At 39.0% G+C, this 288,358-nt stretch overlaps 2 protein-coding genes across 3 annotated transcripts; both read left to right on the top strand.

Annotated features, from left to right (window-relative positions):
* Positions 1-54,666: 54,666 nt before the first annotated feature.
* Positions 54,667-184,114, top strand: LOC110958229 (polypeptide N-acetylgalactosaminyltransferase 10-like). 2 transcript variants are annotated; one of them, XM_051937991.1, is made up of 14 exons: positions 54,667-54,851; positions 92,564-92,666; positions 99,197-99,335; positions 105,645-105,811; positions 153,411-153,596; positions 157,113-157,296; positions 163,915-164,032; positions 171,884-171,991; positions 176,595-176,816; positions 178,947-179,063; positions 180,764-180,913; positions 182,395-182,629; positions 183,557-183,688; positions 183,782-184,114. In XM_051937991.1, exons 1-12 carry the CDS (start codon positions 54,702-54,704, stop codon positions 182,557-182,559), a joined length of 1,809 nt encoding a protein of 602 aa, XP_051793951.1. In that variant the 5' UTR covers positions 54,667-54,701; the 3' UTR covers positions 182,560-182,629; positions 183,557-183,688; positions 183,782-184,114. The 2 variants fall into 2 exon arrangements, with proteins under 2 accessions (XP_051793951.1, XP_051793950.1); XM_051937990.1 differs by having other exon boundaries at positions 54,668-54,851; positions 183,553-183,688.
* Positions 184,115-247,431: 63,317 nt separating this feature from the next.
* Positions 247,432-249,105, top strand: LOC127530653 (uncharacterized). The gene is made up of 3 exons (XM_051937935.1): positions 247,432-247,768; positions 248,221-248,410; positions 248,793-249,105. Exons 1-3 carry the CDS (start codon positions 247,432-247,434, stop codon positions 249,103-249,105), a joined length of 840 nt encoding a protein of 279 aa, XP_051793895.1.
* The last annotated feature ends 39,253 nt before the right edge of the window (positions 249,106-288,358 follow it).

Here is a 288,358-nt window from a genome sequence, read left to right as displayed (position 1 = left end):
AAGATCTATTCTATTCCATTCAAGAACAAAAGAACAGTAAAGTCTTTGAATAGAGGAGGTCTGGGTGGATGAGCGGGTCAACAAAACATTGAACTTTAACACAAAAGGCTACTGTTAGTTTGTGTTTTAACTGCAGTCACTATTTCTTGCATCATAGCATCAAATAAATCAGTAAAAATATGAAAATAACATTTTTTGCTAAACTGTAAACATGCCAATATTTGCTATATTATGCTATTTATGGTAGATGTAGATTTTTATTCTGTTTTCATCTGTTGCCATCCTCCAAGACATTTGTGAGTTTATTAAAGCGCAAATGAGGGATAAAGTCTGTTGCAAAGAGGAGGCTGAGGTGGATGAATGGGCCAACAAAACACTGGACATTAACACAAGAAGTTAGTTTTGCTGTGTTTATGTTTTATGTGTGTTTATTATTGTAACCATGGTGACAAAAACTCTTAGTTATTTTGTCCCAAACCACAATATTTCCTGAACCTTAACCTTTCAACCCAAACTTTCAGTTTTCCTTCAACATGACAAAGTTGTTTGCGGTGCAGAAAAAAAAAGAAGCAGATCAGCAAATGCCTCCAGGACGTAGGACAAAGACAAATGACATATTTTCCCATTTGCCTGGCAGGACTTAGCGCTGTGATTGGCCGATGCCCGGACCAGGACGTATCCCGCCTCTCGCTCAATGCTTGGACGGACTCCAACCCTCCTGTGATCCTCTAAAAGGATAAGCTAATGGATGGAAGGAAGGATTAGCAAACCTGTTGGTTGAGGATATTTGAAACCTTGATCGCAGCACAACTGATTCTACTCTGATAAACTGAAATCCAAGAGCACAGATGGTGAGAAAATATGCAAAACTCAAGGTTTAATTCATGAAAAGCACGCTGAAACTCATTCTGGCAGCTCGTGGATCTACCAATCAGAGGAGAAGCAGAGGAAGGAAATGAGGAAAGTGAATACTCAGCAGTGCATTGCTTTTGTGTCCATCAGTTAAATGAACCTTTTTACATGGCAGCTAACATCAGCCAGAAAACAGCAGCCACTTAAACGCTGCAATCTGATGACTCTAAAAAGATATGTCCATTCCATTACAGCAATGACCAACAGAGCAACACGCCCACTCATACATCTCTCTATGATGATCCAATTAAAGTAATGCTCTCCGCCGTAATGTGCTGCCATTGCTATATTGCGAAATGAAACAATAAAACAAAAATAATGTTTCATTTTTTTATTTCGCGTCCGACAAACAAATCTTTCGCTTGGCTCGGAACCGTCACAGCTCAGCCAAGAGCTTGTTGACTCGGATCTGAAGGCCAAACATTGACGTAAAACTTGAAAAACCAAACCGTCGGCTTGTAACGTCTACACAGAATGAATAGATAATAAGTTATTAGAAAGATGCCTCATCCTTTTGCAGCAAGCATGCAGATCTTTCTCACAAAGTTGACTTACTACTTTATCAGGCAAATGTTAATTTTCTCTACTGGTTTGCTTGTTTAACTGGATTTATGCTTTTTAATACTGAAAATCCACTACTGTTGGCCTCACGTGTAAACCTTCTCGTCTTTTTTATTATCAGCAAACACTTAAGCCTTATTATGAGCGAGGGACGGATGAGTGTTGTCCTTCACTGGAGGACAGTAGACCTTCTAACTCATGTCTCCTTGTACGTAAAATGAGGTACTAAAAGAAAAAAAAGCACACATGCTTTGCTGAAATGAAGCACGACAAACCAAAAATATGCTGAAGAACTCTCCTCCATTCATCTCAACACAAATGAGCTTCCTCGTGCGTCATTATGTGCAGGATCTCTGCTAGTAATTGCACAAAAGGAAATAAGGTGGAACCAAATTAGATGCCGAGTGTCATAAAAATGGCCTGAGAAGTGCCCTCAAGTAATAAAACCAGATAAATCAAAGGCAGGAAAAACTGAAAGAACAGAAGCTGTGATTCACTGCTACTCTCCTCATCTGTATCAATGTCAAAAATGAATAAATCAGCAGAAAGGAAGCAAGATTCTGTGCATCATTCATGTCTGTGTACCTCCTGATCCAACAGACGATGCATAAACGGTTCAATAACTTAATACAAAGCCGCACATTAAAAGGAGATTTGTTGAACCCATTTAAATTGGTTGCGGCACAGAAATAAATTCCATTTCTCTAAATAAGTAAAATTAGTTTAAGTTAGATGTACTTAAATTATTTGATTCCTCTCAAAAGAGCAGCATATATTTTAAGAAAAATCAATTTGAAGTTTGCTGTTCTTCCGATTAAGTATCGACTTACTAGGATTTAAAATGTCAAACCTATTTTTTCACGCTTTTGCTGAAGTTTAAACACTAATTTAAAGAGGAAGTGCAACTGAAGTAAAGTAAAGCTGTCATCACCAAAGTAGATCTGAAAAAAGATTTACCTCAACGAGAACTCAAATACACTTCTAACTGTGTAACTTATGGAGTCACAGTCCAAACACTAAATCTGTTTGTTGTTCATTTTCTCTAGAACTAACTGTGATCATCAGTATTATGGGATGTATCCTAGTCTGACAGCAGTTTAAATGATGCAGAATGAACACAAAAAGATGTAAAACAACTAAAATTTGGCACAAAATGACCAGAATTGTGACAAAAAGCAACAAAAATGTGACAAAATAACCAAAATTTGATGCAAAATAATCAAAAGTTATGCAAAGTGACACAAAATGGTGTAAAACAATCAAAATGTTAAACAACGCGACCAAAATTTAACACAAAATGACCAAAAATTATTCAAAATGACCAAAATAGAGATGCAAAACAAAACAATTTCATCCATCCAGGTGTCTCAGTCTAAACACTAAATCTGGTTTCTGTTCATTTTCTCTGTAACCAGCTGTGATCATCAGTATTATGGGATGGATCCTGGTGTGAACAGTTTAGAGTCATAGAAACAATCATTGGTTTCCTGGATGTGTTTCTGTTTTCTGATCATTCACCAGAGAAAACTTTACAAAGTGCATTCTGGGTAAACTTTAAGGCTCATATCATGTTGGTAGGAGGTTGGTCACAACTATTAGAGACACAATAAATGGATCATTTTAAACACATTTTCATCATTTTTTGACAATTTTGGGTCATTTTGGAGAAGTTTTTGTCATTTTGAGCAAAAGAATTTGCAATTTAGGAGACATTTCTCATCATTTTAGGGGAATTTTGAGGTTATTCGGACATCTTTTGACTCAGTTTGTGCGATTTTTGAGTCATTCTGGACAAGTTTTGAGGGAACAAAGTGCATTCTGGGTAAAGTTTAAGGCTCATATCAGCATGTTGGTAGGTGGTTGGTTGATATGAGGCGTCTTAATCTTATTTATTTATTTATTGTTTATTTAATAGGGACCAGTGTATACAATAAACTTGCATAACACTATGACATTTATAGCCAGAGCTAATTTGCAAAGTCCGTCCCTAGAAGGGCTTTTTCAGAAGAGAGAAAGAAGCAAAAAACAAACAAAAACAAAACAACAGCAACAACATTAATACAAAAACAAATATATTCTGGTCAATCTAAAAATGGTTGCAGACCTGATCCCCTTTTAAAACCCGCTTCAGTTCATTTTTAAAAGCCCCTAGATCAAGGTCTTGTTTCAGTTCGCGTGACAGAGAGAATCTTAAGAAAATTCAACTTGAAATATCCAATTTGTACAATTTTTACTTTTGGATAAAGCAAATACTTGTTACCTAAAATCAAATAATGTGAGTAAAAAGTCTGTATTTTAACATGAACTTAAATAGTTAAAATATTGTTTTGATAATCATTCAAAGAAAGTGGACAGTTGTCATTAAATAAATGAACCATTAACTTTACAGCAGACAACAATTCTTTTGTTCCCACAAATATGCATTAAAGGCATGAAAAGGTTTCAATATTTGTCCTTTTTTTCTCAAACCAACGTGCAAAAATGCACATTGAGCAGAATGTTTTAGAACACGCACAGAAACATCCTTGCGGTTTTCTGCTCTTTATTTTTTCCAGTGAAAAGAAAAACCACAAAGACTTGCACCGGGGGCTGAGGATATGTGGTTATAACGCTGGACGGTATCCATGGCAACAGGAGCCATTATGTCCTGCATCAAGAGGGCACTAATGACCATCTATACAGTTTGTGTCTGTTGGGAAAACGCAGGACGAAAGCTCGAAAGAGCAGAAGACGACCTCATCTGCTAACATCATAGTTTAGAAAGTTAAAGAGCTGCAGAGAACTTTAAACCAAACGGGCAGACATATTGAAATTTGCTGCTTGTACAGCTTCGATTGTGATCATTTTCTTGACCCCATGAGTCCCTGTGGTGCATCAATGTCAAACACAGAAGAAGAAATCAAGAAACCAGCAGCATGTCTGCTTCTAACTGACCTCAAAAGATCACTTTCTTGTATTATCAGGCACTTGAGTCTTTAAAGGTTGGTATAAATGTGCAGTCTTTTGCTCTGAGCTGATACATCTTCTCAGTTGCAGCTGTTTGGACGGATTTCTCATGGATTTTTGCTCTGAATCACAAACACAGCATCTCTTTTTGGAGAGTTCAAGTTCTCCAAATCATGTTCAGATACCTCAGCTGTAGCCCTGAGAACTCTGATGTGGTAGTATGACCTTTGTTAGATGCATGCCCTACAATGTATCCTGCACCTAATGCCAAATCACTGAATTAATCTGCAAATATGGACGGTAATTGGTTGTAACATTGGTTATTTCAACCTCCACGTCCACATCCATGTCCGCAGTAGCTGCTAAATGGGGACACATCTTCAGTTTCAAACATTTAGGACTCAGTTGCAGTTGTTTGCATTGATTTCTTGTGGATTTTTTGCACTAAAATGCAAACACAGCAACCCTTTTTGGACAGTTCAAGTTCTCCAAATCATGTTCAGATACCTCAACTGTAGCACTGAGAACTATGATGTGGTAGTATGACCTTTGTTGGATGCATATCCTACAATATATCCTGGAGAAATCACTGAATAAATCTGCATATATGGACAATAATTGGTTGTAACATTGGTTATCTCAACCTCCACAACAATGTCCATGTCCGCAGTAGCTGTTAAATGAAGAAGCACCACATTCTCCAGGAACAAGGGAGTTCAGTTTGTTCTCAACTTGTGTAAAACCAGCTTTTGTTTTGCTAAACGTGTCCCACAGCAAAGTTGGAAGGCCTCGCAGTGTGAATTTGTCAGCAGAACAGACAAACATGTGTGTGAAGCCAACAAACATTCGCCCTTTTTGCCACAGATTCCGGTGACTTCTGCCACCGCAAACAGCTTCAAACTGTTTATACAAAGTGGGCCAGTTCTGGTCGATTCAGGGCCTCCAAAACAAAGAATTAACCCTTTTAGTGGTGTGTTATCTGCTATCAGAATTAATGCACTGAATGCTGTAGCCTTAAATGTGTCAACCAAACATAAATCCAGGACTCCAGAGAGTGGCTTGTTATTTACAGCCTCCGTGTCAATTCATTATTACATACCCACAATGCATTTTTGCTGATGCAACAGCGACCCAACCGCTGTCTGCCGGTTACCTCTCAGCTGCCACTTATTTCTCTCTTTAGCTGCGATTTGTGGCTCCTCTGTCAGAACCGCTCAGCTTCGCTCATTTATTCTCTAATCTTTGTGTCCAGGAGCAGCGTTGGTCGGCCTCCATATGGCAGCGAGCTGAGGCGGCAGCTGGCCCTTTATCCACGGCACACAACAACGTACAGTACAGCAGCACCTGCAGGCCCAGATTACACACCGCGGGACTAAAACACCAACTGTAAAAACGTACATGAAGGCTGACATGCAGCGGAACAAAACAAAAAGAAGAAACCAGGCCAAACACGAGCATCCATGCACACAGATTGTCAGGAATCTGGCACAGGAACCCGTGGGAGAAGGTAGACACGTGTAAACATCACAGGCGTTGGAAAGTGTGTCCAGATTGAGGCTTAAACACAGTTTGGTGACAGATTTTTGCAGAATGAAGCAGTAAAGGGAGCTCAAAACAAACGAACTCGTGATTGGATAGAGCGCTTTGACCTCAAAATCCTGATTTAACTCTGGGCTCAAAATCCTACTTTTCTGCCGCTCTGCTCCTCCATCAAAGGTTTCTTTTTGGGTTTCGTTGAAGAGGCTACAGCTGTGGAAGCAGAGAGCCCCATCTGTCATTTAGAGCAGCTCCACGTTGTTCACTCAGAATGATGCGGAGCTCTTAACGTCTCGGTTTGAAGTCGCTCCCTTTGTTGCCTCGGTCTGCTGGAAATCCGACATTCAGATGCACGTCTAAAAGCATTTCTTTGTTTGATACCGGTCCTCTCTCAGCGTCTTCCATCCAGAGGTAACGGAGTCTGTCTAAAGGTCACTGAAGATCGTCTGGCAGCAACGAGAGAGTCCAAAAAGTTAGAGCTTACGCAATTCTGTCTCACAAAACATGTCCCTGTGCAACTCAGCTGCTTTCAGTTTGAATGTGCCACAAAGCTATGCATTATTAGCTTCGTTGTCTCTCTTTTACCATAATTTCTGGACTATAAGCCGTTACTTTTTTCACACACTTTGAACCCTGTGGCTTAAATGATGATGTGGCTAATGTATGGATTTTATGGGCTAACGAGCTTCATGCCGCCAAAACATTTAGCCTCATTACATCAAACCAATGAAATTACCCAACAGAGCACAGTGGACCAATGAAAGTGTTCTACATTCTTCAGATCAGTCATTTCGCGGGTTATGCACAACCCTCATCATGGAAAAAATATGAAGGAATACATATGATGCAGCTTTTAAGCTAAAGGCAATCGATCTGCCTGTCAAAGAAGGAAGTAGAGCTGCTGAAAAATCTTTCTGCGTAAATATCTCATCTTACAACGTGGACACCTGCAGCTTGTAGACGTGTGTGGCTTATATTCAGGCGCACTCAGTTCTCTGAACATTACGGTACTTTCATTTTCAGGCCCCAAAACTGCTTGCTAAAGTTGAGGAAAATAATATTCTTTGAGTAAAAACGGTCTCGTGTACAACATTGATCTCGTTTTAGAGCCTTGGTGATGTTTACACAGCAAAACTACTTGCACAGGTTTAAAAAAAAAAACATGGTTCAGGTTAAGACAAGCATTAAAATAAGATGCAAACTGGTTAAGGTTGAGGTCATTTAGCGCGCAAAAAACACCAAATGCACAAGAATTCACTGTGGTAGCAAGATTTTAGAAGATCTAGATTAAATAAAATACCATATTTTGGAGTAAAAGACAATCTCTAGACTACATGTTTGAAGCTTCTCTTCCTTTTTCTGGATTACCAGGGCGACGAATCCTGCCTCATCTAATATGCGAGAGGTTTGCCAGGGAATAGAAACAGTAAAGCAGTTAAACAGCAAAGACATGTTGATTAAGAATGTATACACATATATAAAATATATTCCAGGAGAAAATCAGTCTCCCTCAAAACATAACTGCAGACTGGAGAATGCAGTGATGCTGGTCATTATTAGACATCAGATGCGTCTACATTCTCACCTATTATTGCATCGTATTGTCTGTTATCAGCTCGTTAATGCGCTGACATTCTTGTCATCTGCTCATTTGAGTTTGCAGTATTTGCTAGTTGTTCGTGTTTCTGTGTTTTCAGGTGCACAAATGTGTGTAAAATGTGGCTGCAGAGAGGTGAAACGAATGTAACAGCACTGTGCACTATAGCTTAACAGAAAACGACACACATATAATGGAGTTTGCAAGTGAAATTAAGTAAAGCACGTCATGTAAGGCGGCGCTTCACCTGGGAATTAGCAGTGTGTGACCATGGGCAGCCTGCTAGCATAAAGGCTGTGGGAATGTGCAGAACGTTGTCAGTTTGAATGAATCAAACCAGCAGCATTTCTGCTTCTAACTGACCTCAAGAAACCAGTCTTTGTCCACCTGTATAATCAAGAATAAAGTCTTTAAAAGTTGGTATAAACAAGAAGTCTTTTGCTCTGAGCTGATACGTCTTCCACTCATGCAAACGCTTCATTATCTTAGATTTCTTGTGCTCAGTTGCAGTTGTTTGCACTAAATCATGAACGCAGCGTCCTTTTTGGACAGTTCAGGTTCTCACATTCTTTTTGCATGTTCAGATGCTTCAGCTGCAGAACCAGAACTATGATCAGGAGTACGACCTTCAGTGCTCTTCTTTGGGCTGAAAATCACAAATTATAGCAAACAACTGAACCGCTAACTAACATTTTATAAGGCATTAAATGATATTTTGTCATTGTTATCTTCATTATGTTGTATTTAGGTTAACTGTAAAGGGGATGGCATTATTTGAAGGGGAAGAAAAGATTGTTAGTTTCCCTCCAAAAAATAAAAATAAACGGTTTACAGTGGGGATTTTAAACAGTTAATGAATGCTTTGTGACACACCTGGAGGCTATGAGGACATGTTTATTCATTAATCATTCCATCAATTCCCTTCATAGTCACTGAAAAGGGAATGGCATTGAGAAAAGTACAAAGGAAAGACAACACCATTAGTTTCCCCACAACAAAATGCTACGTGGACATGTTTATTTATTGATTTTATAAAAACCTTTTCACTCCTATCCAGTACAAGCCTCTTTAATTTTGGTCATTTTTACACTTTTTGCTGAGTTTAAGAGTCTATGCTCCTCTTTGGGTTGAAAATTCAAAAATCCAGAGAACTTTTTCATGGAAAAAAGAACAAATATCTAATATGTATGTGCATAAAGCAAGATTTCCTCATTGTTAGCTTCACTTTGTTGGATTTTCACACACCATCTTGAACACGTACAGAACGACTGAACACCTTCTGCAAAGCATCCACTTCTATTTATTCATTATTACATGTTATATTAAAAAAAAAAACATACAAATGCTGTGACATGATTTAGAAGAAAACAACTCTGGGTTTTACTGTGAACATGGCTATGAGAGAGACTGAAAATATTGCTGCTGATCTCTGGGCTGCTTTCTTGACAGCAGGTGAAGCACATTAAAGCCGAACCGTCTGACCTGTGAAATATTTTCTCCGAGGCGTTGGCTCGTATTTACCATCAATCCTCCGTTCCGGTCCTGACACGTCGGCCGCTCCGTCTAATGGATGAGGCCCAAACCGAATCACGCTGCACTCTAATTTACTATCAATTACTTGATTTCTGCCGGCTCTCGGTGGGACGCATTGACACAGTGTGGGCTGCATTGTCCGGCCTGTCGATAGCACTCAGTCACACGGTGAAGTGGCAGGAGGTAGGAGCGGACGCAGACAGCTCATTAATCAGCTGCAATAATCTACTGTATTATCAATAAGCTGATTGCTGAGCTGCCTGTTCCGTGTGATGTGTGGAGGAGGCAGACAGGAAGAACTCTGCTCCACAAGGACCTCATTTATACCGAAGTTCTGGATTTACGCTCTGAGGTAATGATATGTGTGTTTCCTGCTGCACAGAATGTAGTTTAAGCTCATTTAAAGCTGCACTAATTGTAATTGTCTGGCCACTTTAGGTCGAGCTGTAAATACTCAACGGGCATAATAGTGGATAATTTCTACCTGATTATGTTCACCTGCTGGTTGGTGCTGTAAAGGTTGTAGGTGGAGGTAGTTTTAGCACGGAAGACAACCAGAACAACTGCTGAAAATGTGGATAAAGACAAGCAGAAATAGCTAATTTATGTAAATTATAACCTGCAAGATGCTAAAAGAGAGGGATTTTTAGTCAATTAGTCCATTACTAACATGAAAATACCTACTGGTGCAGCTTTTTGCTCTTCAGCATCGTTCGGCAGGTTTAAAAGGCAAGTTATCTTTTGAAAAATTGCTAAATAGCACCATTTATCAGAGCCAGATAGTGTAAAAATACAAAGAATCAGCTGGCTTTGAATGGCCGATGAAGGAATAATGTGTGATGTGCAGTTCCAGCAAAATGAACCCAATCCAAGCTTAGAATTATGACATTTCAGTGGAGTTTGTTGGGTCTACTTATTTACTCTGTCTTTGAAAAATTCTCAAGGTTCATTTCCACTGTCTAATTTGCAAAAATACATTCATTAGAGTTGGAATGTCATTGTTAAAAAAAATTGCCAAAAATACACTTTTTGCAGCAAATCATGGGGAAAAAAATATAGTTCTACACTTTTTTTGCACTGAAGCCATGACTGACTCCTTTATGACCAGCAGGAACATGACACAAGTCCTGAGACTTTTTGACTGAACTGCAGGCAGTGTTCACACTGAGCAACTAACTAGATTATGGAGTGTTAGAGCAAAATAGAACACATGTGAGCAATAAAATGAATGCAGCATGACTCAGAAACAGTATACAGAGAGATAAGCTGACAGCAATTAGCTGGAAGATACATTCAGCATGGTGAGACATCTAACTAGAGCTGATTGCAGATTAGACAGAAAAACACATCTTGTAGAGCAGGGGTGTCAAACTCAGTTCCTGGAGGTCCACTATCCTGCATGTTTTAGATGTTTCCCTCTTCCAACACACCTGATTCAAATGATCAGCTTATCATCAAGCTCGACAGAAGCCTGATAATGATCCTGATCATTTGAATCAGGTGTGTTGGAAGAGGGAAACATCTAAAACATGCAGGATAGTGGACCTCCAGGAACTGAGTTTGACACCCCTGTTGTAGAGGCTGTACAAATGTAAATGCTTATATATCTACTGTACATGGAGCCTCCATGTTTCCCCAGCATTAACAACACATTAGATTTTGTTTCAGTTGTTGTCTTTCTATAGAGATGCAGGACTTTATATCACAGTAAACAAAACAGAGCCCACAATGAGGGAAAATGAAACGGGAGCAAATAACACCCAGAAACTGCTTGAAGTTTATAAGTTTAAGAAGAAATAAATTATATGTGGAAGAGGCCGAGTCATATGACGCTCATTATCAGGAGACAAGAAGTAAATCTGTTCTTGTTTTCTTTTTCTTTAGTACTCTATTTTATTGTAAAAATCAACATTTTTTAAAATCTTTCTTGTCAATACCAGCATTTTTGGCACCTTATTTCTATTTCTTCAACTTTGCATACTGTTTGCTCATCAATGTTGAATGGAACATGTGACCTTCTGGACATCCATCCATCCATCCATCCATCCATCCATCAAACCACACATCCAACCATCCATCCATCCAAACATCAAACCACACATCCAACCATCCATCCATCCAAACATCCATCCATCCATCCAAACATCCATCCATCCATCCATCCATCAAACCACACATCCATCCATCCATCCATCCATCCATCCATCCATCCATCCATCCATCAAACCACACATCCATCCATCCATCCATCCATCCATCCATCCATCAAACCACACATCCATCCATCCATCCATCCATCCATCCATCCATCCATCAAACCACACATCCATCCATCCATCCATCAAGCCACACATCCATTCATCCATCCATCCATCCATCCATCAAACCACACATCCATCCATCCATCCATCCATCCGTCCATCCATCCATCCATCCATCCATCCATCCATCCGTCCATCCATCAAACCACACATCCATCGAAACATCCATCCATCCAAACATCCGTCCATCCATCCATCCATCCCTCCTTTCATCCATCCATCCATCCAAACATCCATCCATCCATCATCCGTCCATCTGTCCATCCATCCATCCATTCATCCAAACATCCATCCATCCATCTATCCATCCAAACATCCATCCATCCATCATCCGTCCATCCGTCCTTTCATCCATCCATCCATCCATTCATCCATCCATCCATGCATCCAAACATCCATCCATCCATCCATCCATCCATCCATCCATCCATCCATCAAACCACACATCCATTCATCCATCCATCCATCCTTCCATCCATCCATCAAACCACACATCCATTCATCCATCCATCCATCCTTCCATCCATCCATCAAACCATCCATCCATCCATCCATCCATCCATCCATCCATCAAACCACACATCCATCCATCAAACCACACATCCATCCATCCATTCATCCATCCATCAAATCACACATCCATCCATCCATCCATCCATCCATCAAACCACACATCCATCGAAATATCCATCCATCCAAACATCCATCCAAGCATCCATCCATCCATCCATCCAAACATCCATCCATCCATCCATCCGTCCTTTCATCCATCCATCCATCCAAACATCCATCCATCCATCATCCGTCCATCTGTCCATCCATCCATCCATTCATCCATCCATCCATCCATCTGTCCTTCCATCCATCCATTCATCCAAACATCCATCCATCCATCCAAACATCCATCCATCCATCCATCTATCCATCCAAACATCCATTCATCCATCCATCCATGCATCCAAACATTCATCCATCCAACCATCCAACCATCCATCCATCCAAACATCCAACCATCCATCCATCCATGCATCCAAACATCCATCCATCCATTCATCTGTCCTTCCATCCATCCATTCATCCAAACATCCATCCATCCATCCAAACATCCATCCATCCATCCATCTATCCATCCAAACATCCATTCATCCATCCATCCATGCATCCAAACATTCATCCATCCAACCATCCAAACATTCATCCATCCAACCATCCAACCATCTATCCATCCAAACATCCATTCATCCATCCATCCATGCATCCAAACATCCATCCATCCATTCATCCATCCACCCATCCATCCATCCATCCATCCATCCATCAAACCACACATCCATTCATCCATCCATCCATCCTTCCATCCATCCATCAAACCATCCATCCATCCATCCATCCATCCATCCATCCATCCATCCATCAAACCACACATCCATCCATCCATTCATCCATCCATCAAACCACACATCCATCCATCCATCCATCCATCCATCATCCATCCATCCATCCATCAAACCACACATCCATCGAAATATCCATCCATCCAAGCATCCATCCATCCATCCATCCATCCATCCATCCAAACATCCATCCATCCATCCATCCGTCCTTTCATCCATCCATCCATCCAAACATCCATCCATCCATCATCTGTCCATCTGTCCATCCATCCATCCATTCATCCAAACATCCATCCATCCATCTATCCATCCAAACATCCATCCATCCATCATCCGTCCATCCGTCCTTTCATCCATCCATCCATCCAAACATCCATCCAAACATCCAACCATCCATCCATCCATCCATCCATCCATCCAAACATCCATCCATCCATCCATCCATCTATCCATCCAAACATCCATTCATCCATCCATCCATGCATCCAAACATTCATCCATCCAACCATCCAACCATCCATCCAAACATCCATCCATCCAAACATCCATCCATCCATCCATCCATCCGTCCATCGTTTCGCTCATTTAGTGGCTTCCAGTCTTGAAGTCTTCTACTTTTCCAGCATTTTTTATAAAAGCAGCTTGTTAATTTATGTTTCTGTTCTGTTACTACACAATAAAATAAACCATAAACAGCAGATTTTATCCTGCATATTAACAAAATACACTGCACAAAAAAATTAAAGGAACACTTTTTAATGTAAGTATTGCATCAAATCAGTCAAACATGTGGAATACTGATCTGGTCAAGTAAGTTAAAGAGGGTGTTTTTAGTCAGCTTCAGCTGCTTTGGTGTTCATAAAATTAACAACAGATGTACTAGAGGGGTAACAATGAGACAACCCCTCAAAACAGGAATGAGTTTACAGGTGAAGGCCACTGACATTTTTTTCCTTCCTAATGTTTACTGACTGTTTTTCACTAGTTTTGCATTTGGCTAGGGTCAGAGTCACTTCTGGTAGCATGAGGCGATACCTGGACCCTACAGAGGTTCCACAGACAGTCCAACTCCTCCAGGATGAAACATCAATGTGTGCCATTACCAGAAGGTTTGCTGTGTCTCCCAGCACATTCTCAAGAGCATGGAGGAGATTCCAGGAGACAGGCAGTTAGTCTGGGAGAGCTGGACAGGACTGTAGAAGGTCCTCAACCCATCAGCAGGACAGATATCTGCTCCTTTGTGCAAGGAGGACCAGGATGAACACTGCAATAGCTCTACAAAATGACCTCCAGCAGACCACTGGTGTGAATGTCTCTGACCAAACAATCAGAAAGAGATGTAATGAGAGTGGTCTGAGGGCCCAGCGTCCTCTAGTGCTCGCTGTGCTCGCTGACTGGCACCGTGGAGCTCGGCTGGCATTTGCCATAGAACACAGGAATTTGCAAGTCTGCCAATGGTGCCCTGTGCTTTTTACAGATGAGAGCAGGTTCACTCTGAGCACATGTGACAGACATGAAAGGGTCTGGAGAAGCCGTGGAGAACGTTATGCTGCCTGTAACATTGTTCAGCATGACTGGTTTGGTGGTGGGTCAGTGATGGTGTGGGGAGGCATATCCATGGAGGGACACACAGACCTCTACAGGCTGGACAATGGCATTCTGACTGCCTTTAGGTATCAGGATGAAATCCTTTGACCGCTTGTCAGACCCTACATTGGTGCAGTGGTCCTGGATTCCTTCTGGTGAAGGAAAATGCCAAATCTTATGTGGTAAGAGAATTCATGCAGTTCCTGGAGGATGAAGGAACTGATACCATTAGCTGGCCCCCACGCTCACCTGACCTGAATCCAAAAGAACACCTTTGGAACATTATGTTTTGTTCCATCAGACACCATCAGGTTGCTCCTCAGACTGTCCAGGAGCTCAGTGATGCCCTGGTCCAGTTCTGGGAGGAGATACCCCAGGACACCATCTGTCGTCTCATTCAGAGCTTGTCCCGACATCGTCAGTCACGCATACAAGCACATGGAGGCCATACAAACTACTGAATACCATTTTGAGCTGCTGCCAAGGAATTTCAGCAAGATGGACCAGCCTGCCACATCAGTTTTTCACTTTGATTTTGGGGTGTCTTGAATTTAGCCCTCCTGAGGGGTTGATAATTTTCATTCCCATCAAACAATGTGGCATCTTTTCATTCCTAACACATTATCCAGTCCATATCAATGTAAATATCCAGTTTGTTCTTTCCCCGTATTGAAATATGATGTATTTTCAAAGTGTTCCTTTCATTTTTTTGAGCAGTGTATTTGATCATCAGATCATCAGATCATGTTGTAATTACATCACATCTACAATCATCGCATTCATTCATGTTTTATCCATTAAATAAACACTGATAGTCAAAACTTTTCTTTACTTTGAACACAAAACTCTAACTCTGCAAAGATTAATCATGATTGTTGAAGGCAGCGGTTTCCCTCAAATGTCACTGCACAGATGGCAGCAGTGAAGCAAGAAACTCCCGTTAATATGCACACACGAACGTATATGGATGGACAGGCACACACTGCACAAACATGTTTACATGAGACAGACTGTATGGAGGATTACAGGCCCGGCGATAACATCTCTGAGGGCTGCAGGGACTCGTGTTTCCATAAACTCTTTTCTCCACTTGCACATGAAAAAGCCGCATGAATAAGTAGTTAAAGCAGCGATCTGGAGGTCGCTCTTTGTCAGTCAATATGGAAACGATCACTTTGCTCGCCTTTGATGGAGAAAAAGTCACGAGGGAAATAAAGGCAGAGCTTCATGAATCCATTCGGACCGCGTCTCCTTCGTATCTCTGCTTAATGTGGTTTCATGCAGACGAAGGATCTGAAGAAGCTGCAGATTCTGCCGGAGTCGTTCCCGGCATCAATCAGCAAGAAAGAGAGGATTCAGGGGGAATCTGTGAAGATAACATTTGAAGTTTAAAAAAAAAGGGAGAGATGGTGTGAAATTTCACCAGATGGAACAAACACGTCTGAATGCTTGGATCCTCGCTGGGCCGCTTTACAAACACAATAACTGCAGGTTTGAGGTAGAAAATTCATCATTTTTCAATCAGAGAAGATGTCAAGACGTAATGAAGGTGACAGAAGGCCATGAGTTGGATAACACGTGATTATAGTGAAGCAGGGAGTTAATAGCGGCTGGATTTGGTATTTATTTTGCTGGTTAAACTTGTCGTTGAACGTGTTTGCGGGTCGCTGTCGGCTTCATGGACCCAGCGATGGTTCACTTCATGTGCACATCCAGCTGTCTTCTAAAAGCTCTGCTGCCCGGCGTCCCAGCTGCTTCGTCAAACATGTTGACAGCTGCAGAGCAAACACCCGCATCGTCAGGATGGAAGCCTGAGACGTGCTCAAACTTCCAGAACAGTAGCAGCAGTCTAAACAGTTTCACATATAATCTGTTTCATTTTGCAGCTTCACTGTTGGAGAAAAGGTGCTGTTTTTTTTTTTTTAAATCACATGATTGCAAACCTGACCTCAGAATCAGCTGATGCTTTATCTACAGCAACTTTAGTGTATTTAATGAAGCCATGCCAAGTTTTGCCTTCATGTTATGAATATTTTCACAGTTTCAGGCCCTTGAAGTACGTAGAGGTGGGTAAAAATTTGGGGTATTTTAAATTTCTGAGCCTCAGAACTTCATCAGGACAGCTTAGAGACACGTGACATTTATGAAAAACACAACTAAGTTCTGGTAAAAAAATGACACCAAATCAGTTTTACATGCATCCAGGTGTCACAGTCTGAAGACCAAATCTGTTTTTTGTACATTTAACAAACCATATAAGCAGGGCCATAGCCAGGATTTTGGAATAGGTGAGGTCCATGATGCGTGCGCTGAAAATTTTTCAATGTTTTTTTAAAAATATTTATTTTTATATGTATTTTTTAGGCTACAAGTCACACAAGATGTTTGTTGTTTAAATATCTTTTAATGATGTGAAATCAGCATTTTCCAAACAAAAATGTATATTTTTTCAAAAAAACAAATCAACTTTTTACATCAAAGGCTAGCTGAATCCTCCTGTGACCAGAGGCATCCCACCGTCGAAAGATATTCTCCCGGTTCACCTCCACTTTCTGATGCACATGCATCATCGCCAGGCCTGTCAGTCTGTCGTTGGACATGGTAGATCTAAGCCATGTCTTAAGTCTTCGCATGGCTGAGAATGACCTCTCACAGGGACAAGTCGTCACTGGAAAGGTTAGAAATATCTTCAACATACATTGTATGTTGTCTGATGAGCCAGGCGCTCATAAAATAAATAAATAAATAAATAAATAAAAAAAAGCGCCGGACGCGCTCTCTGCTGTGGATAAAAGTAATTAAACTCTTTGATCAGATGATCTGACAGGCCGAACTAGTGCCGAATTATCTAAAAAATATATTGTGGTCATCTTGGTGTAGATGGGCGGGGATGTGGTCTACAAAGTGCTAATAATAAAAACACTAGTTTTTGAACGGGGTTTGGCCCGCTGCCAAGCGCGTCACAGGGCGCATTTGCGGGTACGTGCATCAGCTGATCAAACAGCTTTTCACCGCAACACGCACACAGGCACAAACAGAACACAAAGCCCATGGATGTTTACCACAATTTGAAATTTACAAGCACGTTTCACAGAGAGGTTTCAAGTTTTTATGAGTTTATGTTTTATTCAGTTGGGCATATTTGGCGAAAAAAAAAAAAAACTCGGAAAAAATAGGTGAGGTCCGGACCTCGCTGACCTCATACCTGGCTACGGCCATGCATATAAGACACTCCGAGCATCAGTGTTATGGGATGTAGCATAGTTTGATGTCACAAAGAGACAAAACTGTCCCAGAGACACCTAAAGCCATCAAAACATGACGCTAAGTGACAAAATCTTCAGTTCAGAACTGAACTGAAGAAGCCTCTTGGATGAGAGGTGAAACGTCTTCAAGGAACTTTCTTAAAGTCCAGTGGATTGATTTAAACTACTTTGGATAACCATGACCTGGATGAATGAGAACCTACACAGACAAAGAGACAAAACTGTCCCAGAGACACAGAAGATGATCAAAAATTGGCATTAAATGAAAAAACGAGACACAAACAAGAGAAGTTAGAAATAAAATGTCAAACGAGAGAAGCATGACCACAGCAAGAAAAAACACTGTCAGAGAGACAAGCAAAACAACACAGAACTGATGTCAATTCACAGAATGGAGACAAAAAAATGACAAAGATGAACACAAAACAAGAAAAAAACTGACAAAAATAAGAAATACGAGATGCAAAAATGACCAGATCCGTTTTACATCCATCCAGGTGTCTCAATCTAAAGACTAAATCTCAGTTTTTGTTTAAATTTCTCGGTATAACCCGCTGTGATCATCAGTTTTATGGGATGTATCACAGTGTGGACAGTTTATGATGTAGAGTCGTAGAAACAATTGTTGGCATTCTGGAGTCGTGTGGTTTGTTTTGGACAAACAAAACAGTTCAGTTGAGGAAATGTTGTTTTCATTGACATGTTAAAAAACACGTTCTGTTTTATGTTTCAAGAACAGCGGTGACTTTTTTAGTCTGCATTTGTTTTTTCCAGTCATCAATATTAACCCTCCTGTCATCCTGCGGTCAAATTTTAAAGTTTTAAAAATGTGGGTTAAAATATATTTTCACAGTGAAAACTTCCACATTTTCAAAAAAAAATTTAGGAAATTTTTGAACATTTTTTGGTGGAAATAAACAAAGTTAAAAAATGTTTAAGAACATTCAGAAAAAAATCAACCAAAATCCAGTGAATTTTTCTGTCAAATTTGGGGATTTTTTATTTAAAAAAAATAAAACTTTTGTGGGACACTTTTCAGGAATTTTCTTATAAATCTGGGGATTTTTTTTCTGAATTTTTGGACTTTTCTCAGACAAGGCAACAACATTTTTTGGTCAGAACAACACAAGAGTTAAAAAGTGTTTTCAGTGTTTCAGAATTGTTGTACAGCAAGAGAGAATACTGCAGGGAAACAGATCCTGGTACAGAGATCCATGTGTTAATGTGTATTTATTATGTTTCTAAGAGAAGATAATTTAAAAAAAACATTAACCATGAAGTATTTTGTTTGTTGTGGTCAAAACATGTCAGATGTGGTCAATTAGTGGATGTAATTTTCAGGAAATGGGGTTGAAGGAAAACACTGACTGTGCTCAGCTATTAAAAACCCTATTCAGTTCAATTCAATTTTATTTATATAACAGATTCACAACACATGTCATCTCAAGACGCTTAGTATAGCGAAGTACAGACCTTATGAATTACAAACAGAGAAGAGAAAACCTAATAATCCAAAACTGCCTTTGGATTCCCTGTGAGAGACAGTGGAAAGGAATAAAAAAAAAACCTTGGAAAAACTCCAATATGTGAGAGTGGGGCTAAAGAGGACCCAAATAATCCATCCATTCTCTGTACACCGCTTCATCTTCACTAGGAGGACCCAAATTATTCTGGATTTAAACTCAGAGATTCTGACCCAAAATCCAAAGACAAGATAGAAGCCCCAGTAAATTATTTCATCTTGACCCGATCGTCCAACCAAATGGTAACAATTTGCCCTAAAATTAAACTTTTTGACACTTTAAATGACATTTTTTGCTAATTCTAAACCAGATAGCTAATGAGTGGAACAGTGGTTGTGTTTTTTCTGGTAGTTTTATTATTTTAAGATAAGATGAGATGAAATGAGATGTGATAAACCTTTCATTAATTCTGTCATGGAGGAATTTGCAGTGTTTCTGCAGCAACGGCGACAGCGCAAAAATGTGGGGGCATCTCCAAAATACATCAAGAAATATATGGCAGTATACAGTAAAAGAATAATAACAAGGTAAAGACTGACTGTGCTTAATGATAAAAAACGTTAAAGTGGACCCAAATAATTCTGGATTAACGTTTTAGGATTTAATCTCAGAGATTCTGCACCAGATATCCAAAGAAAAGACAAGACCTGGAAAAGCGTTTGGAAGAAGAGTGGTCTGATCCACTGTCAGTAGTTTCTGAGAAGAAAAGGCTCAAAGTTTTGTGTTTTCAAGAATGGTGTGACACTGGAAGCACCACTGAAACGCTATGTTTGGGTCGAAGGTTAGACCACTTTACCACTAAAATCTAGACCATAAAATATTACAGAAATAATCTAAAATTCAGTTTGGATTTTTGGTGGGTTAGAACACTTTGCCTCTAACACCTCCTCACTTCATCTTTACCTGATCGTCCTTCCAAATGGGAACATTTTCCCATAAACTTAGACAGTTCTAGCAGTCTAAAATGAGATTTTTCTCACTTTAAATGACTTTTTTGTAAATCATAAACCACATCTCATACGAGTGGTTGTGTTTTTCTGGTAGCTTTATTCCAATATAAGATAAAATGATCCTTTTTAATCCCACAGTCAGGGAATATGTACATTTACTGCAGCAAAGGAGAGAAAATACAAGAAATATACACAAGTACAAAATATGACAGTATGCATCAGGCAGTGGTTGCACACAGGGACATTCTTTCACTAAATATAATAAACATTTCCTATATATTAGAGATGCATTTTTCTGCTCTTCATCAAAGGCAGAAACTACTGCAAGAAGAAACTACAGAATTTTTTCTCTCTGCAGGAATGCATTTACAACTTTTCTAAAAGTGGAATTTTTTCAGAGTTTTCCACTTGACTGCAAGCATAACTGCTGTTCCAGCGTGGCCCCATGGACACGATGAGTCTGGATGAGGTCCTGCATTATTTGACTTTAATGAATAATAGATAGAAGCCCGAGCTGCAAACACTCGATTCTCTTTGACTCCAAATATCCACTATGTCTATTCAATTACAAAGACAAGGCGTCCGTAGGAGGACTGGGGCAAGAAGGCACTGAAGTGCGGCCGTATGATCTTATTCCTCGTCTTTTTATTCCCCCGCTCGGCTCCGTCTCTTACAGTTAGCCTCAGCAGGCTCTCCCCTGTCTCTTGCTATGCATAAAAATAAAATAAAATAGCCTCCAGACTGGTGTTTGAATATTTTACCAGCACAAATATATTTAAATGTGTCATGTTGCAAGAAAATATTTTGACATAATTAACTCTTACATGTTGTTAGGGTCAAATTTGTTCCTTTTTGACATTTGACAGTTGCAAAAACATCCTGAACATCTTTCTTTTAGGTTGAATCTGATGACTTTTCCTAAAGTGACCTAAAGTACACAAAAATTTAAATTGATTTTTGTACATTGAGGCCGTTTTGGGTCAAACAGGACATGATACTGTGTAATAGTAGATGTTTTTCTCCAAAAGCGAATGTTGTAAAACTTAAAAAATACATTCTGCCTGCTATTTGAAACATTTTTATAAGGAATAATCACATATTTATTAATGTGTACTTTGGTATTCTAAATAAATCTGCAGTTTAAAAGTTGGTATTGACATGGACTAGGCCTGGTCTGCAATTATGCCAACTTCTTCAGTGTCTATACCGACTTCTACTGTTACTAATCTCAGAAGACTTGGAACAGCATTTCGTCTATGAGGAGAGGATCTGTTATTGCACAATACGAGAGCAAAATGTGCAAGAAATGTATAAAACATTGTTTTTATCGACTCTAATGAAAGCGACAAGACCAAGGAGCATTTCATTGCTGACTATAATTTGTGAATTTCTGCACAAAAATGCACTCTCTCTGCGATTTGAAACATTTATTAAGGACTAATCATATATTTATTAATGTGTATTTTTGGAATTCTAAAAAGATCTGCAGTTTAAAAGTTGGTATAGAAGTAGACTACGCCTAGGTCGCGATTATACCAACTTCTTCAGTGTCTATACCAACATTTACTATCACTAATCTAAGAAGATTTTAACAGTATTTCATCTATGAGGAGATGATCTTTTTTTTTTTTTTGCACAATACGAGAGCAAAATGTGCAAGAAATGGATAAAATATTGTTTTTGTGGACTCTAATGAAAGCAATAAGACCAAGGATAATTTTATTGCTGACTGTAATTTGTGAATTTCTTCTAATGCATACTCGGTTTTGGGGAAAGAGCTGCTGCAACTCCTGCCGAGTTAAAAAAAACTTCAAAAGCGTCTTCATCTGTGGCTGTCATTCTCTTTGAAGGTCAACTTCCTATTAGCCATTAACTTCCATCTCACCATCTTAGGGAAATTCACAGTCCTCGAGTAGATAAATTGGCGGCACCATCTGCCAAACTCATTAAGGCCGCTGTTTGTTTAGAGGCTGATGAAAGTATTAAGGCGGCAGCGGGGAGAAAATAAGTTAGAAGATGAGAGGGGAAGTGGACGGTCTGGCGTTGTGAAGTGAAAGGAAATAAACATATTTGCCTGTGCGGATGGTGAAGCAGGAGACGGACAAACAGTGGCAGATTCACTGACAAACACAAAGATCAAAGTATTTGTACTGCAGGCCTGGAAATATTTCATGTTTTTCTGTTATAATTTGGAAAATGAGGCTGAGAGGCTGGAGGTGGATTACCATTTAGAGAATAAACAGCAGAGAGACGGAGCTGGAAGGAGATGCTCTCACGTCGGTTCCTAATGGAGGAAGATGAAGTCATTCACATCAGACTCAAGGTCCACTCAAAGGTCTGTTCTCTGGGAAAGAATGGACCTTAAAGCGCTGGCCTTATTATGGAGCTGAAAGCAGGAAAAGCTCTCAGCGCTTCTGAGAACATGAAAATGCAAGGAAGTCTCGGTGAAGGAAGATGTGAGGCTAATGTACAGCACTGAATCGATAGATAGATAGATAGATAGATAGATAGATAGATAGATAGATAGATAGATAGATAGATTTATGTGCACATTTACAGCACCAATATATATACAGCATCATATTTGAATTTAATAGTTTCATCTCTCTGACAAAAAAGGAAATATTGCAAAATGAGTCTTTATTTGTTGAAAAAAAAACATGCAACACTGCAATATTGGCAACAACATTACATTTTTTGTGAACATCATAATCTTAGCAAACAACACAGTACTTTTAGCTAGAATACAATGCTATGCTAGTTGGCTTTGTACCATTAGCTAACATTCAACATTGCAATCTTAGCTGAAATTAAAGATTGTAATGTGAGCTAACATCATGGTATTAGCATATTAACATCTTAATCTTCGTTAACATACAACACTTTGATCTTAGCTAGCAACACTACAATCTTTGCTAATATACAACATTATAATGTGAGCTAACATTGTAATACTAGCTAAAATACAACATTCTAATCAGCTTCCAACACTGTAATGTTTGCCAACAACATCATATTTTTTGCTGACAACATCCTAATCTTAGTCAAGAACATAGTAATTTTAGATAACTTTCAATGCTATTCTAGTTAGCATCATACCATTAGCTGACATACAACATTACAATCTGAGATAGCATACAACACTGTAATCTTAGCTAGCATACAACATTGTAATGTTAATAACAGCTAACATACAACATTCTAATAAACTTCCAATGATGTATTGTTGGCTAACATCCTCATAATTTTAGCTAGCAACATTGGACTCTGAGCAAACATACAAAATTAAAGCCATAACAACACACTTAGATCACATACAACATTATAATCTTTGCTAACACACAACACTATAATCGTAGCTAGCAACATTTTAATCTTAGTGACCATACAACATTGTAATGTTGGCTAACATTATAATATTTGCGAAAATGCAACATTCTAATCAGCTTCCAACACTGTTATGTTGGCTAACAACATCACAATCTCTACTATTAGCTAACATACAATGCTATAATCAACATACAGCACTGTAATGTTAGCTAACAATGTTGCAATCTTAGCTAACATATGACATTTTATGTGTACTAACAGTGTAGTATGAGCTAACATATGACACTTCAATCTTAGCTAACATACAACATTGTAATCTTAGATAATGTACAACACAATAATGTCATCTTAGCTGTGGTATAGCATTTTAATCTCAGCTAATATACAACACTGCAATCTTAGCAAACATGCAACATTTTAATCCAAGCTATCATACAACACTGTAATGTTGGCTAACAACATTACAATAATAGCAGTATGCAGCACTTTTGTGTGTATTCACAGTGTACTATAAGCTAAAATAACAACACTGCAAACTCAGTCAACAGACATCATTGTAACCTTAGCTAACACAGAACATTATAATGCTAGCTAAAATATTCTAATCTCAGCGGATAAACAATACCAACCTAACAAACAACATTACAATGTTAGTGTATTTGCTGTCTAACACATTGGTCCAAGAAAAAGATGCTTTTTTGTTTTTCCTCACAATATTGCTCTACTTATTGAGCATCACCATCTTCACACACTTTCTTGTTTGCTGTTGACATTTTCAGACAGACATAACTGGAGACATCATGAAATGTTCCAGACACAAACTAGTCACCTGAAGCTCCTGCCCCCTGTGCCCCAACTATAAACCCTCTTTCAAAGTCACTGAGATCTTTTAATTTCACCATCTTGATATGAAATCAGAATCGGCTAATGAGCATGACTGGATGCTAATTGCTTAATTGCACCCTGCAGAGCACCTGTGTGGAAGCACTTCATCATTCAGGTGTTTCTTTTAATCCGTCACCTGTGTCACTGTCTGCATCATCTACCCCTGTGATCAGACGGCTGCTTATGAGCTGAACAGGTGCATCCAAAACCCACAAACACGGCGGTGTAATTACTTTCCGCCGCATCGTTTAAGGTTATTTCCACTTTTCATTTCTGTCTTTGTCACTTTCTTTGCCCATCAAATTAACTCCCAGGATGAGCTGGAAAAAACAGCTGGGGGATGTGAGAGCTGTTCTCGAGAACAAAGCAGAAAAAACAAACCAAAATGATTTCCTCGACATGCCTGCATGCTGGGAGGGAAATAAAGGAGCTGCTGTCAGATGGGCCAGAACCAACTGACAGGAGTTTGTCCCATTTTGCACCTTTCGTCAGAAAAAATGTGAATAATTGTCAGGTGGATGGAGGAGTGGGAGCTGCACAGTCATTTCTGTGACTCTAACCGGGAAATAAAGGACAAAACATGACAATCAGGGCATTTTTTCTCGGGGCAGGTGTTGCAGAAGCAGCAGGAGAAACAAGGTGACCTCACGTCTGTGAAAGCAAAACTGCAAATCTGCCAAAAAAAGTCAAGTTGGCAAGAGGTAGAGGCACATTATGGACGACTCGACGACACATCGGAGAGCAACAAATCACAACAAGAGGCGACGGGGGTGAGGATGGATGCAACACCGGGCCGATCTATCAAGGTTTCTGCTTTTTCTGTAGGCGACACCCGTGATGTCGCTAAAGAAGGTGCAGCCAAATAAACAAACACAAAGAGAGATAATGTAATGTTGGGGATGTAAGTAGTGTGCAGGCAGATTTACAGACGGCACCGGTCCAGAAGGGGCTCTGGGAACAAGCTAATCTATTTTCCGTGCCAGTCGGAGGGAATACTTGCAGTGCATAATTATTTTATTCACATGGAGGGCCCTTGTTGTCGGTGCAGGAGGATCTCTGCTTGGAAAATGTTTGATTTGGACTCAGAATCCGAATGGAGCGACGGTGGCTTCATAATAAAGTCCAGCTGGAAGAGTTTTAGTGCACAGAATGAAGAAGGAATTAATCCGAGTGACAAATGTGTTTTTGTGACGCTCAAAGCAAACCAGCTTGTTGTTTTAAAGCTAGAACGCAGGACTTTTACTCATAAATGCACATCAGTTACGACCAAGCCAGTGCTGGCTGAACCGATCAGTAAATCTTTCATTATTTTGCTGTAAACTGGAGTTTAAATCTGGTTTCTGAGTTGACATGCTGCACTTTTTCTGCTGTTTTTTTTTCTATTGTAGAAGTGATATTTTTATGGCAGGTTAAGTCGATCAACAAATCTTTCATTATTTTGCTGTTAACTGGAATTTAAATCGGGTCAAACAACAATGATTGGTTTTCTATAGATAAAAATGTTTACTAAAATACATTTGTTCCCCACAATTAACTCTTTACTGCTCACAGATCATCCCTGTTTTGTTAATATACACATGAAAACTAGTAAAATGTCACAGAAAAAAGTATTAATTTGCATCTTAACCATTAAAAAAAGGCCGCATTGTGTATAATGTTAATGCTACTAACATTTCTGCACTAAAATGGAATCTGTTTTTTCAAATTTCAAAAATTTTCTCCCCTATTTTTGATTCCAATTCTAGCATATTTATATCTTTCTGTTGTTTTTAGGTTCTGATTTGTAAACTTCACTAAATTCTTGTCATTTAAAATGTTTTTTTTAATTGTCTAACTAATATTTTTATGGCTTTAAATTGTAATTTTCCCATAATTTACTCTTTACTGCTAACAGATTGTTTGTGTTTTGTTGAATTTCAGGTTATAATTAGTAAAATCACACATTTTAAATTTTATTTGCATGTAAACCATCAAAAACTGACCAAAACTTTGCATAATGCCTGCAGCTAACTAACATAAATAATATTTCTGCAGGAAAAAGGATTCTATTATCTCAAATTACATATTTTTATTACAAACTCTAACATATGTATATTGTTTCTGTTAATTTTCAGTTCTAACTTGTAAACTTCATTGTATTCTTGGCATTCAAAGTGTTTTTTTAATTGTAGAGCTGATATTTTTTATGGTTTTTAATTGTACTTTTTTCACAATTTACTGCTCACAGATTGTCCCAGTTTAGATAAACTAGTAAAAATGTTATATTTTCTTGCTTACCATCAACAAAACAGACCTAAACTGTACATAATGTCCACAATTAATTCTCGTTTTGCAATTGTTTTTTTCTTCAGTTTAACAAAAAGAATAAAAGATTCTATTATCTCAAATTACATTTTTTTAAATTAAAATTCTAGCATATTTCTATAATTTTTTTAAAGTCAGAACCAGAAAATGTCCATGATATTTTTTGTCATTTTAAATGTTTTCTTTATTGTAGAAGTAAAACTTTTCTGCACTAAAAATGATTCTCTCATCTCCAATTATGAATTATTTGTTTTCCTTCTATTTTTAATGCAAATTCTTACATATTTGCATTTTTCTGCTATTTTTCAGTTGATAATCTGTGAGCTTCCATTATATTCTTGTCTTTTACAGTGCTTATTATTGTATTAGATATATTTTTGTGGTCTCTTTTTTTTGTATTTTTCATTAAATTTTAATTATTACTGAGGTATTCAAGGGCTCTAACTGTTAATAACACATAAATACTGTATTTGAGGTAAACTATTCTGTTTTTTTAAACAGTTTTTCACCGTTTTTCTATGATTTTGTATTTTTATTTTAGAGTGTATGATGGAAAAAGTGTGGAAGAATTAGAATTTAAAATAATAACTTTGTTTGTGTAATTATTCTCACAGCCAGAAGGGAAAGTTGAACTAAAACCACATTCAGATAATAGTTCATCATATTTAACAGGAAAGAGTTATATTTCAGGAATCTACTTTAAATATATAAATCTGTTTTACAAATTATCTAAAAATATGAAGCGTTTTAATCACGTTTTTGTTAATCTTTTTGTATTAGTTTCACTTTGAGAAAACATGGATTAGCTTCTTCCCTCATTGCCTACTTTAGAACAGGAATAAGTGGAGTATTTAAAGGTTTTTACGTCCTCCTCTGGGTAGATCACCTTCCTAAACTCTCCTGAGCTCGTCCACGTGACAATTACATAGAAAGCGAGAACAGTAAAGTGGAACCATAAAACAATCCGGTTCCACTCCTCCCGCTCAGCACAGCAGTCATGCCTGATATCATTTCGCTCAGTCTTCTACGATAATTTCTCCGGTGAATTACCACTTCTTGACCTTTCCTGGCATTAAGAAAGGGCACTTTCACACATAAATTGTGTATGGAGTATTCCCGCAGCCTCTTTATCGCTCGGAGAAGCAAAGCAAAGGCGGCCAGGGAGCTTCATGATGGGGAGTTTTTCTGGGCGACGTCAGCGATTAAATGCACTTTCTTTTTTCTTTGCACGCGGAGTAATGGAGCCTCTTCCAGCCAACGTTCATTAAACACAACAGACGGATCCTTTGAGTAAATATGAACCTGCAGCTGTCTGCGGAGCTGCACTCCTGTTTAAATAAAAACCCAAATTCCTGCAGAATTAAACCACTTTATTATCTCATTTAAAGCGTGAAAAAGAAGTTTAATGAGCCGGGAATGCGAAACAACCTTGTTAAAATCTGTAATGATATAAATATATTTCAATTAATTCTAAGGATGAGAAAATATAAAAAATAAAAATACTCTTTTTTCCAAATCAACAGCCCATGTGTTGGAGAAGACACACTATCAATCAAACGTCTTTTTTTTTTTCGGTTGCAGCTCATAAAATTCAACCAAAAACCACGACATAAAGGTAGAAATAAGCTGAAGGTTTTTATCCACTGCAATTTGTCCAACAGCCAGCAGGGGGCGACTGTTGTGTAAGTCCAGTTGTACAGACGTCTATGAAAGAATGAACCAACTTCTGCCTTCATTTGCTGCCTCAGTAAACATTTTACCAAGAAGTTTATGGTCTTTATTGCTAGTTTTAAGACTTTTCCAACAAAGCATGGGGTTGAATTTAGAGAAAACTACAGGATAAAGTGGTCCCTTACAAATGGGAGTCCAGAAGTGTCAAACTCAGTTTAGTTCAGGTTCCACATTCAGCCTAATCTGATCTCAAGTGATCCGGACCAGTAAAATCACAGCATAGTAACCGATAAATAACAACAACTTCTGATTCTTCCTTTGTTCTAGTGCAAAAAGGTAAGTTTTGAAAATATTCACATTTGAGGAATTCCCTTTTTACAAAACATTAAGAACAACCTGACATTTCTTCAGAAAAATAAGTTCAGTTTCAACACCTTTCAGCCTCAGTTTTTCATTTCCACATTACAACTTACAGATCACAAAGGAACACAACATTTAGTCACATCTGGAACTGAATGATTTAATATTTTACTGCATCATCAAAATGACAAAAGTCAGACAAATAAAAGACAAAAATACAACAAAGACAAAATATTACTAAAATGAGACTCAGAATGACAAAAACAAGACAGAAAACGGCAAAAGTGAGAAACAAAAATGAGGCAAACGATACGAAACAAAACAAAAAAGGACAAAAAACTAAGCAAAAGCTACAAAGCGACAATAAAATGGACAAACAACACAAGCGAGACAAAAAAGACACAAAATGACAAAAACAATACAAAAAATGACAGATGCGAAAAACAGACCGACAAAAAATACACAACGCAAGCGAGACAAAAAACAACGAATACAGCCAAACACAAAATGACAAAAATGAGAGAAAAAAACACAAGGGAGACAAAAAGGAAACACAACACGACTAAAACGAGAAAGAAAACAACAAAAACATGAGAAAGGCAACAAAATTCAGACAAAAAGAGACAAAAAACAACAAAAACAAGACAAAATATCACAAAAACGAGACAGAAAATGACAAAAGAACAATCTAAAATTCTAATTTATGATCAAAACAACTTGTCATGGTCTAGAAATTATTTTAGACTTACAGTTTTATAATTTGCAGTTAATGTCTTCCTTTTAAACTTGAAAAAGTCGTCCCATGGACAGGATTGGACCCTCTGGGGGGCTGGTTTTGGCCTGTGGGCCACATGTTTGACACCCCCGTGGTAGTCCATGAGTCTATGGGCTGGATAGTGTTTAAAACAGGTGATGAGCCAAAGAATGGCAGCGTAGCATGTGTACGTGAATGAACCATAAAACTCTAATAATGTTCTGATTAAATGCTCTTTATGATTCAAACTGCTGTATAACTGTGAACTCATGTAACCCAGTGTACATTTCCATGATTAACTTTGGCCATGAAAATATAACAAGTTGGTTTTGCAATCAGCTTCAAACTGGCTGCTCAGAAACTGATAGTACCACTGTGGAAATAAAAAGTCCTGTAACTCATGGTAATGTAAGTTGTTTATGTGTCTGAATAAAAGCTAAACTGTTTCCACATGTTGTCTGTCACTCGTTCATGTTGGCTCCTCGACGCCAGTAAAACCTTTACTTTGACTTGAGAGACCACTCTGAGTGTTCTTTTGAGCAAATGGTATTCCACTGAAGAAATTTATTCAGACATTGCAAAACAATTAACGAAAACAAGTTTAAATTAAAAAAAAAACAAAAAAACACCGTCTATTCAGTGCATGTTAGTTTGGAGGATCAGACCTGTGTTAATTAGTGTTACAACCCCAGCTCGTTGTGGGGGTAGAGGAAGTAACATAAGAAGCCAGTTGTTAACGGCGTTGAAGATTTTTATTAACAGAGGATAAAATTGTGCAAACAAAAATAAACAGGAGGCAATAACCAAATAAATGCTGAGAACTAAAATACAAAACGAAAACACAAAGAGACTCTAACCTAGAGTTTGTCCCAAAATGAATCCTAACAACCAAAGTAGTGTGTGAAAACCAACGAATGAAAAGACTAGTGTCTCCAAATACACAGAGTTTTACGAAGTCTAACAAAGTTTCCACTAAGCCGATGCACATGAGCAGGGCTGGTTACAGCAACAAGCTGCCGAGCTTCAGGCTGGCCGGCTTCTTATGCTGGTCTACGCAGGCACCGGATTGGCTGGCTTCAGTTCAGCAGCTGTTCTCAGTCAGACTGGCGCAGGTGAGGAGGATCAGCTGCAGCAGCAACCTGAGAGCAAGACAGGCACACACACACACACACACACACACACACACACACACACACACACACACACACACACAAGCACGCCCCACAGACACACACACACACACACACACACAAGCACGCCCCACAGACACACAAGCACCCCAGAGGAGCCCAGAAAACACCCCCCCCTTAAGAAAACAAACCTGTTAAGGTTTGTTACAGAATACAAAAAAAACAAAGTCATCAGAATCTGGACAGCGCATCAGCAGCAATATTTTCTGACTCCTTTTTATGTCAGATCTCTAGGTTGTAGTCCTGCATGATCAGTGCCCACCGCATGAGTCTCTGGTTGTGGTATACATGCGCCTAAGAAAAACGAGTGGGTTGTGGTCAGTGAAGACCACCACTGGCAGAGGACTGGAACCTACGTAAACTTCAAAGTGCTGAAGTGACCATAACAAAGCAAGTGTCTCTTTCTCGATAATCGAATATTTGACCTGGTGGTTGTTAAATTTATGAGAGAAATAACACACGGGGTGGTCAACTCCATCACTATCCTCCTGCAAGAGCACAGAACCAGCTCCTACGGCAGAGGCATCCACCTCTAATTTAAACAGGCGAGAAAAGTCAGGAGATGCGAGAACAGGAGCGTGGCAAAGGAGTGACTTTGCGCTGTCAAAGGCATGTTGACAGGTAGTGGACCAAACAAAATCTACTTTGGGGCTCATCAGCGCAGTTAATGGCGAACAACGGATGAAAAATTGCGACAGAAGCTGCGGTAATAGCCGGCCATACCCAGAAAACGGCGCAAAGCTTTACGCGTAAGTGGAACTGGAAAATTGCTGATGGCAGCTATTTTAGCAGCGAGGGGTCGGACTTGGCCCTGACCCACCTGTCTCCCCAGGTAGGTGACAGTGGCTTTGCCGAAGTCACACTTCGCGAGGTTCAGAGTGAGGGATGCGCATGCAAGATGAGTGAACACCAGTTCAAGAGTGTGAAGGTGCTCTTCCCACGTCATGGAGTACACGATCAAATCATCTAAATAAGCATTACAGTTTGGCAACCCGGATAAAACGGTGTCAACCAGCCGTTGAAATGTAGTGGGGGCGTGGCACATGCCGAATGCCATGACTGTGTACGGTAGGAAACAGTCAGGAGTCACAAATGCGGAGATTTTAGACGCGCGCTCTGTAAATGGGACTTCCCAGTATCCCTTTAACAAATCTAATTTAGTGACAAATCTTGCCGAGCTGAGTGTGTCAACACAGTCTTCCATTCTAGGAAGAGGGTACGAATCGGGAACCGTGACCGAATTTACTTTGCGAAAATCTGCGATGAAGCGAGGTAAACCGTCTGATTTGGCCTCCAGTAAGCATGGGGGACTCCACCAACTGCAGCTGGGCACAGCCAACTTATTATCCAGTAAATATTTTATATATTTTATATATATTCCTTCCTCATTAACTCTCGCTTCACAGGGTTTACTCTGTGTGGATGCTGCCGGATGGGTTTGGCTGCTCTGACATCTATGTCCTGCTGCAAAACGGTGGTGCGAGTTGGGACATCATTAAAGAGGCACCTAAAACGATCAATTAACGCAGTTATGTCACTTTGTTGCGCGCAGGTTAAGTGGCCTAACTGGGTAGGAAGTGTTTTAAGCATCTCAGAGTTTGGCAGACGAGCAGTCTGATGGGACGAATGACGCGTCCTTAAATCATCCTCATCATTGATGCAAGAAGGCTCAGTGACAATCAATGCATTGGCAGCGACAGCATCAGAAGTTTGAGGTTCTGCAGGTGAAGCAGCAGCGGAATTTTGGTCGCGAAAAATATGGCTTAAGCATATTAATGTGACAAACACGAGTTTTACACCTTCTCTATGGTGTGGCAATACTGTAATCTGTGTCACTGAGGTATTCACGGACCTCATAAGGACCAGTAAATTTAGCTGAGAGAGCGGAGCCAGGAACAGGTAATAAGGCCAAAACTTTATCACCTACATTGAGAGACACGGCAGCACGGTCAAATCGGCGCTTCATTACGGTTTGAGATGATGACAAATAACTTTTAGCGAACGAATTAGCACGGTGCAACCTCTCACGAAATTTGAAGACATACGGCGCCCGTAACAATTAGTTTGCATCAATCTTTTTGAGTTATGAAAACAAACTTACATTCAACCAACAAAATACACTGAGTTCCTTAACAATCCAATTTGTCTTTTTTAACACGTTCTTAACAATCGGTAGAATAAACACGGGCTTTTAAGTTTATAGTGCATAAAAATTAACAACTTCCTCCATGTTTTTTGAAAGAAATCTTCTGTTTTCTTCCCTAATTACAATAATTTTGAGCACAATGTTTGACTGCTATTGATAGAATTAAATTGCCTCGATTACATTTTTTCAGCAGTTTTTAGTTGTTTTAAAAATGTTTTTGTTCATGTAGCAGCTTTTAATACCTTTTTTTCCTAATTTAAATTCTGAACTACAGTCGTATATTACAACATTTTGCGATATTTTCTTTGGAAAAGTCACCTTAAAGTGTCTTTTGCATTGCGTTTATTCAACAGATTCTTTAACCCACATGTGGTCCAGACATTTTACGTGGGCATTAGAGTTTTTTTTTATTAACTTAGTATAACTTAAATTGGGTTTTGAATCCACAGATGCATAAATTTGAGTTTAAATTACACTTTTAATTAAGATGATGCAATTACTGAGATTATCCTGTCGACACAACTCATCAAAAAACGTTTGCAACTCAAAAGTTTTATCGAAACCAATGTAACCACACATTTAACTAAGCTGTGAGAACATGTACCTAATAATGCTTTTTGAATTTAAAGTGCTGTAAATACAAAAACTAGGCTTGTTGACGAAGCAGAAATCCAGGATTCAGGCAGAGAAAAGGTGAATGTTGAACTGCTGCTATGGAAACGGTGGAGCTAATGAGGAAATGGAAGAAAAAGAAATATCAGGTGATGACAGCGTCAGGAAAGCAGAGCGGGTGGGAGTGTCGGTCTGAAGCTGCAGCAGAGTGGAATGAATGAGCCGACAGCAAACCGTGACAGTTTTCATTGCACCCAAAGGTGTTTCACTTCTTCCCAGATCCATGTCCTTCATATACCTTCCTGCTCCGTCTACATAACGCTGCCATCCTCACCGCCATTCCATATTTTACTTCTTCAGTTCAGTTCAGTCATTTTAAGCTTTCCTTTAACTGCAAAATACATCAGAACAACCTGGAGTGATTGCACCACTGCATCACCTCACCGACGGCCTCAACGGTTAGAAAGAACCGACAATACAAACGTGACTGTAAAAGACATTATGTTTCTGTTCTGTGAAGATAAATTAAGTTAGCCTTTATTTACATGTTAACCTTCTGTTTATTCAGTTAATCTTTGTGTCCTTGTTTCTAGGTTAAATATTTCATGTTATTCTTGTTACTTTAAACCAGTTTAATGTGTTTTTGTACAGGTTGCAGAAGGTTTCCGATAAAAAAGGTCAAAGGAAAAGACTTGAGGTCCACTTATGAAGACGTGTTTCCATTTCTAGATTGATTTTTTTTTTTTGCTTGGGAAGGTCAAAATCAACAGTTTTTCTAAGGCCTGGGAACCTGATCACTGGGTTAAACTCCAAAAAAACTATGTTTACTGACCAATGAAAACGACTTTCTGAGCTTCTGTTTTAGTAGTGCTTCTCATTTTAGAACGTCATCACACAATTATTCTACACATTGTAGATAATATCAAATCTGCAAAATTATGCTAAAGTTCGACAGTTACTGCAGTTTTCCACCACAGTTCTTCAACCATCACCGTCTTTTCTTACATCCACACCAGGATTTGCATCCAATTTCTAGTTATTAAGTATGTTCTAAGATATTTATAACGTTCCGTGCCTTTGGTGAACATGTGAGATGGTGGGTGGGATGACTTTTTCTAAAATCAATCATCATATCATCCTCGGTCGATCATTTGTTAATATAAAGGAGAAAACAGGACCAGAGTCCAGAACGAGTCTTTAATTTTCACCCTCTGAGCTCTACATGTCAGGAAATCTACACTCAGCCCACAAAACGTACGTCAAGATTAAAATCAATAAGCAATTTTCTGCCTAAAGTATGTGGGTAGTTGTCAGAATGTTTAGAAAAGAAGGATGCAGCGAAGTGAAGCCTTAAACCTGCATTGTTTTTAACGGCCAGCAGGGGGCGACTGTTGTGGAAGTCCAATTGTAAAGAAGACTTTCAAGGAAAAAGCCAACTTCTCCTTTCGTTTACTGCATCTATGGACATTTTTCTAGTAAGTTTATGGTTTCACTTGCTGGTTTTCAGACTTTTTGAAGGAAACGTGTTAATTTTCTAAATTATAGTCTCATTTAGAGAAAAATACATGAAAAGCAGGGTATGGTTTAGGGTAGGGCTACTGTTGTACGGTTGTTTCTAGTGTCGCTGAGTTCTCGGTCAGATCCACTTATTGCTGTTTCAGTACGATTGTGATGTCAAATGCCAAACTAGAGGCTTCAAAACAGTAATTCACAAGTTCACTAGTTGATAGTCATCTTCTATATGCAGTCCATAGGTTGGACAGTATTAAACACCAACAAGTCCAAAAAATAGCAGTAACATGTGCAACAAAATCATCATTAAACAATCGAGGCAAACAACTTTAAATCACAGAAATACATGAAACACCTGCCATCCATTGCATGTTTTTTCTGTCCTGGATGAAAGATCCCATCTGTTGTTGGCAGAAAGACGTTTTTCCTTTTCTTATTCCAATTCAAGGTCTATAGAGGATGTTGTTGGATGTGCAACTTGTTTTGGTGATGTAGAAAGCAGTGTTAATCTTCATTCAGCTTAACTTCTTGTGTGTGATCACTCTTGACTACAGCTGCTGCCTGCTTTAAAACAATTTAAATAGAACCAATTTTATTCACACATCAGCCACAAACACTACAGTGGGAAAGTTTGAGCAGCTCAGCAAAGATCTGAACAGGTAAATTACTGACTTAAACAAGTCAGAAAGTCACTTACACACGTGGACAAAATTGTTGGTACCCCTCAGTTAAAGAAGGAAAAACCCACAATTCTCACTGAAATCACTTGAAACTCACAAAAGTAACAATAAATAAAAAATTATTGAAAATTAAATAATCAAAATCAGCCATCACTTTTGAATTGTTGATTAACATAATTATTTAAAAAAAAACTAATGAAATAGGGCTGGACAAAAATGATGGTACCCATAACTTAATATTTTGTTGCACAACCTTTTGAGGCAATCACTGCAATTAAACGATTTCTGTATTTGTCAATGAGCATTCTGCAGCTGTCAACAGGTATTTTGGCCCACTCCTCATGAGCAAACAGCTCCAGTTGTCTCAGGTTTGATGGGTGTCTTCTCCAAATGGCGTGTTTCAGCTCCTTCCACATATGTTCAATGGGATTCAGATCTGGGCTCATAGAAGGCCACTTTAGAATAGTCCAACGCTTTTCTCTCAGCCATTCTTGGGTGTTTTTGGCTGTGTGTTTTGGATCGTTGTCCTGTTGGAAGACCCATGACCTGCGACTGAGACCAAGCTTTCTGACACTAGGCAGCACATTTCTCTCCAGAATGCCTTGATAGTCTTCAGATTTCATCGTACCTTGCACACTTTCAAGACACCCTGTGCCAGATGCAGCAAAGCAGCCCCAAAACATTACTGAGCCTCCTCCATGTTTCACCGTAGGGACAGTGTTCTTTTCTTCGTATGCTTGGTTTTTGAGTCTATGAACATAGAGTTGATGTGCCTTACCAAAAAGCTCCAGTTTGGTCTCATCTGTCCAAAGGACATTCTCCCAGAAGCTTTGTGGCTTGTCAACATGCATTTTTGCAAATTCCAGTCTGGCTTTTTTATGAGTTTTTTTCAGCAGTGGTGTCCTCCTTGGTCGTCTCCCATGAAGTCCACTTTGGCTCAAACAACGACGAATGGTGCGATCTGACACTGATGTACCTTGGCCTTGGAGTTCACCTTTAATTTCTTTGGAGGTTGCTCTGGGCTCTTTGGATACAATTCCAACGATCCGTCTCTTCAATTTGTCATCAATTTTCCTCTTGCGGCCACGTCCAGGGAGGTTGGCTACTGTCCCGTGGGTCTTGAACTTCTGAATAATATGAGCCACTGTTGTCACAGGAACTTCAAGCTGTTTAGAGATGGTCTTATAGCCTTTACCTTTAAGATGTTTGTCTATAATTTTTTTTTCGGATGTCCTGGGACAATTCTCTCCTTCGCTTTCTGTTGTCCATGTTCAGTGTGGTACACACCTTTTCACCAAACAGCAGGGTGACTACTTGTCTCCCTTTAAATAGGCAGACTGACTGATTATGAGTTTGGAAACACCTGTGATGTCAATTAAATGACACACCTGAGTTAATCATGTCACTCTGGTCAAATAGTTTTCAATCTTTTATAGAGGTACCATCATTTTTGTCCAGCCCTATTTCATTAGTTTGTTTTTTTAAATAATTATGTTAATCAACAATTCAAAAGTAATGGCTGTTTTTGATTATTTAATTTTCAATAAATTTTTATTTATTGTTACTTTTGTGAGTTTCAAGTGATTTCAGTGAGAATTGTGGGTTTTTCCTTCTTTAACTGAGGGGTACCAACAATTTTGTCCACGTGTGTATATCCTCTATCCGTAAGCTCAAGAACACCAAACCTACCATCAAGCATGGTGGTGGCAGTATCATGTTCTGGGGCTTTCTAGAAGAGTTTATGGACTGGTTTCAGACTGGATGTTGGACTGGTTCTGGACTATCTTGGGTCTGGTTAATGTTTGGGTTCAGTATTGGTTCTCCTGGTTTTAGATGTGATTTAAAGTTGGTTTAGGATTTATTTAACTCTGGATCTGGTCCTGGATGAGGACTGGTTTCAGACTGTCTAGGGTGGGTCTGGACTTTTTAGGAGTAGTTCCGCTTTGGTTTTGGTTATTTTTTTAAACCCAAGGACACCAGACCTACTATCAAGCATGGTGGTGGCAGTATCATGCTCTGTGGAACTGGAGCTTTACACAAAGTAAATGGAATAATGAAGAAGGAGGATTACCTCCACGTTCTTCAGGAAAACCTAAAACCATCAGCAGAAGGCTGATCTTGGACACAGTTGGATGTTTTAAACAGACAATGAGCCCAAACACACATCAGACGTGGTAAAGAAATGGTTCCATCAGGATAGAGTGAAGGTTTTAGACTGGTCTCCTCAAAGTCCTGACTTAAACCATCAAGAACCTGTGGACTGATGAAGAAACAAGTAAAATAAATTTAGTTGAACTGAAGCAATTCTGTCCAGAGAAATCAAAGATAAACCAGAAGAATGAAGCCAAAACAACCAAACTGAGGTGGAAATGGACAAATTTAACCAAATATTAGCATTACTGTTGGTATATTTTGGACCTAGCAGGTTTTGTCATTTTTGCAGAAGACCTTCAGCGGTAAAGAAATGCTTAAATCAGGCAGAATGTGATGAAGAAGCAAGTCTGAGTCACAAAGAATGCATAAAACACCTTCCATCAACTGCAGGATTTCTGTCCTGGATGAAAGATCCCATCTGTGGTTGGCAGAAAAGCAGTTTTCTTTTTTATTCAGATTGAGTGTCTAAAGATAGAAGAAGTTGTTGAATGTGCAGCTTGTAAAAGAGCTCTGAGCCAGTCAACATTTCCAAATGAATTCATCTGTGAATGAATAAGGCATGGTGTTTCAGGGGTCAACAGGGGGCCAGAAGGTCAGAAACTTCTGGTTTTACATCATTTATTGAGCAGGAGTCGGTCTGGATGGGGTTTACATTCTGCACTGTGAGGCAGGAAGACAGAAGGAGTGTCTGAGTTGCTTTTATCGATTGGCAGTCTTATCAAATCCTCACAGATAGTTTGCATCGTGGCCGTTTTATTTTACAGGCGAGGGAGGGAGGGAATGAATCGTCCTTAATTCTCCCCCAGGTAGAAATTCAGTTTCTCACTCGCGGAAAAGTGAGATAGCGGTTTAGCTAAAGCTGCTGGAGCAGAAATAATTGCCCACATTTATCTGTTTTTGTCTGCAGGAGAACGGCGGCGGCGGCAACGCTTCGCTAATCACAGCTCAGCTCCAGTAAAAGCAGCACTGTCGCACTGAAAGCAAGGAGAAAATAGAATGTACAAGAGGTAAGAACGAGTCGAGACAATGTGGTTTAACAGGCGCCATAATGATCCAACGCTGCAGCTTCTACAGAAAACCTGCAAGGCTTCATACAGCATTCAGAGGTCACAATAATAAAGAGTAAAAAACCCTGAGCTTCTGCACTTTAATTACTCAGAATGTAAACACACTGGCAGTACGCTGTGTGTAGACGTGACATTTAAGTAATTAGCTTCCATGTAAAATGCGTACATGTCTGACACAAGGTCATGCGCTCGGTGTAGCTGTAATATCGTAATATTTCAAGGATTTTGTGATTTAATGGAGAGTGTGAACCAGAAAAATGTATAAAAATTACAGAATGTGGAGGGCAGAAGAGACAGAAAACACAAGCTCTGAGTGTTCCAACACACTTTAAGTTAAACATCAGGCGAACAAGATGATTTACTTTGGCAGAATATTAATTACTGTATTATATACCTTATAATACCACACATATGTAGTCAAATAATCAAAATACAGCAGGATTCCATTGATTTTAAAGTGCTAGTCGATGATTTCTTATGAGAGGCAGGATCATTTTAATAATGCCTGCCCTGGTTGGTGATTTTAATCCAGTTTAAAGCTCATATGTGGACATTTTTAATCCCTTCTAAATAACAATAACAGCCCAAACTGCCTTCTGTCTCAGCTAATTTTCTGCCCCTCCTGTAGCTTTATTACCAATAAAAGAAATGTTCTTGCATCTTCATTTTTTTGGTTCTCTCACAAGAGCGTTTTCTTTTCTTCTGCATTTTACCAGCTCAGTGGGGAATAGGCTTTTGTGTTTTTGCCAAAATATGTTAAAGAAAAACTATTTTTTTCAACTTTGTGTATTTTCTTGCTTTATTTATATTTTTGCAACATTAAGTACTGTAAAATATTGTATATTTTTTATGGTCAAACATCGTCAATGAAGAATTATCAATTTAAAAAGTACAGATTTTTAATACAGACATTATATATATATATATATATATGTGCTGTGATTTTACGAGATGTTATGTGTGATTTAACGAAACAAGAAAAATCTGTAAAGTTCACGGTTATGTTCAAACATACATTTACTATTCTTATATCTTTAAAATACTGTTGTTTTATCGACTTCTGAAATTAGTTTTAATGAAACGGAGGAAAAGCAACTTTTCAGAGCCATCCAGCTGCTTTTCTCTTTCCATGGATGAACTTTTAATGAACCAGAGAAGAAAAGCAATGTGAGGAACTTTGTGGTTGTGTCTACAAATTACAGACTCATCACAGAATTGATAACTTATTTAGAAACTAAACCAGTTTCAGTTTTGGTTTTGAACCGGTTCCAGACTGTTTTCTGACTGGTTCTGAATATTTTTTGGACTGGTTTAGGTTTGATTTTGGTCCTGGTTTTAGACCTTTTCAGGACTATTTTCGGACTGGTTTCAGACTGTATTGGGTGTGTCTTTTTTACCCCCAAGAACACCAAACCTACCATCCAGCATGGTGGTGGCAGTATCATGCTCTGTGGAACTGGAGCTTTACACAAAGTAAATGGAATGAAGAAGGAGGATTACCTCCACATTCTCCAGGAAAACCTAAAACCATCATCAGAAGGTTGATGTTGGACACAGTTGGATGTTTCAACAAGACAATGAGTCCAAACACACATCAGACGTGGTAAAGAAATGGTTCCATCAGGATAGAATGAAGGCTCTAGATGCAAATTTCTGACTGATAACTTCACTGAGAACCTGTGGACTGATAAAGAAACGAGTAAAACAAATTTAGCTGAATTGAACCAATTCTGTCCAGAGGAGTCAATGATAAATAAACCAGAAGATGGAAACCAGAGAACCTAATTGAAAATAGACATTTAGTCAAATATTAGCATTACTTTATGTATATTTTTGACATAGGAGATGTTTTCATATTCCCAGAAGATCTTTAATGAATCTGTGAAAGAACCACAATAGTTGACTGTTGTTTTGTTAGAAAAGATTCATGTGTTTCAATGATTCCATCACAGAAAATTCAGAGTTCTAGAAATCATTGGAAACTGAAGGTTGTCATGATTCCTGTTTCAAAGTAGATGGAAACTTTGGTTGCACGTGTTCAGTTTTTCCATTTTCCCTCCTTTGGCCTCATATTCTGACTCACTAAGAGGAAACTAACTTCTGTCCACCTCTTTTTGAAATCAAAACGGCCCGTTATTGTCTGTAGTGGCGGCTGATTGGCTGATTGCCGTTAACCTCCGACACAGGACGAATAAATCCTCGCTTCCGAACCAGCGAAGCGTCGCTCTAATCTCCTCTAACCTCTTAGTTCAACACCTGGAAGACTGGAAAGAGTGAGCATGGGTTAACTGCAGATTATCCACATTGTTTAACGGAGTGGACTCGAACCCGGACGTGTCGGAGAGTTAATCCTGCTCAGGAACGCCGAGCAGCTCGTTCCCCTCTCGTTGTGACAATTCAATCTGCTCTGCGTCTTCCAGCATGAATTATGGATGAACCCTGCATCCCCGCCGATGTGGTGGGGATTTAGGCTCGATAACCCGTCCCGCTCATGTCATGGTCTCGCTGCGGATTTGAAAAGAGGCTGCGAGGAAGAAAAAAATCAAGGTAATTCAGGGAGCGTTGAAGCGGCGGTATTATCGGCGCCTGATAGCGGCCCGCTGATTGACTCCTTCATTCAGAAAAGGGCCGCGACTTCACCGATAAGCAAATTGTGAGGCGTCATTCTGCTCCGTCTGCTCCTGGAGGTGAAATAAACAGAAAGATTTCATCAGAATTCCTTCCAGAGGAGCAACAAGAATACAGACGAATGAATAAAATCTGAACATTTATAGGATGGAAGAGAGTTTTAGCATGAAAGGTCATGTATGGAGCATGTGTGGATGGATTTTTATTGTCAACCTGTGAATGGATGCAACCCAAAAAATGAGACATTCTCAGTCGATTTCTGTGCGAAGGACTTTTGGATGGATTTGTAAAGAGACCTAAAGGATGTTTATTCAAAGTGCGCAGTCCAACACAAACTGCACCTTTATTCACAAACACCAAGTTATGAAGATGTGAGTTTATGGATTCCATGAGGTAAAAGTGTTTGATGACGGGGATGAAGAGGTTTTCTAGTTGGACAAGATGATATTAGAGATTTGGAAGTAAGAAAATGAAGGTGAGGGTTTTGTCAGTATGACCAAAAAAAACCAAGAGAGTCTGGCTGCAGACCTCCACTCTCAGGACCCTTCCTTGCAGACCTGGACTGTGAGGTCTTCTCCACTCTCAGGACCAGAAGTTTATTCGAAGCCTTTCAAAATAAAACTTTGCAGACCTGCACTGTGAGGTCCCCTCCACTCTCAGGATGTAAATATGATTTAAAAGCGAGTGTACCAGAAGCCTACATGTTTTCTAGTTTTCCGTGGGCATTATTTTATGTCTAAATATGTAAATATTATTTATGTGTATTCATGTTCGATTAAGATTTTAAAAAATACTACGTTTCCAGTTAAACTGGATAAAATGCAAGAAAATCAAAAACGGCACGACCAACGAGTTTTTCTGCTGATAATTAATGCAAACTAGAAGTACAGCTATTATGATCCCCTTAAAACATTATTTCTCATTACTGCATTATTTTACGCCACAGTATTTTGATTTAATTGGCTAAAAGGACAGCTGTTAGTTTAGTTTGCACCACATATTCGTTTTGAAACAATACATCTGTGTGAATGCACCCTAATGTGTGATGGTATAATGTTTCTGCACTCCAACCTATTGCTGACTGTTCTTTGTTACCATACTATTATTTATTATTGAAAATGTAGCCTCCTGCACTGTTGGACCCATTTACTCCATTCTTTTATATAGGTATATAGTTTGTGTTTACAATTATTCATCTTCTTCTCATCATAATTCATTTAATAATTATTTAATATTGTTTGTGCTATGCTCTTACTTTGTGCTGTCAGACCACATGGATTTGCCAATGGAGGATGTAAGGGTTGATTAATTTTTTGATTAAGTTTTGTGTATTCAATTCACTGAATTACTGAATACCTAGTTACATGACCCAGAGAGCCAATAACCTGTTACAGGAGAAAACAGTAGACACAAAACAAACTTTCAAACATTTTATTTGTCTTTGAATTCACAGTATGCCATGTAGCCTTGATTATCCATAACCTCTTCACAGAAGACAAACATATCCTCAATGTTGTAAAATAAAAACTTGAAGGGCTCCAGAATGAATTCTCTCTCATCATCATCAATGTCCTGGGTGGCATCGAACAAGTTTGCCAGTTGCTGTTGAGCCTCCTCAATAGATCTGCTGTCCATGTTTAAAATTTCTGGCATCTCCACCCTGGCTGTAAACAGTTGTGGGTTCCCCTGCACCCATTCCGCTGCTTGTTTGCAGTGGGCCACAACTTGGCCCACCATACTGGTCTAAAGAAAAAAAAAGTGTCAGCTTTTTGTCAAGGCATGAAAGATCATCTCACAAAATTTAACAACATGGAACTGGAGAGGCCTACCTCTTCTTCAGTTGTCTCCACCTGGTGAGCTGGTTCCATTGTTCCACCTGTTGAGCTGGTTCCGTTGTCTCCACCTGTTGAGCTGGTTCCGTTGTCTCCACCTGTTGAGCTGGTTCCGTTGTCTCCACCTGGTGAGCTGGTTCCGTTGTCTCCACCTGTTGAGCTGGTTCCGTTGTCTCCACCTGTTGAGCTGGTTCCGTTGTCTCCACCTGTTGAGCTGGTTCCGTTGTCTCCACCTGGTGAGCTGGTTCCGTTGTCTCCACCTGGTGAGCTGGTTCCGTTGTTCCACCTGGTGAGCCGGTTCCGTTGTTCCACCTGGTCAGCCGGTTCCGTTGTCTCCACCTGGTCAGCCGGTTCCGTTGTCTCCACCTGGTCAGCCGGTTCCGTTGTCTCCACCTGTTGAGCCGGTTCCGTTGTCTCCACCTGGTCAGCCGGTTCCGTTGTTCCACCTGGTGAGCCGGTTCCGTTGTCTCCACCTGGTGAGCCGGTTCCGTTGTCTCTACCTGGTGAGCCGGTTCCGTTGTCTCCACCTGGTCAGCCGGTTCCGTTGTCTCCACCTGGTCAGCCGGTTCCGTTGTCTCCACCTGGTCAGCCGGGTCCGTTGTCTCTACCTGGTGAGCCGGTTCCGTTGTCTCCACCTGGTGAGCCGGTTCCGTTGTTCCACCTGGTGAGCCGGTTCCGTTGTCTCCACCTGTTGAGCCGGTTCCGTTGTCTCCACCTGTTGAGCCGGTTCCGTTGTCTCCACCTGGTGAGCCGGTTCCGTTGTTCCACCTGGTGAGCCGGTTCCGTTGTCTCCACCTGTTGAGCCGGTTCCGTTGTCTCCACCTGGTGAGCCGGTTCCGTTGTCTCCACCTGGTGAGCCGGTTCCATTGTCTCCACCTGGTGAGCCGGTTCCATTGTTCCACCTGTTGAGCCGGTTCCGTTGTCTCCACCTGGTGAGCCGGTTCCGTTGTCTCCACCTGTTGAGCCGGTTCCGTTGTCTCCACCTGGTGAGCCGGTTCCGTTGTTCCACCTGGTGAGCCGGTTCCGTTGTCTCCACCTGTTGAGCCGGTTCCGTTGTCTCCACCTGTTGAGCTGGTTCCGTTGTCTCCACCTGGTGAGCCGGTTCCGTTGTCTCCACCTGGTGAGCCGGTTCCATTGTCTCCACCTCGTGAGCCGGTTCTGTTGTCTCCACCTGGTCAGCCGGGTCCGTTGTCTCTACCTGGTGAGCCGGTTCCGTTGTCTCCACCTGGTCAGCTGGGTCCGTTGTCTCTACCTGGTGAGCCGGTTCCGTTGTCTCCACCTGGTCAGCTGGGTCCGTTGTCTCTACCTGGTGAGCCGGTTCCGTTGTCTCCACCTGTTGAGCCGGTTCCGTTGTCTCCACCTGGTGAGCCGGTTCCGTTGTCTCCACCTGGTCAGCTGGGTCCGTTGTCTCTACCTGGTGAGCCGGTTCCGTTGTCTCCACCTGGTGAGCCGGTTCCGTTGTCTCCACCTGGTGAGCCGGTTCCATTGTCTCCACCTCGTGAGCCGGTTCTGTTGTCTCCACCTGGTCAGCCGGGTCCGTTGTCTCTACCTGGTGAGCCGGTTCCGTTGTCTCCACCTGGTCAGCTGGGTCCGTTGTCTCTACCTGGTGAGCCGGTTCCGTTGTCTCCACCTGTTGAGCCGGTTCCGTTGTCTCCACCTGGTGAGCCGGTTCCGTTGTCTCCACCTGGTCAGCTGGTTCCGTTGTCTCCACCTGTTGAGCTGGTTCCGTTGTCTCCACCTGGTGAGCCGGTTCCGTTGTCTCCACCTGGTGAGCCGGTTCCATTGTCTCCACCTCGTGAGCCGGTTCTGTTGTCTCCACCTGGTCAGCCGGGTCCGTTGTCTCTACCTGGTGAGCCGGTTCCGTTGTCTCCACCTGGTCAGCTGGGTCCGTTGTCTCTACCTGGTGAGCCGGTTCCGTTGTCTCCACCTGTTGAGCCGGTTCCGTTGTCTCCACCTGGTGAGCCGGTTCCGTTGTCTCCACCTGGTGAGCCGGTTCCATTGTCTCCACCTCGTGAGCCGGTTCTGTTGTCTCCACCTGGTCAGCCGGGTCCGTTGTCTCTACCTGGTGAGCCGGTTCCGTTGTCTCCACCTGGTGAGCCGGTTCCGTTGTCTCCACCTGGTGAGCCGGTTCCGTTGTCTCCACCTGGTCAGCTGGGTCCGTTGTCTCCACCTGGTGAGCTTGTTCCGTTGTTCCACCTGACGAACCGGTTCCGTTGTCTCCACCTGGTGAGCTGGTTCCATTGTCTCCACCTCGTCAGCTGGGTCCGTTGTCTCTACCTGGTGGCACATTTTCTTCCTCTCCTCAGCCTAAAAAGTATTATTTTGCATTAAATACAAGCAAAGGTCACAAAGTCAGTTTAGAAACCATGTCCTGGGATGGGAAACTTGACATAAGATTGACTGAAAACAACTAATAAAGACTGAGAAAAAAAGGAATGCAAACTGACCTCAGTCATGTCATCCAGTTTTTGCTTCAGTCTAAAACCCATGCCTTGTTTTCTGCACTGCAGAAATGCCATTGGTGGCATCGACACAGACACTCATGAAGTGATTCTTAACGTTTCTGTCCTTTGATTTTCCACTGTGTTTTCTCTGGATATGTGTGACCATGTTTTTTTGTAGATTGTCTGGTTGCAATGAGGGCATTTGTCCTTTTTCAGGGATAATTTTGAACGTCTTTTCTCTGTGGCAGCAGGTAAAACCAAGGAGGGCACTGCAGCTGTATCTTGCAAATCTTGAGAGGTTGAGACTGTGGCTTGCAGGAGCGTGGACAGAGGTGTGGCAGTGGAGGTTTGTTGCTCTGCTGAAGGTGAACTGGAAGAGGAGAGATCCGGCATCAAGACCGAGGTGGACTCTGCAGCTGTATTTTTGTGGGCGGGAGGAGAGGTCTTTTCTGGAGAGGCAGCAGTCATGGCACGCTGGCAAACCTCCAAGTGTTTGGTCATGTCTGTCCTTCTCAAAACAGTTTTACTGCACACAGGACAATGGTAGTGTCCCTGATCCCTGCAGTTCAGTCCACATTTGCATATAATTTTATCTAGAATAAAATCGTGCAAAAAAAACATCTTAGTTAAGGACCAATGTACAAGTACACTCTATAAGTACTGTTTATACTCTTTTTGGGTGCGGGTGTACACTCACACCCCATTTCAGCAACATTCTGAAGTTTTATTTATTTATTTATTTTGAGCAGACATTTGTTGAGTTAATAGGACGAGTTCAATACAGTTTGTGCCCAAAAAAGAGCAGAAAAAGTTCAGAGAACTTATCAATGTCCACTCCCTCCCACCATAAGTCCACAATCATTTAAATTCAACAATCAGAAAAAAAACAAAAACAAAAAGAAGCAAAAACAAAAGAATGCATTTCTATACATAATACATTTACAACACTACATAATACAATAAAAGCACTATTATCCTATTTTCAACTTTTCATTTTCTGATAATCATTTGGCTCACATAACTCATGTACATTTTGACTTGCAGAGCAGAGAATCTGATTCTTAACTTTTTCTTTTATGAAAATGACTCTCTATAACCCTTTAGGGTAGATCATTCCCCTTTTACCAGCCAAACCAAAACCTTCAGTAGCATTGTCTCATACTTAAGAATACAAACACACAGACAAGTACATTATGCTTACCTTTAAATAAAATGCCACCTTTTTTGTGTGCCTCCAAGTGGCTCTGCAGCTTGGACAGTTTGGCAGGTTTAAACTTTAGGCACAGCGGACAGTGGAATTGTTTGCAGCATGTCTCGCAGCGTTCAATTTTGGGCGTGCTGCCGGCTGTTAGGACTGAAATATGCATCTGCAAGAGAAAAATTATGTCGTAATAAGTCAAACAAAATTATACAAAAATATATATGGTGACTCAGTTGTTTTGGTCTTCTAGCAGGACAATAGCACATTTTAGTGAGCACTATCACGTGCACAACACGACTTCACCAAATTATTATACAGTGGAAACCAGTTAACGTTGTAGTGATCATGGATAACGTTACTTATCAACCGCTTATATGGATCAAAATGCCCGGGACAAAATAATTTTTGTGCAAATGCTGTTTGCAAACGACAGTGAAAGCCTTCTAATGTCAAGCTAATCCCATATATATCTAAATAATACAGAGTGCCTTTAGAGGCTAACCAACCGAGTGAATCAACCTGGTTAGCGCTAGCCACCGTTAGCCTAACTACGATAACAACGCTACAAACTAAAGTCCAAAACTTGATTCTTTCAAATTAATATAACTTAACAGGGCGATGTATAGTGTGCAACGTAATGTTCTAGTGAATAAAGGCTGTTTCTGTTCCTTCGTATAACAAACAGTTGTCGCTTGACTTTTACTCACTTTGTTGTCTCCGTACTTCACGTGGGAAACGTTAAATACGTGCTTCCGTCGAATAAACTTCCGGTCCTGAGAGTGGAGGAGACCTCACAGTGCAGGTCTGCAAGGAAGAGTCCTGAGAGTGGAGGTCTGCAGCCAGACCCCTCTCAAAAAAACTGCTCTGGTCCCAGATGGAGCCCCAAAAAAGGAAAGAATGAAGAGATCAAATAGATGAATAATTGAAAAAGAATTTGAAAAATGTGAAGATGAAGAATACAGAGAAAAAACTGAATAAGAATTGGAAGAAATTGATGAATTCATAGAAGAATTTGAAGTAGAATTTACTGAACAAAAAGAAGAGGAATTTGAAGAAGAAAAATTTGAAGAAGATGAAAAAGAGGAAGAATTTGAAGAAGAATGTGAAACAGACGAAGCTGAAGAAGAAGAAGACGGATGTTTGGTTTATTCTGAGTGTGTACTTCAACACAGACAGTAACTTATGAAGATGTGAGTTTATGGATTCCAGGAGGTAAAGGTGTTGGATGATGGGGATGCAGAGGTTTTCTAGTTGGAGGTTTGGAAGTAGGAGATTCAATACGCCAAAAAACCCTGCTCAGGACCCAGATAGTGCCTCAAAAAGGAAAGAAAGAAGAAGTCAAGTAGATGAAGGGATGAGGAAGAAGGCTGAATGAAAGGTTTAATCAAGTAAACAGAGGAGCGGTTCAGGCTAATGATTCATGTCGGGCAAAAACTAGGGTCAACATCATCAATTTTTTTTTTAATTAATGGAGGGAGAAAACATCAAATCAGCCAAACCTCAGACTCATGTAGTCAGACACAGATCACCACACTTTATTTTATTCTCTAGTCAGTTATAAAGTATATATCATGGTAGAGACTGCGATTTGGTAGGATTGGAGTCTCTACCAGTAGAGATTCCAATCCTACCAGTAGAGATTTGTCAGGGCTAAGGTTAGACTTTTAAGGTTAGGGTCAGGGGTCAGATTTAAAGTTCCATCTCTACTGGTAGAGACTCCAATTCTACCAAATCGCAGTCTCTACCCTGACATATATATAGTTTATGTTTCAACTATAACAGCAGCTTAGCTAGATCATCTGTCAATGCGGTGCCTCTGTTGGGCCTTTAATCTAAAAACATCATGGCAGAAAGTCAACTTTGAGGCTGAAATGGTTTAAAAAAATAGACCAAATGTTGGAAGAAAAAAGAACCTGAGAAGGTTTAGATTTTATTAAACACAAAACAAGAACACAGACGTGTCACTGAGGGTTTTATTTGTGTTTTCTGACTTATAATTACATTAAAAAGCCTCTACAGAATGAAACAAAGAGCCGTCTGTCCAGCGATTCAACATGGAAAGAGACCAAAAGAAGCCTATCATTAAATTTCAGTTTGCTGCAAATGTAATCATTTCGTTTTACGATTTACATGGCGACATTTTTGTGCATCTAAATCTACATTTAAATCTCTCTGTGCCTCTTCTATCTAAACTAAAACCTCCAAAGAGGATTTAAAAGCTGCGAAGGTGAAAACAGAAACACCTGCTCTGCCTTCAGCGGGAACTGTCATCTCTGGAATCTCTCATTAAGAGTCAGGACTCAATTAATGGTCGTGTTAATTATGTGAGAAGAGGAGGGAAAAGAAGAGACAATGAACTCAGAGGTGCAGTAATTATGTCCACTGAAGAAGGAGAAGAAGAAGAAGAAGAAGAAGAAGAAGAAGAAGAAGAAGAAGAAGAAGAAGAAGAAGAAGAAGAAGAAGGAATAGAAGGAGGAGGAAGAAGGGCAGGAAGTGGAACTACATTTTCCACGTTAAAACAATAATAATAATCTGAGGAAATGTTTAGTGACGTCTTGAGTTTTTGGTCAGAGACAGAAAGAAAAAATAAAAACTCCAGGAAGACTGAAGTGATGCATGTTTGGAGGCAGCAGCAAAAAAAAACACTACATAAGATTATAATGACTGAAAACAGACCAAGGAAATGTTGTTTTATTTTGAAAAGTAGCGCCTTCCCATTTAAAAGACATTTCAGTTGCAGGATTTGATGTCATTTCTGAACATAGAAAAGATAAAATATGCGGGAGGTTTAAAAAGACAGAATCCTCCACACAATCTGAATAAAATATAGAGCTGTCACTACTGGTCTGTTTTAGTTTATTATTCAGGATCAGAATAAAGAACAAAAGGTTGAGATGAAGCCTTTTATTGTTATTACCTCATTTAAACTGGTACTTAAACCCAGCAGTGACGTTTGGCCCAGAAATGATTCCAGGATTTCTGTTCTCACACATTAATTACATGCAGTGCTGCAAGAAAGTCTCATTTACAGATTTAGACAAACCTTTTCAAGTTGTGTTGAACTAATAATGCTGCATTAATTTAAAATTGTGTGCAATTTAAACTCAACTTTCCCTATTTAGACTAAAATCAAGTCATATTTATTTAATAAAAGATGCTTTTAGAAGCTTTTCTTCACCTTGAGGTCAGGATTTCATGTCCTAAACGTGTCAAGATGGCTAAGATTTGTGATTTACCGGCTGAATATATGAGACACAAGAGCATTTAGAGGAGAGAATCATTTATTTTATGATGTTTGCATGAAGCCTTGAATCTATTTTTATCTCCAAACTGATGGATGTCGTCTTATAAAGGAGAGGAACTGCAGGAGCTAGAGCCTAGTTTTCTTAAAAACAGAAAACAACTAGTAAGTAGATGTTATAAGACAAGAAATTATAAAGGACTTTATGTGTTCTAAACAACTTTAATGTGCAATTAGTAAAAAGAATGCAGTGTTAAAAGCTGGACGTTAAATAATGACACGACACCTAAAATATCCTTTAATAATGTGGAGACAGTGGCCGGAGGAGCTTTATTTTCATTTTATCAAGTAATTAAAGCACCTTTAATTGCAGTAAAAAAAAAGCTAATTACTCTGAGTCTTTGTAGCTTATTAAATGAAAATAATTTAATTTCAAGTTCTCATGAATGCAAATTGATATGTTTATTGTTTTTTTAGTCTACAAATTAGTTTTTAGACTCAAAAAACTCGATGAAAGGGTGAAAACATCTGCTGATGTCAAGTTGCACTTTTTTTCTTGTGTTTTGGTTCATTTATTTCCTGGATTCTTTTTTTCAATCTGTATTTTATAAAGTGCATCAAACTCAACATAAAGAACGCCACAGGAAGATGGACATTTTTCATTTCAAATTAAAAGCATCAATTTTATCGCTTAGATACAAAAAACCTGCAGTAAATCTGAATAGAATTTAACTGTTACAGTTCAGGAATGAAGCCAATAAAATCAAATTCTTTCCATTAATGTTTCTTTATTGTCAATTTAATAATCTAAATTGACCTTTTAGTTTTCCTGTTAGACATTTAGTGCATAAATATTTGCTTTATGGCCACAAATGTTCACCTTCAACCACCAAAATTAAATGAGTTCATCCTCAAGCTGAAGTGAACATTTGCGCCACATCTAAATAAATTCTCTGAAATCGTTCCTGATGAATCGCCTTCAGCAGACTGGGATGTCAGCAGGACCAAAGGTGAAAACAGATCTCCTCCAGAGGCTTTAATAAATGTGAAATAAATGATTGAAACAAACCTCAGCTCCACGGTGAAGTCAGAAGAATGGAATGATTTCTGAAAGGTTGTTCCAAATTGTCAGGTAGAGTTTTTCCCGTGGTGTAAATCCACACACAGCGTTTTCCTGCTGTGTAATTTGCTGCTTTGCTCTCATTTTCCTGCATTTAGGAACAATCAGTGTGTTTCAACAGAACCTTTTCTGCTCTGGAGCTTTTTAGTCAAACTGCCGGCTTCATTGTTTTGCTTTCTGTGTGACATTTTCTAAAGGCAGAAATGTCTTTTTGTTGGAATTTATTTGAATTACAGTTGTACACACGTGGACAAAATTGTTGGTACCCCTCAGTTAAAGAAGGAAAAACCCACAATTCTCACTGAAATCACTTGAAACTCACAAAAGTAACAATAAATAAAAAATTATTGAAAATTAAATAATCAAAATCAGCCATCACTTTTGAATTGTTGATTAACATAATTATTTAAAAAAAAAACTAATGAAATAGGGCTGGACAAAAATGATGGTACCCATAACTTAATATTTTGTTGCACAACCTTTTGAGGCAATCACTGCAATTAAACGATTTCTGTATTTGTCAATGAGCGTTCTGCAGCTGTCAACAGGTATTTTGGCCCACTCCTCATGAGCAAACAGCTCCAGTTGTCTCAGGTTTGATGGGTGTCTTCTCCAAATGGCGTGTTTCAGCTCCTTCCACATATGTTCAATGGGATTCAGATCTGGGCTCATAGAAGGCCACTTTAGAATAGTCCAACGCTTTTCTTTCAGCCATTCTTGGGTGTTTTTGGCTGTGTGTTTTGGATCGTTGTCCTGTTGGAAGACCCATGACCTGCGACTGAGACCAAGCTTTCTGACACTAGGCAGCACATTTCTCTCCAGAATGCCTTGATAGTCTTCAGATTTCATCGTACCTTGCACACTTTCAAGACACCCTGTGCCAGATGCAGCAAAGCAGCCCCAAAACATTACTGAGCCTCCTCCATGTTTCACCGTAGGGACAGTGTTCTTTTCTTCGTACGCTTGGTTTTTGAGTCTATGAACATAGAGTTGATGTGCCTTACCAAAAAGCTCCAGTTTGGTCTCATCTGTCCAAAGGACATTCTCCCAGAAGCTTTGTGGCTTGTCAACATGCATTTTTGCAAATTCCAGTCTGGCTTTTTTATGAGTTTTTTTCAGCAGTGGTGTCCTCCTTGGTCGTCTCCCATGAAGTCCACTTTGGCTCAAACAACGACGAATGGTGCGATCTGACACTGATGTACCTTGGCCTTGGAGTTCACCTTTAATTTCTTTGGAGGTTGCTCTGGGCTCTTTGGATACAATTCCAACGATCCGTCTCTTCAATTTGTCATCAATTTTCCTCTTGCGGCCACGTCCAGGGAGGTTGGCTACTGTCCCGTGGGTCTTGAACTTCTGAATAATATGAGCCACTGTTGTCACAGGAACTTCAAGCTGTTTAGAGATGGTCTTATAGCCTTTACCTTTAAGATGTTTGTCTATAATTTTTTTTTCGGATGTCCTGGGACAATTCTCTCCTTCGCTTTCTGTTGTCCATGTTCAGTGTGGTACACACCTTTTCACCAAACAGCAGGGTGACTACTTGTCTCCCTTTAAATAGGCAGACTGACTGATTATGAGTTTGGAAACACCTGTGATGTCAATTAAATGACACACCTGAGTTAATCATGTCACTCTGGTCAAATAGTTTTCAATCTTTTATAGAGGTACCATCATTTTTGTCCAGCCCTATTTCATTAGTTTGTTTTTTTAAATAATTATGTTAATCAACAATTCAAAAGTAATGGCTGTTTTTGATTATTTAATTTTCAATAAATTTTTATTTATTGTTACTTTTGTGAGTTTCAAGTGATTTCAGTGAGAATTGTGGGTTTTTCCTTCTTTAACTGAGGGGTACCAACAATTTTGTCCACGTGTGTATCTGCATGATAATTGCTTTTCTTGTGTATTTCCAGAGCTAATAAAAGCTGACATTTAGAGCTTTCTGAGGCCTTTTCCTTGTTGTTATCGCTCATTTTATTCTGCTTGTTGGCACCTCGTTCATTTTATCTGCGTCTTGAAAGAAAAACACTGATGTGATTTCATTTTGCAGATTTTAGTTTCTTAATAATTCCTCTCCATTTCCCTCACGTCCAATTACAAAACAACTAACCATATATGAATAAAAAACTCTTTAATGATTTATTATTTCAGTCGTTGTCGTGCTTAAATGGATTTCTTTGTTTCATGTTTTTCTCTTTAAATGTGAAACTCAAATCTGGAATCTAAAAGAAAACAGAGGAGAGACAAAATACAGCACAGAATACAATGATTTACTGCTAAACCTGCTTTTACAGAGAACAGAAACAGACAATTAATTTTTTTGCTGCCTGTTAAAAGTCAAAGCTAACAGCAAACGTTTCCCCAACATTGGCGAGGGTTCCTTAATGTTCTAATAACGTTTAAAAGAAAATAAATTAATCTAATGTTCAAAGAGTGTTTGAAGGATGTCAACAATGCTAAATGCTAACTCAGATTTTTAGCTGTAATGTTCCGACATGACATTAAACTGTTTGCACAGCATGAAAACAAACAAATAACAATCTCAACGTCTGCAAAATGTTTCTACGAAGAAGATGTTAGCGACAATGGTATCACAAAAAAAATTAAAGAAAGTTACCAAAGATTTTTAGAACTTTTTCGGAAACTTTGTTCTTCTACCTTTTAAGAGAAACGTTCTGAGAACGAAACAAACAAACAAATAAATAACACTTTTACCACAAAAGAGGCTTAGAAACAGCATTTTCTGACTCCATGATTAGAACATTCCTGGAACAATAAATAAATAAATAAATAAATACAAAAGCAATTTTTCGAGAATGAAAGAAACAAAAACAAACAAAGAAGAAAAACTTTCCAGGTCGAAAAAAATTCTTATTTTACAGAAATTTGTTGTCTTTTGATCTATCTATCTATCTATCTATCTATCTATCTATCTATCTATCTATCTATCTATCTATCTATCTATCTATCTATCTATCTATCTATATTTATAAAAATATAATAAATTAATAAAGATTTATATATGTGTATGTACATCAATCAATATAAATATAGAAATAACCAAATAAATAAAGTTAATAATACCATTCTTGGAACCACTAAGCTGAAAAATAATTTTAAAAAAAAACGTTTCCAGCAACATCACCATTTATTCTATTCTATAAGGAAAAATATTCTTGGAAGAAAAAACAAAAATAACGCTCAGGCATGTTGCTGGAATGTTTTCAGAGAATGTGATCACGCTTTTAGAAAAACAAACAAACAAATAAACAAAAATAAACCTCCAGCTTAAAACATTAGCAGATCACGAAGCAGTCATATCTTCAGGGTTTTATTCTGAAAGTCCCGACCGGATGTGCGTGGCGTCCCGGTCTTCCGGTGTGCCGCTTTAAATCTCTCTCCGATCTCCGTCGCTCTCAGTTGAACTTGTCTCCGCTCGGAGCCATGAGGCGGAAGGAGAAGCGGCTGCTGCAGCTGGCCGGGCTGCTCATCGCGGCTCTGCTCTTCCTGCCCAACGTGGGTCTGTGGTCCCTGTACCGGGACCGGGTCTTAGACAACTCACCGGACCCCGTGGAAGGACTCCCTCCGGTCCAGGTAGGCTCGGTTCTCATCTGCACGTGTGCGTTTAGTGGCATGGGTGAAACGTGGCGTTAATTAAGAAATAAAAGAAGCGGAGACAAAGAGAACGGACAGAAATCAGGTCTGAAGGTCCAGAATTCAGAACCACGGACAGCTGCTCCGGGTCCAGAACCACGGACAGCTCCGGGACCTCAGTAAAGGAAACTGCAGTAAAGAAACAGGAAATACAGTGTTTAAATACTATGGCGATTTATTTTACTTGGATGCCATTCTGCAAACAGTTAAAGCAGCAAAAAAGTTGAATTTTCTCCTGAAATTTACTGCAGTTTGCAAAGAAATTCTCATTTTTCTTTATCACAATTGAACATATTATTAAGGAATCATGCTTTGTTTCATACTAAAGTCTTCCAGCATGTAGTTATTGGCTGCTAACATCAGAAACGACAAATTATTAGTGATTTTTAGTGAAACTGCAGTATAGAAACCAGGAAATCCACACTTTTTAAATACTATAGTGCTTTATTTTAATTAGATGTCATTCTGCAAACAGTTACAGCAGTAAAAAAGTTGGATTTTCTCCTGAAATTTATGAAGAAATTCAGTTTTTTTAAGGCATCATGCTTTGTTTCATACTAAAGTCCTCCAACACATAGCTATTGGCTGCTAACATCAGAAATTACAGATTATTACTGATTTTTAGTGAAACTACTGTATAGAATCCAGGAAATATGCAGTTCTTAATGTTATATTGCTTTATTTTTTAATCAGATATCATTCTACAAACAGTTAAAACAGGAACTAAGACACTGAAGGTGGCAAAAAGTTGGATTTTCTCTTAAGATTTGCTGCATTTTGCAAAGAATTTCAGATTTTTCTTTGGTATTAGCAACAATTTCATTAAAGGATCATACTTTAGTTCATATTACAGCCAACCAGCATGGAGCATCTGACTCCTACCATCAGAAAGGACTGACTTTTACTGATTTTTACTGAAACTATGGTAAAGAAATGAGAAAATACACTTTATTTTAACATTATATTCATGTATTTTAATTGTGCAAACATTTAAAGCCGAAATTCAGACTCTGAAGATGGCAACATAGTTAGATTTTCTCCAGAGATTTCTGCATGTTGCAAAGACATTCTTATTTTTCATGACGAAATCATGCTTTAGTTCATATTACAGCCACCCAGCATGAAGCATCTGGCTGCTACCATCAGAGAAAATAGATTTTTAGTGAAACTGCAGTAAAGAAACCAAGAAAATAGACACATTTTCTTCATTTAATTGCTCTGTTTTCATTGGACATCATTCTGCAGACAGCTAAAGCAGAAATTAAGACACTGAAGGTGGCAACAAAGTTGGATTTTCTACTGAGGTTTGCTGCGTTTTGAAAAGAAATTCTCATTTTTCATTGTAATTAGCAACAGTTTCATTAAGAAATCCTGCTTTAATTCATATTACAGCCTTCCAGCATGGAGCATCCGGCTTCTACCATCAGAAACAACAGATTATTACTGATTTTTAGCGAAACTGCAGTAAAGAAACATGAAAATACACATTATTTTAACATTGTATTGCTTTATTTTAATTCTGGAAACAGTTAAAGCAGGAATTAAGACACTGAAAGTGTCAAAGTTGGATTTTCTACTGAGATTTGCTGCATTTTCAAAAAATCTCCACTTTTCCTTTAAAGATCATGCTTTAGCTCATACCAAAGCCCTCCAGCATAGAGCATCTGGAAGAAACATGGAAATGGACACTTTATTTTAGCATTATATTGCTTTGTTTTAGTCGGATACCTTTGTACAAACACTTAAAGCAGGAATTAGGACACTGAAGGTGTCAAAAAAGTTGGCTTTAATAAAGCATGTAGCATCTGACAGCTAACATCAGAAACTACAGATTTTTACTGATTAATGTTTGGAATTTCTGCTAATCTGACATAAAGAATGATAAATACATGCCATTAGATCATAAAGTGATGCCTTTAAACTGCTTAAAGCAGCAAATTGTCAATTTTCTGAAAATCTTTTGGTATTTAAAATACATTTATTTGGGTTTTAGATGAATTTAGACCAACAAGTGGCAGAAAAAGCTTGTAAAATGAGTAAAATGCATGTTTTTAGCTGGTATTATGTCTCTTTATGATGCATATACAAGAAGAGAAGCTGCACATCTACGATTAAAGCGTGAAACAATCGACTATCTACTGAAAATGAAGGAATTAAACAAGATCCTGCAGTAAAACTAACACGCTGCTCTGTGATTTATGTGCAGATTCAGGTGTTAGCGCTGGAATTAAAGCGTGTGGTGTTATTACGTTCAGACAGTCATAACTTTCCTCCTATTGACGCGTCCATCGATTCCTCGCTTTCATTCTCGCCGTTTCAACCGAGAGAAGATGAGAGCTAGTGATTAGAATTGATCAAGTACTGACTCAACTGACAAATGTGTCTTTGCTGACCTGTTTTTTTTTCTCAAGTTAACATCTGAACAGAAATGAAGCTGTTAGATTCACCTATTTGCATGTTTGTTGGTGTTTTCTTGGAGAAATTTGCACCTTTGGAAGCAAATTAGTGGAAAATAGTTAGTGGAGGAGACTTTAATTGAATCTTTATCTCATTTATTTTCAGTTTTTAAGCGTCTTCATATCTTTGCTTTGCAAAAATTTAAATCTGTTACCTCTGTGAAGGAGCTCTCAACTTCTTTTTCCATCGCCTTGGGAGATTATTTAGCATCTCACAGCTAAATTTGTCGTATTTGACTGCAGATACAGATGAAAACTGTCGTGTCTACGTTACCAGATGCTGCCAGATGATGCTCTGCAGGGTTAATGTGGTGCAATATGTGATAATTTAGCATTTAATTAGCTTGAACGAGGAGTTTGGCTGGCATGTGGCTAAAGTTTCTTTGTTTTTTTGTGCTTTTGAAAAGTTCTCTGTACATTAAAGCAGAGGTGTCAAACTCCTCTTGTCAGGATTCTGCATCTGTTGCTGCCTTTTGGTACCTTTTCCTGTTTTTTCCTTCTGTGTTGTCTGGTCTCTCTGTCTCCTTCTGCACTTGGTCCCTGATTGTTGTCACCTGATGCAGTCAGCTCAGATTCATTTCACCTGGTCCTCCCCTCTGTATTTAAGCCCGGCCATTTCTCTTAGTTGCCGCTGGTTCATTGTCTTGGACTCACTTTGTTCCCATCTCCGTTCCCTCGTTACCCCTGGACTACATTTGCTCACAGGATTACTCTGCTTCCCCCGTTTAAGAATTTGCACTTTTGGACTTAGTGATTTTTGTTTGGTCTTCAGTTTGTTTGTTCGCCGTCTGCCATAGTTCCTTGAGTGTGAGTACTTTTCCTCCGTCCTGTTGTTTGCCGCTGTTTAGTTTGTTGAAGCCACCTCAGTCTTGTTTTCAGTTAGTAGTGTTTTTGTTTAAATAAACCTTTTTTCCATAAAGCTAGGCCGTCTGTAAATTGTGTCTGCACCTGGGTACACCACACCCCACATCCCTGACACCTCTTAGTTCAGCTTCCACATTCAGCCCAGTTAGATCTCCAGTGGGCCGGACCAGTAAAATCACAGAATAATAAGCTAGAAATACTGAAAAACACAAACTTTTCCTTTGCTTTAGAGAAAAAAGTATATTCTGAAAAACTTACAACTTGCAGATCACAGATGATCTACAAAAGCACAAAACATTCAGTCACAGTTATCTGGAACCAAATGATAGTGTTTTCCTTTTAAAAAGACAAAAACCAACAAAATATTACAAAAATGAGACAAAATGACAAAAGAGCAACGCAGTATTTCATGATCCAAACAACTTGTCTGGAAGTTATTTTAAATTTACAGGTTTATTCATTGAAAATTTGCAGTTAATGTCTTCTCTTTAATTTCCACATTTTACAACGTCGTCCTGCGGGCCGCTTTGGACCCTCTGAGGGCCGGTTTTGGTCCGCGGGCCGCATGTTTGCCACCCCTGTATTAAAGCTTGCAGCAGAGTCTGAGGAGCATTTCCTCCAGTAAAAGCCGAGCCTCCCGTCACGCCGTTGAAAGCAGCGTTCCTTCGTGTTTCTTCCTCGTTGTAAACTTTTAATGGCAGAAGACAAATGGAACAAAAGACAAATAAGGGGAGGAGGAAGGAACAATGTGAGCAGCGTCTGTGTTGTGTGTCTGAGTGCTCCCTGTGGGCTGTTATGGCTTCACTGAAGTAGATAAAAATCAATACTCTAATCCCATTCTGGCTTTTTCCCACATACGTCTTGTTAGAGACATTTGTAGCCGATATTTTCTTCCCCCTTGTTGGTTTCTGTCGGCCGCTCTCGTGGACGAGGCGACGCTTGAAGATCAGAGCGGATTAAAACCAGTTTCCCTCACACAGAATATAAAGGAGCACCATTCATTTTAAGCACATTGTGTGTTTTTTAAAAGATTTATTCAGTTAGAGGAGTTTTTCTGTGTCGTTTGCGGTCGTGTTGCTGCACCTTTCCACATCCACATCGCTGCAGTTTGCCCCTGAAGCGAAGCGGCTCCAGGGATTTTGTAGTTTTGTCTGTAGAAGCAACCAAACATCGACTGAAACTTCTCCAAAGGACTCCTCCAGTGGGCTCAGCTTTCAGATGAGCTTCTCTGCAGCCCTGAAACTCCACAAACACTCCGGATTGTTTAGCTTTTACTGTGGAGGCAACAGCTGGAGACCTTTCATAAGCAGCTGCAGTGTTTTCTTTCAGGAGGCTTTTTTGCATATTTTTTCAGCAGTTTTTGTAAGAACACAGAGCAGACGAGGGCATTAAAGCAGGACCAGATACAGTTCATAATACATGTAAAAAGGATTCAGATGAGGAAAAAAAAGTCTTTGAAGTCAAAGTGTGAAAGTCGTTTTCTTCACTGGGTTGATTATGTTAATGAGAAAAGCGATGGTGAGATGGAGGAAGAGTTTTTCAACATGAAACGTACATTTTTTAGCAGAATATTCCTTTTAAAAGCAGCATAGTAATGAGTTAAGGCTGGAGAGAATGTGGCTTATCTCATATTGAAGGCAAGTTTTGCAGTGAAATTTCTGTTTACTCTAAATTTTCCCTCATTTAAGTCTCTTAAAAAGGTCTTAACTGATGTTAAAGAGAGATCTGATGAGGATAAAATGTGTAAATGATGCTCCAGGTCTGACTCTAAGAATTTCTGTCGAGAATCCACCTGTTGATCCACTTTCATTTTATTATTACTCTGAAAATATTTGCTTTTGATATGAGAAAAAAGCTGCTTTTGCTACCTGTAACTTGAAAACTAAAATGGAATTGTGATATCACCAGTGTTGGAGGGAAAGAAGGAAGGATGGAACGGCTTGATTTTTGCTTTTTATGCTCAGAAAAACAGACTTGGGTTCGTAAATATTTAGACACTGACACAATGTTCGACATTTCAGCTCTGTACATCACCACAGTGGATTTGAACCGATCAAGATGTGCGTCATGTGCAGACTTTCAGCTTTAATTTGAGGGTATTTACGTGCAAATCAGGTAAACAGTGGAGGAATTACAACAAATGGCTGCGCAGTTGTACCTCATCAGTGAAGCATGGTGGTGGTAGTATCATCACCTCATCGTTGAAGCACGGCGGTGGTAGTATCATCACGTCATCGGTGAAGCACGGTGGTGGTAGTATCATCACCTCATCGGTGAAGCACGGCGGTGGTAGTATCATCACCTCATCGGTGAAGCACGGCGGTGGTAGTATCATCACCTCATCGTTGAAGCACGGCGGTGGTAGTATCATCACCTCATCGTTGAAGCACGGCGGTGGTAGTATCATCACCTCATCGGTGAAGCACGACGGTGGTAGTATCATCACCTCATCGGTGAAGCACGGCGGTGGTAGTATCATCACCTCATCGTTGAAGCACGGCGGTGGTAGTATCATCACCTCATCGTTGAAGCACGGCGGTGGTAGTATCATCACCTCATCGGTGAAGCACGGCGGTGGTAGTATCATCACCTCATCGTTGAAGCACGGCGGTGGTAGTATCATCACCTCATCGTTGAAGCATGGTGGTGGTAGTATCATCACCTCATCGTTGAAGCACGGTGGTGGTAGTATGGCCACCTCACCATCAAAAATATGTTTTAATTCCTCCACCGTTCACCTGATTTGGATGCAAAAACTCTCAAATTAAAGCTGAAAGTCTGCACTTAAAGCTCACATTGATTGTTTCATGTCAAATCCATTGTGGTGGTGTAGAGAGCCTGAATGCTGAAAATTGGGTCACTGTCTAAATATTCATGGACCAGACTGTAGTACCAGACTGTAGTAGGGACGCTGGGAGGAGGAAGAGGTTAGTTAGGAGGCGAATGTTGAAAGAAGCACAGTTTGAAACCAACAAATGGAGATAAGTCGATGTAGATCTGTATTCATGTGAATCTGAGCTTCATCTGCAGCCTTTAAAGTCAAAAAGATGCAGTTTGCCGTCGCATTTGTTCCTATTGATTCTGCGTCACAAATTTATCTTCAATTTCACCAAGCAACGTTAACGAGGTCAGGCACAGAGTTCTCGTCTCTAAATCACATAATTAGCAGCTACATGACAAGTCCAGACGTAACTAATGCATATTTTCCAAAAATAAACAACAAAACACATTTGTCACTGACAAACATGACTCATATGACTCTACTATGGTCGAATTTTGGTGAACTCTAAATACAAAAACTAACCCTTTTTTTGATAAACAAGTACTTAATTGAGGTAGCAACTCTTGGATTGTGGTTTTAATCATGAAATAACTACGTTTCTAATGTCAGAATGTTTTCCTGACCCGTCCATCAACCCCGGCTCCTCTTCCTGTTGAATTTGTGACTGAAACAAAAATAACATCAAACATTTTCCTTCAAATGAGCAAAAACACACAGATGTAAACATATGGGATGATTTAATACTGTCTTTTTCTGATTTGCTGTGTTTGTGGTTTCAGATTGAAACAACTGAGAACATACTTTGCTAATTAAACCCACTAAACAGCTGCTCTTTTACTGCTGATTATCCGAATTTGAAAAATCATAACAGACCCAAACAACTAATTAATCTGCGAAATGAAAAATACACGACTGACTAGCAGATGGGGTCTGTTATTATTGTCTAAATCAGTGTCAAATATGAAACTCATTCATCATTCTCACATTGATTGACAACCTTTATTTTTTAACCATCATTACACTGATATTTTTAAAACTTCGGACACATTAAATGTCTTTTTCTTGGATGGTTTTGAGCACTTAATGCCAGAAATATTGTATTAATGGAAAGATGATGATAGAAAAAGTCAACTCTTTAATGAATAACAGCATTAAATACAAGGAAGAACGTGTTAAAATACTATTAAAGGATATTAAAGGAAGTAAAATTTGAGTTTGTAAGATGAATGGGTGGCAGTAGCATTTAAAAACACACATTTGGAAGAGAATTTAGGGCAACATTTGGCTAATTTGTTATGATTTAGCTCAAGAGGAAATATAAAAACCAACAGAAACCTCATATGATGTATCTGAAAGCTCCAGAAGGGCGACTAAACTGACCCTGAGGTGTGACGTCTCCAAAGTCTTTTACTTTAAAAGAAAAACTTTCCAAACAACATTAAGCTGTCAGTCGTACTGTATCTTGAATTCCTGCCGTTTTCTTCATGTGATGTGAAAAATCTGAACTTCGTTGTGCTGTTAGAACTTGTTTTACAACCTTAGAAGTAGTTTTAGCTTTAAAAAAAAGACATTTTTTCCCCAGGGATGTAAATCTCTGCTTCATATCAAAGCTCGGTGTCCTTCTGAAGTCCAAACTGTGTCTGACTGTCAGCTTTGCCACACGAAGCTGCTGTCACGTCTGAGCGTTTAACGGCCGAAGTTCAGCGTTTCTGCGGCGTTATTCCCCTCAGAAGTGATAATAAGCAGCTTATTGGAACAGCTCATGAGGGTTTGGACTGGAGCCAGTGAAGGCTGTGATCCCAGCAGCATCAACACTGCTGTAAATTAGCAAGAACGCCACAGCAGGTCCAGCACTGAGCTCAGGACACTGTTTAATGCAACCCGTGTGTTACTTTAGGTTTTAAGTTTTAGAAGTAGGCACCATTGCAGCAACACAACAGGTGAAAACAACGTAGCTGTTAGTGTCCACAGGGTTTTACGGCAACATGAGCTGAGTGGATCCATGAAGAAGGAAGTTCTTTCTCTAGAAGCAGAACCTTAAAGCTGCTGATCACATGGACAAAGAAAAGGCCTTCTGGAGGAAAGTTCTGTGGTCAGATGGAAGAAAAACTGAAGGTGAGGCCTTTAACCCCAAGAACACCAAACCTACCATCAAGTATGGAGGTGGTAGTATGATGGTCTGGGGTTTTCTAGAAGTGCTTCTGGACTGGTTTCAGACTGTCTGGGGCGGGTTTGAGACTTTTTAGAATAGTAGTTCAGGTTTGGTTTTGGTCCCCATTTTGCACTGTTTTTCTATTTGTTTATTTTACTTTTTTTGGGATTGGTTTCAGAGTGTATTCTGACCTGTTCCGAACATTCTTTTGGACTCATTTGGGTTTGATTTTGGTCCTGGTTTTAGACCTTTAAGGACTGGTTTAGGACTGGTTTCATGTGGGTCTTTTTTCAACCCCAAGAACAGCAAACCTACCACGTTCTTAACAGTTTTTGGACTAGTTTAGGTTTCATTTTGGTCCTGGTTTTAGATCTTTTTGGGACTGCTTTAGGACTGGTTTTAGACTGTCTCAGGCAAGTCTTTTTTGAAACCTCAAGAACACCAAACCTACCATCAAGCATGGAGGTGACAGTGCCATGCTCTGGGGCTTCTAGAAGAGCTTCTGGACTGGTTCCAGATTGGATGTTGGACTGGTTCTGGACTTTTTTTGGACTGGTTTATGTCTGGTTTCAGTCTTGGTTCTCCTGGTTTTGGATGTGATTTAAAGTTGGTTTAAGATTTTTTGGACTCTGGATCTGGTCCTGGATGAGGGCTGGTTTCAGACTGTCTAGGGTGGGTCTTCAACTTTTTTAAAAATAGTATTTTAGGTTGGATTTTGGCTCTGATTTTGTACTAGTTTTTGACTTTTTAGAACTGGTTTAGGACTAGTTTCAGACTGTCTTGGGCAGGCTTTAGACTTTTTTTTTTTTAAATAGTAGTTTAGGTTTGATTTTGGTCCCCATTTTGTACTGGTTTTTGAATTTTTAAGACCAGTTTCAGTCTGTATTCTGACTGGTTCTGAGCATTTTTCTGGACTGGTTAAAGTTTAATTGTAGTCCTGGTTTTAAACTGGTTTAGGACTGTCTTGGGCAGATCTTTATTTAATTCTAAGAAGACCAAACCTACCATTCAGCATGATGGTGGCAGTATCATGCTCTGTGGAGCTGGAGCTTTACACAAAGTAAATGGAATAATGAAGAAGGAGGATTACCTCCACATTCTCCAGGAAAACCTAAAACCATCATCAGAAGGTTGATCTTGGACACAGCTGGATGTTTCAACAAGACAATGAGTCCAAACACACATCAGACGTGGTAAAGAAATGGTTCCATCAGACTGGAATGAAGGTTCTAGACCCAAAGTTCTGACTGATAACTTCACTGAGAACCTGTGGACTGATGAAGAAACAAGTCTGTCTGAAAACCAACAACTGTAGTTAAAATACACCAATTCTGTCCAGAGGAGTCAAAGATAAACCAGAAGATTGAAACCAAAAGAACCTAGTAGAGGTGAAAATGGCCATAAAATGACATTTAACCAAATATTACAATTACTGAATGTATATTTTTGACCCAGAACATGTAGTTATATTTCCAGAAGACCTTTAATAAATCTATAAAAGAGTGCATTTATAGGAGTCACTGGAAACTCAAGCCCATTATGATCTACACAGTCTTTACAAGTGGATGTAAACTTTAATCACAGTCAGGTTGACCTTATAGAATCATTTTATAACCATTACTGCAGGATGCGACCTCATCCTTTTGGTACATTAAAGAGAAAAGATGCTAGATGTGACTGCTCCCTTTAGAGTTTTGCTGACAACGAGGAACAAACAGACTAAAGAAACTGCAGATTGTGAAGTCGCTTGAAGTTTCCTAGTGATTGCGGCGGGAGGGAAGGAATCTTTGAAGCCGGCTCCTCTTAACAAGTTCTTAAAAACCAAAAACACTGTCTCTCAGAAGCAGTGTTTGCAGACTCTTTATCAGCATCCTTAGCGGCATTAAGGGTGGTTTAAATTCCGATATCTCTGTGTTTTCCAGCTGTATCTGCCGGCGAGTTTTAATAATATCCTCTAAGCTGTTTGGGAGACACTGAACTCAGCTGTTAGCAGGCGATAGCTGTTAGCTGGAGGTGTTCAAGGCAGTTTGAGTGTTTTTTCTTTTTTATTTGGGCAAATACACAGCTGAGTGTGTATTTTTCAGCTCTTGGTGTGTACTTTCATACAATCCGTGCACGGTGAAAAGCAGAGAAACTCTCCAGAGGTTGTTGAACTTCCACTTCTGAAACCAGAGAATTGGTCTGCTGGTTTCAGGCTTTTCAGCAGATTTCAGAGGACTGGTTTCAGACTGTCGAGGGCAGATTTCTAAAACTGGTCTCAGTCTTGGTTTAGGACTGGTTTCAGGTTGTATCCTGATTGGTTCTGAACAGTTTTAGTTTAGGTTTCATTTTGGTCCTGGTTTTAGATCTTTTTAGGACTGCTTTAGGACTGGTTTTAGACTGTCTTTGGCAGGTCTTTTTTGAAACCCCAATAACAGCAAACCTACCATCAAGCATGGTGGTGGCGGCAGTGTCATGCTCTGGGGCTTCTAGAAGAGCTTCTGGACTGGTTCCAGATTGGATGTTGGACTGGTTCTGGACTTTCTTGGGACTGGTTAATGTTTGGTTTCAGTCTTGGTTCTCCTGGTTTTAGATGTGATTTAAAGTTGGTTTAGGATTTATTTGACTCTGGATCTGGTCCTGGATGAGGACTGGTTTCAGACGGTCTAGTGTGGGTCTTGGACTCTTTTATAGCAGTAGTTTAGGTTTGGTTTGGTCCTGATTTTGTGCTGTTTTTTCCCTACTTTTTAGGACTGGTTTTGGACTGTTTCTAAAACTGTTTTCAGTTTTGTTTTTGGACTTGTTTCGGTTTGATTTTGGTCTTGGTTTCAGACCTTTTAAGGACTGGTTTAGGAGTGGTTTTAGACTGTCTTAGGCAGGTCTTTTTTGAAACCTCAAGGATACCAAACCTACCATCAAGCATGGAGACGGTAGCATCATGCTCTGTGGAACTGGAGTTTTACACAAAGTAAATGGAATAACAAAGAAGGAGGATCACCTCCACATCCTTCAGGAAAACCTAAAACCATCAACAAAATGTTAATTGGATGTTTCATCAGACGAACACACATCAACAGCTGAACTTGCAAGCAGAGATTTTTCTTCATTTAGCTGCAGGAGAATGAATAAAGCTGACAGCCGACGATGGTCGATAAGCAAAAAGATGTTTTTTTCTGGAAGTTACACTTTGAGTTTGATTACTTTTCATTGATTTTGATGCAAAAAAGCCCCCAAACCTGCAAGTGTTTGCAAAATTCCTGGCCTTTTGTGTTCTTGAGCTCCCATCTCCATCTGTGATCTGATCAATGAAATCTCAAAGCCGTCGTCTGGATTCACCTTCTTCTACAACCAGCAGGCAGTTGAGACATTTTGTAAGTGTTCAGATCATAATCCATCAATCTCTGAGCAGAGAGCCAGAGTCTGCGGGAGGCCGAGGACTCGGCGAGTCGTCAGGTCCTCTCTCCGTCTCAGCAGGACTCTGGATAATGACTCTTTTTGGGAGATAATGGACTGTGCAGTGGCCTCGCTGCGCTGCTTTGAGGGCTGGATGGAGTGCTTCGCTGCAGGAGCTTCTGCCTGGAGCTTCTCAGCCTCCAGCTCATGTCCACTTCAGACGTCTGGAGGGTTTAACGTGTCTGTCGCTGCAGAGTTTCTATGAGCTGCTGCCTTGACATAGCAGAACGTTACAGGCAGGACAACGGTTTGTTCTGTGTCTGCTGGATGTTTGCTAATATGTAGAGTTTCAACGGCGCCATTCTGTATGAAATCAATCAGAGCCTCCTCAGAAACAGATGATTTGCTGTCTACAGTAACTTTAGTATGTTTAATGAAGCCATTCAATGTTTTGTCTTCACTGCGAATATTTTCTTACACAATTTGGAGTTACACGTCCAAATTTATCACCTTTTAATGGATTTTTTCCATCAATTCTGAGCCTCAGAACTTCATCAGTCCAGCAAATAGACACAAGACATTGAGGAGGAAAAACACATCTTAGTTTTTATAAAAACTGACACGAGATCAGTTTTACATTCATTCAGATGTCACAGTCTAAACACTAAATGTAGTTGTAGTTCATTGCTTCTGTAGCCAGCTTTTTGCATCAATATTATGGGATGTATCATATGTCACAAAGAGACAAAATTGTCCCAAAGACACCTGCAATGATTAAAATATGACACGGAATGACAAAAATGAAACGAAATCAGACAAAACAAGACAAAAATGGTCTAAGGCTTGACATTAAACAAGACAAATGATAGATAGAATCACACAAAACAAGAGAAATGAGCCTCAAAACATCAAAAACCAAACACAAAACAAGAAAAACACAAGATACTAAATGTCAAAATGGAGAAACAAAATGACAAAAACAACAACAACAAAATGACCACAGTGAGGAAAACCGTCCTAAAGACAAAACAACACAAAACTGATGTAAAATCACAGAATGGAGACAAAAAAAGACAAAGATGAACACTAAACAACAAAAACAAGATATAAAATGACCAGATCAGTTGTACATCCATCCAGGTGTCAAAATCTAAACATTGAATCTGTTTTTGTAGAACCAGTTTTAGCATCGATACCACTGGATATGTCATATTTACAACAACAAAACAGCACCAGTCATAGAAACAATCACTGGTACCTGGATGCGTTTCCTTTTTCTGAAAATTCACTGAAGAAAAAAAAATGCACATTTGAGAAAACTTAAAGCTCATGTCAGCATGCAATGAAACCTGATGTGATGCACTTTTTTCCACCTGAACTTGTCCAGAATGACTCAAACGTTGCACAAAATGATTCAAAAGACGTCCAAAACTGACTTACAGTGAGCAGATATGTCTCCTAAATTACTAATTTTTTGCCCAAAATAAGCTAAAGTTGTCAAAAATTATCAAAATGTGTTGAAAAATGATCTGTTTATTGTGTCTCTAATAGTTGTGACCAACCTCCTACCAACATGATATGAGCCTTAAAGTTTACCCAGAATGCACTTTGTAAAGTTTTCTCTGGTGAATGATCAGAAAACAGAAACACATCCAGGAAACCAATGATTGTTTCTAGGACTCTAAACTGTTCACACCAGGATCCATCCCATAATACTGATGATCACAGCTGGTTACTGAGAAAATGAACAGAAACCAGATTTAGTCTTTAGACTGAGACACCTGGATGGATGTAAAACTGATTTTGGTCATTTTAAGTCTCGTTCTTCTTATTTTTGATCTATTTTTCTTGTTTTGTGCTCATCTTTGTCATTATTTTCCTCCATTCAGAGACTTTACACCAGTTTTGTGTTGTTTTGTTTGTCTTTGGGACAGTTTTTTCTCACTGTGGTCATTTTGTTTGCTTCTCTCTGTTGACATTTACAGTCTCACTTCTCTTGTCTTGTGTGATTTTTGTCTCATGTTTTTCTTGTTCCATGTCTCGTTTTTGTCATTTAGTGTCACATTTTGATCGTTTTATATTTCATTGGGACAGTTTTGTCTCTTTGTGACTCAAAACTATGATACGTCCCATGATATTGATGCTGTTGTGGATGTAGAACTGATCTGGTGTCAGTTTTAACCAGAACTCAGATGTGATTCTCCTCCTAAATGTCTTGGTTCTATCTGCTGGACTCATGAAGCTCTGAGGCTCAGACATAATGGAAAAAGTCCATTAAAAAGTGATAAATGTGGACTTCAAGGACCTGGAACTCCAGAAATATTCACTGTTACTGGTTTCTTTGTGTACACTCGTTGTGGATAAAGAATGGGGTGACGGTGAGGAGGTCAGATGTTCAGGATTGGTTGATTATACTTGTCTTGAAGGGATACTTAAGGGATTTTGTGCTTCTCAGCTTTTGTAGAGTTCTTCTTGCTCTTAGCTTCCAACAAAGAAAAATAAAAGCTACTTTCTACAACAACAGAAGATTTGAAGTCGGTCTTGTCACCTGTGATTGGGCAGAAACAGGCCTGTCGGTGCAGGAGAGGAGTTTCATGTTGGTGGAGGAGGGAAGACGGATCCAGGTTCTCCGGCTCAGATTGACTCGTCTGAAGTGTTTGAGGTGAAACAGGAGAGGCAGGTAATTGTGTCTCTGGGGGTCTGTGATCTGACAAAACTAGAACGGAGACAAAAAAAGGGAAACACTTCCTGTTCTGGCTCTCAGCAGGTGGAGAGGGAACAGAACTACTGACCTGAGGTGGTTCTGATTCGTCCTGAATGTTCCACAGCAGACTGAGAACAGCAGACGTCCAGCGGCACAGACACATAGAATCCATTACTAGAACGCTCTGAAAGGTTCTACTCATATTTCCTTTTGGACATCTTCTTTTAGTTTCCACAATATTCTTGTTAAAGGCAGGACAGCTAAAGATGTTCTAAAAAGGTTTGTTAGACCGTCATGCTCTAACGTTCTCAAAACTGAATGTTGCACTGAGAATGTTCTTCCTTTGTTGTCATGGAACATGGGGGGGGGGCATTTTAAAGATTCTATAATGTGTTCCTCAACAACATCCCGTTCTGTCATCTGACGTCTCCATAACTCCCCAAAAACATTTCTCTGATGTCGCATTGACAACATTCTTTGCACATTGTCCTTGTGGAAACGTCTTACAGAAAAATGTTCTCTCAACAAAAAGGCAAAATGTTTAATATATCACATTACAAAATGTTCTGTTATCTAAGATTTTTTAAAATATATTTTATTTTTGGGCCTTTTTCAGCTTTAATTGACAGGCTAAGTGAGAGAGTGACAGGAAACGGGGGGGAAGACATAGGCAAGGCAAATTTATTTATATAGCACATTTCAACAACAAGGTGATTCAAAGTGCTTACTGCATGCAGCAAAGGGCCGCAAGCAGGAATTGAACCCCAGCCATTGTCAGAGACCAGCCCCTATACATGGTTAACCTGCTTAACCCACTGAGCTATACGGGCGCCCTGTCATCTAAGAATTTTAAAAACATGTTTACAGAACATTCTTTTGTTATGATGGAACATCGTGTGAGAACATTTTATTTAAAAAAAACTCATCTGATGTCTCTAAACATCTAGAAAACCTTTTTTAAACATCATTTTGAGAATGTTCTTTCTCCGTTATCATAGAACATCATCTGAATGTTGACATTAAAACTTTATATTAACTTTATAGGAACATTACTGGACATTAAAGTAGTTTTAACCTTTAACAAAACATTTTTCTTTAAAAAATTATCAGAACTTGTGTGTACCGTTATCCAATGTTGTGGAAACGTTCTCTGCAGGCTGCAGAACCTGTTTATAAGTAAAACGTTGCTTAGTTTTACAATTTGTGCAAAACAACTATTTAAAAAACTAAAAGTTCAGCAGAGTTCGATATTTTAACCAGAATATCCACGTGTAGAGAACCTTTAGATGGCTCTGAGACAACTTTGATGATTGACTTTTTTTTTAACAAGTAAGTCTCTTCTGTGGACAGGATGCAGAACTTTGTACCAAAACAGAACAAAATTCATTCATGGAATTGCAAAAGTAGAAGAAGGAGATTTCTGGTTTTCCTACAACAGAGCTGGGAACATAATAAATCCAGTACTACATGATAATGGCACAAAGTACCTCCTTTTTACTACTAACTGACATACTTAGAGGAATACAAACCACACTCCAATGGGATCTGGTCAGTGACTTCCATCACCGCTGATAAAAACCTTGACATTCTAGCCGTTAACCTCCGGTGTTCAGCTGCTACTTTCACTGAGTTTAATTGGAAGTAAAAGTACACAGAGTCTCTGGCATTTAGTCCTGATGTGGCCGTCACATATTCCTCAGGAGGAAGGTTTTTTTTCTCCCCGGTGCCGCGATAACCTCGACATAAGAATAAAAAAGCGTCGCCACTAAACCCGACGAGGCGAGTCTGAGCGGCGAAGGCGACACCTTGGAGGTTAGCGTGACATTTCCATCCACCGTGGCGGCTTTATATGGGGACTCCCAAGACCTTTTCAAGTCTGCTCATGTGCAATGTGTCATTATTATTTTTTACAAAATGTGTAGCAGACATGTCAAGAATAAGATGTACGAGATAGAAGCTGGATGTGAGTTTATGAGAGCGTACGCTGTTGAATATTTCACTTAGGAAGAGTAAAAAAGGGGGGAAATGGACGCCTCAGTGCAGGTTAATGTGCTTCCTCAGTGTTGTCCTGTGTAGTTACTGCTATTATGTGCATCATAACTGGTTTTAATGTGGTGTCAGATCAGTGGAGCGTTTCCATTTCTGAGCACTTTAAGTTTAGATTGAAAACAGTTAAAGGTCACTTTGTCTGCAACTTCTAACTGAAAACCATCAATATTGTTCACTGATATGATAAAAACTGTGGTTTCATCAGCCAATTAAGGCGTCACTTTAGTCACTCTGAGGTCCTTAACCCTTGGATGCATGGCCAACCAATACCTACACTCTTCCATGGGTGGGGTCAAAAATGACCCCAATTGAAATCAATGCATTTTTGCAATAAACTTGAGACATTTCTTTCATGTTGGTTAGACATTATGTATTTTGTTCAACAAAAGAGTTTTTTCAGTTTTGATATGTTCTTTCTTCACTTTTAATTCAAATTTTATCACATAACAATCACCGAAACGGTATCAAAACATGTTTAATCTTCCTCCGTATTTTAAAACAGACAGAGGGACACATAAATTAACATTCAGTAACAATAATCAATAACATTCATAACAATCATGACATTCAATAACATTCATTCAACATTCATGTTCAGACACAAACATGTCTCTTCTCACTCTTCACAGCTTTCACAGACTATTTTCTTGTGGCTGTGACCATTGCAGACAGGGCTTTTGCATTTCCAACAGAAGTTGTTGGCGAAATGTTAGATTGATGGCTAAATCATTTGTAGCTTTGTAAGTAAATCTACGGGCGTGTGCGCGCACACACACCTCCACTCACATTCACACTGTTACACTGTTATTACACAGTATGTTAGCACACAGGATTGTTAGGTAAAAGTATTGTTAGCTAACACAAACACACACACACACACTAACCCATTAGGTAGCCTATTATATGATCATCGATTATTCAATGGTGTATGTGTGTGTGTGTGTGTGAGAGAGAGAGAGTGTGTGTGTTTGTGTTAGCTAACAATACTGTTTGCTAATAATAATGTTAGCTAACAGTATTGTTAGCTAGCAGTATTGCTAGCTAACCACAAACTAGGCAAATTTCACAGATATTCACATAAAATTCACATATTCTGTCAATGAAAAATAAGTTCATAAATGGAGATAATACTTACATGTATAATGCTGTTCAAAAATGACCTCCTAGGTGCTGGGACTGCTGACATCAGATGTATGAGGGACAGTAAATGTTTATTGACACTCACAGTTGCCAAGAACCAATGTTAAGTGAAATATCCCATTGGAAATACTTGGGGTCATTTTTGACCCCGCCCATGGAAGAGTGGGGTACTGATACAAAAACTGAATTTTTTTTAAATTAATGAAAAAATGAATAAAAATGCAAATGGCATCATGTCACAAACATGTTTTATGAGGAATACCTGGAATATGAAAATATCAAAACTTTTAATCTTAAAGATATTAAGGAATAACAACCTCTGGGGTCAATTTTGACCCCACCTATGCATTCTAGGGTTAAGGATGAAAATGTCCACAAAAACAAAAACTGTACTAAAAAACCCCATTATCTATTAATCTTTTAATCTACATCAGTCCGCAACAAAACTACCAAATTTTCATCGGCTTTCAGGAGTTTAACCCTTTAAATGACAGTTTATTTACATCTATTTATTGTTGCTTTTTATGAAAACAACTGTAAAAATGTTTTTATTTTCCATATAGTAAGAGCGAAGTGGATTTTTTCAAGCTAATCACAGTCTGGGATGTGTCAGTGATTGACACCAACATTGATTGTGATGCATTTCTATTTATTTTTTAATTAGCATTACTCTCTACTTTTAGCAATTCATTCTGTTTCACAAACATCCATTTTGATCATAATTACCAAATATTTATTCATTTTCAGGATGTCAGTTTGTCTACGGTTTGTTTGAGTTTTTTTATGGAAAAAACAAGACAAATTAAAGCTGCAAGCAGCGATGGACGGGTCCTCGCATCCACGCTGGTCGGCGAATCCATGCACGTTCACCAGGTGGCACTGTGACTGAGAGTGTGTGTCGGCCTCTGAATCACATCTGGACCAGAGTTTAATCACACGTAAAATTTCAGCCAGATTGGAGCATGTTCAGACTAGTTATACAGCATTTCCTGCCCATCCACCACCAGGTGGCGCTGTAACTCAGAGTGTATTTCAAACAGTGGATGTGATGAGGGCTGGACTCTGATCACTCATGAAAAGTTTCAGGCTGATTTGATCATGTAGAGGCCAGTTATACAGCATTTATTGTCCCTCCAACAGGTGGCGCTGCAACTGAGAGTGTCTGTTGGCCTGTAGATGTGATCAGGATTGGATTGTGATCACACATGGAAAGTTTGAGGCAGATTGGAGCATGCAGAGGAGAGTTATACAGCAGTTGTTGTTTCATGGCGAAGCATCAAAACTCTAATGGTCGCCATGGCCACGCCATTTGGCTTCTGGTTAAACTTTTGATAACTTTTCATCACCAAGTCCTGCTGTGTGGACTGACAAAATTTCAGGTCTCCTGGAATTATCCCCAAGGAGGTATTAACTCTCAAAAATGAGAAAAATCATCAAAAATCTCACAATTAATCCAAGATGGCCGACTTCCTGTTGGGTTTAGGACATGGCTCCAAGAGGCTTTTTTGTGCGTCCTGATGTGCTCTATAAGCCTCCCAAATTTCATGGATGTAGGTGAAACGTGCTGGGGGGGCTGTTTGTTAAAAATACTGTAGGGAGCGCTATAGCATGTGCAGTGCCGAGATGCATACAGTGTTGTTCCTTGGGTCAATGGTGATGTGTGTGGTAATTTTTGTGAGCATTGGAGTATTCCTAACCTGTCAGAAAGGGCTTTGTTTTTCATGGCGATATTTGGTTGCTACGGCAACAGCGTTGCATGAAATGTCACACCCTTCACAGTGTGTGATTGTCAAGAGGTGAAGACTCGACTGACCAATTTCCAGCATGATATCACCAAGTTTGGGGCCATTGTACCTGAAAATATAAGGCCTTAAACTTACTATTACCAACAGGTGGCGCTATGACTTTTTCAAAATTTATGAGTGTGGATGTGTTCAGACTGGACCTGGTATCCAGCATGTGAAGTCTGAGGCAGATAGGATGTTGTTCAGCTGAGATATGAATCGTTAAATTTTCATGGCGAAACATCGAAATTGGTTTGGCCGCCACAGACACGCCCTTTGATGACAAGTCACCATTTTCACTGGGATGCATCATCAATGTGTTTAGGCTGTTGTCACTGCATTTGAAGTGAATATGATCAACCGGGTAACAATAGGGCATGAAAGTGTAAAAGATGTCTATTTCCTGAAACCACAAGGTGGCGCTATGACTGTCAATGAATATCCCTATGTGGATGACATCAGGACAGGACTGTCATCATACATGTAAAGTTTCAGGCAGATTGGAGCATGTTGAGAAGAATTAGACACCAATTCCTGTTTCATGGCGAAGGATCAGTTGTTTGAGGCTCCGCCATGGCCACACCTTTTGGCTTCTGGTTGAGTTTTTGATAACTTTTCATCAGAAAGGTCTGGTGCATGTACTGGCCAAATTTCAGTTCTCTCAGACTTATCCACTAGGAGCTATAAATTTTGACAAATGTACAGCAAATTCAAGATGGCCGACTTCCTGTTGGGTTTAGGGTGTGGCTGTGATTGACTTTTTGGTGTGTCCTGATGTGGTGCATATGCCCACCAAATATTGTAGCTGTAAATAAAACATTGTGGAAGTTGGCCTAATGACCACTTTTTCAATTTTGCAGGTGGCGCTATAGAGCCATTTTTTCCACACATATGCGCAACTCCCATAAAATATCAAATTTTTCGCCAGTCCTGATGTGCACGCCAAATTTCACGCGTTTTGGTTCATGATAAGGCCGCCAAAAAGGCAAGTCATTTCCCGAGGAGCGATTAAGTTTGAAAAATTTACAGCAAATTGAAGATGGCCGACTTCCTGTTGGGTTTAGGGCGTGGCTGTAATTGACTTTTTGGTGTGTCCAGATGTTCTGCATATGCCCACCAAATATTGTAGCTGTACATGAAACATTGTGGCAGTTGGCCTAATGACTACTTTTTCAAGTTTGCAGGTGGCGCTATAGAGCCATTTTGCCACGCACATGCGCAACTCCCATAAAATATCAAATTTTTCGCCAGTCCTGATGTGCATGCCAAATTTCACGCGTTTTGGAGTATGATAAGGCCGCCAAAAAGCCAATTTACTTTACGGGAGAAAAAAAAAAAAAAAAAATAATAATAATAAACCCTAGGGTTTCAATAGGGTCCTTGGCACCGCTGGTGCCTTGGACAGTCGGTGCCCTGGCACCGCCTGTCCTTCGCACCCTCGGTGCTCGGACCCTAATAAATTATTTTCCATATAACGTATGTATAGTCAGAGCCAAGTAGAAGTTTTTTTTTAAAAAATTTATCACAGTCTGGGATGCATCGATGATTAAAATCAACATTGACAATCATGTGTTATAATTTATTAATACAGTGTCCAATTTTTTAAAAATGAAACTCACATTTGGAGCCTAAAAGACAGTAAAGACCTTATCAAAGCAAACAAACAAACAATGCTATATATTAATATTAGAGCCAAATATTTACTAGTTTATGAACTTTTTACCCTTCAAATGGCGGTTTGTTTACACAATGACATTGTGGTTTTTTATTTTGAAAAACCCCACAAAAAACAATTTCCCATGAATTCATAGAATAAATGTAACAGATTTTATACCAAATGCATCAACACAACCGAAATGATCTAAAATTCAAAAACGAAAAGCACAAAGATAACCTCAGGGGCTCATGAGGGCTACGCTAACTTTAGCGTCATGCTAAAGTTAGTCTCAGATAACCAGAACAGTGTGTTTGCACCTCATTATCCTGCTGCTATGTGGGTGGAAAAACTCTCTATCTTGTTCCTATTTCTTTAAAATAGTCACAATCGTCTCAAAAGTTGTTCAGCCCGGGATGCAGTGATGGAGCCCCAGCTAAACAGTGATGGGAGGAGTTGTTTTGGTGGAACATTTTCATGCTGGGATCTGATTTTAATTGTCATTAAAACGGCTAATTCACAGAAAGAACCAAGCAAGGTTACAAGATCAAAGTTTAGATTTGCCAATTCCGGTGTGTAAATCTGTGCAGATTAGTGGAAAGGGAGGTGAAAATAATGCATAAAAGCATGACAGAAATAAGACTATAAGTAGGTTTGAAAGGTTCTTCCCAGTTGATGTTGTTGGTATAAACTGATTTTTCTTTGAAATATTGTATCTTGGAAATGCATTTGATGGCTGCATATTTGACTTATTGCAGAAAAAATGAGGCTAAATCTCAACCTAATGGTGCCGCATCGTTCTTGTGCGGTTCTTCAACAGTTTAGGCAGTTTGTTGGAGGGAAAACTTTAAAATCCAAAGAGGACGGAGCCACTAGTGTTAATCTGAGCTCCTAAATAGAAGCATCCCGGCTTCCTGTCAGTGGATTTGTTGTTGCAGATGAGCTCATTGCTTCGCATAATAATGCAGTCAGCTAATGACCTGCACTTTGGCTTTGGAAGGAATGATTTCTATTTTAGGAAGCCCACTAGTTAGAAACATTTTCATCATGAATGAGAGCGGATAGCCAGACGGTTCGATAGCAATTTAGCTCTTGAATTTTGAAGGCATGATTCTACAAAGTCTGGATGCCAAATAAAGCTTGCCCTTCTTCTTCTTCTTCTTCGCTGGTTAATTTTGCTGTGAAGTTACAAAACAAGCACACAAAGAGCTCCCAAACACTTTCCCTGCATGTCTCCTTTCAATGGGGCTGAACTCTGCATGAAATGAAGTCAACTCCGTCCTTCTGTATTCGTGTTTTGTCCTTTTCATACAATACGTCTATGAAAAGATCTCACAGTGGAATCATGTTTATCTGGGGATGAAAAAGCAGCAAACATCAGACGAACCGTCCATTAAGAGGCTACATGGGAGTTAATTAGCGATCAGTCATGCAGGTGGAATTGGTCTCTTCCATCTGTGGCTCTTTGTCCTCGTCTCTACTATGATGTTTCGCTCGATAAAGTGTGGATTGTTGCCCGTCACTGATTGGTTCTTTGGAGATAATACGTCGGCTGGAGAAAGTCCTGCTGCTGCTTCGTGCTGAATAACGATGAGCAGAAACGTGCGGAGGTGCATCCGTGTGAATTCTCCTGATAGGAGCGACGACAGCGGCACAGCGGGGAGGCCGACGAACACAAAGAGCAGAATAAAGAAGCCTCTGCTTGTTGGTTTTTGCTCCTCATAGCTGCTTTCTTTGCAAAAAGACGGATGCCCGGCGGCGCAGATTCACTCTGTTGTTTGAAAGCCAGCCCCACCCTCTTTGGCTTTTCAATCGGATCGTTTTCAAGTGAATGACGGAAGGTCAGGAGACCAGGGGAGGGTTGTTTAGCCGCAAAACGGTATCAACAGCTGGGTTTGTTTGTCACTTGGTTTCTAAGAGTCTGTATGTTCTGATTGAAATTCCAGGAGTCCTGTTGTCATTGACACCCCACTGAGACTGAAATGATGCTGCTGGTGTTTGAAACATACATAAACAGATGGAGAAATGTGCAAAAATGTCTTTTTGTCCCACATTAAATAAAAGAAGCTGTGCAACATTAGTATTTTCTGTTCATGCAATCATCATGTAGTCATCAACGTTGTTCTACCTATACTGATGACTAATCCTGTGGAATTATGGTGTTTTCCACATTCATATGAATCCGTGCAATACCTAGATTGTCTACACAAGAAGAATCTGTACATTATCAACAGAACTTATGTGTATTATTTTCATTTTTTCCCGATGTTTACTACATTTTGTCACTTTTCCCCCCTTGCTGCTGTTCTACACCAGAATTCATGACTCTTATTTCATCTTTAGGCTGTAAAGTTATGAGATTTCTGCATTGTTTCAGGATTTTTGCACTCGTTCAGGATTGTTTACTTCCCATGACTCGAACATTTCATAAATTTCAACCCGGTCTCACGGGGATTCGTGAAACTGTCACGTAAGTTTTAGTTTCGGTTTCGTGCGCACCAACACGATTTCGTCATGTTTTTCGTGCCGCTCACCACGAAATGTTTTTCGCTGTGGTAATCACATCTGAAAGTGGTTTATACCGGCGGATTCATGACGATCTAAGCTCTCCATCGGCGTATACTGCTTGTGTGATCGCGTTTGCGGCCGCCGGCCGCCGGACATTCTTGAAATTCCTATGCAAATTGGTAAGTGTACCACCGGCTTATGGTTAGGTTATGGTTAGGTTATGGTTAGGGTTATGGTTAGGGTTATGTTTAGGGACGATGTCATGCAAAATATAGCGTTGGATTCGCCACGGTTTTACATTAAAAATATAATATACACATTCTTTTGAAATACGTTCTGAGTGGCACGAAAAGTCCGCCGTTTAAAATACATTGGTGCGCATTTCGTGGTAAGCGGCACGAAAAACATGACGAAATCGTGTTGGTGCGCACGAAACCGAAACTAAAACTTACGTGACAGTTTCACGAATCCTCGTGAGATCGGGCTGTAAATTTACACCTACAATGAGCAATATGAGGAGGCTTGAGTCCTGTTGTTGTTAACACCCCGCTGAGACTGAAATGATGCTACTGGTGTTTGAAACATACATAAACAGATGGAGAAACGTGCAAAAATATTTTTTTCACAATAAATCTACAAATAGAAGAATCTGTGCAACATTAGTATTTTCTGCTCATTCAATCATCGTACATTATCAGTGTTTTTCTACACATACTGACGACTAATCCTGTGGATTTATGGTGTTTTCCACATTCGTACGAATCTGTGCAATATCTAGATTTTTTTTACATAATGAAGAATCTGTGCATTATCAACAGTACAGCCATGGCCATACAGTAAGTTTGGACACAGCATGACTTCCTATGTCTGTTTTGATGTCTATTACAGAACATAACTAATATTTTTTGACAGCACCAGTTTAATTAGTCAACAAATCAACAAGGGATATAATATTATCAATAAATTCCAACAATTGGAACAACTTTGTTCCCAAAACATAATATTAGAAGAAAATAACAAAAAAAAGCAGTACTTTCACAACCGAATTTGGTAAGAATAACAAAATGACACCAAACTCTTTTGATGTTTTTTTTAAATATGAAACTTAATATACAGTGCCTTGTGAAAGTATTCGGCCCCCTTGAACTTTTCAACCTTTCGCCACATTTCAGGCTTCAAACATAAAGATATAAAATTTTAATTTTTTGTCAAGAATCAACAACAAGTGGGACACAATCGTGAAGTGGAACGAAATTTATTGGATATTTTATACTTTTTTAACAAATAAAAAACTGAAAAGTGGGGCGTGCAATATTATTCGGCCCCTTTACTTTCAGTGCAGCAAACTCACTCCAGAAGTTCAGTGAGGATCTCTGAATGATCCAATGTTGTCCTAAATGACTGATGATGATAAATAGAATCCACCTGTGTGTAATCAAGTCTCCGTATAAATGCACCTGCTCTGTGATAGTCTCAGGGTTCTGTTTAAAGTGCAGAGAGCATCATGAAGACCAAGGAACACACCAGGCAGGTCCCAGATACTGTTGTGGAGAAGTTTAAAGCCGGATTTGGATACAAAAAGATTTCCCAAGCTTTAAACATCTCAAGGAGCACTGTGCAAGCAATCATATTGAAATGGAAGGAGTATCAGACCACTGCAAATCTACCAAGACCCGGCCGTCCCTCTAAACTTTCACCTGGAACAAGGAGAAGACTGATCAGAGATGCAGCCAAGAGGCCCATGATCACTCTGGATGAACTGCAGAGATCTACAGCTGAGGTGGGAGAGTCTGTCCATAGGACAACAATCAGTCGTACACTGCACAAATCTGGCCTTTATGGAAGAGTGGCAAGAAGAAAGCCATTTCTCAAAGATATCCATAAAAAGTCTGGTTTGAAGTTTGCCACAAGCCACCTGGGAGACACAGCAAACATGTGGAAGAAGGTGCTCTGGTCAGATGAAACCAAAATCGAACTTTTTGGCCCCAATGCAAAACGATATGTTTGGCGTAAAAGCAACACAGCTCATCACCCTGAACACACCATCCCCACTGTCAAACATGGTGGTGGCAGCCTCATGGTTTGGGCCTGCTTTTCTTCAGCAGGGACAGGGAAGATGGTTAAAATTGATGGGAAGATGAATGGAGCCAAATACAGGAGCATTCTGGAAGAAAACCTGTTGGAGTCTGCAAAAGACCTGAGACTGGGACGGAGATTTATCTTCTAACAGGACAATGATCCAAAACATAAAGCCAAATCTACAATGGAATGATTCACAAATAAATGTATCCAGGTGTTAGAATGGCCAAGTCAAAGTCCAGACCTGAATCCAATGGAGAATCTGTGGGCAGAGCTGAAGACTGCTGTTCACAAACGCTCTCCATCCAACCTCACTGAGCTCGAGCTGTTTTGCAAGGAAGAATGGGCAAGAATTTCAGTCTCTGGATGTGCAAAACTGATAGACATACCCCAAGCGACTTGCAGCTGTAACTGCAGCAAAAGGTGGCGCTACAAAGTATTAATGCAAGGGGGCCGAATAATATTGCACACCCCACTTTTCAGGTTTTTATTTGTTAAAGTTTAAAATATCCAATAAATTTCATTCCACTTCATGATTGTGTCCCAATTGTTGTTGATTCTTGACAAAAAATTAAAATTTTATATCTTTATGTTTGAAGCCTGAAATGTGGCGAAAGGTTGAAAAGTTCAAGGGGGCCGAATACTTTCACAAGGCACTGTAGTTCTCAGGAGTTGTGTACTGTATTGTAAGTGACAATTTTGTGGTATTTTCTAAGATTCACAAGCGTCATGGTACTTGTGTCCAAACTTATGGCCATGGCTGTACTTGTGTATATTTCTTGTGCATTTTTTGAGTTTTTTTTACTGATGTTTACTATATTTTTACACTTTCCCCTTTGCTGCTGTCACGCTGCAAATTTTCCATGCGAGGATTTGTTACTCTAATTTCATCTTTAGGCTGTAAAGTTGTGAGATTTCTGTGTTTTTTCAGGATATTCTTCTTCTTTTTTTACTTCCCATGTCTCAAACATTTCATATATTTAGACCTAAAATGAGCAACATGAGAAGACTGGAGGGATGGTGGCGTTAACAACTTGCATTTGAGTCCTGTGTGGGAGGGCTGTTTTGTGGAGTTCTTGGCGTCTTTTTGCTTGCATTCATGCTGCAACAACACCTTGTTAAGTTAGGAAGCTATGATGTGCCTCCACATCCACAGAGACCAAACAGAAGCAAACTTTGAACCAAAAACCATCAGTTTTGTCGGCTGAAATAGCAGCTGTCACTGGCTGATTTTATTAGCCAGTTAAGCTAACTTTAGCGTCATGGTTTGGCTAATCTTGCACAACCAGATGAGCATGGTTGGACCTCAGTATTCTTCTGCTTTCAGGTGAAAACAACACTCTGGCTTGCTTGTATTTCTCTAAAACGGCTGCATTTGTCTTGGATGGTGCTCAGTCTGGGATGCAGTGATGGTGCCAACGCTAAATAATGATGGAAGGAGTTGTTAGCACACATTAAAATGGATAATTCACATAAAGAACCAAGCATCATTGCAAGATCCCAGCTTAGACTTTGAAGCTTCAGTTGTGGGTTGCTGCTCTAAGGTTGTTGTTTCTCGTAGTAAAGACCATAGGCGTCAGTTTAGGGGGGGATGGTGGGGATGTGTCCCCCCCACTTTTTGTCAGGGGTCATTTTGTCTCCAACACATTCAAATTCTTCACATGTAAGCCGTTGTAAACCCAGTTATTTTCAGCAGTATAGAAAATTACGACGCTCCTGAACGCACCATCCGCACTCGGCCGAGAGTTGTACAGACACGCAGCACACCTTCGTGAGGTTTAAAAAAAAACGTGCAGATGCTAAATTTGCACCCGTGCCAAGTGGCAGCTCCGACCAGAGGCGTGCAGGGGCAAAATTTCGGCCCAGGAGAATTAGTACTATAGCGGTCCACAGACCCATCTACCTGCATGTACTGATACCTCAACAGGTTGAGCCTCCGCCTTTGGTGCGGTGGTTGTGAGTTTGAGCCCAGCTTGTGGCATTTTGCCGCCGTTCTTCGACATTTTCTCAAAGTGCTGTCTTACCAACGACACGGAAGCATTTGAGAAAAGCAGGCATGCCGCACCAATGCTAAACTTTGATCTCAAGTAGAGGGTCACAAAATATCGTCCCACGGGCCGCAGTTGGCCCGCAAGTTTGAGACCCATGATTTGAAGCATTATTATTATTTTATTTTATGACTGGAGCGGCCCAACAATTAAGCGGCCCACCGGGGATATCCCCGGTGTTCCCGATTACTCAGCACGCCACCCAGGGTGTGCATTTCCATCTGACAATGGCTGTGGTCTCCACCCCCCCCCCACTTTTAAAAACAAACTGACGCCCTTGGTAAAGACGATTCTTCGACTCCTTTCCTTGGTTTTAGTTTCTTCCCACCAGAGATGTGAGTTTCGAGGCAGCACGCGTTGAACAAAATGACTTCCACGTCAAGGAAGCACCCATCAACATCCTCTTAGCTCCTCCAGCTGCCTCCTCCTTCCTGGAGTCTGGAGCTGAGAAATCCTTCGGATGACACGCTGAGATCAATTCCCGGGTCACAGGCAGGAGGCCGAGGAGACGAAGAAGCTCTAAGTAGTGAAATGAAATCTGCTGTCTCACTTCCATCTGCTGCTCCGGTGTTTTTACCGTTAGCAGCTCACACACGTCCATCCACTGCTCACATGGACTTCTGAACTCCACTGTTGATTCATTTTATTTCCTCTAAGTGAGTCTGTTGCATCTACTCTCGACTTCTCACTTTCTTTGAGCTGCTCTCCTTTGTACCAAACCTTAGGAAGAGATTAATGTGCAAACTCTCAGAACAGAGCTCCAGAAACATCACTATCTAACTGTTTTACTGCATTTTTTGTGTGTTAAAACGTCAGATTCAGAGCTGTAGACCAACTTGCTCTCCAACCTTCCCCTTATCTTTGGCAGATGACGACTGAAGACATTTCTATCTGGGATATAACTACATTTTTTGTTTGCATTTTTTCCACCATCTTCTCAGAAATACCTGCTTGATCTTTCACTTCCTTAACCACCTTGCTTCTTTAGCTGTCTTTTCCATATGTTTCATTTTAATAGATTTCATTTTTACTTAAGTAAATCTCTTTTGTATAGGCTCGACCTTCTTCAAGCTGCTTTTTGATGCACCAAACTTATTTGATTAAGTTTTGGAAAGGACAATTCTGCAAACGCTACAAACAAAGCTAAACCCTAAACAATACTATAATTTTATGGCATTTTCTGTGTAACAACAGGATTTGTAGAACTGTGGACTAACTTTCTTTGGGCTGTTTTCCAACTTTCCTCTAACTTGATTTCTCTTGAGTGCAGTCTGAACTTTGGTGACACACCAAACCTTCTCAGTTGGGTTTTTGGAAAAGATTCATTTGAAATGTTACGAACAAAGCTAAAAAAACGAAACAATAGCACAATTTTATGTTTTCTTTGTGTGTAAAAACTGGATTTTTCAACCTGTGGATCAACTTGTTTTCCAACTTTCTTCTTGACTTTGTCATAATGATTGGAGACGTTTCTATCAGTAATATAGCTGTATTTTTTTTGCAGTTTTTGGGTCGCCTTCTCAGAAATACCTGCTCGATGTCCCACTTCCATCACCTTCTTGTCTCACGTCTTGTTTATTTTCGATGCATTTCATTTTTATTTAAATAAATCTCGTGTATAGTCGCACAGGAAACCTACTCAGGTTCTTGGAAAAGATTAGTTTGCAAATGCTACAAAAAAGCTAAAAAACATAACAATACCACAATTTCACAGCATGTTTGTGTTACAAAAAAGATTTTTGTGAACTAACTTGCTTTCCAACCTTTGTTTTAACTTCGTCAGATCTTGACTTTAGACGTTTCTATCAGTACTGTAGCTCGGGCTGAGCGATATGACGGTAGATATCATCTGGACGATAGAAAATCTATCGTTTTATGTGAAGATCCTATCGTTTATATCACAGTGTCACAAAAGCACGTATTTTACATCACCGGCACGCTGCAGTGTTACCAACTTAGCGACTTTCTCACTAAATCTGGCGACTTTTTTTGTCAAAAGCAACTAGCGACAAATCTAGCGACTTTTTCTGCCATTTTGGAGACTCTGACAGGAAAACTCGGCTCATTCTGCAGTTACTGTCCTCAACAAGCAGCAGGTGCTGCTGTGAGCTTCTCCCCCTCCCAGAGCACAGGCTGTCAGTCCAGTAAGCCCACAGCAGTCCCAGTGTCTGATTAGAGAAACATCACTCCGCGGCCAGACGGCAGATGAATCGCGCATGCGCTAAGTCACTACAGATCCCATCCAGACTTACAGAGCAGAATATAAACGAAAAGGTTTCTTCACTGTCATACTAAAATAAACCACAGCATTTAGCCTCTAGTTCAAAAACATATTTTGGCTGTTTTATACTCACTTTTTGGTCTCTTCCACAACGTTATTCCTCTAACGTTGATTACAATTACATGCAAACTGGGAAATATTCCAATTAGGCGATGACATCATTTAGCAACTTCTAGCGACTTTTAGGACAGCCAACAGCGACTTTCCTTACTGAGGAGTTGGCAACACTGGCACGCGGCTAAAACATAAACAGCTATGGAGGAAGACTGGACTCAGAAGAACAATCTAAACAACAAGATGACGAACAACCAGCTCAAACCGACGAGCTTGTACCTAAAAGAGGAGGAACTTCTGTCATATGGCGGTGGTTTGGATTTAAAAAGACCAACAAGGATCAGACTACCGTACTTTGTAAGGTATGCCGCTGCCCGGTCCATTCATTCATTGAATTTACCAAAAATATGCTCGTGATGTATATCGTATCGGGATATAAAATAAGCTATATCAGGATATAAAATTTTGGTCATATTGCCCAGCCCTAACTGTAGCTGCATTTTTAATTATTTTTTTTTACATTTTCTATCTCGTCTCCACCATCTTACCCGCTACACGTTCCACTCCCTGCGGTGCGTGAAACCACCGGCGTCACGTCTTGACGTTGAATTCAAACTGAATCCGGCTGAACCATAATGAATCAAAATGAAAATGAATGCCCCTTTAAGGTGGGAAGGAAGCGGATGTTCCACTCTGGCGCTGGGTTAATGTGGTGTCCACTTCCATTTCCTGCATATTAGCGTTGAGTGATTACGACAGCTTTTCTGGGAGTTAAATTCCCTCGGCTGTTTGTTCTCGGCGAGGTCCTGCACATCTGCTGCTCGGCTCTGTGATCGTACACGAGAAAAGAGAGAGAGGAGGATGAAGCTGGAAGAAAAAGAGTTTAATTTCTGTCTTTCTTTCTTGCTTATCTCAATCTCGCCAGCATATTTCTCATTTTCCTCTTCCCAGACGGATAAAATAACACCTGAGCAAAGTCGCACGGACACACTCAGATTGCAGAAAGTTTGTCTCTCTCCTTGTCGTGTTGTTCAAGGTCTTGCTAGAGCAGAAAGCCCCGGTGGAATATCTCGGTGACGTGTGCTGAAATTTTAATCAAAAGGAAATGGGGCAGCACAGTGTCGCTTCCTCTGGGTTGGAAACGCTCGGATGGACTCTTACCGAACGTCCCCTCCTGATGGGGGGAAAGTGAACCAACAAGAGGAGAGAAAAGTTCTGAAACAGTTCTGGATAAAAGCGTCCAGTTCAATAAGATCCTCGTACAAATCATCCCTAATTGACCGCATCACTAACACCATCAATTAGGGCAATTAGCCACCAATTAATCCAGAAAGAGGTGCTGCTGCACAAGCTGGACGCTGCTTTTCTACAATTAATTAGACCGAAATGAATGCAGAACTGAAGCTTTGTCTGTTTAACTAAAAGCAGTTTCTTAAAATGTAGGTATTAAACGTCTTCTCGTCACATTTACCTATGTAGGAATTTTTTTTATTTGCTTGCAAGTTGTTGGACTTTCACAAAAATCATTAAACACAGCGGTGTCAAACTCATCATAGTTCAGGTTCCACATGCAGCCCAATTTCATCTGCAGTGCCCAGTAAAATCAGAGCAAAATAACCTATAAATAACCACAACTCCTAATTTTTCCTTTGTTTTTGTGCAAAAAAGTCCATTCTGTAATGTTCACATTTCAGGGATTATCTTTTCAAAATATTATGAATAACCTGAAATTTTTTAAGAAAAACAAATTCAATATTATGACTCAGTTTATCATTTACACATTACAACCTACAGATCACAAAGTGTCTACAAAGACACACAACATTTAGTCATCTGGAACTGAACAATGTAGTATTTTAGTTTATGATCCAAATGGCAAAAGTGAGACAAAAAAAAGAAGAAAAACGAGGCAAAATACTACAAAAACGAGTTACAAAATGACAATTTAAAAAAAACGACACAAAAAAACAGAAAAGAGACAAAAAAATTGACAAAAAAGTTACAATCGCCAAAAAAATGGACAAATGACAAAAATGTGACAAGAAATTATGCAAATGACACAAACGAGAAACAAAACAACAAAAAAGTGGACAAACAACACAAGCGAGACAAAAAACACAAAACGATGAAAACGATACACAAAACAAAGAATAAAGCAAAACACAAAGTGACAAAAATAAGACAAAAAACACAAGCGAGACATAAAAGAAACACAAAAATGACAAAAACAGGAGACAAATGACAAAAACCAGACAAAAACCAACAAAAACAAGACAAAAATAGAGCAAAATGGGAAACAAAATGACAAAAAATAGGACAAACAATATGAAAAACAAAAACAGAGACAAAAAATTGACAAGAGTTACGAAGCGCCAAAAAAAGGACAAATAACAAAAACGAGACAAGAATGAGACAAAAAATGACAAAGGCAAGAAACAAAACAAAACAAAAAAATGTAGTGTCTACAGATACGAACCCGTACCCGTAGCCTGTGGCCTACGGATACGGCACTTTACCTACCATAAATATTAATGAGACGTACATGAATATTAATGAGCCGGCTGATGAACGCGCTTTGTGATTGGCTGGTAATCCGACGTACATAAATATTAACGAGCCGGTTTGGTAATCCGAGTGATGAAGGCGCTTCCGTGATTCGAGGTGAATCTGCGTGCCGAGCCTGTCATGTCAGTCATCTGCTGTTCTCTTTTCTATCATGCATAATGTCTTATAAATATCATTATCTGACTTTTTCACGGACAGCGATTTGGGGGTTGAAATCAGCACTACTATTAAAAATAATAAAACTTTTTATTCACGTGATCCTGTTCTAATAAAGCACAAACAGCAAACAAAACAAATGGCGGAACTAACAGCCAGCAAACTACAAGTATTTTTTTACCTTCAAAAGTAGCGACAGACTATTACATATTAACAACCTAAACAAAACCCTGACGTATTTTCTGCGTCTGGCAACACAGACACTGCACGTCAGTCACTTTAATGTTAGCGGACTCTGTTGAATGGCTAAGTTACATCACCACGAACAAATCTCACAATATCACAGTAAATCGGGTTTGTGGTTTTTTTTAATTCATGCCGAATTAAAGAGCTGCTCCTCACCATTCACGAGTGTTTGTTTCATATTCGACATCCTTAACTTTATCTTGTAAATTAGCGTCCGAAATTAAATGGGAACATTTGCAAAGGAGTTCGTCAGCCGCTTCCACCACTGAACGCGGTAAACTAATTAATAGGAACTGGACTTCAAACAATTTAGACACGGCGTCTAAAAGCGTAAAAACTGCAATGTCTAAAGTGTGAGAGGAGACGGTGTATTTTTGGTTAAATTATACAATGTTCGCTGTCAAAGTCATTCATATAAACTGCCTGTAATGTGCAGCAAATAGTAGTTAACCGGCGCCAGCTCTTCAGTGACCGTAACGGGTCCGTACCTCTAGTACAGATGCTACGGGTACGGGTCCGTACCCGTAGCATCAACCAAAAAAAAAAACTAGACAAACAACACAAGGAATTTAGTAAAACATAAAATGACAAAAATAGGACAAAAACACAACCGAGACAAAAAGGAAACACAAAACGACAAAAACGAGAAACAAAATGACAACAACAAGAAAGAAACGACATGAAAATACAAAAAAGAGACACACAATTAGACAAAAAAGCTACAAAGTGCTAAAAAAATGGACAAAAGACAAAAACGAGACAAGAAATTACACAAATGAGACAAAAACAAGAAAAACAAGACACAAAACAACAAAAAAAGTAGACAACACAAGCGAGACAAAAACATAAAATGACACAAACAATACACAAAACACGGAATAAACCAAAATATAAAATGACACATAAGAAAAGACAAAAAGGAAACACAAAGTGACAAAAATGAAAAACACAACAACAAAAACAGGAGACAAACGATAAAAATCAGACCAAAAACAACAAAAACAAGACAAAAATTCCAAAAATGAGACACAAAACGACAAAAGCGAGAAACAAAATGACAAAAACAAGAAACAAATGACACGAAAAAACAAAAACGAGTCACAAAATTAGACAATAAAAGCTACAATGTGCCAAAAAAAATGGGCAAGCGACAAAAACGGGACAAGAAATTACACAAATGAGACACAAAATAACAAACGAGAAACAAAACAACAAAAAAGTAGACAACAAAAGTGAGACACAAAACAAGAAATAAAGTAAATCACAAAATGACAAAAACATGAGACAAATGACAAAAATCAGACAAACAACACAAACCAGACAAAATATAAAATATCTAATGCTTTATGATAACAACAACTTGTCATGGTCTAGAAATGATTGTAAATTTATAATTTTACTAATTTACAATCTGCAGTTAATGTCTTCTCTGGAACTTTTACACTTTGAGGGCCAGATTGGACCCTCTGGAGGACCGCTTTGGCCCACGTGCCGCATGTTTGACACCCCTGGTTTAACCGTTTTTTAAAACTAACAGAGAAAGTTAAATTGAATTGTCATCTGTTGTGGATATTTACAGGCTCCAGATGATGAACCTTAATGATTCACTGTTTTGTTAGCTTACAGTTTTCCTGGCATGCATGAAACGGTCACATTTCCATGATGTTTATTGATGACGTCCTCGTTCAGAAGCTTCCTATAAGTCACATTCCAGCACGTGTTTGATATAATTACATGTTAGTGTGAAATGACTGACTGCCTCCTCCACTGATTGGTCCGGTTCAAGCAGAATGAAAGCAAACAGACAATGGAGACAGCACTGCAGGCGATTTACATTGGTTTGTTTGGCGGCGCCGTGCTATCAGCTAACAGCTCGGCTAATAGTATTCCATGCAGTCATGTATTAACAACATTCCCACTAATTGCATCCTCCCGTGGAGCTAATTAATTTAGCATTGTGCTGTGATCCTATAATATTTTGAGTCAGTGGATGTCGTTTCTAAAGCGGAGAGAATTTCATAAATGGCTGCTTTTGCATTTTAATGCTGAGTGCAGAATAATAGCTTATGGTGATGAGGGTGTGTGTGTGTGAGAGAGAGAGAGACTCAATGTTATTTCTTTGTGTCGTACAAATAAAAGGCACATTTTTCTTTCCCCCCATCGCGTAAACCCCCAGCTGTCAGCATCGCACTTTAGGAAGAAAAATAAAACTCATGCAGCTTCTGGCTGACGGCCAAGGAGGCTGAAGTGGATATTAAGTCGGTTTTCTTCCACAAATGTGTGTGTTTGTTGGAAAGAAATGAGTTGTGTCTTGTACGGGCCCCTTTTATTGCTTTTCAACGTTGAGTCATGGCCAATTTAATTTGGCGTTTTGGGCAAGAATTGACAGAAAAAAGGAATCTTTCATGTCAAAGTGAAACTGATTTCTAAGAAAGTGATGTCAGTAATTTCAATAAAATGACTTTCTGAATGCAACACAGATACAGAAGCCACACAGTGTAATGGAGATTATGTGACTGTAGTTTAAAGATTCCTGTATCTCTGGTGGATCAGAACTCCTGGATAGAACTATACCATGAAGACTAAAGAACACTCCAAGAAACTCTGAGAAAAGGTTGTTGAAACGCATCAGACAGGACGATACAAGAAGATTTCAAAGTTCCTAAAGATCTCCTGGAGTCCAGTTAAATCCATCATTAAGAAATGGAAGGAAGATGAAACATGAATTAATCTAGAGCAGAAAAATGAGAGACCAAGAAGAGACTAGTGAGGAAGGCCACCAAGACACCTACGATTCATCTGAAAGAGTTAGAAGACAGAGACCAGTGAGGAAGGCCACCAAGACACCTATGATTCCTCTGAAAGAGTTAGAAGACAGAAACTAGTGAGGGAGGACACAGTGGCAGAAAAAGTTTGTCTTTCTTTGAGTTGACACAAACACAAACAGTTGATAATGAAAGGAAAGTAGCATAAAAGGGTTTTAAACAGTCACGGTCACTGCGATATGAGTTATTCATTGTCCAGAGCTCCATACAGACTCTTTAATAATAGTTATTCTTTGTCAATAGACAGACACACATGGCAGGATCATAAGGTTACTCATTGTACTGATGTTACATGAGCATTGTGAAGCATTTAATCAGCATTTCCATTAATTTCACACCTTTGTGAGTGCTTTAAGCTTAGAATTAAAAAAGAGACATTGACAAAGACATTTATGACTCTTCTGAAGGAGTTACAAGTTCCTGCAGCTGAGTTGTGTACATACAGTAACTGCTGTCTGTTCTTCAAGCTTATTTTAAAGCTGGACTAGAGTTGACCAGAGGGCATGTAGTCATGAAGTCAACTGGAAGAAGTTTCTTTGGTTTGATGAGACCATAACTGAGCTGTACTGCCCTCAGACCAGATCCTACATTTAGTAGAGACCAAATACTACAGAGCATCACTAAAGCACCATCCCCACTATGAAGCACGGAGGTGGCAGCATCATGATGTGAAGCACGGTGGTGGCAGCATCATGAAGTGAAGCACGGTGGTGGCAGCATCATGAAGTGAAGCACGGTGGTGGCAGCATCATGATGTGAAGCATGGTGGTGGCAGCATCATGAAGTGAAGCACGGTGGTGGCAGCATCATGAAGTGAAGCACGGTGGTGGCAGCATCATGAAGTGAAGCACGGTGGTGGCAGCATCATGATGTGAAGCACGGTGGTGGCAGCATCATGAAGTGAAACACGGTGGTGGCAGCATCATGAAGTGAAACACGGTGGTGGCAGCATCATGAAGTGAAACACGGTGGTGGCAGCATCATGAAGTGAAGCACGGTGGTGGCAGCATCATGAAGTGAAACACGGTGGTGGCAGCATCATGAAGTGAAACACGGTGGTGGCAGCATCATGAAGTGAAGCACGGTGGTGGCAGCATCATGATGTGAAGCACGGTGGTGGCAGCATCATGAAGTGAAACACGGTGGTGGCAGCATCATGAAGTGAAGCACGGTGGTGGCAGCATCATGATGTGAAGCACGGTGGTGGCAGCATCATGAAGTGAAACACGGTGGTGGCAGCATCATGACGTGAAGCATGGTGGCAGCAGCATCATAATGTGAAGCATGAAATGGTTTAAAGACAATCAGATGTTCTGGAGTCCAGACCTCAATCTGAGAATTTGTAGCTGATCTTGACAGCAGCTGTTCCCTCATGATTCTTGTGGAACCTGACAGGGCTTGAGAAGTTTTATAAAGAAGAATGAGGGAAAATTGCAGCATCCAGATGTTTGGGCTATATGTTCCATATCTTTAATAAGTCTGTTGAAATCTTTATTCACTTTGAAATAAAGTCTCTTTTTGTAAATTCTTTTAAATTATATTAACAATGATTCAACATTTAGAAGCAATAAAATGCAGAAAATTCTGACTTTTTAAAGGCTGTATTGAGGTACTTTACTGCTCTCATTTTTTGCTGTTAAATAATCAAACACAAAGATGATCCTTTTCCATCTTTCTCTTTTACTGTCATTGCGAGTCTTTTCAGAAACATCTCAGGATAACTCATAACCCTGACCTCGTCTTCTGCAGTCACTCAGTACAAAACTCACATTCATCATGCTTTAATAAACGGCACTCTGTTGGATCAAATTCTCAATTTCAAGTTCAGCCGTGTGACCCGAATTTGTGTTTGATTTAATTCAAAAAACCTTCAGTGAGATCGGCTAAAAGGATGGGAATCTAAACTGCATTTTTGTCTCCTTTTCCTCTGCAGGGATTAAACCAGATGCGTAAAGTCGCCCAGGTGGGACTGGACGGCGTCCGGCGGACTGACTGGCACGACTACGAGGCGATCCGGAGGGACGCCGCTCGCATCGGTAGGCCAGAACTTTTTGCTGACGCTGTTGTTCTTTTGAGAACATCTGCTCTGTTTTAGGCCACACGCATACACAAACCACACAAACTCTGCTTTTTTTCTTCTCCTAATACCCTCTGAGTGGATTTCTCTCTCTCAGAACCGGCTCGAATCAATGCCGCGAGTACTGTTCTGAGTTCATAATTAAACACAGCTAATCTTCTACAATAAGCATTGATTCTGCCCGAGGCCTTCGGCAGGGAAACGTGGGTCTGTCTTTCTTGTTGAGAATATAACAGATTTAATTGGCTTTTATATGGTATTAGGAGAAACTTAGGAGGTAAATGACCTGGATTTGTGAGAGAGAAGCAAATCCATGAGATCATACAGTGGACAAATCAATAGTTTGGGGTTTTGTTTAGGCACCAAGGAAAGAATGAAGAGGCATATCGAGGTACTATAAGTGAGAGGAGCTATTTCAGGCACTCCTGGTTTCACAACTAAATGTGCCATTCGTCTTCTTTATCAACACTGATAGGTGTCTCACAGATGATGCACTTCCACAGCTGAGATGGGAAAAGGCTCCAGGCTGATAAAAACAAAACTAGAACTCCTAACATCCTCAGTTCAGGCTTTAAATTCCAGTCACATCTGCCACTAATGATGAGGGTATGAACTGGAAACTGTGCATTTTGATGGCGGGGTGGCATTGAGGCACATTTTGTGCATGAAAAGCCAAACATGTAGGAGTTAGGTTTTTAAAAAATCCCTGGTTGAGAAAAGCCCACCATCACATTGCTCAGTGTGGGTGAAGTGACTGAGCTGACTGCCTTTCTGGAATCTGAAAAATGTGAGTAATAAAAGAAACACTTCAGCTGACATTTCTCAAAGAATGAATCAAGTATATCAGCTGATGAGAACCAATAAAGAGCAAAAATCGCTTTTACTCAAACTAGGACAGCAAACTTTAATTAATTTCATGGAAAGAATTAAAGGAAATGTGGTGGGTGGTTTTTTTAACCACTTCTTTTAACCACTAATACTTAATATTTGCTGCAAAATCTGCTTGGTCGTGTTGGGAATTTGAGGAACAGATAAATTAAACACGAGACCTTTTGGAAATTTCACATTAAAAAACCTAAAATGGACAATTCCACCTAAAAATTGCTCCTTAAAGTATTGAACACAACAAATGCAGTCTTCTACAATGAATAACCTGTGACATTATTTGTCTCTTGATACCAGGATGATCCTGATCTATGTGATAAAGCAACCTGTTCTCTGCAGTTAATCCAGCTGCTGGAAACAGCTGCTTGGCTAAAACAGATGTTCACAAATGCTGTCGCAGCAACTTTATCGGTCCAGGAGATCTGTCAGTATTTACTGCCAGCAGGGAAATGGATTTATACTCAGGGCAGAGTGTTGCTGATACACTTTATTACTTTAGTTTGAATGTTGTTGGTAATCAGAGTCCTGCCGCTCCTGGTCTGTGTTAGCATTGTAGCTTAGCATTAGCATGAGACCAAAAATGCTATTCTTAGTGGACAACAAATACTGCACATTGTCACAAACCCACTATCCCCACTGTGAAGCACGGTGGTGGCAGCATCATGATGTGAAGCATGGTGGTAGCAGCATCATGACATGAAGCACGGTGGAGGCAGCATCATGATGTAAAGCATGGTGGTGGCAGCATCATGATGTGAAGCACGGTGGTGACAGCATCATGACGTGAAGCACGGTGGTGGCAGCATCATGATGTGAAGCACGGTGGTGGCAGCATCATGACGTGAAGCACGGTGGAGGCAGCATCATGATGTGAAGCACAGTGGAGGCAGCATCATGACGTGAAGCATGGTGGTGGCAGCATCATGACGTGAAGCATGGTGGTGGCAGCATCATGACGTGAAGCACGGTGGTGACAGCATCATGACGTGAAGCACGGTGGTGGCAGCATCATGACGTGAAGCACGGTGGAGGCAGCATCATGATGTGAAGCACAGTGGAGGCAGCATCATGACGTGAAGCATGGTGGTGGCAGCATCATGACGTGAAGCATGGTGGTGGCAGCATCATGACGTGAAGTACGGTGGAGGCAGCATCATGACGTGAAGCACGGTGGTGGCAGCATCATAATGAAGCACGGTGGTGGCAGCATCATGACGTGAAGCACGGTGGTGGCAGCATCATGACGTGAAGCACGGTGGTGGCAGCATCATGACGTGAAGCATGGTGGTGGCAGCATCATGACGTGAAGCACGGTGGTGGCAACATCATGAATGTCAAACTATTGAGAGGAAAAGGAAATCTAAGTCAGTCTAAAAAAAAAGACCATTATGGGTGAATTCTCAAGATATTTCTGAGGTTTCAGATTTGCCTAAAGGGAGTAGAGCGATTCTTGATTTCACTGATCCACATAACAAGTTTGTTATGCAGGAAAAGCTCTGCATTAAGGAGAAGAGTTTATCTCTGAAATGAGCCATTAAAGTGAGGAGTTATTTTGCACCGTTATTACCTTCAGGGGTATAGACAGATCATTTCTGCCTAATGGGACGAGGCGGCTCGCTTTAATTCCACGCTCTCCTCTGACTATAGAGCCTCCATGCACGCATCTGGGTATTGATGAGCAGCTAATGAAACATGCATCCGTAATTTGATGCACTCCTGGAACGAGCTCAGGCTTCACCGTGTTTGTGTGTCGAAAGAGGTCATTAGAAAGTGATTAGGAGCAAACTTGTGTATACACATTAAACAGTAGCATAGGTTTATATCTACTGTAAACACACTGTGCTGTGCTGTGTGTTGGACCTCATTAGTACATACTTATATTTGATATTAAACTGATTATTTTACTGTGTGTCAGATCCTGATATGAGGAAATATGAACCAAAATGAGGAGAGAATAACAAAACTGGGTTCTATTTACAGGCAGTCAACAAACACACATGTAACTCCATCTCATTAAACAGTAAGAGTCTCCCCCTGGTGGAACAACATGGTCCTGCACCTAATCTACGATACATTTTCTGACGTGCACATCTCTAGTGTCTCTGATTACAGAGGGTCTTTAATTTACGGGTCATTGAGCTACAGCGTTTCATCATTACATCAGAATTGTTTACGTGGAACTATTTGGCGAATGGAATGGACAAATACTTTGTCTCGCAATGCTTAAAGATGTCTGTTTACATTCACCTAATTTAAACCACCTCGGATGTTGTTACATTTGCTAACTTTTTGCCCTTCGTTATGGCTCCCAAGCATGAGTCGGACTCTTCTGATGGCAGTGCTTCGAAGAAAAGGAAAGCCGTCTCCATGGAATTGAAATTAGATGTAAGAAAACGTTCGGAACAGGGATATACATCGACGAACATTGGCCAAGTTGTAAAAACAGTGCACATATTGTAGCGGCCCTCTGTGATGAATGAGTGAGACTTTATCTGCTTCTCTGGTCATTTATTGAACCTTCACACAGGATACTGTGGGCCGTGGTCAACACCAGAATAACTACAAAAAACCTATAAGTTAGCTTCAGAATTAGCCGGTGTTCCCAGCTCTTTCTCACTCAACACACACACTACTGACTCTCAGCCAATCAGAGGTGAGCTAACTAAACATGGCACGTTCACTGACATCAGGTAAATCTGGAACTGAACAATAAACATTGAAACCTCAACATCAACAACAATATCAGTCAGTTACAATATTCTGTTATCTTGTAAAATGATTCATACATGCTTGAAAGTCATTGGTATTCATGACTTTTCCGAAGAACTGATCGATATCGTGATGCACGGAACGGCTTTGTTTGCATTTTCCCCAGAGTTCCGACTTACGGTGAAAATCGACTTACATCCGTCTGTAGGAACCCCTGTATTATACTTTAAAACAGCAATTAATCATCAATATCCCTACTTTAAAGTCACAACCATCATTACCTGCAGTTCTGTCTCTTACATGTTAAATCTGTACAATATAAGATGAGATAAAAGTTTTTAATCCCGAAAGTAAATTCTTGAATCTGAAAAAAAAGATAAAACATAAGAAATGCAGTGCCTAAAAAGTGGACTGTGACAGTCTATCACTAGAAACTCGTTCATAAATATTTATATTTGTAAAGGTTGTTCATAAATTATTCTAATTTTATCATATTTTATACAATAAATATATAAAATTGTGGAATAATTAGCAAAGCTGCAGTGAAGTTTTGCCTTGCAGACCAGGATCAAAGCTGAATAAATGTCTGTGATGAGCTCCATCATTCTGTTCAGCTTGCAGGACGGTGGTATCATCCTTAAATCACCGCATCGCTAACACCATCAATTAGTATAATTAGCTACCAATTATTTCAGAAAGAAGTGGTGCTGAACAATCGGCAGGCTGATTTTCTCCATTAATGAAATGTAAATGGCTGCAAGTGAGGCCTCTCCACCCACGGAGTCTGACTGTCCAACCGCTCAGCTCATCCGCAGCAAAGAGCACTTTCATGAAGTTTTTCTGTTTTTTAATAAAACCACACTATTAAAAAAATGCTTAAAATGACTGTGGATATTTCACTAGTGAGTATAATTAGATTCTAAGTGTCTGTCCGCTCTCTCCTGTGCATCATGAATATAAAGACACATGGAATAGAGTTGTGTAGATTGGTTTCAATCAGTTTGTTTTACTGGATTGCATTTTCCATACAAAATGGAAATATTAACAAATCTGACAAAAAAATTTTTTATATAGTGTTGCAAGAACGTGTAGGGGGAGGACATGCACATAAAAACAATGTGTGATTACAAAAGAAGTAAAAAACAACATGAAACAAGAAGTTTTACCAAACTTGGACCGCCCGGCGAGGTCATCTGTATGTAATGGCGGAAACCACATTTACAAAGATGACCCCTGTGACCTTGAAAATTAGGTCAAGGTCACCAAATGCGAACTTGACCTGTATCTTATTATGGTACACCTTTGTACCAAATATGGTGAGGCTACATCAATATTTTATCGAGTTATCGCGTGGAAACCAAATTGTTACAGACAAACAAGCAAGCAAGACCATGCAGCTCAAAACAATACCTTCCGGAAAACGACGTTTTTTCCGGGTGGTAAAAATGTTTTCCCTTCAGATGACAGCGTTCTTGTAACCTGACATACGAAAGATAGAACATTTTATTGAGGGAACAAATCATAGAATGTTCTTCTGTAAGATGTTCCATAGTGACAACAAACGCAGGATGTTCTCAATGCAACATTCAACAAAACGTTTTCAAGATGCTATGAAGACTGAGATGACAAAAAAGTCTTTAGAAAACGTTCCTGTACTGTGATATATTAGCAAAGGTGGAACATTCTGGCTGCAATGTTCCCAGGATGCTTTGGGGACCTTGTTGAGGGAACACATTATGGAAAGCTCTCCTAAAAAACACTCTAACAATGTTTTGTGATAACAAAAGAAGAATGTTCTAAAAATCAACATCCAAAAGATGTTATCGGGATCTCAGATGGCATTACGTTCTTTAAAAGATGTTCCTGTACTGTGATATATTAACCAATATGGAACATCCTGCTTGCAATGTTCTGAGGATGTTTTGTGTTTGCTGTTAAAGGAGCGCGTTATAGAACGTTCTTCTATAAGATCTTTGTAGCATGTTCCTGTACTGCTATACATTAACAAAGGTGAAACATTCTGTTTGCAATGTTCTGAGGATGTTTTGGGGGATGTTGTTGAGGGAACACATTATAGAATCTATGGAAAAACGTTCCCACAGTGTTCCAGAATGTTAGAAGGAAGAACGTTCTCTGTGAAACATTGACTTACTACCAAACATTTTAAGAACATGTTCATTTAGCCTACCTTTAACAAGAACATCATGACAACTGGAAGAAAACTGAAAATATTAGTAGAACTTTGCAGAACTTTATGGGGACATCTTATGAACAAAAACAATCCAACTGGATTTGGTCAATTTCAGCTAATTTCAGTTGTTGGACTCCTTTGTCTGGAAGTTGGTTATCCGACCATTAAGAACAACATTCTGGGAACAAAATGAGCACTTCCTGCTGAAAACATTGGTAGAACTTTGCAGAACTTTCTCAGAAGGTTAAGGAACAAAACAGTTCTATATTTGTTTGATCATTTTCAACTATTTCCAGATTTGTTTAATACAAATGGGAGTTGAAAGAAGAAAGATAGAAGACAGCTATGTACAGCTATGTTGTCTGGAAGGAAGTGCTGATGTTATTCTTTAGTTATCAGATCTTTAACAAGAACATTCTGGGAGCTACAAGAAAATGGCTCACTGAAAAAATTTGTAGAACTTTGCAGAACTTTCTCAGAACATTTTAGGTACAAAAAACTTGAACTTTGTTGGAAAATCAGTTGGAAACACATGTTTTTTGGTTGCTCCTGTTGATTAAATACTTGAGAAATGAAGATAACAAACCCTAATGTGCTTCTGATCTGTCCTTTAAGAACCTCAACTGTCAGCTTCAAACAGAGAACTCAAAGTTTGAAATGGTTTGTTTGTTTCTTCCTGACATGCGTTTGTTGGTTTTTTGTAGGTAACGGTGAACAGGGCAAGCCTTTCCCTCTGACAGAAATCGACCGGGTGGACCAGGCCTACCGGGAAAACGGATTCAACATTTACATCAGCGACCGGATCTCTCTGAACCGATCGCTGCCCGACATCCGCCACGAAAAGTAGGTCATTAAAAGGAAAGACTGTTTGTGCCTGCATGTCAATGAAACCTAATTATCTGAACGCTTTGGTTCAGTCAAATACTTATCTTATTTCAAACTGGAACCTGAGAACGTTTTCTTTCAATTGAAGGGTTTTTGCTACCAATTCTTACATCAGTTCTACAATAAAGTTTGAAAATGAAGAACCAAGAGGAGGAACAATTTAGAAGTTAGCCATAATAGTAAAATAAATAATCAGTTTAATGATATAATATTCACATTTACAGCTAGGATTAAGCATGACAGGTATGGCTGATTTCTCTTTGCTACTTCTTGATAGAAAGTGTTGATAAAAGTCACCAGAATCGATTCATGTTCAACAACAAGTCATGGAGCGGATGTTCGCGTTTGTCAAGGATTACTGCTGTTTCTCTGCTGCATCGGGAGAGAAAACACACAAATAGAATTTCTCTTTAAGGAATCAGATCCTGTCCAGACTCCTGTGAACTGTGGACTCCTTTCAATCTCCAAGCGGCGGCGTTGTGAAAGGCCTTTAATCACAGCTTTTCTTTCGCCCGACGAGAACTTTCCACTGACACTTGACCCTCCCTCGTCTTTCATGTGGAAAGCAGCTTCGAACGCTTCCTTTCTGCCGGTTTCCCCATGAGGACTGCTGCGTTTTATCAGTGTTTATGAAAGCAGCCTTTCCTTGACCGGCACATCTCCAGCTCTGACCCGACAGCTGCTCAGAACGAAGGCAGCATCTCAACATCCAGCCACGGCAGTCAGGAGTGAAAGAAAAAGAAGAAATATAGTAAAAGAACCATCTCAGAGTCATTTTCCATCAATAAAGTAACATTTCTAGCCATTATTCTACATAGAACCATGTATTTATGTTTTTTTTTTTTTTAGGTTTAAGGGAGGAAATTTATATAATTACAGTACAGAACGAAGGAAAACATCTGTAATTATATAAAACGTCTGTAATTTAACAAACAAATCTATGTAGAGTCACAGCTGTGACTAATTGTCTCAAATTTTACAAATATGTTGACTTGAATTTAACAGTTTCATCTGATAAACAAGAAATATTTGTGAAATTCTAGCAAATTTGGGAAAACTCATATTTTCATATATCACTAAATGTGAAATTTTTTTCTTTAAAGAAATTGATAAGTTATGGTTATTCACTTGAAGTTGTTTTCTAGATATTTTTAACATTAAATGTGAATTCCTGTCTATTTTTTACTGCATTAAACCTAAATCAGATGATTTGTTTGTGTGACATTACAAGACATCTGCATTTATAAACAATTCTAAATGTAAATTAAAAAAAAACAATTGTCATCAAAAATATTTTTTGGTGAGTTTATTTTCAAATATTTTTTTAAATTAGAAATGTAAATTCATTGTAAAGTTTTTGTATTTTTAAATACATTTTGTGTTTATTAAAAAACAAGAAAGGATCTGTAAAATAAGAAAGTAAAAAAACATGAAACTACAGATTTTCTTTTCTTTTTTATAGTTTTGTTTTATAACTGTAGGACAGGCAGTGCTTCCATTTTTTCTCTTTTTAATCCCCTCCTTTTTTAATGTTTGTAAATGACAGCTGCTTCTTTTGGCGTCTCTTGGTGAGTCCAGACTCTGTCGGTCAGACCGAGTCTCTGAATACTCAAAATGTGCAGCGATGTAAGCCTGCCTGCTGCTCTGTGATTTATTGTAAAACTCCAGGATTTCAGCAGATCAAGACTTAAGACTTGAATTTTTTTGTTTATCCTGTGAAGGAAAGCTGAAGGTGGCAAACAGGATGAACTGACAAAAGATACAGGGAGGCACAGAACTAAATATATACAGAAAACTGATTTGAGAGACAAGACAGGAGAAACTATTGAAAGTGATCAAAAGAGGAGGGAAACAGTCAAAGGGAGGAAATAAAACAGAGTATATAGAATCATAAAAATAAAGGCAAAGTATAGAGAATATGCAATCCATGGTGGATTCACATATGAATATGTACAGGTATGACAGCTGCTGTAGTCACAATCTCGCTCTGACATGGTTGTCACTGAATTATTAGCGGCATAAACATTATACATGGACAATGATCCTGATGCTGACCTTCTGGGTTGCCTCATTAAATACTCCAAGTGTGCAGCAATGCAAGGTCTTCCTATTGTTGCTTGATTTAAAGGGAGACACAGAACTCTATATATACAGAAAACTAATTCAGAAAATAGGACACAGTAAAAATTGATGAAGGCGATCAAAAGAAGAGGGAAATGGTGAAAGGGAGGAAATAAAACATCCATCCATCCATTCTCTATACACCGCTTTATCCTCACTAGGGTCATGGGGGGTGCTGGAGTCTATCCCAGCTGACTCGGGTGAAGGCAGGGGACACCCTGGACAGGTCACCAGTCTGTCACAGGGCTACATATACAGACACACAATCACACTCACATTCACACCTACGGACAATTTAGAGTAACCAATTAACCTCAGCATGTTTTTGGACTGTGGGAGGAAGCCGGAGTACCCGGAGAAAACCCACGCATGCACAGGGAGAACATGCAAACTCCATGCAGAAAGATCCCAGGCCCACCCTGGGATTTGAACCGGGGATCTTCTTGCTGCAAGGCGAAAGTGCTAACCACTACTCCACTTTGCAGCCCGGAAATAAAACAGACAGAAAATAAATAACTGCACGTAACTGCAGACCATGGCATCTTCCATTCTTTTTCACACTTCACCTGGAGCGGGCTGGATTCAGTTGAGGATAACAATAAGATAAGAAACTTTATTTAAACCTCACTGGGGAAATGTACTTGTTAGAACAGCTGGATATGGATAAGACGTGGATGAAGCCAGAAAAATGAAAGCACAGCAAGGCTAATAGTAAAGGTAAAGATGTAGTATAGATAATATATAATCCATGGTGGATTTACATATGAATATGTACAGGTATGACAGCTGCTGTAATCAGAATCTTGTTCTAACATGATTGTAACTGATTTATTAGCAGCATTAAAGCGTTTAAATGAGAGGATCCAGTAATGAGAGGTCTGCTTCACTCTCATTTATTGCAGCGTTGTAGAATTTGCAGGGATGCACAAAGCAATATAACAATATACAAGCAGAAAACATGTTTCAGTCATATCATTCACCTTCCAACACAGGTTTGGTTCAGTTTAGGAGGCAAGACAATAGAAAGTGATGATGGTGATTAAAAGAGGAGGGAAACAGACAAAGGGAAGACATAAAACAGACATAGAAAATAACCAAACCTAACTAAAGACCATGAAATCTTACACTCATATTCACACTTTCTGGCACAGTTTTAGTTCAGTTTACAATAACATAATTCCCTGCTGGGGAATTTCACAGATGAAGCTGGAATTACAAAAGTACAGTCAGGTTAAAAACAAACGTATAAATAACATACATGGTGGAGTCACACGTATATTTACAGGTATGACGGCTGCTGTTGTGAAAATCTTGCTTAAACATGGTTGTAATTGAATTATTAGTAGCATTAAATATTACAATATATTTAGAATATATTCTATATATGTTTATATAAAAGACACAGTAGAAACTGATGGTGAAAAGAGGAGGGAAACAGACAGCAGGAAGAAATAAAACATGCATAGAAAATAACTGACCCTAACTTTAGACCATGAAGTCTAATATATTAATACTAATGTACACTCCATAGTGGATTTACATATGAACATGTACGGGTATGACAGCTGCTGTAGTTATAATCTTGCTCGAACGTGGTTGTAATTGAACTGTTAGCAGCATTAAACCCTTTAAATGAAGCGACACTGATCCTGATGTTGACCCACTTGGTTGCATCTCTGAAGGCCTGCTGCTGTCTGATTTACTGTAAGATTCAAGAACGATATTACAGAAAACTGATTCAGGAGACAAGACACGGTGGAAGCTGATGAAGGCGATCAAAAGAGGAGGGAAACAGACAAAGGGGGGAAATAAAGCAGACACAGGAAATAACAGGGAAATACGTAAAGATCATAACATGTTACACTCATTCACCTTCTGACGCAGGTGGGGTTCAGTTTAGCATACAAGACACAATAATAACTGATGAAGGGGATTAAAAGAGGAGGGAAACAGACAAGGGGAGGAAATAAAACAGACATAGAAATAGCTGAACCTAACTGAAGACCATGAAGTCTAATAAAATGATGCTAATATACAATCCATGGTGGATTTAAATATGAACCTGTACAGGTATGACAGCTGCTGTAATCACAATCTTGCTTTAATGTGGCTGTAAGTGAATTATTAGCAGCACTAAACCCTTTAAAAGAAGGGATGCTAACCCTGATGTCGACCCCTCTGGCTGCCATCGCTCATCACTCTCCTGTGACCAATCAGGCGGACACACCTGCCCCCCCTCCCTCCCCCATCTGCCTCCCGGTGATTGACATGTTGTCGGCGCCTCACCGGCAGCTCAGACCCAGCGCCGGCGACTGACACATTCGATTTCTGAGCGCCGACAGGATTTAATTGAAGCACACACTCCCTCCCCGGTGGGGTTTGTTAGAATTCGCCGGGCAGCTGCCTGTCGATCACCCCGCCGCCTGACTCCCAGTGTTCATATTTGAATGAATTACACGCAGCCTGATGTTCAACACACACATTGATCGACTGACACAGTTCACTTTCTCTCTTTGCCGGTGCAGAAACACGACTCTCCTCCCACGATTAGCTCCTCTGCAGGGGTCCCGCCACTCGCTGTGACGATAATGCACGAGGTGATCGCTGTAAACCGTCATCGCAACACATGTCGGCGGCTGATAACCGCTGCGTGTGCTGCAAATAATGAAATTAAAGCCGTCTGTCGGAGCAACGTGGCAGTGATGCTGCCGACATGAGCAATGAGCTTCACTACTCGGCAGCCTGTCTGAAGGCCTCTGCACAGGAAAAGGTCACACTGTTGTCGGTCTGGATTCAGTTTCATCATTTCAGATAAACTATTGGGCTGTTTTTTTAACTTTCCGACTAAACTAGAAACCGAACAGAGCAGAATTCATTCATCTGAAGAAAGTATTAATGCATTTTTAACTGCATTGAAACATAATCTGTCCATAAAACAAACAGCATGAGGGGTGAAGTTTATTAAAGGTCGCTGCACAAAGTGGAAATCTGGTGTCAAGCAACAAAAACTTATTTTCAGTGTTTCTTCTAATATTTTTATTGATAAAGACTCAACATTCACCAACACACTTTGCTTTGAGAGATTTTTTCAGATCAATGATTGATTTTATTGTGGAGCACAAAAAAGTGGAGACAAACCTAATTCACATTTTCTTTTTGTTAATTTTTTTTGCGAGATTTCAAATGCTTACTTCAAATTCTCTTGACAGTTATATGAAAATATCAATTATGACTAGTCACTGTGTCCTCTTTCAGGGATCTCAGCCTGTCTATTCAATTTTGGAAAAGGGTATTCCATAAGATACCCCCCTAGGACCCCTTCTTTTTTTCTATTTTTATTAATAACCCTACCGCAAATATGTTCTAATTGTTCTGTTTGCCTTTATGCTGATCACAATGCTATTTACGTCTCCAACTCTCACATAATAGAAATTCTGAATTATTTTACAGCAGATATCAGTTAAAGGTGTAAATAAAAGTGTCACCAGCATAAAGGTGAACAGGTGACGGATGAGATTTAATAAAGGTTGCTGCAAAAAGTGGAAATCTGGTGTCAAGCAATGAAAGCTTCTTTTCGGTGTTTCGTGTCACGTTTTATTGATAAAGACTCAACCTTCACCAACAGTTTGCTTTGAGAGATGTTTTCATATCAATGATTGACTTTATTGTGCAGCGTGAGCTCTCACCAGGTGTTAGCGGGATTGTCAAGAATACAATTAACATCAATTGTAATATATTGCCCCGAGTAACGCACATGGAGACAATCTTCTCAAAAAATATACATGAAATAGAAAAGAAGTCCTTGAAAAGGGTTTTTTTTTGTTTCTTTTCCTTTATTTCCCTGAGAGCCAAGCAAACACAATTGCCACTGTAATAGCAAATGTAAGAAAACGCATTGAAAGGGGGCTCGGAGAAGATTGCACCTGGATCTCGGCTGACTAGGCTCACCGAAAAACACATCAATTTGAGCGCTGAATCTATTTATCACCTCCAGCGACCTGAGATCTGCTGAAGAGGCGAGTGTGCAACAAAAGAAAGGCTGCTGGCTGCGTTAGGGATGTGAATGAATGCGATGCTCCCGTCCTTCCCGGGAGAAAAGACCGGCGCCATTAAGTGCTGTTTTTCTCTGTTTATTTTGTCGTGCAGCTGTAAACACAAGCTGTACACGGAGAAGCTTCCCAACACCAGCGTCATCATCCCGTTTCACAATGAAGGCTGGTCGTCACTGCTCCGGACGGTCCACAGCGTCCTGAACCGATCACCGCCTCAGCTCATCGCCGAGGTCATCCTGGTGGACGACTTCAGCGACAAAGGTACAGTCAGTCATATATTTAGCATGGAAAAAGTTCAAAAACAAGGGTTTGGGTGCTTCTAAACACCCCCAAAGCTTTGCAGTGTTAAATATGAGTTAATTATCTTTCTGAACTCCACGTAAGGATATGAAAGGTGTGATATCTTTTCAAAAATGACACCAATTATCACATCCAGAAGCTGTAAAGACAAGGTTTTCAGTGCACAAGATAAGATAAAACTTCATTAATCCCCAAGGAAGCTCTTTTTCTGGGTATTGCTTTACAAATCAAGATGCGTAACATGACAAATACACTGTCTCATAGAAAAGAAATGTTGTATAAGTATGATACATTACTTTAAAAAAGCAAAAAAGAAGACAGGAATAGATAAAGTAAGAAGCAATACCAGCAGTGATTCGAAAGTAGTAAAAATAATAATACACTTGATTAAAAATTGCACATAAAATTGAAATATTATGTGTGACGTGCAGTTTTGTTGAGAAAAATAACCAAATCTAAGCTTGAAACTCGGATATTTATTCAAAATCCCTTCGTTTTACATAATTCACTTTAAAACAAATATCCACAAATTGTTCAAACCAGAGAAAAATGTGATGAAGTTGTTAAATTTAATGTTTAATTCTGGTGTTACACTTTTTTAGCATTTGGCAAAACTGTTTTTGTGTCTGGCTTCATCTGCTCTGTTTATTGTCGCCATGTGTAATGCAGTGCATAGCGCCACCTACTGCTGACACGATGCACTTCAGTTCACCCTAATTCACATTTTTTTTGTTAATTTTTATTTTTTTTTGCAAGATTTCAAATGCTTCCTTCAAATTTGCTTTACAGTTAAATGTAAATGTCATCATCATCATCATTTTTTCTATTTCCATGAATAACCCTCCCTCAAATATGCTCAGTTTCTTCTGTTCGTCTTTATTAGAAATTCTGAATTCTTCTTCTGTAGATGTTTAAATCCACTCAGACAGCGACAATATCTCGCCTAGGACGTTTGCATTTATGCTGATGACACTGTTATTTACACCTCTAACTCTGATATATTATATGCATTATTCTGAATTCTTCTATTGTAGATGTTTAAATCCACTTAGACAGCCGCAATAGCCTTTTTCTGTGTACCTGAAGCTTTCTAAGCAGTTGAATGAAGGTATTTTTTTATATAAAGCTCCTGATTGGAATAATCTTCCAGTGTCTCTGATCTAATTGTTGCATTCTGGTTCTTTGCATCCGAGTTTCATTCCAATAGCTTTAGTTAGAGGCTGAGTGAGCTGTCTATCGGTCCAGTTTCTTGTATAATGTTGTGTTTGTCTGTGTTTTATACTTGTGTTTTAGGACCTCGATAAAATTAAGGTGGAAAAAAATGTTTAGTGCACTCAAGTGGCAGACAAAAAAGCAAAAACAACAGCACATGAAGATGCAGTGAACCACTCTGGTCCAGTCTGTTCAGTGTTTAGTTATTTTTTCTTCCTCTGCAGTAAACATGGAACTACATGTGCACATGTGTGTTATTTCCTCCGTCACTCTCGCTTCATCAGGCCTCATAAGAAAGTGTTTAGCTGGTTGTTAATTAGTACTCTCTGTCACGGTCGCTTGCTGAAGGATGTGTTTACCTCTCGTCTCCACGGTAATGAGATGTTCCGCTGCCTCTGACTCATTTAGAGGTGAAAGCCCATCACAGCTCGCAGATGAAAACCTCCTACTGAAGCTGCTGCCGAGCAGAGACCAAAACAAAACTGGAGAAAGTTGTTCTGGAGTTGCTTACATTTCAAGGCTGTTGGAAACTTCATTTAAAGGTTTTGTAGTTTTTGTAGTTAATAAGCATGTTTTCTTGTTTGTGAAGGTTTTGAGAGTTCTTACCAGTTAAAATCACCATTAGCCTTACGTTGAGTCTGGCAGGAAAGCTCTTCTTGTTGTAGTTGTTCTTGCAGTTTGTTGTAGTTGTCATCCACTGTGTAGAGCTGTGTAGTAGCAGCTAAATACTGTAAAGAGGAACCAGAAAACTGAAACTCGCCAAGTCATTTTGCCTGTAAGAGCAGTGCTTTTGCATGTGGTTTGTCATTGTAAACCATGAAGTTGTCATGAACTTTATCCTACCCTTAACTATCTTAAATGTCATGTAAATGCCATAAAATTAGACATAAAAAGCTTAAAAAGTGTAGCAACGACATAAAATATGCAAAAACTTGACACTGATATGTGAATCAATATCTGTACTCATTCAAATTCTTTCCTAATCATCAAGTGCATATCAGAGCAAATTAGAAGTAAGCATTAGCTTTATGTGCACAACCAGATTATGAATTTATACATGCAACTAATCTGCAATCACCAAGTTTTAATTGAACAATTTTACACTGAGTTCCAGCTACTTTACGTGAAGTGGCTGCACAAACAGATGGGTTTCTAATATTATTTGCTTAACTCTCTGAACCCTGAGCACTTCTACACATTTTCTAACTTGTAGTTTTAGTTTGTTTAAAATGTGCACAACTTGAAGTTCAGCCCAGTTCACCTAAAAAACAAACTTTTCAACTAATTTTTGTCTCATGATTGTTAGTCACAGCTGAGTTACTCAGCACTTCCTGCTTGTGCTGAGGAGCACAGAATTATTAGCATTATAATTATTTTTAGAGAATCGGGTTGCACAAAACATTTCACTTTTGTTCAATTATTAAACGAGACATGAAGACAGTTATTTTAATGAAATATCCCAATTACAAGCTTGGTTAAGTTTCCCTACCGGACAATAAATCACAGATGAGTAATTCAAAAGCTGAGTTATTTTCTGATTTTACAGTTTCTGATTGTGATAAATTATAGAATTTTCACAGTTTTTGGAGCTCAGAGTTGAAATTAGTGTTCAGGTTGAGTGAAATTTGTTTAAAGGAGGTCGCCAAACTTGAAGAACCAGTGAGACACAACGCTTCAACTTTTACAGGCCAAAAGAAACATCAGGTACAAACCAATCAGAGTCCAAGGTTCAAGCTTTAACTATCTTTACCATAACCAACAACTAAACTAATTAAGAACTAATTAGGCTGGCTGATCTGAAGAACCACTAGAACAATGTGAACCAATCAGTGGTTGTCTATAGCTGCTGTAACAATATCGGAGAAAATAATCCTTGTGTGCAGAAAACCACAAATCGATGCCCAGCTTTAAACCTTTGCATAATGCATCAGGGAGTGAGCGCATTAATGAGGACAAGAGAGAAAAGAAGTGAAGGTAGTGTGATGCAGGCTGGTGTTTACGTTCTGGTTCACACGTTAATTTATCGAGCAGAGGAAAATATTTCTGTTCGAATGTGGGAAAAGGAGGGAGATGAATTGCTGTCGACTGAAGCGTACACGAGTCCGCCTGTCTGTTTGTGGTTTTTACGTCTTTATGCTGCTGTGGATTGATTGTTTGTTCCTGTTTTCAAAATGATGAGATTTAAAGGATTTCTTCAAAGTTAAAGCAGCGTTGGAGATTCAGGGCGTAAACAAAGATCCTGAAAGCAAGAAACATGGATTTTTGTCGATGTACTTTACCTGAAAAACAACAAAAATACATTGAAAAAACTCTCACGGAACACAAAGGAGAAGACACATGCAAACTATATTTACACAGAAAGGGTGTTGGATTGTTTAAAAAGGTAGAACTGGCACTCTGTGGAACATCCACACAGCTGATTGTATTGATCTAACATCCCTTTGATTCTCCTGTTAGCTTTGTCAGTCCTGTTCAAACACAGCAAATCACAGCTTCATTTGTAATTGGCTCCAAAAATCAGTTAACTTCAAACATGTCAGCACTGTTTTCCCTTATCAGAAATGTAATCAGCTAAAATGAACAAAAACACCTCCAACACAAGCACAATGGTGTTCAGCTATGTTGGAGCATATTTCCAGTAAAAGCCCTACTGCAGATTTGTTCACTTTGTTCTGTTCACTTTTATGCTGATGACACTGTTATTTGCATCTCTAATTCTGATGTATTTGAAAGGCAAACAGAACAATTTTAACACATTTCCATTAATAATCTTACCACAAGAAGTGCTCAGTTTATTCAGTTCGTCTTTATGCCGATGACACTGTTATCTACACTTCTAACTCTGAACCAAAGTTAAAGCAGCATTGGAGATTCAGGGCATAAACAAAAATCCAAGATACATGGATTTTTATTGATGTATTTTACCTGTCTAAACAAAAACACACAAAACCTCTCAAGGCACACCAAAGAGAAAACAAATAAGAAACTTATGCACCCTATATTTACACACGTGGACAAAATTGTTGGTACCCCTCAGTTAAAGAAGGAAAAACCCACAATTCTCACTGAAATCACTTGAAACTCACAAAAGTAACAATAAATAAAAATTTATTGAAAATTAAATAATCAAAAACAGCCATTACTTTTGAATTGTTGATTAACATAATTATTTTAAAAAACAAACTAATGAAACAGGCCTGGACAAAAATGATGGTACCTCTATAAAAGATTGAAAACTATTTGACCAGAGTGACATGATTAACTCAGGTGTGTCATTTAATTGACATCACAGGTGTTTCCAAACTCATAATCAGTCAGTCTGCCTATTTAAAGGGAGACGAGTAGTCACCCTGCTGTTTGGTGAAAAGGTGTGTACCACACTGAACATGGACAACAGAAAGCGAAGGAGAGAATTGTCCCAGGACATCCGAAAAAAATTATAGACCAACATCTTAAAGGTAAAGGCTATAAGACCATCTCTAAACAGCTTGAAGTTCCTGTGACAACAGCGGCTCATATTATTCAGAAGTTCAAGACCCACGGGACAGTAGCCAACCTCCCTGGACGTGGCCGCAAGAGGAAAATTGATGACAAATTGAAGAGACGGATCGTTGGAATTGTATCCAAAGAGCCCAGAGCAACCTCCAAAGAAATTAAAGGTGAACTCCAAGGCCAAGGTACATCAGTGTCAGATCGCACCATTCGTCGTTGTTTGAGCCAAAGTGGACTTCATGGGAGACGACCAAGGAGGACACCACTGCTGAAAAAAACTCATAAAAAAGCCAGACTGGAATTTGCAAAAATGCATGTTGACAAGCCACAAAGCTTCTGGGAGAATGTCCTTTGGACAGATGAGACCAAACTGGAGCTTTTTGGTAAGGCACATCAACTCTATGTTCATAGACTCAAAAACCAAGCATACGAAGAAAAGAACACTGTCCCTACGGTGAAACATGGAGGAGGCTCAGTAATGTTTTGGGGCTGCTTTGCTGCATCTGGCACAGGGTGTCTTGAAAGTGTGCAAGGTACGATGAAATCTGAAGACTATCAAGGCATTCTGGAGAGAAATGTGCTGCCTAGTGTCAGAAAGCTTGGTCTCAGTCGCAGGTCATGGGTCTTCCAACAGGACAACGATCCAAAACACACAGCCAAAAACACCCAAGAATGGCTGAAAGAAAAGCGTTGGACTATTCTAAAGTGGCCTTCTATGAGCCCAGATCTGAATCCCATTGAACATATGTGGAAGGAGCTGAAACATGCCATTTGGAGAAGACACCCATCAAACCTGAGACAACTGGAGCTGTTTGCTCATGAGGAGTGGGCCAAAATACCTGTTGACAGCTGCAGAACGCTCATTGACAAATACAGAAATCGTTTAATTGCAGTGATTGCCTCAAAAGGTTGTGCAACAAAATATTAAGTTATGGGTACCATCATTTTTGTCCAGCCCTATTTCATTAGTTTGTTTTTTAAAATAATTATGTTAATCAACAATTCAAAAGTGATGGCTGATTTTGATTATTTAATTTTCAATAAATTTTTATTTATTGTTACTTTTGTGAGTTTCAAGTGATTTCAGTGAGAATTGTGGGTTTTTCCTTCTTTAACTGAGGGGTACCAACAATTTTGTCCACGTGTGTACACAGAAAAGCGTGTTGGATTGTTTAAAGTCAACAAAGCACTCTGTGGATTCTCCTGCTAGCTGTTCAAATGGAACAAATTACAGCTACATTTGTAATTGCCTCAAAAAAATGTGATGACTTCAAACATCTCAGCACTATTTTTGCCCTTTTACAGCTAAGATGACCAAAAACACCTCCAACACAAACACAATGGTGTATAACCATGTTTGAGCATCTTCTTCTTTTCCTTTCGGCTTTTCCCTTCAGGGGTCGCCACAGTGAATCAATTGCCTCCATCTAACCCTGTCTGCTGCATCCTCTTCTCTCACACCAACTACCTTCATGTCCTCTTTAACCACATCCATAAACCTCCTCTTTGGTCTTCCTCTAGGCCTCCTGCCTGGCAGTGGGAAACTCAGCATCCTTCTACCAATATATTCACTCTCTCTCCTCTGGACATGTCCGAACCATCTCAGTCTGGCCTCTCTGACTTTATCTCCAAAGCCTCTAACATGTGCTGTCCCTCTGATGGACTCATTCCTGATCCTATCCATCCTGGTCACTCCCAAAGAGAACCTCAGCATCTTCAGTTCTGCTACCTCCAGCTCTGTCTCCTGTCTTTTCCTCAGGGACACTGTCTCCAGACCAAACAACATGGCTGGTCTCACCGCAGTTTTGTAAACCTTTCCTTTAATTTTAGCTGAAACTCTTCTATCACACATCACACCTGACACTTTTCTCCGGCCGTTCCAGCCTGCCTGTACACGCTTCTTCACCTCTTTTCCACACTCTCCATTGCTCTGGACTGAGCATATTTCCATTAATAACTCTGCCGCAAATACGCTCAATGTTCTCTGTTTGTCTTTATGCTGATGACGCCGTAGTTATCATATTTGTCTAAAGCTACATTTATAATTAGCTAAAAAAAAAATCTGTTAACTTCAAACATCTCAGCATAGTTTTTGTCCTTAACAGAAATGTAATCAGCTGAAATGACAAACAACACCTCCAACACAAACACATTGGTGTATAACTATGTTTAATATGTCAAAGAGAGCTGGTTGAAAAGGCTTTATTTTGTCCCACTCATGAGCATTTGTTTATTAAGAAGATAATCTATATATATACAAATATATATAATAATTTCTGGTTTGCCTTGTTTTTTTAAAAAGTCATTTATTAACACATTAGAACTGAAGATGCCTCTTGAATAAGAGGACAAACATTAAAAAGAACCAAAATAAGAATTCCAGTTTCTTTTTATTGAAGGACTGCCATGACCTGGATCACCTTTACACATTCATGTTTTGCCTTTGTGCCCCTTTTGCTGCCTTTATGAATTATCTTTAAAACTTTTCATCTCCCTGTGTTTCCTTCAGCTGCCTTCTTGGATTAAATATGAGTTTTAGTTATTAAAGTCTGCCTTTTGTTTTTGAAAATTAGGCCCTCTTCTAACGCGCCACTTTACAGTCTGTTAATGTTTGTACTTTCTATTTGCATTACTAAATAAGAGGTTGACACTGACAATAACATTACAAATTGAAATTTGGCAAGTGGGATTGAGGTCAACACACTTTACATAAACAGTCTGGTGGAGGAACAAAATGATTCAGCTGGAATTAGTGTTGGCCAAGCAAGTGCAAATGGAAAACTAAATTAAAATAATTTTAAAAGAAAAAAACATTGAAATGACTGGACCTCCATAATTTCAGTAGATCAAAGTAAGCCTGTAACTTAGCGAGTTTTACCTAATTAATAAAAGCAGTTTTAGCTCATTGTAAACTTGGAAACTTTAAAAACAGTTGAAGGTTTTGCAAAGTTTTAGTAATGATTTTAGCTATTAGTTCCTCAAATGTTCTTCATAAAAACAGGATAATGTTCTGTAAATACGTTTTTGACATGTTGTCCAAATGTTGATTTGTTGTCATGTAACACTAAGAAGGTTTCATAGAATAACTGTTTCATCTTGGTTAATATACCACCAAGAAAGTTCTGTCATCTCAAGACCTCAAAAACATCTGTTATAAACACTCAAATGTTGCTTTGAGAACGTTTACTCTTTGTTTCCATGGAACATAATCTAATATCATCCTCCAAACATCCTCTTAATGTTGAAATGTTCTGTCGTCATTCACATTTAACTTCATCGGGACATAATTTGAAATGAGAAACTCCCTTGAAATGTTCTATAAACATTAGATTAAAACACTGATAGAACTTGTAGATAATGTTAACTAATGTTGAGGGAATGTTCCCCTCAACACTCAATGTTTTAATCAAATGTTTAAAGACAATTTTCACTACCAGTAATGTTCCTAATAAAGTTTTATATGATATATTTGTCAATACAGTGTTTTACATTAAGAGGATGTTGTCAGGAACACAGATTATGTGCCATGATAACAAAGGAGGAACATTCTGAAAACAACATTCAAATAATGCTTTCCAGTTTTTATGGTGACAGAATGTTTTGTCTACAGAACATTTTATAATGTTTCTGTAATGTGATATATTAAAGGTAGAACATTTAGTCCTTTTCTTGATGGAAAACACTATAGAACATTCATCTATTGGACGTTTCCATAATGAAAACATACAAAGAATGTTCTCAATGCAACATTCAAGAAACATTTTTGGGACAGAACGCGCTTTATAAGACGTTCCTGTACTGCAATATGCTAACCAAGGTTGAACATTTTGTCTGCAATGTTCTGAGGATGTTTTAGGGATGTTGTTGAGGGAACAAATTCTAGAATATTCTTCTATAAAATGTTCTCTCAATGTTCCATTGTAATGAAGGAAGAACTTTCTCCACCCAACATTCAAAACATGTTTTCGAGATGTTATCGAGGGCTCAGATGACAGAATGTTCTTCATACAGAATGTCTTAGAACGTTCATGCAGTATGTTATCAGGTGGAACATCGTAGCACGCTCTTCTATCAGACGTTTCCACAATGACAGCAAAGAATGGATGTTCTCAATGCAACATAAAATCATATTTTATGGTGTAATCATCTTAGATGATAATCAGATGCTCCTGTGCTGCGATATGTTAACGAACATAGAACGTTCTGGCTGCAATGTCCTGAAGAGGTTTTAGGGACACATTTTCTTCTAGAAATCAGTCTCTCAATGCTCCATGATAATGAAGGAAGAACTTTCTCAACAAAACATTTGAAACATGTTTTTCTCATGTTATCGAGGCCTCAGATGACAGAATGCTCTTTATACAGAATGTTTTAGAAAGTTCATTGTAATGCAGTATGTTATTAGGTAGAACATCGTAGCACGTTCTTCTAGCAGATGTTTCCACAGTGACAGCAAAGAATGGATGTTCTCAATGCAACATAAAACTAGACGAACCCCCAGTTGAGAGCAGAACCACGCCCATGCATGATACTCTGTATCAATTTTGATCATCCTACGTATCTCCCTTCATACTTAATCTGCTGACCTGTAACTCCACAACTGAGCAGGGGACCTTAGACTGAGCTTCAGTGCCAAGTTTGATTATCCTGTCTTCAGCACTTGCAGAGATATCTGACCGGACATACACACCCACATACATACATACATACTTACCCAGCCAGCCAGATACTGAAGCGAATGCAGTAATCCCGCTGACATACATCAGGCGTGGTTAATAAACTTTTATGGTGTAATCGACACCTTAGATGATAATCACGTTCCCATGCTGTGATACATTAACGAAGGTGGAACATTCTACCTGCAGTGTTCTTCTTTAAGTTGTTCTCTCAATGTACCATGACAACAAAGGAAGAACTGTGTCAACCCAACAGTGAAAACATGTTTTCCAGATGTTTTTGAGACTTCAGGTGATAGAATGCTTTTCATACCCAATGTTTTAGAACGTTCATGCAATGCAATACATTATTAGGTAGAACGTTTAGTCTTTTGATGGAGGGAACGCATCATAGAACGTTAACAAAGGGAGCATGTTCTTGATGCAACATTCAAAAAAACGATTTCAAGATGGAATCAACAACTTGGGTGATAGTCAGACGTTCCTGTAGATGTTAACAAAGGCGGAACATTCTGACCTCAATGTTCTAATAATGTTTTGGGGATGTTGTTGAGAGAACACATGATAGAATCCATGTTCCACAATGTTGCACGATGGAAAAGGAAGAACAGTGTCACATCTTTAAAATGTTTAGTTTTCCTGCCTTATAAACAAGATTATAGGAATTAAAAGAAAAAGTCCTACTAGTAGAACTTTACAGAACTTTGTTAGAATGTTTTTTCTGGGAAAAAAACGTTCTAACTGGGACAGGGTTCCAGTATTTTTTATATTTCGACAAAATGTTGATGCTGAATAATGTGCAGAGGAACATAAACTGGTGTTTTATATTCAGAGTCTGTTCATCGTTATTACAGAAACTATTAGGAGTTAACAGACAAATATTCTTCACTAAATGTTCTCCATGAACGATCTCTGAAGGATAATGAGGGACTCAGAAGAACAACAGTTTCATTTTAGCAAACAGCTGCAAACAAGCACAGCAGCTTGATAAGAGCGAGAGAGAAGCTGATGTGGAAAATGAGGCAATTTCACCGGCACTGGAGGGTTCCTTTTTACGACTGCATTAATAATAGAACCCAAGGTCATTTCTGCAATTACAACATATGTAATCTGAGTCAGCTCACAGGAAAACTTCAGCGCTAAGAACCCGTCAGCTTGTGGTTTAACCGGCCTCGGGTTAGCAGCAGTTCAGGTGCATAATGAAGAGTTTTAGTGTGACTGCAGGCTGCTGTTAAACCGGAAGGTAACTCAGCGTCAGCAGAACCGAAAGAGGGGAAGGTTCTTTAATGTGTGTGTTCTAGCTTTGGTCAGGCAGTGTTGGGTTGCTAATGACTCATGCACATTGATTCTGTTTTGTGAATTAGATCCTGAGCCGCTCAAGTATCATCCTCATCTTTCATTTTAATAAAAAGAAAGTTGCCATAAAGCTCTGAGAAGATCCCGAAGACGTTCTAAGGGTTCCGACAGATCTGCATCCCAGCTCGAGTTTTTCATACGACAAAAAATGTTCTGAAAAGGTTCTACTAATCTTTTCTGTGGGAAGTTTCCTTTTAGTTGCCAGAATGATATTCTTAAAAGTGGAATAACTAAAGATGTTCCAAAAATATCAGACCGTTATGCTCTCATGTCCTCAAAATTAAGCATTGCCCTGAGAACGTTCTCGCTTTGTTTTGTTTTTTATCATGTAACACTGTGGGAATATTTGATAGATTCTATATTATGCCCCTTTAAAACATCCTCAGAACCTTTGAGCCAGAATGTTCCACCTTTGATAAGATGTTGTAACATCTTATAAAGAACATTCTGTCATCTGAGGTTCTGATAACATCTGGAAAGCATTTTGTAAATGCTGGTTTGAGAACGTTCTTCCTTTCATTCCCAAAACATTGCAGACAGAATGTTCCACCTTTGTTAATATATCGTCGTACATCTAAAAACGGTTGGTGATAACATTGTTAGACTGTTCCGCCCTAATATTCCAAAATCTGGCAATGTTCTTCCTTTTAATATTGTGTCACATTGTGGTAACATCTTATAGATTCTATAATATGTTCCCTCAACAACAAACACTAAAACATCCTCGGAACATTGCAGCCTGAATGTTCCAACTTTGTTAAGTTTGTTCAGAGTTTTATTTTGGATTCATTTTTCAATTTTCAGTCATTTTGGACAAGTTTTATGTAACTGTGAACAAATTTGATATTTGGGACACATTTAGTCTTTTTTGGACTTTTGTTCTTCATTTTGGGCAGTTTCAAGTCAAAATAGCAGAAAACTGGAACTTTGTCTTGTCAAACGTTTCGCACATCAGATTCTACTGATGTTAGAGCCTCAAAAGTTGGTGAAATGTTGACCAAAGACTGTGTTTTTTAGTAAGAAACATGAATTCATCCATAAGTATATATACACTTACAGGAACTTTCTAGGACCCCTGTAGCACCCTCGTTCGAAAATATTGCACTTTATTCCATTTTCAAAGGCCAAAAATGAAAGATTTTGCCTTTGATACAGCCATTCAATCATTTCAATCTTCTGAAAACTCTTCTGTCTGAGTTCTCACCAAATTTCAAGGCTGCTGAAGTTTTATTTCTGCAGATATTGAACCTTTAAAGTGACTTCTGAGGTGAGACGTTCTCAACATGCAGCCCAGATATTTAGCAGAACTTAGTAGTTTTGGGTTCCACATATCCATTACTTAAATTCTGAGCCAGTGCAGCAACATATTTCAGGAATTCTGTCTGAACTGGCCTAAAACGTAGAAGACAAATGGAAAATCAGAGCTTGTAAAGCAGATTTTTGCAAAGCTGTTGAACTGGATTCCATCCTTTGTAGTCCTTATATTCAAGAAAACCTTTGACTGCATAGATTGTAAACATTGCATTGAGCAGATATTATCAGATGATATTCAACCACAACATCTTGAGAAGCTCCAACTGCTTCTTGCCTCATCCTGTTTCTTTTCCTCCCTGTCGAGGCCTAAAGGTGTCAGCACTCCCCACGCTGTAGCTGCTGCACTCTTCTCACCATCCTTTATCAGTGGAGGCTCTGCAGCTCTGCAGCTCTGCTCCCGTCGCTCAATAAGTTGCCCCAGAATGTGTTTTTTATCTACTGAGAATCACCAGACTTTGCAGGGAGGTGTTGGAGAACGCCGACCCCGATGATCCCATCAGCCGGCCACTCGGAGCCGCTTGGATCTGACTGACGCTGGGTCGACCTCCTCTCCAGGCTGCTTTTAGCTCTGCAATAATCTGGATATTTGCAACAAGAACACACATTTAAAGGACGTAATTTAACGCGTATTTCATTAAAGGTTCCGGTTTGACATTGACGGTGTTGTTTAGATCGCTCAGTCATCTAATTAGCAGGTGTGTGAGATTAAAACAAGACCTCTGAGGAGTTTTTACCTCCAGGTTTGGCTGCCATCTGTCTCCCAGAGAGACGATAAACACTGTTTGTCAGCCGGATCTGATTTATCTGCTCACACATGGGGTTCTTTTCTTCTGCTTTTAAGAACACTGAAGACTCTCTTTGTCACATTCTTGTTTTGTTCCGATATATTAAATTATGGCAGTGAACGTTCCAGCAACATCAGAATATTTTAAATGTTTTAATCAACATTTAATTTTCATTTCCAGCTCCATTCAGAGGAACACAGATTACGTTCCATGAAAAGTAAGGAGGAACATCCTCAAACCGATGTTCAATAAATGTTTTCTGGATGTTGTCGACGTTCCTGCACTGTGATGTATTAACAAAGGGAAACATTCTCCCTACGATGTTCTGAGGATGTTCTGGAAATAATCTTAAAGACACATGTTATAGAGTGTTCTTCTATTAAACATTATTGCAAAGAAACGTTGACATGGTGGAACATATGACGCCTACATGCAGCTCACATGTCTAGAACGTTCCCTCTCCTCGCCTCCCACGGCTTCCTGATGTGAAGAGAACCCAGGCAGCGTTCTAATCTTTATTTTTTTCCTGTATATGACAAGTTACAGCTACTTTCTCTGCTCTGTCTGGCCATAAATCCGTGAAATGACTTGGGCTCCTGCAGCAGCATCCATCGCTCACGCTCAGCCGCCGACGTTAAGCTGCCAGAGACGTTTTCAGCCGCTCACTCGCTGTGACCATCTTTACACAGCACAAGAAGAAACTGTGGGAATCAGTCCGTCGCAATAATCACTGCAGCAGAGTCGCAATTAATCCAGCTCTGCAGCTGCTCCAGTAATCTGCTGATAGAAGGGTTAGAGTTGGAGTACAAGTGGTTTTAAAAGGAGCAAATAACGGTCCATAAGAAGAAACTAACATTCAAAATCAAGCATCTGTTAAAATTCCAACAAGTTCTCAGTAGTTATTGTGAATATATGAATAATGCGTTCATAATAATGATAATAATAATGTAGATTTTTATTGTCTGTTTTATTGTTTTACTCTGTTTTGTAGTTTATTATGTTCTCTTTTAATGTTTATCTACTTGTTTTGATGATAGTAGGGTTACAAATGGAGTTAAAGTGGTTTTCGATGGTTGTATGGACAGATGGATGGATGGTTTGATGGATGGATGGATGGGTGGATGGATGGATGGATGGGTGGATGGATGGATGGATGTTTGGTTTGATGGATGGGCAGATGGATGGGTGGATGGATGGATGTTTGGTTTGATGGATGGGTGGATGGATGGATGTTTGGTTTGATGGATGGGTGGATGGATGGATGGATGTATGTTTGGTTTGATGGATGGGTGAATGGATGGATGGATGGATGGATGGAAGGAGATCAACCCAGAGGTTGGACAACTGAAGATGTTCTAAAAGTGTTCAGTGATAATGTTGTCAGGCAGAAGAACGTTCCACAACGTCTTCCCTCCACAAAAAGTTCAAAATGTTCTACCTTTTATACATCCCATTAGAGGAGCATTATAAGATGTTCTGCGTAAAGAAACATTCTTTCATCTGAGGCCTTGATAACATCTGGAAAACATTGACTGATAACAATAATTCCTCTTTTATCATGGGAAATTGTGAGAAAGTTTTATAGAAGAAGGCACTCAAGAACATCCAAAAAACATTGCCAAATGATTGCAGGCAGAATGTTCCAAAAATGTTCTGTCATCTGAGGTCTTGACAACATCTGGAAAACATTTTTTCCTGTGTAGGTTTGGGAATGTTATTTAGTCATCAACATGTGATTACATTAACAGTTTATAGATCTGATGCTCATACATTCACCAGAATCAGCTGATGTTCTTACGGTTCCCTTCAGAACTTCATCACTGCTGCTGTTCACTCAGTTCTCAGTGATTTTAAGGAACCCTTAATAAAAAAAAATCATGTTTTTGTTACAGAATTAAAGGAAGCAAGTCAAAAGAATGTTCTCAAAGCTACATTTAAAAACATATTTCCAGATGTTATTGAGGATTCAGGATTCATTTGCTAAGGAACCACATTACAGAACATTTTTATGAGGTGTTTAAATAATGATAGCACATAATCTCCTATAAGAAATGAAATATATTATACATTTGAAGGAACAGTGCTCAGAATGCCACCTGAGATTCACAATTAGTGGATTTGTGGACAAACTCACAGCTTCTGTTTGTTGGAATAACGTTTGTTGTTTGCCACCAGCAGCAGTAAACCCAGTTTTATGTCGGTAAACAGGAAGCTATCGACAAGCTGTGTACGGCGTCGAGCCATTTGTCAAAGTAATTCACTGTCGGAGTCCATCACGCTGCCAGAACCCTGTTCTTGATTTGTTTTTCCAGTATGTTCCTGCAAAATGTTCACTGTTTGCATTGTTCTCCTTCCTATAATCTCTGTTCTGAACTGTTCCGTCAAACCGGACAAATTAGACTCAGTGAAACCACATTTGTGAGAAATAACACATTACAGACCTGCCACAGAACAATAAATCATTGGAACAAGTGAGGAGAACATTGGGGTTCTGCTGTACAGAATGCTGACATACGAGGATAATTAGCCACATTGAGCTAAATCAACAAAGCCAGTAGTTACAGAACGCGATGAATCTAGCTTCATGCACCGACACTTTGGTCTGAACTCACAGCAGCTGCTGATCAAACACATGACTCTAGAACGTTCTGCAAGCACCAGACGTTCTAACTGACCTTTCTTACATTACCAGACGGACATTTACGCTTTTCTTCAGTCACATTTTTAGGTTAAGATGTATTCAAAGTTCATATTCATGAGGAAGGGGATGACTTCATAGCTAAAATTTTTTAGTTCCAAAAATGTTCTAAGTTCTGCCAAGTTCTACTAATGTTTTCAGTAGCAAGATTTATTTTAGTACCCAGAATGTTCTCCTTAAAGGCAGGATAACTAAAGGTGTTCTAAGAATGTTTGGTGATAAAACTGTTAGAATGTTGTGGCCTAACATTCCCAAAACTGAATGTTGAGAACGTTTATCGTGGAACATTGTTATGAATTCTATAATGTTTTCCCATTTCTAAATGGTGCATCCTTCCTTTGTTATCACTGTGGAAATGTCTCATAGAAGAACGTTCTATCATGTGTTCCCTCAACAAAAAGGCAAAATGTTCGGCCTTTAATATGTCACATTAAAGGAACGTTACAAAAGGATCTGTACAAAAACATTCTGTCATCTGAGGCTTTGATAAAATCTGGAAAATATTTTTTGAATGTCCATTTGAGAACATTTTTCTGCTGTTACCTTGGAACACTGTCAGAACGTTTTATAAAAGAACGTGTTCCCTCAACAACATCTCCAAAACAACCTAAGAACATTGCAGCTAGATTGTTCCACCTTTGTTATATTACATTAGAGCAACGTCTTATGAAGTTCTGTCATCTAAGGTCTTAATAACATCTTGAAAATGGTTTCTCAGCATTGCTTTGAGAACATGCTTCCTTTGCTAGAATGTGTTCCATCAACAACTGCTCCAAAACATCTGCAGAACATTGCAGCCAGAATGTTCCACCTTTGTAATGTAAAGTAGAATATCTTGAAAATATTTTCCTTTATCAGAAAGTTCCATAATCTGTTCTCTTTACAAAATGTTCTACCTTTAGTATGTCATATCCCAAGAGCTTTATAAAACATTCTCTCATCTGGAAAACTTTTTTTGAATGTTAGTTTCAGAATGTTCTGACTTTGTTATTGTGGAACATTGTCAAAATATTTAATAGAAGACTGTTCTGTATTGTGTTCCTTCAATATTTCCAAAACATTCGAGCTAGAATGTTCCACCTTTGTTAACATATTACAATACAGGAATGTCTTATGAACGTTCTGTCACCTGAGGTCGAGAAAAAATCCTGAAAACATTTTCTGAATGTTGCATTGAGAACATCCTTCCTTTGATAAAACGTTCTATAATGCGTTCCCTCAACAAAAAGGCAAAATGTTCTGTCTTTAATACATCACATTATAGGAATGCTTTAAAACGTTCTGTCATCTGAGGCTTTGATAACATCTGGAGAATATCTTTTGAATGTTGGTTGTTCCTTTGTTATCATGCAAACATTGTAAGAATGTTTTATGGAACAATGTTCTGTAACGTGTTCTCTCAACATCTCCTAAACAGCCTCAGAACATTCCAGCTAGACTGCTCCACCTTTGTTAATATATTCCGTTACAGGAGCATCTTGTCAACGTTCTGTCATCTGAGGTCTAGATAAGTGCCTTGACAATATTTTCTGAATGTTGCATTGAAAACATCCTTCCTTTGTTAGAATGTTCTGTATTGTGTTTGCTCAACAAAAATGCAAAATGTTCTGTCTTTTAGCAAATCACATTATAGGAATGTTCTGTTCTGAGGCCTCGATCACATCTGGAGAACATGTTTTGAATGTTTGTTTGATTACTTTGTAATTGTGCAAACATTGTGACAATGTTTCATAGAAAAATGTTCTAAAACATGTTCCCTCAACAATATGTGCAAAACAACCTTAGAGCACTGCAGCTAGAATGTTCCATCTTTGTTTTATAGAAGAACGTCCTATAATTTGTTCCTTCAACAACATCCCTAATGTTCCACCTTTGTTGATGTATCACAGTACAGGAACATCTTGTTAAACTCATCAGAGCATTAACGTTCTCTTTGGGTTTTTTAAGCGTATTAATGAAAACATTCTGACCAGAAACACTTGATAGTCGTAGCTGCAGGTGAGAATGTCCACGTTCCTCCGTCCTGAATCTGCCGGGACGTAAACAGCACCAGAAGGGCAAGTAGAGGCTGGAAACTTTGTGGAGGATCCTGACAGGATTTAATGAAGCAGGGAGGCTATTATTCATTCATCTCCCTGGGCCGTGTCACAGCGGGGATTCAAAGGGCCGAGCCGGGTCGCCAAGAAGTCGGTTCCTCTGCTGTTCCCAGTCTAGTCACGACTTTTCTCAGAAAACTGTGGAGCTGTGGAACAGTCATAGTCAGAGAAACACTTTGCAGGAAGTTTCTGTGTTAAGATTCACAGTTTCTTCCTGTCTGTGCCAGAATAAAAATCATCCAGTTCAGGAAATGTAATGAGTTTACTATGGGAGGTTCTTTTTGTTCCAGTCTTCTGTTTGAGTGGAACATCTTCAGATTACACTGGAACACATTCTGGTTAAACTACTTTTTCTCTAAATCAGAACAAACCCAGCTAGCAGGAACATTCCCATAACATCAGCGAGAAGTTCTAATGGTGTTTTAAAGTTTTAATCTGATGTTCTAAGACTGTTTTAAAGATATTTATCATGCCAAATAACATTCTTGTGAGGTTAAATGTGAACTAGACTAGAACGTTTTAAGATTCAGAGGATGTTTAGAGGATGCTGTCAGATTATGTTCCATGACAACAAAAGAAGAACTAAAAATGTCTTGAAATATTCATCTCAGGCCTTGACAACATTTTGAAACCCTTCAAAATGTTCCTGTTGCATAATATATAACCTGAAACATTTTTGCCTGCAATGTTCTGACATGTTTTGGGAATCTATACTCTGATGTTTTTCTAAAAATGTTCTCACAGTGTTCCACAATATTCTGTGATAACACAGGAAGAACGTCCTTATACAACTTTGTTCAACATCGTGGGAACATTTTATAGATTCTGTAACGCGTTCCCTCATAACATCCCTAAAATATCCTCAGAACATTGTAGCCAGAATGTTTCAGCTTTGTAAATATATCACAATACATCTAAGGTTCTGTGAACATCTTAGAAACATTTGTTAAATGTTGTTTGAGAACTTTGCTTTTATGGAACACTGTAGGAATGTTTGATAGGCACGTTTTCGATGCTCTGTTCCTCCAAGAACAGCCACAAAACATCCTTAGAACACTGCAGTCAGAATGTCACACCTTTGTTCATACATCACAGGACAGGAACATCTTATAAATAATAATCTTAATCTAATCTTAAAAAAATGTCTGTACTCTGAGGCCTCGATAACATCTGGAAGACACTTTTTTAGAATAGTTTGGATCTGAAACAGTTCTGCAAAGTTCTATTAATATTGTCAGCAGTACGTTTCTTTTAGTTCCCAGAATGTTCTCACTAAAAGTAGGATATCTAAAGATGTTCTGAAAGTGTTGGAGTGTAACAGAATAGTGAACGTTCTTCCTCTATTATCATACAACATTCTGCAACATCGTGGGAACATTTTATACATTTTTATCTTGGAAACATTTGCTCAATGTTGTTTGAGAACTTTGCTATCATGGAAAACTGTGGGAATGTTTGATAGGAGAGTTTTCGATACTCTGTTCCTCCAAGAACAACCACAAAACATCCTTAGAACACTGCAGCTAGAATGTTCCAGTTTTGTTCATACATCTTATAAAGAACGTTCTGTCGTCTGAGGTCTTCATAACATTCATTAAGAACATCCTTCCTTTGTTATCATTGTGGAAATGTCATACAGAACAACGTTCTATCATGTGTTCCCTTAACAAAAAGGCAAAATACATGACAGGAATGTTGTAAAAACATTCTACAGAAAACATTCTAATGAAATTTCTGCACAGTTCTAGGAAGTTTCCTTATAGTTCCCAGAATGTTCTTAAAGGAATCGTTTAAAGCTCTCTGAAGACATTCTAAGCATGCTTGAGTGTTTTTCAAACCTTTTCTGAATGTTTACTGTGAGGAAACGACTAGAACCTGCTGCTGACACTCAGAGTTTCTCGCTGGTCAGCCGAGTGTCCGACCGATCCGCCTCCACATCCGATGGAAATCCATCAGAAGTCCCTCTGCATGAGAGGCAGCGTTCGGGCGGCGCCTTTTTTGAAGTGAAGCATTGCAGTCGTTTGCTCAGCTGATCCCATCGGGGAGCGGAAAGTGGGAAAGTAATTGGACGATCAATCAGCCAATGGCAGGTTTCCATCGCAGAGCGGCAGCTGAAGGAACGCCGGCTTTTTTTCTGGCTGCGATCAAACCACACGAGGCTTTGTCATCCCAAACACAAATCATCACACAAACGCAGCAAAAGTATTTACATGAGAACACAATGACAGGACGGGGAGACTCGTCTACGGGTTCTGCAGTGAGAACACAAAGAGTCTGAGAGTCAGAGTTCTACTGAAGCAGCTCTTAGATCTGAGCATGGTACTGTTAATCCAGTAACCGACTGTTGTTTTCTGGAAACGTTCTGAGAAAGTTCTACTAATACTGTCAGGAGTACATTTATTTTAATTGCCAGAATGTTCTCCTTAAAAGTAGGATATCCAAAGTTGTTCTAAAACAGCAATATTTTCAGCAAACGTTCTCAAGACTGAACATCCTTCCTCTGTTATCATACAACATTCTGCAGCATCGTGGGAACATTTTACAGGTTCTGTAATATGTTCCCTCAACAACATCCCGAAAACATCTTCAAAACATCAGACTTATCTATCAAACATTCCCACAGTGTTCCATAACAACAAAGTTCTCAAATAACATTCAAAAAATGTTTTTAGGATGTTATCAGAACCTTGGATGACAGAATGTTCTTAAGAGGACGCATAATAACAAAAGGTGGAACGTTCAGGCTGCAGTGTTCTGAGGATGTTGTTGAGGGAACGCATGATAGAATTTATAACACAAGCAACTTTAACTCCTTTAGAGCATTTTAATTGATGTAGAACAGCTTTAATTTAGAGCAACTTTAATGTAGAGCTACTTTAAATAAAATAGAACAACTTTATCTATTTTAGAGCAACTTTAAATTATTTAGAGCAATTTTAATTAATATAGAGTAATTTTAATGTACAGCAACTGTAAATAAAATGGGACAACTAACTAATACAAACCATTTTTAAGGAATGTAGAGCAACTTTAATCAATATAGAGCAACTTCAACTATAATAGAGCAACTTTAACTCATTTTTGAGCAACTTTAAATATTAGAACAACTTTAACTCATTTAGAACAACTTTAATGTAGAGCAACTTTAACTCATTTTTGAAAAACTTTAAATATTAGAACAACTTTAACTTAGTTAAAGTTAATGTACAGCAACTTTAATGTAGAGCAACGTTAACAAATTTAGAGCAACTTTAACTATTATAAAGCAACTTTAATGTCGGGTAATTTTAATGTAGAGCAACTTTAAATTATTTAGAAGAATTTTAATTAATATAAAGTAACTTTAATGTAGGGCAACTGTAAATGAAAGAGAGCAATTTTAACTCAACTAATTTTGAATAACTTTAATTAAAATAGAGCACCTTTAATTAATGTAGAGTAATTTTAATTTATAGAAATTTTAAATAACAGCTTTAACTGATATAGAGCAACCTTAACTCATTTAGAGCAACTTTAATTCATTTAGAGCAACTATAACTAATATAGATCGACTTTAATAGAGATAAAATTATACATAAAACGTTCCCACATTTTCTGGCATGGTTCTGCCAGCCTCAGCTGCTTTTTCAGTGAAACTACAAACATTTTCTCCTGGTGACGATGAAGCAGCGGAACGTTTTTTTCTGACCGATCTGCTGAAAGGAGCACGTCGTCAGGAAGACGGTTTAATGTTGTTTTTGTTTAACGCCTCGCTGTGATTCCAGCAGGAGTGACACTAATGGGGTCTGAGTGCCGAGATGCGTTTGTCAGATTTCTGCCAAGCTTTACACAATTTTCCCAGTTAGTGTCGGCATTTATCTTTGCTTTTAAAAAATTTAAGAGCCTTCAAAATGTGGTTTCTCGTGTTGTGTCCGTGTGGATTTATTAAAAAGAAAAACCTCAAGCTGTTAAACGCTGCGCCGAACAACAAACAAGAACCGACTCGGGCGAAAATGTGCTGGACTGTTTCCAGAAACCTGCTTAAAATTTCAGATTTTAGTTTTTTTTCTCCAGAGTATCATCACTTTTTAGCAGCCAGAAGGAAACAGGAACATAGACGTAATTCAGCTCCTCTGAGTTCGGATGTTTTACGTTCTAATCAAACATTCAGAGAACCTTTGAAGATGTTTAGAAAGCTAAATACAGTTTTAATATTAACATTAAAAGGGAGTTTTCAAAGGAGGAACGTTTTAAAACCAACATCAAACAAACATTTTCCAGATGTTATCGAGGCCTTGGGTGATTTTTACACAGCGTTCCTGTAATGTGATGAATTAGCAAAGGTGGAACATTCTGTCTATGTTCCAGTGTCCTCAGGATGTTTAGGGGACGTTGTTGAGGAACATATTATAGAACGTTCTTCTTATAAACATTCTAAAGCTCATATAACATTCTAATGTTCCTTGATAGCAAAAGGAGAACGTTCTAAAACAAAAACATTGCTTAAACATATCAAAAGGTGGAACAGTCTTTGTGAAATGTTCTGAGGATGTTTTGGCGTTGTTCTGGTGGAAACACATTGTTGAACGATCTACTGGAAAACATTCTCACAATGTTCTATGAAAAAAAGGAAGGAATTAATGTTCTTAAACCAACATTTGAAATTTATTTTCCGGATGTTATCGAAGCCTCAGATGACAGAACATTTTATAATGTTCCTGTAATGTGACAAATGAAAGGTTGAGCTCAGGGTAACGTTGTCCTGCCTTTAGGAAGAACATTCTGGGAACTAAAAGGAATGCACTACTGACAATATTAGTAGCACTTTGCAGAACTGTTTCAGAACCAAACTATTCTAAAAAAAGAAAGAAGTTATTGAGAGAACACATTATAGAATGTTCTCCTGTAAAATGATTCCACAGTGACACAAAGGAAAGATGTTCTCAATGTCATTTTGAAAAGGTTTACAAGATATTATCGGAGCCTTAGATGACAGCAATTTTAGTCAGAACATTTTACAGTGTTCCTATGATGTAACGTATTAAAGGTAAAATGCAGTGTTAGATGATAACAAAGGAAGAATGTTCTCGATGCACCAATCAGTTTTGTGAACATTAGGACATAATGTTCTAACAGTGTTATCACCAAACATTGTTAGAACACATTCTAGAACATTCTTCTATGAAATGTTTCCACAGTGACAACGTAGGAAGGACGTTCTCAGTGCAACATTCAGAAAACATTTGTTATGAAGACCTCAGATGGTGGAACTTTCTTTACAAAATGTCCCTCTTCTACGGTTTAATAAAAAAGTGGAACATTCTCCCTGCAATGTTCTAAGGATGTTTTCAGGATGTTGTCGAGGGAACGCATTAGAGAACATTTTACTGTAAAATGTTCACTCAATGTTCCATGATAACAAAGGAAGAACTTCCTCAACCCAACATTGAAAAAGTGTTTTCCAGATGTTATCGAGGCCTCAGATGACAGAATGTTTTAGAACATTCATGTAATGCAGTATGTTATTAGGTAGAACGTTTAGCAGTTTTGTTGGGAGACCACATCATAGAACGTTAACAAACGCAGGATGTACATTTAAAAAAAATACTATTTCAACATGTAGCCGACGCCTTAGATGATGATCAGATGTTCCTGTAGATGTTAACAAAACACTTTGGCTGCAATGTTCTGAGGTTGTTTTGAGGATGTTGTTGAAGGAACACATTATAGAATCTGTGTTCCATAATGGAAGAACAGTGTGACATTCAGTCTTTAAAATGTTGGGGCATAATTAGAACAACTTTAGTTTTCCTGCCTTTATGAGAACGTTATTGGAGCTCAAACAAAAAAAGGTGATTCATGAATAAAGGTGGAACATTCTGATGCACTGTTCTAAGGATGTTTTCAGGATGTTGTTGAGGGAACATACACAGCTTTACGCTACATTCAGACGTCTAATGTAGATTTTTGGACGTTTCGATACATCATATTTTTTATAAGTATTCATTATATCATTAGACTTTCTATGTGTGTTTCAGAAGAGGCTGTAAGGATTTTACCGCTGTGATAAAAATTCGACAAAAATGATCGATATTAAAGTTCTCTTGATGCAGCTGTTGAAGTAATTATTAGACCACCTGTTGTTTTCTGCACAAACAGCATCGAATACAGAAGCTTTAATAGAGCTGATCCATCTGTAGACACAAAACAAGAAAACAGAGAGACAGAGCGCTAATATGCACCTGGCTATAGGACATTAGAAACATATCTATCTATCTATCTATCTATCTATCTATCTATCTATCTATCTATCTATCTGTCTATCTATCTATCTGTCTATCCGTCCATCCATCCTTCCATCCATCCATCATCCATCATCCATCCTTCCATCCATCATCCATCCATCCATCCATCCATCCATCATCCATCATCCATCCATCCATCCATCCATCCATCCATCCATCCATCCATCATCCATCATCCATCCTTCCATCCATCATCCATCCATCCATCCATCCATCCATCATCCATCATCCATCCTTCCATCCTTCCATCCATCCAAGTGCTTCAAAAACAGCCTGAGACTACAGAACAATGAGTGAACTGAAGAACTGTGTCCTTCAAGACTTCTCCATGCAGCTGCTGTGAATAACATGTGAATAACATGTGAATAACACGTATAGTATGTAGTCCTGCATGCACTTTATATGTCAGCCAATCAGAGTAGATGGCAAACGTGTCCACATAACAGTGTGTTGTACATTCTGTAGAGAATTCAGGACTTTAGTATCTCGTTCTTCTTGCAAAGAAATCTTCGGTTCTTTCTTCGAGGACACAACCTGTTGACATGGTGATACAAAAAGAGGTCAGAGGAGCTGAAGAGTTGCTGGAATACGAAAAAAAGGTTTTATTGGGGAGGATTCTGCTAAAGTAAAGGAGAGTGAGAGGTAGATTGAGCAGAAACAATAATAAACAGGTGGCTATGGAAACAGCTTTGGTGAGGAAGGTGGAAAAAAAAAAAGGTTTGCATGCGTTGAGCCTCGTTACACTTCAAGCCCTGATGGCCTGAGGGGGAACGTAGTCGGATTGTGTTCTCCACCTTAAAAAGGTTTCCACTGAGCTCCTCCAACGTCGGCCGAACAAATACGTTGTGCCACCTACATGGAAAGTGTCAGGCATCATACTCTAAGCAGTGGAAATGTGTGAATTTTTAGCTTTCTGCTGCAGCTCCTTGTTAGTTTCACAGAAAAACCTCAGAACATCAGAGCTCCAGAACACTGCTGGTAATTAAACCGCTGCTGCTTGGGGATTTTCTGCATATCTAAATATCAAAATGTGGAAGTTCATGGAGTAAATACGTATAAACAAAGCCGGAAAACAACAAAAGTATGATGACTAATTGTAGAGAACGATATACTTTTTTCATAGTTAGTCACTTTTCTGTCAATCAAATGGTTTGTCTCATCTTTATATGAAAACATATTTAACCTTTGTGGAGAGAATGAGGCACAATGAGTGATTAGCTTATCTTTTTAAATTTAGCTAACAGGAAACGTTCCCACAACAGCATTATCTACAAGTTCTAATAAGGTTTTATAGTTTTAAGCTAGCGGCTAAAAATGTTCCAAGCATACTAATAATTTCATGATGACAGAAAAATATTAGAGCACGACAGTCTAGCAATGTCATCAGCAAACATTTTTAGAACATCTTTAGAAAACATTATCAGGCCTTTAAGAAGTTTATTTTTGGAACTGAAAAGAAAGAAACATCCTAGAACTTTGCAGAATGTTCTCAGAGCAGTTTACGGATGTTCCTGATGAGGCTAAAAGTGAACTAAGACAGGACGTTTTAGCATTCAGAGGATGTTGGGACGATGATGTCAGACTACGTTCCATGTTAACACTGGAAAAACGTTGCCAAAGTGAGATTCAGAAAATGTTTTCTGGATGTTCTCGAGGCCTCAAATGACAGAACTTTCCACATAAAATGTTCCTCTAGTGTAATATATTTTGCTGGCAAAATTCTGAGGAGATTTTGAGGAGATACCTACGTTCTTCCACGTTCTTCTTCGTTCTTGTGGTTAAAGAGGACATGAAGGTAGTTGGTGTGAGAGAAGAGGATGCAGCAGACAGGGTTAGATGGAGGCAATTGATTTGCTGTGGCGACCCCTGAAGGAAAAAGCCGAAAGGAAAAGAAGAAGAAGACCTACATTCTTCCATAAAACGTTCCCACAATGTTCCATCATAACAGAGAAGATTGTTAGAGCATTACAGTGTAGCAATGTCATCACCAAGCATTTTTACATCTTTAGAGAACTTTTAAGAAGATTGGTTTTGGAACTACTGCCAGCTGAAAACATCACTATAATTCTGTACAGTGTTCTCAGAGCAGCTGAAGAATGTTCCCTTGAGGTTAAAATTGAACTAAGATCAAACGTTATGGTGTTCAGAAGATGTTTGGACAATGATGTCAGACTATGTTCCAGGTTAACTTTGGAAGAACGTTCTCAAAGCCAGATTCAGAAAATGTTTTCTGGATTTTCTCCAGACCTCAAATGGCAAAACTTTTACATTTAACCTGCAATCTTCTGTCAATGTTCTGAGGATGTTAAGGGAACACATTACTTGAAAATATTTCAACAACATTAGGGCATAACGGTCCAACAGTGCTTTCACCAAAGACTTTTAGAACACTTTGATAGAATGTTGTCTTGACTTTTAGAACATTCTGTGAAATAGTACAAAACTTCTGACTGTTTTTTACTATAACTTTCACAAAACATCTTAGAGATACTCCCAAAATTGTTCCTGTGTAAAAGTGAACTAGGACAGAACGTTTCAACGTGGAAATGATGTTTGGATGATGCGGTCAGATTATGTTCCATGAAACAAATGAAGAACTTCTCTCTGAAAACGTTACTAGAACTCTGCAGAACTTTCTCAGGACATTTTTAGAACAAAACTACCTTAGCAGCTCCAAGACATTACAGGTGTTCTACAGGGTATTTGGTGATAACATTACAAGACGTTCTTTGAAAATTCTCCCTTTATTAAACCGTAGAACATTGCGAGAACATCCTCAAAAACGTTCTGCTTTTGTTAGAACGTCATATTGCAGGAACATGTTATTAAAATGTTTTGTCATTGGAGAACTCCAAAACATCTTGACAGCATTTTATAGATGATAGCCTGAGAACGTCCTTCCTTTGTTATCGTGGAACGTAATCTGACAACATCCTACACCTGTTATCTGGATGTTCCAAATAGAACAGTTAACTTTTAACACCATGGGAACATTATTTGAATTTAGAAATGCTGTTAAAACATTCTAAGCAGATTAGATTAAGATGTTTTTTTATTAAATTCTTCAAACATTATTAGAACTTGTTGGGAATGTTAGAGGAACATTCCCTGCTCACTTAGAACAATGCTTCATTTAAAAGGAACAAAAAAAATGTGGTTCTTGTTGCACTTGTTTTGTTTTTAATTCTACCCTGACAGCTCTAGTTTGGATTCTAGTCGCTGTGAGACCCTGAAGGTCACTTTAACGGGAAGCTAATGGGCTAAATGTCATTCTAATGAAGCTAAAGTCTATATTTTCCAGGTAACGTTTTAGCATGAAGGCTAATAAATACATCAGAGTTACAGTGGAGGCCGTTTGCTTTGTCCTCACATGGAGAACGTGACTCATGCGGTCGTCTCCTCTTCAGGAAGGTGTTTGAATCGATCGGCTCGACATCCCTAAATGGCAACACTCAATTAGCTGCTTTTGTCCTCCTGCCTCTTCATATCGCCTCTCCGTCACACTCCACCGAGCACCATTACCTCATTATCAGTCACACACAAACACACACCGACCGCAGCAAATAAACATCCACAGCTTTGTTCTGTCTTTACTCTCTTGTCCCACAAATCACCTGGTATCTCCTCATCGGTGAAGCTGCTGATAAGAAGCCGACAGAAGCTGATTCAGGAAGTCATAGCAGTGAAATCCTCGATAAAACCGGACCAACATTCAGCCAAAATACAATGAAATTCATTGGGTCAGAACTCAGAACTGTTTTTTTTTTTAATTCTAAAAACATTCTGAGAAAGTTCTGTAAAGTTCTACCAATGGGAAGTTTTCTTGTACTTCCCGCAGTGTTCTTCTTAAAAGCTGGATAAGGTTCCGAGAAACGTTTGGTGACAGGATTTTTAGACTGTTAAGCTTTAACGTTCTCAAACTCGTTACACTGAGAACGTTCTTCCTTTGTTACCGCAGAGTGCTGTGGAAAACTGTGGAAATGTTTGAAATTCTATCATTTGTTCCCTCAACAACATCCCCAAAACATCCTTAGAACACTGCAGAGAGAATGTTCCACCTTTGTCATTCTGTCACATTACAGGAACGTCTTTTAAAGAACGTTCTGTATTCTGAGGACTTGAGAACATCTTGAAATCCTTCTTTTCACATAATTGTGGAAATATCTTATAGAACGTTCTACAATGTGTTCTCTCAACAAAAAGCCAAAATGTTCCACCTTTGTCGTTCTATCATATTACAGGAACGTCTTTTAAAGAACTTTCTGTATTCTGAGGACTTGATAACCTTTTGAAAACGTTCTCAGAATATTACATCTTTCTTTTGTAATAACTGCAAAAACATCCTACAGGAGAACGTTCTACGTTGTGTCCTCTCAACAAAAAGTCAAAATGTTGCACCTTCAATCTATCAAATTGTGCAAGTTCCTGAACTGTGATATATTAACAAAGGTGGAACATTCTAGCTTCAGTGTTGTTAAAAAAACACATTATAGAACGTTCTTTAATGTTCCACGATAAAGAAGGGATGTTCTGGATGCAACATTCTCAAAACATTTTCAAGATGTTCTGTAGACCTCAGATAAAAGAATGTTCTTTGCTAGCATATCACATAACAGCCTGAAATGTTGTACGACAGAATCTATAAAATGTTTCGCCGATGTTCCACTGTGTTGCATGACAACAAGAACAATCTGTTTAGAAAAAGTCAGGGAATAACGATCTAACAATGTGATCACAAAACATTTTCAGAATGACTTCTTGCCTTTAAGGAGAACGTTCTGGGTACTGAAAGAAAACTTCCCGCTGAAAACATTCATAGAACTTTGAAGAACATTTTTGGAAGAAGAAAGTTCCTGCTGGGTTTCTGGCGTCCGTCTTACTGCAACCAAAAATGACAAGTGAAAAGTCTAAAAATGCGTAGATATGATGCGCAAAAGGTGTGGAATTTAACCCTTTACGCTTCAGTGCGTCGTAGGTGTACCGCCAGCGGTAATTTGCATAGGAATTTCAAGAATGTCCGACGGCTGCAAACGCGATTATACAAACACTATACGCCGATGGAAAGCTTAGATTCTCATGAATCCGCCGGTATAAACCACTTTCAGATGCGATTACCACAGCGGGTAATATAAACACATTTGTCCGACAAAAACGAATATTCATCCATCCGTTCTCTATACACGGCTTCAACGCACACAGCGCGACTCACATTTCCGGGTTCATTATTACACACAGAAAAAAAGATTCCACAAAAAACGACCATAATCCAACCTTTTACATCCAGACAACACAAGCCAGTAAACTATTTTGTCCAAAACATGTCCTGAAGTCGGTATAAAATCCACGAATCGGTCGTTTTCAAGGAAATGCACCTCGCGATGCGCGTCCAATATTCCCTGTATTTTTCGTATTTTTTTTAAAAAATAGAATATTAGCGATTTTTTGTACTGAAAACGGCTGGAATTGACTGAAGCTTAAAGGGTTAAAAAAAACAAAAAAAACTTGAAGGTTCCTAAAGTCTGAGTTGTTCTTACATTTAGAGTTAAGGTGCTTCAGAGATCATGATTAACTCCTGCAAAGGTTCCACCACTTTTATTTTTGCTCTTAGATCCCAGAATATCCAACAATCATCTCTGTGGTCGACCTCATTGCTCTAACTGAGGTGTGAAGATGCTGGAATCCGACAAAATAAGGCACCACCAACACATTTATAACCCCACAAACAAACAAAATCCTAAAATCAATCCGTTATCCGGTGGAGAGCGGCCAGTGTTGGGGTTATGAGATTAGCTTTTCCTTTTTCCTGTTAGAGGACGAGCAGCCCAATTGGCCTGACCAGTGCTGACTCCAGTGAAATCTTTTAATTTATCAAACTTCTGATACTCAGAAAACAGTGACTTTCTCTCTGTGTGTGTTGGGAACAGGTTTCCACCCTAAACGAAGGGGTTCAAAAGCCTCAGGGTGTTGTTTCTAAAGCAGATTAAACTGTTTTCTAGCCCCGTTTTAAAGCTCCACACCATTTATTTGCCGTCTACCTCGGTGTGAACTACATCTCTAACAGAGCAGCGAACACTGACCTCATCGCCGCTCCCTCGGGAATCGTTTATTTAATGATGGTGGCGAAAAATTCAAGCTGGCGCAGGGAGCAAATCGACAGAATGTGATGGAGTTCACAAGGGCGTGGGGGTATTTTCTGCTGGGGGAATAGACAGCAGCTCCAACTCTTTGGTGGTTTGCCAGAGCGTCGAGGGATTAATCCACCGCCCTGGAAACGAAGCTCGGTCTGCCACGTTGGTTCCACTGCGTCCAAACGCTAATTGAAAATTTTAAATGGGAGGATGTTGTTGGTTTTATCTGTGTAGTGAACATGTAGGATTGTGTGTGAGTTGACTTTATCTCAGGCTAGATGTTCTTATTACCTCACACATGGAAAACTGCAGCTTGTAAAGTTAATCTCTTAGCATTGATTGAAGCCCTATATGAATTACCTATAGAGGTATTTTTACCACAGAAATAATCCCTTCATGCCTTAAAATGGCTTGGGTTTAACACTATAGCTTTGCCTCCTCAAATAGGCATGGATTTATGAATATTATTTTGGGTTTCATGTCTGTTTCCATCCATTTACCTGCACTTCAAGCACCTGTGACCCTCATTAAACACAGTGAAACTAATTTATGACAATGGCAAGTTAAAATATTGGGACAACTGAGCAATATGTTCAGCTGAAAAACAATTTTGGAGAAAAGTAAAATGTACAACACTACCTGCATGATAAAAAATCAGTACAGTAATGTTTTTATGTGGGGATGTCGCTAAATAAACTTCTTTTTTTATTTTCTCCTCATCCCATGTGAGCCGTTAAAAATTCAGTATCAATACTGAGTACCAATCTGATGCAATTTTTTTTACATAATGCTCACTTTAGGTTTTGTTTAATAGCTGTAGTACCTTGTTGAGCCACCAGGTGGAGTTTCATACTGTATAATACATGAATACATTCGTACATGCATAACTAACACAAAGTGATATAACTTTAACCCTAAAGCCATGTTGGCCAATCGGATGCCTGGAAAAAGCTATTAAGGGCAACCAACAATAATAAGGAATCATGTGTGTGAACAAATCGGTGGGAAATTAACTGTCTAATTTAGGAATGTGGAAGTTTTTATGCACCTGATCCGATCCGAGTCATTTAACATTCAGTATTTGCAGATATTAAGCCTCAATCTGATGCTATTTTCCCGAAAAAAAAGTACAATTTAAGTATAGTAGATCAGCTGTAGTACCTGGTTGTTCCACCAGGTGGAACCTCTTCCTGTTTAATGTTGAAGAGACCAGAAGAGGCGTTACTCAGACTACAAGCAGGTCATGTGGGAGTTTAGCTAGTAAATGGGCACCATGACAGAGACTAATGGGGTGGTTAATGACCTCCAGCTGGCACACACATTAAATCAAACCAGGGACAGCATTCATACATCTGTGGGACCCACATCATGTGTTTATGGTTTTAAATAGTTAAAATCAGCACAGGATTAATGTCAAGCATGACATTTTTTAAACCACATTCTTGTTTGTGAACAGTCCTGTCGACGGATTAAACTTTCATAATCAAGCTTCATTCCAAAGTGTCCAACTTTGACACATAAAATTTAAGATCTTCAACCAGCAGTTCAACGACTTAAAGGTTAGCATACACTGAGACCCGTCTTGTGCTATGCATTTGGTACCAGTTTGCTCTAAGGTTATTTTGGACCCATTGTGGTGCAGCCTCTGGTGTCCAGTCTTGGGTCACTTTGAGGACATGTCCTAACCACGATCGATGTCCAGCATTGTAACATTCTACTTCGACATCTTGTACAGTTGTTTATTTAAGTTGTTCTCAGGCCAAAATATAAGTGTGGAAGGCATCAATCTTTTTCATCATCACCATCATCCTAAACCATTTAACAACACTAGTTAATGTTGTAACGAGACTTTCATGGAGCATGGAGCTCAGTAGCGTTTTTTCTCTGACTTTACTAACCCAAAACATTCAAAAACGTTCAGTGAGAACATCCTGTCATTGAAATGCAATTTCAGTTAGGTTTCTAGTAGAAATGCGATGTATAACGCACACAATTTTCAACTCAAGCTGGATTTGCCACATATTTCACTGTTTTACTGTCATTTCTTCTCAGCCAACTAGACTTATCACCATGGCAACCAGAAAATGGAGGAGAACCTTCAAAAAGGTTGTGTAAGGGTTGTATTTTAACCAAAATTATACTGTTTTTTCTCAACCTATCCAAGAAATTTTGGTGCAAGCAAGAAGAAAGAAAACTTGAGTCCAAAAATTTGTGCTCCAACACCAGATGCAGACTTTATGCATCTTTCAAACTGGAAGCGTTTTCTATTATGTTGTAGTTTTAGCTTTCTGGCTTCCTTAAAAGATATAAATGATAATGCAAAATAGTTGTACAGGAATGCATTTTTTAAAGTGAAATTTACTGGATGATTTTCTCTCCTTTATACAACAGATTTAACAACACAACTGATATATCAACAAGGGTATTTAATGCTCCTGTGATACAGTAAAACACCTTTAAACGCTCCCATCAGTCAGTGAGGTTTAAATACACAGAGCACCAAATGTAAGCTCCAAACTCGTGGACTTCACCGGTGGTATTTTAAATGCATAGTGACGAGTCTATCGGCTGCACAGCAAGGAATAAAAGCTGGCTGGGCAGGTTAGGGATGTAGAGATATGAGTGGACTGCACTGAGGTACACAAACAGAAATGATGGATTATATATCGTTGGAGTTCAGGTGGAGTCGACTCCGAATAAACAGAGACTCGGTGTGTGACGAGCATCTCCTTCCTGACCCCGACATGGACTCGGCCTTCCAGTGTCCTCCACTTCACGTTCTAATAAAGACTAATGTGTTTGCCGACATCAGCTCGCTCTCATTAGGGTGATTAATTGCCTCCTTGCTTTTGGTAAACAGTATGAGCTGTATTCCAATTTATTCGGGGGAAAATTAACCAATCATAATTAAATGCTCTGATCCCTCTCCCTCACCTCCTTTCCCCGTACGAGCTCTCGTCACACGCCGAGGCAAACGCTGGCTGATTTATGCCACCGTGCTTCCTGTCATTAGCGGGGTGATGTAAGCTCCACTTTGCACAGGGTGAGCGTTCATAAAGAGCCCGAGTCGGCCTTGTAATGGCCAGTTTTTAATGGCTTGATTTATTGCCGGAGCGCACAGGAAAGACGGTTTCGGTTCGATGCTGACCTCACCGAGCCCTGATGCCCTTCGTGCAATGTCACGGTTTACAGTGTGTAGGTCACATCGCAATAAACACAGCCGCTGGAAGATGAAGACAGCTGACCTTCACCGGACTCAGAAGGAATCTGGGAAGGAGATACAAAGACAGAAATAATTCAGGGAAAGGATGGGAGGATATGATGTGGGATTAGTTTTTGATGGACTGATATAAAGGCAGACAGTAAAAGATTTCTGATGGCTTTAAACAGCATCACAAACACTCCGATTGAAGGGATTAGACGGAGGCGAGCGGCGCTTATTTGCAGAACTGAAGGATAGATTGAGGCCGCGTTTTAGCGTAAACCTGCATCCTGATACGTGACACTTATTAAAGCAGAGTTTTGTAGCTTCAGTGAGTCTAACATCAGACAGAAATACTGCAGTTATACACTCTATATGCTCACATATTGACCTGGTTTATGTATTATTCATAAGCCGAGTGAACAAGAATACACATAAATTCATGTGGCTACAGCAAGCTTTCTGGTGTAAAGAAGTTTCCCTTTTCCCTCAAAGATTTCAAAGTCACTGAAGAAAGTAAATAATCAAAGATCATCTGTGTAGTCAGTTGTTTCTGTACATCAAAGTTCCCCCTCCCATATCCAATCAGTCATTTAATGTTCATTATGTGTCCAATCTGATACCATTTTCTGAGATAATACACACTTCAAGTGCTGTAGATTGTTGCAGTATAAGGTTGTTCCAGGTGGATAAATAACTGGACGAAATTATACTTCAAAATGTTCTCGGTCTCACCAGAAAACATCACAGACAGAGAAAGATTGTTCCTGCATTGTTTTTCAACATAGTTTCCTATAAATTCAATGCACTTGCACTTGCTTCAGATTTGCCAACCTTTTATGAAAGAAGTTCACATCTTGAGCTTCCAGATTCTCTGAAACAACAATCACTCTGAAAATGGCAACCATGTAAGTAGGATTTAAGTTTGGGAAACAGAAGTCAGACAGCCACCTGTGCTATGAGGATGGATGCATTTTTTCCTTGATTGCTTCAAACAGTTGAGTTTTTGTGCAAGGTGAAATAAGGCCTGATAATATATAGTCAAGTCCCAAAATGGACAACACGGTCTCACGGGGATTCGTGAAACTGTTACGTAAATTTTTTGTTTCTTTTTCGTGCGCACCAACACGATTTCGTCATGTTTTTCGTGCCGCTCACCACGAAATGTTTTTCGTGTTGCTCACAACGAAACCCGCTGTGGTAATCACAGCTGAAAGTGGTTTATACCAGCGGATTCATGACGATCTAAGCTGTCCATCGGCGTATACTGCTTGTGTGATCGCGTTTGCGGCCGCCGGCCGCCGGACATTCTTTAAATTCCTATGCAAATTGGTAAGTGTACCACCGGCTTATGGTTAGGTTATGGTTAGGTTATGGTTAGGGTTATGGTTAGGGTTATGGTTAGGGACGATGTCATGCAAAATATAGCGTTGGATTCGCCATGGTTTTACATTAAAAATATAATACACACATTCGTTTGAAATACGTTCTGGGTGGCACGAAAAGTCCGCCGTTTAAAATACATTGGTGTGCATTTCGTGGTGAGCGGCACGAAAAACATGACGAAATCGTGTTGGTGCGCACGAAACCAAAACAAAAATTTACGTAACAGTTTCACGAATCCTCGTGAGATCGGGCTGAAATGGAAGTCATGCTGCTTGTTTCTGGGTAAAGTTGAGAATTTTAAAAAAGCGCATTTCTGCATCCAAGTTGTTCCTTAATGTTAAATACAAGGCTTCAAACCTTGTTATAAAGTTGTGTTAGAGTATAAATGTAGAGTTAGAGTGTAAATGTAGAGTTAGAGTGTAAATGTAGTATTAGAGGGTAAATGTAGTGTTAGAGTGTAAATGTAGTATTAGAGGGTAAATGTAGTGTTAGAGGGTAAATGTAGCATTAAAGGGTAAATGTAGCATTAGAGGGTAAATGTAGCATCAGAGGGTAAATGTAGCATCAGAGGGTAAATGTAGTATTAGAGGGTAAATGTAGCATTAAAGGGTAAATGTAGCATTAGAGGGTAAATGTAGCATCAGAGGGTAAATGTAGTGTTAGAGGGTAAATGTAGCATTAGAGGGTAAATGTAGTGTTAGAGGGTAAATGTAGTATTACAGGGTAAATGTAGTGTTAGACGGTAAATGTAGTGTTAGAGGGTAAATGTAGCATTAGAGGGTAAATGTTGTATTACAGGGTAAATGTAGTGTTAGAGGGTAAATGTAGCATTAGAGGGTAAATGTAGTGTTAGAGGGTAAATGTAGTATTAGAGGGTAAATGTAGCATTAGAGGGTAAATGTAGTGTTAGACGGTAAATGTAGTATTAGAGGGTAAATGTAGTGTTAGAGGGTAAATGTAGTATTACAGGGTAAATGTAGTGTTAGACGGTAAATGTAGTGTTAGAGGGTAAATGTAGCATTAGAGGGTAAATGTAGTATTAGAGGGTAAATGTAGCATTAGAGGGTAAATGTAGTGTTAGAGGGTAAATGTAGCATTAGAGGGTAAATGTAGTATTAGAGGGTAAATGTAGCATTAGAGGGTAAATGTAGCATCAGAGGGTAAATGTAGTAGTAGAGGGTAAATGTAGCATTAAAGGGTAAATGTAGCATTAGAGGGTAAATGTAGCATTAGAGGGTAAATGTAGCATCAGAGGGTAAATGTAGTGTTAGAGGGTAAATGTAGCATGAGAGGGTAAATGTTGTATTACAGGGTAAATGTAGTGTTAGACGGTAAATGTAGTATTAGAGGGTAAATGTAGTGTTAGACGATAAATGTAGTGTTAGAGGGTAAATGTAGCATTAGAGGGTAAATGTAGTGTTAGAGGGTAAATGTAGTATTAGAGGGTAAATGTAGCATTAGACGGTAAATGTAGTGTTAGAGGGTAAATGTAGTATTAGAGGGTAAATGTAGCATTAGAGGGTAAATGTAGTATTAGAGGGTAAATGTAGCATTAGACGGTAAATGTAGTATTAGAGGGTAAATGTAGCATTAGACGGTAAATGTAGCATTAGAGGGTAAATGTAGCATTAGAGGGTAAATGTAGTGTTAGACGGTAAATGTAGCGTTAGAGGGTAAATGTAGCGTTAGAGAGTAAATGTAGTGTTAGAGGGTAAATGTAGTATTAGAGGGTAAATGTAGTGTTAGAGAGTAGATGTAGTGTTAGAGAGTAAATGTAGCATTAGAGGGTAAATGTAGCATTAGAGGATAAATGTAGCGTTAGAGGGTAAATGTAGCGTTAGAGGGTAAATGTAGTGTTAGAGGGTAAATGTAGTATTAGAGGGTAAATGTAGTGTTAGACGGTAAATGTAGTGTTAGAGGGTAAATGTAGCATTAGAGGGTAAATGTAGTGTTAGACGGTAAATGTAGTGTTAGAGGCTAAATGTAGTATTAGAGAGTAGATGTAGTGTTAGAGAGTAGATGTCGTGTCAGAGGGTAGCATTAAAAGACGAAAAAAACTGTATTCTCATAATGCATTTCAGAAAATGTACATGTATATTTTAATGCTTATTACTGTAGTGACCAGAGGAAGCGTCACTCGGACTACAGTCAGTTAAGTGTTGCCAACCAGAGCGCACTGCAAGTTCAGCTAGCAATGGGCACCATGATAAAGACTTCTGTGATGCTTAGTGACCTCCAACCAGAGCCTATGTGATGTGGACTTGTTCTACTGACTTGGACAGCATTCCTCTATCCCAGTGAACATCAGTAACAGAGCCGCATTTGTCAATTTGTGCTTCTCCATTATTGACAGATAACGCTGCTGATTATTGATTTAGAAAACTACCAGAGATTATCCTCTCTAAAGTCCTGCCACAGATTGTGCTCTCCCTTTACAACACCTTTGTGATGGCAGACACAAACAAAGGACATAAACTGTATTACAGGGTAAATGTAGTGTTAGACGGTAAATGTAGTGTTAGAGGGTAAATGTAGCATTAGAGGGTAAATGTTGTATTACAGGGTAAATGTAGTGTTAGACGGTAAATGTAGTGTTAGAGGGTAAATGTAGCATTAGAGGGTAAATGTAGTGTTAGAGGGTAAATGTAGTATTAGAGGGTAAATGTAGCATTAGAGGGTAAATGTAGTGTTAGACGGTAAATGTAGTATTAGAGGGTAAATGTAGTGTTAGAGGGTAAATGTAGTATTACAGGGTAAATGTAGTGTTAGACGGTAAATGTAGTGTTAGAGGGTAAATATAGCATTAGAGGGTAAATGTAGTATTAGAGGGTAAATGTAGCATTAGAGGGTAAATGTAGTGTTAGAGGGTAAATGTAGCATTAGAGGGTAAATGTAGTATTAGAGGGTAAATGTAGCATTAGAGGGTAAATGTAGCATCAGAGGGTAAATGTAGTGTTAGAGGGTAAATGTAGCATTAAAGGGTAAATGTAGCATTAGAGGGTAAATGTAGCATTAGAGGGTAAATGTAGTATTAGAGGGTAAATGTAGCATTAGAGGGTAAATGTAGCATTAGAGGGTAAATGTAGTGTTAGACGGTAAATGTAGCGTTAGAGGGTAAATGTAGCGTTAGAGGGTAAATGTAGTGTTAGAGGGTAAATGTAGTATTAGAGGGTAAATGTAGTGTTAGAGAGTAGATGTAGTGTTGCCCTGACCCCAACCTTCGAGGTCAGATCTTGACATATCTGTTGATTGTAATGGTAAAATTATTTTCAGGTAGCTACTGCTGCTTTATTTTCAAGTTAGTAATCATTTCCTGTGTGGAAAATGAAGGGCAAAAGTGTCGCCCACAACTACAGTCAATTAATGTTAGCAAACCAAGAGTATTGTGGGGGTTTAGGTAGCAATGGGCACCATGACAAAGACGTTTGTGACACTTGATGACCTTCAACCAGCATGCATACATTAAAGCTAAGCCCCTTTTTTGGCCAGTGTCATGTGTTTTTGGCTTAAAACATTAATATCAACACAGGACACATGCCAAATTCCCTTAGTTTGTGTTACTCCATTATGAATCGATCACACTGTTGATTGTTGATTTAGAAAACTACCAAAGATTATCATCCCTAAAGTCCTGCCACAAATTGTGCTCTCCTTTTACAGCACCTTTGTGACAACAGACGTGAACAAAGAATGTAAATTGTCTTTATCAGTCCTGTTTCCAATCTTTGAAGTTGGACTGGAACATCTCCACTGGTTCTAATGCAACAGTAGCTAGTGCAGCTTTCCCTTTTTAAGTTGAAAATCATTCAAATATATCTTAAAAGTAAAACCTGTGAGAAAACCGATAGACAAACATGTCGTCCAAAACTCGGACTGCAGTCAGTTACTGTTGACAAACAAAGAACATTGTAGGGGTTTAGCTAGCAACGGGCACAATGGCAAAGACTTCTGTGGTGGCTAATGGCTTCCAAAAAGCACACATATATAAAAGTTGGCTCACTTTTGACCTATATCATGTGTTAATGGCTTAAAACGTTAATATCAGCACAAGATAAGTGTCAAGCGGGATGTTTTTTGGTATTTCTTGGTTGTGAAGAGTCAAAACATTTCAAGAGTTGATTCCAAAGTTTCAAATCAATGCAAAAATGTCACACAAAAGCAGCGTTTGTGTCTTCTGAAAGCATGATGGCAGTGCAGTGTCCTCAGTGGATTTTATGACGCGAAGGGATGCAAAAAGAATTGGCGTAAATGGAAAGAAAATGTTCAAACTGAAGCTGATCAAACACTTCAAAATGTAAAGTCTGATAGAGACAAAAGCTCCTGAAATGGCGACAGAAAGACTTAAATATTGACACTCATGAGCAGATAACAGAGAGAAATATTGAGGTCAGAATGAATGATTCATGTCACATCTTCCCAGGTGCACTTGCGAATGTGATCCTTCGTTGTTCCTAAAGGTGTTTTATGTGTCGCTGTGACAAAAAAAAATACAGTTTTACTCCTGCTGGTTCCAGATAGAAAGAAGAAAAACAACCGAGAGGAGTGAGGACGGCTGGAAGGATGATGAATATGGAGGGAATATTAATTCGTTCGGCTTCTCCCTTTCATTGCTTTTCTCAGTGGCAGAGCTTCTTTCTGCACTTTCTCCCTCACAATATCAAAAAAATAAATAAAACCAATTAACAGTTATTTCTCCACCTGCTGCAGGCGGTCAGCATGTATTTAAAAGGCAGCTTTTCACAGCAGCTTCTCTTCAGCTCCGTCAAAGTCGGCTCGCTTCGATCTGCAGCCGACATGAAAGTAAACAAAGTTTCTAAAGGATGGAGCTTAAAGGTCAACGTTTCAGCTTCTCTTAGTCTGCGGCTGCTGTGGCTGTAAGAAGCTGTCAAAGTCCAAACTGTTTCTGTGAATAATGGCACTTTAATTTAAGGCGGCACACAAAAATCTTCAGAAATTCTGTCCTTCTGTCATTGCTCATTCTAGTGAAATGTTGATATATGTTAGTCAAGCATTTAAACACTTTGTAATATTATAAAATAGAGCTTTTGTCTGCAGTATTTATCAGGGATATAAGGTTCAGTGTGATAAATAACTAACCAAGAGCTGGTGTTTTTTGTAAGTATGAGAAAATATCAGCATGCCGTCATGAACAGGCATGTTTGTACCACTCTAAATCCATTTGGTGTTATTGTTTTTACACCGATCCACAATGAAATCTCCACGCTTATTCCCAGTCAGAGCCAACTTATAGGGTGAAATTAAAGATGCTGTTATCAAATGCACCTTTGATTTCAGGTGCAATCTTTAAACTGGAGAACAGAACACTCAAACAGCTTAATAGAGCAGCTGTTGAAAGGAAAATGATGCTAAAAAGGTTAAAGTCTTATGGGACAAACAGATGAAACCAAAATGCTTACTGAACCGACCTCTGAATTAGAAGCACGACTGAGCAGCTTGAAAGTTTAGTGATTGATTTCAACTTTATTTTCCTCATGATTAACTAAGTTGACACCAAAGACTGCTTTTACTATTCCTGGGTTTCAGGTTTTTAAGAAACAATAAAAATCATACAGAAGAGGAGAATGTCTCTTACATGTTTGAAACCATTTTAAACGCTTATAAGTGCATTGTAATAGTTTACAAGACCCAGAGATAATCACTGTTCCTGTTGTATTGTCCTCTTTGTTGTTGTTGGCAGATACCAATCCTCCATTTTAGTTGTTGTTACTCCACTAAGGAACACAGTGGAGTTATGTGCCGATCGGCGTACATTTGTCCGTCTGTCTCTCTGTTAGCAACATCACTCAAAAACAGGTTTGGATGAAATTTTCAGGGAAGGTCAGAAATGACACAAGGACCAAGTGATTCGTTTTTTGCAGTGATGTGGCTTCTAGTCTGGATCCATGGATTTGTTAAATATTTCTGTATCATTGAGAGATAGCAGCACAGCATCACTGTAACCATGACAACAAGTAAACACTACATGCATAATTGTGATCCTACTACAAATCCATCACTGTGGACTTATCCGTTGAAAATAATACAATGACTCAGCAGCCTTGGTGGAGTCCTGCGCTCTTTGAGTGTTTTCTTGTTCTGTATTCGACAGTCAGTAGTTGGGTTTCCATTACAGTTTTTCGCAAAATAAAAGCGATATTTCTAAAATTTCAACAAAATATATTTGCGCTTTGAACGTGTTTCCATTGAAGGTTGTTCTGGGCAGAAGCATCGTAACTCTTGTAAAATATCATCTCGCGACATTTCACTGCAGGAAGATGGACGCTTCTATCTCCTTCTAACACTCTGCATTCCTCTGCTGTTTGCTGTCTAGTATGGCAGTGATGTTTTTCTCAAGAATAATGGCAAGAAAAGTCTCGGTCTCCTCTTCTGTCCACACGTACCGCGCCATGTTTACTCTGAGAGAACTGGTCATGTGACCAGGTACGTCACGTCCGGTGACGTATAATTGCGGAAAAAGTGTTTCCATTGCGCTTTTGCGAAATTTTTCAATATCAAAACGTCTGAAAAACCACCTCATGAGAGCGTAAAAACTTTTTAGCGATATTTTAGTTCTTTTTCGAAATTCAGGTGTTTCCATTACCAGTTTTTTATTGTGCCATTTACATTTTGTGCATATCTAAGGGTAATGGACACGCAGCTTGTGTTGAAAGTTGTTCATCGCCACGTTAAATCTGCTGTTAAGTTGTTTTTGGGGAACCTTGGTTTGTTTTTCCATCCCAGCTGGCTGGAAGCATTCCAACAACACTGGATAATAATATCTACAAGTTCTGATCATTTCTTCTGAGTTATTTTCTTTGGCTTTATGTGGTAAACACAGGCAGGGTGAAGAATGGGAGGAAGACATGCAGTAAAGGGCCATGAGCTGGAATCAAACCCAGGCCGCTGCGTTCGTGGGTCGCTTGCTCAACCAGTTGAGCTATCTCGGCACCCATTCTAATAATTTTTTCCAGAAAAATTCCTGTGATGCGATATATTACCAAAGGTGGAACCTTCTGCCTGCAATGTTCCGAGGATGTTGTTGAGGGAACACATTACAGAACGTTCTTCTGTAAGACGTTTCCACAATGATAGCAAAGGAAGGATGTTCCCAAAACACCATTAAAAAAAGCCCCAATGTTTTCAAGATGTTATTGAGACCTCAGATGACAGAACGTTCTTTATAAAACGTTCCTGTAATGTGGCATATTAACAAAGGTGGAACATTCTGACTGCAATGTTCTGAAGATATTGGATGTTGGTGGAGGAACATAATACAGGATGTTCTTCTGTAAAACATTCTTGTAAAGTTCCATAAAAACAAAAGAAGAACATTCTCGAACCAACATTCAAAAAATGTTTTCTAGATGTTATCAAGATGACAAAAAGTTTTTTTATCGTGAATAATGTACAATGTTCCTGTAATGTGGAACATTTTACCTTTTTGTTTAGGGAACACGGTGTAGAACGTTCTACCGTGAGACTTTTTCACAATAATAACTAAGGAAAGATGTTTTTGATGCAACATTCAGACATTTTCTGGATGGTATCTAGACTTCAGATGAGATGAGAGAACGTTCTTTAAAAGACGTTCCTGTACTGTGATATGTTAACAAAGGTGGAACATTTTGTCTTCAGTGTTCTGAAGACGTTTTGGGAATGTTGTTGAGAGGACACACAATAGAATCTATAAAACATTCCTGCAGTGCTCCACAGTGTCAGACAATAACAACTGAACAATGTTCTCAGCGCAACATGCGGTCTCAAGAATATTACTGCAAATGATCTAACATTGTCACCACCAAACATTTTTAGAACATCTTTGGATATCAAACCTTTAAGGAGAACATTCTGGGAACTATAAAGAACCTTCCTGCTGTAGATATTAGTAGAACTTTGAGGAAATTTTTTGGAACAAGTAAATTGTAGCGGAGTTCATAGGGTCCATTTTAATGCAACCTTAAAAAGCTTAACAATGTAAAACAGGATGTGCAAAATCTGTCTGAAGTGGCCTAATATTTATACAGAATATCACAATATAAATTCTGACAGAAGCATTTCTTTGTGCTGTAAGAAAACAGAAAACAGCTGCAGAGAAAATCTCAACGAGGGAACTCAGGTCTGTCTGACTGACTCTGATTCAAACGTCTCCTGGCAGCAGAAATTGTACATCGTCTCCTCTTGTTCGGCAAATTGATTCCCAGAGTTGCTGCTGATGCGAGATAACGTCGCTTCATTTGCTGACATTTGTCCTGCATACGTAGAACAACAGTTTGTCAGCCTGACTCATCGCTCCTGTGGTTTAATGTTCCGTCTGAAATGTGAAAATCCCACAGGCAGAAAATTGAAGCAGAGAGCAGATGTTGCTGTTTGTTTTTCCTCCGCTTTGTCTTTATGAGGGAGGTTTGTGATGAAGAGGCACTTAGAGCTCTCTAACTTCTGCCGTTTAGAAAACTTTCTCTTCATAAAATTGCTTCTGAGGCGAGCGTGCATCCATTTTCTAAGCTGCTAATCTCACTAAACCCTGCATGTGCTGCGAGTCTGTTAACCGCAGTAACACCTGAAAATGCTGCCAACACACGAGGTTGTTTTGAAAAGCTCTAACGTATTGATAAAGTGTCTTGAATTGTCAGCTGCGTCCCATTTTTCATCCCGGATTACAACTGTCAAACAAAAGGTTCTGCTTTTTTTTTTTAAATGTCAAAGATATGCGGATCAAATACTGTTTCAATATGGCTCAAAAAGAGAGAAAACTTTGACAAACACCTCGTCAATTCGTCTGCCTGACAGCTCATATTTACTTCAGATGAACTTTAGAGTGTGTTTCTACACAAAGTGAGAACTGATGATGCTATTCACAGTTAAAATTTCAACCTTGTCTCTCAGAAAGAATAGGTTAAACTGTGAGTTTTGGACAAAGCATTTTTTCATTGTAAAAGAAACATTTCTGTACCAAAAGGTAACAGAAAAACGTCCAGTTTCAAAGAGCCAGAGAAGATCCTTCACTCATATTTTTCAAAAATCAGACATATTGTTAAATTTCAAAATGAAGACTACATGGAAGCAGCTTGTAACTTCCCACATAAAAAACCAACATGTAAACCCCAATGAGCACCAGGTTTTGTGGTTCTACGACTCAAAATGGAACCTTTTCTTGCGATACTTACCACAACTAAAAGTCTACTGATGTTAGAGCCTCAAAGTTGGTGAAATGTCAACCAAAGACTGTATTGAAGTAGGAAATATGGATCCATCCACATTTGCAAGGATAAAAGTTGTTCTCTTTCTTTAAAATTTGGACAATTTTGAGTAATTCTGGACAAGTTTGAAGTAATTTTGGACCAATTTTTACCCATTTTTGACAGGTTTCAGTCAAAGTGACAGTAAAGTAGAACCTTGTTTTTCCCCACTTTCCACACATCAGATTCTACTGATGTTAGAGCCTCAGAAATTGGTGAAATTTCGACGAAAGTCTGTATTTTTAGTATGAAATATGGGTCCATCCATATACACTTACACAAACTTTCCAGATTCACAATACGACCCTTGTTGAAAAACTGTACGCTTTTTTCCAATAATGTATAATGCCAATAATTATAGATTATTGTCATTTTGGAAAACTTTTTGTCAATCTGGACTGTTGCTTTGCCATTTTCGATTTTTTTCATCATATTTTTATTACTGAACTAATTTGGAGTTATTTGGAAAAAAGTTTCAAGTTGAATCGGACAAATTTTGAGTTGTGTTGGACAGTTTTCAAGTTGACATAACAAACTGTAACCTTGTCTTGCCAAACTTGACCATGTTAGAGCCTCAAAGTTGGTAAAATGTCGACCAAAGACTGTATTTTAGCAGAAATATGGATCCATCCATATATATACACTTAGAGGAACTTTGTGGACTCACAATTCCAGGCTTGTTTGTGTGTTTTATAATTTCCAAGTGCTAACAGTTTGTATTTTGGACATTTTCTATGTCAATATAGTCAAATTTTGTGCAATTTTGGACAACTTTCAAGTCATTTTAAACAATTTTGAGTAATTTTAGACAAGCTAAAGGTCAAAGTAGCTACAAACTGGAATCTTGTCTTGTCATACTTTCCACATATCAGAGTCTACTGATGTTAGAGCCTCAAAAGTTAGTGAAATGTCGACCAAAGACTGTATTTTAGTTGAAATATGGATCCATATATGTATATACACTTACAGAAACCTTCTGAGGACACAATGCCACCCTTGATTGAAAAATTTCCACCTTTTTCCCCATTTTCAAGGGTCCATGGTTTAAAATGTGTCCCCTGCTGGATCCATTCAATCATTCTGATCTGCTGGAAGCCATTGTGTCGGTATCCTCACCACATTTCACAGCTGTGGGAGTTTTATTTCTGAGGAAATTGAATCCTTTAAAATGGCTTCTCAGATAATACATTTCTTGACGGTGAAAACACAAAAAACTTGCAGGTCTGAAGGAATGACTTTCTCAAAATTCTGCCAAAAAATATTTCACAGAACTCAGTTTTGGTTCCCAAATAACAAATATGTAAATTCAGAAGAAAATCTAACAATGAAGTTATCTGACATTACAGATACTGACCCATATTCATCCTTGGAAGACTTCCTACTTCACCACTGCAGATGAAGGATGCACACAAACATGAATACAGTGCCTTGTGAAAGTATTCGGCCCCCTTGAACTTTTCAACCTTTCACCACATTTCAGGCTTCAAACATAAAGATATAAAATTTAAATTTTTTGTCAAGAATCAACAACAATTGGGACACAATCTTGAAGTGGAATGAAATTTATTGGATATTTTATACTTTTTTAACAAATAAAAAACTGAAAAGTGGGGCGTGCAATATTATTCGGCCCCTTTACTTTCAGTGCAGCAAACTCACTCCAGAAGTTCAGTGAGGATCTCTGAATGATCCAATGTTGTCCTAAATGACTGATGATGATAAATAGAATCCACCTGTGTGGAATCAAGTCTCCGTATAAATGCACCTGCTCTGTGATAGTCTCAGGGTTCTGTTTAAAGTGCAGAGAGCATCATGAAGACCAAGGAACACACCAGGCAGGTCCCAGATACTGTTGTGGAGAAGTTTAAAGCCGGATTTGGATACAAAAAGATTTCCCAAGCTTTAAACATCTCAAGGAGCACTGTGCAAGCAATCATATTGAAATGGAAGGAGTATCAGACCACTGCAAATCTACCATGACCCGGCTGTCCCTCTAAATTTTCACCTTGAACAAGGAGAAGACTGATCAGAGATGCAGCCAAGAGGCCCATGATCACTCTGGATGAACTGCAGAGATCTACAGCTGAGGTGGGAGAGTCTGTCCATAGGACAACAATCAGTCGTACACTGCACAAATCTGGCCTTTATGGAAGAGTGGCAAGAAGAAAGCCATTTCTCAAAGATATCCATAAAAAGTCTGGTTTGAAGTTTGCCACAAGCCACCTGGGAGACACACCAAACATGTGGAAGAAGGTGCTCTGGTCAGATGGAACCAAAATCCAACTTTTTGGCCACAATGCAAAACGATATGTTTGGCGTAAAAGCAACACAGCTCATCACCCTGAACACACCATCCCCACTGTCAAACATGGTGGTGGCAGCCTCATGGTTTGGGCCTGCTTTTCTTCAGCAGGGACAGGGAAGATGGTTCAAATTGATGGAAGATGAATGGAGCCAAATACAGGACCATTCTGGAAGAAAACCTGTTGGAGTCTGCAAAAGACCTGAGACTGGGACGGAGATTTATCTTCCAACAGGACAATGATCCAAAACATAAAGCCAAATCGACAATGGAATGGTTGACAAATAAACGTATCCAGGTGTTAGAATGGCCAAGTCAAAGTCCAGACCTGAATCCAATCGAGAATCTGTGGGCAGAGCTGAAGACTGCTATTCACAAACGCTCTCCATCCAACCTCACTGAGCTCGAGCTGTTTTGCAAGGAAGAATGGGCAAGAATTTCAGTCTCTGGATGTGCAAAACTGATAGAGACATACCCCAAGCGACTTGCAGCTGTAATTGCAGCAAAAGGTGGCGCTACAAAGTATTAATGCAAGGGGGCCGAATAATATTGCACACCCCACTTTTCAGGTTTTTATTTGTTAAAAAAGTTTAAAATATCCAATAAATTTCATTGCACTGCACGATTGTGTCCCACTTGTTGTTCTTGACAAAAAATTAAAATTTTATATCTTTATGTTTGAAGCCTGAAATGTGGCGAAAGGTTGAAAAGTTCAAGGGGGCCGAATACTTTCACAAGGCACTGTATAAGCTTTACAACAATAAAACTCGGCCTTCACTTAGAGAAGTCAGGGTGGATCTTGCATAGAACCATTATCCTCAGATTTAAGGTTTGTTTTTGCTTGTTTCCTTTGGTTTAGGTGCCAAAACGATGGGATTTGGTTTGGTTTGGTTCATAGTCTCAGAACGACAGGTTAGAAGCTCGGTTAAGCGTTAAAACTATGTGGTTTGTGTTAAGATATGACTCTTTCGCAGCTTCTCCTCTATTTTCTAGATTTCCATGGTGATCTGTGATGAGTTATGAATAACATGACTTTTGTATGATTGAATGGCTGGAACAAAGAGACAATAAAGGAATAAAAAAAGACAAAAAAGCAAAAGTAAATATTTTCTGGGCCAGTGTGACAGGATGGATGGTTGAAATCCATCATGTCAGAAGAATAATTTCCTCTTTTCACAAAGGAATGGTTTGTTTACTCTAATATCCATAATTATAAACCTCCTCTGTTGTTTACAGCTGCCCTAAAAAATGAAGAAAATGACAGATGCAGATATGTGAGGATGAGAGAAAACAACATGAGTGAAGAGAAACTTACACCACTCAACAAACAGCACTACAAACAGTGAAAATGATCTCTGTTTTAATACATCTCCTTCCTTTTATCTCTGTGCAGAACACCTGAAGGTGGCGCTGGAGGAATACATGATGCGGATGCCAAAGGTTCGCATCCTGAGGACCAAGAAGAGGGAAGGTCTGATCAGGACTCGCCTGCTGGGAGCTGCTGCTGCTAAAGGAGAAGTCATCACCTTCCTGGACTCCCACTGTGAAGCTAACGTCAACTGGCTGCCTCCACTGCTGGGTGAGGAACAAATATACACTGCCCGTCCAAAAAAAGTCACAGACTCTAATATTTCAGTGGACTGCTGTTAGCTCCAAGAACGACACACATTCACTGTGGCACTGTTCGCTAAGCTTAATCATTCATTTTCTACCAAGATCTAATATTGATGATGGGAGAGTCGGACAAAGTCTTCTCCAGAACACCCCAAAGATTCTCAGTGGGGCTGAGGTCTGGACTCTGTGGAGGACAATCCATCTCATGCTCCCTGATCCACTCATTCTCAACGTGAGCCCATGAATCCTGACATCGTCATCTTGGAACATGTCCATGCCATCAGAGAAGAAAACCTCCACTGATGGAAAGACCTGGTCATTCAGTATCTTCATGTATCAGCTGACCTCATTCTTTGGGAACATAACGTTGGTGAACCTGACCAACCCCAGATCATAACTCTAACCCCCACATGCTGCTAGACACTAGCCATGATGAGTTCATCACTTCATCTGCCTCTCTTCTTACCCTGATGCCCCCATCACTCTGGAACAGGGTAAATTTGGACTCATCAGACCATATGACCGTCTTCCATTGATCCAGAGTCCAATCTTTATGCTACCAGCAAACTGAAGGCTTTTTTTTTTTTATTAGCCTCACTGATCAGTGGTTTTCTTAGAGCTACAGCTGTTTAGTCCCAATCCTTTGAGTTCCCTTTGCATTGTGCGTGTGGAAATGCTTCTTACTTTCACTATTAAATGTAACCGTGAGTTCTACTGTTGATTTCCTACAATCATCTAAGAGTTTGTTCTGACCACATTTGTTCCTGGTAGATGATGGTTCTCCACTATCCTTCAGGTTTTAATAATGCGTTGGACGGTTCTTAACCTGATTTTAGAAGTTTCATAAATCTCCTTAGTTGTTTTCTTTGCTTGATGCAGGGCAATAATTTGACCCTTCAGAGACAGATTCATCAGAGACATCCTTTCTATGACCACAGGATATGTCTTCAAACATCATTGTTTAAGAAATAAGAAGCTTTTCTCTTCATCAGCTTGGGTTAAAGAAGTTGTTGCAGCTGAAACATATTCATCACTGCAGTAAATATCCAAAGGGAGGCTCTTATCTGTCTTACTGGGCTTGTAGGAACTAGCCATGATGAGGACATCACTTCATCTGCCTCTCTTCTTACCCTGATGCCCCCATCACACAGGAACAGGGTAAATGAGCTCATCAGATCACATGACCTTCTTCCATGGATCCAGAGTCCAAACTGAAGCCTCTTTTCTGATTAGCATTGCTGATCAGGAACTTTATAGGAACTTTCTGGCTCCAAACGCCACCCTTGTTTGAAAACGTTGCACTTAATTCCATTTTTTGTTCTTAAACAAGAAAAAAACGTCCTCGAGTCTCACTTTGAAGGTCGCAGAGCCCAAAGTGTTTATGTTGCTGCCAAACAGCCTCCCACCATCCAGCTCAGTAATGTATGCCACATAAACTGGGCTCCCCCGCTGGGAGGCTGAGTGCCTCCTCCTCCGACTGATGGACTCGCTCGCAGACACGCTCTCACTTTCTCAATTACCCTCTTTTCCATTAAGGCGCCGTGTTGGGTCGTGTTTTCCCAGCGTGGCGTCGTCCCACTTGGAACCGTTTCACAACAAACCTCATGACCCGCGCCGCCTCGCTGTCAAGCTGTTTACACACCGAGCGGGAATAAGGAACGCCGAGCCGCCGGCGCGGAACACAAACAGGCATCATGTTCATTACAGCTCAACGTGACACTCTGCGACGTTATTAATGGAGCCTGTGACAAAATAACGAGCAAAACTACATCTCAGGTTGGCATCCAGTCGACTGCACGATAAAAAGAACCTTCGATAAATTAACAAAACCGCCGTCACACGTGTTTGTTTGCTGTCAGAACCGACTCTTTAAAGCTACGTTTTTCAACTAAACCGCATTTAGACTGGAGATGTGGTGTAGAAATGAAGACTTCAGGCTCAATAAACAACAACTCCAGTGGAATTGTTTTGGACTTAAAGCAGCAGAGATGACAGCAGGACGTGTTGCTCATCCTCCGTCAGCCTATTTGTCACCTTTGTTGACGCACTTTAAGTCACATTCAGCCTGACTCTGGTATGTTTTGCAGCTCAGAAGCAAATAACCACACATCTGGGTCAGTTTATAGCAAATACCGTCACCATCTCAGATTTTTTTCACTTGTTTGTTGTATGGGACCCAGAATTAAGTTCTGTTAAATATTTTGGCAGAATTTTGAGAAATTCGTGATGGAAGTACTATATTTTGTATTTCCACCTTCAATAAAACTCGCAAAACTTTTTAAAGGGTTCAATATCTCCAGAAAAGAAACTCACACAGCCCTGACATGTAATGAAGACTGAGACAGTTTCCAGAAGATCATACTGACTGAATGGATCCAGTGGAGGCCAAATTTTTCATTGTTGGTCTTTGATAATGGGAAAAAAGTGAAAAAGTTTCAAACCAAAGTGGCATTAAGTCTACATAAAATTCCTCTAACTGAATATATATGGATGGAGCCATATTTTTACTAAAATTCTCACAGATGAGGCCAAATATTTAGCTGTTGGCTCCTGAAAATGGAAAATTTTCAAACTAATTCCTTAAAGTGTCTGGACATGGGTGTCTCCATGTTTCCCACTAAGGAAAAGAAAAGCCTCCTATGGTAAATTACCACATGAAGACAACTTAGAACTAACTTGTAACTTTGCACATATAAAACCAACATCCAGACGCCGATGAACACCAGTTTTTATGGTTCTACTGATGAGTCCACATCAGTATATGGTCAAAGCAGCAAAAATTTTAACCTTGTCTTGTTAAACTTTCCACACATTAAATTCTACTGATATTAGAGCCTCACAACTTAGTGAAATGTCTTCCAAAAACTAGTAGAAAATATGGATCCATCGATATATACACACTTACAAGAACTCTCTGGAGACACAGTACGAGCTTTGTTTAAAAAGTGTGCACTTTATCCAATATCAAGGGCCAATAATTATTGATTATTGTCATTTTTGACAACTTTAAATCATTCTGGATGAATGTTTTTGTCATTTTAGACATTTCCTTATCTTATTTTAAACACAGTTTGAATATCTTTGCATACGTTTCAAGTCATTTTTGACAGTTTTTTTTTCAAATAATTTTTGACAGCTTCAAATCAAAATGGCACCAAACTGGGACTTTGTCTTCTCAAACTTACCACATATCAAATTTCACTGATGTTAGAGGCTCAAAAGTTGGTGAAATTTCGACCAAAGACTTTATTTTTTAGGAACTTCAGGAACTTTCTGGGGCCAAGTACCATCCTGATTTGAAGCATCTTTTTGACCCTGACAATGGACATCTACTGCTTTGTGAAATGACAAAGACTGACCGGTATTTGGTAAACTTCCTGTTTCAGTAGTGTAGATGAAGGTTGCACACAGGCATGAATACAAACTGTGGGATATATAGATTTTAAGCAAACAACTCTCTGCCTCCTTCTGTGTCTCTCAGACCGAATCGCCCAGAACAGGAAGACCATCGTGTGTCCGATGATCGACGTCATCGACCACGATAACTTCGGCTACGACACCCAGGCGGGCGACGCCATGCGAGGGGCGTTTGACTGGGAGATGTACTACAAACGGATCCCCATCCCCACCGAGATGCAGCGAGACGACCCCAGCGAGCCCTTCGAGTGAGTAACAAAGCAACTTTACAAAAAGCAGGGAAGCTTCCCTTTATGCAGTGAGTTGTGTCCAATGACAAACTAAAGCTGTGAAAGTTATCTATCAGTCAGTGTCCTCTCTTGAGTCCAATTCGTCTGTTAAAAGGCAGTAAAGGCACATGTTGCACTTTGTCTTGAAGTTTCTACTGTCAAACATTCCATTACTCAAAATAAGAGCACATTTAGCTCCTCTGTCTAGTTTTAATGGAGGTGATGCTAAAAAGGTGTGACTAATTGATGGGATTTATCAGCGTGGGGGAAAATATCTGTTTCCAATTTAGCTAATTTACAGATATTGCAGTTTGATTTGCAATATATTAGCTTTTAGGTAGATCTTCAGCTCAATATTCAGTTTGTAATAGATTTAAAATGTGCAATAAAGCTTGTCTTCACTAGAAAATTACACGCTGCCACACAAGGGAAGGCAGCGTAGTTTCACTGCATAGTTTCAAACCGTGATTTTAATTTGACATCGATAAATTAAACATCCTTGCTCGTTTTTAAGAGCAAAACACTGACTGTATCCTTGTAAACATCCCAATTAATGCCAAAAATGCTTTGGATTTACCATATAGACAGGAATTATCCAGAACATGGGGAGCAAATGTGGTAAATTTGCAGATTTTCTTCAATGTTATTGAGTTTTTACTGGTAATCCAAAGAGTTTGAGTTGTTTGTGACCCCATATTAGAAAAAAACAGAACATATAAAACTGGTCTCAGTTCATCCTGATGGTGACATAAATGGTATCACCAAGTTTCATGACTGTTTTTTAATAGTTGCCTAGATGATTATGAAGAACATTGTATAATTACATTTGTGTGTAATTGCTCCACCAAATTACAGGAATATAATATGAAAAGGCCTTGATAACATCTGTAAAACTGCTGCTTTGAGGTCGTCCTTCCTTTGTTATCATGGAAAATAATCCTCTGAGTCCATCCTTTTACCTTTAACTTCACAGAAACACTTGTTTTTAAATAATAAATATCCTTAAATCCAGATGTTAAAACATTAGAACTTGTAGATGATGTTGCCTAATATCAAGTTGACGTTTGTTCATCTCATGTTTTCTCTACACAAACTATTTTCAATGAAAGCATAAAATAAGATTTTCTAAATGACAGTGGACTATAATATGATATCTGAGGGTAATTAGCTTCACAAACTGCTGCGTTTCGTTACAACGAGACGAGCAATTCTTAATTAACACAAGCAGAATTTTGTTAAAGCTCTCAACCTCGTCGATTTGTTTCCTTCAGTTTTGTCTCAGCGGTAATTAAGTCCGTCCCCCTGCTGGGCTTCAAACGGATCCTTTGTGCTCAGATTTACACTCATATCAATTTAGGGTTATCATTCTAATGTTGGATTTAACTGAAGCTGCTTCAGACAAACACTCCCAATCTGATCGGCCTGACTGAAGTTTATCTGGTGCAGCTGAATGTTTCATTTACATCGCTGTGATAAAAGGCGTATTTAGTCTGTGTGTTTTCAGAACTCATCTAATTCACTGAAAACGTATTTATTTAGTTAAAAAAAGCATGTTTTAAAAAAAATCACCAAAACGGCAGTTTATCGGTGGTAAAAACTGTAAAGACAGACAGAATCTGCAGCTTTCTGACCGTGTTGCAGTCCTGGGTGACGTTTTTTATGATCCTGTTGTGATATTTGAGTGTTTAAACAGTGACCCTGCTAATGCTAAACTCACTTTTTTAAATAGATAAAACATGTTTGACGTCAGATAGAGGCCCTGCAGACAGGTTTTGGTTTGGCGGCTCGTGTTTTGGTTTCAGTTTGTGATAAATGTGCAGTAGAAGTCCTCTTTTGGTTTTATTATTTATCTGATTTGAGTAGAACCATCTGCCATCAGTTCTTCTTGTTTTAGAAGTTTGAGACGTGCAGAAAAATGAACCAAATTTTAGCTTGAAATTCTGATATTTCATCAAAATGATTTGTCAATGTCTCATTTTTTAAAAAATGACAAAAATTAAGTGTGTGCCCCAACTAGACTAAAAAAAAATCTCAGTTTTCTGTGTTTCTTGCCTTTAGTTGTTTAGCTGCACCCAACATTTGTGCATTTTCAGTTGCAAAGTGTTGTCATTTAAAAGATTTATCAGCCGGAAACTTTAAAAACATGAAGAATTATCAGATTTTATCCTATTAATTTGCAATTCAATCGGCTAAAAAAAAGCGAATCTGTGCTTTCCACTGTGATATTTCATCAAAATCACTTCATTCTACAACTTTATTTGTTTTTAAAAATGCCAAAAATAAACTACTTCATTAAAAAATACTTAAAAATGAAATAAAAGTAAAGTCTGTGCTATCTGGTGTAACTGAGAAGCCATTTGTAGACATGAAACCAACAGCACTTTATTCTGATTCTTTAAAAAATGTCAAAAATAATGAGTGTGCACCAAAAAGACGTCACCAAAACGCCTGCCACTTGGTGCAGCTGTGACGTTATTACAGGGATTATTTAACTGATCTAGGCTGTAAATGTGGAAACCAATTACAAACAAAAGTAGTAAAATATTGATAGTATGTGGAACCAGCTTTGGTAAATCTGAACTCCATAGTTGCTGTTTTTTTTCATTTTTTGCAAGATGAATAATCAAACAATTGAATTTACTTATTTTTAAATAATGTTTTCTGGCATCGTAACTCTGTTATCCTGCACAGAAAACATGTCTGAGTTCTCGTTCTTTTGGCCATGGTCGTGTAGTTTCCATAAAATTTTGAATAAGAATGTGACCGGAACAAAAAAACCCAAACATGCTGGGGATAAGAGGCTTCAAAGGTGTTACTACTGTTTTTTTTTTAATTTAAATAAAGGTTGGAATCAAAGAGAAGAAGAAAAAAGAAAATTATTTAACTTCTATCTGGAAATATATCTTTCTTCTTCATAAAAATCTATAGAAATGTGTGGATAGTGTGTCTACTTAATACAAGCATGTCTGTATCTTTGACTGAATTTTAAAATAAAGTGATTTTCTAAGCACAGTTTGGCACAAAAATACGTTCCCACTTGGTGTGGAAGAACCCTGAGATCAGCCCGCGAGCGAGATCACGCAGATTTTACAGTCTGGTTTAAGCCTGAAAGCAGCTGCAGATTTGCTGAACAGCTGCTTATAAATGCTAACGTGTCCATGCAGGTCAGGTGCATTTTCTCTCAGATACAGAATGTCGAGCATCGCTGTCATCGAGAGACTAAATTGGAAATTATGTTGATCTTATTGCACGGCAAACAGGCAGGAAGCTGCTCGTCGAGTGTTAACTTGGAGTTTCCGTCAGATTTCAGAGAGGCCACAGCAAACACAGCCATCACTCCAAATGGTTTTGATTATTAAACATAAAGCATGTAAACAAACCGCATGACAGCCAGAAACAAACGGCCAGCGGCAGCTAGTTAAAAGATATTAAAGAAGAGATAAAAGCTACAAGCAGCGCTGATCGGATCAGTGAATCCAAGCATGTCCACCAGGTGGCACTGCGGCTGAGAGTGTATTTCAGCCAATGGCCTTTTTGATGGCGACCAATCAAAACTGTCCACCAGGTGGTGCTCTCTCTGTGACTGTATTTTAATCTACAGAATTCATCAGGGCAGGACTGTAATCACACATATAAAGTCTGAGGTAGTTTGGAGCTTGTTCCACAGCATTTCCTGTGTCACAGTGAATTGTCAAAAGTCCACCAGCTTCCATTTCCACGTCCTCATCTTTGGCGTAGCATTTTGATCATTTTTAATCACCCATCCCTGGTGTACATCCTGGCCAGATTTGAGCTCTGTCGGGGTTAGCCTGTTTGGGTTGCTAGCTTTGAAAATGTTCAGAAATTGGTCCAAAACCATCTAAAATATGACACATAATTCAAAGCCTCTGCCTTCCTGTTGTGTTTTAGGTATGGTTGTCATTTATACTTTAGTGCGTCATGATGAGTAACTTTTGCCTGCCAGATTTCACAGCTGCAGGTCACATGCACTGGTCGTAGCTCGTGGTTGAAATTTTCCAGGTGGCGCTATTGATCCGCTTTGGCTCACACCTGTGCAAGTTCAATAAAATATCAAATTTGTTGCCGTTCCTGATGAGTGTGCAAATTTTCAGCCATTTTCAAGTAATTTTTGGCCTGCAAAGCTACGATTCAAAAGACATGAGAAAAAACCAAAAGAAGAAACCCACGAGTTTAAAGAGGGCCCTCCTCACCTTTGGTGCTCGGACATTAAATATATGCAAAAATGTGAATGCTTGGGAGAAGAACTGAGGTTTCTGTAATCGCCGCCAGATTAGTTTCATTGTTTTCGCCCTAGAAGAAGGAAAGCCGTACTCTGTGCTCGGGGCTCAGGAGGGTGCAGCAGCCGCCATGTTTGCCTTTAATTGATCCTCCTCAGGGACCAGTTTGGTGAGAGAAGACTACCTGCTGGCTGCCTTCCTCCCGTTTCCACCTGATGAAAAGCTCGTAACTATGACAACCCGGCATTCCTGCGAGCATGTGTGTGTGTTGTGATGTTTCCGACCTGCGTTTGTTTCGGGGCTACAGGAAGACGAGAAAGATCTGCTCGGGTGTTGATTGATTGTCGAGATTAGAGGCGCCTTAAATCGGATTCGGGGTCGAGGATCGGGCTCCGGTCGGCGAAGTTCCTCGCAATAAGCTCGTGCTTTTGTGTGTGTGAGCACCTGCTGTCCTGGTTTTTCATGCCTCAGGTGTGCAGCAGCAGCAACACAGCGGCTAACAAGGCCTGAACTCTCCTCATGGCAGCAGACAGCAGCCACGGCGCTCTGTAGTGGGTTAATTGGTTCTGCACTGAGCAGAGCATCTTCATTATCTGCTGAGAAATAGTGCCACCGTAAAGACATGCACTCTGACTGGATGCCTGCATCCCCCTGAATTGTTTTCTTGCTCTCTTTGTATGTTTTTTGTTGTTTTTCTTATAGATACATGGCATTTTTTAAGCTCATTTCTTGCAGATTTTTGAAGGCGACTACAGATGGTATAAGGTGGTGCTGTGGTCACAGAAAATGACATATGCACAGAACAATGTTTACATTTTTGTACTATTTATTATTTGGGTGCTTGTTTTTACAGGGAGAGTACACAATTATAACCAGAGTCAGCTTGCAGTGAATTTGCATCAGTTGTTCCTGTTCAAATACAGACAAAAACTACACAAAACCTAAAAATCCTTCAGTGTGAGTCAAAAAATCAGCTATTACAATAAATAAAAGGCGGATTTTAGACACCACAAAGCTTCCCGAGTCTCTAAAGTTTGTGAGAATGGAATCTTAATTCCTCACAGCTTTCAGTGAGAAAGCTAAAGCTTTTTTTTTTCTGAACTGTGGTACACAAATATCTCTAGTAGTGAAAGAAAATGCAAGCACACCAGGGGGTTCAGAACATAAAAACTGCTGAAAATTATGTGAAATGACATATGCACTGACCAATATATACCATCCATTCATTCTCTATGCACCGCTTTATCTCGCGGGGGGTGCTGGAGCCTATCCAATATATGCATTTTTATTCATTTTTATTATCATTACGATGCTTGTTTTTGCAGGGAGAGTGCACAATTTAAGCCAGAGTCAGCTAGCAGGGAATAGCATCTGTTGTTCCTGCTCATGTACACAAAAAAAACAGCCACAAAACAATAAACACACACAAAAAAACAGTAGAAAACCTACAAGTTCATTAGTGTGAGATCATGAAATCAGTAAATACAACTAATTAAAGGCTATTGGTGGTTACAGTTGATTTCCTGAGTTTCTGAAGTTTGTGAGAATGAAATTTTATTTCCCCACAGCTTTTACAAAGAAAGCAGATTGACCAAAAGCAGTTTTTTTCTGAACTTTGGTTCCCAAATATCTCTAGTCGATGCTGGAATGGAAGAAAATTCAAGCACATCTGGGGGCTAAGAACCTGAAAAATGTGTTCAAAATGATGTGAAATGACATCTGCACTGAACAACGCATACGTTTTGACTGTTATTTTAGTGTTTGTTTTTGCAGGGGGAGTGGACAGAACAACCACAGGAAAATAAATACACACTAAAAACAATAAAAACCTAAGAGTTCACTAGTGTGAGGTGGTAAAAATCAGTTAATACAATAAGTAAAAGGTACTTATTGAATAAAGATGACTTCAACCAAACCTTGATGCTGGTTTTAAAAATTCAAAGCTTCTAAAGTCTCTGAAGTTTGTGAGAACGGGATTTTGTTTCCCCACAGCCTTTACTAGGAAAGCAGACTGACCAAAAGCTGTTTTATCTGAACTTTGACACCAGAATGTCTCCAGTAGAAACTCCAGTCCTACCTGCAGTGCCTTGGTAAGTCATCTAAGATAAGGATTTTTTTTTTTTTTTTTTGCAAAAAACAACTAAATGTCAAAGCAAATGGCATTTATTGTCATAAAACACAGTGCAAGGGGGTTCAAACAACAACAAAAAAAGACTCAAAATGACCTAAAATGTCCATACATGTGTAGATGTTCTGAACCATGACTGCATTATTAAATGATACAAAAATCCTCTATATTCACCGTTTGGGAATCACTAATCGATTAAATCTGCTGCATGAATTGTGTTCTGTCCTGCAGGTCTCCAGTGATGGCCGGTGGACTGTTCGCTGTGGACAGGAAGTGGTTCTGGGAGCTGGGAGGATACGACACCGGCTTGGAGATCTGGGGAGGAGAGCAGTACGAGATCTCCTTCAAGGTAACTGGTGTCTTTATTATTTGCAATTAAAGTGCCTGAAGGCAGACGAGATTTCATCTTTTTTACTTGAGATTCTGTAACCATCCAGCCTGCCGCCTCTTTATCTGTTTGCATCAGGGTCATGCTCATAATTAGAATAAAAGACGTCCTCCTGGAAATTAATGTTGTTGCCGAGATGTGACATAATCCTCTTTCCTTCTGCCCTCAGGCAAACCTGTAACGAAAGCTTTGTGTATCTGATTTTCTATGTTTGAAAAGAGCTAAAGGTGCTTGTCTTTGTTGTTTCTTTGAGGGCCATTTCTAATGCTCCCCTTCAAATTTATCAGAACTTCCCTCAGGCCAGACTTTATCGGCCTCTTAACGAGCTCAGTAAACAGCACAGGTGACGCTTATTTACCTTTAAGTGGAGCTCAGTGTTGACAGAGCGGAGCAGATGAAGTGAAAGCGAGGTGTTCTTTGGAGATTTTTGCCGTTTCTCAACACTTTTAGCCAAACAATTCTGTGATCAGGATCAGAGGAGACAAAAACTACATCCAGTTTTTTGATCATTTCATTTAATATCGACAAGCCCTAATCAGACACCAGTTTTAAGTACAGTAAAGTCACTAAAATCCATATAGTGGATTTGCTTTACCAGTGAATGCCCGCACAATACATTAAAAAAATGCATGTCAACATCTAAGTTGTTCGTTTCTTTCATGTAGGTGTTCAGGAGCCTTGTTTCTAAGCTTGAATGTAGAGTTAGAGGGTGTCTGTACTGTAGATTAGCTGTAGTACCTGGTTGAACCTCTTTAATGCTGCAGTAACCACACAAAGTGGTCACAGGTAGTTAATGTTGGCAAGCAGAGAGCATTGTGGGAGTTTAGCTAGCAACGGGCACCATGACAAAGACTCTGTGATGGTTGATGACCTCTGAATAGAGAAAAGATGTGTTTGTGACCCAACTCCTTTACTAAAACCTTCAAATTCACACAGGTTGAACCTCAGCCGTACTCTGTTGTCAATTAATCAGTTATTAAATGTAAAGAAAATATCTGACCACAATATCTCTACCACAAGTTATACTCTCACTTTAAGACAACTGTGTGACAGTGGAAGTGAACAAAGGATTGAACGTTGATGTCGATATCGTTAAGGTAAAACATGCTCTGTTGGTGGTCAGGAACCTTCTTTCTAAGCTTGAATATATTGTTGCACTTCTTTAATGCTGTATTAACAAGTCAAGGTCGTCACAGGAAGCTCTGGTTGGCAAGCAGAGAGCATTGTGAGGGTTTAGCTAGCAATGCGCACCATGACAAAGACTTTTGTGATGCTTAATGACTTCCAACGGGAGATTTTTGTTTAAAGCTAGCTGGTATTGGCTAGGATAGTTTTCCTATAGCTCAGTGACATATATTGTGGAAGTTCAGCGATGTCGAGAGAGGATGAGGAGTAAGGTTTATTAATATCAGTGACATTGACAGAGCAGCAGTACATGCAAGCAATGCCAGCATCAGTTCAGAGGATTCTCTCTGATCTTTGGGTTTGTACTGTGGTTGGGAGAAGGTCAGATTTAGATTATAGACCAATATGGAGACAACTACCATGCTTAGTCACATTAGAAAAGACAAAATCTAGTCTCCTGCCTGTCTAAAGGAAATTATGACCATAGAAAGGGATCTGTTGACCTAAACGATCAATAGACACATGATTTGGTGACTACGGATGTCGCTGCTGATTAGCAACAAAAAGTTCAAAATTTGCACCCCTAGTGTTCTGCTACAAATTTTTCTTTCCCTTTCTGACACTTAAAGTAAACAAAGCATTGGGCTTAGGTTAAAGCTCATAGTGACTGGTTAAAAAGCGCCTTCAATCAGGACATTCTCACCAAAATACAGACTTTTAAGGGTTTCACAACACTTGATGTCCTCCCAATCCCCCACCAACTACCAGCCATCTCTGGAGCTTCTATTATTTAGTGATATAGCAGGAAGTCTTTTCTCAGTGTCCATAATAAAAAAAATGAAAAATCTGATTTCTACACCAGACTCAACAACAGTTTAATATCTGTACTCTGATGCATTGGTGTAATTCCACCTTAACTCTCAATGATAACTTTGCGCCTGAGTGTCTTTAAGCCTCGAGCAAAATGTGAGGAAGTCTTACATTTAAACCTGCGAGTGCAAAATGAATAATGGCCATCGACAACCCGGTCTGAGCCTGCCGAGGAAAGCGTTCACATCTCAACACTGTTTCTGAAGCCTTTCTCATCTTATTTAAGTAATTACTTTGATAATATCCCTCACCAAGGTTATTATTTTGGTCAAGATTATGATATTAATAAATTCCGCTATCAGCGCTTGCCTAGCTGTGCCTCTTAGGCCTATTTTGTACCCTCAGATATTCAATTTGGTTCCCTTTTTATTAAGATCCCCATTAGCTGATAGAGTGCAGACAGCCAGTCTCCTGAGGTGAGGAGATTAACAGGCTCTCATGTTAATCCTTCCAGCCAAACTGCTGCTGTACAGACAGCCAGGCCTGGCTCGCATGCAAAACACAATTACTTTATTGGGCGGTACAGTTCATCTAAAGCTGCTGGTGACACTGGTGTGGGAACGCCGAGCATTTCCGGCTCACACGGCGCGATAATGTCACAACGTACGGGATCCCAGAGCGCCGAGGCAACGCCACCTCACGTGCAGGAAAGAAAAAAATCTAAAACTGATTCTCTGTATATCACTCTGGCAGAGTTTCAGTTCTGCAGAGCTGCTCCGGAGGCAGAAATAATCAAACCTGCACAGATGGAGCCAAGAAAGTATTTATTCATAGTAAAAAGTTGTCTTAAACCGGCAGACAGTCGGCGGCAGAAAACTCTTCTAAAAGCATGCATTAAAAAGTAAATTACACGAGATTTTTTTATTCATGGCACATAAACTTTCCCATACTGCCCTTTAAAAAACGGGCAATAAAAAAATGCCCTTGCTTTCTTGATGCTTGTTTCCATGGCAACAGCATCAAACAGTACGCGCTGGGCAGAGATAACTAATTTCACAGCTGACATTGATTTTTTTTCTTCGTCTTTCTTCCACCCTGCTTATTAGTAACTTTCTGTACTGCCCTCTGGTCCAGGTATCACACCAGGTTGGACACAAAAGGAAAAAAGACAGCTGCAGAAGGACCTCAGGTTGAGTCCGTTCTGAGCGATGCAGGAGACATTCATAATCTCCCAGCATTAAAATCCCTGTTTTACAAGATCCTAACTTTACATTTATGGCTGCGAGGCTTTTTGTTAGCTCATTATTATTCATGTGGTGGAAGCAAAACACAACCGGGCCTCAGAAACACGGCAGAAAATCAAACTGCATGCGTGAATGTTTTATTTATCCTCGGACACCGATAGAGACACAGCTCAAGTTTTTGTTGCACTTTAAGTCGATGCTGGATTTTGTCTCGCAGCAACATGTTTTATTTATGCTGCCGGAGTGACTTCTGTGGTTCTGCAGCTTCTCTCCATCGGCTGAGGCTCATGTGATCCCAGATTCTTCTTCTTCTTCTTCTTCTGCAACACAGAAAACAGACTCCGGTTGTGTTGCAGCAACAACGATGTCAACACGAGGACAGCAGAACTTCTTTATTCCTGGATGCTTCAACAGTCTGACGTTAGCAGCTGCTTGAAAATGTTCCAGCTTTGAAACAGACTTTATTTATTTAGCATCTTTTTAAAAGAAGGTTTAGCTAACTGTTGTGTAGGAAGCAGGTTAGAACTCATTTATATTTGAGCTTCAACCTCAGCCAACAACAACAACAGCAATAATAATAAAAACAACAACAACAATAACAGCAACATCAACAACGACAACAATTATGCTAATAATTACAGCAACAGTAACAACAGCAATAATATTAGCAACAAGAACAATAACAACAATAACAGCAGCAGCAATAATAACAACAACAATAACAACACCAGCAATAACAAAAACAACAACAATAACAATAACATCAACAACCGTAACAGCAACAATAACGACAACAACAGCAACAACAACAATAATAACAATTACCAGAAAAAAGAACAGCTGCAGCAACAGCAATAATAACAACAATAATGATAATAACATTCACAACAGTGACAGAAACAATAATAACAACAAAACTAATAATAACAGCAACAACAATAACAACGACAGCAACAACAAAAACAGCAATAATGATAATAGTGTCAACAACAGTAATAGCAACAATAATAACAATAACAACAACTATAACAACAACAATAATAATGCCAATAGCAGAAATTATAATAAGAACAAAATAATAATATCAGTAGCAACAAAAACAACAATAACACCACCAGTAAAAATATCACAACAATGATAACAACAATAACAGGTTGTTATCAGGTTTTAGTGAGAGCTAAGTGGTTCACTCTTGACTCTAACTAACTTCCTGTCATGGAGTAGCAAGTTTCAAGATATCTGGCTCTCAAAGTTTGAATCATTTGCCTTTTAATTAGTCGCTAAAAGGTTGTCAGTGCCACTTTTAAGTGTCTGAGACGTTTAAAAACAACACAGAGTTCTCCTCTAGTAGCAGATCATCATATTTCTAGTATTGAACTTGTGGTGTTGTGGCGATGCTAGCTGAAGGTCAAACTTTGAGGACCATCCTCCTGGGATCATGAATACTCAATTACTTTCCTAATCTTGTTTGTCTCCTGCAGGACTTCGGGCCTGCAGCCTCCGTTAGCCCGTATCCTTGAGAACATGCCAGTTTTTATAATCTACAGGTTAGCTCTGCAGAGGTTGTTTTCTTCTTCCTGGTTTGAAAGTTTTTTTTTTCTGCGTAGATCCAAGGTTGTTATCTCATCAGAGGCTCGAAGACGTCAAACATGCAGCTCAGGAAGTTACTGAGATGCTTCAATAATCAATATATCTGTGGTGTGTGTTGTATGCCATGAAGCGAACTGTAGAATGTGTATTTTATCATCTATTACTTATGACTGTGTTCTCAAACTCAACTTCTTCGAGCCTCAAAAGGTCAAATATAGTAAATAGAATAAAGCTAAATGATGCAGTTAGTAAGTCTCAAAGACTGGAATTTAGAAAGCATGCAGATGTAGCTATTAAATAATGAGAATTATCCTGTAATTCAATTTTATGTTGTAATTAGAGAAGATAGAAACTTTCAAGGGCAACTGTGACCCATCTTGTTATTTAACAGACATTATTTCATTATTTTACCTGAGAAAAAAAGCAGAGTTCTTTGCAGATCTTCTAGCAAAATGCAGCTGGATCTTTTTTTTTTTTTTTTTTTTTTTTTTTTAGCAAATTCCAATCTCTGACATAAATATATTGATTTCCACTTTTGACAGATGTGTGTTCTGTCAAATTTTAAGGCCTTGAATCTCTGTAACTTTGATATACGTCTTTTTTCCTGGTTTCGAACATGGTGTTGGAGGTGTTTCTACAAACTTTAGCGACTCCCAAATTTGGATTTATCGTCCAATATTAAATTTAAGTCTCTGCAAAGTTACTCATCACTAAAGTAAAATCTTAATTACATTTTGAGGGGAACATCCATTTAGAAAGATTGATAAAGTCCAAATTAGGATGCAGGAAATAAGGATGGAGACATAAAGACCAGTGGCTTTCGTGTTCGGTTCACGCACCAAAACTACAAGAAAAATGCCACGCTTTGTTAGAAATGTTTAAATGTTAGAAGCTTTGTCAAATCCAGGCACCAGAAGTACTTGGTTTGGGTTAAAATACGACATTTTCACTGCAAGTTTGAAGCTTCTCTTCAGGGTGACAATCCCCACTTCATCCAGAACACGACTGGTTGGCCAGAAGGAAGCGAAACTGAAGCAATGCAGTTAAGTTGTACAGGAACGTAACTTTGTGGAGACTGTGCTGTATCCAATGAATTACAATAAATACAAGGCTTTAGTTCACGTTTTTTGTCATTTTTGACTCCAATTAAGATGAAGAAGTGTTGAAACTTCGGTCAGTTTGAAAAATAAAAGGCTGTGGAGGAGGTTTTGCACCCAGAATTTCAACCGTTCTGTCACCAGTTGTACAAATTCACAACATTCTTCTGTTTGAAACTTTCAATGGTGTCTCATGTAGTGAAGCTTCAACACGTTTTAAATGCATTTTACTGTGAATATTTAATTGAACTGTCACTTTAGAAACTCAAATTGCAAAATATTTTCCTAAAATCCATCAGGCATAAAATGGTCCCTTTTTAATTTAGCAACTTGCTGCAAACTTTCCCCACATTTACAGACTAATGGCTGCCATCAGGAACAGTTTGGGGTTCAGTGTTCACATGTAGACTGGACTACAACCTTCTGACGTCCAGACTCCACTCTGCAGAAACAGAATCCTAACATCACTCTCTCTTCATACCTATGTTGCTTTGTTCCACATTTAAATCCATGTTTTCTTTCAGCTGTTGTCTCTAAGAACAAAACCTATTGTCCATCTCGTCTGCTCTCGTTAAGTCTTCCTTTCTTCTTCTTTGTCGCTCTCACAGCCTCTCATATTTTATTTTCAACTCTGTGAGCCGAGTAAGAGAATCGTCCCTGTTGTCTTTATCGTAGCTGGAGGATTAAAATGAGGAGACGTCTTTGTTGTGTCAGATAGACGAGTGGAAGGAAACAAAACGCAGTAATGACAACAAGAACAGCAACAATAACAACAATAATAATAACAACAGCAACAAGAAGAACAACAATAACAACAACAAAAGCAACAAGAACAGAAAGAATAATAATAAGAACAATGACAACAATGACAACAACAACAGGAAAAACAATAAACTCAGCAATAACAAAATAACAACAATAATAACAAGAACAACAGCAATAATAAAATAACACTAATAAAACAACAACAATAACATTAACAAAAGCAATAATAACAACAACAAGAATAATAACAACGATAATAACAATAACAACAGGAACAACAACAAACACAGCAATAACAACAAAAATAACAAAAACAATAATAACAAGAACATCAAGAACAACAAGAACAATAATAAAAACAACAATAATTACAATAACAACAGCAAGAACAGCAATAATAACAATGGCAATAACAACAACAACAACAACAACATCAACAATAATAACAGCAAGGACAATAAAAATAACAAAACAACAACAATAACAACAGCAATAACAACATCAATGACAACAACAGTGATAATTACAATAACAGCAATGTTAAAAACAACAACAATAATAACAATAGTAACAAGAGCAGTAACAACAACAATGATAATAATGCAATATTAACAGCAATAACAACAATAACAACAACAACATTAACAGCAATAACTAACAAAAACAACAATAGCAACAATAACAACAGCAATAACAACAGCAATGATACAATAGAAATTACTAGAATAACCAAACAACAGCAAACACAACAGCAACAACAATAACAACAGAGACTTTATTCAAAAACAGAGTTTACAAAGTACTTTACAGACAGGTAGGAGAAAGGATGCAGCTTCACACAAACTCAGTAGAGCATTTTAAACATCTCTGTGAAGATATAACAAGCTCAGATTTCCTGAAAAGCTTTAACCTTCTCTGTTTTCGTTTAAGTCCCAACAAGCTTCGACACGTCCGACCGTCCTGCTCAGGTGGAATCTAGTCATAACTTAACTTTTCTCTCAGGATCTGTCAGCCTGTTAGCATCACTGCGCTCCCCTGTTCTTTTTATTTAGCCATCAGTCTCCGTCTCCTTGATCCTCCGCTGCCTTCAGCTCCGTCACCTCTTCACAAATCTCTGTCTTTGAATCTTAAAATAAGACTTGCCTGGTTTAAAGTGTTTTTCTTTCTTTTCCTCTCTGCAGGTGTGGATGTGCGGCGGCCGGATGGAGGACATTCCTTGCTCCAGGGTCGGACACATCTACAGGAAGTACGTCCCCTACAAGGTCCCCGGAGGGATCAGCCTGGCAAAGGTAATCCTTCACCGCGTGGCGCCTCCACGGTTCATCACAAAATGCAACGCAGCACATCAGTCACAGAGTTTCTGCATGTTCTCAGAGTATAATATGGAGGTTCTGAGTCACAACGCAGCAGTGGGGTGCATTTTGTGGTGGGTAGAACTGATCTGTGTTGGGTTTTTGTAGATCTGCTGTTTATGTAACACAAAGAGCTCTGGTTGCTTAAAATAAAGGGATTTACTTCTATTCCAGAAATGCTCTGAGAAAGTTCCAGCAGGAGGTTTTCCTTTAGTTTCTAGAATGTTCTTCTTAAAGGTCAGATAGCTGAAGATGTTCCAGAAATATTTGATGATAGCATTGTTAGACTGAAAGCGTTCTTCATTTCTTATCACTGAACACTGTGGAACGTTGCTGGAATATTTTATAGTTTTCATAATGTGTTCCTTCGACAACATCCCCAGAACATCTCCAGAACGTTGCAGCCACAATGTTCCGCCTTTTTTAACATATCACAGTACAGGAACGTCTTATAAAGAACATTCTGTCATCTGACATCTCAACATCTTGAAAACGCCGTCTAAATGTTGCATTGAGAACATCCTTCGTTTGTGATCATTGCGGGAACGTTCTAGAACATGTTCCCTCAACAAAAAGGCAGAATGTTCCATATTTATTGTGTCACATTACAGGAATGCCAGAAAATGTTCATTATGAAAAAAGTTCTGTAATCTAACATCTGCAAAACATTTTCTGAACGTTGGTTTGAGAACAATGTTCTACAATACCAAAAAAGAAAACAAAGCAGAATAAGAACTTGATAATATGAGACACAACTAGAAGCATCGACAGACCGTGATCTGACAGAACCGGATGTTTGGGGAGGTCTTGATTACAGTGATGAGGTGCAGTTGATTCTGGAACAGCTGGTTCCACTCAGACTGGAGAAGGTAACACATTAGAGAGACTCAGAATAAGGAAAGTCAACAAGTCAGGGATGGTTAGAGAAGCAGGTTTGACTGCAAAAGTTTTTAGTGGAAGGCTTTCTTCTAGTTCCCAGAGTGTTCTTCTTAGGGGCTGGAAAACAAAAGATGTTCTAAAAACGTTTGATGATAACGTTCTTCCGTTGTTATCATGTTTCAATTTGGCAACAGTTTATAGATTTTAATGATTTGTTTCCTCAACAACATCTTGAAAACATCCTCAAAACATTAACAGCTGAAATAAAGACGTTCCTGTGCTGCGATATATTTTAAGAAAGGGAAACACTGTTGCTGTAATGTTCCACCTTTTTTAAAACATCACAGTACAGGAATGTATTATAAAGAACGTTCTGACGTGTGAGGTCTTAAAAACATTTTAAAACAGTTCTCCAAATGTTGCATTGAGAACATCCTTCTTTCATTGTCAAGTACATTTTATAATGTGTTTCCAAACAATAACGCAGTATGTTTCATACGATACCGTCATACATAAAAATTATACTAATTATACTAATATTAGTCTACTATAGAGATATTCTACGCAGACTGACATGAAAGGATACGACACAAAATTTAATAGAAGACAATCAGTGTCTTAATCAGTGTCAGTGTATCCTCACTGTTAGTTCCTTGCTTCAAAACACCAAATCTCCAATAAAGAACCACAGAATTGTCTTTTTTGTTCTTTTCTTCATTAAACATCTTGAACAAGAAAGCTGCATTCAGACTCAATATGTTGACAAAAGAGTCACTCCAGGAGTTAGTTCATTTATGTCGGTAGTTCCTCTTAAATAAATGAATGAAAATGTAATCCAGAAATGTTCTGGCCCAAATAAAACTGACATCTGATCAGGAAAGCCTTCTTCTTAATTACTGTTTGGTGGATTTCACTCAAGAAAACTACATATTTGGTTTCCTGCAATGCTAAAATGTGTGTTAAATTGTCATCTTTTCCATGCAAATACACAAACGCATTCAGTAAAAACAACATATGTGTCCCTGACTGCATCATTAACCTTCAGCTGATATAGCTCGAGTGCACAAATAAACATGCACGATCCCTGCACACATGCAGACTGTTCATCTACACGGCATTCGAGTGGAACAAATGGCATCGTTTTAGTTCACAACTCTTTCTTTACAGTGGGTAACAGAAGACCACACAGAGGCAGCAATAAGCTCCCTATCTGCCACTCGTAGCTCTGCAGGTGCTGCTGTGAAGAATGAGCTCAGTTTCCTTTGTTTTCCTCAAAGTACCTTCATAGAATGGGAAACGGCGTGAAAGCGCTAAATCATCCGACTCCGTTCATTGTGTATGCGACGGCCGCAGCCTGGAACTCTGGTTTGGCTCGGCTGAAAGTTACTGACTTTTGTTTTGTGCTGTTTTTTATTATTATTCTGACCAGCAGCCTTTAAACCGGCCTCAGTGGAATGCTGATGGCCCTGAATTGGCCCCGACGCTGCAGACGAAGCACAACATTTACATAAAGGCGCCGACGACAAACTTGGCGGTGTTCAGGCTCAGAATCTGTTTCGTTACCAGGGCAGCTCTTTACTTTTAAGGTTCTTCAGAGGTTGCTAGTAGAGATTGAGTGTCTTCCTGTTTAATACTGTAGAGACCAGAGGAGGCGCCACTCAGACTACAGTTCATGTTGCCAACCAGAGAGGATTATGGGAGTTTAGCTAGCAAGGGGCACTATGACAAAGACATATATGGTGGGTAATGACCTCTGAATAGGATCCATGTGTTTAAGACAAACTGGGACTGAGTTTGACAAAATCCTGCAACCCAATGACATGTAATGTAGCCTTCTGTTGCCCAAATCAGGTTAATCAAAAGTGTAGAAACAGAAAGAATTATCTGGTGTAACTTTTGCTGGGAAAAACAATTGAATCCAGGTTAAAAATCTGGATATTTCATCAAAATCACTTTATTCTACCTGTCTTATTTTAAAATTTGGCAAAAACTATATGGTTTGTTTGAACCAGAGAGCAGTGGTGGAGTTTAGCTACCAAGAGGCACCATGACAAAGACTTATGTGGTGGTTATTGACCTCTGATTAGCAGTGATGTGTTTAAGACAAACTGGTATCTAACCCAATGACACATAGAAGTCCTTTGTTGCCCAGTTCATGCTAATTAATCAAAGGTCACACAAATATCATCACTGTATCTCTGCAAAGCTAATTATCAACAGCTGCTGTAATTTTGGAAACTTACTGTATTATTCCCTAAACGTCATTAATTGACCCTTCGCTAAGCCCCGCCCCCCTTGGTTACTGTTGCTACGCCTGTCAAGCTTTCCCTCCGAGCATGAAATATGGAGTTTTTAGCGGTACCAGTGAGTGATATTTCTCAGGAGATATGTGCAAATTTCTGGACATATTCTACAGCGATATCAGAGAGAAGCAGACAGAAGGGTCTCCAATATGCTTTTGAGAACTACATTCACCAAATTAAATGTTGGCGGAGTGCAAATAAAGAGGATGTTAAAATAGAGGGAAAAGCGCACAGATCTCAGTGTAAGCGCCAAACACCCCATGTATTGTCACTTCACGTCAAAAATAATCATATACAAGAACAGCAATGTTCTTGTACAGCAGGGTAAGCCGATATGTATTATATACATTTAAATTAATGTTATGTCAACTGTCATTATCATGTGTCTGCCCATTTCTTGCTACACTAAGTTTGTGTTTGTTTACAGCGCGCCAGGATATTGCTCACATATAGTGGGGCTGATCTATACACTTGATCTCATTAAGGCACAGCAAAGCCCAGCAGTATCTTGCACAAGTTTGCCACAACAGTGGCACGAACCAAGGGGTTACAACATTAATGCAGTACAGATCTCATGTGTTGTTGTTGCCAAAGCCAGACGTGAGCGTAGGCGGACACCCGTAGATTGCTGCTACAAAGGAAGCAGGTAGGATCATATTTAGGAAGATGAGGTACTGTACAATGAGCTCTATGTTGCATACAGTCGCTATCGTGTAATAAAAGTACATAAAGATCATTATCTATTTGGATTTGACAGGTCTGAGGTGTCACTTTTTTATTCAGTTGTAGGGCATCCGTCCACAAAATGCTTAAAGATATCAGTATGTCAGAAGTTGTCTCTATATATCAACAGTATTTATTTTGCTCAAATAATACACAGTAGCTCAAGTTTTAAGAGAAGTAACCTTCCATTGAGACATCTTTCTTTGCTAATGTTATCTGACCTAACACACAGAGCTACGGTTAGCTAATGTTAGTTAGCAACTTACCGACACATACTATTGGTTCTTATTGGTTTTGGAGGGATTCAGCTGATCATGCGGTCTCCCACACTGCTTAATCCACACGCGGCACCTTTCTTCTTCTGTCTTTGGCTTGGGGAATGCAAAAAAATCAACACCACCCTCCAAACTTTGCGGATAACGAGTGTCGGACTTGCAAGTACCGTACGCACACCGCTTCGGCATATTGTCTTCTGCTGAAAGCTTGACAGACCTCTCGTGCCTAGTTACAGTTGCTAAGGTAGGATTGGACAGTAGCCATTTGTGGGAGGGGCTTAACGAAGGGTCAATTGTCAGATAAACACCTAATCTGTCATTTAAAAGTGTGACTAAAATATAAAATCTCTGTGATTCCAGAACCTGAAGCGCGTTGCAGAGGTTTGGATGGACGAATACGCCGAGTACGTCTACCAGCGTCGACCCGAGTACCGCCACCTGTCGGCCGGAGACATGACGGTCCAGAAGGAACTGAGGAACCGACTCAACTGCAAGAGCTTCAAGTGGTTCATGAGCGAGGTGGCCTGGGATCTGCCCAAACACTACCCACCGGTGGAACCTCCGGCTGCTGCCTGGGGAGAGGTGAGAGCTGGAGGAGTTCATGGAGAACATGTTGGGAACATAGTGTAGAAAAAATATGTGATCCCAGCCAGCAGGGAACGTTCCCACAACATTGGGAGATGTCGCTTAGAAGTTCTAAAGATGTTCTAAATTTAAAATCTGGAGTTTAAAGAATGCTTTAAGGATACTTTTCATTTCCAGCAATGTTTAAATGAGGTCAAAATTGAACTGAGAGAATGTTGTCAAGAACACAGATGATGTTCCAGGATGACAAAGGAGGAACGTTCTCAAACCAAACATTTGAAAATATTCTCCAGATATTATCGAGGCCTCAGAAGACAGAATATTTTTATATTTTCCAGAGTTCCTGTAATGTGTTATATTACAGATAGAGCATTTTGTCTTTTTGTTGAGGAAACACATTATAGAACGTTCTTTCATGAAATGTTTCCAAAATGATAACAAAGAAACACTGGTGTCAACACAACATTTGGAAAACATTTTAAGGGTTGTACTAAGGCCTTAGATGACAGAACCTTCTTTATAAGATGTTCTTGTACTGTGATATAAAACAGAGGTGGAACATTCTGGCTGCAATGTTCTGTGAACATTTTATGGAAGTTATTGAGGGAACACATTATAGAACGTTCTTCTATAAAACATTCTCACTATGTTCTGTAATAACAAAAGAAGAACGTTCTAAAACCAACATTCAAACAATGTTCTCCAGATGTTATCAATGCCTCAGATGACAGAATGTTTATTTTTACATAGAATGTTTTTAAATGTTCCTGTAATCTGATATATTAAGATCAGAACATTTTACCTTTTTGTTGAGAGAACACATTATGGAACGTTCTTCTGTAAGACGTTTCCACAATGATAACAAGAAACAATGTTCTCAACACAGCATTTGGAAAACATTTTAAGGGTTGTACCACGGCGTTAGATGACAGAACGTTCTTCATAATACATTTCTGTACTGAAATATTTTAACAGAGGTGGAATATTCTGGCTGCAGTGTTCTGAGGATGTTTTGAGATTGTTGTTGTAGGAACACGATATAGAACGTTCTTCTATGAAACATTCTCACAACGTTCTCGCCAAACACTCTTAGAACATCTTTAGTTATTCTGCCTTTAAGAAAAACATTCTGGGAACTAAAAGAAAACCTCCCAATGAAGATGTCAGTAGAACTTTTTCAGAACATCTTTTAAACCAGTTTTTTTTTTTTTTTTAGCAGTTTTGCATAAACAGTAATGACAAACCAAAAGAAGGAGTGGCAATAAAAGGATTAATTAAACATCATTTAGACTATTTTCAGAAATGCTCTTTATGTTTTCTGCTGACTGACAGCTGTGTGGGGTAATGAAGTTATCTAATGAAGCACTAATTAACCGCTGTCAAATGTCAGCTCGACAGCGTTTATTTAAAGATCCGCTAATGTTCTCACCTCAGAAATTACAACAAAACTTCAAGAGACAAAAGTATCAAAGCAAAGGAGGCAAAATGAGAGCAAAAGAGAATGTGTAAAGTCTCTTCCTCAGCAGAAAGCAAAGTTAAAACTGTGTATTTTCAGCTTTTGTTTGAAAATGTCAGCGATTTGTAATTTCTATTCAGTTTTCTGGGAAACTTTGAAACGCCTAAAGGCTCTTTAACCAACTCACAGAGCAACAGGTTGGGAAATGGAGTGTATCATTAATGAACTTTTCTTCATTTAAATGCCAGAATCTGAGCTGCTTTAATGTAAGACACCCGATAAAATGGTCAAAACTGAAAAATACACACACAAAAACACCAGAATAGAGAAGTTTAATTAACATTTAGTTATCTTTAGCTATAAAATGGTAAAAATACACCTTTTTTTTCTGGTCCTATATGCAGCTCACCGGACAGGAAATGATGATGAAACATGTTTGCAATTGTGCAGATTTTTTGCTTTTTCCCAGCGGCAAACTGCCTCTGGGCCTCCACATGGAAATAGCATAGAAAAGAAAGAAAAATAATAAAACAGACAAAAAAAACTCTTTACAAGGTGATGACTCAGAGTCCACAGCTTCATTTGTGCCCGAAAGGAAAGAGGTGCTGGGAAACGGCGTCGCCCTGCTGAGAGCAGATGTGTAACAGGACTATTCCATGTGTTCCTTCCAGATCCGGAACGTGGGAAGCGGCATGTGCATGGAGATCAAACACTTTGTGTCCGGAAGTCCGATCCGTCTGGAGAGCTGTGTGAAGGGAAGAGGAGAGGTGGGCTGGAGCCACGGACAGGTGAGGGTCCTTCATTACGTACGGACTTTTTATTTTCTGTCCTGATGCAGGGCAGACGCAGCTATAAGACATCATGCTGTATTAGCAGCGCTGCACAGGATGTGTTATTATACTGGACGTCCCTAAAGTCTGGACACGTAGGAAATCTCATTAGCTGTGATTGTTTTGCCTCCACAGATTAAATATGGAGTTGATCTGGTGCTTCTCAGTTGACGTGAAGGATGGACATATGAAAGATAGGGTTAATGGTTTGGGATAAAGTTGGTAGTGCAGGCCTACTGAACTGAACGGTGGTGTGTTTGTGTGGAGTTATTGTGTTCAGTAGAGTGTCTGTAATCACTGTTGTGTTGTGAGTTGTGTAGTTCACCTGGTCGGGCTGACTGCCTTCAAACTGGAGCTCTTGGTTTGAATCCTGCTGGAACGAGCTAAGCTAACCCTAGCGCAGTAGGTTAGGTTGGGCTGTGGTTCATGTCCATGGCTTTTGTGTTTTCTTTGCTGAGTGGCATTGAATGAGGATTAGTTTTATGGGTTTGTTGTTGTGCTGTGCTGTAGCTCACCTGGCATGGCTGGTCATCCACACAGCGCAGGTTCAAGTCCCATCCAGGGTGAGCTGTGGATCCCTTTTCTTTGGTTCGGGGTAGTGGATGTGGATTATTTTCATGGGCCAGATTGTTGTCATGTTGTGATGTAGCTGTGTTGGCTGGGCCGGGTGTTTCCAACTGGGAGGCTGTGGTTTGAGTCCCATCTAACCCAGAGCTAATCATGGACATACTGAAGGTTAGGGGAGTGATTTTTTTTTGACATGCAAAGAGAGCAGATGAATTTATGTCACGTCATCCAAGGAGGATTCCTCTTGGCTTTTCCACTGTGGTGAAGGTAGTTCTACAGTTTAAAGAAACAGACAGTGTCACGGACAAACCCCGCTCTGGACGACCAAATCAGCTAGAACTAAAAAAAAATTGGTCACATGGCTAACATTCATGCTAGCCACCAAAAAGTCACTTCCCTAACCCAAACCATATCTTTTGATATGTCCATTCTTCACCTCAAATAATAAAATAAATAAATAGCTCAGATTCTTTTTGACTTTTATAGTTTATGTTCAGAGCAACTGCTTTATTTTGTGATCAAAATATCACAGTTTAAAACTCAGATTTGCTCTTTTCGTTGTCATGGAATTACACATTAATGCTAGAAAATCTGACTGACTGTTTTTAAAGCGTCTGGCTGATAAACCTTTGAAATTTAAAGATATTTTAAAGATTAACACAAATAAATGTTAAAGCAGCGACAACCAGCTATTTTTGTTCTTAAGGAACTGCACGTTAATACCAGACAATCTGACAAGTTTTCAAGTTTCTAATTGAAAAATCGATTCAAATAATGATTGTTTGCAAACTAATCTTCTGAAAATGAGAAATAATATTAGACTGCAAGATGCTACATTTCAGCTTTTCCTCAGATATCTGCTTAAAAATAGACCTTAATTGGAACAAGACCAGGATGAAATATAGATAATCGTACACATAATCTTTGTCCTAAAAAAGTCAAATTTAGTCAAAGTCATGTTTGTTTCATTTGTTCTACCATCTGTACAGTAGAAAATCTTCACTATACTGGAAGAAAAACTTGACCAAGAATCACTGTAAGAGTAAAATAACTGAAGGAAGATCACAGGAAACAGTTTGTTCTCGCTGCAGGTGTTGACGTTGGGCTGGAGAGAAGACATCCGGGTGGGCGACCCCATGCACACCAGGAAGGTTTGCTTCGACGCTGTTTCCCACAGCAGCCCGGTGACGCTGTACGACTGCCACGGCATGAAGGGGAACCAGCTGTGGCGCTACAGGAAGGTATCCACTGTCTACTACATTTAAATCAACTAGGAGACAGTTTGAGCATTCTTCTGGCCATCTGCTAATGTAAAACTGAACCATGCACAAACAGCTTCTTAAGTCCTTCATGCCAAAATCATTCTTCTGTCTTATTCTGACAGCTCAAGAAAACGTTTGATTTGAGGTAAACCTGTCGCTAACGAGGCTAAAGTCCCGCTTTTAAATCATCTGATGCTTGTAAAAGTTGCAGAGTTTTGTTTCTTAAACTTAAAGTTACCAACTTTGCCGCACAATGCATCACTAAGGACAGTTTAAACTTTAATCTTAATCACTTCAGCAGTGATAAAACATGCAAAGACTGTTTAAGGAAGCCACATTTCCTCCAACATCTGGATCCTTTTGGACTAAAAGCAGAAGAAACATCTGGATTCTCCCTCTCAGAATCAGCTGGTTTTATTTCTACCTAAAGTTTAGAATATTTAATGAAGTCCTGTGGAATTTTACCTTCATGCTGTGAATATTAAAAAATTGGTCTTTGTTACACCTGGATGGATGTAAAAATGATCTGGTGTCAGTTTTTACTCAAACTCAGATGTGTTTTTCCTCCTAAATGTTATGTGTCTATCTGCTGGACTGACGAAGTTGTGAGGATCAGAAGTTATGGAAAAAGTCTCGTAAAACTTTTTTTCTTTTTACCCGATTTCGACATACTTCTAGGGCCTGTAACTCTAAAAATATTCACAATATGAAAGTAAAACTTCACATGGAACAAAAACAAACAAAAAAATGTGACAGAAAACATCCAAAAGTGATGCAAAATGATGCAAAGCAGTCAAAATATTGAACAAAATGACCAAAATTTGCCACAAAATGATCAACAATGTGACCAAAAACAACAAAAATGTAACAGAAAACAACCAAAATATGATGCAAAACAACCAAAAGTAACGCAAAATGACCACAAAATGAAGGGATGGAATTAAAATATTAAACAAAATGATAACAATTCGGCACAAAATGACCAAAAGCGTGACCAAAACCACCAAAGATGTGACCATAAACAACAAAAAGGGATAGAAAACGACCGAAATTTGATGCAAAACAACTAAAAATGATGCAAAATGACCACAAAATGATGCAAAGTAATCCAAAATGTTCAATAAAATTACCAAAATTTGACTCAAAATGACCAAAGGGGATAAAAAAAACCCCAACATTCCATGTGACGATGCAAACCAAAACTATTTCTTCCATCCAGGTCTCTCAGTCTAAAGACTAATTCTGGCTTCTGTTCATTTTCTCTATAACCAACGTTGACCATCAGTATTATGTGAATATGGTGACCTCTCACAAAATACTAAAATAGTTTAAAATAGATAAATGTGGGAGGAGAAGTGTTCATTGTTTTAAGACGTTTGCATTCATTTCTGCATATTTAATCCACATTTTGATGATGTTTCCCCCCTCTAAAAGCATTATTGTCCATCCGTTTCCTGCAGGATAAGAGCTTGTACCACCCGGTCAGTAACAGCTGCATCGACAGCAGCCCCAGCGAGCGGCGGGTCTTCATGAACGCCTGCGACGCTGCAGCTCTCAGCCAGCAGTGGCTCTTTGAAAGAACCAACGCCACCGTCCTGGAGCGCTTCAACCGAGGAGCCAACTGAAGCCGCTGGACTCTGGCAGGAGGCGACTTCCAAACGAGAAGATCACGCAGCAGTGATCAGCTTTGTTCATGTGAGTGAAGCAGCCACAAACTGTTCAGAAAAGAAAAGCGTTCTGTCAACCAGCCAGCAGGGGGCGACTCCTCTGGTTGTAGAAAGAACCTTGTTGTATCAAAGTCTATGAGAAAATGAGCCGACTTCTCTTTTGATTTATTACCACAGGAAACAGTATTCCTCCTCAGTCAAAAGTGATGCAAAATGCAAACACAAAGAGATGCAAAGCAATCAAAATGTTACACAAAATGACAAAATGGGAGAAAAAATGACTGAAGGTGATGATAAATGATGCAAAACAACCAAAATTTCAAATAAAATGACCAAAAGTGATTCAAACTGGCCACATAATGATGCAAAACAAAACAATTCCATCCATCCAGGTGTCTCAGTCTAAACACTAAATCTGGTTTCTGTTCATTTTCTCTGTAACCAGCTGTGATCATCAGTATTATGGGATGGATCCTGGTGTGAACAGTTTAATGTCATAGAAACAATCATTGGTTTCCTGGATGTGTTTCTGTTTTCTGATCATTCACCAGAGAAAAGTTCACAAAGTGCATTCTGGGTAAACTTTAAGGCTCATATCATGTTGGTAGGAGGTTGGTCACAACTATTAGGGACAATGAAAGGAGCATTTTTAAACACATTTTCATCATTTTTGACAACTTTTTTGGGGAAAAAAATTATTAATTTAGGAGACATTTCTGATCATTTTAGGTGAGTTTTTAGTTATTTTGAACTTCTTTTTTTTTTCCTCATTTTGTGCAATTTTTGAGTCATCCTGGACAAGTTTAGGAGGGAAAAAGTGCATTCTGGGTAAACTTTCAAGGCTTATATCAGCATTTGTGATTGGATTTTTTTTTCAGATTTGGTTGATTATATATAGAATGATGTTTATCTGGAACCACGCTGGGTTAATTCTGCTCCACTGTTGTCCAGATAGGAATGGAGGCCACCAGTGGACGGCTTCACGTTTATCTTCCCTGTGACGCCTGAGAGCTGAAAAACCGGTCGGACCGAACACAGAAACAACCAGAATCCAATCATACGGCACAAGCTCGAGACGGGGAAGGAGGTAGGAGGCAGACATGCATGCCTGAACTCCACCGGAGACTCAGTCTGCTGTTCACTTATTTAAAAATACCGACTGCTGTCGTTCTCTGTGCAGGTCGGCTGAACCGGGGTGGAGATGAGCGCTCGGTGCAACAACCAGGAAGCACGGAGCTTTTAAAGGCTGAATTCTGGACTTTAAGATGCACAAATCTGCAGCTTCATGTCAGTAAACGTGTCGGACAGAGACTCTGCTGGATTTAAGGACAAACTATTCTTTGGCCTCTTTCAATCTTTTCTCAAGTTTTTGCTTCGTGGTGCCAAAAGCTTAGAAATATGAGGACAATAAGAGATGATGGAGTGATATTAATCATCCCTGCAGAGAATGGTGTACAGACTTAAACTGAATGGAAATATTTTTTCTACAACACAATAAAGCAACAAAATGAAAGTTTGTTCTCTCAAGATGTACTTTGTGCTGATGAGAAGTAAAAATCCTGAATATTTTTATTGAAAAATACTGGATTGCTCATTGTATTTTTGTCGTTTTGTGTCTCATTTTTGGAACATTTTGTCTAGTTTTTGTTGTTTTTTTGTCTGATTTTTGTCTTTCCTCTCGTGTTTTTGTTGTTTTCTTTCTTGTTTTTGTCGTTTTGCATTTCCTTTTGTCTCTCTTGTGTTTTTTGTCTCATTTTTGTCTTTTTTTGTTTTGTTTTATTAGTTGTTTTGTGTATTGTTTGTGTTGTTTTGTGTGTATTCTTTTGCCTCGCTTGTGTTATTTGTTTACTTTTCATTGTTTTGTTCCTCGTTTTTGTAAGTTTTGGTCTCGTTTGTGTCATTTGTGTAGTTTTCTGTCTCGTTTTTGTCGCTTTGTAACTTTTTTGTCTCATTTTTGTTTTGTTTCATGTTGTTTGTGTAATTTTTTGTCATTTTGTGTGACATTTGTGGAATACTTTCCCACATTTTTGTCATTTTTTTGTCTGACTTTAGATGTGAACATTTTCAGAATGTAATTTTCTTTATTTTCTTTTTCTTTCTAAAACAAAGGAAAAATGTGGAATTGTGGTTATTAATAGGTTATTCTGCTGTGATTTTACTGGTCACTCCAGATTTAATTGTGCTACGACAAAAGTCAGATAAAGAAAGACAAAAAACAACAAAAACAACAAAAACAAGACAAAATATAACAAAAATGAGACACAAAATGACAAAAGAACAATCAGCAATCTAGTATTTATGATCACAACAACTTGTCATGGTGCAGAAAGTATTTTAAATTTATGGTTTTACAGATTTATATTTTGCAGTTAATGTCTTCTCTGTCATTTTTACAACGTCGTCCTGTGGGCCGGACTGGACGCTCTGGAGGGCCGGTTTTGGCCACATGTTTGCCACCTCTGATGAAAAATAATCCGTGTTCCTGACAACATTCTCTGAATGTTGACAATAAAACATTATATTAACCTTTAGCTGCTTCAGTGACTGGACCCTACACTCTTCTCTGAGTGCGTTTTTATGCCATTTTTGTCATTTTGGCTCAGAATAATCATTTTTGTGATTGTTTGTATCATATTTCTCTCCACACAAGAATGATTTCATGTTTGAAATATGTTTATTTTTCACTTTATAGCAGATTTTGAACATTTTGATGATTGAAAAAGAAGAATATTAGACAGAACAGCTATTTTGATTCTATTTTGTTGACATTTTTACACTATTTTCCTCCAATTTTATTCATTGCATCCCCTCTTGTATGATATTGTCAGTGATAAAGAGCTTGGGGTAATCATACAAATATTACAGCTTCTTTAAAAGCATAAAAGGTAACTCAGAGATTTAAATGGACTGACAGCAAAAATATGTTCCTCGCTGGAATAACTGAAATATGAAATGAAAAAACCTTTCATGACAAAGACATTGCATGAAAACGCCCACAGATTTATTTTAGACCCACTTTTGCATCCAAGGGTTAACTTCATAGGAACATTATTGGAAATGAAACTATTCTGATTAAAACATTTTTTTAGGTTGTGTTTTCTAGTGTTGTGGGAACATTTCCTGCCAGCTGGTTGAAACCTTCAACCACAGCATGAACCACTTATTTTTGTGCCTTCCAGCACATATAAAGCACCATATGGACTGCTGAATAAGATGAAAACTTCATTTTTGCTTCTGGAGGTCTTTAAACCACTTTATTTAATGGTACACAGCAATCCCTCCACATAACATTCAACTAATACAGACATGAGTAGACGATTATAATATCAGGTCCAAATGAATCAGTGGCAGAAGCACAAACTGTTCAACAGATGGTGTTAAAGGTCTTTCAGCGACTCCCATTCACTCCCACCTCGACTGCTTTAAAAACTAAATGGTTTGAGGCTTTTTAAGGACACGATGCTCTTGTTTAAATGTGAGTGTCTTTCTGCCACGCTATTAAGGGACCTTTTTATTTATCATTTGTCACATGAAAAGGCTGGTTAACCAGAGAGAGGAAAAAAAGGTCAAATTAGAGTCACACCTGTGGTTGATGATATTTTCTAAATGGTACGTTCACGCTCCCCGACTCTTATTGGAAATCTGATAGAACGGAGATCACACAGAACTCATCATCTCTGCACGGCGAGCTAACATTTCCCCACAAAGGGAGCAGCTGCCGAGGCCCAAAGTTCACTTTTCTTTTTATTGACAGAGTGACTCATCAACTCTCAGTGGCAAATCCAATACCTGAGTCCGGTCCGGAGAACTTATTGGCTGTCTTATGCCACCAAGGTCAGACAAACAAACAGTGGAAGCCTCTGCAGAAATTGCTCTAACCTTGGTCTTTTTGCATGCAATAAAGGTAGAAAAATATTGGCGTATAAAAACAACCCAGGAGGGAGAATTACTTCGGAGGAACTGCCAAACTTTTCACATCAGAGTGAACTCCCCCTGCAGTGAGACTTTTATTTCATTTTGTCCTCACATAGAAAAGTGCTTTTAGCTCTGATTCATCCATTTATGAATGCAGCCTTCAAAATCCCACATGCCGTGCTAATGCTAATAAATGTGCTGGAGTTAATAGAAAGCCTTTTCAATGTGCCGCATTTAACACATCACTAACCGCTGCACAAAATGTCATCATGGCATAAAGCTTCCGACATGAAACCATTGTTAAAACCACTAAAGACCACCACAGCAGGAAAAATGTCGTTGCAGTCATGTGTTTGGGCTCGTTTATAGATTTATGAAAGGTCATCTAGAAATATGACGAAAACTTCTCGGTCAAAAATATACGTACAGTAATTCTAAATGGTGAAACTAGGTCTAGTTTGGTTCTTCTGGTTCCATCTACAATCTTTTGGTTTATCTTTGACTCCCCTGGACAGAATTGGCTCAGTTTAACTGAATGTGTCGTCTGTCTGACTCAGGCTTGTTTCTTCATCAGTTCACAGGTTTTTGAATGTTTAAATCAGGACTTTGAGGAGACCAGTCGAGAACCTTCATTCTATCCTGACGGAACCATTTCTTTACCACGTCTGATGTGTGTTTGGACTCATTGTCTGGTTGAAACATCCAACTGTGTCCAAGATCAACCTTCTGCTGATGGTTTTAGGTTTTCCTGAAGAATGTGGAGGTGATCCTAATTCTTCATTATTCCATTTACTTTGTGTAAAGCTCCAGTTCCACTGAGCATGATACTGCCACCACCATGCTTGACGGTAGGTTTGGTGTTCTTGGGGTTAAAAAAAGACACAACCAAGACAGTCTGAAACGAGTCCTAAACCAGTCCTTATAAACACTAAAACCAGGGCCCAAATCAAACCTCAACCAGTTCAAGAAATGTTTAGAACCAATCAAAAACAGTCTTAAACCAGTCTAAAAACCAAAACTGAAACCAGTTTTTAAAACAATCTGAAACCAGTACCAAAAGGCAAAAACCAGTACAAAGTGAAGACAAAACTAAACCTAAACTACTCCAAAAAAAAAGTCCAAGATCCACCCAAGACAGTTTGAAATCACTCCTTTAAAGATCTAAAACCAGGACCAAAATCAAACCTAAACCAGTCCAAAAACTGTTCAGAACCAGACAGAATAGAGCCTGAAACCAGTCCAAAAGCAGAACTGAAACCAGGTTTAGAAACAGTGTGAAACCAGTCCTTAAAAAGAAAAAAAAAACAGTCCAAAACCAGTGCAAAACCAGTTGCAGAAACAGTCTGAAACCACTGCAAAAAGGCAAAAACCAGTACAAAATGGGGACCCAAACCAAACCTAAACTACTCCTAAAAAGAAGTCCAAGACCTACCCTAGACCGTCTGAAACCAGTCCTCATGCAGGACCAGATCCAGAGTAAAATAAATCCTAGTCTAACTTTAAATTAGATCGAAAACCAGGAGAACCAAGACAGAAACCAAACATAAACCAGTCCCAAGAAAGTCCAGAACCACTCCAACATGCAGTCAGAAACCAGTCCAGCTCATGTTTTCAAGTAAAAGTTTTTTTCTTTTTTTTTTAGTCTTAGTACTTATTGTCAATAGACTCAGCTTCAAATGGATTCAAGTTTTCCTAAATAAAGGTTTTCGTCGATCTTTCGGTTCTGGACTCAGATTGGCTGAGTTGACAGGCGGGCACACTTTTTGATTAAGTCTAATATTCTCATTCACTTTTATTGTTGTTTTGAGTGTCGTTTGGAAATGTGAATGATTGGAAACAGACGCCGAGACAATCAGAAGTGAACGGCAGGTAATCGCCACAATTACCGACTCCGGAGACGTTCGTGTGATTCACTGCGTCGAGTCAATTTTACAAAAGGAGGAACGACCCACTGTCATTTAAATTCCATTTCCAACCCTTCCGTCTCCGCCGTCGCATTACGACCCTGCAGATTGCACTCGCTTCTTTTCTGATGAAGCGCGATACCAAGATCACACGACACGAAGTGAAGACATGTGAGCAGGAAACACAGAACCCTAAAGGAATCCTGGAGAATCAAACCGTTTTCCTTCATTTAGTGTCAACTTTTATCTTCCACATCTGGATAATATTTGAAGAAGGAGGTCAGGATGGAAAGTGTTTTATTCAAATTAACCAGGAGAGTAGAACAGTAGTCGCTTGTGAAATTAACACTTTAGGAGTCTGTGAATGAACTGTTAATGTTCCACAAACGTTCTGAGAAAGTTCTGCAGAAAGTTCTACTGATACTTACTTTCTTTTAGTTCCTAGAATGTTCTCCTTAAAGGTCAGACAATTAAAGATGTTCTAAAGTCAGACTGTTCCCAAAACGTTCCCTTGTTATCACATGCCATTGTGGAACACTGTGGGAACGTTTTACAGATTGTAGAACTTCTTTCCTCAGAACATTGAAGCCAGAATGTGTCTCATAAAGAACGTTCTGTCAACTGAGGTCTCAATAACATCTTGAAAATGATTTTTTGGATGATGCTCTGAGAACATTCTGTCTTTACTATCATTGTGGATCCATTTATTTTAGAAGAACATTCTATGTGTTCTTTCAACAAAAGGCAAATTGTTCCACCCTTAATATATCAAATTACAGCAATGTTCTGTACAAAGATTGTTCTGCCACCCAAGACCTCTATAACATCTGGAAAACTTTCTCAAAAAATTGGTTTGAGAACGTTCTCCTAATGTTGTAATGGAACATTGTGAGAATGTTTTACAGAAGAATGTTCTACAATGTGTAGACAACATCCACAGAACATCCTCAGAAGATTTCAAGCAGAAGGTTCCAGCTTTGTTACCTTATCACAGTACACAAAAGTTTTAAGACTTTGATAACATCTGGAAATGGACTTTGGTTTGAGAACGTTCCTCCTTTGTTCATCACAGAACGGAACGTGTAATCCTGACAACATCCTCTGAATGCGACAGTAAAACTCTATCACCATTATAGGAACATTACTGTAAATGGAATATTTTTAAACAATGTTTGATTAAAACATTTTTTTAAAGATCTTGTATCAAACGTTGAAGAAAAGTTCTATGCCAGCTGTGATGACTCCTGGTGAAAGGGCAGTTGTTTTCTCAAGGGAGAACATTCCCCTCTGGTGTGACTATGATAATAACATGATGTCTGGAGACGTGTTCTGCTCACAGCTGAATAATTACCGTTAACCTGGTTCCCTGCAAGCCTGGGCTGATATTAACGTCTATGTTCTAAGAAAAACAATCTGACTGCAGAACGTCACAGTGGCAGCTCAGGTCATCGGGGAACCGGTGGACGGCACATCTAGCTGTTTGAAAAGCCAAAATGATTCCATCCTGCCAGGACTTTCTGCTGCCAAATAGCTTGTAAATAACATTCTGTCTTTTCCAAAATGCAAAACTTAATATTAATGAAGCAGTGACTTTCTAGCTAATGCCTCCTTTTATTTCTGTAAGCATTTACACCAGTTTGCCAAGCTAGCGGCAAATGTTCCCACAACAATAGCTACAAGTTCTAACATGTCATGTCCAAACTTACTTAGATTTGTCCTAGATAAACTCGTGATCTGAAATTTAAGGGACAGAAACTAATAATTGGTACAACTCTTTTCATAAAAGCTGCATGCGCAACATAATTACAAGGATTTTAATGCATAACACATACAAAAATTCAAAAACTGTCCATGATGATGCAAACATTTTATAAAATGTCTCAACATTGGTTCTAAATGACAAAAAAAGTTCAAAATGACTAAATGCTTGTCTAACATGACCTGAAATCCAACTTTTATTGGGTATTGAAAGACTCATAACTTTCTAAAATGACTTTAAAAATATCTAAAAGGGCTCTGTTCTGCTCAAATAAGCAGGAAATTGGAAAATGTAAGGGGTGACAATTGATCTGCAATGGCTGCATAAGAGGCATAATTAAAATTCAGGAAATACCTGTGCTAGGAGTCACGGTGACCTTGGGGATTTAGATGCATAAAACAAAAAATGATCCACACATTCTCCAAAATAAATAAAAAAAATCTAAATATGTTGGTTTGTGTGTGTGTGTGTGTGTGTGTGTGTGTGTGTGTGTGTGTATATAAATATATACACTGACAGTCAATAGAAACTTTGAGACCATATTTTTCAACATAATTTTTATTTTGAAGCCCCAAACTGGATTTTCTTCATATGAATCATTTGTTTAGCATATTGGCATACAGAAACAAAAATCTAAAGTTTCAAGAATGATTTCAAAATAAAGAATTTCACAAAAGAAAACGGCGCCTGCCAAACACAAAGTCACAACAGTCAATAGAGTATGGCCTCCATTTGCTTGGATGCAGGCAGCAATCCGTCGGCGCATGCTTTGGACCAGGCTTCTGATTGTGGGTTGGGAACAGCCCATACGCCTGGATACATCACTGTAGCTCAAAGCGGCCTCCACCATACCCAGTGCCCGGAGACGTTGTTCATGTGATAGACGCGGCATGATGCTGTTCACTGGACTAACAATGGTGGCCTTTTTTGGGCCTTTATATTGGCCTTCAAAACCCATTCTCACATTGTGCAGATACTCACTGAGTATTGCTTGGTGTGTATTTGGTTCACTTTTGCAAAGTGACCAACCCATGTGCAATAATGACAACTCATCATTATCTCAACTACCAGGGCACTAGATCATCAGTAAATCCACAATGAATAATTACAACCCCCCTACAAGTAGAATTCTGCTTACATTTCTACCTCAAAGTTTCTATTGACAGTCACTATCTATCTATCTATCTATCTATCTATCTATCTATCTATCTATCTATCTATCTATCTATCTAGATAGATAGATAGATAGATAGATAGATAGATAGATAGATAGATAGATAGATAGATTTACAATGTGATATATTAAAGGCTTAACATACACAAATCTATCATCAAGCATGGAGGTGGCAGTATCATGCTCTGTGGCTTTCTAGAAGAGCTTCTGGACTGTTTTCAGACTGTATGTTGGACTGGTTCTGGACTTTCTTGGGACTGGTTTATGTCTGGCTTCAGTCTTGGTTCTCCTGGTTTTGGATGTGATTTAATTTTGGTTTAGGATTTATTTTACTCTGGATCTGGTCCTGGATGGGGACTGGTTTCAGACTATCTTGCGCAGATCTTTTTTAACCCCAAGAACACCAAACTTACCATCGGGCATGGAGGTGGCAGTATCATGCTCTGTGGAACTGGAGCTTTACTCAAAGTAAATGGAAGAATGAAGAAGGAGGATTAAAACCTAAAACCATCAGCAGAAGGTTGATCTTGGACACAGTTGGATGTTTCAACCAGACAATGAGTCCAAACACACATCAGACGTGGTAAAGAAATGGTTCCATCAGGATAGAATGAAGGTTCTAGACTGGTCTCCTCAAAGTCCTGATTTAAACCATCAAGAACCTGTGGACTAATGAAGAAACAAGCCTGAGTCAGAAAGACAGCAAGTTTGGTTGAACTGAACAAATCCTGTCCAGAGGAATTGAAGTCATAAAACAGGAGGACCCATAACCTATTTTTCAAAGGTTTTCCAAAATGACTCAAAAATAACTCAAAAGTTGTGTAAAATGATGTTAAAAAAACGTCCAAACTGACTCCTGTAATGTCTTCTATTAAAGGTGGAACATTTTGCTGCAATGTTCAGAGAAACAACTTTCAGAAAACATTTGAAAAACTTTCTTCTGCTGGAAACATCACCAGAACATTCTCAGAACATGTTATTGTGGTTTGCAGAACAATCTACTTACATCACCATCACCAGAAACAACATTCAGAGCAGGATTTCCGCTTTATGTGGTCAGGATATTCTCATTTTCTTTCTCACTCTGCATGTGTTTATCGTCGCTCTTCTGGCAGCAATCCAAGTGTTAGTTTATTTATTTATTTACAGTCCGTCTGAGGCTCCGTCACTTAGCTGAATACCTGTTGTTGTATTTCTATAAATCCATTCAGTCTGGTCGAGTAAATCGCTGCAGAGCAACATCAGCGTCCCGACAAGCGACAAGCAGAAATTGCTCTTCATTGTACTGCAGTCAGCGACTCGCTGCTTGTTGGCGACATACTTACGGCTGTCATTTCCCTCTCTGAGCTCCATTCAGACACTCTGCTCTTTATTCTGTTCAGGCCAGGCAGACGTCCAACAGCAGCGGCTCCAAAACAGCAGCCAAACCGCTCCTCAAACCGCAAAAACGTAAAGAAAACTGGAGTTTAGAGCTCATGTTGATTGAAAAGGTTCCAGTGTATTTGTGCAGCCATTCCATTTATTACAAGTCAATCCTTTAATGCGATGATTTAGGAGTGAATCATCAAGAATGACTTAGCTGAAAACTTCTCCAAAATGACTCAGAAATGGTCAAAAATTCAGTAAAATGTCAGAAATGAGAAAAATTTGCAAAAAAACAGCTTGAAGCTCATCAAATGTTACTTGAAGATTGTCCAAAATATCTCTGATTTCCCAAAATACGCCACAAATCAGTTAAATTTAGGGGCAACAGTTAATCTGTAGTAGTTTGATTTGATTTATTTAATTTTCACACACAAAATTAAACAAACAATTCGCATTTCTTACATAAAAATGCGAAGGAAGGTTGCCAAAAAACCCTCAAGGGGTTTGAAAGAAGACAACCTCCAGGCCACAATTAATAGGTGGCCTGAGGGATTTTAGTGTACAGCAGGTAAAAAAGGATCCCAAAATTGTCCAAAATAATTAAAAAATTATCCAGGGGGACCCATAACCTAAAAAAAATATTCAAAATTATGTCCGAAATGGCTCAGAAATGAGCAGCTGAATTCAAAATCAGAAAAAATCCATGCAGTTTTACATAGGCTGAAGGGTTTTTGTGCAAAAACACAAAAAAGGTTCAGAAATTGGCCAAAATGACGTAAAAACATATCCAGACTCATTTTAAATTTGTTCAGACTTAAAACGTGTTGTAAATTACTCAATATGTGTCCAAAATGACTTTAAATAAGTTCAAAAGGAGTCAAACTCGCCCAAATGAACAGGATATTGGAAAATGTCAGGGATGATGAAGTATCTGTGTCAGCTGCATAACTGAAAGTCAGAACTTGCCTATGCTGGAAGTCACAGTGGCCTGAGGGATTTTGCACCCAAAAATTGACCAAAATATTTTTTAAATTATACAAGATGATGCATAACCTTGAAAAAAAAGCATCCAGAATGACTCAGAAATGACTCAAAATTAGTCTAAAATGACAAAAATATGTCCAAGATTCCCAGATTAAATGGGAATCAACAACTAATATGTAACAGCTGCCTGAACAACGTAATATAGTAAACATTATTTAAAATGTGTCCAACAAGAATTTGCCCAAATGAGTAGGAAATTGGAAAAAATTTAACAGACGGCCATTTGATTTTAACACAATGACTCAATAACTTTTAAAAATGACTCAAAAAATGTCCAAGATGGCTCTATAAGTGTCCAAAAACTGTCCAACATGACTTGAAACTCATCCAATATGAGTCAATTTACCCAAATTAGCAATCAGTTGTTAAAAGTCAGGGGGTGGCAATTTGTCTGTGACACAATGATTCAAAACCTTTTAAAAATTACTTAAAATAGGTCCAAACTGACAGAAAAACGATCCAAAACGACTCAAATCAAGACTCTGAATTCATTTATTCAGAGTATTGTACTGATTATACCTTGGTTTTATCCCACTTTGGTAGTTATTGATATTTTTAAAGGTGTTCTCACAAATAAAATGTATTATTATCAGTGTTATTATCATTGTTATGGCTTTCCACTGTGATTTATGTTACCTCAGCTCTCTCAGGCACGTTTCAAGTCTGAAAGTTGAATTTCTCCGTGTACGTAAAAAAAACAAAAAAAAAAACATCACCAAAGACTTTATTAGAGGAAACAATGATGGCAATAAATGCTGAAATATTTCCTTCAGGTTTAAACCAGTCTGTTTGCTCAGAACAGCTGAAGCCCATGCAAATCTTATCTTCTGTGTTTCATTCTTCACTTAAGAGCAAACCAAACCAAACTGCAGTGCTGCCAAGTTGGAGGTTTTTCTTTGGAAAGCAGGAGTCTGGACAAAATCGCTGCTGATTACTTTCAGGTTTGTGCTTCGCCACACAACAGATGAATTAGACTCTCGCACTTGGACAGAAATCCTTGAAATAGTCTCCTTTGTGACTCTGGCAGGTTACAGGATGGAGAATTTCCAAGCAGAAAACAGAAAAGAGGAACTTGGAAGGCACAAACCTCTGAAGCTGCAATGCTTTTACACTTCATCTGTGATCGTCCAGAGATGACCGACATTAATGGGACTAATCAAAGCAGACTGTGGATCTCTGGCAGACAGAACCAGGTTGTTGTTGCTGTAAGATCCGTCCAGGGGATATTTATGGTTCTAATAAGTCGACTGTTGTTTCTCTCACATTCTGAGTTGACATTTTAATCAAGGTGTCGAGAATCGAACAACAAGTCTGCCGTGCCAGAAACAATCAGAGGGTTTGGAGAAGAGATTCAGAGGAAATGCCAGATATTGGAGAAGAAAGGTTGTTTTCAGTTTCTTGGCGTGAGATGCATGAAGACAGCAGATTAAAAAAAAGATTGAGAGAATCGCAGTAGAGTGAGCGAAGACTTAATGACAAATGGACAGAAAAGTAACTTCACAATGAGAAAAGATGAATCAGTCCTCAGTGATCACAGTCAAGACAGCAATGAAATGTTGTGTTCAGGGTCACCAATACCTTCATTAGCATCATATGTTCCTTTTTTTGGTACCTCCGGGTCAAAGTTTGCTCTTTATCAATTTAAACAAGAAAAAAACCTCTCTACTGTCACTGTCTCACTGAAATTTTTACTTTCTTGACTAGATATCCCATAAATCAATAGAAACATTTTCACACAGCCTCTACATAGTAAATGATAACACAAATATCAAGACAGCAACTTGAACTATCAATGTTGGTGATGTAGAAAGTTGTGTCAGTCACATTTTATTAGCCTCACTTCTTCTTAGTGATTACAGTCGACTACAGCTGCTGACTCCTCTGAGACAATTTAAATAGAAGCCATTAGATCAACTCATTAGACTCAGACAGCCAGAGTACCCGGAGAAAACCCACGCATGCACAGGGAGAACATGCAAACTCCATGCAGAAAGATCCCAGGCCCAGGCCGGGATTTGAACCGGGGATCTTCTTGCTGCAAGGCAAAAGGGCTAACCACTACTCCACTGAGCAGCCCTCATTCAAACATTGACACTGAAAAAGTAAATTATTGATTTGAACAAGTCCAAAAGTCACTTGGAGTCATTTTAAAGTAGCTTCAGATCCAGAATCATCTGTTTGTCAGTATAAAGTCTAAACAAACCTACCATCAAGCATGGTGGTGGCAGTATCATGCTCTGTGGCTATAGAAGTGATTCTGGACTGGTTTCAGACTGGATGTTGGACTGGTTCTGGACTTTCTTGGGACTGGTTTATGTTTGGTTTCAGTCTTGGTTCTTCTGGTTTTGGATGTGATTTAAAGTTGGTTTAGCATTTATTTGACTCTGGATCTGGTCCTGGATGAGGACTGGTTTCAGACTGTCTTGAACTTTTTCATGAATAGTTACCTCCGCCAGGAGGTTATGTAATCACCAGAGTTTGTTTGTCTGTCCGTCTGTGTGTGTGTGTGTCTGTCTGTTTGTCTGTTAACAGCATAACTCAAAAAGTCATGGACGGATTTTCACCAAATTTTTACAGGATGTCCGGAAGAGCAAGAGCAAGAATCGATTAGATTTTGGAGGTGATCTGAATCACCGTCTGGATCCAGGAATTTTTTGAAGCTCTCTGTCCAATTGAGAGATGGCCGCCAGTCTGTTAACAGACAAACAGACAGACACACACCCACACAGACGGACAGACAAACGGCATGGTGGAGGTATGCGCTCTCCGAGTGCTTTTCTAGTTTAGGTTTGGTTTTGGGCCGGATTTTGTACTGGTTGTTTTCCTTTTTGACAAATCTTATAGTTGGGGCTGACTGGGTGACCCACAGGGGTTCGGCTTGTGTCTTCATTGCACAGCTGACTCCCTCTTGGACGTCCCTTCATTCTGCCTCTAGTCATGCTGCTATAGGCCTATAGGCTGCTGGGGGACTTTTCTTGACGCACTGAGCCCTTCTCTATCTACCTTTACATTTAATATGTATACCGTTATTGCAGTACATTCACTCTGTTTCCCCCTGTGCTATTTCTCCGAGTGTCCCTGGTCCCAGAGCTGGATGCTTCAGATCTGCGGTTGATGTTCCACCAGCTGGTCCAGTCTCCATCATGTCCACTGTGGGATGCTGCTGCTGACCTTCCTCCAGCCCTCTGCTTCCAGCTCCCCTTTTTCCACCAGTCAACTCTGCATTGCCTTCACTATACTGTTATGCTAACTTACATACTGTTTGAATTTTACTGCTAGCTATATATGGAGTATGTTTAATGTCAGAGCCGTACATCATCAGAGTAAACTATGAGTCAGTTTTCAATGTTGGCTTATACTTTGTTTGTGTCACATATCTTGTCATACATGTATCCAAATGTGTGTTGTGTTTTCCTTGCTTTCCCACCCTCCCTCTTCTCCCATCCCTCCCCCTTGCCCTCTTCTGTCCTTCTCAACCCGCCCGGCCAGCAGGCAGATGGGTCCCCCCTATATAGAGCCGGGTTCTGCTCGAGGTTTCTTCCCTGTTAAAAGGGTGTTTTCCTGCCACTGTCGCCTTTGGGCTTGCTCTGGGGGTCAGGCATATGGGTTCTGTAAAGCGTCTTGAGACAATTTGACTGTAATTGACGCTATATAAATAAAATTGAATTGAATTGAATTGAACATTATTCTGGTCAGATTCTGAAAACATACATGGTGGGTTTCGTCCATTTTTGTAGATAAAAGTCACAACAACTCCAGAATGAACGGTCTTTGAACTAATCAAACACCCTTTTCCTTTAAAAGTATCACCCTCAAGACCCGAGGAATGTGACTTTTCTCCTCCAAAACTTTAATATTGTGGGATACAAAGGAGATCTTCAGTCTTGTTTAGCACCACCAGCAATCATTGGTACTTTAGTGCTATTTTGGTGCATTTTATTCTCCATCCTTTCATGCAGGAGAAACTCTTTAAACGAAGGACAGATTTCTGACTGGAGGATCTGAATCCTCTCAGCTCAGTGTGAAGTGACATCTGCAAAATTAGGCCAAACGGCAGAAAAGCAGGCAAACCTGACGCCTTCACAGAGGTGGATACGAAGGATTCTAAAGATCACACGCTTGAAAAGACGGAGTGTTGAAAAGGAAACACGTTGCTTTCAGCGCCCTGGAGACGGCCTATCATTTTAATTCCATTTCATCTTGTTTAAAGTCGCGGTTCGTGGTGTGCGGCGCGCTCAATCCAAAATCGGAGTCATTTATCCGGCCGCTCAAGGGCTTTCTCTGATGGGATGATGACAACTGGAGAAAAATCCACCGCCTCGCTCCGTTATAACGTCTGCTACATCCACCCAGCTCCAGGAGGCCTTTCTGTGATCGAGTGGTGTAATCTTGTGCTTCTACTTAAGTTGGAAATGTCCTACATTTCCCAAAATGTCTTTCAAAGGCCTCCATGCAGCCGGGAAGAACACGCTTTTAGCAACACAAATACATCTGTGGTGACAGACCGAGAAAACATCCTCTGAAATAGGTTTATATTGATGTTCTTCACTCTCTTTATCATCTTCAAAACATGGCAACAGATGTTTTTCTGGCGCATGCACTATAATTTTCATAGATTTTCTCTGTTGTGGTAAATTACAGGTAATATCTTCATAGAAAAAGGGTTTATTGATGTGGGAACTGTGAAAAAAACAGGGAAAAATGCCCATGTTGACTGTAAAACAAACAAAAAGCTGTAAATAAAGTAATGCTTTTTCATTATAGAAAATATTTTGAAAAATACCTGAAAAATATTACTTTCCACGTTCATCTAAAATAAATAAATAAATAAAAATGGAACACATCTGTATATAACATCTGCATCAGAAATCTGTATTCTTACAAATAGTAATTCTAATATTTACAGTATTTTCCCATAAAATTACACTTTACTATGTTTAAATCTCCAAGAACTTGACAGAATTTTATTGAAAATTTGTCATTTTCCGATAGAGAAATTATTTATATTGAAGACTGAAAAATGGCAACACAACTGTTATTTTACACTATTTTGTTAAAGTACAGAAAATATCTAATAAAATCACAGGAAAAAAAGTTATTTACATGTTGACTGTAAAACAAACAACAACAAAAAATCTCCACAAAACTGTAAATCGTATCCACATAAATATTCTAATTTTTTACAAATGGTATTCATTATTAATTTTTTACAATGTGACAGTAAAGTTACAGTTTTGCATTTTAAAAATATGTTCAATGTTGTTATTTTACAGAAATTTGTCTTTGTTTGACAAAAAACAGTATGTTGTTTTACACTTTTCCATATTTTGTTAAATCACAGAAAAAATCTTAATTGATATGTTGACTGTAAAACAAACAGATAAAAAAAATTAAATAAAGACGAAATCTGTATATGATGTCCCCAAAAATAATCGGAATTTTTTACAAGTAATATTTAGTTCTTTTTACAGTCTGTAGCTGCAAAAATTATGCTGTTGTACTATATTAAAATTTACTCAAAATATTACTTTACAGGAACTTACCTTGACTTTAAAGAAAAAAATGCAGGTTATTTTACAGTTTCTCCCTGTTTTATAAATTACAGATATTTTAAATTTTCCATCATTTGAACACAACATGACACATTTGTGTAATAATAATAATAATAATAATTTTATATATATATATATATATATATATATATATATATATATATATATATATATATATATATATACTGTAATAAAATTAGAAAAAATTACAGACATTATGTTAAAGAAAAAATATATATTGAGGACTGAAAAATAAATTGTTTAATTGTTATTTTACAGATTTTTATACATTTGTTAAAATTAAAGAAAATATTCATAAGATTCTAGAATAAAACATTTGACCATGGCATGATATTATTATTATTATTATTATTATTATTATTATTATTATTATATAAACATTATTTTCGAGATTTTCTCTGTTTTGTTAAATTACAAAGTGTGTGGCTTCAAATTACACTGTTTTACTGTTTATAAAACCACTAAAATATCATTTTACCTTCATCTTTACAATTACAAACTAAAAACAATTTTTGACTGTATTTACATCAGAAAAACTTTTTAAGAATTTTACAGAAATTTGTTGTTTGAAAGACAAAGGTTTACATTCAGGACTGAAAAATGTTGACACATTTTTAAAAGTTATTTTACAGATTTTCTCTGTTATGTAGCAAAATCACAGAGAAAAAAAGTCGTATTTAACTCTAACTAATAGTTTTTAACTTCTTATTTATTTTTTGTGGCTTCCTCACAATCTTTTTTTTTTTTTTTTTAATTTATCACAAATTTTGTTGGATTCACACAATAACAAATGAAAGCCTCTGTTCTGTTCTATTTAAATTAAACAGTTTTATTTTATCTAAGTCCCCTAAAAATCTCATTATTTTGCAGATATTTTCTGTTGTTTTCACTGATTTTTACAGTTTTTCTGGGACTCTTGCTGCCACATTGTCATGTTTTTGCAGGGTTTTTCTTTCTTTTCTTCCACCTGTCTTTGTTTGGCCTCTGCACACACCCTTTTGGAATTCACCTTTAAATAACTGATAGGTCTTATTGATCCCCGAGTCTCCTGTGTGACATTTTCACATTCGAGCAGCCTCGGGCCGATTCTGATCGATCTCGGCATCGATCATCTCTGAGCTTCTCTCTGCAAACCGCTGCAGGTAATTACTTATTTCATATCCTCACAGCACAGAGCAGCTCCTTCCTCCAACAAAGGTATAAATCACGGAAAAAATAAAGAAAACGCTGAAGCTCGACAATTCTTCCTTTCATAAAAGACTCTTCATTTTCTTCTGCTATATGCACAATAAACAGCTGCAGTTCAAGTAAAAATACTCAATTCTTTCAGGTTTGAGGATTCTATTAACTTGAAATTGTACTTTGTCCCTTTAAATTGTGAAAAAAAATTAACTTTATGGCTCTTGAAGCATTCAGTTTTTTTCTGCAGCAAATCAACGGAAGTTTCCTTAAATTGGATTAAACAGTAAAAAAAAAAAAAAAAAACAGTAAATCTAATGACACAAATCATGTTTAACCCTTTTTATTTGATATTTACTTTGGAAAAACTGGAAACTTCATGACAGCTTTCCTTAATTCTTTTGCACATTGGTTTAAACTGGTCCAACAAATCTTCTTTTTCGCTGTTTGGGTCCGTGATGAATCAAGAAATTCATTTTAGATTAAACACGTTCTGCAGGGAATGAAGTCTGACAATAAACCCTGCAGAACAAACTCACTAAGAACTGCACCCAATGAAGGGAAAATCAAAGTTCAAATGCGGTAATTTGCTCAGTAAATTAAACGGCAATCCACCAATTAATGGAGAAAGAGTCCCAAATTTGATTCAATTAAAGGAAAAGTTTTCAGTCTTTGGTTTAAAGGAGCGAAGAAAGGTGTCGACTTAAGGTTCTGCAGTCCAAATCACATATTTGTTTGTTTTGTTGTTTTCTCTGCATACATATGTTATTAAGTTAAACATGTAAAATGTTTGATCATAGGTGACTTTTAAGTTAAAAATTCTTAGAGAAGGTTGGGTCAGGTCCATTGATGCATCCTTTCCTTCACGACAATCAGTGAATCAATGTTTGAGGAGTCATAACTTGAGAAATAATAAAGCTAGAACACTGAGGTTTGGCAGATCCATTGATATTTACATGTGGTCTCCAATGGTGCAACCCTGCTCTGGTGGAATAAAACCAGCCAGTTATATGATGGTGCAGATTTTGTTATTTTTCACCCTAAGAAGCAGATTTTTTCATTCGTGCACTGAGCTGCAGCAGTAATGAGGAAAATCTAAGTTTAAATGCGTTCATTTGCTCAGTAAATTAAATGCAATCTACCAATTAGTGAAGAAAGGGTCTCAAATTTGATTCAATTAAAGGAAAAGTTTTCTATCTTTGGATTTAAAGAGTGGCTGTTTCATCCTCAAGCAAAATTTAAAGTCAGAAAGGTTTAAACTCTTTACAAATCCAACTGCAGATGAAGTTTTATAAGAGAGGCGTTCTCTCCTCACAGTTTCAGATGGATTTTAGATATGATGAACCCACAGAGCTGCTTCCTTGTATTGTTTCCCTTTTTTAAAAAAGTGAGAAAACACATTTGCTGTGTTGGTTTATTCATTCACAGCAGATTGCCGATGCTTCTCTGAAAGCTCCACTCTGGGCTCTGGTCCAACAGAAATCGCCAAAAAAACGCCGTCGGTAAACAAAAAGCTTTTCTCTTTGACACGTCGTCTCCGTTGTGTTTCTCACAAAGACCTTCGACACTCGACAAGACGGCAATACACTCAACATATTACGACAGAAAACGGCGATCGATGCCCAAAGTTTTACTTTCACACTGAAGCTGAAAGGAAAAACTGAATATTAGCTGTGATGTTTGGCTCCAGTTCAACACTGAAACCAAAAAATTGCCACATTATTGGCAAGTAATATTGGAAGATTTGATGAATAAATAATGCAAAGTTTAGAATATAGTGATGGTTCTTTTTTCTTGGACATGTGGTCGCAGGTATATTCGATATTTTAGGGACTTATTTTTGTTAATCTGTTTTAATTTTACCATTAAGTCGAAGCCAAATTCATTCCTGAAGCTCATTAAACCCTGAAGCAACCGAGAGGAGTGGGTTTTGATGCCGTTCATGTCCATTATTTGATCAGTTTTCTACAAGTTTTCCAAAGGCTTTTTTTCTTCTTTTTCTTGCAAGAAGTGACCCATTGGTGTGGTATTAAGAATGGAATATTAAGTGGAATCATTTGGGGTATGTTTCCTTTAAACATTATTTGCTTTTTGGACGGAGATGAGTTTGTGACTTCTTCTTTGCATGAAATACCAATGAAAACCATCATTATTTCAATGAGAACATTTAAGAATACACGTCATGAAAAAAAGAAGCAGTGTCAATGTGGACGAACACAAATGGAGCCTTTAAAAAACACATTTCTGAATGAAATAGAATGCAACAACACCCCGAGAGTTGAACCAAAGTGCTAAAGACCCAGCAACTAAACAAACCTAAAGAAATCTACTCGTTTTCTTCAGTGTTTCCGGGCCAGATGCGATATGTATTTCCTCCAATGGGTTCAAAAGAAAATCTAAAGAAAAGGACGATAAAAAAATAAGAAGTTGTTTTTGTTCATTTTTTGGTATGTAAAAAAAACGTGTAAAATGTTTGGTCACAAGTGTTTTTATGTAAAAACTCTTAAAATGGGTCTGTCATGTCCATTTTTGCATCATTTCTTCACGTCAGTCAGTGAATCAATGTTTGATGAGTCATAAGTTGAGAAATAAAGTAGCTGTAGTGCTGACATTTGGCAGGTCCATTGATTTTTACATGTGGTCTCCAATGGTGCAACCTTTCTTTGGTAGAATAATACAAATCAGATATATGATGGTGCAAATTTGGTTAAAAAATACAAACCTTTTATTTTTCACCCTAAAAAGCTGATTTTTTTTTATTCCTGTGATGATTGGCACCAATAGGAGGTTTAAAAACTGGGTATGGTGCCAGTCAGAGACCAAAGAAACCGTGTTTTGCATTTATGACCAATATTTAGACAATTATTGAGCAGGTATGATGGTGAAACCACTCCAATAGCGCCCCAGCTGGAAGAATTATAGAATATTGTTAATGCGCTAAATGAAAAATTAGGATTTTCCTCATCTTAGTGCTAGAAAAGTGGTTCCATAAGCAATTTTGTGAAAGTTTATTCTCTATATCAATGAAAAAAAAAACTCCAGCTACTTCATTTCTGAAGTAATGACTCTTCAAACATTGATCCACAGATTGGTGTGAAGAAAATGATGCAAAAATCAGCCTTCTTAAGGACTTTTTAACTCATAAACCAATGTCACCTATGACTATAGAGTTTACACATCATCTATTCAATGAACTTTCACTATGTTAATATGAAAATCAAGGCAGAGCTACCCTAGTGGTAGTAATAAAACTCCAGAAGTGCTTCATGGAGACATTTCAAATTCATTTTACCATTCTTCTTATACATATATGATTAAATAATTCAAGTCTTGAAGGGAATATCTCCATATTTAGCAGATAAATGGTTAATATCATCAGTAAAATAGCACTTAAAAAAACAAACAAACAAAAAACTGTAATATAGTATAGAATACATCTTTACACTGGAAAAAATACAAGAAAAAAAACTTGTTACAAAGAACTTTTACCTTGAAATAAGTGAAAAAAATCTGCCAGTAGAACAAGTGAAAAATGTCTTGGTAAGATTTCTTAAAATAAGAGATGATATTTAGAATAATGAGATCTTAAAATTAGCTGTGAAAATTTATTTTAAGCTCTATTTTATGAGGATTGTCAAGCTTAGGTGTCTTAACCCTCCAGTTGTCTTCATTTATGGCACCAAAAAATATTGTTTCCTTGTCTGAAAAAAAAATCCAAAAATCCAGCAAAAAAATTCCCTAAATTTATAAAAATTTGCAAAATCATCAAAAAGAAAATTCCTCAAAAGTTTCCCTTAAAAGTTTTTTTTAAAATCCCTAAATTTTGCAAGGAATAAAAATTAAAAAAGAAAAAAAATCTAAAAATTGTAAATATTTTCAAAAAATTTATAAAAATCTTCCAAAAAAGCCTAAAAATATCTAAAGTGATTCCATATATATCAGTAAAAGTTCTAATATTTTCTTTAAGAGCATTTGGGAAAAAAATCAAGTAAAATTCAGTGAAATCCGCTGGATTTTGGTTGATTTTTTTCCAAATGCTCTTAAAGAAACATTTTTTTTCTCCCAAAAAATGTAAAAAAAAAAAAACTTCCCAAAAAATGTTGAAAATGTGGAAATTTTCACTGTGAAAATATATATATATTTTACACATTTTTAAACTTTAAAACGGGTCAATTTAACCTGCAGGATGACAAGAGGGTTAAAACAAGATCATTTCAAGATTGTTTGACTTAACAAGACATTTAAGATGCATCGTCTTAAAACAAGTCCCTCCATCTGCTGAAATGTCTCTTCTGAAGTAAATTTATCTTAAATCAAACGGGATGAGACATTCTGACTAAAAACAAGACAAACAGACTTGTTAAGATTTGGAGTTTTTGCAGTGTAGTGTCACTATTAAACCACAATGAAAGGCTGTTTCGCAGCTTGTTGGGTGAGCAGCATAATTGTCATGACAAAAAAATAATAAAATAAAAGTGAAATTGCACTGTGTAGCAGCAGAAGTAGGTCAGGATTCATTCTAACTGTGTCAGTGCCATGTGAACTTTTCATATCGTAGATTTAATTCTGTGGCACGTGTTGGTAAGTGTAGGTTTAAGTTGTCCAAACTCATGCGAAGTGTGCAGCGACGCACCATGATAATGTTTTAATCTGCCGTAAACACGACCTCAGATCAGTTTCATCCGCCTCGTAACGTTTGTTAATCCTTCGTGCAGCGTTTTTTTCTGGCTGACAGTAATTCAAACACACACTCGCTGATAAAGTAACCTTCAGAAACTTGTTCAGCGGCGTGGATCTGGAGAGTGAAAAGCCTCTAATAGGCCTCCGCTCCCCAAAAACTCTCCGACTTGTCAGAGTAATTTCCTTCACTTGAAATTAGCTGCTTCTAATAAAATTTTAATTCGGTTATTACAAGCGCAGTAACGCCTCAAGTGCTGCCCCTAAGCCCCCATCGGGCTTATGGAAATGTATCCGCCAGATGCACTTAAGCCTCGTGCAAATGAATTTTAATTTGGTGGAAATGGGCTTGGATCATTAGCGTGACATTAACCAAGCTGGAATGTGGACGTCGAAGCTGGACGGAGGTAAATAACAGCACTCGACTTTCTGCAAAAAGAGAAAGAAGTTGGTGCAGCTTCCCCTGTTCCATCTGCTCCTGTAACGACCTGGAATCCTTCACAGGAAGTGGAGAAAACGGAAAACACTCGACGTGACGACAGAAAACGGCAACAGATGCCGACAGGAAAAACTGAATATCAGACGTGATATTTGGTTCAAATTCAACATATAAAACCAACAAAACTGCCACTTTATTTACTTAAATTTGCTTATTTATACTTGGTAAATGTACGACAAACAAGCATTATAAGATTTGTTGGAGTGTAGTGATGCTTCTTCTTTTCTTGGACATGAGGTTGCAGGTATATTCAATATTTTAAGGATTTATTTTTGTTAATCTGTATTAATTTTATCATGAAATCGAAATAAAATATATTTCTAAAGCTGATTAAATCTTGAGGTAACTGAGTGGAGTCATTTGTGATGCCGTTATGTGTACTCGTAATACCTTAAACCATTATTTTTATCAGTTTTCTACAAGTTTTTCAAGTTTTTTTTTTACAAAAAATGGCCCATTGGTGTGGCAATAAAGGTCCTTACACACTGGGAGCGATGCGAATAAACGATGTGAAATTGCGAAATATTCAGATGCTGGTTTTGACGCACCTGTCCATACATATCAGGTACGATGCGTTTTTGCGACTTTCCAAAGGGGAGGAAGACGCGTCCCAGGAGGAAGCGAGCAGTCGAAAATGGAGTCTACTTCAACTTCAAGCGATGGCGAACTGCTACTCGTTTTAGTTTCAAAAAAGAAAAAAGAAATGGGTGCACCCAATACTACAAAAAAAAGAGAACTTGGTGAGTTCCAGTGCTTGGTTCAGGAGCTTAAAAGCCTACACATGTCTGAATCTCAGAGATCACCGATTGTAAGCAGAAATCCGGTGTCACTGACCTGTCACAGCAGCAGCTGGAGTGGAGCTCTCCACAGAGCCCGTGCATCTTTGTAACTTTTGTGCTTTTTGTCAAAGAGCACTCGGTTCTCCGACATGTAAACAATTAGCTGGTCAGCCATGTTGGATATGCCGGTGAATGGGACGTCGCAACAACACGCAATCTGATTGGTCAGAAGTGGTCACAAAGAATGCGAAACTTTAGAAAAATCGACCGTGATGCGAAAAAATAAATGCCGCAAAATCGCTGAGCGAGAAAACGTTGCCGATGTGAACGCGTGTATTGACAGGATACAGGTTCGAAAAAAATATTGACGTCTGAAATAAACACACGTAAAAAACGCACCCGGTGTGTAAGGACCTTAAGGATGATAAATTCAGTGGAGTCAGCAAGAAATCCAACAAGATGTGTTTGTTTTTAACATTGTATGTTTTGGTTTTTTGGATGAGTTTTTCACTTTATTTTTGCATCAAATATGATTGAAAACCATCATTATTTCAATTAGAACATTTAAGAACATCAGTCATAAATTAAAGAAGCAGTTTAGCAGTGGGAAAAACACAAATGGGGCCTTTAAAAAACACATTTCTGCATGAAATAGAAAGCCACAGCACAGCAAGAGTTGAACCAAAGCGCTAAAAATCCAGTGACTAAAAAGAAAAAATCTAAATAAATCTACCCATTTTTCTTCAGTGTTCACGGGCCAGATGAGATATGTAATTTCTTCAGTGGGTTTAAAGGAAATCTAGAATTTGGGATTTAGTAATGCTTTCTCTTTTCTTCTACATGTGGTAGCAGGTATAATCAATATTTCAGGACTTATTTTTGCGAATCTGTATTAACTTTATTGAATCGAAGTCAAGTTTATTCGTAAAGGTCATTAAACCTTGAAGGAACTGAGTTTCTGATGTCGTTTCCATGCCGTTGTAGTACGTTGAATCGGAAAAATATAAGGTTACTACCATTATTTTACAACTTTTACAAGGTTTTCACAAAAAAATGGCCCCTTGGTGTGGCAATAAGAATAGAAAATTAAGTGGGATCATTCATCCAGGAATCATTGCATCAAATATGATTGAAAACCGTCAATATTTCAATTAGAACATTTAAGAAAATCGGCCATTGTTTAAAAAAAGCAGTACAGATGTGGGAAAAACACAAATGGAACCTTTAAAAAACACATTTCTGCATAAAATAGAATGCAACAACACAACAAGAGTTGAACCACAGTGCTAAAAGTCCACTAACTAAACAGCAAACCTAAATAAATCTACCTGTCATTTCAGTGTTCCAGATGAGATATATAAATCCTCCAGTGGGTGACGGTTTGACTTCACTTTTGCATCGAATACGATTGAAAACCATCATTATTTCAATTAGAACATTTAAGAATAGTGGTCATAGATTAAAGAAGCGGGAAAAACACACAAAAGTTGGATTTCTCATGAACAAACTCCGTCTCTGTTGCAGAGAAAACGCTACATCTGTTTGCCGTTGAGCCGCTCTGTGATGAAAAATAGATGGCCTAATAGGTACGAGTGGAAACATCTCCTGACAGCTTCTCAATAATCCGTCACATCGAGGCTTTTCTCTCCATAAATTCTAAGTGTTTACAAGCATACAAACAGCTCGCAGCACGAGCCGTCTCCTGTTTTTACGTCCTGAAATATTAAATATTAGTGGCGGTCCTCATGAATTTAAGATGGATCCTCCCGTCAGAGATGTTCTTGTGGAAGCTGCCGGCTGTTCGCTGAGGACGGGACTCAGCCGGAGATCATTTCTGGATTCAGCCGCTGAACTGTTTTAGTGCACTGATCTGGATTATTCACTGTTAAAGCCAAAGTTGAACTTGGATGTACGATGGGTCCTCATTTGTGCCGATGTTTGTCACATATCCAAGAATCACCACAAATTCAAAAATATTTCTGTGCACTTTAAAGGAAAACTGATGTGTTTGTTGCTTAAAGAGAGAATAAAATGGTTGTTTTATGACACTGAGTAAAATGTATCCAGTTACAAGTTTCCTCATTGGTTCATAATCAAAACCCTGACATGGAAAACTAAAAAAAATCACAACAAAATGTGAAAAAATATTAAAGCATATATTAACCTGTGTGCATGTGTTTTGTAAATGATGCCATTTTATGTATAAAATTACCATGAATGATGATTTTAGAGCCTCAGATTAGGGATTACAGGACAAAACAACACAATCTATTGACTTCACTTGAGATTTTTTGCAGTGTAAAATGCTCAGTCATCTTAAATATGAAGTTTCTTCAGACAAAAAGGATGTTTCCTATCTCACAAAACCACATTCTGCATTACATTTTATGGAATTTTAACTATTTATGTACTTGCTCTACTGTCACTACTTTACAACCAATTGATATTATATTAAATGGACTAAACTGTAAAAAAGCTGTATTTTAACCAAAGTCATGTTTTTTTCCTTAACATTAAGAAATTTCAATGCTTAAAGTTAACCAAGCTTTAAACAAGAAGCTGTTGTTATGAAAGTGTCAACTAAAGTGTGATTTAGGAGGAGTTTCAATGTCTAAAACTACCAAACAGCAAGTAAAGATGTAAAGTAGTGAAAACCCAGCTAGTAGGAAACGCTCCTACAACATGGACCAACGTTATCTACAAGTTTTAATCTAATATTAAAAGAAAGTTTTAAGGACATTTATCCCTGTTGGGACCAAGGATTATGTTCTGTGGTAGCAAAGGAAGAACGTTCTCAATCCAACATTCAAAAACTGTTTGTTGTATCTTGTTGAATGTCCAGATGTTCTCTGGGCCTCAGATGATTTTTATTAAATGTTCCTGTGCTTTGATGTATGAACAAAGGTGGAACATTTTGATTAGAATGTTTTCAGGATGTTTTATCGATGTGGTTAAAGAAAAGAACTTTCTTCTATAAAAACATTCTCATTATGTTTATTGATAACAAAACAAAAACATTCTCAAACCAATTTTCAAAAGAAGTTTATCACTTTTTATTTATTAAGTCTAAGAACAATGGTTCCACTCGGGTCACAAACCAAGGACTCCTGGATGAAAGTTTTCTTTATGTGGACTTTCTGAAAATGAAATAGAGTTCAGTTCTGAGGTCGTTCCATCTAACAACGACTAAAGAAAGAAATATATAATCAAAAGTAAAGCAAATGTTAAAATAACGAGCTACCAACCCATCCCTGTTCCCCATATTAGAACATCAACTGATGCAGATGAAACCCACCTCTACATAACAGACTCACCTCATTACAGTCTAATGCATTCACTTAATAAGTCTATTTAACACAAATCCATGATTAGATGTGCAAAAGGTTTCTAAATCCGAATTCAGAAATGTCTCATTTTTGGCCCCTAACAAAGAAGTCAGCTCTAAACTTCAATTTAAGACACTAAAGTTCACAAATGAAGTTGAAAATTCCGGTGCAAAAAAGAAGTTGGACCCAAATTTTAACAGCCACAAAAAAATTACAAGCCAGTTTGCTACCATCTTTAAAACACAGCAAGACTGATAAGATTTCTGTCCAGACAAGATACAAGAGAACTTCAGCTGTTTATTTTTAGTAGAGAACACCACTGCAATGTATAAATTCTATTTAAAAAATCACCAAGAACCCAGATCTCCGGTCCTTAGATCACTGTGCCACTTTCCCATGTGTCAAAAGGCAGATTTTAGAATAAATCAAAAACAAATAAATGTTGTCGGGCCTGGATAAATCTCTGGTTTGAATCATGAGGCCTGTAGGAACTTCAGGTGATCTGGGATTTAGGTTTAATTGGTGTTTAGTAGATCAGAACTAAGCAGGGGTGGCAGTTTTCTTCACGTAGACTTCCTGATAATGAAAATACAGTTTAGTTCTGACATTGTTCCATCTAACAACCACTAAAAAGAATGAAAACATAAAGCAAATGTTTAAGTAGCAAACTACCAACACGTCCCTGTTCCCTGGATTAGAACATCAGCTATCGCGCTTATGCAGATGAAACCCAACTCTACATGACATCATCACATGATTACACTCTGATACATTTATTTAATGAGTGCATTTTAAAAAATCAAGACTGTATGCACAAAAGTTTTCACATTTGGCTTCAGATCTGCAGTGATAAAGAAATTCTGTTCACATTCGTCTGCTGCTAACACTCATTGTTTACTTGGGGCTCCAAAAAAGAGTCAGATTTGACTATTTGTCTCTTTTTTGGGGGGAAGAAGTACATTACTTTTAGAGTTTGGCTGAATTTTAAAAGCAAATTATTAAAATGTGAGATATTTCACTTCTTCAGCTGGAGACAATGCGGACTCCTTTTCAAGGTGAGTCATTATCGTGTGTTTTGGTCTTGTCTGTTATTCATTTCTTTCTGGCAGAAGGTTCATAAGATTTTGCAAAAAGGTACTTTGGTGGCAATTCCATTTAAACTAGAGACCTTGTAGCAGACATAATAGAAAGTCATTACTGGAAAGTGATTCAGAGCAGAAATACCTACAATAGGAGATTGGATGGACTTCACTTTTTATGATATATTTAAGGTGTAAGAACTACTTTTACTATTAGACTGCAACAGGAATGTGCACATTAACAACATCTGTTTAATGTCGATTTCATTTCTGTTTAATAGAGCATCCAGCTCCTGTATGTACTTAAAGTCTTTATTATGGCCTTTTGTTTAAAATTTAATTAAAATCCTGCTTTGCCCTGCATTCAAAGAGGGATGACACATCATTAGTAATGAATGAGGAAGCTGGAAATACGATTGTCTGGAGTTTCATGGATCAAAGCTCACCTGAACTCACCGAGGGATTTTTAATCTAAGAAGAAGAGCCGTGTCGGTGCTGATTTGTCGTTGGGCAGCTCGGATGAATTTCACAACATTACAGCTAAAAGTAGGACTGGAAACCTGTCATTTTGAGTTTGGTGCCTTTAAGGATTGTTATTCTATTCAGATATGGTTCATGATAGTGAAAAATGGAATAAAGCGTGTGAAAAAGAGAAGGAGAACCGTGGAGGAGAGCCGCAGTCATTGATTTTACACCTCTGCAGGTTCTGTCCTTCTGCTGCCTGCTGGCTTCCTGTGTTCTGTGGAGCTCTGCTGAAGGCCAGGAGGAGGAGGAGGAGGCGTCTCCGGAGTTTCAAAAAAAAAAAAACAACGTAAAAACTGTGCGGTGGTCTTAATAGAAAGGCAGACTTTTCAACAAAAAACATTCCTAACTTTCTCATGCAGAGCGGTGCCGTTGTGAGTCAGAATCAAACCTAACGGGGAACATCGGGGGGATTATTTCCCTCTGAATTCACTCGTATCTGTGCTTGTCATGTGTTGTGTGACACTTGAAATCTGAGCGTTCCTTCAAACGGGAAGGCTTTCATTCTGTTATTTTTATGCTTCTTTTGCAAAAGTGTCACTTTTTTTATTCCACAGTTTCTTTCTGTGAAACGAGAGGCGTGTGGGCTGATTGACACGATCTTTAGAGTGTTTTTTTTTCTGTCAAAAAAGAAAAGTATTGCAGAATTCTTGAAGTTACGGTTAGACAAGTCTCTCTTTCACCCTGGTTCAGATTTGATTGAGACGCTTCTTAGCGATTTGAGCCTCGGATGAGTCAGATGGATGTGATTTTTCGATGTGACAATCAATGCAGTTCATTATTTTAAAAGAAAAGTCACCTTTTCAGACAGTAGAACTGGATTTACCTTTGATGTTTCCTGGTTCCTTCCTTTCTTAGTTCAAAATGTCATCATCAGGATTAACAGAAATGTCATCGGGAGGCTTTCAGTGTCAGACAACAGTACAGACATCAGGAAACACCAGTTATGATGGCTTACATCGACCTTCACCGTGTTTGGGACGCACTCAGATACTGACAAACATCATCAGGATTAAACACCTTCCTCCGACTCGCCTCCTAAACACTGAACACCCGCTGACATTTCAGATGGCTGAAGGCTGTTACTGCCACTGTAGTGTTCAAGTCTTCCTTCAACAGCTCGAAAGAACATCTATAATACTCTTGTATTTTGGAATATTTCAAGTATTTTCAGTAAGAAGTCTACAGTTGTGGAAGTTCAGGGAGGTCGAGACAGACTCAGAAAAGCACACTGGAGATTTAGATGATTTGGGTTGAGAGTAATGTTTACTGACATCAGGAGAAGTGACACCAGCAGAGCAGCAGAACATGCAAGATTCTGTCTGATCTTTGGGTAGATGTTGTAGTTGGGAGAAGGTCAGATTGAGATTATAAACCAATATGTGTGATTTAGGAGGCGTTTCGGTGCCTAAAGCTACCAACCAAGTAAAGATGTAAATGAATGAAAACTCAGCTATTAGGAAACGTTCCGATAACGCTGACTAACACTATCTACAAGTTCTCCAATCTAATGTTGAAAGAACATTTTAAGGACATTTATTATTTCTGAGAATGTTCCTACCAGGTTAAAAGTGAATAGAGAATGTTTCAGGGCCATTTTTTAGAGGATAATTGGAGGTTGCTGTTGAGAACAAGGTGTTACGGTTTCTGTAAAGTTTAGAGGCAGGAAAGAGATGGAGATGAACGAGTCAAAATAAAGGTTGTTATTTACAGAGAAATACAGGTTCTTGAACTACAAAACTAAACCGGAAGACTACAACTGGAAATGATTCAAAGTTACTCGTGATTCCAGATACAGACTGACCCAGGAGAGCCCCTAGAGCAGTGGTTCTCAATTCAAATGATCAGCTCGTCATCAAACCTCTGCAGAAGCCTGATAACGAGCTGATCATTTGAGTCAGGTGTGTTGGAGCAGGAAAGCATCTAAAACATGCAGGACATGGGGTCCTGAGGAACAGGGTTGAGAACCACTGCCCTAGAGCAGGGGTCGGCAAGTAGATGTGGCTTCGGGCCAAAATGTTTGTAAACAATCGAACAGCTGTCCGATTCCGCGAGCGGGGGGGGATACTGCGAGCAGCGGAGCTTTTACAGCTGATCGCTGTTGCTTGGGACCAACACGGTCTCACGGGGATTCGTGAAACTGTTACGTAAATTTTTTGTTTCTTTTTCGTGCGCACCAACACGATTTCGTCATGTTTTTCGTGCCGCTCACCACGAAATGTTTTTCGTGTTGCTCACAACGAAACCCGCTGTGGTAATCACAGCTGAAAGTGGTTTATACCAGCGGATTCATGACGATCTAAGCTGTCCATCGGCGTATACTGCTTGTGTGATCGCGTTTGCGGCCGCCGGCCGCCGGACATTCTTGAAATTCCTATGCAAATTGGGGAAAAAAAAAAAAAAAAAAAAAAAAAAAAAAAAAAGGTAAGTGTACCACCGGGTTATGGTTATGGTTAGGGTTATGGTTAGGGACGATGTCATGCAAAATATAGCGTTGGATTCGCCATGGTTTTACATTAAAAATATAATACACACATTCGTTTGAAATACGTTCTGGGTGGCACGAAAAGTCCGCCGTTTAAAATACATTGGTGCGCATTTCGTGGTGAGCGGCACGAAAAACATGACGAAATCGTGTTGGTGCGCACGAAACCGAAACTAAAACTTACGTGACAGTTTCACGAATCCTCGTGAGATCGGGCTGGGGACACACATCTCAGTTCTGATCACAGATGTATTAAAAAATGACTCCCGAGACACACACGTTTTGCACACACTGTTGCTCAGTGAAATCTGGCTGGTACAACCGTGTCCAACCAGTAGCGCAAACGTGGAAATGCCTGGCAGCAGCCGACCACGCGAGTTTCGTGTTGCAGTGACGGACTGGCTTGGCTCCGTGCCAAATCAAATTTTCAAAATCATCTGCCGGGCCAGATATTATTCCTGACAGGCCAGTTTTGGCCCGCAGGCCGCCAGTTGCCGACCACTGCTCTAGAGGGTTGATGGAAAATATGAATATAAATACAAAAGGCAAGACAACTAACCCACTGAAGGTAATACCTGACACAAGGATTGTGTTCTATGGCAGCAAAAGGAAGAACGTTCTTAAACCAACATTCAAAATATGTTTGTTGTATCTTGTTAAATGTCCAGATGTTCTCCAGGCCTCAGTTGTCAAAGTCAAGAGAGGATGAGGAGACAGATACAGAGAAACACTGGAGATTCAGATGATTCAGGTTGAAAGTGAGGTTTACTGATGTCTGGAGCAGTGACACCGACAGAGCAGCAGCACATGCAAGCAACGCCAGCATCAGTTCTGAGGATTCTGTCTGCTCTTTGGGGAAATATTGTAGTTGGAAGAAGGTCAGATTTAGATTACAGACCAAAATGGACACAACGAGTCCGCAGAGTCACAACAGAATAGATGACATCTGACCTAGACCACAGCAGAGAGTTCTAACATATCTTCCTGCTACAGCATCTGCCTTTTGGAAGATAATCTGTAATGACATCAGCTAACAGCTGCAAAGAAATACCTCTTTCACATCTATGTTCTAAAAGGTTCCATATTGTGCCTCTTTCCTACACATTAATTAAAGTCCTAAATGTCCCCAGAATGCACATTTTAATCATCAAAACACCACAAAGATGGTCATGTCACTAAGACGGTCTAACTTTTGGCTTTAGCCCTGTTAGCTAGCTAGCTAATTTCACTGTCCCCATCCTCCTTCAGGAAGAAGACTCTCTCTGCATCACTCGACATGGAAATGTCTCCAAATCCAAAATCCAATATTACAGGAAGGTTACTGAACATTCTGTGTGTTCTGTCATCTGAATGTTGGTCTAAATCATTCTTGTTTCCTCAACAAGAAAGAAAAATGTTCTACTTTAAATAAATATCACATTACAGGAGTGTTACAAAATGTTCTGCATTTATCTGAAAATTTTTTTTGAATGTTGGTTCTAGATTCTTTCCCCTTTGTAGTCATGAAACATTGTAAGAATGTTTGATAGAAGAATGCTCTTCAATGTGTTCTCTCAACAAATATCCTCAGAACGTTCCATGTTTATTAATGTTTCGCATGACAGGAACGTTTTATAATAATTAGGGCATCGATAACATCTGGAGAACATTTTTTGAATGTTACCGTAATTTGTTACAGCCACCAGTATTGGTGTGCCGTCCTCGTTTTGAGGTGGTGTTTTGTAGGGCCTTTGTTTGGGAGTAATTTGTGTGTGGGTTCAGCTGGGGCTTTTTGCAGAGCCTTTGGAACCCCAGCTGCCAGCCGTTTCAGCTGAGGACAGAGCTGATGACGACCTGCTCCCCAGTCTGGTTCTCCCCGCCCTCCGGCCGTCCTGATTGGGCCACCCTCCAGCTCCTCCTCCTTCGACCAACCAGAGGCAGCCAGGCACCACACCTGCTACCTATAAAGTCCCACCATGCCATTAGTCTTGGTGGCTGGTACTTTGACCAGTCCACCCTGGTGCCTCTTTACACTGTGGCTCTGTATTGTGGTGCTGTGTGGTCTTTCGGTCTGGAAGCACTTGTGGTGGGTGCTACAGACAACTTTGACCTTCTGTTGGCTTTAGTTTAGTGTGGAGCCCTATGTGTCAGTGGAGATTGAGGCTCCAATTCATAGTCTGCCAACTATGTGTAGAAGCCACTTCGTATTTTGAGCTTTTGTGAACTGTGCATTCAGTATGTATACTTATTTAGAGGCACCAGTTTTGTTTAGTTTGTTCTGTACACCTTTTGTATTAGTTTTTGTTCCTGGTGGTGGGTGTTGCTTCTGTAGTTTGGTTTGGCTAGGGAGTTTAGTTGTTTTCTTTGTGTTTAGCTCAGTTACAAACTCTGTTAGCCTTCGTTATGTTTTATTCCGTTCTTTGTTTTAGCAACACCCACTCGTCTTGTGTTTTATTGTCACTCTTTCGTTCCTTTTACTACTAAGCAATAAATCCCTTAACCTAAACCAACACCATCTGGTTATTTTGTTGCATCCAGCCAGCCCCTAGAGGTTGGATCGTAACATAGTTCTACTTTGTTTTTCCTTTGTTATCATGAAGCATTGTAAGCATGTTTGATAGAAGAACATTCATTCCACAACAACCCCAAATATCCTTAGAACGCTGCAGACAGAACGTTCCCTATTTGTTAATACATCACATTACAGGAATGATTATGACATTGATAACATCTAGATTATTTTCTATTTGTTGTCCTGAGACATTGTAAGGTTGTGTGACAAAAGAACATTCTTCAATGCGTTCTCTCAACAGTGTTCCCAGACATCCTTAGAACCCTGCAGGCAGAACGTTCCATACAGGTTCACCTTTCAGGAACATTTTATAATAATTATAGCTGCAATAACATGTGGATAATATTTTTTTAATAGTGAATGTTCTTTTGTCATCACAGAACATAGATTATGTTCAATGGCAACAAAGGAGGAACGTTCTCAAACCAAATGAATGTTCCTTCTTCGTCCTCATAGAACATCATCTACGTTCCTGACAACATTGTCTGAAAGTTGATGTTAAAACATATGAACTGGAAATTAAAATATGTTTAAATGCTCTCTAAAATGTGGTATTTAAAACCCTACTAGAACTTGTCGGGGATGTTACCTAACGCTGTGGGAACGTTCTCTACCGGCTGGGTTAGAACTTTCCTGCTGCTAATGTGATAAAACCGGAGCTGAAAAACAAGAAGCTTTCCTTCATTTATTATTGATTTGCTCCCTCCTCGCTGTGTCGCGGCTTCTTTTCAACTTCAGTAAAGCGGCAGGTTGTTTACGTTCTGCTCTGTTCTTTTATTTATGCAGATAATCACCAGTGACTGAGTGGGCGGGTTCTGTCGGAACAGTACAGTAGAACTGTACTGCATAATGTAGAACAGTGAGAACGTTGTTCAGATCTCTAACAACATTTTACATATCTGAGGGTTTGACCTCATTCAGCCACAAACATTATGTTCTGAAGAGATGAGTTCTAAGCAGACTGACATGCAACGTCTATTTAATGTTCTGCTGCAGTGGAAGAACGTCAAACCGCTTCCAGATTCAACTGAAGCGGGAACGTTCCCACAATGCTTGGTATCGCTACCTACAAGTTCTAATCACTTTAAAAGTTTTATTTAAGGAACACTATATTTTCATTTCCAGTGATGTTCCTCTAACATTAATATAAGGTTCTAATGCCAACATTCAGGGGGTGTTGTCAGGAACACAGATGATGTTCTTTGATAACCAAAGAGGAACGTTCTTAAACCAACATTCAGAAAATGTTTCCCAGATGTCATGAATTCCTGACAAGACTTTTATAAGATGTTCCAATAAAGTGATGATTAACAAAGATGGAACATTCTGCCTGCAATGTTCTGAGGATGTTCTTGAGAGAACACATAATAGAACATTCTTCTATGAAACATTCTCACAATGTTTCATGACAACAAAGGAGGAACGTTCTCAAACGAACTGTCAAGCATGTTTTCCAGGCCTCAGATGCTTTTTTTTCCAGTTATTTGCATATTTTCCCAGTTTAATTTAAATTGTATTATTGTAGTATTTATTGATTATATGATTATTTTAGAGATATTTGCTGTTATTTGAAAGAAAACATTAGATATTTGAAGTAAAATCACCTAAAATGTTTTAATTTACATGTCAACCATCAAAAAGCCTTTCAAAACTGTAAATAAAAATCTGTATTTTTGTACAACATGTGACCATAAAATTACACAGTTTTTGATTTGTATCAGAGAAAACACTGTTATTGTTTAGTAAATGGCTCTTTTACAGGGTGTAAATGTAAAATACACTGTTAACTGTATTTAAATTTGCTAATAATAATATTGTTTTAGAGATATTTGCTGTTACTTTAAAGAAAAACATAAAATGTTTTCTTTTCAACTGTTATTTGGATATTTTCCCTGTTTTGTTCAATTCCAAAGATTTCCTTGTAAATTTATACACATAATATAAATAATCATAATTTTACATGTTGATCAAGAAAAAACAATCCCAAGAAAGAAAAAATCTTCATCTTTACAAAAAGCAAGTTGTTCTTTTACAGGGTGTTAATGTAAAATTACACTGTTAACTGCATTTAAATATGCTAAAATAAGATTATTTTAGACATTTGCTGACATTTGACAGAAAAAAATGTTATATTTAAATGCTTGAAAATGTTTTCTTTTCAACTGTTATTTGCATGTTTTCCCTGTTTTGTTAAATTACAGATAACATCCAGTTAAACCAGAAAAATACTGCAAAATAGGTGAAATAACACAGTTGTACTGATTTAAATAGAAATATTTTACAGATGTTTGCTGTTTTCTGAAAGAAAAAGTTCTATATATTAAGGACTGAGTAGTTATAAATCATTTTGCATATTTCCCTGTTTTGTTTATTGATAAAAAAAATATTATTGACGATATGAAAACAATCCTAAGAAAGAATAAAATGTGTATTTTTACAAATATTAACTTGTTTTTTGGAACCAGTGATTGATTAAAAAATACTCTGTTTTACTGTGTTACATCCCACAGAACATGAACGTTACTTCCAAGTGATTTAAAGGTGAGTTACATGTAACAGCTTTTAGAAATCTGTAACTAAAGCCTCAGATATTCGTCCCTGTGGGTTTAAAGGTGGCTCTGCTTGGACCTTCTCGAATTAAAATGATGCAGTGAAACCAAACCTGCAGCCGCTCCATCAATCCTCCGTCTGTGTTCTGTGTTTTCTCATATTTTCTGAGCCTCTAGATTCACTCGATGCTGCAGCTCGATGTGTGTGACACAGTTTTGGCTGCACAGATAAATGTCACGCCAGACTTCCTGGAGGGTCTGTGGATTCATCCTCCTTCAGGTCCGAGTCGACCGGCAGCCGAGGAAACACAGCGCTCAGTGATCTGTCAGGAAAGAGCTCAGACCGACAAAGACGGCAGTGGAGTGGAAGGAAAAATGTAGAAATGCATCTGCTGGAGAGAAAGGAGCGCAGGAGGAAGTAAGCTGTGGTATTTTATGAAAAGCCCAAAGACTCTGCAGCAGAACGTGGCTGCAGGAAGGAAGACGAAGTTCAGAGTTTTATGAGGCAGCTGGAGGAAAAAATGCATGATGTGGGTTTATAAGTGTGTCTTTGTGTGTGAATATGTCTATGTGTGTTTGTGTGTGTCTGTGTGCTTGTATGGGATCATTCCAGAACTGGAGGACATTGGAGCTTCAAAATATTTGAAGAATAAACCTCATCTTTTACAGTTTTCTGCTCTATACTGATCAATAATAGGTAATAATCTATCAAAGGCTTGAATTGCTCAGCTTATACATCATTTTTATTCCATTTTTCTGTGTTGTTGCTAACCCTACTCTAATCCATGCTAATGTGATCTTTTTCTCAGCAGTAGAAGCTAGATATTTAGCTAGCTGTTACTGCTGACCAAGAGGACAAACTGACTGATGGAAAACAGTCCAAAGAATGAGTCTGATCCTGATACTATGAGGTAGAGAGAGACATTCATTCAAAGCTGTCAATGAGATGAAAATATGAAGAATAGAAGAGAGGATGTAGCTTTGCTCTACACATTCTTTAGGGAAACAGTTTGGTGATGTTGACGACAAAAACAAGACACAAAGCAACGAAAACAAGAAACAAAAACAAGACAAAAAACCACAAAAGCAAGACAGAAAATGACAAATACAAGACAAAATACAAAACAAAAACAAGATTCAAAATGACAAAAACAAGACAGAAAATGACTAAAACAAGACACAAAACGGCAAAAGCAAGACACAACAATAAAAACAAGACACAAAACGACAAAACAAGACACAAAACAACAGAAAAGAGACACAAAATGACAACTAGAAAGACAATGACAAGAACTGACAGAAAATGACAAAAACAAAACAGAAAATGACAAAAACAAAACAGAAAATGACACAAAACAACAAAAGCAAGACAGAAAATGACAAAAACAAAACAGAAAATGACAAAAACAAGACACAAAACAAGAAAGAAAAACACAAAACAAGACACAAAACAACAAAAGCAAGATACAAAACAACAAAAACAAGACAAAACGACAAAAGCAAGACACAAAACAACAAAACAAGATACAAAACGACAAAAACAAGAAACTAAAACACAAAAACAAGACAAAACAACAAAAACAAGACACAAAACAACAGAAACGAGACTCAAAATGACAACTAGAAAGACAATGACAAGAACTGACAGAAAATGACAAAAACAAAACAGAAAATGACACAAACAACAAAAGCAAGACAGAAAATGGAAAACATCTGGAAAACATTTTTTTAAAAGCTGGTTCTGCAACGTTCTTCCAACACTGTGAGAACATTTTAGCCAGCAGCCCCTCCAGAACATCCTCAGAACATTGCAGTTGGAACGTTCCACTTTGTTAATACATCACAGCACAGGAACGCTTTATAAACATCATCTGAGGCCTCGATAACATCTGGAGAACATTTTTCAAGTGTTAGTTCTGAAAACATCCTTCTTTTCTCATCATGGAACGTTGTGAGAATGTTTCATAGAAGAACATTCCCAGAACATTGCAGGTAGAATAATAGTTCAGTTTTTGAAGCGATGCACACTTGCTGGATGTATTTGACTAAAAGTTTGCATTTCAAATAATAGAACATGCCGATTGAATCTCTGTTTTGAAGCCCTGAATGGAGCCGCTTCATTCAGCTGAGTGGACCTGGGATTTAAGATGTTCTATCACGGTTCTATTACTGTACCAGATCATGAATGCTGTGTGTCTCCTGTTCACAGATAAAGAGTGGGTAGTTTATGTTCACTCAGGTGGAAGGTTTCAGCCGTATCCATGGCGACAGAGTGCAGGCACGCTCTTACCTGCTGCAGAGCTCCACCTTGGCCTCCGCTGTGCTCCTGGTTTTAAAGGTTACGATGCAACATAAAGAACTCATCCAGGAAGTGTGGATGTGGAAACGTCTGGCGGTGCCCCAGAACGGAGATAAATGGAAGAATCTTTGACTCTGCAGCCACAGATCACAGCTCAGAGGGCTGATAGAAGGTCAGGGAGAGGCCGATGTCCTCCAGGAAGCCGTCACACTCTCAGTTAAACGCTGGAGGAAATACGAGCTGAGAGAAGAGTGGAGGAGGAATCAGAAAAAAACAACGTGGAAACAAGAAACAGCACTTCAAAGTGTGGAAAATAAAAGTTTTTAACTGTGATTTTGCCTCTTTTGTTCAGCTAGACATAACATTTGGTTAAAAAAAAGGATAAAGAAGTATTAATGTGCATGTTAACTACAAAAAAAGGTAAAAAACTGCTATACTATACGTGATATCTAGTAAAATTAATGAAAATAAAAGTAGTAATTTACATGGTAACCATAAAAAACATTTAAAATCCACTAAAATGATGAAAGCAAAAGTATAAATTTACACATTAGTCATAAAAAAGTCAAGTCAAATCTGTTTCATTTCACATAATATCTAGAAAAAATGCAAAAATAAAAGTATTTATTTCCATAATAACTTTTAAAAACAGGCCAAAACTGCTATATTGTGCATGATATGTAGTAAAATTATGAAAATAAAAGTATTAATTTACACGTTCACCATAAGAATGCCAAATACCTGGTTAAACTTTGAAAAAAAAGGATTTACTTACACGTTAACTGTAAAAAAAAACAGGTCAAAACTACATTACACATAATGTGCTGTTAAATTATAAAAATAAAATTCTTAATTTACACGATAATAGTAAAAAAAATGCCTAATATCTGATAAAATTTGAAAATAAAAGTACTAATCTTCATGCAAACCACAAAAACACTTACCATTCAGTAAAGTTAAAAAAAGTATTAACTAACACGTTAACCATAAAAAACACCTCATGTCAAGTAAAATTTAGAATATTAAAGTATTCATTTACACATTAACCACAAAATAACAAGCCAAGACTGCTACATGACACATATTAGACAGTAAAATTATGAAAATAAAAGTAATAATTTGCCTCCAAACCAAAAAAAAACATTTAATATCTAGTGAAGTTGTGAAAATAAAAGCATTAATTTACATGTTAACAATAGAAAACGTGACAAAACTGCTGCATTACACGTAATATCTAATAAAATCATGTAAATAAAAGTATTTATTTACATAAAAATACTGAATATCGAGTCAAATTATGAAAATAAAAACATAATTTACATGTTAAGCATAAAATAAACAGAGCTAAACAGCAAATTAATTTAAAAATGTATATTTTTACTAATGACAGTTTGTCTTTTAACAATGTTTGACCACAGAATTACACAATTTTGCTGTATTTAAATCAGCTCACAATTATTTTACAGATATTTGCTTTGATTTGAAAGGAAAAACACTCATATTAGGATGAAGTGAGCTTGACTACTAAATAAAATTGATTTATGTTGCATATGAAACATAAAACTGGGACTTTTCCTCAGTTTGTTTCAAATGTAAAATTCAAACAGCAGCAACGAGTCTCTGAAACATCCTTTCCTTTGGTTTGTACGTCACTTTGACTTCACGTTCTCACAGTCAGAGCAGCTTCTCTCGGCTCGTTTCTGTGAAAATCATCTCATCTGCAGCCTGAGAACCAAACAATCAGCTCACAGGTGATTCGGCTGATTAGTCCTCCATCTTATCGGCGTTCCTCTCCTGCTGCTCTGCAGGCTGTCGTCGTTCCACAGCTGCTTTTACTGATAAAAAATAATAAAAAATCTTCTTTCTTTTGATCCAGAAATTGCTCCCCGTAGATCAAACAGACACGTGACGGCTGCTCGGCTTCTCCGTCTGCAGTTTGAAACGTCTTCAAGCTGCTTCTTATCGGTTGTTGGCGTTAAACGGAGCTCATCGGACAGATTAGCACATCTATATTTGTCATTATCTACACAAGGTTAAATGTTACTTGTTCCTGGATGCTCTGTGTAACGGATGAAGTCCAAGAGTTCCAGCTTTCTGACAGAACATAATGTCAGGGAGGAAAAACACCAGATTAAACGTTTTTTTTGTCTTGTATTTATGTGTACTTTCCCATGTTTTTACCTGATTTCCCTTCTTCTACACATGGAAATAATGAAAACATCTTCAGTTCTGGAGGTCCCTGAAGATGTTTCACTTCTCATCCAAGATGTTTCTTCAGTTCTGGAGATTCTGGAAGACGTTTCACCTCTCATCCAAGAGGCTTCATCAGTTCCGGGTAGGTTCTTGAAGACTGTCAAGTGGGACCTAGTTATTTGAGATCCCAGGAGCAACCACCACCTAAATAAAAGCTTTAAGCAAACCAATGAAAAGTTAAAATGAGAAACTATATAAGTTAACCACATGATTATGCTTATGCTTGATGCAAGAATGATTTTAATAGGCTGATATATATTCTGGAAATGATGATTGCTATAGAAGAGAATGATTTAAAATAAGTTATTTGATCATGCTAAGAAAAATGATTTAAAGAAGTGATTCAGTGTAACTAAGTGAGTTTTGAATGGAAGTAATCTGTGCTGTTCTGAGCTGTATGCAGACAGGATGGGAAAAGCAGAAGTCTCCTCAGAAATGAGGAACTTGGAGTTTCCACAGGATGACAGGATGGGCTCAGGCCTACATTGTCATGACAACTGAAGTGTGTGTAACAAGTGGATGTGTTAACAGAAAAGATGGAAAGAATGATGTATGCGTGATAGGAAGAAGGTTGTGTCTTAAACCTATGAATTAATTACCTGGGCGTACCTATTAGTTAGAATTGTGTGTGAAAATGTGTATGTGCTGAGCTGAAGCCGAGCTAGGGTATAAAACCCAGAGACACAGACACTGAGTTCGGAGTTCTCCCCCGGAGGGGAGAGATGCTGCTCGCCGGAGCTGCCGGGGAGCATCGCCAGAGTTCTGAAGAGTCGACACCGGACCCTTTTGCCCAAGAGACGTGAAGACAACGCGGGACTTAGGCTCCAGAGTTCGCTGAGAACATCGTTGGAGGCAAAGTCTTTTTCTGACTTTGTTCAACAAGCGAGGACCACACTCTGCCAGACGGAGAGTCCTGAGAGGTCTACAGTTGTCCAAAGAGATGAAGAGAGGCAAGCACCCATGGCATCCAGAGAGGCACAGGAGGCAGCAGCAGAGGGCTGCTCCACTCCAGGGGCTGGAGGACCCAGTGACCCACCACAGCCTGATGAGACGGGGGCTTTCCACCACCACCATCCGACTGAGAAGACAGCTGAGATGCCCGCACTTGTGTTCCAGCTGCTACTAAAGATAACTGCCAGACCAACGATTGGCTTTCGGGACCTCTCCACTCCCCCTGCCTATGAAGAACACCCTCTGCCCACAAAGAAGACTTCGTACCGAGTCTACTGGTCTACAGAGGAGTTCAACCAGATGCAGATCAAGACCGGGTGTGGCAGCTAAGGCCTGGCTGTCCGCTCTCTCTCCTAAATTTAATAATTAGAGAAGATTGTCAGGTACGCTCAATTTAGTTACTTTAGTATAATTTATAATCAGAAATAATTAAATTGTTTTAATCATGAATTGATGCTGTGCCCCTGCTAAAACTTGCTTAATAAAACGCTATATTGCATTTAAAGAGAAGTCTAATGAAATGATTATGATTCACCTATTCTGCAAAGTGGTAAAAAGTTAAGTTGATTGTGTGCATTAAATCTAATGGTTCTTAAAGGTTACTTTAATCCAACTAGTTATTTAAACATTACCCCTGAGGTTAGTTATCCAAACCTCTAAAACGAACCTCGGAATATCAACAAGTGCCACAGTTTTAAGAGGAAAGCTGTCGTTAACAAACGTGGTCAATAAATCAATTCTACTACTTAGGAGGGCTGCTTAGTAAGAGAGTATTTATTGAAGTCAGAGGGGTAAGATGTTTGGAAGAAGACAGTTAGGACCTAGGCGAGTATTCCTCGACACCAGCTTAATTATTCTGCTGAAACCTGTTAGGTGGAATACTAATAGGCAGATAGAATCTAACCCTTTAAACGGAGAGCTGGTCCTGATTTAACCTGAGGCAAGGGTTAAAGAAGGCTATACTGAACGACAAGACGTTTTACTTCTCATCAAGAGGTTTCCTCAGTTCTGGAGGTTCTTACAGATGTTTCATCTCTCTTCCAAGATGCTTCTTCAGTTGTGGAGGTTCTTGAAAAGGATTCGCCTCTTATCTAAGAGCCTTTATCAGTTCTGGAGGTTCTTGAAGACGTTTCACCTCTCATTCAAGAGATTCCTTCAGTTCTAGATAGGTTCTTGTAGATGTTTCACCTCTCATCCAAGAGGCTTCGAGAGGTGAAATGTCATCAAGAGCCTACAAGAGAAGCAAAACTATCAAGAACAGATGGAAGTAAATGTAAAACATGCCCTGAAGAATAAAAAGTCTCAAGTTTTAAATTGAAGAGTTCATTTGCAAAACAGATAACTCTGTTTTGATACATTTTCAGAAAACTTTTTTTTATTGTTTCCTTGAGATATCAGTCAAACTGAAGATGAGTGGATTTGACTCAGCAGAAAAATACATGACAACGTAGAGAAAAAATAAATTATTAGTGTTGTTGTTATTATTATTATCTCAAGTAAACAATAAAAAAAAGAGTTTTCTGAAAACTGAGTTACCTGTTTTTACAAATGAACTGCAAACGTTCTGCAGGATCTCAGAGTAAAGCGAGATGTTCCAGTGTCGGTAAAAGCAGCAGGTCTCTGCAGGATAATGCAGTCATTCCAGCCAGTGTTTTATTGGATACCTTTAGGACATTTATTCAAGCGGCTGCGTCAAAACTGCATTATTTGACACTTTGGGAATTAAAAACTTGAGATTTGAAACTTCTGAGCTGCCAACTGTGCAGTTTAAGAACTCGCTGCCAAAAGTCAGAGTAAGGTGTTTATTCTCAGCTGCTTTGGTGTAACGACTTTCACATTCATTAAATCAGGTTTAATGGTGTTCGGTGGCGTAAGAAAATAAATAAACGGAAGGATATTAGCATTATGTCATCAACTTTCATCATATTTGCGGAGGAGCAGAGCCTGCAGACGCCGTTAAAACTCGATGTATTCAATTCTGTGGAGCGGCGTGCAATTCATCAGCGGAACAATGGGCCCTATAAAAAGCACATTCACTCATTGTGCTGCAGGAATAATGTTACACTGCAAATCTGATTGTCTCATCAGAATTCTCAGTGAATACCCACTCCGAATAGATGGGCCACATTAATCAACCGCCGGAGCCCAAATGAGATGTACAAGAACCCGCCGCCGCCCCTCCAGAACCTCCTCACACCAACCCTCCTCTTTATATGGGGTGAATGCAGCGTTAAGTTCCGACCGATCGCTTCCAACGGAGCACAAAGAGTCTGTTCAGCTGCCAGTTATCCTTTTATTAGCAGGTTTCATAATTAAGATGGCATCGGAGCAGATCTTACATGCCGGGTTCCTCAGCAGTCCGGTTCTTCTGGCTGTGTTCTAAACTAAATGTCAACTGAACGCTGATGTTAAAAACAAAAGTTAAAACTGAGAAGCGATCTGTTCTGTAAAAGGAGCTATTAAACTTCTCAAAGTTTTAGCTTATAAAGAAACTTTGGTTTGTCCCAATTGTGTTTTAATAAGGTTTCCCAAAATGAGAATATTTGGTTCCAAAAACGTTCCAAGAAGGTTCTGAATATCTTTTTCATTGGGAGTTTTCTTTTAGTCCCCAGAACGTTCTTCTTAAAGGCAGGATAGCCAAAGATGTTCTAAAAATGTTACACTGTCATGCCCTAATGGTCTCAAAACTGACTGTTGCACTGAGAACATTCTTACTTTGCTATCATAGAACCCTGCGGAACATTTTGGGAATGCTATTCAGATTCCATCCCCAAAACGAGGAGAGTCTAGAAAATGTTTTTAAACATTGCATTGGCGACATTCTTCCTCACTGTAGAAACATCTTCTAGAAGAAGGTTCTGCAAGGTTCCCTCAACAAAAAGACAAAATGTTCCACCTTTAATATATCACGTTACAGGGACATCATAAAATGTTCTGTGTATCTATGATTAGAAGCTTCGTTAACATCTGGAAAACATTTTTTGATTGTTAGTTGGAGAACGTTCTTCCTTTGCTATCAAGAATGTTTAACATTAAAACGTCCGATATTGTGTTCTCTCGAGAACATTCTCAAAACATCCTCAGAACTTCGCAGGCGGAATCTTCCACCTTTGTTAATATATCAGAGTACGGGAATGTTTTTTTAAGTAAATACATAAATATATAACGCCCTAGATAACATCTGGAAAGCAACTTTTGTATGTTGGTTTGAGAACGTTCTCCCTTTGTTCTCATGAAACATTGTGAGAACGTTTTGTAATATGTCCCCTCACCAACATCCTCACAGCTAATATATCACAGCACAGAAATATTTTGCGAAAATCATCAGAGGCCTTGATAATGTCTTTAAAATTATTTTTGAATGTTGGTTTGTTGTCATGGAACATTGAGAGAACGTTCCGTAATGTGTTCCCTCACCAACATCCTCAGATTGTTCCCCCTTTTGCTAATACAACCCAGTACAGAAACATTTTATTAAAATAATCTGAGGCCTCGATAACATCTGGAGAACATTTTTTGAATGTTGATAGAACGTTCCTCCTTTGAATGTTGACACTAGAACATTATATGAACTTCACAGGAACATGAATGGGAATAAAAATGTTCTTGAGACTGCCTTTGAACATTTGAGTAAAACATTTACCTTCAGAAATGATTAGAACTTGTAGGTGGTGTTAGCCAACATTGTGGGAACGTTCCCCGCCAGCTGGGAAGTTCTGCTAGAACGTCATCAGACTGGAGGCTTGTTTTGATCTTCACGTCTCTGTGATGGTGGAACATGTGGGCCCAACCTAACAGGCCTTACCAGTCCTCTGCTGCTCTTTCTGTTCTGTTCTCAGACATAGTTGGATTAGGTTCATTTTGTCGTTGTATACTATACGATAGTGTTACTTATTTAAACCGACAATTCAGAAAGTTGTTTTTACCTTGCTGACATGTTTCGACAGCTTCTGCTGTCTTCTTCAGAGCGTCATCTGACGTTTGGTGACGTGTCCTTTTTATCACGTGGTCGGTTTGACAGATCTGTCAGAATCTGTCAAACTGACCACGCCTCTCGCCATCTGGTGGTCTCCGGAGGATGGTGTCCCAGGTATGCGAAAGGATGTAGGCCCCCTCATCCCGGTTCATGGTGTCCCCCCTGATCTCAATGGCTTCCTTGATCCATCGTCTCTGTTTGTTAGTCTCTGAAGTTATGATCCTCCCCCCGTCCCAGTCCATAACGTGGTTCTCTCTTCTGCAATGATCCATGATGGCTAAGTTTTTATTTTCTTGTTTGGCTTTTTCTTTTAACAAACAAACTAACTAACAAACAGAGACCGTGGATCAAGGAAGCCATTGAGATCAGGAAGCGGGCGGGCCACACCATGAACCGGGACGAGGGGGCCTACATCCTCTCGCATACCTGGGACACCATCCTCCAGAGACCACCGGACGGCGGGAGGCGTGGTCAGTTTGACGGATTCTGACAGATCTGTCAAACCGACCACGTGATAAAAAGGACACGTCACCAAACGTCAGATGACGCTCTGAGGAAGACACCAGAAGCTGTCGAAACATGTCAGCAAGGTAAAAACAACTCTTTTCGAATTTTCGGTTTAAATAAGTAACACTATCGTGTTCTCCGACATGTTCTCTATAAATTATCGCCGTTGATTTGAGAACGGCAGTTTGGTTCCTGTTCCGCCTGCTGACGGACAGATGGACTCACAGATGTATTCGCTCAGAGCCAGACAGACGAACTCACTCTGTTTGTCAAATAATGATCTTCTTGTCGGCTCTGTTCATGTTCTCATTTAGAAAATCCAAAGAGGAACACTGTTTCTAGGCCGTCGGTCCATCTGCCTGAACAGAACTCTGCACATTTCACAACAAGTTATTTTCAGTTTAGTCCCTTTAGAACGGCTGGTTCTGTTTCAGAAATCTCCCAGTGGAACCTCCACATGACAGAACCAAAGGTGTTCTATATGTAGAAAGCAACCCCCAGGGAGAACTTTTACTCAAAGTTCTGCAAATAATGTTTTTAGTTTTCCTTTAGTTCCCAGAATGTTCTTTTTTTTTTTGAGGTAGGAGAGCAAAAAGATGTTCTAAAGATACCAAATATTTCACCTGTATTCTAATAACACGTTACTGGAATGTTCTATAAAGAAAGAAGATGATAATTTTCTGAATGTTGCTTTAGAAAATATTCTTTCTTTGTTAGAGATAGTTTTGGAGAGTTCTGGTAATGCTTTGAGCAGGAAACTTGCTTCAGTTCTTAAAGGAAGAAAATTATTCTCTGAAGATGTTCTAAAAAAGTTTTCTCATGACATAGTTAGATGTTAAGCCCTGATGTTCTGGTTCTACTTTTATAGATTCTCTAGTGTGTTCCTGCAACAACATCCCCAAAACATTCTCAGAACATTGCAGACAAAATGTTCCAGTTTTGGTAAAACGTCACATTACAGGAACATCCTTTAAAGAACGTTCTGTCATCTGAGGTCTCGATAGCATCTTGAATAGGTTTTCCAAATGTTGCATTGAAAACATCTTTTCTTGGGTACCATGCAACATTGTGGAACATTGGGGGAACATATGAAGAGTTCATTTGCAAAAACAGGTAACTCAGTTTTCAGAAAACTCATTTTTTTTATTGTTTACTTGACATAATAAAAATAACAACACTAATAATTTATTTTTTCTCTATTTGTCATGTATTTTTCTACGGAGTCAAATCCACTCAACTTCAGTTTGATTGATATTATCTCAAGGAAACAATAAAAAACAACTTTTCAGAAAATTTATCAAAACAGAATTATGTTTTTGCAAATGAACTCTTCATATTAATAGTTCTATGTCAACCTCAGAAAGATCCAGAAAACGTCCTCAGAATATTGCAGGCCAAATGACATGTTCCACCTTTATTAACATACCGCAGAATGGCAACATTTAACTTCTGAAATTCTTTTCTGACCTATTTCAGGTAGAATTCTTTGTTCCAGAAACATTTTGGTAAAATTCCGTAAAGTTCTAATAACATTTTTAGTGGGAAGCTATATTTGAGTTCCCAGAATGTTCTTCTTACAGGCAGGAGAAGTAAAGACGTTCTAAAAATGTTTGGTGACAACTCGGTCATGTTGTTATGTCCCAACATTCTCAAAACCAAATGTTGCACTGAGACGTTCCTTCCTTTTTATCACGTAACACTGTGGAACATGGTAAGAATGTTTTAAAGATTCTATTAAGTGTTCCTCAACAATATCCTCAGAAAGTCCTCAGAACATTGCAGCCAGAGTGTTCCGCCTTTGTTTCTATACTGACAGTCCATAGAAACTTTGAGGTAGAAATGTACACAGAATTCTACTTGTAGGGGGGTTGTAATGATTCATTGTGGATTTACTGATGATCTAGTGCCCTGGTAGTTGAGATCATGATGAGTTGTCATTTTGTCATGATTCATTGCACATGGGTTGGTCACTTTGCAAAAGTGAACCAAATACACACCAAGCAATACTCAGTGAGTATCTGCACAATGTGAGAATGGGTTTTGAAGGCCTATATAAAGGCCCAAAAAAGGCCCCCATTGTTAGTCCAGTGAACAGCATCATGCCGCGTCTATCACATGAACAACGTCTCCGGGCACTGGGTATGGTGGAGGCCGGTTTGAGCTACAGTGATGTATCCAGGCGTATGGGCTGTTCCCAACCCACAATCAGAAGCCTGGTCCAAAGCATGCGCCGACGGATTGCTGCCTGCATCCAAGCAAATGGAGGCCATACTCTATTGACTGCTGTGACTTTGTGTTTGGCAGGTGCCGTTTTCTTTTGTGAAATTCTTTATTTTGAAATCATTCTTGAAACTTTAGATTTTTGTTTCTGTATGCCAATATGCTAAACAAATGATTCATATGAAGAAAATCCAGTTTCGGGCTTCAAAATAAAAATTATGTTGAAAAATATGGTCTCAAAGTTTCTATTGACTGTCAGTGTACATCACAGTGCAGGAAACATTCGGCCTGCAGTGTTCCGAGGACATTTTGTGGATGTTGTTGAAGGAATGCATTATATAATGTTCTTTTTTTAAAAACATTCTGACAATGTTCCAAGATAACAGAGGAAGAACGTTTTCAAACTGACATTCGATAAACATTTACCAGAAGTTATCAAGGCTACAGATGACAGAACATTTTAGAACGTTCCTGTAATGTGATGTATTAAAGGTAGAACATTTCTCCTTTTTGTTGAGAAAAAAACATTATAGAATGTTCTTTAAGATGGTTCCACAGTTATAACAAAGGATAGGATGCAACATTAAAAAATGTTTTCTCAATGTTATCCAGACCTCAGATGACAGAACATTCTTTAGATGTTATTGATTCCTGATAAGGTGATTTTTTTAAAAAGTAAAACGTTCTGGCAATGGAACATATAGGCTGAACATTTTGCCTGCGGTGTTCACTTAAACCTCTCATTTCCACAGTGTTCCACAGTGTTCTGTGGTACCAGAGGAAGGACATTCTCAGTGTAATTAGAACGTTAGGGCAAACAGTCTAACAAACTCACCAAATATTTTTAGAACATCTTCAGAGAACATTTTCCTGTCTTTAAGAAGAACATTCTAGGAACTATCAACAAATTTTCCACTGAGAGCATTACCAGAACTCTGCAGAACTGTTCCAGAATATTGACAACAAAGGAAGAACGTTCTCAGTGCAAGATTAATTTCCAGTCACAACAATGTTATTGCCCAGCAGAACATCTTTGTTTATCCTGCCTTTAAGGAGAACGTTCTGGGAACCAATGCAAAACTAACCACCTTTCCCAGAATGTTTCTAGAACAAAAAATTAGCTGGATTCATCTAAACTGTAAAGGAAAGTGGGCACATCTTTGTGAGAATTGCTTGTAATTCTAATAGATTTGAGTATTTTTGGGGTTTTGACAGCTTCCTGTGGATCCTCTAAAGAATATAAACATACAAAAAAGCTCAAATGTGAGAAAACTGACAACTTCTTCCTCTTTCAGGCTTTTTATCCACTTATTTGTTGAGTGGATATTTTTCAAAGTCTTTTCTGGCAAAAGTTAAACTAAACAGGGCTGTGATTTGATGGAAACACTCAAGGTTTTTAGTTATTTTTTATGTTTTTGACAGACAGCTTGGCCCTCAGCAGGGCACACCGAGCAGCAAACATCCTAATGTGATTCCTCACCACAGGCTGAAGCTCTCCGTCCCATCCATCAGAATCAGACGTCCACTGAAGAACCACAGAGAACCAGAATCAGAGGGACGGGGGTGATTATTTCTGCCTCCAAACTCAACGTATGTGCTTTGAACCGGCAGCAGAGTGTTTTTAAAGCCGGACTTTTATCTTCATTGACATTCAGTTCTCAGCGTCGGCTTTGTTAAAAGTCGCTTCACGTTGTTCTTCATCACTTTAATTGGAGGTGTGCAAAAAAACACAACAAGGTAAAATGCGCACGAAAAGGTCGGCTTTGACATTTCTGTGGAAACACGCTGATTAACAGACTTTTTGTTTTTTAAAAAAACTCCACTTTCCACACTGTCATCTGGTTTCATTACCTTTAAACATGATTTTATTCACCGGTGGAGCAGAACACAATGTTGTGTCGTTACAAACCTCGACTGCAGCATATTGTCACATTTTATCACTAATCATTGTAACGTAGAAGAGCTCATTAATGAGTCCTGCTTAATCACCACGGCAACGCCAGTTTGGTTAGTAAACCCCAACAGGTCACACGATGTTTGCTCGACGTTTCTTTGTTTTCCATCTTTGCATCGTCTTTAGAAAGTCACAGGTTTGTTGTTTTTGATTACAGTTTCTCTTCCACCTTGCTCTATTGTTCCATTTAAAGTTCCATTTTATGGCAGCAGATCTATGATTTTGTACTTGCAAGAAAGTCAACATTTGAATGTTGTCTTCTCATCTCTCTTCTATCCAAACCCTTCAATCTACTGACTGCTGTTAGGGTTCCAACTCTGCAGGGTTTCACTAATTTTCTACCCTCCAACATGGCACCCATGTTGGATGTTATAAACCACATAAACAACTTTTACCGTTGGATACCTATAGGAAGTTCTTCCATCTTCTTGTAGGCTTCGTATGGCTGCTATCAAAACAAAAGTCCACATTTGGAGGCTGTCTTTTCTGTCCTTTCCTTCCATCCAAACACGTCAATCTCTGACCCCTGTGAGAGTTTCACCAAACCTCTGACCTAAAACATGACACCCATGTTATAAGCCAATTAGAAGACAGTTACCATTAAGATATCAGTAGGGAGCTCCTCCAACATCTTGTAGGCTCGGTAGGCTGCTGTCCTCCTATTTAAAGTTGCTCCATTCGATGATGACACATCTGTAATTTCGTACTTGTGAAGAGTGACAGAACCCACGTTTAGGAGCTGTTTTTTCGGACACTTCTTTCCATCCAAACCCATCGATCTCCACCAACTCTGACCACTGTTAGACAACCATTCATGAAGAGTTTCACCAAACTTTTGTCACAGTTTGACCTCAAAGATGGCACCCATCTCAGATGTTAGCAGCCAAGTAAAAGGCAGCAAGCGTTAGAAATCGCAAGGACTTCCTCCCCTATCTTGTCGCCTCTGTAGGCTGCCGTTATCCCATTTAAATTTGCTCCATTCTATGGTGGCAGATCTGTGAGTTTGTACTTTCAAAGATCGACAAAAGTAAACGTTTGGAAGCTGTTCTTTCCGTCATTTCATTCCATCCAAACCCATCGATCTACACCTACTCTGACCCCTGTTAGACTACCATCTCTGCAGGGTTCCACTAAACTTCTAACCTAAAACATGGCACCCATCTCAAATGTTATAAGCCAATTTAAAGGCAGTTATCATTAGATATTGTGAAAGACTCTCTCCATCATCTTGTGGGCTTGGTAGGCCACTATCATCCTATCTGCGTATCCTATCTGGGATTTTGTGTTTGCAAAAACCAACAGAAGTCAACATTTGGAAGCATGAATATGGAGCTACTGGGGGTACAAGAAGGAGGAGGAGGTTCCTACTGATAGGAACCTACAGTAGCTACACATTGGCATAATTTTATGGTGCTGTTGCTGTGATTCTGTACTTGCAAAGAGCAACAACAGTCCACTTTTAGATGCAATGCTCTACACACCCCAAGTTCACAGCAGACAGTCTCCTTATTTCAATCCACACCACCTCTGACCACTGTTAGGATCCCATTTCTGCAGAGTTTCACCAAATTTCTATCACAGTTTAACCAGAAACATGGAACCCATTTTTTTTTAAATGGTAGTTACCTCGTCCGACATCTTGTAAGCTCCATAGGGCTGCTGTCATCCCATTTAAAGCTGCTCCATTCTGTGGCTGCAGAGCTGTGATTTTGGATTTACAAAGAGTGACAAAAGTCCACATTTGGAGGTTGGAGGGTTGGTGAAGGTGTAACTTCTACCCAACAGACTTGAGTTTAAGTCTCCTCTCAAACAGTTCTTTAAACGTATTTCAGCACTTTTTCACTCCATCTTGTATTAGATGTTGGTGTTTGGTGAAGTTCAGACACCAGAGCTACCTGGTTAGGTTCAGATGAGGATCACTGTTGGAGTTAAACGTTCACCAGATGTTACAGAGCTCCAGTTGGTACATTTCAAGAGAAGATGTGCTTAAAATTTATCTCACAACTTTAAGAGGTTATCGAGGTTAGTTTTTGTTTATCAAAGAGCAAAATGGACAACAATGAGACTTCTGGCCTCAGATGACTGAATGTTCTTTTTACGGAGCGTTTAGGAATGTAGAACATTTTCCTGTTTGTTGAGAAAACACAACATAGAATGTTCCTCTATAAAAGATTTCAATAACAAAGGAAATATGTTCCAAATACAACATTTAAACAAAAGCTTTCAAGTTATCAAGACCTCAGATGACAGAACGTTCTTTACAAGATGTTCCTGTTCTGTGATATATTAACAAATTTTAAGCATTCTGGCTGCAATGTTCTGAGGATGTTTTAGGGATATTAGTGGGGGAACACATTATGGAATCTATAAAATGTTCCCACAACGTTCCACAATGTTGGATTGCTCCAAAGACAGAATGTTTTCAGTGCAGCATTCAGTTTTGAGAACATCAGAGTGGAACAGTCTAACACTGTTGTCATCAGACATTTTAAGAACATCTTTAGTTTTTTCGAACTTGAAGAAGAACATTCTAAGAACTAAAAGAAAACTTCCTGTTGAAGTATTAGTAGAACTTTCTCAGAATATATTTTGAACACAAAAAAGTTGGAATTGCGGAAATTGTGTCCAAATCGAATGAGTCCAACAGTAGGTTCTGGGAAGGTTTTGGGTTAGAATTCTGCAGTTACTGTTTTTAACCTGTAGCTGTACAGACCTACAGTAAAACAAACAACAAAACCACAATAAAACTGACTGATTGTCATATTTACTGCAGCATTTCTGTCCTCTGATTCAGAGTATACATGTCTTTAGGAGTCGGGCAGGTTTATAGAACAAAGACTAGAAACAACAGGAAGAGGCTCTGTGGAGTGAATTACCTTCAGATATAATGACAGAACCAGGAGGACAACAGGCCGATGACCGTCGGTTCCTGAGGCGTTCGAGGACCAGATCCTACTTCTGGATTCAGGTCACGCGATTCAATCAGAGCCACGGCGTTCATCTTGTCCAGGTGAGCGGGTCGGCAGCCTTAATTGGAGCTAAACTGGCGAGCAGCATGCCAGGACTTGTAATAAAACACGTCAGATTCAATCAGGCCTTCTGCAGGACACCTGGGAAGGTGTCGGCCGCCTCCTGTCAGCTTATCGACGCCGCCTTCGTCCACATGGTGATGCTCATTAACCTCAGAGATTTAACCACAGAGAAACAAGAGGAGCTGCAGAAACAAACCACGTTACTGCTGCTTTATCAGAGCTCAGAGAGACAAGGAATGTTTTATTTGTTGTAAAGGCTGCGGTATTTTCCAAAACATGCACAAAAATGTTCTTTCTTTTTGTCTTTTCCCTCCTAACTAGCAGAGAACGTTCCCACAACATTGGCTAATATTACCTGCATCTTCTGGTAATGCTTAGAGAAAACATTTGATTCTGATGTTCAAATAGCGTTTTGAGGATATTTAACATTTCTAAGAATGTTCCTGTGAGGTTAAAAGTGAACTAAGACAGAACATTTACTGAATGTTTGGAGGATGTTGTCAGATTATGTTCGATGTTAGTAAATGAAGAATATTTTCCCATTTAAGGCCTTTTTTTTTTAGTAGAACGTTCTTGTAAGGTGACATTTTGACAAAGATGGAACGTTTTTCCTGCAACATTTTAGGGATGTTTTGGGGATGTTGTTGAGGAAACGCATGACACAACGTTCTCAATGCACAATCTTTACACAGAATGTTGTAGGAACTAAATTAAAACAATCTCAGAACATTTTTTCTTTCTTAGAACATGCCAGCACACTGAATTTTTTATTTTTTATTTTTTGGTTTTTGTGATATAAAATTCCTTGGATTTTCTGTAATTGTCGTTCATTTGTCTTTCTGTCTTGCAACACTTGCTTTCTTTTTAAATCTTTATAAACTCTCTACTTGTCTACCAAATCACCACACTAAATTGATGTATGAGAAAATCTACTTGACAATGAAACTGAATCTGATTCTAAACTTCCCGTCTAAACATGATTCTGGTATGTCCTTCATGTGAAAATGCTCTTTTTATTGTCTCTAATTGTTCTGACCAACCACCAATCAGACCTGTTGATGTGAGCCTTGAAATTTTACCCAGGTGCACTTTTTTCCCCTAAACTTGTCCAGAATGACTCAAAAATTGCCCAAAATGAGTCAAAAGACGTCCAAAATAACCCCAAAACTCACTTAAAATGATCGGAAATGTCTCCTACATTACTGTTTTTGCCCATAATCACAAAAACTTCTACAGAATGACCCAGAATTGTCACAAATTGTCCAAATGTGTCTCTAATAGCTGTGACCAACCATCTACCAACATGATATGAGCCTTAAAGTTTACCCAGAATGCACTTTGTAAAGTTTTCTCTGGTGAATGATCAGAAAACAGAAACACATCCAGGAAACCAATGATTGTTTCTATGACTCTAAACTGTTCACACCAGGATCCATCCCATAATACTGATGATCACAGCTGGTTACAGAGAAAATGAACAGAAACCAGATTTAGTCTTTAGACTGAGACACCTGGATGGATGTAAAACTGATCTGATCATTTTATGTCTCGTTGTTCTTTTGTTGTTGTTGTTTTCTGCTCACCTTTGTCTCCATTCTGTGATTTTACATCAGTTTTGTGTTGTTTTCTTTGTCTTTGGGACAGTTTTTTTTCTCACTGTGGTCATTTCATTTGTTGTTTTTGTCATTTCTCTTCTCTCTTTTGACGTTTTGTGTCTTTTTTTGTCTCTTCGTGTCATCTTTTGATGGTTTTATGTGTCTTTGGGACAGTTTTTGTCTCTTTGTGACATGAAACTATGATACATCCCATAATATTGACATTAAAAGTTGATTATAGTACAACTGAGCAAAGAGCAGATTTAGTCTTTTACTGTGACACCTGGATGGATGTGAAACTGATCTAGTTACAGTTTTAAACAGAACTCAAATGTGTTTTTAGGCCTAAAAACTGTCTTTGTTAGATTTAAATCTACAGTTTAAATGAGAACATGTTGAGTATGAAGGCAGCAGTTTGACCTCTTTGTGTAACTTACTATGTTCTTTGCAGAGCAAGCGAAAACTGAACTATATCTACATGTTTTTTTGTCTGAAAACATGCCTTTGATGTCGCACAGCTTTCTTCTTTATCAGTGTTATTCTCTGATGTATATAAGAGAGTAGAGCCGGTGTTCTAGCAGGAAGAATAAAAGCCATAAAAGATGACACACAGCAGCATCTCCTCCCAGAGAGCATCCCTGACATGCAGTTTTACTGTCGCCGGGCAGCTCCATGCTGTGACTGGATCTCTGTGAAGCTGAGCTGTGCAGAAACCGAGCAGCAGATTCAGCAAACTTCCTCTGAATGTTCCCCTCGTGAAACCGAACAGCAACGACCCTCCAGCGCTCGTGTTTCTCTATAAAACAGAAACATTCGGCTTCATCCAGTCGCTCTGATCCTCATCATATCCATTTATTCTCTGCCTTGTGAAGCATTTGGTTGTTGCTAGGCAACGCAGGGTCACTTTAGTGTGAATTGACAATTTTAACTTTAAACTACAGCGATGTTCAGCCGGATCAGGGCTCAGGAGAAACAGACAAATGGATTTAAAAAGTACAGGCTGGAACTTTCATAGAACATATAGATCTGGACAATCAGAAGAACATTTATCGGAAGGAACCGGCTTTCATGACCACATGAAAGAACTTCAGTGTAGGAAGTTCCAGTTTCCAGCAGCCTTCAATCTGTTCAGGATGTTACAGGTTTTACATAATTTCTCTGTAAATCAGCCTCACATCGGTTTGCTGCTGTGTATAAATCACCCGTTTGTCTAGAAGGACATAAACAGACTGAAAACGATGATAAATAGTCAAATAGAACAGAAAGAAATCCAAGAATACAACTTTTATATTACGTTTATTACTGAAGAATCCTCACTGAAGTTTTGTTATTTTTACTAAAAACTTCAAGAATCATCATCAAGCGCCAACCAGACATGTAGAAAAAACCTTCAGAGACAGACTCAATATCATTAAAACCAAGAAAAATGAACAGTTTCTGGCATATTGTTGAGTAAACATGGAAACCAATCAGCTGTTAGATGAGGTGAGAGTCATCCAAAACCTCAGAAACATTAAAGTTGAATTTAATAATACAGATAATTCACTAAAGTGAGCGTTACCAAACCACCAAACCACATATTTAGAGCACAGAAACAGGAAAATTAAATGTGGTCTGTTAAATATTAGATCTCTCTCGTCTAAATCTCTGCTAGTAAATGAGTTGATAACTGATCACCAGATTGATTTGTTCTGTTTGACTGAAACCTGGTTGCAGCAGGAAGAATTTGTTAGCCTAAACGAATCAACTCCCCCTAGTCATATTAACTGTCATATTCCTGGAATCACAGGCCGAGGAGGAGGAGTAGCAGCAATCTACCATTCTAGTTTAAAATTGAACCAGAGACCTAAACCTGATTACAGCTCATTTGAAAATCTCACTCTTAGTCTCTCTCATCCAAATTTGAAAGCTCAGAAACCAGTTTTATTTGTTGTTATATATCGTCCTCCTGCTCCTTATTCTGAGTTTTTATCTCAATTCTCAGACTTTCTATCTGAATTAGTGCTCAGTTCAGACAAAGTTATTATTGTGGGTGACTTTAACATTCATGTTGACGTAGACAGCGACAGCCTTACAACAGCTTTTAATTCATTATTAGACTCAATTGGGTTTTCTCAACATGTAAATAAACCAACTCATAGTTTTAATCACACTCTTGACCTTGTCCTGACTTATGGCTTAGAAATTGAAGAGTTAACAGTATTTCCCCAGAACCCTCTTCTTTCTGACCATTTTATGATAACATTTCAATTTAAAGTAAAGGATTGTTTAGCAGCTCAGAACAAATATCATTACAGTAGGTGTTTGTCTGACAATTCAGTATCTAAATTTAAGGAAATAATACCCTCACTGTTTACTTCAGCAACATTTACTGATAAATCAGAAGGCAATTATTATTATTTTACCCCCACAGAAGTGGATTATTATGTTAATAATGCTTCAGCCTCACTGCGTACAACTCTTGATAGTGTTGCACCTGTAAAAAAGAAAGTTCTATCTCAGAGAAGACTTGCTCCTTGGTATAATTCCCAGCTGCGGACTTTAAAGCAGGCATCCCGAAAGCTGGAAAGAAAGTGGTATTCCACTAATTCAGAGGAAGTGTACGTGGCTTGGAAAAATAGTCTAGTAATCTATAAAAAAGCTCTTCGTAATGCCAGGACAACTTATTATTCATCTTTAATAGATGAGAACAAGAACAACCCTAGGTTTCTCTGTAGCACTGTAGCCAGGCTGACAAAGAGTCAGAGCTCTGTTGAACCTTGTATTCCTTTACCTCTAACCAGTAACGACTTCATGAGCTTCTTTACACATAAAATAGTTCTGATTAGAGATAAAATTAATCTGGCCCTTCCTACAAATGTCACAGATGCTTTTGAATTGGCTGTTAGACCTGATGAATCTTTAGAATTCTTCACTCCTATATGTCTCTCTGAACTCATTTCAACAGTTTCTACATCCAAACCATCAACATGTCTTTTAGATCCTATCCCAACTAGACTCTTCAAGGAGATTTTACCTTTAATTAATTCTTCAATGTTAGATCTGATTAATCTCTCTCTAGTAACAGGCTATGTACCACAGGCTTTTAAGGTTGCTGTCATCAAACCTTTGCTTAAAAAGCCCACTTTAGATCCAGATGTGTTAGCTAACTATAGACCGATATCCAACCTACCATTTCTCTCTAAAATTCTGGAAAGAACAGTTGCAAATCAATTATGTGAACACTTACAAAGGAATAATTTGTTTGAAATGTTTCAGTCAGGCTTCAGAGTGCATCATAGCACAGAAACAGCTCTAGTGAAAGTTACTAATGACCTTCTCATAGCATCAGATAATGGACTAGTCTCTATACTTGTTTTGTTAGATCTTAGTGCAGCGTTTGACACAATCGACCACAACATTTTATTACAGCGTCTAGAACATTCAATTGGCATTAAAGGGACAGCACTGGACTGGTTTAAATCCTACTTATCAGATAGGTTCCAGTTTGTGCATGTCAACAATAACTCTTCTGAGCGTACTAAAGTTAATCATGGAGTTCCTCAGGGTTCTGTCTTAGGACCGATACTTTTCACATTATACATGCTTCCTTTAGGCAATATTATTAGGAAGCATTGTATTAACTTCCATTGTTATGCAGATGACACACAATTGTATTTATCTATGAAGCCAGATGAAACTGATCAGTTAGCTAGAATGCAAGATTGTCTTAAGGACATTAAAACCTGGATGACTTTTAACTTCCTATTGCTAAATTCAGACAAAACTGAAGTCATTGTATTTGGCCCCAAACATCTTAGAAACTCGCTTTCAAAGCAAATAGTTACTCTGGATGGCATCACATTGGCCTCCAGTACTACTGTGAGGAATCTTGGAGTTATTTTTGACCAGGACATGTCCTTTAACTCACACATAAAGCAAGTCTGTAGGACTTCCTTTTTTCACCTGCGTAATATTGTAAAAATCAGGAACATTCTGTCTCAGAGTGATGCAGAAAAATTAGTTCATGCTTTTGTTACTTCCAGGCTTGACTATTGCAATTCCTTATTATCGGGTTGTCCAAATAGCTTCTCTCAAACACCTACAGTTGATCCAAAACGCTGCTGCGAGAGTACTGACAGGAGTTAGCAAAAGAGATCATATTTCCCCTATACTTGCTTCTCTTCACTGGCTTCCTGTTAAATCCAGAATAGAATTTAAAATCCTTCTTCTGACATATAAAGCTCTTAATAACCAATCTCCATCATATCTTAAAGATCTGATAGTACCTTATTATCCTAGTAGAACTCTTCGCTCTCAAGCTGCAGGCTTACTTGTTGTTCCTAGAATTTCTAAAAGTAGAATGGGAGGCAGAGCCTTCAGTTATCAGGCGCCTCTCCTGTGGAACCTGCTCCCAGTTTGGGTTCGGGAGGCAGACACCCTCTCTATTTTTAAGACCAGGCTTAAAACGTTCCTTTTTGACAAATCTTATAGTTAGGGCTGACTGGGTGACCCACAGGGGTTCGGCTTGTGTCTTCATTTGCACAGCTGACTCTCTCTTGGACGTCCCTTCGTTCTGCCTCTAGTCATGCTGCTATAGGCCTATAGGCTGCTGGGGGACTTTTCTTGACGCACTGAGCCCTTCTCTATCTACCTTTACATTTAATATGTATACCGTTATTGCAGTACATTCACTCTGTTTCCCCCTGTGCTATTTCTCCGAGTGTCCCTGGTCCCAGAGCTGGATGCTTCAGATCTGCGGTTGATGTTCCACCAGCTGGTCCAGTCTCCACCATGTCCACTGTGGGATGCTGCTGCTGACCTTCCTCCAGCCCTCTGCTTCCAACTCCCTTTTTCCACCAGTCAACTCTGCATCGCCTTCACTATACTGTTATGCTAACTTACATACTGTTTGAATTTTACTGCTAGCTATATATGGAGTATGTTTAATGTCAGAGCCGTACATCATCAGAGTAAACTATGAGTCAGTTTTCAATGTTAGCTTATACTTTGTCTGTGTCACATATCCTGTCATGCATGTATGCAAATGTGTGTTGTGTTTTCCTTGCTTTCCCACCCCTCCCTCTTCTCCCATCCCTCCCCCTTGCCCTCCTCTGTCCTTCTCAACCCGCCCGGCCAGCAGGCAGATGGGTCCCCCCTATATAGAGCCGGGTTCTGCTCGAGGTTTCTTCCCTGTTAAAAGGGTGTTTTCCTTGCCACTGTCGCCTTTGGGCTTGCTCTGGGGGTCAGGCATTTGGGTTCTGTAAAGCGTCTTGAGACGAGATGACTGTAATTGACGCTATATAAATAAAATTGAATTGAATTGAATTGAATATTTATCAGCTGGTAGGGACCAAGAACCAGGAACACACTGATGAAACATGGAAGAAGAAAGAAGTCTGCATAAAAATGTTGGTTTTGAAATCAGTTTAGCAAATGTTTAATGAAGAACAAGACTTTTTTTTCACATTTTAGGCCTTAAAAGACAGATTTTTTAGTAGAACGTTCCTGTAATGTGAAATAATAACAGAGGTGGAACGTTCTTCCTGCAACATTTTAGGGATGTTTTGGGGATGTTGTTGAAGTAGAACGTTCTCAGTGCAACATTGGGCAAATGGTTTCAGAATATTATTAGAATGTCTTTAGGAAAACCTCTCAGTGAAAACATCACCAGAACTCTGCAGAACTTTCTCAGGACAAAGCTTACCTTCCTATTTATCATTTTGCACCTTGTTTTTCTTATTTTTGTGTTTTTTTTTTGTGCTCATCTTTGTCATGTTTTGTCTCCATTCTGTCATTTTACCAAAGATTTGTGTCACTTTCTTCTCTTGATGTGATCATTTTCTTCATTTTTTCCTTCATTTTGCTTCTTTCTTTTGACGTTTTGTGTCTTGTTTTCCTTGTTTTACCTGAATGACTCATATTTGACAGTTGGTAGGTATACGTACCGAGAACCAGGAATAAACCCAGGAAAAAGAATTCTACATATCAAAAGACTGATTTTGAAATCAGTTTTACAAGTTTTTCACAACAAAGAAAAGGCACTCATTACACTTGATATATCTCGGTGCGATTTAAAGAATGTAAACTTTTGAATCCTGAAAAATGAACGATACATTTAAGGTTTTGTCCCAATTTTCAGTCAAAATGCTTTTTTATCAAAGGAGTCGAGAATATATTACTTTATCTGTAACTTTAGAAACCATTTGCTTCTGTTACATGACATAATCTACAGAAAACCTACAAGATGTCATTTGCAGTCGCTGCCTCAATGATTTGGTTCTTGTCTTTTCTTGCCACATTTTGATCATTTTAGATGTCTTCTGGAAAGTTTGTGTCTTTGTGATATGAAATATCCTAAAATGAAGGAATGATCAATAAATTTAAGGTTTCATCCTAAAAACTGCTCTTTTAGTAAAGGAGCAAAGAAATTATGACTTTATCTGCATTTTGTGAAATCATTTCCTTCAGTTGTGTGACAAATTTTCCATTTATTCCATTTTATTCCACATTCCTGACCAGCTGATGGCAGAAACGAACCAAATCAATCGTCAGTAAATCTCAATGACGAAGACGAAAGAAGGAAATTACCAGATTTTTCCTTTGTTCTTCACTTTTATGTGTTTATTGGTCCTTTTTTGATGCGGCTACTTGTTTTGAAGATCAGAAAGAAACTGTTGTTCTCCATGTTTAGTCAGAAATACTGTGAAGCAGAAATATTACACCGAGGTGAAAATGATGGGAGCTGACCTGGCTTCAGAACCCGGTTCTCTTCTCCATTGTAGCCGAGCTGGAACACTCAGAGAAACCGGTCTGACCTTTTAATTCCAGAGCTTCCAGCTGAGTACAAACACTGTTTAGATTAGCATTTCAAATGGTCCGGCGGTGGATCCACATGCACATCATCACCGGCCTTCCTCCTCCGTCAGCTCCAGCGAAACACTCCCAGAAGTGATGCGGAGCGAGATGGAGGAAGTACTTTCAAAGGCCCGGAGCGTCTCCAGAGGTTCTCCACCTGAGCTCGCTCCAAATCAACCTGCTCATCTCCAGCAGCTCACATCTGCATATTAGAGCCCAGTGGAACCCGAGAGCTGGAAGATAATTTCATATTCCATTTCTAGGGCAGGAAAACTCTGCTTCTGCTGTAGCTGATCAAATTAAACTCCTCCAGCATTGTCTTCTGCTTTGTAGTTCACCAATAAAAACAGGAAATCCCTGGAAAACAGGCTCAGCAGCAGAAGAACCGCCGTCCTCTGAGGAGAACCTTAAAAGAAAATCAACTTTTTCTAAGATGTTGTGTGCAGAGCTCGTTGAAGTAAACAGATGCTTCTTTTTTGAATAAAATGTTTAATTTTTGCACCAGTCGACGGGGGAGCGTTCCTGCTTCCGCTGCTGTCTGAGATGTTTGCTGGGAAATCTGCTTCAGGGAACCGACTAATCTGCAATCTGCTGGAAAACTGAACGTTTATTTTCTTTTTTTTAAGTCACAGTCAAAGAAAGTTTTATTTGATTCCCTCACCTGCATGACTCTGATCCAAACTTTCACATTCTTTCCTCACCTCGTTCTGATGTTCCATAAATGTTCTGGTAAAGTTCTGTGAACATTTTCAGCAAGAAGTTTTATTCTACTTCCCAGAATGTTCTCCTTTAAGGCAGGACAAGTAAAGATGTTCTAAAAATGTTTGGTGATAACACTGATGGACTGTTCTGCTCTGATGTTCTCAAAACTGAATGTTGTATTGAGAAACGTTCCTCGATTGTTTTCATGGACCATCGCAGAACATTTATAGATTCTATAATGTGTTCCCTCAAGAACATCCCCAAAACATTCTCAGAACATTGTAGCCAGAACGTTCCACCTTTGTCAATAGATCACAGTAAAGGAACATCTTACAAAGAACGTTTTGTCATCTGAGGTCTTCAGAACATCTTCAAAATGTTTTTTTTTTGTCTTTATCTGTCACTGTGGAACATTGTGAGAATGTTTCAAAGAAAAATGTGTTCCTTAAGAACATCATCACCAGAATGTTAAAACTGGAAACCGTTTCCTGAACGTTCTACCAAGATCTTCTTTCCTGTCTTATCATTGTGGAAACGTCTTTAAGAAGAGCGTTCCATTAATGTTCCCTCATCGATTGTTCTACCTGTGATGCATCACATTACAAGAATGTTTTTAGATGTTCTGTATGAAGAACCTCCTGTTTTCTGAGGCCTTGATAACATCTGGAAAACGTTTTTTAATTATTGATTTGAGAACACTCTTAATTTGTTATAATGGAACGTTACGAGAACGTTTTATAGAAGTATGTTCTACACTGTCTTCCTCAATAACATCCCCAAAACATCCTCAGAACCTTGCACACAAAATGTTCCACCTTTGTTCATATATAAGTAGATAAAATGTATCAGAGCACAGGAATATCTTATAAAGAATGTTCTATAATCTAAGTTCTTGAAGACATTTTTCCTTCATTTGTCATCACAGAACATTGTGAGAATGCGTCATAGAAAAATGTTCAGTAATGTGTTCCTCGAAAATATTCCCAAAACATCCTAAGAACAGCCAGAATGTTCCACCTTTGTTAATATACTGCAGCACAGGAACGTCTTATGAAGAACGTTGTGTCATCTGAGATCTAGATACTATCTGGAAAACATTTTATTAATGTTTTACTGAGAACTTTGCTCCTAAACAAGCGTCTTAATGGAGAAAGTTCCATAATGCGTTCCCTCGTCAAAGGTGAAATTGTTCTACCTGTGGTGTATCACATTAAAAAAATGTTTTGTTTTGTTTTTTTTTTTCTTCTTTGTGTCCTGTCCGGCAACAGAGCAGGCAGAATGAGGATCTGGCTGCTGCATTGTGCCATACAAGTTTGCTTTTCCAAGGGGAGTTTATAAGTATAAGACTCCCCTTGATACTGTACAGTAATTTATTTAGTTTGAATACTTGTTGATTAGTTAAATATACATAAATTTGCCTGACCTGACAGGGGAAAGGCAGGAAGAAAGAAACGAGAAAAGGAGAAAAAAAACAACAACAAGAGGGGATAGTGAAGAGAAAAGGAAGAGTGCAAGAATACAATTATCTTTCAATTGAAACCGACACAACAGACAACAAGCTAGTACACCTTAACAAAGACACACCGGAACGCATCCTACAGGTTTTGTTACGAAACACAGGTCGTAATTCTTCAAATCATCTATGTGAAACAAATAAACTGAGGAAACATGTCTTTTGATATTTTGGCACCAGGTCAAACTTAACACCCCCCAAGACAACATGGTTGCTATGTTCACATGCAGAGTACGGTGCAATTGTGACTGTGATCATGCAACTATGACCTCTGACCTCCGTGAAGGCCAGAAGCAGGCCCGAGAGCCCACAAGACCCAGGCGAGCCGGCAGCAATCCCAGAGCAGAGATCCGAGCCACCAAACCACGGGGACGACCACGGACCGGCCCGGAAGGGGGCAGAGGGAGAACCCGGCCAGGACCTCCAGCGCCCAGCAGGGCCGGGCCCCAGGCGACCAAGATCGGCGGCCGCCGACCCCGCCAGGGGCCAGAGGCCCAGGGCGGACCCAGCACAGGACCCCGGGCCCCAGGCGCCAAAGAGGCAACCCCCGCCCCTCCAGGCAGAGGGTCAACATCGCCAGGGGAACCAGCCACCCCAGACGGCCACCCGGCATGGGCCGGCGCCCCCGCCGCAGCCCAAGATCCAGGGCACACTACCCCCCACCCCCTCCCCGCCACCACCTCCCCCTCCCCACCACCCACCAACCCCCCATCCATCATCATTCACCCACTCACCCTCCCATAGTGCCCCATGAGGGCACGCCCGGAAGGCCGGGGACACCGGGCCCCCACCACCACCCCCACCCCACCCCCACCCCCCACCCAGATGCGGGCAGTCATGCACCCCCAAAGACCAGCAGGCCCCCAGCCAGCAGCCAGCCACAGACCCCTCGCCCACGGGATACCACCCCCTCCCGCCCCGCCCCGGCGGCAACCAGGAAACGGGGATGTGAAGAACCCCATTACCCTCACCTCCCCTGCACATGAGTGTTGGTGAGATCTGTGTTGTTTGCAATTAAAATTGGGGGGGTAGTAGCTAAGCTGTGCCGGGAGCGGGGTCAACGGGAGGTCCCGCCTACCCGAGCAACCCCGCCCACCTTACACGGCATGCTGTATCCCCCAGATGCAGTGTGTGTTATCAGTATTTTGCTGTCTTTAGTGACTAAGTGCAATTAAAACTTGAGAGGTGAGCCATCAGAGGGTGCAGTGGATGGGGCCACTTAGATGGCCCCCACCACCACACCCAGCACAATGAGCACACCTCCCATAGCCCTACATGTGTGTGAATGTGAGCAGAGGAAGTGAGGGGTCCGGGGATGAGGTCTGTAGGGAAGAAAACTTCCCCCCAGAGGGCGAGCCACTAAGGGCAATAGGCACCCCCGTTTCCCAGGCGCCCCCCAGCGCAGGACGAGCCAGGAGCAGCCGCCACCAAGACCGGGGCCCACAGCAACCGCAGCCAGAGACCCGCCGACCAAAGAGGCACACAGCCGCCACACACCGAAAGGCGGAAAGGCGAGGGAGGACAGAGGGCAGCAGAAGAGCCCAACCCAGGGTCCACCATCCCCAGGCCCATCGCGGCCGCCCCCCAAGGGCACAAGACCCCTTACACACACACACACACACACGTTTGTACTTCTGTCTTAGTGAGGACATCCATAGGCGTAATGCATTTCCTAGAGCCTTACCCTAACCTTAACCATCACAACTGATTGCCTAAACTTAATCCTTACCCTAACCAAACCTCAATTCATACCTGTTCTCTAAAAACAAGTCTTCACCCTCAAACATGGCTGTTTCAAAGTGAGGACCGGTCAAAATGTCCTCACTTTGTAAAAATGTCCTCACTTTGATAGTTAAATGCAGAAAATGGTCCCCACAATGTAGCAAGTACAAGAACACACACACACACACACACACACACACACACACACACACACACTCCAACCAGGCCCCCAGCAAGGCCGACCCCCCAGCCCCGAGGGAGGAGGCAACCCCCAGACACCCGGACCCAGGGCCCCGCCCACCCCAGAACACTCCGCCCACCCAGCCCAGGGCCGGCAGCCACCTGCCCAGGCCCCCCAGCAACCCAACCCCACCGCCGCCAGAGAGCCCCAACCGCCGCCCCCACCCCGACCCCAGACTGGACCAAGCACGAAGCCGCCCCCCAGCGCGGGAGCCCAGACCCCCACTCCAAGACAGCACCAAGCACCCAGTCCCCAGGCCCCCCCGCACCGACATCCGACCGCCAAGGTGGCGAGGCCCCAATTCACCCCTTACATTAGGTGATGGAGCTGATCACAGGGGACCAGAGGGAACGAAAATCAGCTAACTGATCCCTTGAACCTGCAGACATTGTCTCGAAGCTGATGTAGTCTAATAAGAGATTCCTAAACTGCTTATTGTTCAGATTGTTTTTGGCTTTCCAATTTATAAGGATAGTTTTCTTTGCGATGCATAAGCTGGTGAGAACCATACATACAGAGTTAGATCCTATGTTGATTTCACCTAGGTCACCTAATAGGCACAATGTGGGACTTGCAGTAATGTTGCATTTAAACCACAATGACAGGTCTTCACATACCTCAAGCCAGAACCTTTGCACAGGTGCGCAGGACCACATGGCATGGAGGTAACTGTCAGTCATGTTATCACTGCAGTGTGAGCAAATATCCGAATGGGACAGACCCATCCTGAACATCCTTTGTCCTGTATAATGAATTCTGTGCAGAATTTTAAATTTTATAAGTTGCATATTTGAGTTCTTTGACATTTTAAAGGTATTTAAACATATTTGTGACCATGCATTTTGATTAAGATTACTGGATAGGCCAGCTTCCCATTTTGTTGTAGGAAGAAAGATTGTATCTTCTGACTTTGATAATATTCTATATAGTTTTGATAATAGCTTTGGGGGACTAAAATGTAAGAATTCTTCTTCTCTAAGAGGAAGCTGCCAATGTAATTGGTTGAGGGTGTATTTTTTTCCTATAATCGATTTAAGTTGGTGGTATTCTAAAATTTTGTGTTGTTAATTCCATATTGTGAAGTGAGTGTGTGAAATGACAGAAAGTTACCATCTTCTATGATATGTTCTAACTGTTTTATCCCTTGGTTTCTCCAGTGAGTAAAATGTATCATCTTTTTATTTTGTAGAATGTCAGGGTTATTCCAGATTGGAGTAAATTTACATGGAATGACTGAAGACTTACTTAATTTTAGAAATTCCCACCAAGCCATTAAAGAGGAGCTGATATTAATGCTTTTGAAACACTGATGAGATTTAATAGTTGTGCTGATAAATGGCAAGTCAGAAACGGCTATGTCCTCACATATTGCTTGCTCTACATCTAACCATAACTCATCTACATTACTAGGTTTTAGCCATTTGGAAATATACTGCAACTTACTAGCTAGGAAGTAGTGACTGAAGTTGGGTAAATCCAGTCCACCTCTATCTTTAGTCTGTTGTAGAGTCTTTAAACTGATACGTGATGGTTTGTTTTTCCAAAGAAATTTGGATATATATGTGTCCAGTGATTTAAACCAACAGGAGGATGGTTTGGATGGTATCATTGAGAATACATAGTTAACTTTAGGTAAAACCATCATTTTAATAGTGGCTACTCTCCCCATGAGTGATAAAGGTAAGTGCTTCCACCATATAAGATCATCTTCTATTGTTTTCAATAAGTGAACACAATTTAGTTTTGTAAGTTCTGATATCCTGGGAGAGATATTTATGCCTAAATATTTGAGGTTTCCAGACTGTATTGTGATGTCAGATATTCTTGGTATGTCACAATTAATAGGCATGGCTGTAGTCTTGGACCAGTTGATAGAATAATCAGATATCAATGAAAATGTATTAATAAGCGTAATTGTCTGGGAGATGGATGATTTGGAGTTATTTAGGAAAAGTAATACATCATCTGCATAAAGACTTATTTTATGTTCTATATTGTTGGCTTGGATTCCTCTGATGTCTGTATTTTGTCTTATGGCAGCTGCAAGAGGTTCAATAAAGATGGCGAAAAGTGATGGAGAAAGTGGGCAGCCCTGCCTAGTGCCTCTCTGCAAACAGAAACTTGGGGAAGTCTGGTCATTGGTCTTAACACAAGCAGCCGGGTTATTATAAAAGATTTTTATCCAGTCTATAAAAGATGGCCCAAAACCAAATCTGTTTAATGTTGCAAACAGAAATTTCCAATTTACTCGATCAAATGCTTTTTCTGCGTCTAACGAGATGATTGTGGATTCTAAATGATGTATTGTGGAATAATCTATTATGTTAATTAATCTGCGCATATTAGTAGAGGAATGTCTCCCTTTAATAAAACCTGTTTGATCAGGATGTATTATAAGGGGGGTTACTTTTTCTATTCTACTGGTGAGAGCTTTGCTGATAATTTTGAGATCTACATTTATTAATGAAATTGGACGGTAGCTAGATGGAAGTGTGGGGTCTTTTTCTGGTTTTAATAACAACATAATTTTGGCTAAGTTCATATTTGAAGGTATTATTTGTTTGTTTTTAATTTCTGTTACCGTTTTATGAAAGGTGGGAGCCAACGTTGTCCAAAATTCTGTATAGAATTCAACTGGATAGCCATCTGGACCGGGTGCTTTATTGTTCGGCATATGCTGCAGAGATTTGTGGAGTTCTTCGACTGACAGAGGAGAATCCAACACCAATCTATTTTCATGTTGTAGTTTTGGTAGAGTAATTGAACTAAAGAACTCATTAATGTCCTCTTCTGTTGTCTTTATATGTGATTTGTATAATCCTTTATAGAAATCTCTAAAGGTATCATTTATCTTATCTGGGTCATGGCTGATGTTTCCATCTGGGTCTTTGACAGCAGAGATTGTTGTTTTCTCTTTGTTTACTTTTAATTGATTGGCCAGAAATTTACCAGATTTATTGCCATGTTCAAAGTTCTCTAAGCGAAGTCTTTGCACCATGAATTTAGTTTTTTTATCTATAATTTCATTAAGTTCAAGTTGAGCTTGTCTTATATCCTTCAGCGTGTGCTCCTCTGGAGAAACACGATAAGCTTCCTCCAGGGATTGAATTAGAAGTTCTAACTCTGAGATTCTTGAGACCTCTTTCTTTTTCTTATGTGAAGAGAAAGATATTATTTTTCCTCTCAAAACTGCTTTTCCTGCTTCCCACAGAAGACACGCTGATGTTTCTGGCAAGTCGTTATCTTCTAGATATATAGACCATTCTCTTTTAACATAGCTGATAAATTTGGGATCTTTAAGTAATGATGTGTTAAATCTCCAGTTTGTAGCTGGGGGTTTATTATTCTTATTTTTAAGGGTAAATAATACAGGTGCATGATCGCTAATGGTAATGGGATGGATTTTGATTTCTGAAATGTCATTCATCAGCGTGTTGCTAATTAAGAAATAATCTAGTCTAGAGTAAGAACGATGAGCTGAAGAGAAGAATGTGTATTCTCTTACGGTATGGTGATGAGAACGCCACGCATCACAAAGACCAGAATCCTTCATATACTGTTGAACTGTTTCTGAGGATCGCCACACTCGCTGGTTTCCTGTGGTACTGAGCCTGTCCATTCCCGGATCACACACCATGTTGGAAGTCCCCTCCTATAATCAGTGCGTTATTTGAGTAACCATCAAGTGAAGTGAAGAGAGAGTGAAAAAAGGAGGGGTCATCAACATTTGGTCCATATATATTCACAATGCACAGTTTAACATTTTGGATGGATAATACCACTATAATAAATCTGCCTTGTAGGTCTGCAATTGTGCTATCAATACCAAAGGTTAGTCTTTTATTTATAAGGACTGCTACTCCTCTTTGCCTGGAATTATAACAGGCTGAGTACACATGTGGAAACTGTGCTGATGGAAGAAGAGCCAATGATGAATTTGATAAATCAGTTTCCTGCAATAAAACAATGTCTGCTTGCAAATTCTGCAGCTGCTGATTGATTTTCAGTCTCTTCTCCCCTGTACCAGCTCCACACACATTCCAAGTGACAAACCTTAATGCGTTCATGACTGAACAACTAAAGTAAGTGCTACATGCATATTAGCAGAGCTTATATCTGAAAGGGGCCACATACGTGCATACATGCCAGCTAAGTGTGCATTCTCAATCACCCTGTTTAATATTTTCAAACGTGGTTGTGCTGTTCCAACAAGCTTTAAGTAAATGTGTTTATGTGAGCTGTGTATAGTGCTGATGTGTGTCAACAGATTCCTATTCTCATGTCTGTGTGTGAGGTTTGAGTGATTATAACAGGTGAAATAATGGTGAACTGTGAAAAGGTGAGAAAGAAAAAGAGAGAAAAGTGAAACGAGTAACAGTGAAAAAAATAAAATATGATTTAAAAAGGACATTGGTGCTGTGAGCAGTGCAGTGAAGACGGGAATTAACTTTAGTATTAATTATTTTATGGCAGTGTTGTGTATAATGACATTGTGAGTGAGATCAAGCACATCACCAGACATCAGAAGAGCATTCCGGTGTTCCAGTCGCGGTACAGTTGACCGTTGATAAATAGTTTGTCCACCGCGATGACAGCACGAGAGCCTTCGGCTATAGCTTTCTTCCTGATGGGAAACAGGGCTCTGTGCCGATCCAGGATCTCTTTAGGGAACTGATCGTTAACGCCGAAGTTGGTTCCCTTCAGCTCCCGGCCCTGACGCTTCACCTGCTCCTTCTGCTTGTAGTTAGCAAACTTTGCTATGATGGGTCTCGGCCTGTGCTCTCCGGGTCGTTTCCCTCCGAGACGGTGCACTCTGAGGAAAGCGATGTTTTTAACGGTTTCCTCCGGGAGCTTCGGGTGAGTCTGGATGAAATTCTTCACCGTCGACTCGGGGCCTTCCTCCGTCTGTTCCGGGATTCCAGAGAAGACCAGGTTGTCTCTCATGCTCCGGGACTGGAGATCAATCACAGTTTCTTTAACTTTTTTATTTTCCTCTGATAGTCGGATGAACCCCTCAGTGAGGGATTTTACCGACTCTCTGAGGCTCGTGTTCTCCGTCGTCAGCTTCTCCACCTGCTGCTGGCTGAATTCCAGGGACTGGCGTATAGCCTGGAATTCCTGATGGAGCACTTCCAGCAGGCTCAGATGAGCGTCGAGACTGGACAATTTCTTATCTATAGAGAGAAGAACATCCGTCGAGTCGTTCCCAGGTGGAGAAATGGCTTCAGATGAATTATCATCCCGGAGCCTCTTAGCTTTAGCTCCGGCAGGAGTGGAGGTTTAGTTTGGCTTCCCCAAAAATGTTTTTAAATGTTCTGTATGAAGAACGTTCTGACACCTACAATGGCACAAAACATTTAGACACAGGCATGTTAAACTTAATGATATGTTTTACTTTAAGGGATGAAAGTCAGACAAAAAACTACAAAAATAAGACAAAATATTTCAAAAATGGGACGCAAAACAGCAAAAACAAGACACAAAATGAGCCAAACAACAAAAAAAAATATACAAAAAGTTACAAAGTGACAAAACAACAATGAACAATTTAGTATTTTACTTTATGATTTAAACAATTATTTTAAATTTACAGTTTTACAATCTGCAGTTAATGTCTCCCTGTAAGTCGTCCTGAGGGGCGGATCGGAGCCTCTGGAGGGCCGGTTTTGGCCCGCAGACCGCATGTTTGACACCCCTGGAACAGATTGAGCGAAAAACCAAACAACCTTCCTGGCTTAAACTATCAACCCCACAACTTTAAAGTACGGAGCCCCTAAGGTGCCACAGAGGAAAAAAATATAAATCGTTCTCACGAGATACTATTCGTGCGCACGCAATACGAAAGCGTGCTCATGAGATACGTATTCGTGGGCACACTTTAGCTTAAACGTGGTCACGTTTAAGCTAAAGCGTGCGCTCGAGATACGTATTCGTGGGCACACTTTAGCTTAAACGTGGTCACGTTTAAGCTAAAGTGTGAGCACGATATGTTAAAACGTGAGCACGCTTTAAGATAAAACGTCAGCTGGCGGGAGGAGGACTCAGATTTGGGCCGTGTCATTGATTTTATACAGGAACAATTACAAGGTCCGGGGAAGATGCATGGATATCGGTGGATGTTCACTAAGTGCCAAGAAAATGGCCTAAAAGTCAAGAAGGAAGAAGTCCGACTCATACTGGCCGAGCTGGATCCAGAGAGGTCAGCATTCAGACAACGACAGAGACTGGACAGAAGACAGCACTTCTCAAAGGGACCTCTGGCACATCGACTCAAACTGAAACCTTTTGGTGTGTGTATTAATGGGTGTATCGATGGCTTCTCTCCTAAAGTAATTTGGCTGAATGCCTACAAAACAAGCAGTGACCCAGAAGTGATCGGAGGCTATTTTGTCGAAGCTTTAGAGACATTAGGTAAATATCCCTGTGCGCACTGACCGTGCGGAGCTGTCTCTGCGACTGAGGCTGTGCGGAGCTGTTCATGGTCCTGAATGCTATACTGACCTTTTGACCAGAGCTCCCCTTATTTATTCAGACAAGCAAATCAAAGTAAGAATAACTTTCCACAACAGAAAACAGAGCACAGAGCTTAAAATAATGTTTTAAAACAAAATAGGTATACTTTATGTTGCGGGTTAACTTAAAACAGCATGTCTGGAAATACAACCCGGTCTCACGGGGATTCGTGAAACTGTCACGTTAGTTTTAGTTTCGGTTTCGTGCGCACCAACACGATTTCGTCATGTTTTTCGTGCCGCTCACCACGAAATGTTTTTCGCTGTGGTAATCACATCTGAAAGTGGTTTATACCGGCGGATTCATGACGATCTAAGCTGTCCATCGGCGTATACTGCTTGTGTGATCGCGTTTGCGGCCGCTGGCCGCCGGACATTCTTGAAATTCCTATGCAAATTGGTAAGTGTACCACCGGCTTATGGTTAGGTTATGGTTATGGTTATGGTTAGGGTTATGTTTAGGAACGATGTCATGCAAAATATAGCGTTGGATTCGCCACGGTTTTACATTAAAAATATAATATACACATTCTTTTCAAATACGTTCTGAGTGGCACGAAAAGTCCGCCATTTAAAATACATTGGTGCGCATTTCGTGGTGAGCGGCACGAAAAACATGACGAAATCGTGTTGGTGCGCACGAAGCCGAAACAAAAATTTACGTGACAGTTTCACGAATCCTCGTGAGATCGGGCTCGGAAATAACATGATGCCTAACTAGTTACTGGGAAAAATCCTAAATAACATGCTCCTGGCATGAGAGTCGTTATATAGGCTATGCTCCACAGTTATCACAAACTGAGTGAAATTTGCAATAATTTTAAGCGCGCGTGCGAGAGAGAGAGCAAGGGAGGGAGAAAGCAGGGGTCTGTGTGATACGCAGGTATACGCCATATACCCACGAGAAAATTGTCCAAATTTCCGTATACCCACTTAAAAATGCGCAAAGATACACATACCCAGGGGTGTAAACACGCAGATATACGCCTTATACCCACTAGAAAAGGTCCCGAATTTCCATATAACCACTTAAAAATGTGCAAACATATGTATATGTTTTATTGACATAACGTTCACTTTCCCGTTCATAAATTTGTCTTTTCTGTGTTAGGAAGCGGTGAAGCTGTATGGCTGAGAACAGGGCTCACTAAAAGGCGGACCGCGGTCCGAATCCGGACCCAGACGCCGTCTCTACCAGTGTAAATTTGACAGGTCGCTTCTATTTTACTGGTGCAGCTTTCACAGACTCCTCCTGCCATCAGGTAGAGCTGATGTTTCCTTTTCATCAGGCTCCCTTTCCTAAACATTAACCTTAGCTCCAGCTGTAGTGTTTCCTAAAGCAGCAGTATTCACAGGACAAGCAACAGACTTATTAAAACACTGAAACTGTCACAAGGCTGGACCCGTGCAGAGGAACACACCACCGAGGCAGGTATGGAAGCAATAAAGGGAATTTATTTATTTATTTTTACCATCCTCATCTCCAGTCTCATCTCCAGGTTCACTCCCCTCTCACCTCAGACCCACCTGCCTCCATATTACGTTGTCTACAATAAATTCCCTTTATTGCTTCCATACCTGCCTCGGTGGTGTGTTCCTCTGCACGTATAGCATTCAGGACCATGAACAGCTCCGCAGACACGGCTCCGCACGGTCAGTGCGCACAGGGATATTTACCAAATCTGAGTCCTCCTCCCACCGGCTGACGTTTTATCTTAAAGCGTGCACAGGCTTTAACATATCGTGCTCACGTTTTAACTTAAACGTGACCACGTTTAAGCTAAAGCGTGCCCACGAATAAATATCTCGAGCGCACGCTTTCGTAATGCGTCTGCACGAATACGTATCTCGTGCGCACGAATAGTATCTCGTGAGCACGAGTTATATTTTTTTCCGTCCGTGGCACCTTAGGGGCTCCGTATTAAAGTGATTGTTGGAGTAGTTTCCGTTCCCTCCTGCACATTCTAAATCGTCAGAAACGTAATAATCTGTAGCCGTTTTCCCTCGCTGCTGGTGTTTTTTCTGCTCTGGGTGAGTTGAGGTGACGCTGCCTGTGGGTCTCCGCTTTTAGCTAATTTTATTCCACGCTGGAGGCTGCAGATGTCTGTTATGATGGTGGTGTGGTGAGTATCAGACCTGGAACAGAAACAGGAACCCTCACAGACCATCATTAGATCCAGAGGAGGGTCGGTGGAGGTTGCAGTCCTTCGCCGTCTTCACCTGTTAAACTGTGAAGAAAAGCAAAGCGACATCCAGTCAGTAAAACATTTATCACAAGTACGCAGCTTTTCCTCCCAAACAAACACAAACACGTTGCTCTCAGTGATTAGCTGCTTCCAGAGAGCAGAGAATCTAATTAGTGCTCTTTTTCTGAGCACATTTGAATTAAATGACGACTTCCACACTCTTGACCTTCTCTTGACATGGAGCGCGCTGCTATTAAATAAACACACGATCATTTCTGCATCTCTGCACTGAGGCCTATAGCGCTGATTACAGGGAAGCTCAGGACTGCTGCTCATTTTTAAAAAAATTATTATTAGAATAATGTTCGGATTTTCCCAACCCAAGAGTCAGAAATCTAAATGAGTCTCAAGACTTTCCAGAGAAAAAGGATCATTTTTGAGTGGAAGCAGGTCCAAATTTGCTCTGCTTTTATTAGCATATTTAAACATATTTTGGCAAAAATAATGACCGGAGCATACTGAGCAAACAGATGGAGTTTGGGGGAAGTGTGTTCTGCTGCAAGAGTGATTCTAAAAACACGGGTTATTGATTTATTTATTTACTGGTGCAAGAAGATGTAATTTGCATGAATGTGAGCTGACCCCAGCGGCTCTTCCTGTCGATGCAAACACAAACTGTTCGTTGAATTTAGACTAAATTAGCCTCTTTTTAGATTCACTTTCTTCAGTTTGCTCTTCTGACTGACAGAAAGAAGGTATACGTGCCAAGAAGCAGGACTGCACCTATAAAATATGGAGGGAAAAAGAAGTTATGCTGGTTTTGAAATCAGTTTTGCACATGTTTAATGAGGAATAGAATGCAGTCAGTACACTTGTTAAACCTCGCATCGTCCTGCAAGTCACAACTGATTCGGTTTAAAGTTTGAAAATGTGGAGAAAAAAAATAAAAAATTCACAGTGAAACTTCTGATGTCCACATTTTCAACATTTTTGAGAAATCTTTTGGATGGAAAAAAGAAACGTTAAAACTGTTTCTAAAGAACATCCACAAAAAAAAAAAAATAAATAAATCAACCCAAATCCCCCAAAAGTCACTGGATTTTTTTGTGAATGTTCTCAAAGAAAATATGAGAACTTTTACTGATATACACACGTGGACAAAATTGTTGGTACCCCTCAGTTAAAGAAGGAAAAACCCACAATTCTCACTGAAATCACTTGAAACTCACAAAAGTAACAATAAATAAAAATTTATTGAAAATTAAATAATCAAAATCAGCCATCACTTTTGAATTGTTGATTAACATAATTATTTTAAAAAACAAACTAATGAAATAGGGCTGGACAAAAATGATGGTACCCATAACTTAATATTTTGTTGCACAACCTTTTGAGGCAATCACTGCAATTAAACGATTTCTGTATTTGTCAATGAGCGTTCTGCAGCTGTCAACAGGTATTTTGGCCCACTCCTCATGAGCAAACAGCTCCAGTTGTCTCAGGTTTGATGGGTGTCTTCTCCAAATGGCATGTTTCAGCTCCTTCCACATATGTTCAATGGGATTCAGATCTGGGCTCATAGAAGGCCACTTTAGAATAGTCCAACGCTTTTCTCTCAGCCATTCTTGGGTGTTTTTGGCTGTGTGTTTTGGATCGTTGTCCTGTTGGAAGACCCATGACCTGCGACTGAGACCAAGCTTTCTGACACTAGGCAGCACATTTCTCTCCAGAATGCCTTGATAGTCTTCAGATTTCATCGTACCTTGCACACTTTCAAGACACCCTGTGCCAGATGCAGCAAAGCAGCCCCAAAACATTACTGAGCCTCCTCCATGTTTCACCGTAGGGACAGTGTTCTTTTCTTCGTATGCTTGGTTTTTGAGTCTATGAACATAGAGTTGATGTGCCTTACCAAAAAGCTCCAGTTTGGTCTCATCTGTCCAAAGGACATTCTCCCAGAAGCTTTGCGGCTTGTCAACATGCACTTTTGCAAATTCCAGTCTGGCTTTTTTATGAGTTTTTTTCAGCAGTGGTGTCCTCCTTGGTCGTCTCCCATGAAGTCCACTTTGGCTCAAACAACGACGAATGGTGCGATCTGACACTGATGTACCTTGGCCTTGGAGTTCACCTTTAATTTCTTTGGAGGTTGCTCTGGGCTCTTTGGATACAATTCCAACGATCCGTCTCTTCAATTTGTCATCAATTTTCCTCTTGCGGCCACGTCCAGGGAGGTTGGCTACTGTCCCGTGGGTCTTGAACTTCTGAATAATATGAGCCACTGTTGTCACAGGAACTTCAAGCTGTTTAGAGATGGTCTTATAGCCTTTACCTTTAAGATGTTTGTCTATCATTTTTTTTCGGATGTCCTGGGACAATTCTCTCCTTCGCTTTCTGTTGTCCATGTTCAGTGTGGTACACACCTTTTCACCAAACAGCAGGGTGACTACTTGTCTCCCTTTAAATAGGCAGACTGACTGATTATGAGTTTGGAAACACCTGTGATGTCAATTAAATGACACACCTGAGTTAATCATGTCACTCTGGTCAAATAGTTTTCAATCTTTTATAGAGGTACCATCATTTTTGTCCAGGCCTGTTTCATTAGTTTGTTTTTTTAAATAATTATGTTAATCAACAATTCAAAAGTAATGGCTGTTTTTGATTATTTAATTTTCAATACATTTTTATTTATTGTTACTTTTGTGAGTTTCAAGTGATTTCAGTGAGAATTGTGGGTTTTTCCTTCTTTAACTGAGGGGTACCAACAATTTTGTCCACATGTGTATATGTAATCACTTTAGATATTTGTAGGATTTTTTGGAAGATTTTTACTCATTTTTTGAAAATATTTACAAGAATTTTCTTGCCAAATTTGGAGGACTTTTTTTTTTTTAAAGGAAATTTTAAAGGAATTAGGCTATTGGAATTTTCTTCCTGAAGGTTTCGCAAATTTTCAGAAATGTGGGGAATGTTTTTTGCTGAATTTTTGGATTTTTTTCTGACAAGGAAACAATCCTTTTTGGTGCCATAAATGAGGACAACAGGAGGGTTAGATCTCATTGTCAACCTGCTGAATCCTGAAGAAATGAACAGTTAATTTGAGTTTTTGTCCTAAATTTGAAAGTCAAACTGCTTTTTACTAAAGGAGTCAGAATATATTACATTTATCTGCAATTTTATCAAACTTTTGCTTCTGTTGCATGAAATAATCTGGTATTTATGTTCCATGCAGAAGATTTTATTTACAGTTTCTGTCTGAATGACTCATGTTTGACAGCTGGGAGTTACTAAGAACCAGGAATACACCCAGAAAATATGGAAGGAAAAAGAAGTTATGCTGGTTTTGAAATCAGTTTTATTCATTTTTACCAAAGAAGAAAATGCATTCAGCAAATCTGTTAAATCTTGGTGTGTTTTAAAGAATATAAACTGCTGAAAGATGAAGAAATTAACAATACCTTTGAGGTTTTGTCCTAAATTTCAGTCAAACTGCTTTTTTTTTTTTTTTTTTTTAAATGTGGCACATATTTATTCCATTTATCTGCAACTTTCAAAGTGATTTCCGTCTTTTGCATGACAAAATCTGTTGAAAATTTACTGAGATTCCATTTGCAATTACTGCTTAAATGACACATATTTGACAGTCGGTGGGCACCAGGAATGCAGAATGCATTAAATACTCTAGTTTAGATAAATCTTGGTGAGCTTTACAGACAAACTTTTGAAACTATTCTGTTACATGAAATCATAATCAGCAGAAAATTCACAAAGATTTCACTAAATTGCACATATTTGCTTGGTATATGGTGTTTTTTTTTTCAGTGACTCCCAGTTTCCTGCCATGAAAGATTCAAGCGGGTCTTAAAAGGTGGGCTTGGGGGAACCCGAGCTTCCAGCCTGGTGGTAAAGAGGCGCAGGAACGTTGCTGAAAGCAGATGTGCTTCTTTGACTGAGTGGAGATGACAGAATTAAATTGCTAAGCCACATTCGCTGCTGGTAATTTCACAGTCTGGGGATTTCTGAGAGCTTGTTCTGTTCGCTTCGGGCACGTCGGACATGTTCAGGATCCACCGGCCAGCAGCTGCCAGCTTCACACTTCTGTTAACCTTTATCTGCCCGGGAAGGATATTAGAACCCCGCTTTGGTGGAACACACCGTATAAAATGTAATATAATGAAATATAATACTCCTCTAAGTTGCTGTTCTCACACCTGCTGCCTCCTGAGTTGAATAAAATGTTCAGCAGAGAACGTCTTCATCTGAGCAGGAAGGAACCACAGAAACACTTCTTAAATTCTTTTCTCACCTAATTCTGATAACTCCATTGACAGCCAGAGTTCTTTGTTCCACAAACATTCTCAGAGAGTTCTTCAATGTTCTATTTACATTTTCGGGTGGAGGTTTTCTTTTATTTGCCACAATGTTCTCCTTAAAGGTCGGACAACTAAAGGTGTTCTGAAAGTGTTAGAATGTGGAACGTTCTCGAAACTGAATGTTGCACTGAGAACGTTCCTCTTTTTTTATGATCTGACATCGTGTAGCATTGTGGGAACGTTTTGTAGATTCTAGAATCTGTTCCCTCAACAAAAAGGCAAAATGTTTCTCCTTTTGTAAGTCACATTAAAGGAACGTCATAAATCGTTCGGTATAAATGGACGTTCTGTCATCTGAGGCCTCAGTAACTTCTGGAAAATGAGAATGTTCTTTTGTTATTATCGTGGAACATTGTGAGGATGCTTTTTAGAAGAATGTTCTGCAAGGTGTTCCTTCAAGAACATTCCCAAAACAGAATGTTGTACCTTTGTTGATATATCAGAGTACAGGAACATCTTATAAAAACCACCTTCAGTATTGACAGCATTTGGAGAACATTGCTTAAATGTTGGTGGAGAACGTTCTGTTATCATCTAAAATTGTGGAACATCACATGAACGTTTGATAGATTCTATAATATGTTCTCTTAACAACATCCCCGAAGCATCTTCAGAACATTGGTGCCACACTGTTCCACCTTTGGTAACATATTATGACACAAGAACGTCTCATACAGAACGTTTTGTCGTCTGAGAGCTCGATGACATCTAGAAAACCTTTTCTGAATAATACATTGATGACATCTTGTCTTTATCATTTTGGAAACGTCTTATAGAAGAACGTTCTGTGACACGTTCCCTCAACAAAAAGTCAAAATGTTTCTCCTTTTGTAAATCACATTACAGGAACGTCATAAAACGTTCAGTATAAATGAACGTTCTGTCATCTGAGGCCTCAGTAACTTCTGGAAAATGAGAACATTCTTTTGTTATTATTGAACATTGTGAGGATGTTTTATAGAAGAATGTTCTGCAATGTGTTCCTTCAAGTACATTTCCAAAACAGAATGTTGTACCTTTGCTGATTTATCACAGTACAGGAACATCTTATAAAAACCACCCTCGGCCTCAATAATAGGTTGGTTTGAGAATGTTCTTGCTCTGTCAACATGGAACATATTCTGTGCTCCTGACATCACCTTCAAAAAGTTGACATCGAAAAAAATCTGTTGACTTCGTAGGAACATTTTTGGAAATGAAAACATTCTTAGAACATTGTTTGGACATTGCTGAACAACAATAAACCCAAAATATTGGTTCAGATACAACTGATTTACTAAACACCTGTGGAATAATGAGAATAATTTACAAATATGTTGATCAAACTTTAGATTTACTCGTGACTGATCTAAATTTAACTTTGATAAAAGCTGGAACAAAGTGTGTAATATTGCAGCATGTTTCATTAGCGCTGGTAGAAACTTTTAATTGTTCGTCTGTGGGAAGCTGCTGACCGTCCAGGTCCTGGAGTTTGTTGTGAGCAGCAGGGATCTGATCGATGAACTGATTTAAGCCCAGCAGACTCCAGTGAAGCTGAAGCTCCTCCGTCTTTGCGTTTTCTCCTCGGTGGGAGTTTGAGAGCAGAAAACCACCCGACAGTTTGACTTCTTCACAGGGAGCTGAGTCTGTTCTAGAAGCACAGCAGACATAAGAACCGTATGTTCTGCTGAGACTAAACACATTTGATTTTCAAACACTGAAGCACAGAGTCCAGATTAGATAATTAGGTTCAGAGCAACACATGGTGAAAAAATTTGATATTTTAGGTGAATTGCATCGGTGTGAGGCACAGTGGCTCAATAGCGCCACCTGGAAAATTTCAACCCCAAACTACGGCCACTATGTGTCACCTACAGCTATGAAATTTGGCACAGATACGCAACATGTAAAGATGTGCGAAAATTTACCTGACATCCATACCTAAAACACAACAGGAAGTTAGCCATTTTGAATTATGTGTCATATTTTGGACCAATTTTTTCACAGTTTCAACAGCCATAAATTCAAACAGGGTAATGCTGACAGAGCTTAAATTGGGTCAAAATCTACACCAGGCATAGGTGATCAAAATAATCCTCAAAAGTTTGAGGGCGTGGGAATGGGGGTGCCCAGAATTTCGACGTTTCGCTGTGAAACAGGGAGTGCTTTTTAAATGGACTGTACATGCTTCTATCTGCCTCAGACTTTACGTGTGTGATCAGTCTGCTCCTGATGACACTCAGATAAGATGCATGAAAATTTACCTGACAACCATACCTAAAGTAAAACAGGAAGTCAGCCATTTTGAATTATGTGTCAAAAATTGGACAATTTTGGACCAATTTTTGCACATTTTCTAAAGCTATACACTTGAACAGGGTAAAACCTACAGAGCTCAAATTTGACCAAGATGTGCAACAGGCATGGGCAATCAAAGTTTATCAAAATAGTCCGCAAAAGTCGGAGGGCATGGAAATGGCGGCCCCCAGAATTTTGATGTTTCACCGTTAAACAGGAAGTGCTGTGTAACTGGACGGTACATGCTTCAATCTGCCTCAGACTTCACACATGGGATCAGATTCTGGCCCTGACGACACTCATGGGCCCATATGGATTCACAGAGATAGCGTCACCTGGTGGACAGTTTTGATAGTTGCAATCAATAAGGCCATAGGCCAAAATACACTCTCTGTTGCAGCACCACCTGGTGGACATGCTTGGATTCACTGACCAGCAAAGATGCCAGGACCCAACTAACGCTGCTTGCAGCTTTAATTTAGATTGTTTTATTGTTAGTCTCTAGGATGAACTGATGTTAGGCAGCCCGATCTCACGAGGATTCGTGAAACTGTCACGTAAGTTTTAGTTTCGGTTTCGTGCGCACCAACACGATTTCGTCATGTTTTTCGTGCCGCTCACCACGAAATGCACACCAATGTATTTTAAACGGCGGACTTTTCGTGCCACTCAGAACGTATTTCAAAAGAATGGCTATATTATATTTTTAATGTAAAACCGTGGCGAATCCAACGCTATATTTTGCATGACATCGTCCCTAAACATAACCCTAACCATAATCCTAACCATAACTCGGTGCTACACTTACCAATTTGCATAGGAATTTCAAGAATGTCCGGCGGCCGGCGGCCGCAAACGCGATCACACAAGCAGTATACGCCGATGGACAGCTTAGATCGTCATGAATCCGCCGGTATAAACCACTTTCAGATGTGATTACCACAGCGAAAAACATTTCGTGGTGAGCGGCACGAAAAACATGACGAAATCGTGTTGGTGCGCACGAAACCGAAACTAAAACTTACGTGACAGTTTCACGAATCCCCGTGAGACCGGGTTGTGTTAGGGATGTCTTTAGATAACAAATGTTCTAATAACTCTTACCCTGACGATGTAATGTGAGAGATGAACTAATTATTAGTGTGAGTGATTCAGCGTTTTGCAGTTTTTTGATTAATGTGCGATTATTATTACTTTTTTCTTTTTACCAATTACAGATAAACTGCATCTTAACGTGTCCAACTGTGTCTGATGCAGCCACATCACAACGAACAACAAGCAAATAAAGACTCAATAATAAATGTAAAATAAAGTAGTCTTTAAATCAAACGTACACAAAACACCTAGCAAAATATTGTCTTGGTTTTAGTGTTGCTCTTAGTTTTCACACCAAGATTTTCATTTTTATTGCAAACATATTGGTTCTAGATATCAATGTTACACAGATATAATCCATGAAAAACTGATTTCAGGTGACCCCTAGTGCACTGATAAGTATTGCTACTATGACTCCAATTAGACGTGTCAGTAATGTGGAATTTGTAACGAGATGGAATGAAAAGGAAAAACCCATTCATCTCTGTTATATACTTCCATCCTTTATCTAGTCACCACTTAATCCTCATTAGGCTGGAATCTATCCCAGCTGACATGGGGCAAAGGTGTTATGAGTAGGAGGTTGGAGAACCCAGGAGCAGACACAACAGACAGGCAAACAGGTGTGATGGGGAAATCAGGATCAAGGCTCCAACATAACTGAAAACCGGGCTGTGGTGGCAAAGCAAAAACCAAGCAACTGAAAAACAACAGAGCTATGGAGAGGTACTCACACACAGAGGAAACAGAGTAATCGAGGGAGCAAACCAGCTGAGGTCATAATCCAAAAACAACAGAGTCCAAGGGGGAATCCACAAAAGGGGGGAAGCAGAAGGGTCCAAAAAACTGAGGCAGTCCAGAGGTGGGACTGAGTCTGGGAGGACATGAGGGTCTTGCAATGATCCGGCAGAGACTGAGGGAAAGAAGAGAGCTTTTATAGCTGAGGGGAACAGGTGAGTGGCGTTTGGACTGATTGCCTGCAGCTGACAGCAGCAATCAGCCGGCAGAGTGCAGGCAGACCGGGAGAGAGATGACGACAGAGAGGTGACATGGATGAGAGAATGGGGAAAAAGGAGGAAGAAGGGCAGGAACTGAAGCAGGATCATAGCAGAAGGCAGGGGACACCCTGGACAGGTCGCCAGTCTGTCACAACATACAGACAAACAATGGCTGTGTCCGAAATACTAACGTACTACATATTCAATGAGCATATGCTGTATACTACGTACTATAAGTATGATTAGAATGCCAACTGTTCACACTGTAGTATACTACTACGTTTCCCATAATGCATTTCAAACCTCCGACGACAAAAACCAGAAGTACACATCTCAGCTTGACTCTTAGCTGAATGCTGGCTTCAGGTCGATTTTATGCTTATTAATAATTAATATTAAATACAGTTTCAACAAAATAATTTCCACAACCAAAAAAACTGAAATGTTGACTGCCCTCAGACACAGAAGACGAGCCATCCTCCAGCATTTGATTGATTTGTACTTACAGTTTGGTTTCCCTGTTCAGGTAAGTCCATTGTTGTAAAGTTTTCTCTTTCACAATTCATACTTTCTATGACACCATAGCTATGCCACATAACCACTTTTTAATTTTATAGCAAAGTTTAATCATTTAAGAATAATTTCATATAGATGTAATAAATACTTTAAATATTATTCAAAACAAGTAGTTAAAAACATACACAAATACCAATAAATAGTTTTTAAAAACACACAAATACCAATAAATAGTTTTTAAAAATACACAAATACCAATAAATAGTTTTAAAAAACACACAAATACCAATAAATAGTTTTTAAAAATACACAAATACCAATAAATAGTTTTAAAAAACACACAAATACCAATAAATAGTTTTTAAAAATACACAAATACCAATAAATAGTTTTAAAAAACACACAAATACCAATAAATAGTTTTAAAAAACACACAAATACCAATAAATAGTTTTTAAAAACACACAAATACCAATAAATAGTTTTTAAAAATACACAAATACCAACAAATAGTTTTTAAAAATACACAAATACCAATAAATAGTTTTTAAAAATACACAAATACCAATAAATAGTTTTAAAAAACACACAAATACCAATAAATAGTTTTAAAAAACACACAAATACCAATAAATAGTTTTTAAAAACACACAAATACCAATAAATAGTTTTAAAAAACACACAAATACCAATAAATAGTTTTTAAAAATACACAAATACCAATAAATAGTTTTAAAAAACACACAAATACCAATAAATAGTTTTAAAAAACACACAAATACCAATAAATAGTTTTTAAAAACACACAAATACCAATAAATAGTTTTAAAAATACACAAATACCAACAAATAGTTTTTAAAAATACACAAATACCAATAAATAGTTTTTAAAAATACACAAATACCAATAAATAGTTTTAAAAAACACACAAATACCAATAAATAGTTTTAAAAATACACAAATACCAACAAATAGTTCTTAAAAATACACAAATACCAATAAATAGTTTTTAAAAACACACAAATACCAATAAATAGTTTTTAAAAACACACAAATACCAATAAATAGTTTTTAAAAATACACAAATACCAATAAATAGTTTTAAAAAACACACAAATAACAATAAATAGTTTTAAAAAGCACACAAATACCAAGAAATAGTTTTAAAAAACACACAAATACCAATAAATCATTTTTAAAAACACACAAATACCAATAAATCGTTTTTAAAAACACACAAATACCAATAAATCGTTTTTAAAAATACACAAATACCAATAAATAGTTTTAAAAAACACACAAATACCAATAAATAGTTTTTAAAAATACACAAATACCAATAAATAGTTTTTAAAAATACACAAATACCAATAAATAGTTTTAAAAAACACACAAATACCAATAAATAGTTTTTAAAAATACACAAATACCAATAAATAGTTTTTAAAAATACACAAATACCAATAAATAGTTTTAAAAAACACACAAATACCAATAAATAGTTTTTAAAAACACACAAATACCAATAAATAGTTTTAAAAAATACACAAATACCAATAAATAGTTTTTAAAAATACACAAATACCAATAAATAGTTTTAAAAACACACAAATACCAATAAATAGTTTTTAAAAACACACAAATACCAATAAATAGTTTTTAAAAATACACAAATACCAATAAATAGTTTTAAAAAACACACAAATACCAATAAATAGTTTTTAAAAATACACAAATACCAACAAATAGTTTTTAAAAATACACAAATACCAATAAATAGTTTTTAAAAATACACAAATACCAAAAGTTTTAAAAAACACACAAATACCAATAAATAGTTTTTAAAAATACACAAATACCAATAAATAGTTTTTAAAAATACACAAATACCAATAAATAGTTTTAAAAAACACACAAATACCAATAAATAGTTTTTAAAAATACACAAATACCAACAAATAGTTTTTAAAAATACACAAATACCAATAAATAGTTTTTAAAAATACACAAATACCAATAAATAGTTTTAAAAAACACACAAATACCAATAAATAGTTTTTAAAAACACACAAATACCAATAAATAGTTTTTAAAAACACACAAATACCAATAAATAGTTTTTAAAAATACACAAATACCAATAAATAGTTTTTAAAAACACACAAATACCAATAAATAGTTTTTAAAAATACACAAATACCAACAAATAGTTTTTAAAAATACACAAATACCAATAAATAGTTTTTAAAAATACACAAATACCAATAAATAGTTTTAAAAAGCACACAAATACCAACAAATAGTTTTTAAAAACACACAAATACCAATAAATAGTTTTTAAAAACACACAAATACCAATAAATCGTTTTTAAAAACACACAAATACCAATAAATCGTTTTTAAAAACACACAAATACCAATAAATCGTTTTTAAAAATACACAAATACCAATAAATAGTTTTAAAAAACACACAAATACCAATAAATAGTTTTTAAAAATACACAAATACCAATAAATAGTTTTAAAAACACACAAATACCAATAAATAGTTTTTAAAAATACACAAATACCAATAAATAGTTTTAAAAAATACACAAATACCAATAAATAGTTCAATAAATAATTATAAAAACTCATTTTTGATGGCATGTTTTCTATATTACAGGTGTGTGGTGGAGAGGGCTTTTGGTGTCCTGAAGACCAGGTGGTGATCCATCTTTCTGAAGGCCCTGGAGGTGAAGGTGGACTTCGTGCCGGAGGTCATCGTTGCCTGCCTTTTCCTCCACAACCTCTGCATCAGAAATGGAGACATTTTAGAGCCAGAGGTTGTGGAGGAAGTTAATGATGATGGAGTGGACTTTGAGGTTCCTGTGCCAGTCCAGCAATCTGCTGATGGTCTCAGAAACCGTCTTGCCACTGCAGTGTCTGCCCCAGAACACCCCCCTATGAACTGCAAGAACATGATTATTGTTAATATAGTTAAACACAACTCTGGTCAACACATGTAAATACTTTTCTCACATTCTTTGTAAATAGTTTGCTTATTTCTACTTTTTTTTTCGCTCATGTGTAATCATAACTGTAAACTCATAATTGGAAAGTATTGAGATGCTGTATATAATATTAAAAAAATTAACCAAACAGAAGATTTGATAAACATTTTTTAATAAACAGAACCAAAAGAACATGAACTATAAAAATGAACTATAAATGAACAACACATTATTTCTTTAAAAATGATTCTAAAATCCCCAACAAACGTTCCTCCCTTGCTCTGCTTTCCGTCTCTCTCTCTCTCCTCTCTCTCTCTCTCTCTCCTCCCTGGCCCGACTCTCCATCCATTCTCTCCACTCTCTCTCTCTTTCTCTTCTCTCTTCTCTCTCGTCTGCTCGTCTTCTGTTCGCTCTCTGCTCTGCTCTCCTTTCTCTTTCCTCCTCTCTCTCCTCTGCTCTCCTTTCTCTTTCCTCCTCTCTCTCCTCTGCTCTCCTTTCTCGTTCCTCCTCTCTCTCCTCTGCTCTCCTTTCTCTTTCCTCCTCTCTCTCCTCTCCTCTGCTCTCCTTTCTCTTTCCTCCTCTCTCTCCTCTGCTCTCCTTTCTCTTTCCTCCTCTCTCTCCTCCATGTCCCTCATAATCTCCAGCATCTCAGCCTCTCTCCGTCTCTTCCTTCTGTCGCCTTCCAGAGCAGAGACAGCTGCTGCCACAGGTTCTGCCATGGCTGAGGTGAAGACTGGTGGGGCTATACTGGGCCTTTGCCCCTTCACCTCATCCATGGCCTGATGCCATTTCCACGAGGCAGCAGTTGTCTCTCCTCCTTCTGTCCTCGGTGCCTTCAGTTCCTACCACACAGCACAGAGGTTATTTGTTAATGATCATAGAGGATGTACTGTGGATAACTGAATGACTATGGCCAAGTGTTTTTAACGAACCTTGTATTTTTGTTTTAAATTTTCTCTTTTTTTTTTTACCGCCCCTGCCTCCACCTTTCCCTCAAGGTTGTGGTCCTTGATGAACATTCTACACATGACAGGACTGAAACAGGAAAACAGACAATAAATTCTGTGCATTTATTAATGAGTAAAGTCAACTATCTCTGAAGAGAAGATTGTGACCTTACACTGTCCAAAAGCCTTATCTCAATGATCTGTGAATTATTTTACAACAGAGTGGGGAATAAACACATGCACACAATGTATGACACGAGTTTAGTACTTACTCCAAACCTTTTTGGGCTGCGTTATGACGCCCTGTAAACATGTCCTCGTTTTCAGCGCGCCACTGAATGAGGCGATCTGTGTCCTCATCTGTCCCTGAGAAAAATAAGTCGTGTCCAACATTATTAGCATTAGTTGCATTGTTAGATGGTGTAAGAAATTGCTTCTATTTGATCATCATAACAGTCCGCTCGAGTGGTAAAGCCACCCACATAATAATATTTAAGAGTTCTTTGCAGATGCTGTCCGGGAAACGTGCTCGGCGACTGACCATAATATAAACAGCTTTTACGAGGACAACAGTTGAGGGAACTTCGTGAGATCAGGACGAGCAAACAGTCGCATAATTAATGTGGCAATTTCAAGCCGACATTAGCCAGATTATGTGAATCGTTTCAATTGTAGCTGCAGGCTACTGGAGGTAGCTGCTACTTGTTCTGTATGCAAAGCGAGCTGCTGCAACTAGCTGCTAGCATTCAGTAGCACGTTGTGAGGCGTCTGACAAATTTAAAACGTTGGTCAGAAAACGCCTATTTCTCAAATCTGTGGGGTGATTAGGATGACTACTTAACCACATAAAATAAAATAAAAACACTGGGTACTTACATTTATATCGCCCCGGTCCGGCCACAGATCCTGCGGAGGCTTCCATTTCGGTCAAGAGTACCTGGGTAGCTCGCAAAGCATTATGGGGAGCTTGAGTATAACTAGTGAGGTCACCGCGCATACTTAAATAGTATACATCCAGGTATTTCTCGCGTACTCAGTCTTTTCATACTATCTAATGTGAACGCACTACATACTTACTTTGACGTCACACTTAGTATGAGTAGTACGTTAGTATGCCATTTCGGACACAAACAATCACAATCACATTCACACCTACGGACAATTTAGAGTAACAAATTAACCTCAGCATATTTTTGGACTGTGGGAGGAAGCCGGAGTACCCGGAGAAAACCCATGCATGCACAGGGAGAACATGCAAACTCCATGCAGGAAGCTGGAAAGGAAAGCCAGGATGCAAAACAGGGATCTTCTAGCTGCAAGGCCACTACGCCACTGTTTTATGCTGTACTAGGACTTATTAATACACATTTTTATAGCAAATAGCAGCAATTTTGCACCTTTAATGTAAATATCAGTAATTTTTGCATCTTACTTCTTCAACCAGCACAATTTGCATGTTAGGTGCACATTGTTTTGCACCCTGGTTTCACTATTTTCCTCAAAAATAACGTGTGAGCTACTGGAAATCTTGAATTTCTCCAAGGGGATCAATAAAGTATCTATCTGTCTATAATGAATGCACACTTGGCGTGATCTGAGTGTTATAAGCCAGATAACAGAGAAACATGGTCTGACTCATCTGCTAGTGTTGTGATTGGACCACAGCCAGGTTTAAATGCAATCTGAAGAGGAAAATGATCAGTCAAACCACCTAGAAGGTCATACAACTCGTGTGTTGAGGAGATTCTCACCGTGTTGGGTGAAAGATCAGGCCTGTTTTTTGCCAAATGAAAGCTGGTGCTGGCAGACTAGTCCAGATTACTACCCCAAGGATCATCATCATCATCATCTTGTTCTCAAAGGTCCTTCAGAGCAGCACACGACATTTGAAGAAGGTCATTGGAAAACTTCAAAAGTCATGAACTGGCCCAAAAAAAGCACCCGTTTAAAGCAGTTTCTCATGTTTTAGTTCATCCTAAATGCACATGGAGGCAGAGACGACCTCACTAAATCCAATAAAATGTGCTTCATGTCTGAGAAAAAGTTTGTTTTTTGATGCCACTTTTGTGCCAAACTACGTCGGCTGTCCTTTCCATCACACCAGCTACCTCCGCCTCCTCCGCTGTCTTAAATAAATAAGCTAATAAATAAATAAATAAATAAATGAACTATTTCCACTTCTATAAAACTTCCCCAGTGAGAGTGTGCCAAGAGGAAGCAGTCCAATTTTACCTGTGCACGCCGCTAAAGGGATTATGCACGATGCATTCCCAGACGGCCCTCTTGTCCGTGGAGAGACACTCTGCCTGGAAAATGTGAAAAGCTCCACATTACACAGAGCTAAAGAGAGAGAAAAGGCTTCACAAAAATGTTCCCGGCACTCTGAAAATCCTCCTCTGTCTCCGGCCTAAATGGTGCATGTTACACATCAGAGGGCTTCATAGAAATTTTAAGAGGCCTCCTCGTCTCATGTGAAGGTTAAAGCCTCGGAGCCCGCTGGCGCAATCCGGTTTAAAAATGCATACAGTTTAATGACACCAGCGAGAAGCGCTCAGGAAACTGAACCAAAGAGTGTTTGGAACGTGTTTCCAAGTCCGATTCAATGCAATATGCATCTCCATTGAGTTTTGAAGCCGGTGTGATTCTCGCCTCTTGCACCTCACGTCTGGCGTCGTCGTGTTGTTTTTGTCGGGAAGAAATCCCCCCGTGGCTAACGAGCATCTGTTTGCATGGATAAGATATGAGCGAGGTGCAGCAGTCGGCGTCGCTCAAGGAATCACTTCACGTTCGCCTCATCGGAAGCGACAGCCAAAAGAACGGCCTCGGCCCACGAAGCCCACCGACAAGCTGACGAGACCCTGCAGCAAACCTGGAGATGACAACTGTGCAAATGGTGGCTGATTTGGACAACAAACCTGACAGAAGAACAGAAAATATACAAGCACAGAGTAGAAACCAGGTTCTATTTAGCGAGTGTATTCATCAATGGAAACCAAACGGTTAAAGATCGTTTTCCGTTCTGTACCATCAGATTTTATTTTGGATTTTTTTGCTGCAGCTCTCAGATGCCCCTTTCAATTTTCTTCTCTTTGCTGCTTTTTGAAAGCTACTCATCCAGAATCGTTCCACTCTCACAACATTCCATGCCAACGACTGAAGAACGTTCCATGTGTTCCTCAACAACATCTCTAACGCATCCTCAGATGAAACACATGATAGAACATTCTAACAAAGGATGTTCTCAGTGCAGTATTCTGAAAACCTTTTAAAGATGCACGACCTCAGATGACAGAACGTTCTTTATAAGACATTTGTGTCTGTGATATATTAAGAAAGGTGGAACATTTTGCCTGAGATGTTCTGAGAACGTTTTGCAGATGCCGATGAGGGAGCATGATACAGAACATTCTAACAAAGGAAAGATGTTCTCAATGCAGCATTCCGATTTTGTTGTCAAGATGAAGAATCTTTTTGTTCCATAAACATTCTGAAAAAGTTCTGCAAAGTTCCACTAAGATTTTCAGCAAGAACTGAAAACAGAACGTTCTTCTTGAAGGCAGGATGCCTAAAGATGTTTTATAAGTGTTTGGTGATCGTTACACTGCCCTAAAGCTCCCAAAACTGAAACATCTCATTGGAGAACATTGCATAGATTCTACAGTGTGTTTCTTCAGGAAAATCCAGAAAACATCCCCAGAACATTGCAGCCAGAATGTTCCACCTTTGCTAATATATCGCAGTACATGAACATTTTATGAAGAACGTTCTGTTATCTGAGGTCTAAATAATATCTCAGAAATGTTTTTTGACTGTTGCATTGAGAACATCCACCCAATGTTATCTTACAGAAGAATGTTCTATCATGTGTTCCTCAACAAAAAGTCAAAATTTTCTCCATATTTCACAAATGTTTTAAAACGTTCTGCACAATAAAACATTCGTCATGTGAGGCCTTGATAACATCTGGAAAACTTTTTTGAATGTTGCCTTGGGAACATTCTTCTTTGGTTGTTATGGTACATTGTGAGAACGTTTTATAGGGGCACGTTCTATATGTTCCCTCAACAACATCCCCAAAACATCTTCAGAACATTGCAACCAGAATGTTCCACTTTGTTAACACATCACAGCACAGGAACGTCATTATAAGGAACGTTCTGTCGTCTGAGGTCTAAAGAACATCTGGAAAACATCTTTGAATGTTGGTTTGAGAACTTATTATGAATAATTCTGAATGCTAGAATTACTGGAAACATTCTTGGAACATCTGATTAAAACGCTTTCTTCAAAAAAACATGTTGAACTCTTGCCAGCTGCTCTGCAAACTAACTCGTCTTTATACGCCCTTTAGGGCCCAAAACTTTTCAAAGAATTTATTTTATGCAAGACGGAAAGTGTAAGAAATTCGGCTTTCAAAACAGCAAATATCCACCAAGAACCGGGAGCAGAAAGCTCATGAAACGGAGGTTCTGATGTTTCCTCAGTGTTGTTCATATCATCAATTTCATAGTGAATATAACATTTTAAATTAAAGCGAGAGCAAATTGCCCAGGAGAGGAGCGGTTTCTTATGTGAAGATGATTACTCGAATAACATGAAGCTGCAGAACACCTCAATGGAGCTTAATGCAGGATCCACAGCCGCATAGATTTCATTTCTAAGTTAACAGCATCTCATGGACTTATTTACGTGAGATGTGTGCTTTGGTTCATATTTACTGGATCACGAACATTTCAAAACAGCTTTTTTAATGTCAAACCTGCAGGAAAATAACTGTTGGAAGAGAAAATCATGGATCATCTGAGAGATAAAGTTCCCAAAGACTCATTTGATGTGTATAAGATGGTACTTTTTAAACTGCACATATTTCTGCTCCTATTAATGCTTTTCAGTCTGTCATAATGATGCCTGAGGACCGCCGACTTTGAGAAACTCAGGGCAGAAAAGTATTACTTGAATAGTTAAAAGAAGCTTGCATTAGCTGTAGTGAGAAAAAAGAAGTTACACTAGCAATAAAAGCCAAATTAGCCAAAAAGTAAAAGCAATTTCAAAGCACTAAATATGATCCTCAACATGGAATATGAACAGGATGAAGCAGCTCCAACAAATAGCACCTGTTAATAAAAAAGTTGAACCACAAATTTAAAGGGATTCAAAGGAAGATAGTGAGTTTAGCCATTCAAAACATTCAAAAAATGTCAGTAAAATCAATCCTGGTGAAATGTGATCCCTTATCTTAGCTCGTGTTTAAAACCTTACAGCAGCATTCTGCACCTACTGCAGTCTTTGCATGTTTCACCTGCTGGTACCAGAATAAAGGTTCAGTCTGCAGGAGATAGAGAGCATGGATGACCTTTTTCTAAATGTGCAAGGAAAAGAAACAACCTCATGTGGGTTTATCTGTCTTAGTTGTAACGGAAATGTTAAAGTCATGCTTTGCACAAAAACAAGCCGTTGGTTTTAAGGCTTCCTTTTGTATGTTACTAGATAAAGCATTTGATGCTGCTACTGCTTCTACTAATGATGTCTGTCTGGAGTCAGTCAGCTTGAATTAATCACTTCAGAACTGAAATTATCCTTTGTGCTATCAGGTTCTAATGGAACGTACAGTTGGGTGTCATCTGCATAAAAAAATAACGATAATCTCTGCCGGATTTACCCCACTAGTAGCATGTGAGTAGTGAGCAAGAAGAGAACCAAAATGTGCTGAGACCATCCTTCTGTTGTTATCATTGTGGAAACATGTTGTCAAAGAACGTTCTATAATATGTTCCCTCAACAAAAAGCCAAAGTGATCCACTGTCGTTAGTATATCGCAATACAGGAACGTCTTACAAAGAGCATTCCATCATCTGAGGTTTCGATAACATCCTGCAAACATTACTTATTTTACAGAAGGAACATTTTAGAAGTGGAACAAGATGAAAGTAGAACATTTAGCCTTGTCATTGAGAGAACAGTATAGAGACCTCAGATGACCGAAAATTCTTTATGAGATGTTCTTACATGTGGTATACTTCAAAAAAGGAGGAACATTTAGCCTGCAATGTTAGGAGAACATTTTGGGGATATCGTTGAGGGAACACATTGTAGAATCTACCAGACATTTTCACAATGCTCTACAGTGTTGCATGACTTAAAGGAAGATCAGTGGAATATTCAGTTTGAGAAAGTCTGGGTGTCATATGTCAAGAACATTCTGGGAACAAACAGAAAACTTAGTAGAAGTTAGCAGAACATAAAGAGAATCAGCACACAGACAGATGGAGGAAGGACTGAAGCTGGATTCAGGTCGAGAACACCTGCAAACTCTCCGTCTGCTAAAGAGCTGCTACAGGACATTAAATAAAACAACATAATGAGGCGCCTCATTAGGCAAATATAACAAGTAGTGGAAGCATAATGAAGATGTATAGTTAACCAAAAACTGCCGTTTACATTAAATTAACAAGAAGTCTAATTAGAGAGAATGAGCAAAACCCAATTAGCCAAATGTATATGCTAATTGTAGAGATGCAGCAGCAGCACCTGTTGTTCCAAACAGACATTTTAAATTCTCCTCAGAGGAGCTTTAGCTGACAAACTATGTGTGTTTTGACTTCATTTGCAACAAAAAGAAAGTCAGAAAAATGTTTTTCTTCCTGCAGCCGCCTCGCAGTTTTTCTGCATAAACATTGGCTTCCATTAATAATGCAGCATCCATGCATGAGGGGAGCGTTCGCCTTCGCTGCACCGAGCTGCTGACAGTCCTGCCTCACATTTTGATTGAGCACCAAATTACCGGATCGCTGTAGCATGAGCTGCTGACAAATGTCTTCACAGCCAGACAAGCATGTGCTCCGTGTGAAAGATAGTTTTTAATTTTGTGTGTTCCAAACTTTTCATTGGCTTTCTTTGGAAGAATGCAGCACAGGCGTTGCTGAAAATTGCTTTCGGTCTTCTGCTGCTCTCTGAGAAAATGGCATTGCTGTCTGGGGACTTCACCGGTGAGAGGATAATTCGAGGGGCTGAGGCTGGCCGGTATTAAGACACTGACACACAGTGCAGGTTAGGAGATGAAAATCCAAGAGAAAAAGGTGGTGAATCGGCCTCAGAGGACAGAATTTCACCAGAACAGTTGCTGCTTTTGTTGCACAAACACCGTTTTATTTCCAAAAATCGCCTCTTATGACAACATATTTTGTTAACTCACGATATTAATTATCGACATGGCACCTTTCTTCAAGCGAAACACTGTTCTGTAAGTGTTAGCAGAACAGCACACAGTATGAAATGAATCACTTTTATTGAGACAAATTGGCATAAAATGGAGATTGTTTTGGTGAATTTTTAGGTTTCGTCTGGCCAGAAATGACAAACAATTAACAACAGATGGCAAAACATTGTGTGAGAGATGTAGTGATGGATTTTAACTACTTCTGTGTTATTTTAAAAATAATTATCACTAAACATAAAAGAGGTTAAAGGCAGCAGTACATTTTTTAAAACCTTAATGAGATTAAAAGTGTAGCAGTAAATAACTGTCATCAGCATAAAAACAAAACAGCATTATCAGATTTAAGAATTTAAAACTTCTAAAAGTAATTATAGCAAGTAAAAGGTGGCCATAATCCTTTTCAAATCCTTAAATCAGATTAAAAGTGCAACATTAAATAACTGTCGACAGCGTAAAATTAAACTAGCATTAATAAACATAAGAAACATTGCAAAAACTAAAGTTTCAAAATGCAACACAACAAAAAAATGTCTGCGTTTTTAGAATGCTTTTTTAATTGTTGTTGTGTTTTTTTTTTAGAAAATCAAGCTTTTAATCCATTCTGAAAAACTGTGTCATCAACATAAAGAAAACACATTGTCACATAAATCCAAACTTGGTATTGCAGCATTTTATAATGTGGGACACACAAACTCACAAAAAATGCATAGTGGATGGGATAATTTCAGAATGTTTTAGTTTTCGTTGGCAGCGAATAGATGGACCCTTTTAATGCTATTTTGTAACATTATGCTTTTGTTTTTTTAGAATTTATTTTTCTTTTATCTGAGTATAAATGTAACCTCCAAGTATTTTAAAGAATAGAATCTATTTATTTGTCATTGTATATGCTCAACATAATTGCATGTCAAAGTCCAAAACAGCAATGGTAAAAAGCTAGCATATAGTTTGTTTTAGCCAAACAGTGGGTATCTTCTAAAATGAGTCCTATTTAAGAACCTTAAATCAGACTAAAAGTCTAACAGTAAATGCACTATATTGCTAAAAGTATTCACTCACCTGCCTTGACTCGCATATGAACATAAGTAACATCCCATTCCTCATTCATCGGGTTCAATATGACGTCGGTCCACCCTTTGCAGCTAGAACAGCTTCAACTCTTCTGGGAAGTCTGTCCACAAGGTTTAGGAGTGAGTTTATGGGAATTTTTCACCATTCTTCCAGAAGCACATTTGTCCACACTGATGTTGGACCAGAAGGCCTGGCTCTCAGTCTCCGCTCTAATTCATCCCAAAGGTGTTCTATCAGGCTGAGGTCAGGACTCTGTGCAGACCAGTCAAGTTCATCCACACCAGACTCTGTCATCCATGTCTTTATGGACCTTGCTTTGTTCTCTGGTGCACAGTCATGTTGGAAGAGGAAGGGGCCAGCTCCAAACTGTTCCCACAAAGTTGGGAGCATGGAATTGTCCAAAATGTCTTGGTATGCTGAAGCATTCAGAGTTCCTTTCACTGGAACTAAGGGGCCAAGCCCAGCTCCTGAAAAACAAGCCCACACTGTTGAGCTGAATCACGGGACATGGGACTGAAAACTACACTTCCCAGAATGCACCAGTAGCAGAAAAGAGGTGCTGATCACTGATCTAGAGCACTGGGAAGGACTGAACAGAGCTCAGTCATTCAAACAACCTTCAGAGGAGAAAGAAGTAAGGAAAAGAACAAAGGAGATCCAAGTCCACTCATGGATTCAGCCCAAAGACGCCAGTGGTTGGTTGAATGTTTGTTTACTTTCATGGTGTTTAAAATCCTTCTTGATATGGTCAAGTTTATGTTAACTGCTGTTGTATTGGTGAATGACAGCATTTGCTTATTTGATTTTATGTTAAGAGAGTTTGAATTAAGATGTTTCATTTTGAGTTTAAAGTAGTAATACAGAATATATATATATATATATATATATATATATATATATATATATATGTATACACTGCTCAAAAAAATTAATGGAACACTTTGAAAACACATCATATTTCAATGCGGGGGAAAAACAAACTGGATATTTACACTGATATGGACTGGTTAATGTGTTAGGAATGAAAAGTGCCACATTGTTTGATGGAAATGAAAATTATCAACCCCCCAAGAGGGCTAAATTCAAGACATTCCTAAATGAAAGTGAAAAACTGATGTGGCAGACTGGTCCATTTTCTAAACGGTACTGAGTAGTTTGTATGGCCTCCATGTGCTTGTATGCAGCCTGACAATATCGGGACAAGCTCTGAATGAGACGACAGATGGTGTCCTGGGGTATCTCCTCCCAGATCTGAACCAGGGCATCACTGAGCTCCTGGACAATCTGAGGAGCAACCTGATGGTGTCGGATGGAACAAAACATAATGTTCCAAAGGCATTGTATTGGATTTAGGTCAGGGGAGTATTGGGGCCAGTAAATGCTGTCAATTCCTTCATCCTCCAGGAAGTGCCTGCATCCTCTTGTCACATGAGGCCAGGCATTGTCATGCACCACAAGGAACCCAGGACCACTGCACCAGTGTAGGGTCAGACAATGGATCCAAGGATTTCATCCTGATACCTAATGGCAGTCAGAATGCCATTGTCCAGCCTGTAGAGGTCTGTGTGTCCCTCCATGGATATGCCTCCCCACACCATCACTGACCCACCACCAAACCAGTCATGCTAAACCATGTTACAGGCAGCATAACGTTCTCCATGGCTTCTCCAGACCTTTCTATGTCTTTGACATGTGCTCACGATGAACCTGCTCTCATCTGTGAAAAGCAAAGGGCACCATTGGCAGACCTGCCAATTCCTGTGTTCTATGGCAAATGCTAATCAAGCTCCACGGTGCCAGGCAGTGAGCACAGGACCCACGAGAGGAAATTGGACCCTCAGACCTTCCTCATGAAGTCCGTTTCTGATTGTTTGGTCAGAGACATTCACACCAGTGGCCTGCTCGAGGCCATTTTGTAGAGCTCTGGCAGTGCTCATCCTGGTCCTCCTTGTACAAAGGAGCAGATACCTGTCCTGCTGATGGGTTGAGGACCTTCTGCAGCCCTGTCCAGCTCTCCTCGAGTAACTGCCTGTCTCCTGGAATCTCCTCCATGCGCTTGAGAATGTGCTGGGAGACACAGCAAACCTTCTGGTAATGGCACGTATTGATGTGCCATCCTGGAGGAGTTGGACTGCCTCTTCAACCTCTGTAGGGTCCAGGTATCGCCTCATGCTACCAGTCGTGACAGTGACTCCAGCCAAATGCAAAACTAATGAAAAACAGTCAGAAAACACAAGAAGGGAATAAAATGTCAGTGGCCTTCATGTGTAAAACCAATCCTGTTTTGGGGGGTGTCTCATTGTTACCCCTCTAGCGCATCTGTTGTTAATTTCATGAACACCAAAGCAGCTGAAGCTGACTAAAAACCCCTTCTTTTACTTACTTGACCAGATCAGTATCCCACATGTTTCACTGATTTGTAGGGCTGGCCCAAATAGTGGTTTCTGGCCTCCGAATATTCGGGCCCTATTAAAGACGAATATCCGGATATTCGTTCCGCCCCGTAACGTCCGACTGGGGGAGGGGGATTGGCGGTGGCGGCGGCGGCGGCGGCGGCGGCAGTGACGTCGGAGATGGCCCGAATATTTGGATCCGTTCGTGTGGTCTCCCGGGTCCACATTTTGCCCTCATTTAGTCTTTAGTAAACTAAAGAATTCCCAAACACCGGTCTTCAGCATTTTGTCTTGTGTTTATGCAACGAAGTGAAGCGTGACTTCAGAGTCGGCAGCCACCCGGCCATTCGGGTGGTGTTTACAAACACGAATGGAGGAGCCGAGATGAGCCGAAGAACACGGCGGGATGAGCCGAAAAGGGCCAAAGGCGCAAGGAAGAGACGAGCTCCGAATATTTTCATCTGGAGGGAGGAGGGGGTGATCGACATATGTGTATATGTTATAGACATATGTGTATATGTTTATGTGATCACACGATGAGATGAGCAGATGTGGGCCGAAGACAGTAACGCTGCATATTCTTTCCGCCCGGTGACGTTCGACGACAGGGGGGAGGGGGGGCGAATATTCGGATACCAAAATTAATATCCGGATAGTGCCGTAGCGAACAAATATTCGGATATTCGGGATATCCGGGTCCAGCCCTACTGATTTGATGCAATACTTAGATTAAAAAGTGTTCCTTTAATTTTTTTGAGCAGTATATATATGTCAGGGTAGAGACTGTGATTTGGTAGAATTGGAGCTTCTACCAGTAGAGATTGCGATTGGAGTCTGTACCAGTAGAGTTTGCGATTGTAATCTCTACCAGTAGAGATGGAACTTTAAATCTGACCCCTGCCCTGACCCCTGACCCTAACCTTAAAAGTCTAACCTTACCCCTGACAAATCTCTACTGGTAGGATTAGAGTTTCTACTGGTAGAGATTGCGATCGCAATCTCTACCAGTAGAAACTCCAATTCTACCAAATCGCAGTCTCTACCATGATATATATATATATATATATATATATATTACTGTGACCCACCAACTAAAAGGAAAATAAAAGTTTGAGTTGGAATCCTGAATTGAGTTGTCCTCACGTCCTTTGAACTGAAAGAGAGGTGGACTTGACACACACCATAATCCCCCCTCCACCAAACTTTACACTTGACACAATGCAGTCCACAAGTATGGTTCTCCTGGCAACCGCCAAACCCAGACTGGTCCATCAGATTGCCAGATGGAGAAGCGTGATTGGTCACTCCAGAGAACGCGTCTCCACTGCTCTAGAGTCCAGTGGCAGCATGCTTTACACCACTGCATCTGACGCTTTGCATTGCACTTGGTGATGTACGGCTTCGATGTAGCTGCTTGGCCATGGAAACCCATTCCATGAAGCTCTCTGCTGAAGCTCTGTTCTTGAGCTAATCTGAAGGCCACATGAAGTTTGAAGGTCTGTAGCCATTGACTCTGCAGAAAGTTGGCCACCTCTTGGCATCCTCTGACCCCGCTCCGTCAGTTTACGTGGCCGACCACTTGGTGGCTGAGTTGCTGTCGTTCCCACACAATTCCTCTTTCTTACAATACAGCTGACAGTTGACTGTGGAATATTTAGGAACGAGGAATGTCACGACTGGATTTGTTGCACAGGTGGCATCCTATCACAGTTCCACGCTGGAATTCACTGAGCTCCTGAGAGCGACCCGTTCTTCCACTAATGTTTTTAAAAGCAGTCTGCATGCCCAGTGCTTGATTTTATACACCTGTGGCCATGGAAGAGATTGGAACACCTGATTCTGATTATTTGGATGGGTTAGTCAGTACTTTTGGCAATATAGTGTAATTGTGTCATCAGTGTAAAAATGAATGTTAGTATTATGGAAATTCTCTCTATTTTGGCAAGAAGGTGGTAAAAAATGTAGGTCAAAGATCAGAGAGGAAAATCTTGTGTACAGAAGAATATCAAGAAAAAATGTGTTAAATGTTCAACACAACAACATACACATATAAGCTGAAATAAGTTAAATTCTAACAGAGTTTGAAGTTTCATTAGCATATTATCTTTTGGGGTTTTTTTGCAGACATTTTGCAGTGCGTTTGTCTCTATTACATGCTTTCTGCTAATTCTATTTTGGCATACCTTTTCTAAAATACACCGACATTGTTGCTGTGTGGTGATTCAACAGTGTAGAAAAGCTGTAGAAACTTTAAAAGGTCCTTCTTTTCTCTCCTTCTGCACAGTGAACTTTCAGTGAAAGTATTTGTGTCATTGAGATTCTATCTCCCTGCGAACAGAAGACTCTCTGAACCCACACAATGAGCTCGGTTTCAGGCAGAAGCTGCTGACGGAGGACGACTGAAAGCTCCACGTTCTTCCTCCCACATCAAACTTTTCTCTGCCACGGTGTCGAACGCAGACAACGTTGTTCACTTTGGCGCAAAACTTTCAGAGATTTCATCGACAACAGTCAAGAGTTGAAGGTTTTAGGGAACAAATTAAGTGAAGCTGGACGTTCTGAGGCTGTTTGTCGGTAGCACTGAGGTTCTTGGACTATCGCTGCCCTACAAACATCCATATTCAGCAGCCTCCTTCATTGGCACAGCGCTGACCCTCCGCCTGACAGCACGGAGCCAAAAAAATGCAGAACATTTGTCGAAAAAAGGTTGAAACCTGGTTCTGTTTGTATTTTGTGATAGTGTGCCTAAAGGCAGATTCTGTACAAACTGTATGAGAATAATGTACTTCATGTGGGATGTTTCTATACTTATTTTTATTATTTAACTTAATCCAAATTCAACGAGAAACCTTAAACCTCGGAGAAACTGGCTTGAAGAAAAGAAATGTTGATAAAAACTACAAAGGTAAGATGCTCTACTTACGAACAACGGGCCTCATTCATGAACGCGTTCGTAGAAAAGCATTCGTAAGAACGGCTTTAAGAACTCCCAAGAGAAAAGTACGTTGGATTCACGAAGCGTTCTTGACAAGCCAAATCTGTTCTTAGGAGGGAGATGCGCCGGATTCAAGAACAGTCTCTACGAACACCCTCCCCTCTCATTAACACGACATTTACATTGTATTGACTTGTAAATGTAAAAGGTACACCCTCTAAACTTCCTTATAAGGCAGCAGCAAGAGAGTGTTTGAGACACGTGAGCACTGGAATGCAGGTGAAACTTCGCCCACCAGAGTGATGGTCATTTCTGCAGATGACAGAGCTTCAAACAGCCAATAAAGTCTGACCTGAGACAGCTAAACTTTTATACTCAGAAAGGGTGTGTGTCCTAATAAAACACCCTCTGCCTCTGCTGCAGTGACAGGTTAAACTGCCCAGGCCATGTCCGCCTTGTCTCCCCGGTCAGCGCGCGCGTGCACACCGGGGCGCGTGCACGTGGCGGCGGTCATCGCGCGTGCACGTCGTAGTGGTCATTGCGCTTGTACCTCCCACAGACCTCCAAACACGTTAATGTGACCAAGTGCAGCTTCAAATCTAAAATCTGATTTTGAGTTTAACTGGCACTGAACTATAAAACCATTGATCACTAAAATTCACTTGAATAAATCTAGTTTTAAATTAAATAATTTGTGGTAATATTTGAATCATTTTAAGAAAGAAATTCATATTTTTGGATCAGTTTTGAGTGTAACAAAATTCTAAAAGAGCAGATTTTTTGTGCGTAAGAGTCCTCCTGAGTGTTCTTAGAATTTGTTGTTACTTTTAAGAACAGGTCAGTTAAGAACACGTTCGTGAATGCCAAACATCTTCTTAAAAAGGCTCTAAGAACAGATTTGTTCTTAAGAACGCTTCATGAATGAGGCCCATTGTTTGCTGTCAAAATTCACATACTTGAAAAATAGTAAATACACAAGAAGCATGCTTAATATTAAGATTAATCTTATGAAATATTAATTCATGCTGTTATTTTCACATTTTTGACGTTGCTCTGACTTTAGCTTCAGCGTAAATGTTAGCTGGCACATGCAGTTTGATTATTTTTTATTTATTTCTGCTGAAATGAACAAAATTAGGATATTATGAAATATAAAAGGAGCAATCTGACTTCATAAACCATTTTAAATCCATACAAACTTGTAATTTATGCAAAGGATTAACTTTATTTTCAAATTTTTGCTGCTGCTCCGACTTTAACCGCAACATAAATTTTAAATGACACACACAGTTTCATTATTTTTTGTTGTTTTTTTTAAACGGTGATTATTGCCAATTAATCTAGTACGAGGGGTGATTGATAAGTACTGAAAAGACACTTTGTTAATGAAAACCTTTTGTTCTCTGAGAGAGCAACATGTCAGAAGAGTTTGAGTTCAATTTTGAACTCAATGCGTGTATTCATGCATGTTTGATACCCGAGTAAAGTAGAGTGAGGTCGGTCATTCAAGCAAAATGGACCAAATTGGTGACCGTGCTGTGATCCATCAATTGACCATCAATGAGCAATATTATGCTTCCCCGGTACGCCAACTGAGGGAGAAAATTAAAGAAAAGCGCCGTGGAATGCTCAGACGTGGTGTCCTGTTCCACCAGGACGATGCTCCGGTTCACAAGTCAGTTGTCGCCATGGCTGCCATTCACGAATGTGGCTTTGAACTCGTGCAGCGTCCACCTTATTCCCCAGATTTGGCTCCGTCTGACTTTCATCTTTTCCCAAACATGAAACGGCACCTTGCTGGGACCCACTACGCCACAAACGATGAAGTCATAGCTGCGGTAAACGACTTCCTACAGGAGCAGGACAAGACCTTCTATGAGAACGGGATCAAGGCACTACAGAGACGCTGGAAGAAATGTGTGGACTTGCGAGGGGATTATGTTGAGAAATAAAGCATTGTTTAAATTTACTTTTTTCTTGGTCAGCCTCAAAACTTATCAATCACCCCTCGTATAATGGGCCGACAACAAAAATTATTATCATTTATATTTAAGTTTTTGGCATAAAAATAATGGCAAATTGCCAATTTGCAGGTATGCTTAACCAGCACTAGCTAAGAATTCAAGATAGCTAGCTAGCGAGCATAACATATTATTACTTTAACATAAAGCATACTAGTTAGCCTTGTACAGTGGTAATAGTACTACCTTTTTACAAGTTTTTGCTTGGTTAGCCAACACTAGCTAAGAATTCAAGCTAGTTAGCTAGCTAATATGGCATATTGTTATTAGTTTAACATACAGTAATATAGTTAGCCTTGTACAAAGGTGATAAAACTACATTTTTTACAAAGTTTTGCTTAGTTAACCAGCATTAGCTAAGAATTCAAGCTAGTTAGCTAGCTAGTATAGCATGTTGTTATTAGTTTAACATACAATATATTAGTTAGCCTTGTACAAAGGTGATAATACTGCATTTTTACTATTTTTTGCTTAATAAGCCAGCTCTAGCTAAGAATTAAACTAAGCTAACTAGATAGCCAAGAAACTAACTAGCTCGTATACCATATTGTTATTTTAACATAAAGTAAGCCAGTTAGCCTTGTAGATTGTTGATAATAATACTTTTTTTTTTTTTTTTTTTTTTACAATTTTTTGCTTGATTGGCCAACACTAACTAAGATTTCAAGCTAGCTACCTAATATAGCACATTGTTATTACTTTAACAGAAAGCCAGCTAGTTAGCCTTGCAGATTGGGATAATAATTTTTTTTTTTTTTACACATTTTTGCTTTCTGGTTAGCTTTAAAGCTATGATATTGGATGACAGAGTACATCATTTATTAGAAATCGAGCCTTGAGTGTTGATTTTCCCTTTACAGTCCTACTCTAATTCCTCTACTTTCATGTTTAACAGAAAAAGTATATTTTGTTCACCCATGTGAGTCCCAGGAAGCAATAAAAAGAAGTTTGAAAACACAGAAGCTTATTTTGTGCTGTAATAATGTTGCATCAGCTGTTTCTTTGTGATTTCAGTGCAATTTAAACACGATTTCTGCCACCATCATCCAAGAAAAGGCCTCAAAATGAGAACTGACTATCTGTAGTGGACAGGAGGGGAATCATGGTTTAGCCTAATAGGAAATCCTTGATAAAAAAAAAATAGTGAATAAAATCCAATTTTTGCACAAACATTCTGCTCTTTTACTTTATATTTTTGCAGTGAACACCATAAATGTTTCTAATTTTCAATAAAACCATTTATTACACAGAGTTTACATGCTTTACATCCTTTATTCTGGAGATCAGATGGAGTCTCTCATGGCTCAGTTCAACACAGGACTAACACAAAAACATGAACAGTGATGTATACTCGCATTCATAACCATTGTAGAACCACCAGTTAACTTTCCATGCGTGTCTTTAGATTGTGAAAAGAAGCTATAGCACAGGGAAAAACATGCAGACTCCTCATGATTCTACATTTAGAATACATGATATGAAAGGAGCGTAAGAATGATCATGCCTGGAATGACCTCAGACTGAGAACAGAGATCCCCGGAGTGAGTCGGGATTCCTATGCCAGCCGAGGTTTGTTGCTCAGACCTCTTGAATGCTCATTGAGCCACCGACGGAGAAGCTTTCAGAGCAGCAGACGGAAAGTAATAAAGGCGAGGCAGATATTTTCTGCTGCACCGTCTGACACGACTAAACCCTGGAGACGTTCTGCTCTTCGCCTCGTCTGACCGCCGACTGCAGGTCTGAGCTGATTTCACTTCACCAATCAGGACCTTGATGGACTTACACTTTGAAGCCAATTCATGCTTTACGCTGCATTCATTTTCCCACCAATCACAGGCTCATAGATGGAACAAAATGCAAATTTCTACCTCTAGATACTCCTACAAACTGTGTAGCTACATTGTACATGGTGATATTGAAGCTATGATGATCCTTTTGCGTCATTTTCGTCATGTACAGTTTTGTGTTTGCCCCAAATTTGAGCTATTAAATGTAAATTTCCATCTTTTTTCCACGGTTTGTACCTCTTCAGTCTAAACA

This window comes from Acanthochromis polyacanthus, chromosome 17 (genome assembly GCF_021347895.1).
Source record: "Acanthochromis polyacanthus isolate Apoly-LR-REF ecotype Palm Island chromosome 17, KAUST_Apoly_ChrSc, whole genome shotgun sequence".
Taxonomy (NCBI): Eukaryota; Metazoa; Chordata; class Actinopteri; family Pomacentridae; genus Acanthochromis; species Acanthochromis polyacanthus.
This window is presented reverse-complemented; position numbering and strand designations above follow the sequence as displayed.

Excerpts from the sequence above, each read along its gene's own strand:
- LOC110958229 (XM_051937991.1), top strand. The coding sequence starts at position 54,702 with ATGAGGCGGAAGGAGAAGCGGCTGCTGCAGCTGGCCGGGCTGCTCATC. Across the intron at positions 176,817-178,946 it reads CGGCTGCTGCCTGGGGAGAG|ATCCGGAACGTGGGAAGCGG; the intron begins GTGAGAGCTGGA and ends TGTTCCTTCCAG. Across the intron at positions 179,064-180,763 it reads TGGGCTGGAGCCACGGACAG|GTGTTGACGTTGGGCTGGAG; the intron begins GTGAGGGTCCTT and ends TTCTCGCTGCAG.
- LOC127530653 (XM_051937935.1), top strand. The coding sequence starts at position 247,432 with ATGGGCCGGCGCCCCCGCCGCAGCCCAAGATCCAGGGCACACTACCCC. Across the intron at positions 247,769-248,220 it reads GGCAACCAGGAAACGGGGAT|CGCAGGACGAGCCAGGAGCA; the intron begins GTGAAGAACCCC and ends GGCGCCCCCCAG. Across the intron at positions 248,411-248,792 it reads ATCGCGGCCGCCCCCCAAGG|CCCCGAGGGAGGAGGCAACC; the intron begins GCACAAGACCCC and ends CCGACCCCCCAG.